The sequence below is a fragment of the Stegostoma tigrinum genome, chromosome 30 (assembly GCF_030684315.1).
Source record: "Stegostoma tigrinum isolate sSteTig4 chromosome 30, sSteTig4.hap1, whole genome shotgun sequence".
Classification (NCBI taxonomy): domain Eukaryota; kingdom Metazoa; phylum Chordata; class Chondrichthyes; order Orectolobiformes; family Stegostomatidae; genus Stegostoma; species Stegostoma tigrinum.
In genome coordinates, this window is record NC_081383.1 from 44,697,654 (window position 1) to 44,937,838 (window position 240,185).

At 41.8% G+C, this 240,185-nt stretch overlaps 2 protein-coding genes across 4 annotated transcripts; one reads left to right on the forward strand and one right to left on the reverse strand.

The window, feature by feature from the left end:
- Nucleotides 1–2,303: 2,303 nt before the first annotated feature.
- On the reverse strand, nt 2,304–106,812 carry LOC125465674 (scaffold attachment factor B1-like). Of its 2 annotated transcripts, XM_059638433.1 has the most exons (20): nt 103,873–106,812; nt 102,983–103,508; nt 86,958–87,397; nt 81,005–81,092; nt 79,817–79,878; nt 68,309–68,452; nt 60,179–60,206; nt 50,971–51,430; nt 50,427–50,473; nt 46,844–46,941; nt 40,000–40,149; nt 37,609–37,727; nt 36,857–36,981; nt 33,969–34,012; nt 27,370–27,512; nt 21,740–21,899; nt 20,796–20,893; nt 9,584–9,696; nt 7,422–7,497; nt 2,304–2,620 (listed from the first exon to the last, which is right to left on the reverse strand). In XM_059638433.1, the coding sequence occupies exons 2-20, from the start codon at nt 103,056–103,058 to the stop codon at nt 2,491–2,493; spliced, it is 2,601 nt and encodes an 866-aa protein (XP_059494416.1). In that variant the 5' UTR covers nt 103,059–103,508; nt 103,873–106,812; the 3' UTR covers nt 2,304–2,490. The 2 variants fall into 2 exon arrangements, with proteins under 2 accessions (XP_059494416.1, XP_059494415.1); XM_059638432.1 differs by having other exon boundaries at nt 102,983–106,812.
- Nucleotides 106,813–107,107: 295 nt separating this feature from the next.
- On the forward strand, nt 107,108–228,330 carry rfx2 (regulatory factor X, 2 (influences HLA class II expression)). 2 transcript variants are annotated; one of them, XM_048559915.2, is made up of 18 exons: nt 107,108–107,200; nt 137,420–137,544; nt 146,560–146,637; nt 147,044–147,132; nt 171,916–172,192; nt 175,663–175,737; nt 182,228–182,409; nt 182,943–183,062; nt 188,129–188,253; nt 189,181–189,299; nt 193,957–194,069; nt 195,166–195,317; nt 197,220–197,317; nt 199,847–199,996; nt 210,218–210,426; nt 221,642–221,795; nt 222,298–222,340; nt 223,199–228,330. In XM_048559915.2, the coding sequence occupies exons 2-18, from the start codon at nt 137,428–137,430 to the stop codon at nt 223,342–223,344; spliced, it is 2,247 nt and encodes a 748-aa protein (XP_048415872.1). In that variant the 5' UTR covers nt 107,108–107,200; nt 137,420–137,427; the 3' UTR covers nt 223,345–228,330. The 2 variants fall into 2 exon arrangements, with proteins under 2 accessions (XP_048415872.1, XP_048415873.1); XM_048559916.2 differs by lacking the exon at nt 146,560–146,637.
- The last annotated feature ends 11,855 nt before the right edge of the window (nt 228,331–240,185 follow it).

The following is a 240,185-nucleotide window of genomic DNA, read 5'->3' on the forward strand; positions in this document are numbered from 1 at the left end:
AGTAGCTGATGAACTGGGGTAGACACGCAGGTTATTTCAGCTAAAAACTGGATTCTTCTAGAAAGATAATGAATTTGACAGTCACCATACTTTTTATAAATCAAAATTGCAGCCCAAAGCTTTAAATTGGTTGAGGTTACATGAATTGACTGAGGGACTAATGCAGGTCATTGCAGGAAATGGTTGGTTCAGTCTGGATGCAAGTAAACAGAGCAATTCTTCAGCATCAGGAGATTATGTGACGTATATTTTTATGCCGTGGACTTGGTCATAAAAGACAAAGTTTTCATATGTTAGTAATGAAATCACATGAAAATGTGTTAATACTGAGGATAGTAACAGACTTTAGTCTGTTTCACTAGTGACAGTCCTAATGTAAATGAAACAATGCGCAGAATTGTGATTTGATACAGTTTGGATGGAAGAATGAGGAGAAGCAATAAAAATTATACCATGTAGCTGAAGTGGCGTAGGTCAGAAAAACCTAGGAGGTTTACACATGCAAATCCCTGCAGGTGCCAGGACAAGATTATTCAAGAAAGCATTGCGGATATTAGAAAAGCATTCAGTATCCAGTGTACAACATTCAGCAGCAGAGTTTAAAAAGTTATACTCAACCTTTATAAACAACTATTTTAGGCCTCAGTTGAAGCAACACATTCAAGTTTTTAAATGGATGTCAGGATTTTGGAAAAGACACAGAATAACTTTATTTGAATTGTACCAGTGATGTGGAATTAGTTACATGAGGAGACACAAAAAACAAGAAATGTTCTCCTTAAATCACAGAAGGGAACCAGAAAATGCAATAGATGCTCAAAGTGATTAAAGGATTTGATAATGTAAATAAGGGTGGTAAACAGAGATATTAAAATAATTAACAGAATAGTAGAGGGGTGGCTTCTTTCTTTACAAGATACATCATCTGCAATGTATTGCGTAAATGTGCAGTAAAATAATTTTCAATGGGGATTTGCATATATACTTAAAACTTGCAGTACAGTGGGAATCAGCAGAATCGGACAAATAGCTCCTCAAAAACTCAGGAGTATGATGCACCGAATGTACTGTAAAATTGTATGATTGGGCAGAGGGAACTTTCATTCTAAGTGAAGGCTAGACCAACGTGGTAAAACAAACGTTTCTAGATCTTGTAAATGCAACTGTTAAAAACAAATGATTTGGTCATGGATGACCTTGCCAGTGACAAATCCTCCCTGCCCTAAGTGCAGCAAGGAATCCCAGGAGTATAACAGGGGGAAATGGAAACTTACACAAGGAAAAAAATTACACAGTGTCCAGCTTTCTTTCAGTTTGTAGTTTTTCTCACTATATGGATATATAATTTCAGGATTTAAAACAGAAGGGTTATAGGAGAAAGCAGCGTGATGAAGCATGCATGTACATTCAAAAGTGGCAGGGAGGTCGCTGGTCTCTGCAATTACTGAGTAAAGTAAGAAGTCACTGAGTGAGCACATGCATGTTCATCAACTTCTTCACAATGTTGTGATTAAAATGTACTCTCTGCATATTCAATCCAAGTAAGTTTGGAAACTTTATGCTTCTTGCTTCTGGGAAAAATAACTTGAACTTTTGAAATTTAGTTTAAGAGATATTTTTTAGAACACAGATGAGTTGTGATGCTAAAATACAATATGGAATACTTCTCCACTCTTCCAGTTAGGAAAAGAAAGTAGAATTGGGTTAACATTGTCCTTCACCTGAAGTCAGATAGAATGAAAAAAAGGACCCTATGGAAAAGGCATGGATTTTCAACCACAGCACATGCAATCAGACTATTCAATGTTAATTCCAAAATCCAGAATGTACATAAAAACAAGGAACTTCCACAACCCATTCCTTACTTACCTACATGTTTATTTAGGACATGTTTATTCTCTCCAATCAATATGTTCATGTGATTCCGCATTATGTGCTGGTACACTGCTAATGGAAAATTAAAGACTACACACAGATTCCCAGCTAATGGATTTTGAAAGGTTTATGATCTTGTCTGGTATATGAAAAAGCCATAGGGGAATTCAAGTACCGTCAGTTCTGCTATAACGCATCTTTCTTCAACACCAATTCGGTTTTACACAATTCAAGAATCTAATTTGCTACTTCTGGAACACAAACTTTCTTTACCTGTATTGGCTAGAACGTGATTCCGGCCCTATTAGTTTAAACAGCACAGCTATTGCAAGATTTTTTTACAAGAAGAGATGTTACGAGAACAGAACTATTGTGTTATATCAAAACCGACTGGAGTAACAAGTAAGTTAGATGATTTCAAACAAGTGTCATAGAAAAAGACAAAAAGACAAGATTTATTGATTCTTTGTCAAAACAAGCACATTTAAGAAAATTAATTACAAAATGAGAACTGGTCACATTGAAACATTCAGTTTAAATACTTCAAAGCAAACAGAAAGGTGACTACAGAATCTGGAAAAAAAAATTTCCTTCATATGAAGATATTGAAACATTTTAGTAGGGACGCTGGTAACCTCCAGAAGTGTTTCCTCCTGACATGTTTAGTCCTGACATCATCTGACTTGAGCGGTTATCAAATGCCATGGAGCCTTGCTGGTAACCTCCTTGCATGTAGCTTCCTTGACTGTGAAAACCAAGGATTAAAACAGGTTATTTATAAAACCTAAAAGACAAAACAATTTCCACTGTAATCCAAGGATGTTTATAATTAAGTAGCAAGAGTGGAGGTTTAACATGCTTAGAGACCAAGGCCATGCCTTCCGAAAACTAAAGAGACAGAAAAAAGACTTTACTGAACACAGAGCTGTATGAATTCAGTACAAATCACTTGTTCCCATTTCCGTACTAAAGTGAACGCCACAATAGATCCATCTACTGTCAAATCCATTCCCTGCACTGTGTGGAATAATTCATGCGCAGGTTTAACTTCCTGTTAAATTTTGTGGTAATTCAGCTTCAAATAAGACATGCCTAGTCTAATAGCCTTTTGTAAATTCCGTGCTGCACTCAATCTTTTAGTTTGAGTCTGAGTCTTACACCTTCTTGCTATAGTTTGAAAGCAATGGAATTCATCTTTTTCTGTTTCCTTTCCCAAATTCAAACACTGAACAGTTATTTGTTTCCCTCAACTTTTCTGGCAACACATCCCTAGTTTTACTCCAGTTCCTTACGATAACATTTAACCCCATACCACACTTCTGGGAATCCAGAATTTCCTTCACTCTGGGATATATGGAGCTATAACAGGTAAAGCTACCTCCAAGCAGATCACCATGACCCACAGTCCTTGTGTGGGGTGGGAGTGCTTCTGACTAACTCCGTAAAGAGGTTCCGAGTCTGCAGCTTTGGGATGATGATGTAACTGGATACGAAAGAAGAACCCTTCAAGCAGGAAGGCTCCATATGGCCAGCGCATTTGATTCTCGTGACAAGAAAATGCTGCAATGCAATCTTTGTATGGGAAAGGATGGAGGTTCCACTGAACTAGACAACGAGAGCTAAATGTGGTACTAATACTGACTTGAAGTTCTTGGAAGAAAGGGATGGAACGGGAATTAACAGGAGATGGCTGTAAAGATTAGTGTTGCTGCCAAAGCAACCTTTAATAGATTTGTCACGTACTGCCATCCAGTGGCTTGTTGTGGTATTGTATACTTACAGATACAGAGGGGAGAGAAGATACCAAATAGTATCGCACCATGTGAGTATCAGTGACAGCACCAGTTACAAGTGTAATTGGTACTGGGCATCACTGTTGATGGTTGAGAATAAGAGACTGGGTCCTTCTGAAAGCTTTCTGAAATGTAACTTTGAGAGCTATAGTTTTTACAGCAAGTATAACGGGATGATTTATTTATCTATTCCTTTATAAAGAGGAGGGGTGGGCTGTGGAAAGGTAGGTGGGACGGTAATAGGTGGATGCAGGTAGGGAGTGGTGGGGATTGGTCAGTTGGATAGGTGGGGCAGATAGGTGGGAGAGACGATGGACAGGTTGTGTCGGGTCAATGAGACGGGGGTGAGATCATCACCCCACCCCTCCTCTCTATTTATTTCCCAGCTCCCACCCCCTTCCCAGTTCTGAAGAAGGGTCCCAACCTGAAACGTCAACTTTCCTACTCCTTTGATGCTGCCTGACCTGCTGTGTTCCTCCAGCTCCACACTGTAATGTCTCTGACTCCAGCATCTGCAGTTCTTACTATCTCCAAGATATTAGCCCATGGTGTCAGAGGCAAGATACTAGAATGGATAAAGGATGGGATGACAAGCAGGGATAGAGAATCAGGATAAAGTCTTTTTCAGAATGGCAGCTGGTGAGTAGTCGAGTGCCACAGAGGTTGATAAGAACCAAAAGAACTGCAGATGCTGTAAATCAGGAACATAAACAGAAGTTGGTCGAAAAGCTCAGCAGGTCTGGTAGCATCTGTGAAGGGAAAAAACAGAGTTAACGTTTCAGGTCCGGTGTCCCTTCCTCAGAGCTGTTCTGAGGAAGGGTCACCGGACCCGAAATGTAAACTGTTTTTTTTCCCTTCATAGATGCTGCCAGAGAGCTGTTGTGCTTTTCCAACAGAGATTCATGTTGGGACCACAGCTATTCACGTCATACATGATCGATTTGGCAAAGGAACCAAAAGATTTGTTGTTAAGTTTACAGATAACACAAAAAAAGGTGGATGGTCAGGTAGTGTTGAGGAAGTGAGCAGGCGGGAGAAGGACTTGGACAAGCTAGGAGAGTGACCAAAGAAGTGGCAAATGGAATACAACATGGGCAAGTGTTAGGTGGGAATAACAGAGACATAGACTACTTTCTAAATAGGGAAAAGTTTCAGAAATGTGAAGCAAAAAAGGACTTGTAAGTCCTAGTTCAAGATTCTCTTAAGGTTAACATGGGAGGCTCCGTTGGCAGTTAGGAAGGTAAATGCAATGTTAGCATTGATTACAAGAGGGCTAAAACACAACAGCACAATTGTCCTACTGAGGAACAAAAACAGAAGTTGCTGAAAAAGTTCAATAGATTTGGCAGCATCTGTGAAGAAAAAAAATCAGTGTTAACGTTTCGGGTCTAGTGACCATCCCTCAAAACTCAGTATATCTCACTGAGGTTGCACAAGGCCCTAGTCAGACTGCATTTGGAACACTGTGAGCATTTTTGGACCTGTATCTAAGAAATTATGTGCTGGTGTTGGAGAGAAGCAGAGGAGGTTTTAGAAGGAATTTGGATGGGGGCGAATTCTGATTGAAACTTACAGAATACCAATAGGCCCGAATAAGAGTAGACGTGGAGATGATGTTTTCTCTAGTAGGGGAGACTAGGGCCTAAGGTGCACAGTCTCAGAGCAAAGGAACAACCCTTGAGAACTGAGATGAGAAGGAATGTCTTCAGCCAGAGGGTGGTTAATTTATGGAACTCATTGCCGCAGAGGGCTGTGGAAGCCAAGTCATGAAGTATACTTCAGACAAAAAGATAGATGGGTTTTTGATTGGCAAAGGGATCAAGAGTTATATGGAGAAAACAGGAGAATGGGGTTGAGAAATATATCAGCTGTAATCAAATGGTGGAGCAGAATCAATGGGCTGAATGGCCTAATGCTGCCACCTTCCAGTCTTATCGAGACCGAACCATTTCCACATTCTGTCCACTCTGGGGATAACTGCCGGGGAAATTAGATAAATGCAAGGGAAAAAAAAAATGATGTTGATAAGGTGCGATCAAGTAAGTTAAGAAGAGGCTTGCATCAAGTCTAAACATACGAAGTGCAGTAATAACCAGGTCTGTTTCTACGTTGTTAAATGCTTTTTATCATTCAGCCCTTTCTTTACCCACACCAGTACTTCATCTTCAGTTGAATGGATTTAATCTTTACTCCAAACTTACGTGGCATTCTATCCTGAGCTTTTAAAATTGTTTACATTTGATATTTTTAAGCACCAAATTAGTTAAGGGTGATTTATTCTTCACAGATCTGTATCGACTACATGCACTGACTTGGTTTATCTCTTTTTTTGGATAAGTGTTACACTTTCCATCCCCTTCAGCACAATTTCTCAGACTTGAGAGAATTTCTGTGCAATGGACTACCAAGCACTCCTATCAATGCATCTGATCCAAGTTCTAATGATATGTACGAAGCAAGTTCTAATGATATGTATGAATGAAGCAACTAGGCAGCATATTACAACATTCCAGATTTCAGTATAAGTTATATTGATGAGTAAGATTCCCTTCCAGAAGTGTGTCTCATTATTTTCAGTATCATTCCATATTTTACATGGCTGTGGTGCTGTTCAATTATGTTTAGGAACAAGCCAAGAATATCTGAGATTTGGGCACATCAAGGCTCTGCCAGACTGACGACACAAGCTTTTACCAGTGGTCAGCTGAGCAATACATTTCACAGATATCAATTCTGTTATAGATTTAACTATTATCTGAAGGTACGTCACACAAAATCAGCCCAATGCCCAGTAATGAAGTCGATGACTTTGGGTGCCAACGTCATGTTCATGGTTTACCTCTACACGCTTCTGTGCTCTTGACCCAGGGGGTGCATTTGCAACAGTGTTTTTAGCAGTAAGGTAAAAAATGGGGACTGGACATGATGCGGCAATGGATGGCAATGCGGTCCATATTAATGCTGGCTCAAGGAGAGAGAGCAGACTCACTGTACAGAGTTGACAAGTTCACACAGCAAACCTTCAGCAGAACAGAAAAAATGTCCACAAACAGGTCAGGGAGAAAACAAGACAGGCAGAGTATATTAAATGCCCTGGAAACTAAATAAAAATATTATTTTCTTTTGAATTGATTGGTCTGTGCTTTGAAATGTTTATCTTAGGGGAGAAATAAAAAGTTTTGGTACGGTGGTAGTAAACTGCTTTTGTTCCACCACAGTTAACATGACTCACCATATAACAAAGTCTGCCATCATGTTTTTGAGGGGAGTGTTGGAAAACCGCACACAATATGGTCATTCAGACTTAAAATCCAGCTTATTCTGAAGCATATTACAATTATTTCTGACTGAATTTACAATCCAATATATAGTGAAACTGGAACTTGGTTAAAAATACATTGAGAGATTGGTTAACATGAACAAACATCAAAATTACAAAATAGCTGTTGCACAGAAAAGCATGCTGAAACTACAATTTCCATTTCAAGTCACAGCATCAAAGCTGTCCTATATGAAACACATGCTTACGTAATGGAAAAGAGTTACACTGGCAATCAGAAGAAATGAAATAGTCAACGTGGGAAGGTTTAAATGCTGGCAGTGCTTATCCACCTAGCCAGATTTTAAAAAAAGGACATTGATAGAAACTTTTTATCAAACCAGACTCCAAAAAGACAGGAGTTGGTGTTTTTACTAAGGTCTTAGTTGGCTTATATTTTTAGTGTAGCTAGGATGTGAGTTTGGGCTACTTACTTTTGCATTCCTCCTCCACCTCCTCTCTGCATATTGTAACCTGTCCCAGATGGACCAGACATGCCCCGATCGCCACCTGCAACAGCGATGGGTCAGTGACAGAGTTTTCACACACTCAATTAATCAAGCAAAAAGTACTCAATCACTTCAGGGAACATACAAGACAGTATATCACCAATTACATCTAAAGTAAACATAGCCCAACAATTACAAAATTCCAGCCTTTACCAGTATGTTTCGAGAATTCAATGTCTTCTATCTCAAGTATTACTGTTGCAAACATCTTTTGTACAGATTATTCAATCAGATCTACCACCAGCCTTGCAAATTAAATCCTCTTAAGGATACACAATTAAACTAATATCTCTGGGTCAGTGCAGCAGAGGAGATTTCAGGTACGGTCTTTATGCTGTAAACGATATATATCGTGGGACACTGAAGCAACATATACCAACATGCTATGTGGAATCATACATCTGCACGACGACAGTACGCCAGATAGGTAGTCATGTAAATGACTGCTAGTTGCCGAGTTATATAACATGCACAATTATAAGAGTTCACGTTAATCTGAAGTTTAAACTTCCTCTGTAGAGGCAGATATGTAGCTGTGAAGGGATTTAATCACTTTTCTTCATTCCAGAGTCTACATCTGCAGGAAAGATTTCAATTGTCCATTTGCTTCAATCCTAGTTTCTTTTCAGATAGATTTCCCAGAATGTTAGTAGTTAATATATTGTTGCCATCAACTGTTGACTTAACAAGAAGTCCAAGCTTCAACACTCCAGAGTACCTATAACTTAGTTGTTGGTTGGCAACACAGATTTGCAGTTTGAGTTGGGATATAATGCAAGACCCTGAGTTGCTCCAATTATACAGGGCATTGGTGAGACCACATCTGGAGTACCATATGCAATGCTGATTACCATAGTTATAGAATTCTGGAAGCAATTCACAGAAGGTGTACTCAACTAAACACCTGGAAGCAGTAGGCTGCCTTATGAAGAAAGGTTAGGCAGGCTAAGCCTGAACTCTTAGAGTTTAGTTGAGTCAGAGGTGACTTTATATCCTGAAGTGGATGGGGATAGGATGTTTCCTCCTGTAGGAAATCTAGAATGAGGGCTCATAATTTAAAAATGCAGGGTCGGCCGTTTAAGATGAGGAAACTCTTTATTCTCCCAAGAGGGTTGAGAGTATTTGGAATTCCCTTCCTCAAAAGGTAGTGGATGCAGTATCCTTAAATATTTTTCAGGACAGAGGTAGATTGATTCTTGATCACCAAGGGAATGAAATATTATCAGGGATATGCAGGAATGTTGAGTTGAGCTTCAAATCAGATCAGCCATAATCCTACTGAATAGCGGAGCAGGCTTGAAGGGCTGAGTGGACTATACTTTTTCCTCACTCTTATGTTTGCATGTACCCAATGTTAACTTCCTTGTGATTCAGATATTACTTTTAACATCCTGGTTCTTAACTTAGCCCCTAGCCACTGAATGCCTACATAGAACTTCCTTCCTAGTCTTACATTGTTGGCACACATACGATCCACAACAATTAGATCTTCCCTCCCCACTGCTAGTTCCTATGCAGACCAGTGCAAATATCCTGAACTCTGGCACTGTGTAGGCATCAGAACTACCCAGATTCGTGCACATTGCTGCCAAAAAAGGGCCTACCTCTCTGACTATTCTGCCTCACACTACCACGGTACTCTGATTAACCTGCCCATATGAACAGCATCCAGCACTACAGTACCATGGTCAGTTCATTCATCCTTGCAGCCCCACATTCATTCATAACTTTCTGAATTTATCTACCACTAGCAATGGTCAGGGCATTCCATCTTATAAGTCTCTGGGTTTGAAATGGTTCCCAAAGTCACCCTTCACTACTGTTATAATGATTGCTAAATCTATATGCTACAGAAAACAGCTTATGACCAGTGGGAATAATGGATTCACACTTAACTCAAATATCCCAATTTTCAGTACACTGAGATCAGTTTCCCTTTTGACCATTAAAGATGGTAACTATTGCTGCATACTAATCATGTCTTCAGGAATTATATGTTGTAGAATTTTCCTTACAGATGCAATAAGTATGAAAAGCACTTTTTTTACCAAATTATTCAGAAACATCATTTAAGTGTCAAGTTTTACTTTGCCAATGATCCCTTGACATCAGTCCACTATCAATGCTTCCTTGCCAGGATCGATCTTGAAATCCATCCATCTTCCGGCTGCGATCAGTGTTCCAATCTCGGTTCAAGGGGCTGAGAAAGGAAAAATAATAACCACATCATAAACGTGAATCAATGGTTAGAAGTTGCATGTTTAAAGTCACAGCTTCACGCCACTCAAGACAAAATTGATAGCAAGAAACAAAGTGAGACAATTAATCTGCAAATACTGTGCTCATATTTTACAGCATGTCTCTAACTGCTTCATAGAGGGTTTTTTAAAAGTCTGGTGAAATGCACTGTTCTTTTTGTCACTGGAAGTTAACCAGTTACTCATTTGACAGAGGCCCAAAAGCATGAAAGTGACTTTTTTGTGGAGCTTGAAGTGGGGGAAAAAAGTGACAGGAAATGGAAAGGTTGTTCCTTATTGTTGAGCTTTCAGCTTGTCAACTGCCTTTGTGTGAGTCATGCTGTTCAAGGGAAAATGATCTGCTCATTTATTTTACTGTGTGATATTGTCCTAAATTCCCAATTTTATTTATTGATATACTCCAGTGACATACATGATGAACGCTCTCCTCTTTCACAGTTGCAAACAGGAATTCATTTTCCTATTGTGTGGAAGCTGTACATTCTTGGTTTCTCTATAGATGCCCTAGATTTGTCAGTCATCATGACTGCTTCACCTTGTAGCTTGATACACTCTGAAGGTATAAAATGAAATAGAGTGGCTAAGGTAAACATTGGTCCTTTAGCGGATGAGAAGGGGAATCGAAAAATGCAAAATTAGGAAATGGCCGAAGAGTTGAACAGGTGTTTTGTGTTGGTCTTCAAGGTGGAAGACATAAATAACATGCCAATAATTAATGACAAGGCAGCTATAGCAGGTGAGGACCTAGGAACAATCATTATCACTAAAGAAGTGATGTTGGGCAAGCTGATGGGACTAAAAGTAGACAAGTAGGGTACTAAAAGTGGTGGCAGGGAAACTGCAAATGCGCTTGTGATAATTTACCAAACTTTGGTGGACTCTGGAGCGGTTCTGTCAAATTAAAAACAAGTAAATGTGACGTCACTGTTTAAAAAGGAGGCAGGCATAAGATAGGCAACTACAGGCCTATTAGCTTTGCTTCTGTAGTGGGGGAAAAAGTTTGAATCTATCAAAGAAGAAACAGCAAAACATCTGAATAGAAATTGTCCCATGCAGCACAGGTTCATGAGAGGCATGTCGTGTATAACTGATTTACTAGAATTCTTTAAGGACATTGAGAAATTCTTTGTGGACAACAGTAAATGTGGTGTATCCGGACTTCCAGAAGGCATTCGACCAAGTGCCAGGCAATAAGCTGCTGCATAAGATAAAGGTGCATGGTGTTATAGGTAATGCACGAGCATGGACAGAAGATTGGTAAACTAACAGAAAGCAGAGTTTCTTCTTTTATAGATTCAAACATTTTCCCCCACTACAGAAGCTAAGGTAACTGGCCTATAGTTGCCCACCTTTTGTCTGTCTCCTTTTTAAATCATGGTTTGGTCCTCAAAGTAAATAGCACAGAATAGATGGATTGTAACAAATGGAAGTGGACTGGCAACTGGCTTTGCCCAAGTGAGTCAGAGAATGGCCATACATGGATGGCAGGAAATGACTAGCATATAATCAGAGTATCACTGCATGAAGTGTGGGCACAGAAACAAATCTGTCAAATCATATCAGAGATAATGGGAACGGCAGATGCTGGAGAATCCGAGATAACAAAGTGTGGAGCTGGATGAACACAGCAGGCCAAGCAGCATCTTAGGAGCACAAATGCTGATGTTTCGGGCCTGGACCCTTCATGAGAAAAAGGGGGAGGGGGAGAGGGTTCTGAAATAAATAGTGAGAGAGGGGTAGGCGGATCGAAGATGGATAGGGGAGAAGATAGGCGGAGAGGAGACAGACCAGTTAACGAGGCGGGGATGGAGCCAGTAGAGGTGAGTTGGAGAGGTAGGGGGTGTGGGGGGATAGGTCAATCCAGGGAGGACAGACTGGTCAAAAGGCCGGGATGAGGTTAGTAGGAAGGAAATGGGGGTGCGGCTTGAGGTGGGTGCAGGGGATAGGTGAGAGGAAGAACAGGTTAGCGAGGCGGGGACGAGCTGGGCTGGTTTTGGGATGCAGCAGGGGGAGGGGAGATTTTGAAGCTTGTGAAATCCACATTGATAACACTGGGCTGCAGGGTTCCCAAGCGGAATATGAGTTGCTGTTCCTGCAACCTATGGGTGGCATCGTTGTGGCACAGCAGGAGGCCCAGGATGGACATGCCGTCTAAGGAATGGGAGGGGGAGTTAAAATGGGTCACGACTGGGAGGTGTAGTTCTTTACTGCAAACTGAGCGTAGGTGTTCTGTGAAGCGGTCCCCAAGCCTCCGCTTGGTTTCCCCAACGTAGAGGGGGCCACAACCTGCCCCCATACCTCCTCCCTCACTCCCATCCCAGGGCCCAAGAAGACTTTCCACATCAAGCAGATATTCACCTGCTCATCTGCCAATGTGGTATACTGCATCCGCTGTACCCCTTGTGGCCTCCTCTACATTGAGGAAACCAAGCGGAGGTTTGCAGAACACCTACGTGTAATCACACAGCTCAGATACCCCTCATTCCTCTAAACTCTGGAGAATACAATCCTAAATGATCCAGTCTCTCCCTGTACATCAGTCCTACCATCCTGGTAATCTGTCTGGTAAAGCTTTTTTGCGCTCCCTCAATGCTAAAATATCCTTCTTCAGATAAGGAGACCAAAACTGCAAACAATACTACAGGTGTGATCCTACCAATGCCCTGCACTGCTACAGCAAGGCACCCTTGCTTCTGTATTCGAATCCTCTCACGGAATCTCTGGACTCGGAATACTGCTGAAACAGTATCATATGCTACAGCAAAGAAGTCAAATCAAAGCAAGGGCTCAGTAAAGGACTCGCCTTCATTCCCCTCTGCCCACACATCAATGAATTCCGTTCACACTTGGACATTGAACACATTTTCCACCGCCTCCACACCTACTTTTTTAAATGCGAGTCTAACTCACCCTCTACAGACTCCTTCTCCTGCCTCCAACACACCCCATACTCCTAGATACCACCCCCAAGGCCTTCTACCCTCTCTTGGTCTCTACATCTTCAACTGCCATTGAGACATCGATCGCCTCAACTTCTCTAACTCCTCTCACTCAGTCCAACCTCTCCCCAATGAATGTGCAGTCCTCTGCTCTCTCCATTCCAACCCCAACCTCACTATCAAGCCCATGGATAAGGGGGGGGGGGGGCACAGTAGTGGTATAGTGCACTGACCTTTACCTTGCCAAGGCCAGGCACCACCGCTTACTGCCCCCTCAACCAAGACTCCACACACCTGACCACCAAACCATCATCTTTCAAACCATTCACAACCTCATCACCTCAGGTGACATCCTGCCCACAGCCTCCAACCTCATCGTTCCCTAACCCCACACCACCCATTTCTAGCTCCTTCCCAAAATCCACAAACCTGACTGTCCCGGCTCACCCATTGTCTTTGCCTGCTTCTGCCCCACTGAGCTTATCCCCACTAACCTTGACTCCGTTTTCTCCCCCCGATGCAGAAACTCACCACCGACATCCGAGACACCATCCAAACCCTCAACTTCCTCCAAGGCTTCCAATTCGCTGGCCCCCAACACCTCTTCTTCACAGACAATCCCTGTACAGTTGTATCCCCCATGTGATGGTCTAAAAGCCCTTTGCTTCTTCCCCTCCCACATGTCCAACCAGACCTCCTCCACGACAGCCTCATCTGCTTAACCGAATTCATCCTTACCCTTAACAACTTCTCCTTTAACTCCTCCCACTTCCTACAGACTAAAGGGGTGGCCATGAGAACCCACACAGGCCCAAGCTATCTTCGTTGGTTACATGGAACAGTCCCGCTTCCGCTGCTACACTGGCACTATCCCCCACGTTTTCCTCTGCTACATCGATGACTGTATCGGCACTGCCTCATGCTCCCACGAGGAGCTTGAACAGTTCATCAACTTCAACAACACCTTTCACCCCCAACTTCAAGTGCACCTAGACCATCTCTGATACTTCTCTCCCCTTCCTGGACATCTCTGAATCCATATCTGGTGACCACCTCGAAATCAACATCTATTTCAAGCTCACTGATTCCCACAGCTACTTAGCCTACACCTCCTCTCACCCACCTTCCTGCAAGAATGCGATCCCCTATTCCAAATTCCTCTGCCTCTGCCGCATGCTCTCAAAATGGAGTGTTCCACTCCCGAACATCCCAGATGTTCTTTTATTTCAAGGACTGCAACACACCCCTTCACTGGTGGAAAATGCTCTCGACCACATTTCAGGAGTTTTCCACACCAGTGCCCTCACATCCCTTCCCCCCAACAAAAACAAAGCCAGAAACCCCTTTGTCCTCACATATCACCCCACTAACTTCTGCCCCAACGTATCATTCTCCGCCACTTTCACCACAAACAATCTGACCTCAAAACCAAAGATATATTTCTCTCCCAGCCCTCTCTGCAACATGCTTAGCACCCTTTCCTGCAACCGCACGAAGAGCTAAACCTGCCCCTACACCTCCCCTCCAGGCACCAAACAAACCTTTCACATCAGACAGAGGTTCACCTGCACATCATCAAGATGATCTATTGCATCTGCTGCTCCTGACGTGGCCTTCCCTACATCAGTGAGACCAAGCGAAGGTTCGGAGACCACCTTGTAGAGTGCCTGGCCTCTGTTCGCAACAAACATCAACACCTACCGTTGCAAACCGCTCCCGCTCCCACTGTGACATAACCTATTGTGGGCATCCTCCAGTGTCACAATGACACCACCCAGAAACTGGAGAAACAGCACCTTATATTCTGCCCGGGGAGCCTACAGCCCAATGGCCTAAACCAAACTTTACCAGTTTCAGAATCTCCCAGTCCCGGACTCATCCCATGACCAACCCTCCCTCTTATCCCCACCTCCTTGACCTTACATAACAACCAGTTCATCTTCTCTCCCACCTAACCACTCCTCTCACCTCACTGGCCAATCCCCACCACCCCCTACCGGCACTCAGCTATCACCATCTCAACTACCTTCCCAAGTCCCACACCTCCTCTATTTATTTCTGAGCTCCCTTACCCCCTCCCCCATTTCTGAAGAAGGGTCCCAACCTGAAATGTCAACTTTCCTGCTGTGTTTCTCCAGCTTCACACTGTGTTATCTCTGACTCCAGTATCAGCAGTGCTTACTATCTCAAAGTGAGTTCAGCTATGTTGAGTTTCAAGGCAGTAAAGCAAGCTGGATGGTCTTAACTTTAAAGCCAGGAGTCTAATAGGTAAGACTGCTGAGTTATTGGCATGGACAGATGCATAGAAGTATGATATTGTGGCCATTGCAGAAACCTGGTTGAGGAAAGGACTGGACTGAAAACTCAACATTCTGGGGTACTGGCTCTTTAGGTGACACAGAAGAGTGTATAAGAAGGGTGGTGGTATTGCACTATTAATAAAGGAGTCAGTTACTGCAATAAGATGGTGATATCTTGGATGGTTCCTCAAATGAGGCTTTGTGAGTAGAACTTAAGGAGTGTTAGTGGGGCAGCTGGTTTATTGGAAGTGTATTATAGATTCCCAAAGTGTCAGTGGGAAATAGAGGAGCAAGAATATAAAGATAGGTCAGCGGTATACAGGAGTAAAAGTCAGTTAATTATACTGTGGGATTCCAACTTTCCCAACATAAACTGGGATAGTCATAGCGCTAAGAGTTGAGAGTGAGTGGATTTCTTGAAATGTATCTAGGGGGTTTTTTTGCATCAATATTTAAAATGCTCAACAAGGGACAGTGTAGTGTTGGATCTGATTTTGGGGCAAGAAGCTGGACAAGCATTTAATGTGGCAGGAGGGGAACATTTTAGCAATAGTGACCACAACACAGTAAAATCTGTTCGGGACAAGGAAAAAATGGCCTGCAAACGACAGACTTGGATTGGGGAAAGCAGGTTTTATTAAAATAAAGCAGGATCTGGCCACAGTAGACTGGGAGCAGCTCCTTTCAGCCAAGTCTAGAGCGAAGCAACAGGTGTCATTAATGAAAGAGCTGGGGACTGGACATGTCCAACATGTACCCTTTCAAGGAAAAGGTAGAAGCAATGAGTTCAGAGAACCTGGATGTCTAGGGCTATTAAGGACTGGATGCGGAAGAGGAGTAGGGCTTTCAGCAAGTCCAAAGGGATCAACTCAGCTGCAGCTCTACAGGAATACAGGAAGTGAAGGATGGAACTTAAGAAAGCCAATTAGAAGAATAAAAAGGGGATATGAAAAAGGACTTACAAGCAGGATTACGGAGAATTCTAAGACATTCTATAGATAAATTAAAACAAAGAGGTTATGAGTAACTTGCATAGTTTGACACTGGAAATGGGGAGGTACTGGGGACTCCGTGGGGCTTAAAAACAGACATCCCCCGGCCCAGATGAATTGCACTCCATGCTGCTGTGGGAGGTAAGGCAATAAATTGCAGGGGCTCTGACAAGGCTTTATAACTCCTTTCTGGCCATGGGTAAAATGCCAGCGAATTGGATGGCTAAGAAGATTCTACTTTCTATGAATAGTGGTGATGAACCAGGAAATTACACCAGTGAATCTTAAGTCAGCGGTACAGAAGCTATTGGAAAAAATTCTGAAAGAGCAAATTAATACCCACTTGGAAATGCATAGGTTAATCAGGGATAGTCAGTATGGCTTTGTCAGAGGGCGGTCATGTCTAACAAATTGCTCAGAATTCTTTGAAAGTGCAACTAAATGTGTGAAGGAGGGAAGTTCAGTAGATGTAGTTTCTATGGATTTTAGCAAAATGTCTGACAAGGTCACACATGGAAGACTGAGACAGTTAAGGCAAATGGAGCTGAGCATAATTTGGGAAGTCCGATCAGAAACTAGCTTCATAATAGGACACAAAGTTGAGATAAAAGCCTGCTTCAGTGGCTTGGGGTGGGTGTTCTTTGGTGTACCACAAGGATTAGTACTGGGACCCTTACTGCGTCTTATACACACAAATGATACAGATGAAAACTTGGGGGTTAGGGGAGAATGTTAAATAAATTTGCAGATGACAAGACTGGTACAGTGGTTAACTGCAAAGATGATTGGAAGTTACAGAAAGATATAGATGAATTGTTCATGAGATAGCAAGGTGTAGAGCTGGACGAACACAGCAGGCCGAGCAGCATCAGAGGAGCAGGAAGGCTGACGTTTTGGGCCTAGACCCTTCTTCCGAAATTTTCAGAAGTTTTCTGAGGAAGGGTCTAGGCCCGAAACGTCAGCCTTCCTGCTCCTCTGATGGCGCTTGGCCTGCTGTGTTCATCCAGCTCTACACCTTGCTATCTCAGATTCTCCAGCATCTGCAGTTCCTACGATCTCTAGATGGATTGTTCAGACGGGCAGACCAATGGCACGTGATTTTTAACCATGATAAGTGCAAGCTAATGAACATTTGAAGTAGAAACAAGATGAGGGAGTATTTAATGAATGGCAGGAAACTAGGTAGCTTAGAGGAACGGAGGGATCTTCAAGTTAATTATTCACACATCCCTGAAGTCGGTATGATAGTGAAGACAACATACAGACACTTGCTCTCATCAGCTGTGGCATACAGTAGAAGAGCAAGGAAGTAATGCTGGGGTTGTACAGAGTTGATCAGTCCACATTAGTAATACTGTGCAAAGTTCTGGACACCTCACTATTGGAAGGATGTGATCACACCAGAGTGGATAAAGAGGATGTTCATTAAGATATTGCCTTGGATGGAAAAACTAAGCTATAAAAGAGAGACTAGAAATGCATGGATTGTTTTCTTTACAGTAGAGAAGACATAGGGGGACATGATTGAGGTGTAGAAGATTGAGAGGCATGGACAGGGTGAATGGAGAACAGTTGCTCCCCTTGGTTGAAGGGTTAATTACAAGACAGCATAGTTTAAGGCTAAGTGGCAGGAACATTGCAGGGGATAAAACATTTTCACTTTGGTGGGTTTCTGGAATGCACTACCTGGGAAGGCAGTGGAGGCAGAAACCTTAGAACCTTTAAAAAATATTTGCATAAGCACTTCAAATAAGATAACGTTCAAGGATATGAGACAAGGGCAGGAAACTGGGATAAGTGCACCTTTGGTGATAGTTACTTGGTGCAAACTTGATGGCCAAATGGCCTTTTCTGAGTTATATGAATCTATGAAGGCCAACATACCATTTCCAAGGTTTTAAGAAAGTGTTACAGAAATTGTGTAAAATCACACTACTGCAGGATTTCAGTCATATGCAGAGACTAGAGGGAGTGGGCTTTTTCTCCCTTGCAGCATTGAAGTTTAAAGGGAGTAATGGATAAATTGTTGACATCATGAACAGATTCAACACACTAAAACTGGTTATATTGACAGAAGCATAGGAGATAATTAAGCAGAATGACTAAAGATATCTTTGCTGCAGCGAGTTACGATGAGGGTGAATATCTGACAGGGCTGGGATGGTGCTAAGCACGTAATCAGGAAGGTTAATTTCAAAGGGGTTGGAGTATAACAGTAGGGGGGAGTCATCCTGCAATTTAACAAGGTGCTGTTTGAGACCACATGTGCATGCACTGTGCGCGGTTTTGGTCTCCTCCTTTAAAGAAAGGTATGATTTTATTAGAGGTACTTGAGAAAATTCAGAACACGATCCCTAGGATGATTGCGGGGTTCTTTTTTGTGCAAAGGTTAAGTAGTTTGGGAGTCTACTCATTGTAGTTTAAAAGAAGTGATTTCATTGAAACATATAGGATCTCAAGGGGTTTGACAGGGTAAATACTGAAAGGACATTTCCTTTCATGGAGAGCCTAAGACCAGAGGGCACTAATTTAAGACTAAAATAAAAAGATTGAGATGAGGGAGATTTTCTTCTCTCAAAAGGTTGAGAGTTATTGGAACTCTTTGCCACTGAGCTGTGGAGACAGAGTCTGTGAATATATTTAAGGCTGAGATAAATAGATCCCTGATCAGTAGGGAACTCGAGGGTTACAGGGAAAGGGCAGGAAAGTGGACCTGAGGAGTGTCAGCTCAGCCATAATTCTATTGAATGGCAGAACAAGTACGAGAAGCTGTAAGGCAAATTGTTTTTCCTATTACTTATGGTCTTGTGGTATCAGCTGGAAATCTGCGGTGAGAAACATTGGAACCTTCAACGAACCGGAACAGGCACAATTGATTAAACAGCCTTCTCTGCATAATGAATAGATTGATTGCAGTCTGCATAATCCTTTATTACTGAATCTATTAGGCAGCATATTACAAATCCAAGTCCGAACAATTGTGCAGAAACGTTTCTTTATGTTGCTTCTGATTCACTTGTTAATCGCTTCAAACAGAGCTATACTAAATACTAACCCTCAGCCAATAGGAACAGTTTCTCTTTATTTACTGTAGTTAAACTTTTCCAACCTTAAATATACTGGTCAAATCTCTACTCAGCATGCCCAGATCTATGGCAAGCAACCCCAGTTTCTCTAAGCTATCAAAGTAATTCTAATCCCTCACCCTTCGAACTATTCTGGTGTACCTAGATCAATACATTCATATTCTTCCTAAAGTATGCCCAGAATTGGACACAACACTGCAGCTATTAATATCGTATTGAAAATTAGCAACATGTCCCAGTTTTTGAATTTTCCCTCATTTCATAGTGTAAGAACAATTGTATTTTACTTCCTGTGATTAGTCTACTAGCCTGTAAGATATTTGTGCAAATATCCCAAAGAGGAGTCTCTTCCTTCACTTCCATTGAGTGGTGTACAATTTAGCACAAATTATCTCTCCTTATTCTTCCTTCCAAAGTGCATTCTCTGTCTCCTTTTTACACTGAATTTCATCTACCAGGCTGACAACTTTTGATCTCGGACTTGTTGAGACAATCATTATTTTTCTTTAATTTTTCTCATTTCAGTTTAGAACTGAGTTGAAGGTGAGTTTAACACTGAACTAAAAACAGAATAGAAGTCTGATATTTGCTATTGAGAAGTGGCCTGGAAAGACAATTAAGAACGTTGTAGACCTGTCAGCACCAAAATGTTGTCATTGTCATGGTCAGGAACTGGCAGTTAGCTGGATACTTTATTGTTCAATCAAGTGAGGTCTGGTTCCGACCAGCCAACCAGAGAACGTTAATAAGAGAAAACAATGAGTGAATTGGTACTAATTGACTAACTGGGCACAGAGCAGTTTTTGCTTTAGAAACTGCCAGACGAGAAACTGCTCTTTGGTTTTGATTTGCTCTCTTGTTATGTACCTGTAATACAATCCATCACCCAAAGGTTTCACAAAGGCCCTAGTATTTATCATTGTAACACTTATCGAAATGTCAAATCACAACTCTTATTTTCTTTTCTCATTTTCCCCTTAACTGTGCCTGTTGTCTGAGAAAGAGTGGAGGGAAATATTCAAAGAAGACTGGGCTTAGACTATAGATACTAAGCAAATTCTCTTGTGGTTTATCAGTGTTCTGTTAAATTCTTAATTGCTAATTTCAGTTTAAGTTATAAACTTGGTATCCGAGATCCATTATTTATAAAGTCTGGTTAGGAACAACTGAAATTTTGATAGTCACTGAAAGTTTTAATTTACTATGTTGCAAATCCATTGTTAGTGAGGCTGTTTTGGCTTAGCTTGTTATCTTTGTGTTGTAAGAACTGAGACTTTTCAAATTCCTGCACTATTTCTAGGCTGTAAACATTTTCTAGGTGAAGATTTCTGGTTTACCTTTTACGAAATGGGGCTAATTAGAAACCCTTTCCCTTTCAAATTTCATGAATTACCTATTTTGCAGTTCCTGAAGAAGTCTCTTGCCAAGTGGTGAGAGTCAAAATAGCTCATGCTGCTTGTCTCAACTCAATTCAAACAAGCTCTGTCATATTTTCAATAAGCATGAGTCAAATGTGGAAACCAAATTCAATACTTCCCCATCCCCTGTACAAGTGAAGTTATTTCAGCACTTCTAATGATGTTTGGTTAAGGTCTGCTGGCTAGTAAGCAAGGGTGATTGATCCATATGATTCAATATCACAGTTTATTAGCTAGGAGTAACTATCAGAAATGGAGACACCCATATCCTCCAAGGTCTTAAAAGTAAGCTGAAGAGTGTTTTACCTATCATCATAACGCCTTTTCAGACTTTGTTCATAGCGTATCTCACGACACAGCTCTTCCTTCTCGCGACGTATTCGTTCCTGTTCTCGCCTCCTCTCCTGTGGGAAAATGGATACAAAAAGTGCTGCAAATGAACACATTTCACAAAAGTATCTCCTCAAAGCTAACCTGACTGTTGAACCATAGCATTTTTATTCTGTGAAATTTATTGTTACTGGTTTAATGTTTGCGTGCCCAATTAATTCCAGGAGGAGTCTCAAATGCCAGTAAATCAGTACATCCTCATGTTTAATGATTTCCCAATCTTTCTTTCTGCCTATTCACTTCATGATGATGTAGGCTCATATTTTGAAACAGTTCCAGATGCCCATATTCTTGCCTAAGCAACCAATTCCGAGTACTGCTGAAACTAAAACTGTTTTTAAGTTTCTCACCCTGCAAACAACAAGACAAAAGCAAGAATGCCAAATTTCAATTTATCGCACAAATTGAGACAAGACAAAAATGATGCTAATTTGTTGGCAAGCCAACTTCTTGTTTCCATTGAAATAAATTTTGTTGGGATCCTTAATGCCTCATTGTCAGCGACAGTCACCTTACCTCTGGAATTTAGCTCTTCTGTCCACTTTTCAGACTAAGGCTATAATGAGGTCTGGATGGCCCTAGAAGAACTCAACTGGGCACTGGTAAGAAGGTTATTCCTGAGTGAAATTCACTTGCTAGGACCATTAATTACCGTTCAGTCCCTCGGACTCTAAGATGACGGATAAGGAGGTAATTGGCTCAGTTGGGTAACTTTTCCAACTTTTTGCCCACAAAAAACATGATAATTTTCCACAGTCAGATGCTTTTTTTTCTCCCCCCATAATTATTATCTATTATTTCCCATTCAGTCTGCCTACACATACATTCTCATTTTCTACCCTTCAGTTTACTTTCCTCACCCCTTCAATGAACAGTCTCTCTCTTTCCAGTGCCTCTCGTTCCAGTCTCTCTCTTTCAAGACGCATCCTCTCAATCTGCAGTCGGACTCGTTCCCTCGCCAGCATTTCTCTCCCTTCCCGCTCCCGTCGGCTTTCTCGCATGGACATCTCACGCCCTCCGCTGGAAAAAAATAAGAATCAATAAATCTTGACAAATTTATGTGATAGAAAAGGTCATTCAGCCTATCATGTTTGTGCCAGTTATCTGGAACAAAAATTAATTATGCCCACTACCCCTCTCCATGCACATAAGCTGCAAAATTCTCCTCTACAAGTATTATTCTTTGGAAGTTATTACTGAATCTGCTTCTTCCAGACTGTTTTCCAGGTCACCTACTGCATTATAAAAATTTTTTGTTTGTCACTTCTTTTAAACCTAAGATTACCAATTAATGATTGGAAAACAGGAGGTGGTTCATTTTAACAGAACGAATATGGAGATACAAGTGACAGGAAGAATAGGGAGTCAAAGGCACAGTTCTAGAGTGTTCAGGGTCAGGTCATATGAAAAATATGATGAGATACTGACAGAATAATGTACAATGGATATGGGATCTTGGAATTCTAAACAGAACTAGAATACGAAAGCAGGGAAATGAACAAACTTTGTAAAGCTTTGGTTATGCATGGAGATCTAGGCACCGCACTTCACGAAGAGTGCAAAGGTCCTTGAAAGTTGGTTTTAGGGATGAAAGATTTTAACTGCAAGATCAGGTCATTAAAGCTGCGATTGTATTCGTTTCAGCAAAAGATACCAAAGGCAGATTTGTGAAAGATGTGTACAATTATAAGAGGTTTAAATGAGACAAACAAAGAAAAACTGTCCATGAGCTGATCATGTAATTGTGGCAAGGGGCAGAGATTTGAGATTTTAGTCAATACACACAAGTGAAGATGTCAAAAGGAACTTCTTACTAAACACATAGTAAAGTCTGGAACAAGTGGGTAGTGGAAGCAATCAATAATTTGAAAAGGAAACTGGATAAATGCTTGAGGGAAATAAACCTGCATAGATACAGGGATATAGCAAGGCAATATATTGCAAGGGTCTGACTGAATTGCTCGACAGACTTGGCACGATTTCTTCTGCACCAATATGACTGTATGGTTCTAACAGACTGCGGGTACTGGGGCTAATTTGGAACTTTTACGTTGTGATCAATAAAGTTTTTTGTTAGCTAAGACTATCAGGGAAATGGATTAAAGGTCTGTGGAGGAAATTAAGCCACAACTCACTGATCTCATTGAAAAGTGATACAGGCTTGAGGGGCGACAAGGCCACCTACTCCTACAAAGACAAAATAGGGTCCAGGGGCTGAAAAACTTAGTCTTGTTCCTATATGTATCATCATTCTATATTTGGCAAAGATGAAGATCTTTATGTAGCTTACAATTTATAGGTCAAGTTCTAAACTTTCTCAAAGGTCACCACCAGGTTTAAAGCACTGCTAAATGTTCGTTCTTGCTGACATCAAATGTATTTGCCACTCTTCTAATTGTATAGGATAACTGCTGCTCTGCATTACGTGTTTTATGTCCTTTCTTGTCTAATAGTACAGTAACTGTTTTTATTGGCATAGTTATACCCCTGGCCTCTACTGTTGCAAGCCTTACTGTTCAAAATGGGCACAATTTCAGGAACACAACTTACCCACTACATGTTGGTTTGTCTCAATATAGGCCCCTTGAGTTAGTTTTCCCTATCATTCGTAAACCTCGTCTATTCAGATGATTGGAAGTTTTTAATAAATATGCATGTGAAGCTCTTATTGTTGGATAGAGTGAGGAATGAGTAGGCAAACAGGTGGATGGCACTGAGTGTGAAATGTCCACTGGCATGAGAAGACTCTGAGCAAGTGGCAACCAAACCCAGCTCAGCTTCTCGACAGATAAAAGCTTGTCACACCATCTGAGCCTGAATAAAACAGCACATGATTAAAATTCATGCTTTTAGTGCATTATTTATTGTAATGTCATTGGGTGAGTTCCTCTGCATATCACCAGCCACTACATATTTATCTGGGCAACTTGTTATTTAATTGTATTTTTAAAGAAATAAATCATTTACCTTTAACTATGAAATAATTTGGAGGCAGAGCAACTTCTTGAAAACTAAGATGAAGGCAGGAAAGTTACTGAATAATCCAGCACTGGACATGGGGTGGAAGGAAAGGTTTATGGCAGTGAGCCTATTTGAGTCGTCACTTGTGGCCCTGTTTACTTTTCAAGTTTTTTTTAAATGCTCTCTGTTTGGATTGGTATCGGATTAAGAGGAAAACCAAGGTTTCAAAACAGAAGATGTGTGGCTGAAATTTTAGCCCCTGTCTGACTGTGCCTGGAACAAGCCTGTAGAGAGTCTTGTACTTGCTAGTCCTTGTTCATTTTCTCCTAAGCAAGTTGTTAATAGGGACAGTAGAATTTTAATGGTTTGTTCTTTGTGCATGTGATACTTCAGCAAAACCAAAGAAAATTATAAGTGCACACTATAGCAGACATGGGTAATTTTATGATGCAACCATCAGCCTCCAAGGAATAAAATCCACAGAATAATAATGCAGAGTTTCCTTCAGGGAGTGAAGAACTTTTTGGTGATGAAGGTGAGTTAGCTACACAATGTGCAAAATTAAGGAAATAAGAAGGCAGCTACTTGAATTTGGTTTGTATTTGTACTGAAAGTGGAGATATACTTAAACCTCATTTCCACTCCAATGAATCTTTGAAACTCTCCAATTAGAGATATGACTACATGCAAGGACAAGAATTGTTTGGTTTGGAATATACTGGGTCAAACTGAAATCGCCACGAAATTTACTAGAGCCACTGGTGATTTTAAAAAAAAACTTGGACTCTGCCTTCTCTTTGGCGGTAAACTGCTAAAGTTAAATAAAATGACTGCTGAGTAGTCAGTGTTACCATGTAAAATGGTAAGGAAAAGTTTGGCGCCAAGACCAAGGGAGTGGAAAAATACTAATGTGAAACTGCACCAAACAGCAGATTGATTTGTCGAACTATTTAGTTTTGTGTGGCAGTGGTGAATTCAAGAAATATCTCCAGGATATTTCATTTAGATACTTGTGCTCAGTATGACTAAGATAATGAAATAAAAGATGACATTTTGTTTGCAAAGAACAAAATAAATCAAATGTGTGGTGAAAGAACACACTATTTTGCCCAAGGTTACAAAATTGATGTATTTAATGGGTAAGTATAACAGAAACTTCTTGCTTGAAGAGACACAGTGGAGTTCCAACATTTGGTAGAGACCTTGCTAATTTTCATTATTTTTATTTTATTCCTTGATCAACTTTGGTTTGTAACTGTGAACTGAGAGATAAAGATGACTTTTATACTGGGGGCTAAAAGCTTGTGGTAAAAGGAAAACAGATCATACAGGCTTTTGTTTATTCACGAGGCCAAGCCAAGAAGCTAATGACAGGTTGGTTCCTGATCAAAATGTTCTGTAGACACTTAGTCACCAAGAGAGAAAAGAGTATTATGTTTAAACAAACAGCAGAAATTGGTTATAAACAAGGTCAGTACCTGGAATTAGTTCCTGCAAGACTGTGTATTTTAGACTGTTTTCTGAAACCAAGAATCTGGCTACTGATGCTACAGCAGGAATATTTGAAAAGTGTCCTGTTTAACCTCCCTTGAGCAGTTCTTGCAAGTTCAGAGATTAGAAAACTAAGTTACAAGTCTTTGTCTGACTGAACTGCAAGGATGACCCTGGCAGCAGGCATCTTCAGAAAACCACCAAAGAAACTATTATCTATGTCTGTGGGGCACTGTGAAAACCATTTAAGTAATCTGGCCTGTTTTATGGTTTGCTTTTATTTGTCCCTTAATTGTTCGTTTGTTTGCCTGTCTGTCTGTCTTTTGTGCAAAAAGGGCTAAAAAGAAACATTTTGGAATTTACAGAAGACAGCAATTAGATTACTTTGTTTAATTCTGCTCAACTAATGCAGCGCTTAATCTTTTGTTTAAGCTTCAAGCAGATGTCAAGAATCAATTATTTGTGAAATCTGGGTATGGTTATCCAAAAACTGATTAGGAACCAAAGGGATCAATTTTTGAGCAGAGATGATGGGAACTGCAGATGCTAGAGAATCCAAGACAACGAAGTGTGGAGCTGGATGAACACAGCAGGCCGAGCAGTATCTTAGAGGACAAAAGCTGATGTTTCGGGCCTGGACCCTTCATCAGAGAGCATTGCTTCTCGATCAATTTTGAGGGTCTTTGAAAGTTTTAATTATACTGTGTAACTGTTTTGGTTTGGCTATGTCTGTGTCAGAACATTTTTTTTCAAGAAAATGAACATTCACTTTGAAGTACTACAACCTATCAACAAATTTGACACTTATGCCCCAGAACACACTCAGTTACAAACAGCTACACACATCATACTTAGGTAAAAATACTGAACCTAAAGTACAACTCTCTTTAGAAGAGCTCACTGATATTTCAGTCAGTTCCTTCAAAGTCAACTGTTGGGACTATTCTGACAAATTTAGCACATCTTTAGTAACATTACACATAGCCCTGAATGGGGCCTATCTGTCTACCTGAAACTGGATCGTCAATTATACCAATGAAATGAAGTACTGAACCAGAATAAACACTGGTCATACAATACACTTGTCAATTCTGCTTCCATGTCCTGACAGAATCTCCATTCAGCTTCAGCAAAGTTTCTATTAACTTTTTGTTTTAAGAAAACTTACAATTTTAGAATCATACACTCCCTACAATGCAGAAGCAGGCTATTTAGCCCACTGAATCCACACAGACCGACCCTCCCACAATCCTGCATTTCCCATGGCCCATCCACCTAACCCGCACTTCTTTAGATTATCAGAGGAAACCAGAGCACCCAAAGGAAACACATGCTCAATCCACACTATTAATAGATTCAAATTACTTAAACAGACAAACAGTAATTAAACACAAAAAAGTTGATACTTCCACAGATTTATTCTTGCATTCAGTAGACCTAAATAAGGTGTGCACTGGTGAGTGAACACTGTTAAAAATTTACAAATAAACTGAGCTTTAACTTTCTGCTAAAACATGTCGAGTAATAACTTTGAAACTGACATTAATATGAATTGTAAAATATACGACTGTGCATTAAGCGATAGCAGTTGAATTTCTGGGGCATGAGATTATTGTTGCGGCAGGTCTCCCAGAACCAAAGTTAAGAAGTGTAAAAACACTTCCACCACAGTTTCTAGATATTCTCAATTTACAGTAGATCAGTGCTCCTCAGACAATCCAATCCAATCCAATCCACTCTCTGGCAAACACCAATGGACTTCATTGTTATTTTCAAAAAGTGCTGTGTGCACATTTTCAGCATCTCAACAACAATTTCAACATCTACTGCAAGTAGAGGGTAAATGTTTCACCCCATTATAGGTACAAGTTAAAGGAATAAAACAAAGGGGGTGGGGAGGTGTGAAATGTACAAGTTGTCAGTAGTGTTGCTATCTATTTTGAACTGTTTCTCTCAGATCTTTTATGAGTTGTGCTTAAATAACAGGGAAATTGTACTATTTATAGCAGAAACCTTAAATTCAGCAAGTTGAACAGACCTGTGCCTGTCAACTTCCCAGTCGTCTCTCTTGTAGTCCCAACGGCGATCTCGTTCTCTCAATGCAATCAGTTTGTCAAAGGATATGTAATCCCTTCCTCCATCTCTGCTGCGAGACCGCCTATGTCGACTCCTGGACCTTGTCTGTTATCCAACAGAAATAAAGAATGGTTAGGCTTGGTTCACTGATACATTTATAAGCCCCTCTCCCACCAAAACATCAAATCTTAATTTGAATCATAGACAGCTACAGCACAGTTAAAAGCCCTTCAAGCCCATTGTGTACACACCAGTCAGAAAACAACCATCTAACTATTCTAAGTCCATTTTCCAATAATTGGAATGCAAGTTCATGTCTAAATACTTCTTAAATGTCAAGAGAGAGTTCTGCCTCTACCACCCTTACAGGCAGAAAGTTCCAGATTCCCACCATCTCTTGGTGAAAATGTTTTCCTCATATCACCTTTAAACCACCTGTTTCTTACCTTAATCTATGCCCTCCATCAAGGGGATAAGTTTCTTCTTATCTATGCCCCTCATAACTTTACACATCTCAATCATGTCCTCTCTTAGTTTGCTCTGCTCTAAAAAAAATCTTCAATCTGATAAATCTGTTTTCTTAAACTCTCCAACACAGGCAACATCCTGGAAAATCTCCTTGGCATCCTCTCCAGTGCATCTCTCCTATAATGTGGATTCCAGAACTGCGTACAATACTGCGTCCAATCCATGTATCACCTTCCTGTTCTTAAATCCTAAACCTTGGCTAATAAAGACAAGTATCCCATCTATTTCTTAACAAGTCTGTCCACTTAAGGTACATGCACACCAAGATCCCTTTGATTCTCAGTGCTTCCCAGGGCCCTACCATTCATAATGTATTCCTGTCCAGAGGGATCACTCCACATTTATCTGGATTGAATGCCATTCATCACTGATCAACCCACTTGACCAGATTATATATATCGACCTGTAATCTAGGGCTATCTTCCTCATTATTTACCACTCCATTAATTTTTGTATCACCTGCAAACTTACAACTGTCCCACATTCAAGACTAAATCATTTATATTAATCACATATAAAGGGCCCCAACACTGATTCCTGTGGGATACCACTGGATAAAAACATCCAGTTCCTCTCAACTGTTACCATCCGCTTCCTGCTCTCAAACATTTATGAATCAGTCTGCCAAGTTTCCCAGGGTCTCTTACCCTTTGCTATCAATGTCCCATGTAGAACCTTATCAATAGCCTTGCTAAATTCAAAACAGACTACATCAATAGCCTTACTCTCATCTACACACCTGGTCACCTCTTTGAAAAATTCAAAGAAATTACTTAGACATGGCCTCTGCTTAACAAAACTGTGCTGACCGTTCTTGATTAATCTCTGCCTCTCCATGTGGACAGATTAATTCTGACCCTCAGAATTGCTTCCTACAGCTTCCCCATCACTGAAGTTAAACTGACTGGCCTGTCATTTCCCACTTGATCCCTTCCTGTCTTCTTGAATGAGGTATTTAATTGGCTGTTCTCCAGCACCTCTCCTGTGGTCAGACAGGAACTGATTTGTTTTTACCAGTGCCCCTGATATTTTCTCCCTTACCCCAGTAAAAGACCCTAGGATACATTTTATCCAGCCCTGGAGTTCTGTCTACTGTTCAACCTGCCAGACCACACGGAACCTTGTCTCTGTTTATGCTAATTTTTTTAGGGTTCACAGGATTTGATGGCCCAACTCTTCTTCAGGATCAGAACATCTCGGCCCTGTGCTCTCCATATTTTACTTTTCGTCTCAATGTTCTGAGAGGAATCTATGTGAACGCTTCTGTGCCCAGTCCCCTCTGGCCAAATTACATCTGATCTTCTAGCAATTGGTCTTCCTCCATGGAGTGTAAAATGGGGTCAAGTTCTATATGTTTGCTGATGGCTTTCTTCGTGGAGTGCCTAGCTTCTAGGAACTCCCCTGCCTGTCTCTGCTTTGCTTGTCCCAGGATCTTGGTGTTATCCCAACTAAATTGGCTGTTCTCCTTATCCATGTGGAGAGAGATGACTGTGAGCATTGGTCGTGTCTTTTTGTAGCCAATTCGTGTTCATGTACCCTTGATATTAATTTCTTTCCTGTTTGTCCAATGTAGCATTTGTCATAATCTCTGCAGGGAATCTTACATATGACATTAGTCCTGTCCATAGAGGGTAGTGGGTCTTTGGTTTGGGTGAGCAGTTGTCGTGGAGTTGATGTGGGTTTGTGTGCCACTCTGATCCCCGGTAGTAGTAGGAGCCTTGTGGTTAGTTTTGATGTATTTCTGATGTAAGGTAGTGTGATGAGTGAGTTGGGGCGTGTAGTATCTTCCTGGTATTGTAAACTATAACTATAGAGACGCCAACAAAACAGAATTCCTAGCCACACCCAGGTCCAACAACATCAATGAAGAAGCACAACAAGCCATAATACAGACAGTAATCCCAACACTGACCAGAAAGAGCAAAATCAACACATTGGAAATGCAAGCCCCAGAAGGACTGAAAAAGGACAACATCACAATACTACCTGCAGACAAAGGGTGCACGACAGTAATACTAAATAAAAGGGACTACACCTCCAAGTCACAGGCACTGCTAGCTAACGAGAACACATACTGGCCAGTACAGACTGACCTGACACTGCAACTAGGCAACAAAATTCTCGACACACTGAAAAGACTCAAACAGACTGGACAGATCAACAAAATAGACTTCGAAGAATGAAACCCGAAGGAACCAACACACCCCAATTCAATGGCCTCCCAAAAGTACACAAACCATAAGTACCCCTTGACCCATAGTCTCCCTACCAGGCACACCATCATACAGATTAGCCAAGGAACTATAAAGGAGACTAAGGACCTGATCAAAAAGGCATCCCACTCAATCCACTCAGTCCAAGACTTCCTCAATTCCATCAAAGGCATAAGGATAGAAGACGAGGAGACCATGAAATTGTTTGACGTCACTGCCCTATTCACATCAACAGACATACCACTAGCAAGGGAAACAATGACAGCACCACTAGAACAAGAACAAGACCCCCAGTGAAACCATTTCCACAGACAACATGCTGAAGCTACTGGACCTATGCCTCACTACCCACTTCACTTTCAACGGCTAAACATACGAACACATCAACGGGACACCCATGGGATTACCCATCTCCGGACTTATAGCTGAGGCAGTGATGCAAAGATTAAAAAGTATGGCCCTTCCGCCAATCCAACCAACACTATGGATACGCTACGTGGACGACACCTTTGTCATCACTAAACGGATCAAACTAGAGGAGACACACAAACTAATAAACAACATCTTCACCAAGGAGGAGGAGAAGAACAAACAGTTCCCATTCCTGGACAACATGGTAGAGCGCAGGACAAAAGGGAAATTCCTAACAAAGGTACACATAAAAGCCAGACACACTGATTGAGTACTGAACTTCAACAGTAACCATCCTAACACACACAAAAGAAGCTGCATGCAAACACTATTTAAACAGGCAACACACTGCAGCAGCACAGCACCAGACCAAGAAGAAGAAGATTACATCTTCCCAGGTTTAAAAGGACAACGGATATCCGAAAAACTGTTCAGAAGATGCCTATTACAAATACAACACCAGGAAGATACTACATCCCCCAACACACTCATCAAGCTACCTTACATCAGAAACACATCGGAACTAACCACAAGTCTCCTACTACCACCAGGCATCAGAGTGGCACACAAACCCACATCAACCCTACGACAACTACTCACCAGAACCAAAGACCTACTGCCCACTATGGACAGGACTAATGTCATATGTAAGATTCCCTGCAGAGACTGTGACAAACACTACATCGGACAAACAGGAAGGAAATTAACAACGAGGGTACACGATCACCAATTGGCTACAAAAATACAGGACCATTTATCCACATAGTTAAGGAGAACTGCCAATTTGACTGGGACAACACCAAGATCCTAGGGCAAGCTAAGCAGAGGCAGGCACAGGAGTTCCTAGAAGCCTGGTACTCCATGAAGAAAGCCATCAACAAACACTTAGAACTCGACCCCATATACACTCCATTGCAAAGGGAAACCAGACATGAGGTAATCCAACTCAATAGACTCCTGAGTTTAAAAACCAGGTGGGAAAACATAATGGCACTTCATCGGAGGCTGCACCGATGACGTTACCCAGCAGGGTAATGAAATGTCTACGGAACAACAACAAACAAGCTCAGCGAGCCATCCAACCACAACATCCACAACCCAAGCTACAATTCTACTCCAAAACCTTAAAACTTGTATTTCAGGCCCATTCTTGGCCTTCTTCATAACAATCTTGCAAATGGGCCCCCTCTGAAACTTCAACCACTTGCTCAGCTTTGTCAACCTAATAGTTCAGGACTGCACCCTCTCTTGTAAGGCCTTTTATGTACAGGCTTAAAAAATTCTCCCTGGATGCATTTTAAGAATTCCATTCCCTCTAAACTTTTCACACCATGATGCCCTCAGTTATGGCTCGGGAAGCTGAAATCCCTTACTATTATGACTGTATTACTTTTACATCTCCCTGAAATTTGCCTATATGTCTGATCTTCTATTTCTCTCTACTTGTAAGGGGGCCTAAAGTACACTTGTGATACAGCGATCCAGCTACCTAATTGCTCCTTTCTTGGTTTTTAAGTTCTGCCCATAAGCTTCAGTTGAGGAGTCCTCTAAGATGTCATCCCTCCTTACTGTGGTAATCAATTCACAAAATAGCAACACCACCTCTTCTTCTATCTCTCTCCCTGTCTTGCCTGAAGACCCTGTACTTTGGAATACTGAGCTGCTCCCCTCTCAATCACGTCTTGAGTGACAGCAATGACATCATACCCTTACTGCCTTGCTCATAAGATTCGAGGCATTCAATTAAATTGTTAACTTACAGTCTGCTCCAAACACTAACTCTGGAGGTGACTGCCACAGTCACATCCCAAAACTTTGAAGGCATTTCTACTGCTTTGGTTTAAGTTCTTTATTTTTATATTTGTGATTGTTAAACATGAAACTAATATCACTTTACAAGTTTTGGGTTCCAACAACAGAATAAACTTAACCACACACATTTAAAACTGGAAAACGTACAGCAAACTTTTCATTATGCACCTATGGGCTATGGGTGTGTCATACACCAGATAAACAAGCGGTCCACATTATCAATGAAAACAGACACTAATAGAAATATAATGCAGGAGGTATACATCTCACTACTCTACCTTATTTACAGCATAAATCACAAGCAAGACTGCAACTGTGCCTTAATTAAATCTTACTGGCCGATGGCTTTCTCACTTGCACCCTCAACCATGGACATTGTGGTATTTGAAGAGAAATTCACTTGAAATTGAAACAACTGTTGATATTTCATGTGGCAATTCAATTAAACAACAAGCATACCTACTGAATGTGAATTTGCTAACTGAGCTGGAAGGTTAGTTTTCAGACGTTTCGTCACCATTCTAGGTAACATCATCAGTGAGCCTCCGACAAAGCGCTGGTGTTATGTCCCGCTTTCTATTTATCTGGTTAGGTTTCCTTGGGTTGGTGATGTCATTTCCTGTTCTTTTTCTCAGGGGATGGTAGATTGGCTCCAAGTCAATGTGTTTGTTGATGGAATTCCGGTTGGAATGCCATGCTTCTAGGAATACTCGTGCATGTCTCTGTTTGGCTTGTCCGAGGATGGATGTGTTGTCCCAATCAAAGTGGTGTCCTTCCTTATCTGTATGTAAGGATACGAGTGATAGTGGGTCATGTCGTTTTGTGGCTAGTTGATGTTCATGTGTCCTGGTGGCTAGCTTCCTGTCAGTTTGTCACAGTTCTTGCAAGGTATTTTGTAGATGACATTCGTTTTATTTGTTGTCTGTATAGGGTCCCTATACAGACAACAAATAAAACGAATGTCATCTACAAAATACCTTGCAAGAACTGTGACAAACACTACATTGGACAAACTGGCAGGAAGCTAGCCACCAGGATACATGAACATCAGCTAGCCACAAAACGACATGACCCACTGTCACTCGTATCCTTACATACAGATAAGGAAGGACACCACTTTGATTGGGACAACACATCCATCCTAGAACAAGCCAAACAGAGACAAGCACGGGAATTCCTAGAAGCAGGGCATTCCAACCAGAATTCCATCAACAAACACATTGATTTGGAGCCAATCTACCATCCTCTGAGAAAAAGAACAGGAAATGACATCACCAACCCAAGGAAACCTAACCAGATAAATAGAAAGCGGGACATAACACCAGCGCTTCGTCGGAGGCTCACTGATGATGTTACCTAGAATGGTGATGAAATGTCTGAAAACTAACCTTCCAGCTCAGCGAGCAAACTCACATCCAGAACCTCAACCTGAGCTACAAATCTTCTCAAAACTCGCAAGCATACCTACATCGAGGTGATTAAATTAAAAAAAAAACAATAATTGCAGTAAACCTCACAGTATTTGAGGTATACAACTGTTGCCAGTTTATCGAGAATGCCAGTTCATAAAGCGCTGGTTAAAACAAAGTTTACTCACCCTCCTCCTTTCTCGCTCTCTTCGCCTCACTGAACTTCGACTTCCTAGAGTGGTATTGAAAAGAAAAGCTCATTTTCTTTCAGAATGTATACACTGCTGTACTTTTGATTTCACACAAAGTTCGACATATTTGTTGGTCAAAAATGCAAAGTTTCTTTGTCTCAGCAAGTGATAGATTGCAAATTAACAACCTCAAAATTGACATACCTTCGTTTATAATACTAAGTTATTCAGTCTGGACATGGTGTTCCAGACCTTGATATTCAGATTATTGCTTTTAAATAAAAATTACATGAATGACTTGGAAGACTTGGGCTACACAAAGCAATCCTCACTGTTAATGGATGAAACATACGGTAAACAATGAGGACAGAAACAGACTTCCAAATATAGACAAACTGATGAAATCAGCAACCATGACAGGTGAAATTTAACTCAGGGAAGCATGACCTCCACTATTCCCTCTCCAATCAAAAGGGTAAATCCTGACTACAAGTTGCATAAACCTGTCTTATATTTGCTTGAATGTATTTAGGTGGTTGAGGAATGATTTATTTAACAAGGAAGAAAAACTATTTCCTGTAATGGGCAAATCGTGAGCATGAAAGCATAATCCTAAGACTAGAGCTGGACTATTTAGATGTGAAACCAGAAACCACTATTTTTAAACTAAAAAACTGAAGGGACCACATATGTTTCCTTTTTGGACTATAATCTAGAATGGATTACTGCTGCTCGAATATCAGGACACAGTTTTGCAAACTTGGAAAAAATCAGGCAGTGTATATTTTTAGTTATGCAAGGCATTGTTGCTTCAATGCAGTGAGATAAATGCTTTAAGACTGTGTGAGACCAGAACCACACGGTGGAGGAAAAACAGTCTGATAACAGCTTGGTTCACCTACAGTTCGTTCCAGATTCTAAGTGCAAAGCCAGCAGAAGAAAATCAGCTATACAGCATATTCAAAAAGAAAGGGTACCCAATGAACACAGTCCACCAATTTCTCAGCAACAAACCCAAACAAACAGACAAAATGTGCCCAGAAACCATAACCACTCTCCCCTGCATCAAACACATTTCGGAAATGACCGCCAGACTACTCAGAGTTCTTGGCATCATGGTAGCCCACAAACCCACCAACACACTAAAACAGCAGCTAATGAACCTAAAAGACCCTATACAGACAACAAGCAAAACGAACGTCATCTACAAAATACCTTGCAAGAACTATGACAAACACTACATTGGACAAACAGGCAGAAAGCTAGCCACCAGGATACATGAACATCAACTAGCCACAAAACGACACGACCCACTATCACTAGTATCCTTACATACAGATGAGGAAGGACACCACTTTGATTGGGACAACACATCCATCCTAGGACAAGCCAATCAGAGACACGCACGAGAATTCCTAGAAGCATGGCATTCCAACCGGAACTCCATCAACAAAACACATTGGCTCCAAATCAATCTACCATCCTCTGAGAAAAAGAACAGAAAATGACATCACTAACACAGGAAATGACATCACCAACTCAAGGAAACCTAAACAGATAAACAGAAAGCGGGACATAACACCAGCGCTTCGTCGGAGGCTCACTGATGATGTTACCTAGAATGGTGACGAAATGTCTGAAAAGTAACCTTCCAGCTCAGCGAGCAAACTCACATCCAGAAACTCAACCTGAGCTACAAATCTTCTCAAAACTCTCTAAAACATCCGTCTCTCCCTTCTCTCTACGTGAGTGAAAAGATGAAAAAAAAACTAAGAAACTTAGAAAGTAATCTAAAACAAGAAAAAATCAACAATTGAAATAAAGAACTACGGTCTCTTTTTAGGGAAGAGCATATCATCATTGCCGAAATCAAAAGGAACTATTTTAACCCACCCTTGAACTTCATTTTTCCTGTCTATATTTTGTCTCCACTAATAGAACATAGAACATAGAACATAGAACAGTACAGCACAGAACAGGCCCTTCAGCCCACAATGTTGTGCCGACCATTGATCCTCATGGATGCACCCTCAAATTTCTGTGACCATATGCATGTCCAGCAGTCTCTTAAATGACCCCAATGACCTTGCTTCCACAACTGCTGCTGGCAACGCATTCCATGCTCTCACAACTCTCTGCGTAAAGAACCTGCCTCTGACATCCCCTCTATACTTTCCACCAACCAGCTTAAAACTATGACCCCTCGTGCTAGCCATTTCTGCCCTGGGAAATAGTCTCTGGCTATCGACTCTATCTATGCCTCTCATATGTCAAATTAAATTATGGATGACTGCAAATGTATTTGAGGTTTTAAACGGGTACAGTTAAAGACACAGAACAGTAATTATTTATTTTCTTTGTAATTTAACAGTTAAATCTGTTTACACGAGTTATTTTCTGTTAAACTAGCGCGAACTGCATTTGTCCAGCACAACAGTCAGAGCAATTGGTGACCTTGGAGGTGTAATTGGGCATTCACACATTTGCAATGGATTGTGTATCAGTGAAACTCAATTGTCAGTGCAATGACACAACAAAGGGTTCTGAAACTTTTCTCTTATCTTAACACCAATCCCTCAATAAAAGCTGTGGATGCTTGGTCAAATGACACCTGAGACGGAGTTCAACAGAATTATTTTTCATTGAAGCTATCAGATGTGAAATCAACACCTGGAATGAAGTGTGAGGTACAGGTCAGTTAAGAACCTAAATCGATGGTTAGAGGGTATGAAATGACCTACTCGAACTTTATTAATGACTTTTCCAAGCAGTAAGATGCTTAAATCAACAGAGTTTCAACGTCAATTAAAGTGAAAGGATGTTAAGTGGGTTAATGTGATACACATCCAAATTTTGCCATGCACATTTTGCTTAGTTGCCCTTACTTGAGTGTGATCTGTGTCCACCAGCATTCCCTTCTCTCGTTCTGTCTTTTCTTCTATCATCATCCTGTTTCGTGGAATCTCCTTGGCTGCCTTTTCTATCATCTTTTTTGCCATTGATAGATGACCTGAATTAGAATTATTTGAACAATTCTTATCAACAGATATATGATGTACCTAGTAGGTTGACTCGGAGGATGTAAAGGCAGAACACTATTTAATATGCAATACAAGATTATTTATAATTCAGTGGTAACTCAATGGAGGAAACAAATCTCAGAACTTCCTGGTCTGTAAGCTGAGTTAGTTACTGAAGATGATAACAGTTGCTTAGGAATCAAGAACACCTTTGACAGGTGAAGAAACAATTGAGATTCTACTGATCTCAACTGCCTTCAAACCATGTCAAAATGAGGACAATTCTGGACTGGAAATGTAAGAAAGTGCAACAACCACCTGGAATGAAGATTCCTATGAATACTTTCTAACCAGACAGTCACAACAACCTAGCAGCTTATAATAAATAGAAGTAGTAAGCACTAGTCAGAACATGCTGTTCCTACACAGCATGAGCTCAGAAGAAAATTAGATGATCTTATCAACAGTCACATTATGCAAACATTTTAAAGTTAAGTAGCCTCTGACAACAGCTTTTAAATGCAGTGAAGGATAAAAGCGAGGGATAACTATCAAAACTTCTGCAGCAGAATGCTCCCTAGTAATACTGCAGCATAGTCTTCAGTAGAGGCACTTACTTATCTCTTGACTGATCTCCATCATTCTCACTTCTTCGGCTGGAACTTTGTCTGGAGACTTTCTTCACATTTCCCACCTTCTGCTCTGTACGTTTCTTACATCCAGGTTCACTTTTGGCCTGCAAACACAAACAGCACTTCGTACTTTAAAGGAACTTGAACTTCAGTGCATTTTAATCACACGTCACTGATATTACTCCTGTTCCTAAAGGGACCCAATAATCTCTGCAAAGTAAATGGCACATCCAACATGTTACTTAGTCCTCATTTGTCCATGCCATTTCCCTTCCATCTGTCAATATTCATCAGTATTTAGCTGTTCCTTAAGTATCTGTGTCTTTCTGTGATTTCTTCAGCCCAAACAGCACATGAGAATGAGTATACCATATTGTTTTTTCAAAACTGAGTTATAAAGGTCATGTTTGCAATCTTTGCTTTCACCACTTAAGGAATTAATACTTCATCAAAATCTTTGCAATCCAGTCTATGTCAAGAATATGTAAATTGTGGATTCTTTATTCCAATTGCTGAATATGGAAGGTGCAGAAAATAACACTACTGCTCTTTTTAAAAAAAACAAATGAATTTAAATAATCTCGATTCTTTACACAGACATCCTTCTCACAATACTGTAACTCAGCAGAGCTGAATTTCTTAGTTGTTCACCCCAATTAACACAATAGTTGGGTGCTGCTTTATTTCGACGGAAAAGCTGCAATGAGCTGGGTGACATACCGGAATTTACCTCCCTGGTTCCGAAGGCCAAATTATTAGGAATAGGTGGTCATTCTGCCCCTCATTCAAATCTACTGAACTACTTGATCATGGTTATGTTCTTGTGATCTAAACTCCACTTGCTGCCTGCCACCATATCCCTAAGCTCTCTTTGGAATCTCTCTTCATAATCTGCCCACCTCAGTCTTTATTATATTTAACGACTGTCTCAACTGCTTTCAATTTCAAAGTACAACAACCGTCAACAGAAATTACTTTTCATCTCCATCTGAAGTGGGAGACTATTATTTTTCAACTTTGCCCCTTAGTTCTAGATTTGCCTCCATGAAGAAACATCCTCTCAGTATCACTCCTGTCAATTTTAGCTGATTCAAAGAGATCACCTCACATTCTTTTAAATTCCAATTAGTACAGGCCTAACCTGCTCAATATTTTGAGAAGTCTAATCTTTTCAATCCAATGAGCAGTCTCTGTAATGTTCATTTTTACTATACTCCTTATGTGGTAAGAGTAAAACTGTACACAGTACTCTAGATTGTATCAGTGATAATGGGAACTGCAGATGCTGGAGAATCCAAGATAATGAAATGTGAGGCTGGATGAACACAGCAGGCCCAGCAGCATCTCCTGAGATGCTGCTGGGCCTGCTGTGTTCATCCAGCCTCACAGTTCATTATCACAGTACTCTAGATATAGACTTTCCAATGACAGCCAAAGGTCCACTTAGTTTCCAAATTACTTGATGCACCTGCATGCTGATCTTTCAAGATTCATGTACAAGCACACCAAGATCCCCCTTTATAAGAGTATTCTGCAGGGTCTTTCCATTTCAGCAATATTCTTTTTGATTTAAACTTACCGATACAAAAAAAATCTGAGCATTTTGTTCGTTTGACTAAATTTTCTGAATAAAACTTTTTTCTTAAATCAAGCCTGTAATGAGATAATTATAGTGACTGGCTAAAACTACAACTCCAGATGAGGTACACAAAGCTGAAAAGAAACTCAGCTAGCTTCAAAGAAAATATCAAAAATCCCAATTTTTAAACATATGCCAACAAAGATAACTCAATTCAATTCAAGAGATGGGAGTTAATTGATGCAATAGAATTGGCCCAGGGAACAGGAAGTCATGTTGGTCATCATTCAGCATAAAAAGTGTTAACATGCAGATTTATATGATTATTTAGCACCTGGTTTGCTCTCAAGTAATTTGAACTGGTGTATGAAGATGCCAGAATAAATGAAAACCTGGTGAAAAACCAGAGTGTGTGCCTTTCCAGAAATCACATACACACAGAGATACAGGAATTTCTTTAAAGCCGCACACAACATGCAGCAAATTAAAAATCTAAATATGCTTGCGAGTTTTGAGAAGATTTGTAGCTCAGGTTGAGGTTCTGGATGTGAGTTTGCTCGCTGAGCTGGAAGGTTAGTTTTCAGACGTTTCGTCACCATTCTAAGTAACATCATCAGTGAGCCTCCGACGAAGCGCTGGTGTTATGTCCCGCTTTCTATTTATTAGATAGAAAGCGGGACATAACACCAGCGCTTCGTCGGAGGCTCACTGATGATGTTACCTAGAATGGTGACAAAACGTCTGAAAATCTAAATATGCTTGTTAGCTGTTCCCCTTAGAAATTTCTTTGTTCTCACCAGTTCTACAGTGATAGTTTGTCCATTTAGTTCAGACTGATTCAGGGCATTGATGCTTTCTGTTGCCTCTTCCGGTGTCAACATCGTTATGAATCCATAGCAGCGAGCACCAGGATTACGAGCATCAGTTACTACTTTGGCACAAATCACCTGTGTAAAAATGATCAAAGACAGGATGCACTGACAATATTTTCTAAGGAAATGCTGTGAAATCAAGTCATTTTGGCTGGGTAAATGTTTACCTGCAAGTTAATATTTTATGAAAAGCAAATAGCAAAGTTCTTTAAACAGTTGACACAGCCAACGTAAACAAATACAGCTGCAACCCCATTTTAAAATAATACAGACTGAAGTTTGACAAATCTAAATTTTTATAATGCCATATCAAAGAAAGCATTCACTTTTAATTTTGCCTTGTATCCAGTTTCCCAGTTTAGATTATTTGTAACATTACTGCACAGTTCTCAACAGCAAAATCCCCCGCCATTCATTTTAACATGACTCAAAGGGACTTTATCATATCCCTAAGAAACAAGTCCAAAGGTGCACTGACCATCTTAAACTGCCCCATATTGTTCATAGATGTGTAGATTAGGTGGGTTAACTATTTGTACATGAGGAATTATGGGGATAGGGTGGGATGCTCTTTGGAGAGTTGATGTAGACTCAGTGGGCCAAATGGCCTCTATCTGCATTGTCGCGAGTCTATGATTCTAAGTGAGAAGCAATACACAATTCAGTCCTACAATACACTGCAGTCCTTCAAAACCATTGCTAACAATATTGGATTACATTCAGTTTTCTTTCCAATTAGCCATTCATCTCTCACTTTTCCCTTTCCCAACTTCTTTGTCTCCACTTCTGGGGATAAACTTTCTACGAGAACAACATGCTCAGAGCTACACTTCTCACACTGCATCCTGCAAAGACTGCAATGGGGTAGATTGTTCTGATGATGCTTCTTTCAGAAATGCCACTTCCAACATAAGTCTCCCATTTTTCTTCACCTAAAAATTCCTCCCCACTCTAGCTAATAGCCTTCAACAGAGTCTGACCCACTTCCCACTATTCTTATCTCATACCTTTCTCCCAGAACCATAACACGTTCCTCTTGAATTCATTTTCGATTCCATCTGCTATCATATTCAAAGCTCATCGTTCACCATATTCACCAGTTGCCACCAAACTATGTTCTCCTCCCTTCCCTAGGTAGTATTCCAAAAGTATCATTCCCCTTCCCATGTGGAATTATAGGAAATATAACACTTGTCATTTACACTCTCCTTGACAAAAGGCCCCAAACATTTCTTCCAGGTGAAGCAGTAACTTATTTGTACTTTCAATCTAGTCTACAATATTGACTACTCACAATGCAATTAAGGTAGCACAGTGGCTACTGCCTCATAATGCCAGGGACCAGGAGAGGGTCAGCATGAATATGATGGGCCAAGTGGCCTGCTTCCATGTATAGGGATTCTGTGTACCCTCTTCTATATGTACATAGCAGATAATGCAGAAACATGCAATTCAGCTCATCAAGTCTGCTCCACCATTCAATGAGATCACTGCTGTTCTGATAATTCTCAGATAAATAGTGTGACTGTTTTGCATAACACATCTACTCAGTCAGCAGGCCTGACCACAAACTTTTGGTGTCTTGCCTTTTCATTTGCCCTAATGCCTGCATTTCTGGCCTAGGCCTGCTGCAGTGTGACAGTGAAGCTCAATGCAACAGGAGGAACAGCATCTTCTTTTCCACTGCAGTACTTCACAGTTTTCCAGCTGAACAATGAGGTTAACACTTCAGACCGTGAACTCTGTCCTCCACTAATATTTTTGTTACTCCCATATGGTTATCTTCTTTTCGTTCTTTTAATTTTGTTTCTTTGAGCTGGCCTTGACTATATTATTAAATTCTACTCCGGACCAATGCTTAGTTTCATTCTCTACAGCCATTACTAATCCGGTTGGAGACTTTTACTCTATATACTTTGATCTCTCATATACCCCATCCTTTAACATATCCCAACTTTGCGCTTTCTTCCCCACTCCCCCTTTCTCCCTCATTCAATGTCATAAAACCCATCATAGAATCCTTTGAGTAGAAACAGGCCCAACAAATCCATACCAACTCTCTGAACAGCATTCCAATTAGCCATTCTTCTCTCACTTTTCCCCTTCCCAACTTCTTTGGCTCCATTTCTGGGGATAAGCTTTCTACTAGAAATAACATGCACAGAGCTACAGTTCCTCTCCCATTGCTGCAACCCCACATTTCCCATGGGTAATCCACTTAACCTATCCATCCTGGACACTATGGGCCAATCCACCTAAACTGCTCACCTTTTGGACTGTAGGAAGAAACCCACGCAGATACAGGGAGATTCTTCAATTGTCAAGAGAATCATAACTTCTCTTTCTCTCTCTCTCTGCACATGCTGCTAGACCAGGGTATCTACATACTTTCCTATTTTTTTTTCAGTTTCTGCAGCACCCTGTTTTTTCATTCAGCTTTTACAGCTTGCCAGCTCTCAGTGTTCATTCCTCATTGAAACTACACTACTGAAAGTGCAGTGTTTACAAAATAATATTTTAAACATAATATATCTTTGAATAAACATTTTGTACAGCTACAGTGCCATACCGTTTCTCCTCTTTTCCATCTCATTTGGATATTTCAGCTCAGATGGATTGTGAATAGACAGATATCATTAAGTATCTGCTTAACAGTGGACTGTACACACTCATGCTTCAGAAAGTTGTGGTTGAAGCCTTACTTAAGGATGCAAGCACATGCTAGGTTGATGCTTTGCTGTCATACCTAGAAAGTACTGCTTTACTGAAAGCACACTTTTGCTGGAAGCACTCTTTAACTAACTGTTCAGCTGGGCATAGGGTATTCCAGGCACCATACGAAAACCAACAAATAATAGTGATATACTGCATGGAAACAGACCCTTCAGTCCATCCCATCCGTGCCAACCAGATGTATAAATAAATCTAGTCCAATTTGCCAGCATTTGGCCCATATTCCGCTAAACCTTTCCTATTCACATACCAGCCAAATGCCTTTTAAATGTTGTAACTGTACCAGCCTCCCCCACTTCCTCTGGCAGCTTGTTCCATTCATGTAATATCCTCTGCATGAGAAAGTTACCCCTTAGGACCCTTTTAAATAGCGAGTTTTGAGAAGATTTGTAGCTCAGGTTGAGGTTCTGGATGTGAGTTTGCTCGCTGAGCTGAAAGGTTAGTTTTCAGTCGTTTCGTCAACATTCTAGGTAACATCATCAGTGAGCCTCCGATGAAGGGCTGGTGTTATGTCCAACTTTCTATTTATCTGGTTAGGTTTCCTTGGGTTGGTGATGTCATCTCCTGTTCTTTTTCTCAGGGGATGGTAGATTGGCTCCAAATCAATATGTGTTTGTTGATGGAGTTCCGGTTGGAATGCCATGCTTCTAGGAATTCTCGTGCATGTCTCTGTTTGGCTTGTCCTAGGATGGGTGTGTTGTCCCAATCAAAGTGGTGTCCTTCCTCATCTGTATGTAAGGATACAAGTGACAGTGGGTCATGTCGTTTTGTGGCTAGTTGATGTTCATGTATCCTGGTGGCTAGCTTCCTGCCAGTTTGTCCAATGTAGTGTTTGTCACAGTTCTTGCAAGGTATTTTGTAGATGGCGTTCATTTTATTTGTTGTCTGTATAGGGTCTTTTAAGTTCATTAGCTGCTGTTTTAGTGTGTTGCTGGGCTTGTGGGCTACCCTGATGCCAAGAGGTCCGAGTAGTCTGGCAGTCATTTCGGAAATGTCTTTGATGTGGGGAGAGTGGTTATGGTTTCTGAGCCCTTTTTGTCTGTTTGTTTGGGTTTGTTGCTGAGAAATCGGCGGACTGTGTTCATAGGGTACCCGTTCTTTTTGAATACGCTGTATAGGTGATTTTCCTCTGCTCTGCGTAGTTCCTTTGTGCTGCAGTGTGTCGGGGCTCATTGGAATAATGTTCTAATGCAGCTTCGTTTGTGGGTGTTGGGATGGTTGCTCCTGTAGTTCAGTATTTGGACCAAATACTGAACTACAGGAGCAACCATCCCAACACCCACAAACGAAGCTGCATTAGAACATTATTCCAATGAGCCCCGACACACTGCAGCACAAAGGAACTACGCAGAGCAGAGGAAAATCACCTATACAGCGTATTCAAAAAGAACGGGTACCCTATGAACACAGTCCGCCGATTTCTCAGCAACAAACCCAAACAAACAGACAAAAAGGGCTCAGAAACCATAACCACTCTCCCCACATCAAAGACATTTCCGAAATGACTGCCAGACTACTCGGACCTCTTGGCATCAGGGTAGCCCACAAGCCCAGCAACACACTAAAACAGCAGCTAATGAACTTAAAAGACCCTATACAGACAACAAATAAAATGAACGCCATCTACAAAATACCTTGCAAGAACTGTGACAAACACTACATTGGACAAACTGGCAGGAAGCTAGCCACCAGGATACATGAACATCAACTAGCCACAAAACGACATGACCCACTGTCACTTGTATCCTTACATACAGATGAGGAAGGACACCACTTTGATTGGAACAACACATCCATCCTAGGACAAGCCAAACAGAGACATGCACGAGAATTCCTAGAAGCATGGCATTCCAACCGGAACTCAATCAACAAACACATTGATTTGGAGCCAATCTACCATCCCCTGAGAAAAAGAACAGGAGATGACATCACCAACCCAAGGAAACCTAACCAGATAAATAGAAAGTTGGACATAACACCAGCCCTTCATCGGAGGCTCACTGATGATGTTACCTAGAATGGTGACGAAACGTCTGAAAACTAACCTGCCAGCTCAGCGAGCAAACTCACATCCAGAACCCTTTCAAATCTTTCCCTTCTCACCTCAACCTATGCCTCTTAGTTTCGGACTCCCCACTCCAGAGAAAAGACCTTATCTATTTACACTATCCATGCCCCTCATGATTTTATAAACCTCTAAGATCACCCCTCAGCATCCAACGCTCCAGGGAAAATAGCCCCAGACGACTCGACTTCTCCTTATAGCTCAAACCCTCCAACCCTGGCAACATCCTTTTAAATCTTTTCTGACCCTTTCAAGATTTACAACATCCTTCCTATAGCAGGGAGACCTGAATTGCACACAGTTTTCCAATAGTGGCCTAACCAATGTCCTCTACACCCGCAAGATGACCTCCCAACTCCTATACCCAATGCACTGACCAATAAAGGCAAGGATACCAAATGCCTTCCTCAGTATCCTACCTACCCGTGACTCCACTTTCAAGGAGTTATGAACATGCACGCCAACATCTTTGTTCAGAAACATTCCCCAGGACCTTACCATTAAGTGTATATAAGACCAGTCCTGATTTGCCTTTCCAAAATACAGCACCTCACATTTATCTAAATTAAACTCCATCTGCCACTCCTCGGCCCAATGACCCATGTGAGCAAGATCCTGCTGTACTCTGAGGTAACCTTCTTCGCTGTCTACTACACTTCCAATTTTGGTGTCATTTGCTTACTTACTTCTGATATTTTCTACATCTGCATCCAAATCATTTATATAAATGATGAAAAACAGCAGACCCAGCACCAATCCTTGTGGCACACCGCTGGTCACAGGCCTCCAGTCTGAAAAGCAATCCTCCGTCATCACCCTCTGTCTTTTTACTTTTGAGTGTCAGTTCTATATCCAAATAGCTAGTTCTTCCTCTATTCTGTGTGATCTATCCTTACTAACCAGTCTACCACGAGCAACCTTGTTGAATACCTCACCAAAGTCCATACAGATCACATCTCCTGCTCTGCCTTCATCAATCCTCTTCGTTACTTCTTCAAAAAACTCAATCAAGTTAGTGAGACAAGATCTCCCATGCACAAAGCCATGTTGACCATCCCTAACAAGTCTTTGCCTTTCCAAATACATGTAAATCCTACTTCTCAGGATTCCCTCCAACAACTCATCCACCACCAATGTCAGGTTCACCAATCTATAGTTCCCCGGCTTTCCTCACTACCTTTCTTAAACAGTGGCACCATGTTAGCCAAACTCCAGTCTTCCAGCACCCCACCTGTGGCTATCAATGATACAAGCCAGAATAGTGTATCATGCAGACACAACACAGTGTGGAGCTGGAGAAACACAGCAGGTCAGGTAGCGCCAGAGGTGTCGGGAAGTCGACGATTCAGGTTAGGACCCTTCTTCAGAAATGATCATGCATCTGTTTTGTCATTTGTCAAATGTTGCTAATTAGTTGCTACATGTGCTTATGTCGCAATACCTCATTTCAAAAGGGTATATATTATCCACTATCATATTGTCTGTGAAGACAAGTTAATTAGCCAGGGACCAACTGGTGTTCAAGTCTTCCGGGGACAACATTCAGAGCTATCGTGGAGAGTTGTCACAAGTAACAGAATACGAATCCAGAGTAGTCCTTGTACCAAGCAACTGTATAAACACAAACACCTGTAATCTTTCCAAAACCAAAGTGTGATTACTTCTAACATAAGGAAGCCAGAAAATAATGACGAGACATAATAGCATCCAACTGGTTGTCAGCCACTTTAAGGCATCTTGAGAATATGGTAAAACACTATACAATTATAAAAACCAAAAGAACTGCAGATGCTGTAAACCAGGGAGAAAAACAAAGTTGCTGGAAAAGCTCAGCAGGTCTGGCCGCATTTTTGAAGGAAAAAGCAGAGTTACCGTTTCAGGTCCAGTGACCCCTCCTCAGAACTGTTACTATACAATTATAGTTCTTCCAGCCCACACTTTCCCAATAAGATGATAAGGACACATCCTCACCTTGCCATATTTACTGAAGAGGTTCTTCAAGTCAGTTGCTCTTGTCGTGGAGGACAGGCCACTCACCCAAAGATTCTTTGGAATGTCCATTGCTCTTCCTAAATTGCAGAATAATTCTCATTAACAATTACTTAGCAAGGAAATATAATTAAAAAACATTTAAGGGTACAAAACCGGCATTTTTTCCTCATACGTAAAGATATTTGTGCGGAAATTGTAATACTTTATTCTTGAGATGCTTGCTCCCTCCAACTACATTTCCTTCTGAACCAAAGAAATCTAAGATTGACAATACAGGGAAGGAATCTTCTACAATGTTAAACATCCACTCAGACAGACAAAAACCTAGGACTGAATGCTGTGCTTTATTTGCCCAGAAAACAGCATCAGAATTCTGTCCAGAGCTTCAAATCAATCAACATCATGAAGCTCAGTTGTGTCAGGAAAATGGGAGCATGGCCCTGACCTAATAATCATCCACCCATGAAATTACAGAATAATAGAATATTACCATGCAACAGGTAACCATTCGCCCCCTCATGGCTGGTCCAGCTCCCCACAGATCTACCCAGCTAGTCCCATTCTCCACTCCCATCTCTGCAGCCCTCAATTTATCACTTTCAAATATATATCCCAACTCTCCTTTGAAATCCACCTCCACCACTCTCCAAAATGCTGTTTAAAAAACAAAACTACTGCAGTGATACAGATTGAAGTACTAGCGTTAAGGATAAAGTTGGAATTGGATTTAAATTCAGAGAAAATGCAAGGTCACGACCTCAGTCTTCCTATAAATAAAGGAGATGGCGTCCTTGCGCGAATGCCAAATTTGGGCAGGTACATGAATAGGAAAGGTTTAGAGTTTTGGGAAAAATGCAGGCAAATCAAATTAGTTTAGTTTGGGAAACTTGGTCAGCATGGGCGAGTTGGACCAAAGGGTGTGTTTCCATTCTGTATGACTCTATGATTCTATAAATTAATCTCCATTGACAGAGGCAAGTTTTGATCAGAGATAGTCAGCAAGGCTTTGTCAGAGGGAGGTCATGCCTAACAAATATGAATGTGGTCTGACAGTTGACGTAGTTTACATGGATTTACGCATGGCCCTTGATGAGGTCCCACATATGAAACTGGTGAAGAAGTTAAAAGTTCAAGGGATTCAGGCGAACCTAGCAAGCCGTAACCAAAATTGACTTTATGACAGGAAACAGAAGGTGATGGTAGAAGGCTGTTGACTACTGGAGCTCTCTGACGCGGCATATTACAGGGCTCAGTGCTGGGTCTCTTATTGTGATATTCATAAATGATGTAGACGAGAAAGTGAGAGGGATGATAAGTAGGCTTGTGGATGACACAAAGCTTGGCTGGGTGACTATCAGTGAGGAACAAGGTCTTAGGATACAGGAGAAAATAAAAGATTCAGATGGGCAGATCAATGGCGGGTGGAATTTAATCCTGATAAACAGGAGGTGATGTGCTTTGGAAGATGGAGCAAGATGAGAGAGTACTCAATAAATGTCAAGATACTAGGGAGCTCAGGAACAGAGTGATCTTGGGATGCTTGTCCACACATCCCTAAAGGTGACAGGATACGTTACCTTCATGAGTTGCGGCACAGGTTATGTGGGCAGTACAGACATTTGGTTAGGCTTCTGCTGGAGCAATGTTTGGTCATCACATTATATGAAAGATATTATAGTACTGAAAGGGGCACAAAGGAGATTCACCAGGATGTTGCCTGAGGTACAGCATTTCAGCTACAGAGGGAGGCTGGATAAGCTCTGTTATTTTTTGGAGCACAAAAGTTTGAGGGGGGGTACCTGGTAGAGGAGCATAAGAATATGAGGGGTATGAACAGGTGTGAACAGGAAACAGCTGATCCCCTCAGTTAAAGGATCAGTAAGAAAGGGACATAATTTTAAAGGAATAGGCAATTTAGAAGGGATTTGAGGAAAGCCCTTTCCACCCAGGTGGTGGTGGTTGGGGGGCGGGGGGGGTCGAGAACAAACTGCTTGGGAGGGCAATTGAAGATGGAAAGCTCACACTGTTTAAAAAGTAACTGGATGAATGCTTGAAGTGTCATAGAGTTCAAGGTTCTTAGCCTAATACAGAGAAATACAGGGACGAGTGTTGGTAGTGGTAGCTATATTTGGTTGTGTAGATCGATATGCTTAAAAAGCCTTTGCTGTACCGTACCATTCTAGGGTTCTATGGAGATCAAAAGCTAACTTTGCCAAAGACTCCAACATCTCAAGAAAGAGTAAGCTGGAAACAGTGAGACTTGAGTGCCAACTGAGAGAAAATTAACATGTGATGAACAGGTACAGATTAGATTATGTCCTTTACGTCAAAAGGAGATGAATATAAGTGGATAGAACACACTGTCACAAATATAAGAAGTCAGACCATAGATGGAGTTAGAGGGCAGGAAGACATTTGGAGAAGTAGGTTTTAATATATTACTTCCAAGAAAGTGTATAACTTATGTACCTAGCCAGACATCCTTGGAATCAGACAAACTCAACTTGAAATGTTAACTCTTTCTCTCTCCCCAAATGCAGCTAGAGCTAGTGAGGTTCTCAAGTACTTTGTTTATGTCCTTGATTTCAACAGCCGCAGATCTTTATTTTATTTATATACCTGTAGAATTAATTGATATGCATTTATACTGTTAAGTTACGGGAGAGGTGATGGCCTAGTGGTATTATCGCTGGGCTGTTAATCCAGAGATCCAGGTTTGAATCCTGCCATGGCAAATGATGGAATTTGAATTCAAAGCAAACAAAATCTCTAAGTCTTATGGTGACCATGAATCCATCATCGATTGTCAGAAAAACCCATCAGGTTCATTAACATCCTTTACAGAAGGAAACTGCCATCCTCGCCTGGTCTGGCCTACATGTGACTCCAGACACACAGCAATGTGTTTGACTCTTAACTGCCCTCTGGGCAATTAGGGATGGGCAACAAATGCTGCCTGGCCAGCAATGCCCTCAACCCATGAATGAATTTAAAAAAACATACAGAAAACAAATAACATTGGAACACCAGTACTTCAGTTTGATTTCTGTTCAGAAAAATCAGGTTTCAACTTCATGCTAGCAGAAAAACAGTTTCACCATAGCAAAAGTGCAAGTTTGTTTGATAAGTCTCCAAGCTGTGAGAGGTTGCATACAGGTTTTCAAGCTGTCAGAACTGGAAAGGGATCAAGGACACCAGAATTGGAAAGAAAGATGTTTCAGCAGTTCAAGAAGAAAAACTGGAAAGTTCAGTCAGCAAATAAAACACTATTTCTCCAGATTAAGTACTGATGAGAAACTGGTTGAATATTTGTTGTTGTAGTCAAGACCTTTTTAAGCTGACTCTTTTGAGAGTATTTTTTGTCTGTTAAGCATACATTCTTGGGTTTAAAAAATCCTGACAGTCTTGTGTGGCTACGTTCAGTGTCTAATCAGCAAGGTGACGAACTGCAAAATTAAGATTTATGATCAAGTTACATTCTGTTCTGGTATCTGAGTTGTCTCATAATACCACCTGCTAGAATCATAAAACCCTTAGATTGTATTTATGGTCTATGACATACCTTTCTCTTGATTTGCCACATTCTTAGAATCGTTTGCATCCTCAGAGCTAAAGACACAAATGTGGATTTTGTTAGTTATTTAAAAACTAATAAATAGTTGCAAAAAAAGTCATGAAACAGCAGCATTTCTATTCAATCTATGGAGATACCTTCCAATACCTACCCAGTATTCTAGCTACCAACAGCTCTTCATCAATGTGAATGAAACGCTTACTAACATGCGGTTTTCAGAAGCAAACATCAACGATGCTTCAGACCCAGCTATAAACTATAAAGAACCACCTCAATTTTATTTTGTTACCATCACTGAAGAGTGTACACAGAGCAAAATCCCCATTTGTAAGCATCTTTGCAGGTTGGAGGAGAGTGCAAAGAATAAACAAAAGCAGCCTCTAATGGTACAGGAATAAGATATAATAGCTTTTAAATGAAAATAAATCAGGTTTAAAATTACCACCACTGCGCAGGACAGTTCATGAGGCAAGTTTACTGGAATCATCTTAGCATGAATGAAAATCTTGTCTAAAACTAAGAAACAACAAACCTCTTCTGATCACTGCCCTCTACAATCGAAGGTTCTTTCTTAGCTGCTTTGTCAGAACCTTCATCTTCTGGTTTCATTGCACTGTCTTTGCATTCCATGGGTCCAGGCTGTGGTTCTTTCACAGGATGCTCAGCCTCTGACTGTCCAGTCTCACACACCTGCTGGCAACTTTCCATCTTGCTCATACTTTCAGTTTTATCCATCTTCTCAGTGTCCAACATTTCCTTGGCTGGCTGTTTATAGTCCTCCTTCTTGGGTCCTTCCACATGCATCATACTATCTACGTCCAACGCATTGTCCTCCACTTGCCCCTTCGTTAGGGTTGTATTTTCCTCTTCTTTCTGATAGGCATCCATATCAATCATATATTGCATCAATAGCTGTGGATCTTCAGGGGGCTTCTCCTCTGTGGGAACTGAACTATAAGCTTCCCCCGAATTCTCAGCTACATTCTCCTTTTCTATGGGATTAATGGAATAGAACAGCACAAGTTTTAATTACAACATATATAGCATGAATACACGTGGAGCTACTACGTTCCCCTACCCTCGAATCCATTCGGAGATTGGAAAACTGAGGGAATATCAAAGATCATGAAACAGATATTCCTTTCTACTCATTCATCCATAAGGCCACAAAGTAACATGATATTTGCTCCAGATGTCAACAGGAGTGCTTCAAATGGCTCAAAAACATTCAATCCCTATTGGCTAAAACGGAATGTCTGGAATGAGGTTCCAGAGATTCAACATTTTAACTCCTCATAAACCTTACTTCTATGCTAACAAGTTCATTATGAAACAAATGATTCTCCAATATATATCGTGTAACATGCATGACAGCATTTTACAATTGCGGTTTACCTGTCCCAACTCTTCAGTTCTTCAACAGACCATTTGCGTTAGTACTACATGCACACGAAATGCAAAGATTTGATTTCAAACCACATCATTTCCTTATCGTCTTATGCAACAACACCCCTCCAATAAGTTAGCTAACAAATTAGTTCACTGTTTTATAAGATTTCTCAAAACATCATTACCCATTCAGTATGGTTTTTGCAGTTCTGCATACTTACACACCATCAAATCTGTAACTTAAAGCACAACTGGTCAAGTGTTTGAAATTGCTCTGGTACTCAAGACTACAGTCCGGATAAACCATGGCTGAAGCATGATCACTACCAATAGTTTCCTCCCCTTGCAATTAGCCCACAGGCCAAGTTGAACCACTGGCATGAACTTCTCTTGTCCCTCAGAACCAAGGTACCAATTTTGTTTTTCCCACTCCAACTGGTCACAAAATTTCTTAACCAGACATTTTCTATTTGGACTTTTGCTTCTAATTTTGATCACATCTTCAGGAAAGCACAGAATGGAAGTTCTGGTGCTGGAAGTAGCCAAAACCTGTTACAGATTTGGCTCTGTGGGGTAGCATTCTTTTCTATGAATCAGGAGATTCTGAATTCAAGTCCAATTCCAGAGACTTAATCACATAATTCTGTCTGAAGCTCCTGTGTCATCTCAAGTGTGTGTTGGATTGCTGGAGGTGACATTAAACAATAGCTCCATTTGCCATCTGAGAGGGAATTAAGCATCACATGTCACTACTTGTTAAATCCTAAACAACATCATCAAATAAATCTGTCGAGTACTGGGCACCTGACAATTATTGGTTAATGTTTTCTTATCCTACAGATTCAGAGCAGTGAGAACTTAGTTACAGTTAATCTTTTCATTACCTTAGTGATGGAATGGGAAGTCTAACAAAATAAGTCAAACAATTCTCGCCTAATGCATTAAGTGTTAAATTTAGGAGAGGCCAGTCGAGTGGAATATGTAGCTTGCCATACGTGTGGAGTGCTGGATGCTGCCAGTATCCCAGATGACCACATGTGCAGGGAGTGGTCCCAGCTACAGAAGTCGGAGCTCCAGGTCTTGGAGTTTGAGCAACGATTGGAAACATTGAGGCACTTTGTGAGGCTGAAAGTTACACGGACAGCACGTAACTGAAGTAGTCACACTACAGCTCAAGAGTCCAGAAGAGAAAAGGGAATGGGTGAACATCAGACAGTCCAGAAAGATCAAGCAGGTAGTGCAGGAGTCCCCAGGGGACCCACTCACTAGCTGGTATTTAATTTTGGAAGCTGAGAATGCTGGTACCTTGAAGCAATCAGAGCCAAGATTCAGCACATAAATATCTGTGTGGGTGTAGTGGTAGTGGGTTTTTTTGGGGGCATGCGCGGTTGTAGGGTAGAAAGAAGAAAGAAAGAGCAATAGTGATAGGAGATTCTATAGTCAAGGAAGCAGACAAATGTTTCTGCGGCTGAAGACATCGCTCCAGGAGTGCGCGCGCCTCCCTCATGCCAGGATTAGGGAGGTCACTGAACGGCCACAGTGCATCCTGAAAGGGGAGGGTGAAATACAACAGTATAACCTGTTGGGGCCAAAGATACGGGCAAAGCGAGGAATGAGGTCTTGCATCAACAATTCAGGGAACTAAGCAATAGATTAAAAAACATGACCTCAGTGGTCTCCTCAGTGCCACGTGCTAGCAAGTACAGGAACAGGAAGATTTGGCAGATGAATGCATAGCTCAACTGCTGGTGCAAGAGGGAGAGATTTGGATCACTGGGACAGTTTTTGGGGAAGGTAGGACATGTACAAACAGGACGGTCTGCATCTAAATCACACTGGGGCCAACATCATGCAGGTAGGTTAGTTAGTGCTAGCGAGTTTTGAGAAGTGCTGTTAGTGCTGTTGAGAGGAGTTTACTAGTCTGGCAGGGGGAGAGTACACAGGATATCGATAAAACAGACATCAGCTACAGCAAAGAAAGCGAGTCACAGCAATTCAGTTATGTTAAATCAAGAGAGTAAGGCAAGGCTGTATGGTCTTTAATGCTAGGAGTGTAATAGATAAGACTGATGAGCTAATGGTGTGGACTGACACTTGGAAGCATGATATTGTTGCAATTAGAGAAACATGGTTGTGGAAGGGCAGGACTATCAAGTCAACACTCTGGGCTGTAGGAACTGTAGGACAGAGACAAGTATAAAAAGGGTGGCGGTGTAGCTCTATTAATTAAGGATTGAAGAGGGAGAGATGATAACAGAATCCCTCCAGTGTGGAAGCAGGCTATTCGGTCCATCAAATCACCACTAACCCTCTGAAGACCATCCCATGCAGATGCACGCCCCTACCCTGTCCCTGTAACCCTGCACTTCCCATGGCTAATCACACACCCAGCATACCTTTGGACTGTGGGAGGAAACCAGAACACCCACAGGAAATCCATGTGGACCCGGGGAGAATGTAAAATCTTCACAGTCACCCGAGGGTGGAATCGAATTGGCATCCCTGAAACTGTGAGGCAGCAGTGCCAACCACTGAGCAACCGTGCCACGCCTGGAAGGGTGCTTAAATTAAGCTTTGTGGGTTGAATGTAGGAATGTTAAGGGAGCAGCTACTTTACTGGAAGTGCTTTCTAGGCCCCCAGTGAGCAGGGAAGTAGAGGGAGACAGTCCACAGAGGTGTGTTAGAGTAATATATGGGTAATTGTACCAGGGAATTTCAACTTACCAAACATAAGTTGGGATAGTCACCGTGTCAAGGGTTTAGAGGGGGTGGATTTCTTGAAATGTGTCCAGGCAAGTTTTCTTGTATCAATAAATAGAAGGCCCAACAAGCGATGCCGCAGAGCTGGATGTGGTGCCATGGAAAGAAGTCAGGCAAATGTTCGATGCGGCTGTGGAGGAATGTTTTAACAATAGTGACTCCAAAATAGTACAGTTCAAATTTGCTCTGGACAAGGAAAAAGACAGCCTGCAAAAGATGGCTTTGGATTGGGAAAAGGTAGATCTTAGTAAAATACAGCAGAATCTGACCACAGTAGACAGCTCCATGAAGGTAAATCTACAGCAGAGCATTGAGGGACATTAATAAGAGCTGGGGAGAGGTCCAACATGCACCCTTTTTAGGGAAATGTAGGAGTAATAAGTTCAGAGAACCCTGGAGGCCTAGCACAATTCAGGCTCGGATGAGGAAGAAGAGAAAGGCTTTTAGCAAGTCCAAAAGAAGCAACACAACTTCAGCCCTAGAGGAATATTGGAAGTGCCGGAGGAAATTTTCGAAAGCAATTGGAAGAACGAAAAGGGGGCATAAATAGGATTAGGGAGAATCCAAAGATATTTTATACATACATTAAAGGGAAGCTGTTAACCAAGGCAAGAGTAGGGCCCATTAGAGACCAAGGGGGGGCCACCTATGCGTGAAGCAGTAGTATATTTGAATGAATACTTCTCTTTGGTCTTCACTCTGGAAATGGAAAACATAGGTACTGAAGTCAGGACAAGGGACTGTGAGGAACTTGCACAATTTGACAATGGAAAATGGGGAGGTCTTGGAAGCTCTGTTGGGTTTAAACAAATACCCTGACCTAGATGACGTGCACCCTCGGTTGCAGCAGAAGGCAAGGCAGAACATTGTAATTCCTCTCTAGCTACAGGGAGAGTACCAGAGGACTGGAGGACTGCTAATGTGGTTCCACTTTTTAAAAGGGGTGGTAGAGATGAACCAGGAAATTACAGACCAATGAATCTCACTATTGGAGAAAATTCTGAAGGACCAAATTAATACCCACTTGGAAAGGCATGGGTTCATTAGGGATAGTCAGCATGGCTTTGTCAGAGGGAGGTCATGCCTGACAAATTTGTTAGAATTCTTTGAAAATGTGATCAAGTGTGTGGATGAGAGAAGTTCAGTTGAAGTGGTTTATATGGATTTTAGCAAAGCTTTTGACAACGTCCCACATGGGAGACTGTTTGAGAAGAATAAAGCACATGGAATTGAGTGAAACCTGGCAAGATGGATCAGAAACTGGCTTAGTAACAGGACACAATCAGCAACAGTAGGAGGCTGTTCAAGTAACTGGAGGCTGGTGTCCACCGGTGTACCACAAGGATCAGTGCTGGGACCCTTTTTCTTAATATACATAAATGACATAGACAAAAGCAAATTTGCAGACATCATCAAGATTGGTAGAGTGGTTAACCGCAAAGATGCTGTAGGTTACAGGAAGATATAGATGGATTGGTCAGATGGGCAGACCAGTGGCAGATGGTATTTAATCCTGAAAAGTGTGAGGTGATGCACTTCGGAAGAAGAAACAAGATGAGAGAGTATTTAATGAATGACATGACACCGGGAGCATGGAGGAAGAGGGATCTTTGGGTAATTATTCACCAATCCCTGAAGTCAGCAGACTACATGAATAGGATCATTAAGAAGGTATCTGAGACAGTTAAAGGTATGTAGGATAATTACAAAGGCATATGCTTTCATCACTCATGGCATGTCATATCAGAGCAAGGAGGTAATGTTGGAGATGTACAGAACACTGGTCATGCAAAGTTGAAGTACTGTGTACAGTTCTGGTCACTTCCCGACAAGAAGGACATGACAGTGCTACAGGGGGTTTACCAGGATATTGCCTGGGATGGAGAAATTGAGCTGTAAGGAGGAACTAGATAAGCTTGAATTGTTTTCTTTTGACCAGAAAAGATTGAGGAGGGAAGGAACATGATTGAGGTACATAAAAATTTGAGGGGTATGGACAAGGTGGATAGAGAACAGCTGTCACCCTTGTTTGAGGGGTAAATCATGAGTGGGCATAGAGGCAGGAGGTTCAGAGTGGATTTGGAAAAGAACTTTTTCACTTAGCGGGTGATGGGAATCTGGAATTGTGATGATACTACGGCTTTAAGAGATGTATTTTGTCCTGCTTTTTTTTGTAAAGAAGGTGACGAGTAATCTGCTCCAAAGCTAATAAAGTAAACAGCTTGTTCGGCCTTGCGTTTTACTTTTAAAGTTAGAACAGCAGCAGCCGCCTGAATGTGTGGGGTTAAGTTCTCACAGAACCAAGAATTTGTTTTTACTTTTATTCTTCAGTAGCAATTGCTGAGATTCTGAAGCTGGATTGGAAGCTCTTATTCATAGAACATAGAACATTACAGCACAGTACAGTACAGGCCCTTCGGCCCTCGATGTTGTGCCGACCTGTCATACTGATCTCAAGCCCATCTAAACTACCCTATTCCATGTACGTCCATATGCTTGTCCAATGACGACTTAAATGTACCTAAAGTTGGCAAATCTACTACCGTTGCAGGCAAAGCGTTCCATTCCCTTACTACCCTCTGAGTAAAGAAACTACCTCTGACATCTGTCCTATATCTTTCACCCCTCAATTTAAAGCTATGCCCCCTTGTGCTCGCTGTCACCATCCTATGAAAAAGGCTCTCCCTATCCACCCTATCTAACCCTCTGATTATATTACATGTTTCAATTAAGTCACCCCTCAACCTTCTTCTCTCTAATGAAAACAGCCTCAAGTCCCTCAGCCTTTCCTCGTAAGACCTTCCCTCCATACCAGGCAACATCCGAGTAAATCTCCTCTGCACCCTTTCCAAAGCTTCCACATCCTTCTTATAATGCAGTGACCAGAACTGTACACAATACTCCAAGTGCGGCCGCACCAGAGTTTTGTACAGCTTCACCATAGCCTCTTGGTTCTGGAACTCGATCCCTCTATTAATAAAAGCTAAAACACTGTATGCCTTATTAACAGCCCTGTCAACCCTCTCTGTTACAGCTAAAAGCTTGGGTTCTTATCATGCTGTGAGAATTGCATGTGAGCAATCTATTTTACTGAATTTGCCTCCGCCAAGGATGTGTTTATGGGGAGCTACTACACAGAAACAGTTAACTAATAGTAGTTGTTAATATAGCTATTATTTTGTTAAGGATTTAGCGTGTGTTACAGTTAAGCCAATTCTAGTCTTTTACCTTTAATTTGTTTGTATTTTAAATTACAGTGTACAAATAAAGTGTGTTTTGTTTCAAGCCCGGTAGTTTGACCAATCTGATTAAATCCAGAACACAATGCTTTACACTTATCTTTAAACAAGTAGCAGTTAGGGGCTAGACTATCTTAATATTCTGTGAGGGGGTTGAGTCTGGTCCATAACAGGAATGCACTGCCTGGGAAGATAGCGGAGTCCAGAAACCCTACCAGCTTTAAAAAATATTAGAAAGTGCAATTGAGACATCATAACATTCAGGGATATGGGATAAATGCAGGAAATTGGGATTAGCGTATGTTTAGTAGTAGTTATCGGTACAGACTCGATAGGCCAAAAGATCTTTTCTGAGCTATATGAATCTACTTAGCCCATGGCCATTTGTGCCAATATTGGCTGCAACGGCTTCTACATGGCAACAGTCATTCCCTTTGAAAGTAGTTCACTAGCTCTGAAATGCTTTGAGACTTTGAGGTTTTGAAAAGTGCTACATAAGTACAAGATTTCTTCAACGCAACTGGCTTCTACTAACAATAGATAAGATTAACCTCCGCTCATCTTTAAGCACAGTACCCGCTGTAATTAATACTTTAAATTGAAGACTTTTCTAAAAATAAACTTAAATATTGATTAAAACAACATGCTTGACTCATACAGAAGTACAGTAAACAGCAACAGGACAGTGTTTCAGGCTCAAAACATCAACAAAATAAAACTACGACAGAGCTTCTCAAATTGTGAGTTGAGCGCCCCCGCAGGGTTGCCAGTTGAAATTTTAGAACCATAAACTCCAAGGAGGCAATGACTCAGTGCTGACAAACGCATGCCTGCTTTAAATACTGCAGTTTTGTTTTACAAACTGGTATGGATGGTGCAACTGGTTGATCCTGGAGGCCTGAATCCTGTCTTGACAAACCCAGTGAAGGGTAGATGCGCTTGATAGGTCCCCACCATTCTTCGCAATATACCCACTCTCACTTTCCAATGATCACTGATCCTCTCCCAAACCTTGGTTCCTGCTGTCATCAGTTTAGATCCTCTGTCCACCTCTCAACTGTCACAGGTCCCTTGCCACCCATCCAGCTGTTAAGTCTGGGGTTACAGCACTAAGATGGTGTCGCAATGGGAACACATTTAGAAAGCAAGGTTGTAAGGTGTTCTTAGTGGCTCCCCTTAAATGCCTTCTCTTTTCCCAAGCACTTCTACAAACAAGACCTTTATTTCTTTCTTGACTACTCTGGTTAGCTGATTGAAGTACAACTAGAAGTTCATTTATTACTCTATGCATACTTCTAAAGGTTGAGTCTCATATCGGTTTTTGAAATCAACCTATTCAGATACGTTATGACATACCTCTGGAACAGGTGGGACTTGAACTTGGGCCTCTTGTCTCAGAGGTAGGGATGCTAATTATATTCTCTACAAATCGGAATCAGCAACACAATTGAAACAGTTAAGTCAAAGCAGCTAGGTGGTAATTCAGATTCACTAAAAATGGGACAGCTTATTAAACCCAAGTCTTGCAAAATTACAAGGCATGTGCCACAAATGAATCAAAAATTTTACTTTCTTTCTAGGCAAGATTAAAGACCAGCAAATCTGTTCTGACAATCAATTCAACGTTATATATTCTCATTCTCTGCATATGACAACTTGGCTAAGCAGCTAGCATATTCTCATGCTGTTGAGTGATTGATAAAAACAGTTGAGACTCATTCTCTAGGAGTCAATTATTGATAATGGAGGTGGAATTTTTCAACCCAGTCATAAAAAGAAAATATGTATAGATATTTTACATATATCTACTTTTTTCGCATATGATACTTTTTGCAAAAGTCTGATTTGAACTTACTAGATGAATACTAAAAGTATCAAGGCACGTAACAGATAATGTACAAAGGCGTATAAGTTATAAGCTATGACCTTGTTGAATGGCGCAGCAGGCCTAAGGGACCAAATGGCCAAATCCTGTAATTTCTTATTTTTTCAAGTTGCAGTTTCAGACTCATGAACAACTCAACATACTATTTTTGAATTGATCAAACCAAACACGGACTTTTCCAAATGTAAACTGTCTGCCGTTGAAAGCTAAAAAGCATTTCTGTTAAAATTGCCTGAAAACTTCATAAAGGTCATTCTGCAATAAAAGTTTAGCAGCATAATTATACAAAAAGACAGATCACCTCAGTTTTCCATTCGTCCTGTAGCTGTGCTATTCTTCAAAAGACCAGTGCTACAAATGCTGTTACACTTGATACCGACTGTGTTGAAAGAATAAGAGGGGGGAGGGGTAGGAATAGGTGACATTATATAATTACTAAGAAAGTTAAAAAACAATCATTTCAGTACCTGATTCTTCTAGTACTGCTTTAGATTCCTACAAGAAAAAGAGAAAAATAAATATATTAGTAATTGCAGCACTTCATATTGTACCCATTTATTTAACAACACCATGATTGACTTCCCAGTTTAAGATCAGCCAATCTGGGTACAATCCTGAAAATTAACATGAACAGAACTGCCTGGTACATAGGGAAATTATGAACAAATATGAAGTGATATATTTCACATCTTAAGAAACACGCTTGCAGATGTGGCCTTATATTTTTCTGCTTTTTATATACACATATATGAAAGAGAAGCTTATTGGCTTTAAAGACTTGCCACAAAACAGGTGGATCCGTCTTGAGAGCAAGACCTTTTCAACATTTCCAAGCCAAACGGCTAAATTCAGCTTCCAAAATCCACTTTGAAAGTAATGAGCCATGATGCTATGTTCAGCAATACAATGTTAGACATGCAAAATGACGACAATGACTGCAAAGGAGATACATTGCAAATCTAATTGCAAACTGACTGTTGCAAAGATCATTGTAGGGCCTGTGCTTCACTACTGGGATCAGGTCTAAGTACAAGGGGGAGTTGAGACCACAAACAGATCAGCCATGATTTTACTGAATGGCAGAGTTGGCATAAGGGCCAAATGACCTACTCCAACTCTAAATTCACATGCTCATATCAAGTCAGAAATAGAATTTTATGGAACAACTCAGGAGATCTGGCAGCATCTATAAAAGCACCGAAAATGTGGAGTCTAGTGACGCTTCTTCAGAAATGGATAGTGTAGGGGCATGGGCTTAGATTAGCTCACAGGTCGGCGCAACATCGAGGGCCGAAGGGCCTGTTCTGCACTGTATTGTTCTATATTCTATGTAAATATTAATCATTTTCTCTTCACCAGATCTTCTGAGTTTAAGACAGCAAGAAACAGCTACTCAATAGGCTCATAGCTAATCCAAAATTACTTACGTCTACTTTTCTGTATTTTCACCGTAACCTACTTCCCCTAACTGATCAAGAATCTTTGTCAGCCTTAAATATACACAAGGACTCTGCCGCCGCAGCTCTCTGAGGCAAGGCATTTCAACCCTCAGAAAAGAAATTCTTCCTCATCTAAGTCTTAAATTGGCATCCCATATTCTGAGACGATGCCCTCAGATCTAAGACTCGTCCATAAGGGGTAGCATCCTCTCAGCTATTACCATATCAATCTCCTTGAGAGTGCAAAATGTGTAAATGAGATTATGCCTCATTATTCTAAATTCCAGCAAGTAAATTCCTAACCTGTTTAACCGTCGCTCATAAGAGAATCCCTCCATACCAGAAACCATGCTAACGAATCTTCTCTGAACTGCCTCCAATGACACAGTATATTTCCTTAAATAAGAGGACCAAAACTGCTCACATTACTCCAGATATGATCTCACCAGCACCTTGTACAGTTGCATTAAGACTTCCCTTCTCTTGAACTCCAACCCCTTCGAAGTAGGTCCTAATTTTCCATTAGCCTTCCTGGTTACCTGCTGTACCTGTTTGCTCGCTTTCCATGTTTTGGGTACAAGTGCACACAAGTACCTTTGTATTGCAGTTTTCCTCCATTTAAATAATACTGTTCTTTGGTTTCTCCTTCAAAAACAAAGAACTTCACATTTTCCCATATTATTCTCTTTGTAAAATGTTTGCTTCTCTCTTGCAACTTGCCCTTTCACCTATTTTTGCACTGCCTTCAAATTTGGATACAGTACATTTGCATCCTTCTTTCAAATCATTAATATATATTTAAAGTAACTGCAGTCCCAGCATTGATCCCTGTGGAACTCTATTGGTTACAGGTCACCAAACTGAACAAGAACCCCTTATCCCACTCACTGTCCACATCAATTAACTATCTCCAATAATGTGAGCTCTTAGAACTTAACCTTTAGTGAAGAACCTTGGGGATTGCCTTTTAGAAGTCCAAATATAACACATCTAATGGTTGCCCGTTATCTACTCAGCTGAGACTTCTTTGAAAAGCTAACAAAATAGTCAGGCACGATTTCTTTTTCATGAAGACATGCAGCTAGGGGTCTTATCAACCTTTAGCCTCATTAGATTGTCCAATACTAATTCTGTCGTGATGCTGTTGGTACTTCATTCCTCCCCCCATATTCTTAGGTATCAGTGAGATATTCTAAGCACATTCCACCATAAAGACTGATGCAAAATATCTGTTCAACTCTTCTGCCATTTCCTTGGTCCAAGTTACTATCTACCCAGATTTATTTTCTTAGGGGCCTACATTCACTTTGACTTCTCTCTTCTTTGGCTAAAGTAAGTTTTTTTAGCCAACTCTATCCTCTCTTTCTTGTAATTCCCTTTAAGTTAAACACAGTTGTTTCCAACCCAAGTTTCTCACAGTCAAACTGAATATTAAACTCTATTATATTACGGTATTATGGTCTTTTCTCCTTCAGAGACCTTTACACTGGGGTCATTTATTAAACCAGTCTCATCACCCACTACCAGACACAGGGTAGCTTGTTCCCGGATTGGCTCCATGACATTTCTCTGGAAAACTATCCCTAATGCACTCTATGAATTTGCAGCTGTAATTAGCCTTTCCAACTAGACTGACCCAATCAACAAGATTAAAGTCACCCATAATCATTGTTCTATTCTTTATATCTGCTCCTATTATTTGTTGGCTTATGTCTTTTCCGACAGAGTGGCGACTGTCTGAGGTCTATGCACTAGAAGCAGTAGTAATGGTACTCCAAGAAGACAGAATATTACTAATTCCCTGACTTTCAATGGGCAGGATGGTGGCACAGCAGTTAGCACTGTTACCCCACCTTGCCAGGGACCCAGGTTCAATTCCAGGCTTGGGTGACTGCCTGTATGGGGTTTGCATGTTTTCCCAGTGTCTGCGTGGGTTTCCACTGGATGCTCTGGTTTCCTCCCACAGTCCAAAGATGCGCATGTTGGGTGGATTGGCTATGATAAATGTGCGGTTACAGGGATGGGGGGGGTGGGGGTGGGATGCTCTTCACAGGGTCAGTTCAAACCCAATGGCTCGAAAGACCTCTTCCTGTACTGTAAGGATTCTATGATCACCATCAGCATTGACCAGAAACTAAAGTGGACTAACTACTGTTGAAAGAAGTGGTCAGAAGCTGGAAATTCTGAGATGAGTAACTGACCACATGATTCCCCAAAGTTTGTCACCATAGACAGAGCACAAATCAGGAGTGTCATGGATGAGAGTTGCCTGGATACCAGCTCCAACAACACTTAACACCATCCAGGAAAAACAGCTCACTCGACTGGTACCCCAGATCCCACCTTAAACATTTACTCCCTTCATAGAGGGTTATGTATCAGTGAGTACCATAACACACAAGGAATTACAGATTTCCCCTGCCCTCCAAGTTGAAAATTGGTTCCAGGATTTCACTTCCAAAATGTCAGTATGCTCACTAAAATTATTCCCTATGTACCCATTAATTAACTTACCTACAATGTGGTATCATCTTGATTTAATTGAATGGCTGAGTCTCAAGGAAATGAAAAATAAATGCCTATGTCTGAATGAGTACGACAATTTAAACCTGTCGATTAATTTCAAACAATCTTAGCATTAGCAACTATAGTTATGCCTACAGACTTTCCGAGAATCAAGCATAGCTCCTTGAGGTTAACATCAAATGTGTAAACCCACGGTGTGCCTTCCTAGTTGCAGTCACATGAATCCACATTTGGAATATCAAGAGCAATTTTGGGCCTGGTATTTAAGAAAGGATCATTAGAGGACATTAGAGGGCTGTCCAGAGGAGTTTGCAAAAGTGATCCCGGGAATGAAGAGCTCATCATATGAGGAGCAGTTGAGGACTCTGGGTCTGTACTCAATGGAGTTTAAAAAGACGAGGAGGATCTGATTGAAACCTACAGAATACTGAGAGGTGTGGATAAAGTGGACTGGAAGATGATGTTTCAACGGGTAGAACAGACAAGGATGCAAGGGCACAGCCTCAGTGTGAAGGGACGATCCTTCAGAAACGAAATGAGGAATCAGGTAGGTGGTTAATCTGTGAAACTCATTGCTGCAGAGGACTGTAGAGGCCAAGTTATTAAGTGTATTTAAAACAGAGGCTGCTAGGTTCTTGATTAGTAAGGGGATCAAAGAATGTGGGGAGAAGGCAGGAGAATGGGGCTGACAAGTATATAAGCCATGATCGAACGGCGGAGCAGATTCGATGGGGCGAATGACCTAATTCTGCTCCTACATGTTATTGCTTCCTAGTTCATCAATATTATAAGAATTTGTACTCCAGCACCCATTGACATAAAGGCAAAGGAGAACAAGTTATGCTTTAGTTGCATAAAATCTTGATCACAGCCTGTTCAGATAAATGCATTCAATTCTAGGGCATAGGAAACATTGGCCTTGGAGCCAGTAGAGTGGAGATTAGAGGACTGTTATGAAGGAGAGTTAGGCATCCCCCTGATAACTAAAACGAAATATCCTGAGAAACTACCCTCACCTCATAATCTGTTACAAGTGTGAAAAGTGGTATAACTGCCTCTCATTTTCCAATCTGTTATAAAGGAGTGGTTAAATAAAATCCTTTCACTCATTCTTTAATCAACGAGTATCAATTTATTTATCTAACTCTAACAATAAACAAATTAACAGAACTACCAACAAACCAAACAATTCCCAAATAAACAAAATTCTAATGAACTGCTGTTCTAAGAGATAGAAATCCCATTTACATGATCCAAATATATAAGAAAAATAAATTAAAACTTAGTCTCTCAAAATTACAGCCACAATAAGTCTTCTGGAATGCTCCATGCCATCTCTGCTGATCTTCAGTCAGGAACACCTTTCTCTATTGATTCTTTCTGTCAGGAATATTAGCTAAGAGTACTGTAATACCTTTATTTAGATGGTGCTTACTCTGGGAGCTTAGAGATTTCTGACAGCCAGTGAGTTTCTCTTCAGATGGCAGCTCGCTTTCATGCCGATTTCCAAATAACCTCTTCTTTTACATCCTTGGTGACCTATCAATTTCTTACAAAAGGATTGGTCCAGGGTTGTCAAAACCATCAGATTTAAATTTAATTGGGTTTTGGTATCTGGACCTAGTTTAAATTAATTGGCTAAATTCAAAAACCTGTTATCTTGGTAAAAATGCTGCTTTGCCTGCTAACAGTCGAGCCTTTTGATACAATGTTTCATCCCTGTATATCTGCTGCTAACTGTAGGCATTTTCTTAATCTCCAAGCCTAACAAAAACCCATCTTTCGAAGTGTCCACACACTCTTACCCCCTATCGTTTTACAAACATCACATACTCTATTCAACTTTGCAAGAGGGATGAAATGAAGAGGACAGATTTGAGAATAAGTAAAAGGAGGAGCAAAGCATTTGGTGTATGAAGCCTGCTCTGTCTTTTAGTGAGACAATAGCTTATCTGACTGGAGTTCTGACCATCTACTTGTCAGCTAGAACATTCAACTTGCTTGATGATCAAAAATCCTTCTAACTCAGGTTGTATAAGTTTGGCATACATTTTCTTCGAGTACAATAGAGAGAAGATCAAAATATATTCCACCTGGTAGATAAATTAATTTCTTTGATGGGGACATGGATATAATTTTAATTTGAGCTCATTCACCTCTCAAGTCTCAGCCTGACCTGCTCCAGTGGTCACACTATTTGTATGGCTGGTTCAGGTCGGTTTCTCGTCCATGGGGGATTCAATGATACCGATGTCAAATCAAGGGGAGGTGCTTAGATTCTGCCTTGTTCATAGAACCCCTACATTGTGGAAGCTGGCCATTTGGCTCATCAAGTGAACACCACGCCATTGAAGAGCATCTCAGCCATAACCCAACCTCCCATTCAATCCCTGCATTTTCCACGGCTAATTCTCCCAGCTTACATGTCCCTGGACACTATGGGCAATTTAACATGGCCAATTCACCTATCCCGTACATCTTTGGACAGTGGGAGGAATCGGCGCACGTGGAGGAAATCCACGCAGACATAGGGAAAATGTGCAAACTCCGCACAGACAATCGCCCGAGGGTGGAATCGAGCCCTGGTCCCTGACGCTGAGAGGCAGCATTGCTAACCACTGAGTCACTGCGCTGCCCAGGACGATCATTGTCATCACTAGAGATGATCATTGTTGGGCACTGTGGTGACAACATGAACATATGAATTTGGACCTGGAGTAGACTGTTTGATCCCTTAAGCCTGATCTGTCATTCAAAAAGATAATGACTGATCTCTTTGTGACTTCAACTCCATGTTGTACCTAAACTGATATTTTCTGATTCCTTTGTTAGTCAAGTATTTACTACTCTGCCTTAAAGATATTTAATAATTCCACCTCCACCACTCTCTAAAGAGTTGCACAAGCTCAACGCTCAGCAAATAATTCTGCTAATCTCCTTCTTGCTGTATTCCCAGCTCAGTTCTGGTCATCAGGATTTTGCATGTCGCACTAAGATCACCTCTCATTCTCCTAAACTCCAACAGTTACACATGCGACTTGGTCAACCTTTTCTTTTTGAATAGTATCCTTGCAAAAGGAATTTGTCAAGTAAAGCTTCTTTGAACTGCCCCTATTGCAAGGAAGTCCTCCCTGAGGAGACTAAAATGATACACAGTACTCAATTAATATGATCAGATAAACAACCCAAGACCAGAATGTTGCCCAGGTCTTGCTACACACAAATATCTCCACTTTTGACTTTATTTTGGAGTCAAGGTCATTGAAGAAGCAGTTGAAGTTTACAATCCTACACTAAGGATCTAAGGGCATTTGTGGTGCAATAGTAGCATCCCTGCCTCTGAGCAAGGAGAAACAGATTCAAGTCCCACTTGCTCCTGAGCTGTGTGATAGATCACTGAACAGGTTGATTTGAACATATCTGCCGAGGAACTAATGCAGTGATATGTTCGGATGGATGCATTAGACTTCCAATAACAACTACCTTTCTTTGCACTGGATACAACTTCCAGCCAGTTGTTAGGAAAGGGCATCAAGAAATAGGCAGGAGAAAACGGCTGAACAGAACTGAGCAGTGTGAACAGCTAGGGCAGAGCAAGCACAGGGGAAGAATGTTCCTTCATTCTTCAAACTAATTTTCAAGGTAAAGGTTTCAATCCACCAACTAATTATGACATAATTAACAACAAAGGAAACAATTCATTCAATCTTCAGCATCTTTAACCCAATCATTGCCCAAATAATTTCTTAAAACTGATCTCAAAAGGAATGATTTTACTTTGGCAACCTATTCTGGCTCCCCTTCTGTCAAAACTTCTGGTGTCCTTTCTAGATCCTCAACCAGAAAATGTTCACAACATTAGCTCAAACAACAACGGCTATTTTAAGATCTATTACAGCTCAAATCTCACACAGCTAAATCTCTGCTTTCACTCTCTGTTCCCCTAGTCAAAAGTCAGAATCAATGATTGGTCTCATACCTGAAGATTTTGAGATGGCGAGGAGTTTAAAAAGAAACAATAATCAGCCCTGAACTTGCCTGTCACTGGTTTTAATGGAGGTGAACAGCCAAGTCATTGGCAGGTGGCAGGAGACTAATGAAAATATTTTGAGGAAGCTGGATGCCTCTATTTTAAGTGAATACTTACTTTTATTACCATCAACCTAGGTTTCTGATCCTCAGATAAAAGAGGAAGCAAAGCCACTTGCCCTGTCTTCAAATATTTTCTCAATAACTTCATATCATTGCTCACAAGGCAGAATAACAGGAGTGCTTTCATGCATCCCCTCAACCTATCTAGTTCATCTTGTGTAATCGGCTACTCTCCCCAACTTTCCCAGATGTCCAACTGTCCCTCTAATCCAACAACTGAATTTTGACTTTTCTCAACCACAATATCCTAAGTGCCTCCAACCCACTGTTTTTCAGCCCAATAGCCAGCCAACCTGTTAAGCTCACTAGCTGTCGACTGGGTTAGGATCAAGATGAAAGTGTTCACAATAGGCCTCACTAAACTGGAATTCCCATTACCAAATCCTTCCGTTCCACACACTTTTCCGGTCTTGTATGTAATACAGGAATTCTGGTTTCTACTGGAAATTGACACATTGCAGCCTTTCATTGTCAGCTTACTTTCTGAATTGAAGTTGTGCCTGGCATTTGCTTGAAAGCCTTGTCCACATCATCACCTGCACCTGTATGGTCAGCATGTTTTGACTCAGGCATGTTCATTTCTTCAACATCCCGTATATGGTCAGAAAATGCCTCTATATCCTCCTGTAGTAAAGAGAAGATAATTAAGCCAAGAACTATGCACTGCTGAACAGGTATGGGAGCAACCGCATTGCATCCCCAAAATCTAGCAGCAATTAGTTGTATGATACTGGTTTCTATGAAATGCCTACACTTTGTTAATGCGCTGAGTCATGAGCATTAGATGGGAGAATTGAAATAAATAATGGAAATGCTGTTCCTTTCTGCTCTCAAGACTGGGGACTATCAAGCTCAAAGCAACACAGATGGTTCCTGAACATGCACTGTGCTCCTTCCTCATAACAAAACAGAGGGAGACATCCACTGATAAAACTGCACTCTTTTAATCCTAACCTGGCAGAGTAGTCATTGGTAGCCTGCACAGAGCCAATGGATCAGATTTGTATCTGCAGACAAATGTGTTAATGTACTGTCCAATGTACAACCCAGAATTTAATGAGTCCAAAATATCCACATCTTATCTGAATCATAGCGTCAGTAACCTGATGGTATCCGAAGAGAAGACACTCACAGCCTGAAATGTAAATGGCTCCATCCCTTTCAAAAATGTCACAAGATAGATGGCAATGTGATGGAATGCATAGGAATCATTAGCTCACAGTTTGGTCAATTAGATCGCATTTGGTTGTGAAAACAAAAACAGAATTTGCTGGATAAACTCAGCAGGTCTGATAGCATCCGTGGAGAGAAAGCAGAGTTAACATTTCAGGTCCCGTAATCTTTAGTTGCAGAAAGCCTGGTTCAATGTAAGACAATGGACAGGCAGCTGAATAAAACTGGAGGCAAGGGTACAAAATTTGATGCCACCAGCTCTATCAATCCCTGTTACCAATATCTCAGATTACCACTCCTGGATGATGTTGTAAAGACACTTCATATTTCAACAGTGCTTGGATAATGTGTTATGAAGAATTGTGGGGGAAAAAAGAGCTTATTTCACATTTTGAGGACATACCTGGACTGATTTATTTAAGAGATCATTGGAAGTTCCTTTTACCTTGGAAATATTTTTAGCAAGGCTTCCTAATAATGGATTAATTGGTGGTAACTGTTTGCTTTGCTACAGATATGCTAGGGCTATTTTGAATAGTGACCTACTTGGATAATTTCTTGTTTTACCTGCCTTAGTTGTAGGTAAGGCTGTTAAAAACAAGTCAACTTGAAGGAAAGCTCACCATAAACAAGTTGCCCAGCTGATCAATTCTAGTTCTGATATATAAAAAACCCGCAATCAGATCAGAATGAAAGATATCTGTTATTTTGACAGTGATTACAAGACCACGAAGCTTTTGTGGCTTGACTTGACATCACAGTAACATACTTCAGCACATCATAGTCATCTTTTGCTTCAAGGCCCTTTCTTTTCCCCCAGAAAGCCAACCTCTGCAGAGAAATCTTTTATTCTTTTCTCTTTTTCCTAAAGGATTTGCATGTGTGTTTTGGAGATATTTATAGGAATAAAATGCTAGTTCCATATTACCAACTGCAAACATTAAATATTGCATCTTTCTTGCACAAGCTTTGTAATGATGATACACTCAATATTGTTTTATTAAGAAACCTGAATGGTGGATGTTTTGTTTAAGTATGAAAAAAATCATGGAAAAAGCATGTTTATTTTGTGTTGCGACAATACAGTGGTGAGTCTAGAGTTAGTGTAATATTCCAGCCTCAGCTGCAACGAGGAGAAAATTTATTGAATTAAATTTTGGGAAACGCTGCCATTGTCTTTCATCTCCATGATAAACTCCTTTCCCAAGACACAGACTCCAATCTTCACACCAGTCAGTGAGAGTCTGAACTAGCCTGTTCACAACCTTGTCATACTTAAACATGGAGTGAGTTTTCAACTTCATATTAACACCAACAACAATAAGACAGAACTTCTTCCTTTGTCACATCACATGGTTCAGCACAACCAGTGATGAAACCTTCCATTCATACATTTGTTGCTTCTAGGTTCAACTATTATAATTCACTGCCTCAATTACAGGAACAGCAATGCATTGAAAGGTAGGATACCAATGGATTAAAACGAGAAGGGGGCTTCGGCACTATCCATGACAGATTTTTTCCCAAGCCCAAGTGACAAACCTAGAGCAGGAATGGAATACTCAACGGGTTTTATACGACTAAAACACATATCCCTAGTAGAATGCCCAACCTTTTCATTCAAGCATGAGATTTTGCATCACAACATTTATTGCACATTCCTCGTTTCCTTTGAGAAGGTGGTGTGAGATGCTACCTTGAACAACCACAGTCCATTTATTGAAGGTAGACCCACAATGCTGACAGAAGTACCAGGATTTTGAATCAGTGACACTGAGGGAACAGCGATACATTTCCAAATCAGAATGGTTTGGAAGGAAACTTGCAGGTACTGGTGCTCCCATGTGTCGACTATGATTAGATGGTCATGGTATTCTATGAGAGATTTTAATATGTGGCCCTAATGTCAAGGGCAGTCTTTCACACTTCGTTGATTTAAATACAAACACAGCAGACTTGTCAGTCATATTTGTATATGCAAATACTGCAGATGCTGGACCAGAAAACAAACAGGAACAGTAAACCATTCAGCCTTGCAAGTCTGATCCAGCATTCAACAGGCTCATGGCTGTTCCAACATGCTTCATATCTCCTTTCTTGCTTTTTCCCCTTAACCCTTAGTTCCCCTACTGGAGGTCTGAAATATAAACAAAATGCTTGACAGTGGTATAGACAAAAACATCCCAAGTTAACATTTCAATGAGTCAAATGATTCTTCTTGAGAACTTCAAAAATCTTTAATGTTCTTCCCATAGCTGCTCTGCCAGACCTGACTTTCTCAATAAATTCAGAATTGTTTTTTTCAAAATCTGGAATATGCCCATCACAACCCAGCATCATACTGTTAGTGAAGAGCAATAAAATCAGAACTGATGGCATACTGAAGGAAATTAACTTAAATGTGTTCAACAGTGGCATTAAACTAAGGGTTTCCAACAATCCAGCTGATGTCAAAGATAGCAAAGCAATTAGTGGTAAGCACCCCAGATGGTTCATGAAGCAGCGCAGCTATAAGGGCGAACATCTACAAAGTGCTTCGAACCAAGCAGTTAAAATTATGACATATAGATGGCTGAAACTGGCTAATTGAACAAGGTGGCATTATATGGCACAGGGGTTTCAGCATGCATGTTATGCTTACCTTCTAGGTGATTGGTAGCCTGAATGAATGAATGAGGAAATCTTACTTGATAATATTATTAGAAGACCTTGCACCAAGAAATCATGAATAAATGCTAACTCACTTCGGAAATCACAATCAGTGATATCTTAATGCCAAATTTCAACTGAGGTAGATATTAACCCACAGAATTAGTATAAGATTGCAAAAGAAGTTCGAGCTTTTCACTGTAACTACACATTAATAGATACTTGTTAAAATTTGATCATTTTGTGCAGTATGCAAGAACAGGGTCTGTTTCCATGCAGTATGACTCTGGCTATGTCAGTGTGAAGTCAGCAAGTCTCAATAACACTAACTGAAAGCTACTAAGCTCTAATAATGAGTTAATTGGGTCTGCTGGATGTAGGTTGTTCAGCTTATTGGTGACAGGCTTGAAACCTTAATGAAAGATTTTGGGAATTTGTATCATCTGGTTCTTAGGGTTCAACCAGGCTTGTGTTTATCAGTCTACAGAGACAATAAATTTGTCATCATCTCCCTCCTTCCAATTTTTTTTTAAAACCTTGATCGCCTTTACTATCAGGAATTAATCAAAAAGTGTAATTGATTTAACTGCGAAGGAAAGACAAATGGAATGATATATTTTCTGAAGGTAGTGAATCCGCGAAATTCTTCAGAGAGCTGTCGAGGCTGGATCATTAAGTATATTCAAGACTGAGATAGGCATTTTTAATCAGTAAGGGGATCAAGAGTCATGGGGGAATGACAGGAAAGTGGATTTGATGATTGTCAGATTAGCTATGATTTCAATGAATAGTGGAGCTTACTTGATGGGCTGAAAAGCCCACTTCTGCTTCTGTCTTATGGTCCCTAATTATGGAGCTCTTGTACTTCTATATTCTTCTGTTGTTAATGCACTTTTTCTTGCATTATTTTTCTCATTTTCGTTGGCCATTTCTCCATTTCTGATGTTTCCTGCTTGACTTTGAACATTTATTTCACAAAGCAAACTCCTTCTATTTAATGCCACTGATCTCTGTTCTTAAAATTCTATTAATTGGAGACACACAACTCACTGGCATGTTTTCAGGACTTGGCACTGGCAAATTTGAGCTTGTTCGGGAAATGATATTGCTTTCCTGTTAGATGCCATACTGTCTTGCCAGGCCATAATTATCTCCCTAAATAAGACATGGTGGATTAACAGATTGCTCATGGCCAAGGAATTAAGGTCAAGGGTTAAATTCATTAAGTATGCTTTGTTACCTTTGTTATCTCTAAGAAGATCCTATGACACACTTAAGAACGAGTTGTCCTGCCCAATATTTAGATCTTTAAGCAATTCGACAATAGGACAGCCTAATGATTATTTCTAATACTAGACAAATTAAATATCACTCTAAATTAACTGTTAAGCACACAGAAAAGGTTATGTGTAACTTCAATTTTTTCACTTTTTATCGGTTTACTGAATCCAATGATCTCACAGTAGGGAACACAAAGCAAAAGTACAGATGAAAGAGACCCAGCAGCAAAGAGATAAGGAGGCCAAAACTGCACACAATATTCCAGATGTGGCCTCACCAACACCTTGAATAATTGCAGCAAGATATCCTTGTTCCTGAACTTGAATCCACTTTCTATAAAGGCCAACATACAATTAACCTCTTCACTGCCTGCTGCACCCACACACTTACTTTCAGCAACTGGAGCAGGAAGACACACGGGTCTTGCTGAACATTGTCCTCTCTCAATTTACATCCAAATAATCTGCCTTCCTATTTTTGCTACCGAAGTGGATAACCTCACATTGATCCACATTATATTGTATCTGCCATGCATTTGCCTCCTGACCCAGCCTGCCCAAATGCAAATGAAACATCTCCCCCTTCCATCCAGCTGAGTGCCATCTCTAAAGCTGCAGATATTACACAGTTACCTCATTTAAATCATTAACATACACTGTGATTAGCTGGGCTCCCAGCACCGATCCCTGTAGTACCTCACTCAACACTACCTACCATTCAGAAAAAGACCCATTTATTACTAATTGTACGTTTTGTACACTTTAATTTTATGCATTAATCTCTTATGTGGAACTTTGTTGAAAAGCTTTCTGAATGTCCAAATAAACCACATCTACTGGCTCCTCCAACAACTCCACAAGAAACATCCTTGAAGAATTCCAGTACATTTCTCAAGCATGATTTCCTTTCTGCAAACCCATACTGACTGCATCTCATTCCACCACTGTTTTCTAAATGCTCTGTCATAAAATCCTCAATAATGGACTCTAGCATCTTGCCCACTAGTGGCATCAGACTCACTAGTCAAAATTCCATTTTCTCTCAACCTCCTTTTTAAATAGTGGTGTTACACAGGAACTGTTCCAGAAACTAAAGAATCTTGGAAGATGAGCATCAACGCATAGACTATTTATCAGGCTAGTTCCTTAAATTCTCTGGCATGCAGACGATCAAACCTTGGGGATTTATCCACCTTCAATCCCATCAATTTCACCAACACTATTTCTCTACTAAAACATATTTGCTTCAGCTCCTCCCTCTCGTGAAACCCAGTGTTTCCCTTCATTTCTGGTACATTACTTGCATCCTTTGTGAAGATACAAATGAAGTTTGAATTTAAGGTACATCAACCACTTCTTTGCTCTCCATTATAAATTCCCCCTGCTTCTGACTGTAAGGAACCTATATTAGTTTTCACCAATCTTTTTCTCTTCATTTACCAAGAGAAACTTTTAAGTCAATTATGTTTCCCACAAATCTGCTCTCATACTCAATTTTTGCTTTTTGAAAATCAATCCCTTGGTCTTGCTATTCTGACAACTCGCCTGTTCCCAATCTTCAAGTCTACTCATTTACTTTCCTCTTGCTAACTTGTATGCTTCTTTTTTGTTTTACATCAATTACAACCAAGGTTTAGCCTCTACTCTTTGTGCTCTTGTGCCTGACAGGAATAAACAATTTCAGTAGCTCACCCATTCACTCTCTGCCATTGCCAATCCTGTCATTCTTTTCAGGAACATTTCCCAATCAGTCAATAGCCAACTCACACTTAATACCATCATTGTTCCCCTCATTAAGATTGAGGACCCTCATCTCAGAATCAACTACCTCACTCTCTATCTTGATGAAGGATTCGATCATCCTATGGTCACTCATTCCCAAGAGGCCTCTCACAAATACATTAGCATTATTCCTTACTCATTGCATTCTACCCCAGTCTAAAATGGCCTATTGCCTAGTTGGGTTCTCAACAATATTGATCTAAAAACCATCCTGTACACTCTAGGAATTCTTCCTCTATGTTATTGTGATGAATTTGATTCGTCTGATATATACGCTGATTAAAGTTACCCATAATTGCAGATGTTCCTTCACCACATGTATCTCTGATTTCCTATTTAATGCTGTTCCCAATATCACCAATACAGCCTGGCAGTCTGTACCTCCACTAACATTTTTTTACCCCTTTTCATTTTTCCAATTCTTTCCACACAGCTTTGACTTGTTGCAGCTAATATCTTTGCTCAATATTTTGTTTATATCCTTTTTAACCAATAACACAACTCCACTGCCTTTTTCTAGCAAATCCTTCCTAAATACTAAATATCTCTGTATGTTCAGTTCCCGTTTCTGGTCAACCTGCAGACACGTCTCCATAATCCCAACCATATCATATATGTTTACACCTACTTATGTGATTAATTCATACATATTATTTCAAATGCTCCGTGTATTCAGGCACAAAGCCTCAAGGCTTGTATTTATAAGGTTCCTTGTCCCATTCCCATGTTTCACATCACCCTGTGGGCTTGTTTGATTTTGGTCTTTCATTCCTCCATCTATCACTACTTACTCCCCTTTTTGTCATTTATTATTTAATACATCAGAGATATGATATCGTAGCATGAAGAGTAGGAGTAGGCCATTCAGTCCCTCAAGGCTGCTCTACCTTTCCAGCAGGTCATTGGAAATCAGATCATGGCCTTTACTTGCTTTTGCTGATTTCTCCCTGTACCCTTTAATTTTCTTGTGATCTAAAGTTCACCTAACTCATTCATAATTATATTCATTAACCCATCTTCCACCTCTCTCAATAGAACAGAATTCCAAAACTAAGACAATCAGAAGAAATTCTTCTTCGTCTTCACCTTAAATAAGAGACATCTTATTTCAAAAATGTCAGTTTTAGACTCACTCAAAGAGGAAAACGTCCCCTCAGCATCTATTCTACAAAGCCGCAGCAGAGTTTTAGCTTCACTTGAGATAATGGGAACTGCAGATGCTGGAGATTCCAAGATAATAAAATGTGAGGCTGGATGAACACAGCAGGCCAAGCAGCATCTCAGGAGCACAAAAGCTGACGTTTCGGGCCTAGACCCTTCATCAGAGAGGGGGGTGGGGGGAGGGAACTGGAATAAATTGGGAGAGAGGGGGAGGCGGACCGAAGATGGAGAGTAAAGAAGATAGGTGGAGAGAGTGTAGGTGGGGAGGTAGGGAGGGGATAGGTCAGTCCAGGGAAGACGGACAGGTCAAGGAGGTGGGATGAGGTTAGTAGGTAGATGGGGGTGCGGCTTGGGGTGGGAGGAAGGGATGGGTGAGAGGAAGAACCGGTTAGGGAGGCAGAGACAGGTTGGACTGGTTTTGGGATGCAGTGGGGGGGGGGGGGGGGGGGGGAAGAGCTGGGCTGGTTGTGTGGTGCAGTGGGGGGAGGGGATGAACTGGGCTGGTTTAGGGATGCAGTAGGGGAAGGGGAGATTTTGAAACTGGTGAAGTCCACATTGATACCATATGGCTGCAGGGTTCCCAGGCGGAATATGAGTTGCTGTTCCTGCAACCTTCGGGTGGCATCATTGTGGCAGCGCAGGAGGCCCATGATGGACATGTCATCAAGAGAATGGGAGGGGGAGTGGAAATGGTTTGCGACTGGGAGGTGCAGTTGTTTGTTGCGAACTGAGCGGAGGTGTTCTGCAAAGCGGTCCCCAAGCCTCCGCTTGGTTTCCCCAATGTAGAGGAAGCCGCACTGGGTACAGTGGATGCAGTATACCACATTGGCAGATGTGCAGGTGAATCTCTGCTTGATGTGGAATGTCATCTTGGGGCCTGGGATGGGGGTGAGGGAGGAGGTGTGGGGACAAGTGTAGCATTTCCTGCGGTTGCAGGGGAAGGTGCCGGGTGTGGTGGGGTTGGAGGGCAGTGTGGAGCGAACAAGGGAGTCACGGAGAGAGTGGTCTCTCCGGAAAGCAGACAGGGGAGGGGATGGAAAAATGTCTTGGGTGGTGGGGTCGGATTGTAAATGGCGGAAGTGTCGGAGGATAATGCGTTGTATCCGGAGGTTGGTAGGGTGGTGTGTGAGAACGAGGGGGATCCTCTTGGGGCGGTTGTGGCGGGGGCGGGGTGTGAGGGATGTGTCGCGGGAAATGCGGGAGACGCGGTCAAGGGCGTTCTCGATCACCGTGGGGGGAAAGTTGCGGTCCTTAAAGAACTTGGACATCTGGGATGTGCGAGAGTGGAATGTCTTATCGTGGGAGCAGATGCGGCGGAGGCGGAGGAATTGGGAATAGGGGATGGAATTTTTGCAGGAGGGTGGGTGGGAGGAGGTGTATTCTAGGTAGCTGTGGGAGTCGGTGGGCTTGAAATGGACATCAGTTACAAGCTGGTTGCCTGAGATGGAGACTGAGAGGTCCAGGAAGGTGAGGGATGTGCTGGAGATGGCCCAGGTGAACTGAAGGTTGGGGTGGAAGGTGTTGGTGAAGTGGATGAACTGTTTGAGCTCCTCTGGGGAGCAAGAGGCGGCGCCGATACAGTCATCAATGTACCGGAGGAAGAGGTGGGGTTTGGGACCTGTGTAGGTGCGGAAGAGGGACTGTTCCACGTAACCTACAAAGAGGCAGGCATAGCTGGGGCCCATGCGGGTGCCCATGGCCACCCCCTTAGTCTGTAGGAAGTGGGAGGAGTCAAAAGAGAAGTTGTTGAGTGTGAGGACGAGTTCAGCTAGGCGGATGAGAGTGTCGGTGGAGGGGGCCTGGTCGGGCCTGCGGGACAGGAAGAAGCGGAGGGCCTTGAGGCCATCTCCATGCGGAATGCAGGTGTACAGGGACTGGACGTCCATAGTGAATATGAGGTGTTGGGGGCCAGGGAATTGGAAGTCCTGGAGGAGGTGGAGGGCGTGGGTGGTGTCACGGACGTAGGTGGGGAGTTCCTGGACCAAAGGGGAGAAAATGGAGTTCAGATAGGTGGAGATGAGTTCGGTGGGGCAGGAGCAGGCCGAGACGATGGGTCGACCAGGGCAGGCAGGTTTGTGGATTTTGGGAAGGAGATAGAAACGGGCCGTGCGGGGTTGGGGAACAATGAGGTTGGAGGCTGTGGGTGGGAGGTCCCCTGAGGTGATGAGGTCGTGAATGGTGTTGGAGATGATGGTTTCGTGCTCGGGTGTGGGGTCATGATCGAGGAGGCGGTAGGAGGTGGTGTCGGAGAGTTGGCGTCTGGCCTCGGCGATGTAGAGGTCAGTGCGCCATACTACCACTTTCCAGATAGGTGGAGATGAGTTCAGTGGGGCAGTATGTGGAACATACGTATGTAGGTTACGTGGAACAGTCCCTCTTCCGCACCTACACAGGCCCCAAACCCCACCTCTTCCTCCGGTACATTGATGACTGTATCGGCGCCGCCTCTTGCTCCCCAGAGGAGCTCAAACAGTTCATCCACTTCACCAACACCTTCCACCCCAACCTTCAGTTCACCTGGGCCATCTCCAGCACATCCCTCACCTTCCCGGACCTCTCAGTCTCCATCTCAGGCAACCAGCTTGTAACTGATGTCCATTTCAAGCCCACCGACTCCCACAGCTACCTAGAATACACCTCCTCCCACCCACCCTCCTGCAAAAATTCCATCCCCTATTCCCAATTCCTCCGCCTCCGCCGCATCTGCTCCCACGATAAGACATTCCACTCCCGCACATCCCAGATGTCCAAGTTCTTCAAGGACCGCAACTTTCCCCCCACGGTGATCGAGAACGCCCTTGACCGCGTCTCCCGCATTTCCCGCGACACATCCCTCACACCCTGCCCCCGCCACAACCGCCCCAAGAGGATCCCTCTCGTTCTCACACACCACCCTACCAACCTCCGGATACAACGCATTATCCTCCGACACTTCCGCCATTTACAATCCGACCCCACCACCCAAGGCATTTTTCCATCCCCTCCCCTGTCTGCTTTCCGGAGAGACCACTCTCTCCGTGACTCCCTTGTTCGCTCCACACTGCCCTCCAACCCCACCACACCCGGCACCTTCCCCTGCAACCGCAGGAAATGCTACACTTGTCCCCACACCTCCTCCCTCACCCCCATCCCAGGCCCCAAGATGACATTCCACATCAAGCAGAGATTCACCTGCACATCTGCCAATGTGGTATACTGCATCCACTGTACCCGGTGCGGCTTCCTCTACATTGGGGAAACCAAGCGGAGGCTTGGGGACCGCTTTGCAGAACACCTCCGCTCAGTTCGCAACAAACAACTGCACCTCCCAGTCGCAAACCATTTCCACTCCCCCTCCCATTCTTTTGATGACATGTCCATCATGGGCCTCCTGCGCTGCCACAATGATGCCACCCGAAGGTTGCAGGAACAGCAACTCATATTCCGCCTGGGAACCCTGCAGCCATATGGTATCAATGTGGACTTCACCAGTTTCAAAATCTCCCCTTCCCCTACTGCATCCCTAAACCAGCCCAGTTCATCCCCTCCCCCCACTGCACCACACAACCAGCCCAGCTCTTCCCCCCCACCCACTGCATCCCAAAACCAGTCCAACCTGTCTCTGCCTCCCTAACCGGTTCTTCCTCTCACCCATCCCTTCCTCCCACCCCAAGCCGCACCCCCAGCTACCTACTAACCTCATCCCACCTCCTTGACCTGTCCGTCTTCCCTGGACTGACCTATCCCTTCCATACCTCCCCACCTACACTCTCTCCACCTATCTTCTTTACTCTCCATCTTCGGTCCGCCTCCCCCTCTCTCCCAATTTATTCCAGTTCCCTCCCCCCATCCCCCTCTCTGATGAAGGGTCTAGGCCCGAAACGTCAGCTTTTGTGCTCCTGAGATGCTGCTTGGCCTGCTGTGTTCATCCAGCCTCACATTTTATTATTTTAGCTTCACTTGCCTGCTTTCCACCAAGATCCTCTTCTGAACATTCTTCGGTTTCACAATCCTCAACTCGGTATCCTGAAGAACAAACACAAGTTACTTGCACTTTCATGTCCCAGGAGTAATTGTAGCTTGCCACAGTCTGGACAGTGTAGTACATTAAGACAACTAACTGCCGCCAGCTGGCACAAATGCAGCCCATACTGATTGAAAGTATCTTCTTTGGGAGATCAAATGCTCACGAAAAGTCTAGTTAATGGTAGGGCCCTGAACAGCACTGATCTACAGAGGGATGTTGGGGTTCAAGTCCATAGCTCCCTGAAAGTGGCCACATAAGTAGATGAGGTGATAAAGAAGACATACGGCAAGCTAGCCTTCATTTGTTGGGGACCTGAATACAACAGTCAGGATGACGTGTTACGGCTTTATAAGACTTTGTTAGACCACACTTAGAGTATTACAATCAATTCTGGTCGCCACATCACAGGAAGGATGTGGAGGTTTGGGGAGGGTGCAGAAGAGGTTTACCAGAATGCTGCCTGGATTAGATGGCACGAGCTATAAGGAGGCTAGAAAAACTCTAGTTCTGTTCTAGAGTTCTCTGGAGTTGCGAAAGCTAGGGGGAGACGGGACAGAAGTCTGTAAAATTACGAAATGCACTGATTGGTTCTGACCATCAACCCTTTCTCCCAGAGTTGAAATGTCCAATACTAGAGGGCATGCATTTAAGGTGAGAGGGGAGAAGGTCAAAAGAGGTATGAAGCGCTAGTTTTTTTTTTTACACAGTGAGTGGTAGGAGTCTGAAACCTGCTGCCAGAGGTGATGGCGGAGGCAGATGCGATGGAGGAGTTTAAGGGACTTTTAGATAAACATATTAATATGCAAGGAATGGAGAGTTATGGACCGAGGGCAGGCAGAAGGGATTAGTTTAATTTCGCGAATATTCAGCACAACGTCGAGGGCCGAAGAGGCTGTTCCTGTGCTGTACAATTCTATGCTCTTCCTTCCATGATGAGGGTGCCAAAGATAGCTAATGTCGGAAGAGGATCTATCAATTTTCTCAATTTACAGTATACACTAATTGATACTCACAGTTATTCAAGAGAAAACATCACTTCCTAACAACATTGCAAATTAAGAAGCAGGCACAATAAAATATACTGAAGCAAAGCTTCAAAGATCTTGGCAATTTATTTTCTTCTACCTTTACTGATCTTCTTTGACGTTCTGTTGTTTGGAGTCTCTGGGCTGATCAAAATTTCATCAGGATTTCCTCCTTCCTCTTGGATCACCTGAAACCAAGAACCAAATCATTAACATGGAGCAAAGTCAAACTATTCTACGCAGCTAAACAAAAAACTGAAAGAAATGTGGACACTGGAAGCCAGAAACACTAACTGAAATTGCCGGAAAAACTCAGCAGGTCTGGCAGCAACTGTGGAAAGAAATAAGACTCCGTTTCCTGTCCAGTGACCCTTCCTCAGCACCCCAGATTCTGTTTTGCTGAATTTGCCTTTCCCAAGAGTATGCTTAAGGGATACTGCTATATTAAAACAATTGATGATTTGTAGTTGAAATAAATGTTATATTATTAAGTATTCCAACAGAATTAAAGCAATGCCATTTTTTTTTGTCTGTATTTTAACTATGGTGCAAGAATGAAGTGTGTTTTGCTTAAAGCCTAGTAGTTTGACCAATCAAATCACATCTGGATTGCAGCACCTTACATAGCCTAAAACCTAACTTTAAAGGCAATCTCCTTGATATGTTTTGAGGGGGTTTAATCTGGCCCCTAACACCAAAAACTGCAGCTACTTCAGAAGAACCTAATGAAATTACAAGGTTCTTTTTGGAGGTGGGGCAAGCTTGTCCATTTTGACCAAAAACCAGAACAGCAACTTATTATTTAAATGGAAAGTAGATTCAAAGTTTGTCAAGGCAGAGGGATCTAGGCGCCCTTGTGCATGACAGAAAGTGGGTATGCAGGTGCAGCCTATAAAAGGAAAAGCAAATGAAATCCTGGCAATTATTGCAGAAGGGATAGATTATAAAAGTAGTGTTGCTACAATCAAATAAAGCATTGGTGAGACCACACCTGGAGTATAGTGTCCAGCTTTGGCCTCCTTACTTGAGGAAAGATGCAGCTGCACTGGAGGCAGTTCAGAGATTCACCAGATTGATTCCGTGGGATGACGGGCCTGTCAGATGAGAAGCAGTTGAATAGCTTGGGCTTATATTTGCTGGAGTTCAGAAGAATGAGGGAGGGATCTGAATGAGGTACATAAAATCCCAAGGGGGATAATAAAGTGGATGTTAAACAGATGTTCACCCTTGTGAGACAGTATTGAACAAGAGGTTGTAGATATAGAGTGAGAGAAACTAGGTTCAAAACTGAGATGAGAAGAAAGTACTTCTCTCAGAGGGTTGTGAATCCATGTAACTCACTGCCTCAGAGTGCAGTGGAGTCAGAATCGTCAACAGATTCAAAAAAGAATACGTTTCTGATGATAAAGGGCTTTGGGGAGCAGGCAGAAGGGTGGAGTTGAGACCAGTATAAGATCAGCCATGATCATGTTAAATGGCAGAGCAGGCTCAAAGGACTGTATTGCCTACTGCCCTCCTAATTCATGTGTTTTTATGGTGCAGGTAGCCTTTAGGCCCATCATGCTTGTATCAGCTCTTCAATGAGTGTCATCAACTCGTGCCAATCTCCTGCTTTTCCCAATACCCTTATGCACTATTTCTATTCAAATACTACCCCAATGTCTTCCTAAATGCTTTAAATGAACCTGCCTCCACCATATTTCCAGTGCATTCCATACCCACTAGATATACACACACATACAAGTACGCATTCTGTGCTCATTGTACTTTATTGGCTGGATTCTCACCAAACTCATTTCATTTAAAATCCTCCTCCTCTTTAAACCTACAAGGGAATCAAGTGGTTTGGGGAAGGCAGAACAGTGGAGTTAAGGCCACCATCTGTTTAGCAAAGATTTGACAGAATGACAAAGCAGGTTCAAAAGGCCTATAAAAGCCTAAAGAAATGTGGATGCTGGAAACCAGGAACAAAAAAGAGCAGCATCAGAGGTGAAAAATAACAGTTAAGGTTTCGGTCAATGAACCTGAACTCTGATTTCACTCCACAGGTATTACTGGACCTGCTGAGCTTTTCCAGTAATCTCTGTTTTTGGTTTCTCAAAAGACCTATTCCTACTCTATTCTTTATGTTTATACCTCTTCCACAAAAGGACCTTCCACCTACCTTAGCATTTTCTTTTTGTTTTACACATTTCAGTATTTGCCCTTCCCAATTCCACCTTTAGTAGATGCCCCTCAAGTCTACCAGTACTAATAGTGCAGAATCCAGTTTCGTTCTCTCAAAACAACTTTCTCTCTTGGTGCTCCAATCTTTATCAGCCTTGTTAAAATCCTTAAGTTTTTGGTTACTGCTTCTAAATTCTCTTGGAAGTGCTACAAAGAGTGAGTAAAATACAATTGTCACTGTTGATATAGATTGAAGCCAGCATTAACATAAAGTGATTTATTCCTTTGAAAGGTCAAGCTCAGCTTTTCCGCTTCATCAAGTAATTTGTCAGCAAAAGAATGTCATGTTGAAATTATTTATTATTTTGTTTAAAAATGATAGGACTTGACAACTCACTAACTTTTTAATAATGAATATTTTAAAAGTATTCAGAAAAAAGTCCCATTGAGCAAGCACCTCAATTCTATTTGTTGCTCAACAGGCCTACGCTCTGCAGTAATTGAATTTTTCAATGCACCTAAATTATATATAAAATTATTGAATTTGAGTTTATTGTACAAAACAGCACTAAATGATTGGGTGAAATGTTGATCACTGAAAAGTGATGCTCCAAAAATGTTGATCTGAAATTTGCTTGTGCCAGGCTGATTGCCGAAGTATTTGTAATTTTTTTCTTAAACACCAAACTGAACACACAGGTAGGGCATTGGAATATCTCAAAGATGTCGCTGAGATTGGAGGGTTGGAGATATACAGAGGGTTTGAATAGGCTGGGGCTTCCTTCCCTGGGGCGTCAGAAGCTGAGAGGTGACCTTAAAGAAGTTTAGATTAGATTAGATTCCCTACAGTGTAGAAACAGGCCCTTCAGCCCAACAAGTCCACACCGCCTCTTGGAGCATCCCACCCAGACCCATCCCCCTATAACCCACACACCCCTGAACACTACAGGCAATTTAGCATGGCCGATCCACCTAGACTACACATCTTTGGACTCTGGGAGGAAACCGGAGCACCCGGAGGAAACCTACGCAGACACGGGGAAAATGTGCAAACTCCTCAGTTACCTGCGGCTGGAATTGAACCCAGGTCCCTGGCGCTGAGAGGCTGCAGAGCTAACCACTGAGCCACCATGCTGCCCCTACAAGGGTGAACAGCCAAAGTCTTTTTCCCAGGGTGGGACCTGAAGGGCAACATTTTTATGCAAAGGGTGGTGTGTGTATGGAAAGAGATGCCAGAAGTGGTGGGGGTAATTATTACTACATTTAAAATGCATTTGGATGTGTACATGAAAAGGAAGGGATTTCGGGATACAGGTCAAATGCTGGCAAATGGGACTAGATCAGTTTAGATATTTGGCTGGCACGGATGAGTCGACCAAAGGGTCTGTTTCCATGCTGTATAACTCTACGACTCTATTTTCAGATTTTCCAAACTAGGTATTCTGCAGAGTCCCACAGACTCCTGCAACTGAATGTTTCCAATGAAATTCTAAAGCCAACCTCTTGGCCAACCTAAACCTTCCTTCTATTCTATCCTACCCCCAGGGTACCTTAGCCTATTTCTCTCCTGGTTCCACTCTCCAACTTTCAGCCTTCTCATCCACCCATGAGAATTTCCATCAGCCATCCACTACCCCCAGCACTGATTCCACTCCCAACTCCATTCTCCTTCTTTACCCACCTCCATCCCACTGCCTCATCCTCTGATTGCTTCTCCTACAACCAACACTCACCACCTCCTCTCAACAGACTCACTGCTACATTTCCCAACTCCTCCATTCCACTTGGTTGGAGACAAAAAAAAACTTCAGATGCTGGAAGACAAAAAGGAAGCTGAAAGAACACAGCAAGACAGGCAGCATCTAGAAGAAAGGAGAAATCAATATTTCAGGTATTACTCTTGTCAGAGCTGGATATGGGAGTGGGGGGGGAGGTGTAGATAAGGGGGGGGAGGCGGGGGATGCAGAATGGTGGTGATAGGTGGACACTGATAGCAGGTGCGAACTGGTTGATCAACAGGAGGGATGAATATGCTTGGTAGATGGAATGGAAGGGAGGAGGCAGGGCTGGAAAGGGAGCAGGGCGTTGGGTGGGAAGGTTATTTGAAATTAGAGAACTTAAATGTTAAGTCCTCAGGGCTGTAGGATGTCCAGATGGAAGTCATGTTGTTGTTCCTCAAATTTGCAATCTGATTCACCGTGACACTGGAGGAGCCCGAGGATTGACACGTTGGAGAGGGAGAAGATGTCTGAGAGCGAGGGCGAGGGCTGAAATGGGCAGTGAACAGGAGGTTGGACTGGCTGTTTCACGCCAGGCAAAGATGCTTGACAAAACAATCACCAAGTCAACATTTGGTCTCACCAATGTACAGAGGACCACGTCGGGCTCACCAGACACAGAACACAAGGTTGGAAGAGATGCAGGTGAAACTCTGTCTCACCTGGAAGGATGTGAGGGGGGTGGTATGTGAGCAGGTGTTGCATCTTTTACGGTTACAGGGGAAGGTACCGGGGGAGTGGTTGGTGGGGGGTGTGGCGCAAGTCCCCATCCCTCTCCTATTTCCGCAAGGATTGCTCCTCTTCAGTACGTACACCAATACTGTTTCCTAACTCTTCCATTGTTACATCAAATGGCTGCATCGGAGCTGCATCCTGCACACAGGCTGAAGTGGAGCAGTTCATCAACTTCACTAACAATGTCCACCCCACCTTCAAATTCACCTGGATCTATCTCAGATACCTCCCTCCCCTTTCTTGTCCTCTCCGTTTCCATTTCTGGTGACAGTTTACACTGTCACCTGGACTGCACCTCCTCCTACCCTGTATCCTGCAAAAACTCCATCCTCTTTTCCCAATTCATCCATCTCCATTGCATCTGCTCTGACACTCCCAAATATCCCAGATGGTCTCTTATTTCAAACAACGTCCCTTCCTGGTCACCCAAACAGCCCTCCACCGTGCCTTCTCCGTTTCCCGCTCCACAGCTCTAAACCATGTCCCAAACATTATAAGAGAGAGTTCTCCCAGGTCTTCACTTTCCACCCCACTAGGCTCTGCATCCAATGTATCATCTTCAAATACTTCTGCCAACTGCAACTAGAACCCACCACACAGAACATCTTCCACTTCCCACCTCTCTCTGCACCACACTTGCTGACAAACACTCCAACCACACACCCCCCCAACCCCAGTACCTTGCCCTGTAACTGTAAAAGATCCAAATCCTGCCCGACAATCACATCCCACACCTCCATTCAGGACCCTAAACAATCCATCCGGATGAGACAGAGCTTCACCTGCATCTCCTCCAACCTCGCCTGCAGCATCCGGTGCTTCCCAATGTGGTCTTCCCTATATCAGTGAGGCCAAACGCAGGCTAGGTGACCATTTTTCCAAGCATCTTTGCCTAGTCCGAATCAGCCAGCCCAAACTCCCCAGCAACCGACCGCCCATTTCATCTCAGACCCCTCCCCCTCAGCCTCATGCAGCGTCACAGCAACTCAGGACACAGACTTGACGAACGGCACCTTACAGCCTGAAGGACTAACATTGTGTTCTCTAATTTCAAACATCCTTCCTAGCCCCTCCTCCTCCCTTTGACGCCCTCCAGCCACCAATCAGATTCATCCCTCCCATCGACCAACCAGGCTGTACCTACCACCAGCGACCACCTATCACCATCATTCCTCCACCATCCCTCCCTATACTACACCTCCCCCCACCCCCACAACCAGTTCTGAAGGAGGCTAATACCAGAAGTGTTGACAGCTTCTTTCCTCCAGGTGCTGTCTGACCTGCTGTGTCCTTCCAGCCTCTTGTTTGTGCCCCACCAAACACTAATTGTCGACCCAGGCCAGCGCCAAGCTCCCCACGCACCCCGCCCCTCACCTGCCGCAGCCGCTCCATCAGGACGCTTTTGTTGCCGTTAATATCGAGGTTTCGCTTCCTCAACTCCGTCTTCAAATCTACCACCCGGAGCTCGGTGATCCTGCGGAGGTCACCCTCAGCAACAGGCACACAAGTCTCGCTGTCATCGTCCATAGCAGCCAACTCGGTCCGGCCTCCTACAGACAGAATACAGCTCCAAGATGGCGCCCACACACCGCCTTCACTCCCCGACTGCCGGGGTCCTGCTACTGCGCATGCGTGCTGGGGCCACCGCGCAGGCGTTAACCCATTCAATCCCTGCTGCTCCTGGACACGAGGATGAGGTGACCATTCAGTCCATCCACCTGACGCAGTTCCTATCCTCCTCATCTCACCCCAGCAACAATATTTTGGGTTCAAAAGAGAAGTTGCTGGGAAAAACTTAGCGGGTCTGGCAGAATCTGTGAAGAAGAAAATCAGTATGAACATTGCGGGTCTGGTGACCCTTCCTCAGTTCTGAAACTTCCGAAACGTTAACTCTAGTTTTTTCTTCACAGTGCTGCCAGACCCGCGGAGATTTATCAGCAACTTCTGTCTTTAGCTCCTAATTTACAAAATCCACACTACTTTCGATTTTTAATATTCTCGGTTTCCCTGCTTCTCATACCCTACAAGTTTGTCCTTCAATGTAACAGCCACAGCCGTTCCCAGCAGGCATAATTTTACATTTCTGGGACCATGCCTGAAAATATTTTATGTATTCCTCTTTTATCCAACTGTAGAGAGATAACTAATACAGGTGAATCTGTATGCACCTCAAGTAAGTAAGTGATTCCATAGTCTGTAAAGAACATATTCATAATTCTGACTATACAAATTTACTTAAGTACAGTAGACCAGATATGGTCCATTAGCAGACGAAATTGAGAACTGTGCAGCATAGTTTCAAAATAAGGCGCCTGTCGTTTGAAACAGAGAAAAGGAGGGTGTTTTTCCAGAAGGTTGTTAATCTTTGGAATTCTCTCCCTGCATCATTGACTACATTAATGTTTGATTCAAATGGCATGGTGGCTCAGTGGTTAGTACTGCTGCCTCACAGCACCAGGGATCCAGGTTCAATTCCACCCTCTGGATACTATCTGGGTGGAGTTTGTACATTCTCCCAGTGTCTTTCTGGGTGCTCTGGTTTCCTCCCACAGTCCAAAGATATGCAGGGTGAGTGGATTGGCTATGCTATAGTGCCCAGGGATGTTTGGATTTGACAAGGGAAATGTAGAAGTACTGGGTCTGCGTGGGGTGTGCTTTGGAGGAGTGGTGTGGACTCATTGGGCTGAATGGCCTGTTCCCACAATGTAGGAATTTAATGAAAAGCCACATTTTAACCTGAGAATCAAAGGTCATGGGGCCTTGCAGCTTTACTCATGCTTAAGGGAATCAATGCAAGATCCAACAAGCATTTGCAAGGCCCTGTGAATTGTTAGAACGTAGAACAGTACAGGCCCTTCAGCCCATGAAGTTGTATCAAACTTTAACCCTAATCCTGAGGTCTATCTAACTCCACCCCTACCTTATACTGTAATCCATATGCCTATCTAATAGCCGCTTAAATGCCCCTAATGAAGCCGACACCACTATCCTCTCCGGCAATGCATTCCATGTCCCCACCACTCTCTGAGTAAAGAACCTACCTCTGAAGGCTCCCCTGTATCTACCTCCGCTCACTTTAAAACTATGCCCCCTTGTAATAGCTACCTCCACCCTAGGAAAAAGTCTCTGGCTGTCCACTCTAACTATACCACTGACTGCTTTGTACACCTCTATCAAGTCACCTCTCATCCTTCATCATTCTAAAGAGAAAAGCCCTAGCTCTCAAAACCTTTCCTCGTAAGACTTTCCCTCCATTCCAGGCAATATCCTGGTAAATCTCCTCTGCATCTTTTCCAATGCTTCCACATCTTTCCTGTAATGAGGCGACCAGAACTGGACACAATATTCCAGATGTGGCCGAACCAGGTTTTTGTACAGGAGCAGCATAACTTCACGACTGTTGAAGTTAATCCCTCTATTAATGAAAGCTAACACACCATTCACCTTTCTTAACAACTCTATCCACCTGGGTGGCAGCTTTCAAGGAACTGTGAACATGAACCCCATGATTCCTCTGCTCCTCCACACTGCCAAGAATCTTTCTGTTAACTCTGTATTCTGCTTTCAAGTTTGTCTTTCCAAAATGAATCACCTCACACTTTTCAGGGTTAAACTCCATCTGCCACATCTCAGTCCAGCTCTGTGTCCTATCAGGGTCCCTTTGTAACCTACAACAGCCCTTTGCACTGTCCACAACGCGACCCACCTTCGAATCATCCACGAACTTGCTAATCCATCCGTCCACTCCATCCAAATCATTTACAAAAATCACAAATAGAAGAGCACCCAGGACAGATCCTTGTGGTACACCACTCGTAACTGAGCACCATGTTGAATATTTTCCATCCACTACCACCTTTTGTCTCCTAAGGGTCAGCCAGTTCTGAATCCAATCTGCCACATTTCCCCCATCCCATGCCTCCTTACATTCTGCATAAGCCTACTGTGGGGAACCTTGTCAAACACCTTACTTAAACTCTTGGATGCTACATCCACTGCTTTGCCTTCACCCACATGTTTGGTCACCTCTTCAAAGAATTCAATAAGGTTTGTGAGGCATGAATTACCCTTCACAAATCCACACTGACTATCACGAATCAAACTGTGTCTTTACAGGTGATCATAAATCCTATCTCTTAGAGCCCTTTCCAATAATTTGCCCACCACTGAAGTAAGACTAACCGGCCTGTAATTTCTGGGGTTATCCCTGTTCACTTTTTTGAACAAGGGAATGACATTTGCCTCTCTCCAATCTTCCGGCACTATACTCATGTACAGTGAGGACGAAAAGATCATCGCCAAAGGCCCTGCGATCTCTTCCCTCACTTCCCATAGAATCCTTGGATAAATCCCATCAGGCCCGGGGGACTTATTTTTCTTCAACTTCCTCAAAATTCCGAACACATCTTCCCTCTAACCTACCAGCCTATTTCACACTGTTTTCCTCTACAACTAGGTCCCTCTCAGTGGTGAATGCTGAAGAAAAGTATTCATTAAGGACCTCTCATATTTCTTTAGGCTGTTCTGAAAATATTTCAATGTCCAAACAACTTCATCATGTTCCTACACTATTTCATGATAATATAAATTACAACTGTCTCAAGTGAGAGATCTGAAACATATGCCTTCAAAATTCAGACCAGGTCAAATAAGGTGTGATATCCCCCATATTCTGATAATGTTGCTTACCAGCACTGCCAACACTTTATTGGAGGGTTTGCTGCCACCACTCCTACAAATTGGTATTTGTTGGATACTGATAAGTGGAGAAGGATATGCAAATTACATGTGCAGCAGCAGATAAGCTCGGTCTTTATGAAAAAGTGAAAGTTTCTTGTTTGTTAGCTGGCTAAATAATATCTTTGAAATGTCTCTTGTGAGACCTCAGGTTCAACCTAAGAGTAAATGCACATTCCTGCTTTCATACATGTTATTAACACTTTAAACAATTACTGAAGCATGGATGAGAACACACAAACACTAGTGATCACGTGGAAAAATTTCAGCGACTCTTGTTAGCTCCTCACAGGAACAGTCCTTGAGACCTGATGAGTCAAGAGTATCTTTTGATATCAGGTATTAACTGTTTTCAACAACACATACAGTCTACCTCTTCAAAGATCAGCTGTCCTCTGTTTGTGAGATGGAAAACTCTTTACTCTAAGTAATTTGTGGCCAAAACTAAACTGACCACCACTGACACACATAACCTGCACTCTGTGGATGACTTCAATGCTTTGACACCTCAATGATGAGGCAGAGGTACAGCAGAGCAGGAAAGAAAATGAGGCAAATCCTGCATTTCTGAATCCCATTGCCGCATGGAATGCCCTGCTTCATATGCCCAAAGATCAATGGGTTGGGAATCAGTCTGTTCAGTAACATGAAAACTCACAGAAACTCACAACTGCGAATATGTCATCCTCAAACTGAGACACAGCTGAAAAACATTTCCCAAGAGAATAATAGAGGTTGGATCATTGGATATATTGAAGCCTGGAGTAGACAGATTTATCATCTGTAAGGTAGTAAAGGGTTATGCAAAGCCGCCTGAGGGTTGCCAACTCCAGCTGGACATATTCTAATACATGCCAATGGGAGCGACATGATGGAAACTGGCAGTGTGGTGCAGATTCTACAGGAGCATGAGAGGAAAACAAAACCAATTTTAATGAGATAAACAAGACAAATTTGGAATAAGGATGAACAATGATTCAATTTTAGAGAAAAAAAGCTTTGCTCACTCTCAGGAGGATTGATGCAAGATCCAAGCCACAGTTTCACACACCAATTGAAGACCGCGAAAACTGAAGGGAAAATACTTTTTTCTCAGAACTGAGGGTCACCAGACCCGAAACGTTAACTCTGTTTTCTCCTTCACAGATGCTGCCAGACCTGCTGAGCTTTTCCAGTAACTTTGAATTTGTTCCTGATTTACAGCATTTTACAGTTCTTTTGGTTTTTATTCTGTGTTTTAAGTGTTTCTTTATTTCCCAAAAGCAAATCCTCAGAGCCAAGTTGTTATCTCCTCACTTGTTGAGTTGTAAGTAATTAGTCCATCTTAATCTGGAGAAGACACTACTTGATAATTTGCAAATTGTTTGTCTCTCTCTTCAAGTCTCCATAAGGGTGGATTTGTTCTGAGGCCTGAGCAATGGAATTTGGCAGTGAAGGAGCCCTGGCTTGTCCTGAACTTGTTTAGCAAGGACCACTCTTTGCCATGTTAGTTTAAGTTGAGTCATTCAAAGGTGGGACATGTTAGTAACTTCCAATGTTTCAGATTCTTTGATTCAGTGGATGCTTGCCAGTACACCTGGCTCAGGAATATTGCTCCATAACAAGCCTGGGTATGGAAGGTGGCCAGTAAGTGGGTTGAACAAGGCATCATGGAATGGGACCTGAGGCGCAGAGATGGTTCAATCACCTTGCAACTTTCATTGATCGGTGATTTCTGTCAAATGAAGCAAGCAAGCACCTGCTCACACAGTAGCATCATGGCCCATGCAACACCACATGATCAAGTTTAAATCTCCTTAAATAGAAGAAACAATTTGGAAGCCTCCAATTGACAGGGCTTTTGGCAACCTGCAATGAGATTGGTAGGGATTGAATTTCATTGACTCAACATTCATCTAAGTGTGTTGGGACGGGTGAGAGCAGGCACTAGACTCCCTGGATCTTAATCATTTCAGGCCGACTTCTTGTATCTTCCTTCAGGAACACCAATGCAAGTACTTATTTAACTCCTCTGTTGTTTTTCTGTTTTGTCTTATGCACTTTCCTGTCTCGGCATGTATTAGACTCAGATTTGTGTATTAATATTTTCCATTTTACTTAACTTTGGAAGCTTTCATGATTCATTCTTATGTTTCCTGCTTTTTACATCTCTCTTTCTTTATCAACCTCTTGGTTCTCCTGCCGAATTCCAAACTTTTTCAAATCTTGAGGTTTAGGGCTCTTCAGGCAACTTTATAAAGCTCTCCCTTTGATCTAATGCTATCTTTGACTTCCCTCATTAGCCATGGTTCTCTAATTTTTCCTCTAGAGTATTTCTGCCTTAAAGAAATGTATGTTTTGCTAAAACCAAGCAGAGAGTCTTTAAACAATAGCTGTTGCAAATCTACTGTCAAATGTTTTATGTATTTTTCTAATCTTCCTCATCATACCTTCATAAATATCCTTGTTTAGATTTAAGACCCTAGTTTCAGATTAAACATTCAAACTTAATGGAAAATTCAATCATGCTACGATCACTATTTATTAACTAGTCATTGAGAACAAAGTTATTAATATGAATAGATTGTATATGAATAGACCTAAAACAGATGTGCTATATTGGTTCCTCAACATATAATTCCAGGAAACCTCTTTGAACACGCTTCAACAGCATCGATGTTCATTCAATTCATCCAGTCAATCCGTAGATTGAAGTAACCATACATATCTAATTTCCTGATTTATACTGTGCCCAACATTTCCACTACTCTGGTGACCAAACAACAATTACATATCAATGTCTGGTTGTCTTGCAATTTCTTAGGTCCACCCAAACAGATTCTACAAACTGTCCTTTTAATTGGAGATCCCCTCTCAATGCAAGACTGATCTCATTCTTTAATATCATCATTACCCCACTTCCTTTTCCTTTCTGCCTATTTCTCCTCCACGTTTAAAAGTCAATTTCCCATCTTGGTCACCGTGTAGCCATGCCTCTGCAATGGCAATTAAATCAAACCCTTTTACTTCTAATGTGGTATCAATTCACATATCTTATTGCAAATACTCTCCACATTCAGATAAAATGTTCTTAATTCTGCCTTTTAACACCATTCTGTAACTTGACTGGTTGATTCTAGAATTTGTTTCTGCTGCTTTCCACTTTACTTAAATCTTTCTACTTCCCAAAATCAGCCTTGTTTTTAATTCTTTCTGAATTTCCATCCCCCTGACAAGCTAGACTAAATTCTACCCAACAGCATTTTCAAATCTCCCTGCAAGGATATTAGTCTCAGTTCTGTCAATGTCTAACCCATTCTCCTTCTACAGGTTTCATCTGCCTCAGAAATCTAGAGTCCTCCTTTCATACGCCACTTTTCCAGATACCTGTTCATTCACTGAGTTTTCTTATTTTTGTACTCCCTTGTGCATGATACTGAGAATAATCCTGATCTTTTCAAGTCTTTTGCCTAACTCTCTAAATTCTACTTTCGGGATCTCACCCTTCTTTCCACCTCTGCCATTGATGCCGATGTGGACCACAATCTCTGGCACTTCACCCACCCACAAAAGAATATCTAGCAGCTGTGCTGTAACACAATTGATTCTAGCACCATCCTGGAATCTCATTATGGGTACAGAAAAGCTTGTCTCTACCTCTAATTATCGAATTGCCTTCTATTATTGTCCTTCCACCATTTTTCACTCCAGCCTCTAAAACTGGGTTACTTGCAGTGCCACAAGTTTAGCTCTTGCTACATGCCTCTGATTAACCATTGCACTCATCCACATTCGAAATATGAAAACAGTTTGTGAGCAAGATAGACTCAGGGAACTCCTGTTGTACTTGCCTAGTCTTTCCAGATTGCCTAGTGGGGGGAGTCACCCAATCCCCCTCTGCGAGCCTGCTTTTTGTCTACGGTAGTTAAATGTGCTACCTGTATAGTTCTCTGCTTCTAAACACAGTAACTCTACCTATTCCAAAATCCAGAACTGAGTTTTTTTTGCAGTTGGTCAAACTTCCTGTATGTGATGTGTCTGCAGCTCACCAGATGGCGAATAAGATGAGCGTTGCACATGGCTATGCTGCCATGTCTACTTTTAGACTATTAGAGCTGGAGATCGGAAAACGGGAAGCAAAATTAGCAATGAATCCAGCTCAGTGTCTGACTGTCTGTCTCAGGATCCTTCTCTTGCCTGCTTCTCGACATGATACTGACTGCCTGTCTCAAGGTTCTCCGGGTACTCATTCCTCTAGATGATGCTGAGTGCCTGCCTCTGGGTCCTTCTCCCTCCTCGTCATGTCATGAATTCTGTAGTTGCATAGATGGTGTTTTCTTGGAGAGGCAGATACTTTGAAAGAGCTAATTTTTGGAGCGAGAGATGGTTCCGTATTCATTACCAGTTCAATGGTTTCAACTGTTTCTGCCTGACTTTCTTTCAACGTTTGGTTTTGGTTTGATTTCCTGTTATACATTTTGCTTTCGCCCTATGTTTGGTCAAAACTCTCTTTTCAGGGGTATTTCCTTGAAGTGCTGCCTTTTTAGATGGGTGCATTTTAATTCGTGAAGTGATTGTTCCAGAATGATGAGTCATATTTCTAACTATGCGGGGTGATTTGTCCAGGCTTTTGGGTTCGATTCATGTATTGTTTTTAGCTGAGGGAATCAACTTTTTTCAAATGCTATAGTCATCAATTTGAATGGCTCCTAATTTGATGTCTGGAGCATTGGTTTTGTACCTGAGAAGGGCACATTATGTTGCCTATACAAGAAGAATGTTTTGTGAATTTTTGTAAACTTAAGATTGGGACACCATTCAAATAGGGCTTTGAAACATTCCACTAAAACAAACATGACCTGCTGTGACCTCCATCTCTAAGAAACATTTTTTTCCACTTAGCAGATCAGTCTGTTTAACACATTTTTCTTAAAAACCTACAAGTGCCAGAAGCACATATGTAGCAGAAGAGAGAAAACTTTGCCTTCGTTAAGTCTATGCGGCGTCTGAAAAACAGAACAAACGCATGGCATTGAGTCATGCTGACATCTTTGGTCCTCTTCATACAACTTACCTATTCTCCCATGGCCTTTATGTTAAAAATTGCAGGTGATCAGCAATGCCAGTGGCAGAAAAGTGCATCACACAGAGGGGCCCAATGCCTTAGGATGGCAAGGGAAGAGGGACCCTGCAGCTCTATGTCCTATACAGGACATTGGTCTGTGTGCAAAGTTCTTTCTCTTTAAAAGCCCTCCCATTGGTGGATCATGCAGCCACTTCTCACAGCTAAAGTCACTTTCCAGCTCACTCCTAGTCTGGTCACAGCCATTTTCTTGCCCAATGTGCTCATTTGATTTCAGGAAGGTAATGGTAAGTGTGACTCAAACAGTTGCTTGCAGCCCTCTGCCTAAATGTGTAGGTAAACCCCAAGCATACAAATCCCACTCCTGGTGACCTTTCCTGTAAAACCTATAGTCTTCACACCAGCCCAGGTCCCCTCCCAACCCATTTACATGAGCCTGCATAGGACGTAGAAGCAGAAGTTAGTCACTCAGCCCATTGAGTCTGTTCCGCCACTCAATGAGATCATGACAATAACCCACAGCTCCTGTCTTTTCCCCAAAACTCTTGATTCCCTTACTAATATACATAGTGACCCAGCCATGATAGCCCTCTACGATAAAGAAATGTACAGATTCACAAACCTCAGAGAAGAAATTCCTCCTCAACTCTGTTTTAAATGTGCTACCTCATATTCTGCGATCTCTTGTTCTGAGATTGTGGTCTCTGGTCCTAAGCTGTCAATGACATCACAGTGGTTTCACAGGTAGACATTTGACACGCTTGCCTTCATCAGTCAGAGCACTGAAAACAGGAGTTAGGACATCATGATATAGCTGTGCAAGATGCAGGTAAGGCCACAATTGGAGTACTGCATACAATTTTGGTCATGCTGCTACAGGAATTATGTTATTAAACTGGAAAAGATTTGAGAATGTTACTGAGGCTGGAGGGTTTGAATTATAAGGAGAGGCTGCAGATACTCGCACTTTTGTCCCTGGAGCTGCGGGGTGACCTTACATGGTTTATAAAATCATTGATAAGGTGAATAGCCAAAGTCTTTTCCCCAGCAAAAGGGATTCCAAAAGTAGAGGGCATAGGTTTAGAATAACAGGAGAAATATTCAAAAGGGACTTGAGGGGTAACATTTTCAGACAAAGGGTGGTGCATATATGGAACGAGCTGCCAGTGGAACTGGTAGAGGTGAGACAATTACAACATTTAAAAGACATTGGGACAGGTACATGACTAGAAAAGGTTTAGAGGGATACAAGCCAAATGCAGGAAAATAGGACTAGTTCAGTTTAGGAAACCTGGTCAGCATGGACAAGTTGGGTCAAAGGGTCTGTTTCTGTGCTGTATGACCCTATGACTCTCTCACGAGATGAAACAATGTCTTCACATCTACCCTGTCAAGTCTGAAAAAAATCTTGCATGGCTCAATAAGGTCACCTCCCATTCTTCTAATCTCCAATGAGTACAGTCCATGTCACTAACACCCTGATTAGATTTTGCCCAGGTATTTCTTGTTCCCCTTTATTTTAAGTAGCACTATCATAATTTCCCCTGCAACCTTTCTAATTTCCTTGGAGGATTGAAAAGGTGTGCTCAATCTGCTATTGCCATCCTTGCTTCTGTCAGAAAATCAGGAGGCAGCCCATCTGGACTGGTCCACTTGTCTGTGATGCCAACCTAATTAGCAACATTTTTCTACCTACTTTATCCTATCTAGTCTCTGTTCATTCCTCCACAACTGTAACATTAACTCCATCTTCTCTTTTTATGAATTTAGATGCAAAATATTCATTCCATACCCAATCCACCCAATATTCCTAATTAGCCCCACCACACCCTTACTGAGTATTTTAGATATATATTTATGAAGATGTTTGCGTTCCTTTTCAAGTTGCCTGCTAATTTTTTTCATTCATTCTCTGTGTCATCACCTATGATCCTTTGGATCCATGTCAGGTCCAGAGACAGCAATCCAGTCAATCCCAATCCCCTAATTATTAATGTAATAATTAGGAACAGAAACTTGCTATTAAGCCCCTTGAGTCAGGTCTGCCAATTAGATAGTGGCTGATCTGTTTGCGTTTCGAATTTAACATGCCTAGCTGCTCCTGTAACCTTTGACTTCCTTGCCTAACAAAAATCTACCTGTCTCTGTAGTGATTGGAACCAGGTACATCGTTGACTACGAAGTCCTTGATTGGGGTTGTTCACCTGGGTCTATCAGGGAAGTCCTGGCAGACCAAAACAAACAGGAGATTTAGTGTGTCCTCAGTTCAGGCAACTGATTCTGAGCTGACTGGCCACTGCCAGTGTACTGCACACAATAAAGGTTGACTTGGTGATGGGATACCAGCTTCTGTGCAGTTATTTCACTGGTGACAGGGGAAAATAGTTAATGGCTGAAGAACATTTACTTGCAACAGTCATCTTGGAATTGGGATAAGCATTTCAGGCATCAGATGTTTATTCGGGAAGCATGACTCATTTGATCCTGCTGTCAAAGACTGGGCCCAATATGTGGAAGGAATGCGATTTTTTTCAAGGCAAATGACATTGGGACAGATGAAAAGCAACGAGTAATCCAAACGAGGAAACCAAGCGGAGGCTTGGAGACTGCTTTGTGGAACACCTACGCTTGGTTCACAACAAACGACTGGCACCTCCCAGTCGCAATCCACTTCAACTCCCCCTCCCACTCTTTGGACGACATGTCCATCCTGGGCCTCCTCCAGTGCCACAACGATGCCACCCGAAGATTGCAGGAACAGTCCCTCATTTTGCTTGGGAACCCTGCAGCCCAATGTTATCAATATGGACTTCACAAGCTTCAAAATCTCCCCTCCCCCAACCTCATCCCAAAACCAGCCCAGCTCGTCCCCGTCTCCCTAACTTATTCATTCTTTCTTCCACCCCAGCCCCCACCCCCTACCTACCAGCCTCATCCCCGCCTCCTTGATCTGCCCGTCTTCCCTGGACTGACCAATCCCCACCGACACTCATCTTTACTGGCTCCATCCCCACCTCCTTGACATGTCCGTCTCCTCTCCACCTATCTGCTCCTTTATCCATCTTCCATCCGCCTCTCCCTCTCTATTTATTTCAGAAGCCCCTTCCCCTACCCCATTTCTGAAAAAGGGTCCAGACCTGAAACATCAGCCTTCCTGCTCCTTTGATGCTGCTTGGCCTGCTGTGTTCATCCAGCTCTACACCTTGTTATCTTGAGTAATCCTTTTACCTGCTTGTGAACCTGCAGCATATAAGGTTATAAGGGGCTTAACTTTCTCAGAGACATTGGGCACTAAACATTCCAAGAGTTGACAGAGCTGGTTAAGGAATACTACAACCCCAAACCTCCACTAATTTTGAGATGCTATCAGTTTTAATCAGCTATTAGAGAGCTGGGGGATCCAATGATCTAGTGGAAAGAGCAGTCCAAACATTGAAGGCAGGCTTAAAGAAGCAGCCTACAACATCACTTGATACCAAACTGTCCCAGTTTCTGTTCAATTATCGGACCATGCCTCACACAACAACAGGGGTAGTTCCAGCAGAGTTGTTGATGGGGAGAAGACTCTGCACCAGGTGAAACCTGATATTCTTAGGCATGGGGAAGAGGGTGAAATGGCAGCAAGAACACCAATGCCAGCCACTGCCTCCTGTAAACAAGACAGAAAATTTCATTCAGGGGATGAAGTTTGGTGCCAGAACCACGGAAATGGCCCTGTGAGGCGAGGTGGACACAGGGTCAGGTCCCATCACTTACAAAGTTCAGGTAGATGATACAGTCCTGAACAAACACGTGAATCACCTGAAAGCTGTTACCTCACAAATGGGGCAGGCGCAAAACATACATTGCCCCTCCGAATGGCTATAAGGCCTGTCAGAAACCGGAGGCTGTCCCCTTCCATTTAGTGTCAAGGAAACCTCAGAGTCCGAGATGGATGCAGCCTTGATACTGTTACCCCCAGAAGAAGAGGAGGAAACTCTCCCAAGACACTATGGATGCCAGAGATGGGCTTCGGTCCAGTACATGCTGTCTGTGTTAGAGCCCGCATCAGAGGAACCAGACCTGGGACAAAAACATTGCAGGAAAAGCTACAAGTGAAAGACAAGGACCACGAGGTGCTCGAATGGGGTTGTTCACCTGGGTCAATCAGGGAGGCCCTGGCTGACCAAAATAAACCGGAGATTTAGAATTACCTCGGTTCTGACTATGGCTGGTCAAAGCCAATGTACTGTGCGCAAGTAAATAAAGGGTGAATTGGTGATGGCATTCTAGCCTCTGAGAAGTTATTTCAATTTCCAACTTCACTGTCCTCTAAGGCAGATAGTTTCAAAGACAAAAAACCCTCTGAGAATGTGTACACTTATTCTCATTCGATGTTGCAAAAGGGCAACACCTAAATTTTAAACAGTGACCCTTGGTTCTGGACTCAACCACAAGAGGGAACATTCTTTCCACATTGTCAAGATGGTTCAGAATCTTATATACTTCTAAACTCCAGTGCAAACAAGCCCATCCTTTTTCTCTTCAGACAATCGACTCATTCTGGGTTATCAATTTAGTCGACTCCCATTGGCCCAACTAGAATACATTTGTATCTTTATCCTTTGACCCTGTGACTCAATCTCATGTTTCAAAGTTCATTCATGAGATGCGGGTATTGCTGGCTAGGTCAAGCATTTATTGTTCATCCTTTTTTGCCCAGAGTGCTGTTAAGAGTCAATCACATTGCAGTGGATGTGAAGTCACATTAGACCAGACCAGGTAAGGATGGCAGATTTCCTTTCCCTGAAGGACATTGATGATGCAGATAAGTTTTGATGATAACTTGCAATAGGTATATGGTTACCATTAAGCAGGCATCTTAGTCTGGGTCTTGTTAATTGAATTAAAATTTGATCATGTGCCAAGATGGGATTTGAACCTATTTCCCCAGAACATTAGCACAAGGTTCTGGATTAAAAGTCCAGTGACATTGCCATTACTCCAATGTCTATTCAATTCCCTTTTGAAATTATCGATCATCTCCACTTCCAACCTCTTTGTAGGAAGCAAGTTTTGGTCATTGTCACTCATTGCATAAAAAGGTTCTTCTTCATATCTCTCCTGCATCTCCTGCCCAAAATCTTAAAGCTCTCACCTCTAAACCTTGGATCACCAGTAAATGGGGACAGTTTCCCTTATCGTCTCTACTGGAACTTATCATAATCAATAGCTCTACCAAATCTCCCTTGACGTTGCAGGCTTGTTAGAATCCCCAGCTTAGTATTCTCTCTCAGGTTGCTGTTACACACTCTCTTACACGACATAAATTCTGCAGCTTTTGCAACATCGGTGTTGATTTCAGCATCAAGTGGCAGATTGCCAGTGATTGTGAAGTCCAGGTCTGTGAACTAATCAACAACTTCCAGCAGCACATTGTCAATGGTTATAGATAACTGTATGGCTCACAATAGGTTATTATTGTTTTATTCACTATGTTTCCAGTCAACCAATGTTCAATCTCTTTTCAAGTCACTGAAAGTGGTTGTCTGCCAGGTGGCTGCTCTCACCTTTCATTTTATTTTCTCAATTTTTCTAACTACTTCCTAGCTAATTCCATGATGATAGCTTTACATCTGTCATAGGGAAAATGCTGGGGTCTCTTATTAAGTGTGATCATAAGAAATAAAAACAAAAGTAAGCTGTTTGGTTCTTCCAGCCTGCTCCACCATTCAACAGAATCGTGGTTGATCCAACATTCCTCACATCAACTTTTCTGCCTTTTCCCTGTAACCCTTGATTCCCGACAGAACAAGAATCTATCTATCTCATACATAAATATACAGAAGGATTCTGCCCCTACAGCTCTCTGTGACAAGCAGTTCCAAAGACTCTCAACCCTGTGAGAGAAGGAATTCCTCCTCACGTCAGTCTTCAATAGGCACCCCTTTATTCTGAGACTCTGCCCTAGACTCTCCCACGAGGAGGAAAATCCACTCAGCATTACCCTATCCAGTTGTAGTTCCAACACTGATCCCGTTGGAACTCCACTGGTTACAGGTCACCAACCTGGAAAAAAAAAACCCTTATTCCCACTTACTGTTTCCTGCCCATGAGCGAGTTCCCTATCCACGCTAATATACTACCTCCGAAACCCTGGGTTCTCATCTTATGATTTAACCTTTTGTGAGGTACAGTGTCAAATGCCTTCTGGAAGTCCAAATACAACATATTTAATGATTCCCCTCTACCTATTTTGCTTAAGACTTCCTTGAAAAACTCTAATAAATTAGTCAGACATGATTTCCCTTTCATGAAGCCATATTGAATCTACTTGATTAGATTATGATTTTTCAAATCTTCGGCTATTACTTCCTTAAGAACTGTTTCCAATCCTTTCTCAACAATAGATGTTCTGCTAATTGATTATAGTTATCCACTTTCTGCCTCCTTCACTTCTGTAACATTAGCAGCTTTCCAATCCTCCAGTACATCTCCAGAATTTGAGGAGTTACCAATGCAACTTATCTCTACAGCTACTTCTTTTAGGGTCACAGGATGTTAGCTGTAGGGGCCAGAGGACTTATCTGCCTTCGGCCCTATCAATTTGTGCAATAATACTTGTCTAGTGATGCATTGGTATTTCATTCCTCCCGATGTTGTTTGTGTTAGTGGGATATTTGAATGTCTTCCACTTTAAAAACTGATGCAAAATATCTGTTTAGCTCCTCTGCCATCACTTTGTTCCCCAAAACTGCCTCCCCGGATACTTTTGACCTCTCCCTTGTTATATTTATAAAGAAATTCTTAATACCAGTTTTTATGTTCCTTCTTAGTTTGACCTCATAGTTTTTCTGTGGTTTTATTGTCTTTTTACTCCTTTGCTGGATTCTGAATTTATCTCAGTCTTTAGGGTTATCACTGACTTTTGCCTCCTTAGACTCTTCATCTTTCAACTTTATATTCTTTTTAACTTCCTTATTAAGCCATGGCTGGTTTATCCCTCTCTTAGATCTTTCCTCCTTATCAGGATATATTTTTGCTTAGAGTCAAGAATTTCCATGCTAAATGCCTTGCACTGCTTGCTTATTATCATTCATACTCATCTATCCACCCAATTCATGTTAGCTAACGCTATCCTCATTTAATTGTAATTCCCTTTATTTTAGTTAAGTACAATCACTTCTGACACAAGTTTTTCACTCTTGAATGATCACTACTTCTTAGGGATCTTTTACTAGGAGATTATTCATTAATAACACTGCTTGGGAGGATAGTTGAGATTGGTAACATTTAAGAACTTGGATGAACACTTGAAATGTCATAACATTGAAGGCTATGGCCTCACAGAGGAAAGTGGAACTAGTGTAGGTAGTAGTGTACGTTTCGCAGAACATACTTGATTGTGGTAAAGGGTCTCTTCTGTACTGTATATTTCAATGATTCTGACACAGATAAACTGCAAGGCAATTGATATCTACCATCTAAGCCCTATCTTCTTTGATCATAAATTCCCACTCACATATCAACAAACAGACACATTTAAGGGATAAATCAGAAATGAAATTAAAAGAATAATAATTTTCCCATTTAATAACCATTTCAAAAATGAATACCAGACCTTCGTGAAATCCTTGGATGATGGGTTGCATTACAGGCACGTGGGACTGTATATCTTGCTTGAACTCTGAAGTCATTGATCAATGCAAACAGCTTCGCAGATTGGAGGAGACTTGCTTACTTCTTGCAGAACTTTCAACAATTTGATAACTGGAGAATAACTAGCGAGAGAAAAACCAAAAACACAGTCTCCGTCCGGAAGCTTCCAAAGCAAAATTGCTTCCTACCCAAACCACAGTTGGACCCAGTTCACTCTTTATTTTCTCTTTCTTTATCAATATTCTCTGTGGTTAGCTGGCCAGCACCATTCCTTCCTTGATTGACCAATTCAACATCCAACAGAAACTAGTCCCTGAACAGGACAAAATCCTGTTGCTGAATAGTCTACAGTATGTTCAGAGCAGTAATTCGCCTGCATTATCTTTCCAGGTTTGTTCCCAACAGCATGTATCCATCTTTTGCTTTCTACTCTTTTTTAAAAACAAGCTGCTGTTCAAAGCTCAAAACTCAACTGTAACTCACAGTTCCTAATCAAAAAATGAGAAAAAGAACAGAAAAATAGTGATATCTCAAAGATAGTAACAGTGCACTTAGAAAACTGTGATGCTACCAGGCAGAGTTAACATTGCTCTCGGAAAAGGAAATTATGCTTGCTTTTTCGAGTAAATAATAAGCCATGTTGATATTGGAGAACATACAGATCTACTGTAATTAGATTTCCAGAAAGCAATATACAAGGTGTCATTCTACAAGTTACTACGTGAAGAGTTGTTGAAGTAGGGTAACATAATAGCATGGATAGAAGATTGGTAGCAAATAGAAAACAGGTAATAGATGCAAATAACTCAATTTTGGGTAAGCGAGATGTGATGAGTGGAATGCCATACTTACCAGTACTGCAGTCTCAACTACAGGGAGTAGTACATTCTGGATCTCTTCCCAGGATGCTGGATCAATTTTGCCAAGGGATGTACTTATGGGATGTTACTACATTAGAACAGTTAAGAGTAATAGTTACTGTATCTATTGTTCTGTTAAGTTTTCCAATAGAGTTAAATTATTCTAAGTGCTTCTTTCTTTTGTTGTATTTTAACTACAGTGTTTGAATAAGTTGTGTTTTGCTTAATGTCATGTAATTTAATAAATCAAATTTCATCTGAAACACAGCACTTTACATTTGCCTTTAAAATAGGAAAAAATTAGAGTCCAGGCTATCTTTGCAAAATATTTTTTTTTGAGGGGGGGCTTGGTCTGGTCGTAACACTCTGACTTCACCTTGTAACTTGCTATGGTCTATGCTTGTGCCAGTTGCATATTGGAGTATTTTGTGAACCCTGGGCTTCTCCTCTATTTACTCCCTTGGTGCCCACATCCCTGCCACATTAAAGTCTTCCCAATAGCACTAACAAAACACACTACAAGTAACTCAGCCCCAGTTCTGTTCAGGTACAACTCGTTCAGCTTGTACAGGTATCATCTGTCCTGGAACTTGAATCTCAAACCCTCCTTCCTGCACCATTTTTCCAGCCTTGTGTTGGTCTGTTTTATCCTTCTCTGTGAGTAATCACTTGCGAGTGGCATTCTGGAGATTACTTCATTTGAAATCCTTCTTACTAATGTTCTATCTAGCTCTTGAAATTCTGATTGCAGGACAACATCCACCTTCCTACCCAAGTCATTGTTGCCAATATGGACCATGACTGCTGGCTGTTCACCTACAGCCAATCTGACATCCTTGACCCTGTCACTAGAGTGGCAACATACCATCTTGGAGTCACACTAATGGCCACAGAAATACCCGCCTGTCTGTCCAATGAATTCTTTATCATGACTGAGAAGTGATTTGAGACCTCTGAAGTACAGATGGATCAGAGTGTCCTGTTACATGAATCACAAAGTTGGTATGTAGGTTCAGCAGTAATTAAGAAAGCTAATTGAATGTTCTTATTTATTGCAAAAGGTATAGAAGATAAAAATAAGGGCATTTTGCTTCAGTTATACAGGGTATTGGTAAGGCCACATCTGCAGTAGTGTGCACACTTAAGAGGGGATATCATCAGACAGGCTGGGTGTTTATCCATTAGAGCTGAGAAGCATGAGGTCACCTTACTGGGCCCTGAGAGGATTTGAGAAAGTGAATGCTAAAGGGATGTTTCCTTTGTGGGGCAGACTAGAACTCAAAGACAGTATTTAGAAATAAGAGGTCTCCAAGATCTGAAGGGCTACTTGAACCAAAATGTTAACTCTGCTTTCTCTCCACAGATGCTGCCAGACCTTCTGAGTTTCTCCAGCAAATTTTGTTTTTGTTTAGGATTTCCAGCATCCATAGTTCTTTGGTAGGTTTGATAAGTGGTCTCTCATTGTGGTAGATGGGGAAAAATGTCATTCTCTCAACTTACACTGATTATGTAGAATACTCTCCAGAGTGCAGTCAGGGTCATTTACTAATTTTAAGATAGAGGTAGAGTGACCTATCTCTAGTTGCCCTTGAGAAGATGATGGTTAGCTGCCTTCTTGAACCACTGCAATCCATGTGCTGTAGGTCAGTGCACAAAGCCATTCGGCACAGAATTCCAGGATTTTTACCCACTGACGATGAAGGAACAGTGATGTACTTCCAGGTCAGGATGGTGAGTGGCTTGGAGGGAAACTTGCAGGTGGTGGTGTTCCCACTTATCTGCTATCCTTGTCCTTCTAGGATGTGGATGACAAACACTATTGCTACTGAGCATCTGTGGCACAGACAGTGAATGGATCTGATGCCAATCAAGTAGGCTGCTTTGTCATGAACGGTGACAAATTTCTTGAGTGTTGTTATCTGGATGGGTACAGCCCTAAATAGGGTGTATTCCATCACACTCCTAACTGGTGCCTTGTGGATGGCAGACAGGCTTTGGGGAGTCAACAGTTAATTACTTGCTGGACTAATCCTTGCCATTGTCCAGCTGTTTTAGCTACTGCATTCCCATGACTAAACCAGTTGGGTTTCTGAGCAACCCTGGGATGTTGGTAGTGTGGGACTCAGTGATAGTAGCTGATTGATAGTCAAGGGCAGTGTTTAGATTGTTTCTTATTGAAGGTTATTACCTGGCATTTGTAGCATGAATGTTACTTGCCACCTGTCAGCTCAAATCTGGATATTGTCCAGGTCTTTATAAATTTGGGCATAGCATGCTTCAGTACCAAGTTACAACTGTGCTGAACATTGTGTCATCATTGGCAAATATCCTTCTGATGTCATGGAGGGAAGGTCATTGATGAAGCAGTTACAGATGGTTGGGCCAAGGACACCACCCTGATTAACCCCTGCAGTGATGTCCTGGAACTGAGATAACTGGCTTCCAAAAACAACAACACCGCCACCACCGCGCTTTGTACCAAGTTTGACTCCAACCAACAGAGTTTTTCCCCCGATTCCAGTTTTGCCAGGGGTCCTTGATGCCACACTCTTGTCAACAGCAGTTCCTCTCACCTGACTTCTGTAATTCAACTCATGGTCCTTGACCGATGGACCTGGACTTAATGGAGGCAGGTAGAAAAATGCAATTGAGGCCACAATTAGATCAGTCAATGGCCGACAACGTTTATCTGTTGTCCGTCTGATTCTCAACAACCAGTTGCTCTTCTGACGAGAGACAATCCAATTCTCTCATCTCATTCGGCAAAAGTTGACGTTTCGATTCTAGCTATATTCAGACTTACGAGTCATCGCCACACAGGAGTACGAACACGGAAAAAATGACTCTGAAAGTCTGCCATAGGAGAAGGATAGATGATATGGACAACAGGAGATGTGAACAAACATTTCGAAAGAACTACCATGATCCAATAGTTTTCTATCTGGTCACATGATCCACCGGCCTCCTTAATATAGGCAAATATATATCTGCGTGACAGGTATAATGCCCAATAGAAATGCGTTGCTATGACAGTGACGTTCATTGGAAAACCAATTAGATTCTAGGCCCCGGGACGCCAGTTCACGGAAGCTTGCCGACGTTTTGTGATTGATAGTTCCCTCCGCCAAACAAAAACACAGCTACCGGGGCAGTGCGAGACATTCAGCCAACGGGGTGAAGCGTTGGCGTGCAGGGGCGGGGCGATGGGGAGGTCGATGACGCGGGTGGGGATCGGTAGCAACTGTTGCCTTGAGAATAAACGCCATAGTCACGGTAGCCGTGGAGACTGTTACCCACCAACAGCTCGGGCCCGCAGCAAGGTGAGCATCGCTTCCCAGTACGAGTGAGGCCTGGGCCGCCTTCTGGGCCCGGGTTCCGCGCAGCTGGGAAGGATGAAGGATGTGGTGGAGCAGGGAAGTGGGCTGCTCGGTGTTCCCGGGGAACCATGTGGGGCCTCGCGCTCTGTTTACCGCGTCCGCAACAAAATGGCGGGTTGTGGCTGTAAGGGTTCATCAGGTGCACCGCTCCTGGGGAGAAGGTGGACCCCGGGATGGGGTGTGGGTTTTATGGGAGGAAGTAGGGGGCCGCAGAATGGGGATGATTGAAGGGAACGCACTAGCTTCCCTACTGACCCCACTGTCCCTACGCCGACACCCGCAGTTAGAGACCACTGGTCTAATGTGGGACAGCTCCGCGACCGAGATGATGCGAGGCGGTCTCACCCCCGCCAATGAGTGACCTGCGCTTCTAGATAGTGCGGCCGGAGCCTGGCTCCAGTGTTAGTCCGTTAGGAGTTGAGGGGAGGTGGCGTTGTTCGTCTTGTGTGGCTGGGGCCCCATACTTTCTACTTGCCGCACAGCAATGATGTCTTCAGGGTTAAGCAGAGAACACCAGCTGCCAGCTGTAAGTCACTCTGAAGGGGCCTTGGTTTTTCCAAGGTACCTGTGGGAGTGATGGAGTGACTTTTGGAGCTCTTGTCCAGACTGAATAATTAAGCTGCACAGAATCAGTCCTTTGATCTGTCTGTGTGATTCGTAGAGAGCTGCTTCTTCAATTTAACACTTGGAAGTTGTTTAAATCAGCCCTGTACTCGTTATGAGAGTTTTCTAATATCTGTTTGGCTTTCATTTACTTCCCACACCAATGTGTTCCTCACTGCATTGTTTTAAAAAATTCCATCGTTGTATTTTAAATGTGATTTTTTTTACAAAGTTCTGTGAAGTTTATTTTTAACTAAAGTGAGTGAATCTGTCGAGATTCTCACATCAACTTAGGGCACTTGCAGATATTTTTAATCAAGCTGTTCAGGGATGAACTTGTGCATCTGTGAAACGGTGGGACTTGACCCAGGCCACCTGGCACAGAGTTAGAAACACAATCACTGCATTACAAGATTCCTCCTTGGGGCCCCTGTAAAGTTTATTTTATTTAACATATTTTTCTAATTAACCTTATCAGAAATGTTATTACACACTTCTAGTGGGGCTTAAACCTGGGCCTCCTGGCCCAGGGGTAGGAGTGCAATCAGTGCCCTAAAGAACCGTTCTCAGTGCATTTGTACTATGACTGGATGAATATTATTCCTATGTGATTGTAGAAAATCAAGCTGTAGGACTGTCAAGATTTTGAGAAAAATACAACATTTAAAATAATTTTCCAGAAATTGTCTAACTAAAGATGCTACAGTTGACATTTCATGCTTACTAAGCAAATTAGCAACATGAAGAGATGGGCAATAAACACTGGCTCTGCTAATGATGCTTATGTGAAAGAATTTTGTTCATTTTTTTTTTCAAAAAGGTTGAATTTGTTTAGCCTTTCTTCTGAATTAGATGTATTGATCTTTAGGTGCTGTGATGCCAAATGTTAGATTTGGAAATACAGTACTGATCGAACTATTTGAACGATCTATACTGCAGTTTTAATAATTTTGAGGAGAAATCTATTTGGCCGTTGCTAAATATTTTGTCTGTACGGTGACTTAATTCTGGTCTTTAGCAATGTAGAATATCAGGGTTTTTGTGTATTTCAGCTTGACAGTGTTTGGAAAAGGGAGAATGGTGGGGGGGGGGTGCGGTGTGTGGGGTTTGGTGAGGGTAATTAACTTTGAGAGTTTTAATGTAAAGGATTTTGTGATGCATGTCGTGAAGTTGGTAAGGGTCGGGTGGCTCTGTTATTTAATGGTTGAATAGAATTGCTTGCTTCCCTACTTCTAGATCAGGAGGCTTGGGTTTAAGACCCATTTGCTCTCGAGGCCTGTAATGTGATTGCTTCTTAGGTTGATTAGAAAGTAGCTAGAATTGTTTGCAAGGTCACTTGAAGGCCAGGTACAGGTCCCACAATATGCCCAAACAGGCTTTTTTGTTTAAAAAAAAATCTATACAATTGTTTGCTTCTTAGATATGCTATGAAATGTAGTAGCTAGATTCTGCTCAGGAAGGGATAGGCTAAAGGATTGTGAAGTCCAGGGTAAAAATTGTTGGAATTCTTGGATGTATTAGTTGAGAGGAAGCCAACTGATTTTGTGCTCTTGTTCTGAGATTGAGGTCTCAATACTATTTGTCAGTTTCAAAACGGTTGCCCTGTTTGAAAAAGTTATGATCTCAGGTTCTGAAATTTCTTTGGGGATCAGGAGTTTTTATGACATAAAATAAGATATTGTCTTGCACAAATGTCAAAACAGAGAAAAATTTACAAAATTAATAAGTTTTTTTGTGCCAAATATCATAAACATACTTGTGCTTTACCACGCGTACCTAAATCAGTTGTTTTCTAGTTATGTTGACCCTTTGATTCCTAAGTACCAATTTTGTACTTGAGATTTTTTTTCAGGGATTCTATGACTAAGTTAGTTTTATATAAATATTCATTGTGTTCTATTAGCTGGAGCAGTTTGGATATTTCATGAGAACAAATATTTCTTTGAATCCCCTAACATGCTGCTGACAGTGAATGTCTCATGACACCTAACATGAGAATTGCAATTATGGGAACAGCGTACAATCACTTGCTCAAGTGTGCAACTGTATTAATTCCAATATTTGAATTTACAAATTACGTATCTTGTCTATTTTGTGTATTGGTGTCTAAGTTGTGGTGCCTAAATGTGACTGAAAATGTATAGTAGATCTTTTCAAATGGCAAGAAATGCTTTCTGAATGTTGAGTTGTGTGCCTGTTGCTGAACAGCTAGGATTTGTATTGATGGCAGTTTCACGCGTATAAGCCCTTGTACTGTGGAAACATGCTGGTGCATTGGGCAACCAATCACATTCTCGTCTCCTGGGGTCTGAATATAATCATCTGTTGAATGATGATGACTAGTTCTCACAGAGTCTTGGCACATGTGAGCAGGCAGTTTTTTAGAACCTTTTTTGATTAAATCATTTCAAGCTGAAACTATTCATATGCATCTCAAGCATGCATTCGTTTTCCATTAATATACCTTAGTTGTTGACTCCCAGTCTAGAAAGACGTTTCTAATTACCCCCCAGGATGTGTTATTAATGGCAGATATCTTTGTAATCTAAACTTCCAGTGCTCAAAATATGCAACAATTTGAAACTCCAGCCAGGTTTTTGTATGTACAATTCAAATCTGAGATTGGATTGCTGTGTACCAACTTTGCTCTTGAGGCAGCCTGGGACCATGAGGTTTGATTGCTGGGAGCAACAGTTGAGATCTATTTTGATCTTGTCCTGTTTTACATTATTGTAAATTTTGAAACAGTGAAAATGAGTGGTTTTTCTAAATTAGTTGTTTGCTCACTTTGATATTTTTGAAATGAGTACATTTTCCCTTGATTACTCCAATCTTATCTCTTTTAGCTGAACTTACCCAGTTATCTTGGAAAAGTGTAAGCACAGAGCTGACCCAAGTTGTTATATGGCCAGATCCTCATACCTATTGACCCATTTCCAGCTGGTGCACTGCAGGCCTGGTATTTGCAGGCTGGAGCGTAAGAAGGGATCTGCAGACTACTGAGTGCAGCAGTAAATAATTTATTTCCATTCATGGAACCCCAGTGGTGATTAACAATAAGCAGTGGAAAATATATGGTCCTCAGCCTGCTGACATAATTTAAATTCCGCCTAGACAGATGAGTGTTTCTTCCCATTCCTGGTTGAACAGGTCTTGCATGAAATCAGTATAGTATGACTTTGTTGAATCTTTCTGTGTTCAGTCATACTGTATGCTACATGGACTGCTGTGATCTATTTTCTGTCTTGATAATGGATACAGTACACATTATCGTGTTATTGAAAAGTATTAATTTAATGTCATAGTCATGGTCATGCAGCACAGAAGTAGTCATTTCGGTCCAACTCACCCATGTTGACTTGGCTTCCTAAACTGAACTAGTCCAATCTGCCTGAGTTTGGCCTGTATCCCTCTAAACCTTTCCTATTCATGTACCTGTCCAAATGTCTTTAAATGGTGTAATTTTACCACTTTCTCTGGCAGTTTGTTCCATATACTCATCTTCTGGGTGAAAAAGCTGCCCCTCGGGTTCCCTTTTAAACCTTTCCCCTCTCACCTTAAACCTATGCCCTCTAGTTTTGGACCCCCTTACCCTGGGAAAAGATTTTGGCTATTCACCTTATGTATGCCTTTTCATGATTTTATACTAAATAGCCTGTGCTGCTACAAAAACCAGATTTAACCAGTTTACCTAATTAGCTGCTTCCAAGAACACCAAGAAAGCTTGTTTTTAATTTTCCTTCAAATCCCACCAAGGCGATTGAGGAACTTATATTTGAATTAGTTGATAAATCTAGTATCAAAAACAGTCAGCATTATGGACCAGACAAGACATTCTCAAAATATCAAGGAGATGGCCTAGACCCTAACATTTTATTTAAAGGCAAGTGTAAGGTACTGTGCTCCAGATGTGATTTGATTGATCCACTACTGGGCTTAAAGCAAAACACACTTTATTTTTATAACACCATTAAAAAGCAAACAAGAAAATAATTTTTTTTCTTTATTCATTAAGGGGTTGATGGTGTCGCTGGCTAGGTAGCATTTATTGCCCAGAGGACAATGCAGCCAACCACATTGCTGTGGGTCTGGGATCACACAAAAACCAGATGAGTTTTTCCGACAATCAACAAATGGGTTCGTGATCACCATTAGATTCTTAATTCCAGATTTTTTTGTTTTATTGAATTCAAATTCCACCATCTGCTATGGCAGGATTCAACCCAGGTCCCCAGAACGTGCCTGGGTCTCTGGATTCACACTCCAGTGATAATATCACCAGGCCATTGCCTCCCCAAGGTTCTTTGGCACAACTTTGACTCTGTTGAAATACTTCATAAAATAATATTATTTCACAACTAATTGTTAACAGTTCCAATGTAGCCACGTTCCATAAACACACCCTTGTCAAAGACAAATTCAGCAAAAGCTATCTCTCTACCAGAACAGGAAGAAGGAATACTGACAGAAACAATCTATCGGCAGAGAGAGCGCTCAAGCTCCTTGCTGCAGCAGAGAGAGCTGAATCATTTGGCTTCAAAAGCCAGTTCCAAACTCCAACTGAAAGCAAAACTCAACCCTGAGTCTTTGTAAGCCTGACTTCACCCACTCAGCTTCTTTTGTCCGGTACGTATTTTTAAAAACAAAAGCTTGGGGAACTCAAAGCTGTTTACCCATTGCTTCTGAAACAGACATTCTGGTACCACTCTTCAACAGCTCCCTACAAGAGAAACAATACACAACACGTCTCTCAAAGGGATAGTACCGTCACAATCCCTGCTCCTTTCGAATTATACGTGCAGTCCTTATTTGATCTGGCGTGTGAGAGCTTCCAATTCCACTCTGAAATAGCCCAGCAAACACTCCAATGGACCAAACTGCTGGAGGGGTTGTGCTGTGAAGGAAGGAAAAAAGCTCCCAAAATAAGTAAAAGCAGAAGGAGCAGATGAGCTGCAGACAGGAACCTGCATGCTGTACTGCCAACTGGCTGGCATTTTGGACACATGAACAGTGAAATTAATCTTTGTGCACTTGTGAAAATCGTGGCATTATCTGAAGCTAACCTTAAGTCTTTATTAGATCTAAACGTACAAGCTTGAGCTAATTCCACAACCTGTTTAATCCATCCATTTAGCTGATTTGCATAACAAGACAAACTAGGGTCCAGTATTGAGCATGGAAGATGCTCTCAGTACCTCCTAATGCTGATATGTCTGCTTAGGCTGTCAATGCAAGTGATCGTCTCTTGTAGAAGAACATTTGGTCTTACAAGCAATTTGGAGACACTAGTACTGATAGATAGTTTGGCATTTGACAAACTTTTATTTTTAAAGTTCGACAGATTGTATAGCAAAAGCCAAGTTTTGTTTTTGTTTGGGATGGGTAGGTGGTGCTATTTCATTACATAGCCACATTCACCCTTGTTAACACTTAAACCATGCAAAACCATAGCTACTTTTTCACTAAAACCAAATGACTTCGTCAGAGTGTAAATCATTTTCAGACCATCCATGATACAAACAAATAAAACCACATTCCAGTGTTGTTGAGTTTATGGAGCTTGCGATTTGATGTTTATTCCAAGCCTTTTCTGTATGTTCAGTCACATCTTGAAGAAAATGTTTCCAGATCCTGTTCCATTCGATGTCTAACAACCTGTAGATGTAATCCTTGTCATAATGCTTTGGAAACTCCAATCAGTCTGACTAACCTGGAAAACTGAATATGTTTTACTGCTACTTTAACATCATTCCTTACCTATGAAAGCAGAGACCTTTTACATGAGTGTTTCAAGGCTAGCTCAAATTTTATTCTGGGCACCTCATTTTTTTTTAGGCATGGTGTTGAGAACTTGAAGACAGTGCAGAAAAGATTTGTCACAGTGGCTTTAGTAAGGCATCTTTCTCTATCTCATGTAAAGGAAAGATATGATAGAAGTGTTGGAAGTGACGAAATAAGGAGGAACTGTTTAGAGTGGCAGAAAATTAAGAAACTGAAGCTGACATTTAAAGGACCAGAGGTGACATGAGAAACGTTTTTGAGTAGATGTCATCTGGATTTTACTTCCTAAATTGTAATGAATCTAATCTAAATATGTGGAAGTAGATTCAGTAATGATTTTGTAAAGCATATAATGCATACATGAAAAGAATTTGCAGGGCACAATAGAAACGAAAAGAGTAGTGGGACCAATTGGATAGCTCCAATATTGAACCAGTCTGATGGGTTAAATGGACTCCTGTGCTGTAATCTTTGACCTCTTTATAAATTTTGGAGTATTTGAGTCTTGAAGTCAAGACATTACCAACAATCTCATCTATACTGTCTTTTGAGGAATGCGCTAAATCCTGTAGGTGGCCTCTCAATTTCACCACGTGATCTGAAAGTCACTACTGAGAAATAGAACAGAGTTTGCTTAGTAATGTGAAATTGGGTTGCTGAAGTCTCTTGGGGAAATGAAGAACTATTTGCTTTGACCAGTTGTATCAATGTGGGTAGCTGTTGGGTGGATTAAGGAATAAGATTGTACAGGAAATTAATTTGAATCATGTTCATGATAGAGGGAAGCTTTGAAATGTTTAGGACTAAAATGCCCAGTGTTAACCCTACCCTTGTCACCAATAGCATCAGTGTGTTTGGTGCAACTAAGTTTTTTGGTCATTGATTATAAGCGGTTGAAGAGTTTGGAAATGCAGCACCATCAAAGCTCTCTCTTGTCTGCGATGGTCATTGCCATTCGTGTAAAAGGAACTGGTACCAACCAGTCACCAACGATGTACAACATGTTCTTTTGTGGTGATCCTTCGTAAAAGTATGTTTTTCCCCTTTTATTGTTTATAGCATGTAGTTGTTGGCAAGATCCGCATTTATTGTCCGTTGCTAATTTACCTTTAACTTAGTGCCTCCCTAGACAACTTTGAAGGCAATTAATTGTTAACCGCATTTATGCCTAGACTTGCATATAAGTCAAATTGGGTAAGGATGATTCAGTTCTGTAAAGGACATTGCCAAATCATTGATGCTTTTGTGGCCACCATTAGTGCTTCTCTAATTTTTTTTTGTGGATTTTTGAGTTCCATTTGCAGCAGTGACTTCTGGGACCGGAACTCAATATTGTGAATGGCATTGGCACCCTGATCAGTGCACAGGACCTCAGAACGGCTGTGCAGCTTTGAGAGAACATTGGTCACCATCACTGTGATTAGCTTTTCACTTCCGTAGCATCTAAATTTAGTTAGTAACTATCAGCTTGCCATGATACAGTTTACATCAGTGTTCTCGGAGCATTAGCCGAAGCCTCTGGATTACTGGCTGAGTGACAATACACACAACTATCGTCTTCACATCTGATATATATGATGTATTTTTTTAAATCAAACTTATCCAAGCTCTCAAAATACTTCATTTACCTCTGTTCGTGATTATTGTACAAAAAGTTTAAAGTGATGCAGTTTCTTTTATGTTTTGCTGTAGGAAACAAAGTGACAACCTAATCATGACTTTTTTTGTGATATTGGAGATAAACATTGAGCTTCCCTTCTCCAAAATCGTGCCATGGGTCTTCCACTTGTGACAGCAGATGAGATCTTTGTTTCATACCTCACTTTAAAAGGTTGTGCTTATGACAAGACAGTGTGCCCTCAGTGCAGCAATGAAGTGCCAAGTCTTAATTTTTATGCTCAAACCAGTTAGTAGGATTTGAATGAAGAACCTTGTGAATTAGGCAAGAGCACAATCAACTGAGCTGTGGCTGATGTTGGAATCAAATGTTGTTACATATCTCCTGTTGCGAGCTTTTATCACTCTGCTTACACTAGTTGCTCCACATAATGAACAGAAAAACAAGAGCCATCACTCCTTTGAGAAATATCATCTTGGTCCCCTAAAGATTTGATTACCATAGACTGTGGTAATCCTTAGCAATGCTTTTTCAATTAAGCAGCAAGAGTCAACATATAAATGTGACATTTTCATAGTGGTCATCTCTGTAGTCTCTTCATTTAATGGCTGCATCATTAAATATAGTTCTACTACAGAGTACGCATTATGTGTTCTGACTTGTTTCTGAGCAGCTTCTGTTAGTTTCCACCCAGTTCAGTTCTAATAATTTGATAGGCAGCCAAACACGATTATCTTTTTGTCATGCAAAGGTGATTCTGCTCCTTCCCAATTTTGCATGGGACCCACGACATGCCCTATAACATTCCGCCCATTCAGTGTTAGATTTTGAAACAATAGGGTGACTACCATTTTGTCTTTACTCCTCTAAGTTTAGCAGAATTCTGAGATTTTTATTGGTTTCTTAATCTGATTGAATCTTGGTGAGCTGGACAAGTTGACCACTTAATCTTGCAGTTATTGATAGGACAATAGTATTTTCTAAAACGTATTCACTCATTTAGACACCATTTGTCACCCCATTCTTGTATTTGATGATTTGTGCTCTCTGTCGCGCCATCTACTCGGATGTAGAAATTAAGCCACTTTCATTTTTGAACAATTGACTTGAAGGTTTTCATTGACACAGTGCAATCCAAACTGCAGAATGGAATTATAATATGCCTATTTAGTCAATTTTAATTTAAACTATCCTGACTTTTCCACTTAAAACATGGACCAAGTTTAGCCCTTCTTGTAAGGTTTATCAATTAGCCAGACCAACTGCACATTGAATTGTTTCTAGTTTATGTTGTTTCTAGTGGAAATGTGGCAGAGCATTCCCACAAGATCTGCATGGAAAACATTTATGGTGGTGTGTCTGTTTTTTGAATTGATTGTCTTTGTTTGCTTTTTGACGTAAGTCTTCAGTTTAACGTTGCAATCTGGTTTTGGGCGAGTTCAGAGCATTTCAGAGTCTTGGTTCTGACTGTTGCCAATCTGGAGAGGAATGCTGACCTCTGATGTTAACCCCAATCACTGTTTGAAATTAACCTGTAAAATTGGCATCCTGATCACAAGGATTATCATAAAGTGAATTCAATTCTTTCCACAAAGGCCCAATAATTGAATTTAATATTCAACATATTATTGTTCAGCTTTGATGCTCCAACTTCCTATTTATATAATCCATGAGCTGCGTCATTCAAGAAGGCAGCTCCCCAGCACCATCACCAGGGCAATTAGGGATGCTGGCATAGCTGGTGGCACCCATTTCCCCTGAACAAAGCTGTCAACCAGCCTGTTGTGCAAGGATGTAAATTTGTTTTTAAAAAAATTATAGTATTTATTTTACTCATGAAGCTTGCATTTGTACTCATGAAGTACATTTCAAAGTATTTTAAATGAAGTATTAGAAGGCTATTAAACTTTAATTTTTCTCTATATAATATTTCCATTGTGATGTCAATGTAATTTCAGTCCTTTGATACTTAAAGTTGCATTTCAAGTGTATAGCTCAAGGGGTTCTAACTCCTTGGCACAATGCAACTAACGTGTTTCATGATAGGACCCTAGGAAATACAAGGGATCAGAGTGTTGTGCATGTCCACAGATCCTTGAAGGCAAAAGGTGTTTATAAAAGGCATACAGGATTCTTGCCTTCATTTAATCAAGTCTCTGAATAATGGAGCTGGGAGGTTACTTTGGAGCTTTTTATAAAGTAAGTTAGGCTACAGATGGAGTACAGTGAACAGTATTAATCACTACATTGTAGGAAGGGTGTAATTGCATTAGAGGTACGAAGGAGATTGACCAGGATATATTCTGGGCAGGAGTGGCTCAGCTATGAAGAGAGACTGGGAGGACTGGAGTTCTTTGCCTCGGGGGTAATTGAAGGCATAGGTGAGGTAGATTGAGGGAAATTTTTTCCCCTTAGTAAAATGATCAGCAGCACAGTTTAGGGAAGAATTTAAAAAAAGGAAACATGGGCTCTTGAATTCACTGCCTGACAGAATGGCAGAGATGAGAACCCTCAAAATATTTAAGTATTTAGATGAACAGTTGAAATACCACAACAATACAAGCCTATGGGCCAAATGCTGGAAAAATGGGATGAGAATAGATGGATGTTTGACTGGCACAGACATGATTAACAGAACAGCATCTGTTGTGAAAACTCTGATTACCATCATCTTCAGCAGGTTTGCATTGGAACAAATGCTTTCAGCTGATGTGAATAAAAGTGACCGGAACTGGAAAACACCTGGTCCGTCTAGCATGCTGTAGTTGGGAATAGTAGGAACTGCAGGTGCTGGAGTCAGATGAGTGTGGTGCTGCCTGGCCTGCTGTGTTCCTCTAGCTCCATACTGTAGTTGGGGGTCAATTTTATTAACAAAAGATCAGTTAGATTTACAAAACTTGACAATTGTTTCAAATTCATCATTTTTTTGGAACCCTTGCTCTTCAAATGCTGAAACTGAACATTGAGAACATTAACAGAGAACTGGACAAACACTTGTATATTTCATCTTTCTTACTCAAACCATCTATTATTCTCTCCTATTATTCTCTCTGTAACAGGTGTTGGTGCTTAATTTTACAGGCTGAATCCACTGTTTAAAAGTTCGAAAGAACACTAATGTGTTGAGCACTTGTGCCACACTTTTCACTAAATTCTGTCAGTTTTAAGTATTTTGTAGTTATTTGGGGGTAGTTGATCAAATGCAGTTGGAACATTATTGCTGCAAAGTGGATTTAAAAATCATTAACTTTACCTTCCGGCTGTGCACACCCCCCCGCCCACCCCCCCACCACTCCCACCTCACCACAGCACGGAAACACTCTGGTTGCTAGGTTATACAATATGTGCACACTTTTAAACAAATACGTGTAAGTTTCGACAAATGGGTTTTAGGTTAAGAAGGGTTGTCTGCTGTTCGAGTTTTCTATATAGTATCTTTCCTTCACTGCTGTAAATATTAAAATGCTTAATTGATTTGGAGTCCAGCTTCCTTCCGACTCGAGTGCAATATGAGATTTGTACATCTGAATTATAAACATGAGATCCTTTAAGAATGCTGGAGTGATGTTTTGTAGATAGATTGGAAGCTATTTTCGATTCCTTTAAAATGAGCAAGTAAAAAATGAAGCAATCTGCGTATTTTTAGCATGATTAGTGAAATATTAATTACTATTTAGTTAATGAAGAGTAGAAGCAGGATTTAGGACATGGCATTGTTTGGTTTTCAGTGTATTCATTGAGTTGCCTGGCAACTAGCTCCTAGAAACACGAGTGGACTAGGTCTCCCATAGCAACTACTGTGATTTAGCAAACAATGTGAGCCAGCACAAACATAGCCACTACTTTGGCTTGAGTTTAATTGAACATCTGTATGTGTTTTTCTGTGATTTAAATGCTGTTTGTTACACATGTCAGTGATGGATGTGTGAAGGTAACCCCCAGTAGAATATTTGCTAAGATAAAGATTTATAAGGATTCTTCAGCCAAATGAAGGTGTCCACAGTTCCAAATCCTTAACTCTTGGTGCATGAGCACCAGCTTTTTCAAAAAGGTTTGAGACTGGTGCTTTCTGTTTGGCTATACATTATCTGCCACTGGATTAAAATGTTAAACATCCACTACGTCATCTATGTTGCAATAACCATGCTTCATTCCAGACCACCACTAACACTTTTTTTTTTCCTATCATGCTCTTTATTGCCAGCCATTTCCAACAAAGTAAGCTTTGCTGCACACTCCTCTCTCTTCTGCCCTGCCCCTGCCTGCACTTATGCTGTGCAATTTAGCTGCAATGCAAAGGAGTGATTGGAGTTGGAATCAGTCTTTTGTGGCTGGAACTGGCAAGGACACTTTATTGTTGCAACTACCTTTTTATTGTACAATAAGGGACTTCGTAAAGTCAAAATTCTCTACTTTGTAAAATCATAACATGGATATGATTATGCACTGGAGACAGATCATACTTCATTTGCTTTTCTAATTGGGTAATTGTGCTGCCTGCTGATTGCAAATCTGGAAGACCCAGGCTCAATTGGCAGAATGCAATGAGCAGGAAATGGTCCCTGTCAGGTATAACAAAACTAGGCATAGGCAGATGACTGAGTTTAATGTTTTAGCAAAGACTTGGAGCTTGGGTTGTGGGTGAAGTTGTTGACTTGCTTGCTGAGCTGGCTTGTTTCCATTCAGACATTTCGTTGCCATGCTAGGTAACATCGGGCGTTATAGTGCAGTGGAGGTCGGGACGTTGGATGCCTTCAAGGCAGAGTTCGACAAATTCTTGATCTCAAAAGGAATCAAGGGCTATGGGGAGAGTGCAGGAAGTGGTGTTGAAATGCCCGTCAGCCATGATTTAAATGGCCTGCCTTCCACTCCTATGTCTTATGGTCTTATGAAGTCTCCGATGACACAATGTTGTTCTATTCCGCTTGGAATTTACACTGTTGGGTCTGTTATAGTGAGTAGGGTCATTTAACTGGGAATTGTCTGAGTTAAACTGATGGCCTTCGATGTAACTATAGTAGCCCAGGGGAATTCTTGGAGGCATGGGGTTCTCAAACCATAATGCAATCAACAAACATGGAATTGGACCCCATATACAAACCCGGAAATGACCCTACTCACCATAACGGACCTGACAGTGTAAATTCCAAGTGGAGTAGAACGACATCACGTCATCAGAGTCCTTCCTGATCGTGATACCTAATATGGTAATGAAATATAAATATGAAATAGAAATATAAATTGGTGAGCAGAGTTTGCTTGAGTTATGATGCTCATCGCTGTCAAATACTCAACTGAAATGAGGTGCATCAGTAAAGTGCATAGAATTAGAAATAAGATATCATTGTGAGCCAAGCTGGAATTCAAAATGGGGCAGCAGCAACAAGGGTATGGAATTGACTCATTGACAGGAATAGTAGTGCTTAATTGACACTCCTGTGGATTGGATGAGGGTTGAAAATAGGCTTAAGGTTGGTTTTCTGACCCCAGTTCTTCCTAATGTATAATCAGTGACCTAGATTTTGGAAAACAAGGTGCAATTACAAAATTGAAAACCAGACACGACTTTAAAGCCCTGTAAACCGAGGAGGAAGATAGTATAGAACTTCCAAAGGGCATAGACTGGTAGAATGGGTGGACAACTGACAAATCAATTGAGTACGGAGAAATATGAAATGATTCACTTGCTAGGAAGAATGTAGCGAGGCAACAAAATAAAACATACAATTCTGAAGAGCTTCAGGAGCAGAGTTGCAGTGCCTGTACATGTGCTTAAGTTATTGAAGGTGACAGGACAAGTTGAGGGATCAGTTGATAAAGCACATTGTATTCTAGGCTTTATCAAGAGTGCTAAATTGAGGAAGTTATGTTGAACCTGTACAACACTCTGGTTTGGCCTTGGCTGGAATATTTGGTTTAGTTTTAGCCTAAAGACGTGAAGGCATTGGAGAGGCTGCAGGAAAGGTTCAAGTGCTGACCGCACAGATGGGGATATTCAGGTATGCAGTGTGTTAAAGGTTTATGATATTTTTGTTTGGGAACTTGGGTTGTGAAATAGAATTAATTTTTTTGATTTTAATTCTATGAAGATAATTCTTTCTTTGGGAAAGACAGTTCAAAATAAACTTGCTAAGAAAGCATGCGACAAACTAAATGATGAGCAAGCTACCTGGGCAGATAACTGCTGAATCGTTTGCAAATTTGAACTTTCATACTGTGTAGAAGCAGGATTGCCTAGGGTACAAGTCAGATTTAGAAGAAAACATCCATTCCAGTTTTTAATTTGTTGGAAGTCTTCAGTCTATTCGAGCTAGAAAGGAGTCTTAAGCTAAAGAGTTCAGGAAGACAGTCAGTAAGTTAACCAGAGCCTTGAGTATTTTGTGCAGAGTGTAAAAATCACATCTTGTAAATGTGGAGAAGGTTGTTGCAAGGGATCACTTGTGAGTAAGAAACTTCAAAGCAAAGGGAGAAATGATGCTTCATTGGATTTGAGGAACAGATTTTGCAGGGGAAAAGTTCTGGATTTTTCTTTCTTACTGTTAAGGAAAACTTCAAATTTGTCATTAGATGTTGATTTGTTTTCTTTCTTTGAGGTTTTTTGTTAAAAACTCATTAGCAGCCTTGTGTGAATATGTTCAGCGACTGACCGTATGGTAAAACATACTGTAAAAATGCTGTGTCAAATCAGGTTTCACTGAGATCTGACTAGATTAGTATTACTATCAGATTGCAAGAATTGATAGATTGAAGAAATTGGGACCGGAGGATAGAAGTGGAAGGAGATTTGATAGCGGTGTTCAAGATCATGATGGGTCTAGACAGAATAAATAGGGAGAAACTCTTCTCCCTGGAAGATACCATGAGTCAAGCGCATAGTGATATATTTTCTTCAGCTCCCAAAAAAAACCATTTTTCCATTATAGCCGTGAAGTAAGACGTTGGACTAGTCGTATGTTTTGGCCTCAATTTTTCACCCCACAATATTTTACTTAATGCTATCTTTTAACTGAGCACAAGGAATCAAGCATTTTCTCCAGGGCAGGATTGACTGCCACAGGGGGGGTCATAGTTTTAAGGTGTTAGGAGGAAGGTATAGAGGAGATGCCAGAGGGAGGCTCTTCACCCAGAGAGTTGACCGCATGGAATAGTTTATGGGTAGTCGTGGAAGCAGAGTCGTTAGTGACACTTAAGCGACTGCTGGACGTGCACATGGACAGCAGTGAATTGATGGGAATGTAGCTTGGGTTATTTTATTTTTGGATTAGGATTATTCCATGGCACAACATCGTGGGCCGAAGGGCCTGTACTGTGCTGTACTGTTCTATGTTATGTTGTGAAGATCCACAGAAGCTTATGATATTAGTGTTGGATGCTGAGAACGTTATCAAATGGTGATAACCCACACCCAGGCTGGCAGTTCACTTGTATATGCAATGTATAAATTGACTTTTTGGGAGAAATTTTGTGGCTTAAACTGTTAACTTGTACACCAACACGTACAATTGACCAACAAAAGCAAGTGGTTATGATCTGGAATGTGCTGTCTAGAGTGCAATGATGATATTCACCGCACCTTCAAGTAAAGCAGCAGCTTGCTTGTACTACTTTCAATCTAGTCTTTTGAAATTTGCTTACAAATGCAGTCTCCTGTACATTACTGAGACCAAACATACTGGGTAATTTGCTTTGCATTACATTTCTGCTCTGTCTGTGAGAATGATACCAATCCTCCATTTGTTTGCCATTTCAATGCACCATCTTGCTGTCAAACTAGCATGATGTACTTCTGATGAAGCAACGGCTGATTTTCCATTTGGGGTCTTTGCAGCTTTCAGACCGTGTTCTCGATTCCGCCTTGATTACTGTCTGTCCCACTTGCTCCTCCCCCCTTTTGCAAAAGCATAAAATCAACATTTTCCAGCTCCCTTCAGGCCTAAAGTCTTTGGACTCAGATGTGAATTTTGTTTCTCTCATGAGTTTCTCCACTTTTTTTCATTCTCGACAAAATTGTATTACCTGAAAAGAGAGAATTTGTTTGGGGAAATGGTGTGGAATTGGTATGAGGTGAACTTTTCTGAGAGGCAGCACAGACGTGATGGGCCAAATGGCCTGCCACTGTTTAACAGTTCAGTGATGACTACTTTGGATTGCTGTGGACATGGTGGTTTTCCTGTCTGATGTAGAGGTGTTTTCTGACATGAAATGGGGAAATTGGCTGGCAAAACATTTCAATCATAGGTTGTGATGTTTAAATTGCCATCAAAACCTCTATATAAAGTTTTAACTTTTTTCCTGAATTAGACGTCAGAAGTACCTAACGCTGAGGGAATGATCGTGGTTTTTTTAAATCAGGTAGCAACCTAGCCTTCATTAGGTGTTCTTCTGGGCTATGCTGAGTGGATTGTACAGGACAGCAAGGAGTCATTTCTGCTGATAAGTAACCAATGTGTCTTACTGCTACAGTAACCCTTCAGACTACTTCAGTGTTTGCTTCATTAACAACTTGCTGCTGATAACACAGTACAAAAGGAGGATGACCCAATACTGTGGTGCACCATGCAGATCACTGGTTGGCAGGAGTTGTAGCGCCTGATTGCATTTTGTAACAGAGTAATTTCTGATCTTGCTTTTGAAGTACATGTGGATGAATTTGGGGAAGTTTGAATAACATTAAGAATTGGGCCTGGATATTCCACTGTCCATACAGTTATGCCAGTGTGGGTAGAAGTTGCACACTTATGCTTTGTGTACTCTCCATTGTAACACACACTGAAGGAATTTCCTGAGAAATTGAGTTTTCCACTGGGCAGTTTTTCTGCACTTGGAGCTGTCTGAAAGTCACCGTTTAAATTGGAAGGTTCTAATGAAATTATGTAAAGTATTTACATATTGAGGAAATGTTAGGCAATTGCAGGGTGGTAAATGTCGTTCCATTGTTCAGGAAAAAGAATAGGGATAATCCTGAGAATTACAGACCGGTCAGTCTTTCTTCTCTGGGCAAATTAATAGAGAGGATTCTGAGAAAGTATTTGGAAAAGCATGGTTTGATTAGAAATAGCCAGCATGGCTTTGTGAGGGACAGGTCATGCCTCACAAGTCTTATTGAATTCTTTGACGATGTGACAAAACACATTGAAAGTTGAGCATTGGATGTGGTGTATATGGATTTTAGCAAGGCGTTTGATAAGGTTCCCCACGGTAGGCTCATTAGGAGAGTAAGGAGGCATGGGATACAGGGAAATCTGGCGTCTGGACACAAAAATGACTGCCCAATGGAAGACAGAGGGTGGTAGTAGATGGGAAGTATTCAGCCTGGAGCTTGATGACCAGTAGCCTTCTGCAGGGATCTGTTCTGGGACCTCTGCTCTTTGTGATCTTTATAAATGACTTGGAGGAAGTGGAAGGGTGGGCTAGTAAGTTTGCTGATGACACACAGGTTGGTTGAATTGTGGATTGTGTGGTGGGCAGTTGTAGGTGGCAACAGAACATTGACAGGATGCAGAGCTGGGCAAAGAAGTGGCAGATGGAATTCAACCCAGATAGGGCAGCATGGTGGCTCAGTGGTTAGCACCGCAGCCTTGCAGCACCGGGGACCCGGGTTCGATTCCAGCCTCGGGCAACTGTCTGTGTGGAGTTTGCATGTTCTCCCCGTGTCTGTGTGGGTTTCCTCCGGGTGCTCTGATTTCTTTCCACAGTCTAAAGATGTGCAGGCTAGGTGGATTGGTCATGCTAAATTGCCTGTAGTGTTCAGGGGTTTATGGGTTTGGGTGGGATGCTCCAAAGGGCGGTGTGGACTTTTTGGGCCAAATAGCCTGTTTCCACACTGCAGGGAATCTAATCAAAGTAAATTACAATTTCTAATCAAAGTGTGAAGTGATTCATTTTGGAAGGTCGAATTTGAATGCAGAATACAGGGTTAATGGCAGGATTCTTGGCAGTGTGGAAGAAGAGAGTCCACGTCCGTAGATCCCTCAAAGTTGCTACCCAAGTTGATAGAGTTGTTAAGAAGGCGTATGGTGTGTTAGCTTTCATTTGGCAGGGGAGTTGAGTTTAGGGGCCACGAGGCTACGCTGCAGTTCTATAAAACCGTGGTTAGACTACACTCAGCGCATTTCCCGCAACACATCCCTCATACCCCGCACCCGCCACAACCGCCAAAAGAGGATCCCCCTCGTTCTCACACACCACCCCACCAACCTCCGGATACAACGCATCATCCTCCGACACTTCTGCCATCTACAATCTGACCCCACCACTCAAGACATTTTTCCATCCCCACCCTTGTCTGCTTTCCAGAGAGACTACTCTCTCTGTGACTCCCTTGTTCGCTCCACACTGCCCTCCAACCCCACCCCACCACACCCGGCACCTTTCCCTGCAACCGCAGGAAATGCTACACTTGCCCCCACACCACCTCCCTCACCCCTATCCCAGGCCCCAAGATAACTTTCCATATTAGACAGAGGTTCACCTGCACATCTGCCAATGTGGTATACTGCATCCATTGTACCCGGTGTGGCTTCCTCTAGATTGGGGAAACCAAGCGGAGGCTTGGAGACCGCTTTGCAGAACACCTCCGCTCGGTTCGCAATAAACAACTGCACCTCCCAGTCGCAAACCATTTCCACTCCCCCCTCCCGTTCTTTCGATGACATGTCCATCATGGGCCTCCTGCAGTGCCACAATGATGCCACCTGAAGGTTGCAGGAACAGCAACTCCTATTCCGCTTGGGAACCCTGCAGCCCAATGGTATCAATGTGGACTTCACCAGCTTCAAAATCTCTCCTCCCCCCCACTGCATCCCAAAACCAGTCCAACCTGTCTCTGCCTCCCTAATCTGTTCTTCCTCTCGCCCATCCCTTCCTCCCACCCCAAGCCGCACCTCCATCTCCTACCTACTAATCTCATCCCACCTCCTTGACCTGTCCGTCTTCCCTGGACTGACCTATCCCCTCCCCACCTCCCCACCTATACTCTCCTCTCCACCTCTCTTCTTTTCTCTCCATCTTCGGTCCGCCTCCCCCTCTCTCCCTATTTATTCCAGCACCCTCACCCCATCCCCCTATCTGATGAAGGGTCTAAGCCTGAAACGTCAGCTTTTGTGCTCCTGAGATGCTGCTGGGCCTGCTGTGTTCATCCAGCTTCACACTTTATTATCTCAGAATATTGTGTTCCGTTCTGGTTGCCCCCGTTATAAGGGAGAATGTGGAAGCTTTATAGAGGGTGCAGAGGAGATTTACCAGGATGCTGCCTGGACTGGAGGGAAGGTCTAAGAAGGAAAGGTTGAGGGAGCTAGGGCTTTTTTCATTGGAGTGAGAAAAGGATGAGGTGAATTGATGGAGGTGTACAAGATGTCAAGAGGCATAGATAGAGTGGATAGCCAGAGACTTTTTCCCAGGTTGGAAATGACTATTACAAGGGGGCACAATTTTAAGGTGATTGGAGGAAGGTATGGGGAGATGTCAGGATAGGCTCTTCACACAGAGTGGTGGGTGTGTAGAATGTGCTGCTGGCAGTGGTAGTGGAGTCAGATGCATTAGGGGCACTAAAGCCACTCTTGGATAGGCACGTGGATGATAGTAAAATGAAGGGTATGCAGGATAATTTGGCACAAATTTAGGTTGGCACAACATTGTGGACTGAAAAGCCTGTGTTGTACTGTGCTATACTGTTCTAAGTTCTAACTAAGTACTTTGCAAACTCCTGATGAACAATTCAGCTCTCCCTCAAGCTTAGCTTACAAACCCCAATTATATCTTCCCAGGGTCCTTGCACCCTTCAAAGCTTGAACTGCACTTCAACTTGCTGGACCAATTTCTCTAACCTACCCGAAATGTTGCATGACATGACTTGCCAACCTGCATCCTATATAAATTACATGAAGTACACTGCCCTCCTCAACACACTTGGTGACCTCCTCAAAATATTCAATAAAATTTCTTCAGTTTGCCCTCCCTCTGAAGTCATGCTAACTGTTCCTGATCAAGCCTTCCCTCTCCAAGCTGAGGTACATGCTGTCCTTCAGAATTTTCTCCAATAGTTTCCCTACCACTGATGTGAGACTCTCAGGTCTTTTGTTCTCTGGCTTACCTCCTTGAGTTTTCTTAAATATTGCAGCCACATTAGCTGTTCTCCAGTCCTTTGGCACCTCCCCTGTAGCCAGAGAGGAGTTAAAAATGTCCCCTCTTGCCTCCCACAGCAGGTTGGGACACTGTTCATTTAGACCTGGAGATTTATCCACTTTTAAGCCTGCCAATAACTTGTGCTTCCCTATGTCAAATTGCTCAAGCACCTTGCAATCTCTTCCCCCTAGGTTCCATACTTTCGTCCTCATTCTCTTGGATGAAGATTGATGGGAGGTCTACCAGTGTCCTCTGACTCTGTCCACAGATTGCCCCGTTGGTCCCTAAATGGGGCCAACTCTTTCTTTAGTTATCTTCTTCCCATTGAACTATTTATAGAATATGTTGGGATTTTTCCTATTTTTACCAGCCAGGGCTTTCTCATCTCCTGTTTTGCATTCTTAATTGCTTTCTTGAATTCCACCCTGCACTTTATGCACTCCACTAATGCCTGTGCTGATTTGTTCCCCTTGTACCTGCTAAACATGTCATCTTTTTCCTTCTCATCATATCTGGAATATTTTCTGGTTATCTGTGGTTTTTTGGACTTATTATTCCCTCTATCTCCACAGAGGGAACTTGTTGGGTTTGTACCCTCCATATTTCTTTTTTGATATCCCTGCCCAATTGCTCTTTCCCCACTTGCAGCTGTTTCTGCTCTACCTTGACCATATCCTGCCTCCTTTCAAAATTTGTCCTGCCTGAATCCAAAACTTTTTTTGTTTTTGTTTGGAACATGTCTACTTCTTTGCCCATAACAAGCTTAAATTGTACCATGTTATGATCACTACCACTAAAATATTCCCCCTGCCCCACCACCTCAACTGCCTGACTTCATTCTCAGAGTTAAGTCCAGAACAGCTTGTCCCTTCTTGGAACCCTCTATGAATTGGCCTAAAATGTTATCCCCTGTGTGATCCAAGAAATCCACTCCATCCAAGTCCTAACACTAACTGCAATAGACAAAGTTGGGAAAGTTGAAGTTACCTGCTGTTATTGCCCTTTTTGTTATTATTTTTACACACTTCTGCAAATAATGCACAAATTTGTTCCTCAACTTCCTACAAACTCTGAGGGTCATCATAAAAACCTAATGCCCTTTTTATTGCTAATCTGTGTACACAAAGCTTCATTAAATCCCCCCCTCCAAGATATCATCTCAGGTAGCAAGTGCTTTACCTGTTTGTTCAAGTCAATAGCCAAGACTGCCCCTTAAGTAAATTCTAAATCATGTCTGACCAAGTTGATTGAATTTTTGCAAGTGGTGTGTGTACATGAGTGCAGTGTTTTTGACGTAGTTTGGCCTTCAGGATGGCTTTTGACATGCTCCCACATGGGAGACCGATAACTAAGATTCCATGGGATCCAAGGAAATTTAGCAAATTGAATTCACAGTTGACAGATGAGCAGGAAGCAGAAGATGATGGTCGTGTGGTGTATTTCCAGCTGAAAAACTGTGTCCACAGGAGTCAGTGTTGGGACCCTTGCTATTTGGTGGTTTATCTAAATGATTTAGACGTGAATGTAAGAAGGTTAATCAGTAAGCTTGCAGACGATACAAAAAGTGGTGAGCTGGTAAATAGAGGAGGATGTGCTTAGACTACAGGACAATATAAGTGAGCTGATCAGCTGCTCAGGAGAGAGGGGGAAAGTTCAAAGGAGATGTGAGGGGCAAGTTTACAGAGTGATAGGAGTCTGTAATATGCTGCTAGGGTGGTGGTGACGGAGGCAGATTTGATGGGGCATTTAAGGGGCTTTTAGATAAACACATGCAAGGATTGGCGGAATATGGACCAAAGGTAGGTAGGAGGGATTAGTTTAACTTGGCATCATGTTTGGCAAAATACCTTTGGCCAAAAGGCCTATTCCTGTGCTGTACTGGTCTGTTCTATGTTCTATCTCCTTTGAACTTCTTAGCTTAAATGGATGCCCTCTAGTCTTGGTGTTTTATTTTGAGGAAGTACTGTATCTTAACTGTCATCTCCATGATGTTTAACCTTGGGTTGTGTATGGTTCTCCTCTGATCTTGAATCTGAAAGGATATTACGTCTGTCTTAATTTCTCAATGTGTTGATGAATCTTAATATTGCAAAGGTATTTTTAAATCTGTACCATTCCATTATTGCTTTACATTTGACAGTCATGCTTGCTAGACTCTGAAACTCTCCCTTCATTTGCCAGTGTTTTTTAATTCTGTTGCTATGTGACTAAAATTATTCAATAAAAGTTCAGATTGAAATGCACTATGTTCTGTAGTAATTGCATTGCTTTTCAAGCCTTTTAAATTTGTTTTTTTGCACTAGGGTTTCTCCGTACTACTGATTGGGTTTTGCCACTTTTTCATCAGTCGTAGTGATGGTTCATCACCTGCAACAAAGATGGAGTTTTATTACTACTTGTGGGCAAAATGAACACTTTTTCCCACCTTTCAGTTTTAAACGTCAAATATTTTCTTTGATTTGTTTAAATCCTGTGCTTGCGGCACTTATCAATCTATGCTGAAATCAGCTTCCTTCCGGTTCTCTCCAATCTGTCATTCATAAACCTAGAAACATAGGAGCAAGAGTAGGTCATTCAACCTCTCAAGCCAGCTCTGCCATTCAATAGGATAATTGAGCTAAGTAATCCCACCACCACCATATCCCTTGATCCCTTTAGCCACAAGATAGATATCTATCTCCTTCATGAGAACACAAAATGTTTGGGCCTCAACCATGCCTGTGATTTCCACAGGCTTACCACACTTTTGGTAAGGACCACAAGACCATAAGACATAGAAGTGGAAGTAAGGCCATTTGGCCCATCAAGTCCACTCTGCCATTTAAATCATGGCTGATGGGCATTTGAACTCCACTTCCCTGCACTCTCCCCGCAGGCCTTGATTCCTTTTGAGATCAAGAATTTATCGATCTCTGCCTTGAAGGCATCCAACGTCCCGGCCTCCACTGCACTCTGTGGCAATGAATTCCACAAGCCCACCACTCTGACTGTTCTCCTTGTCTCAGTCCTAAAAGGTTTACCCCTTATCCTTGAACCACGCTCCCCAGTTCTGGATTCCCCCACCATTGGGAACAACCTTCCTGCATCTTATATATATAGAAACCTATAAAATTCGAACATGAGATTCTCCTTATTTTTCTAAACCCCAGTGAATACAATCTTAACTGTCTCAATCTGTCCAAATACATCAGTCCTGACAACACAGGAATGAATTTGATAAACCTTTTAGTGCACTCCCTCTATAGCAATAACATCCTTCCTCCGATAAGGAGACTGAAGCTGTACATGATATTCCATGTGTGATCTCACCAATGTCCTGTGTAATTGCAGTAAGACATCCTTGTTCCTGTACTTGAATCCTTTCACTATGAAGGTCAACAAAACAATTTACTTTCTTTACTATTTGCTGTGCATACTTAATTTCAGCAACAGGTGTATGAGGACGCCCAGGTCTCATTGACCATTTCACCCCTCTGTTTACTGCCATGCAAATGATAATCTGCTTTCCTTTGCTGTCAAAATACATCTGCCATGCTTTTGCCCATCCACTCAGCCTGCCCAAATCACACTACCACATATCTGCATCCTCCTAACACCTCACCCTTCCATCCAACTGCGTGTCATCTGCAAATTTGGTAATATTACAATTAGTTCCTGCATCTAAATCATTAACGCATGCTATCTGTAGCTAGGCTCTTCACCAATCCCTGTGGAACCCCACTTGTCACTGCCTACCATTCAGAAAAAGGCCCATTCATTCCTACCCTGTTTCCTGTCTGCTAACAAATTTCTATTCATCTCAATACACCACCCCCATGTCCATGCTGTTTATTTTTGCACATTAATCTCTCTTACTATATCGAGTGTGGAGACCGAGGGTGATGATGAGGGGTGCTTTTCAGACTGGAGGCCTGTGACCAGTGGTTTGTCACAAGGACGTTGGGTCCACTGCTCTTTGTCACTTATATAAAAGGATACTAATGTGAATATCGGAGGTATAGTTAGTAAGTTTGTAGATGACACCAAAGTTGGTGGAGGTCGACAGCGAAGAAGGTTACCTCTGAATAGAAGAGGACCTTGATCTGATGGCTGAGGGGTGGCAAATGGAGTTTAATTTAGATAAGTTAGAGATGATGCATTTTGGTAAGGCAAATCAGGGCAGGACTTAGACACTTTATTGTAAGATCCTTGGATGCGTTGCTGAACAAAGAGACCTTGGAGTGCAGGTGCATAGTTCCTTGTCTTCCTGCGACTCCACTTTCAATGTAGTGAAGAAGGTATTTGGTATGCTTGCATTTATGGGTCAGTGCATTGAGTATAGGAGTTGGGAGGTCATGTTGCACCTGTACAGGACATTGGATAGGCCACTGTTGGAATACTGCATGCAACTCTGGCCTCTGCTTTGTGAATGATGTGTGAACCTTGAAGGGGTTCAGAAAAGATTTAAAAAGATGTTGCTTGGGTTGGAGGGTTTGAGCTACAGTGACAGGCTGAATAGACTGGGGCTATTTTCCCTGGAGTGTTGGAAGTTGAGGGGTGACCTTGCAAAGGCTTATAAAATCAAGGGGCGTGAATAGGATGAATAGACTAGGTCTTTTCTCCAGGAGTGGTGGAGTCCGAAACTGGAGGACATAGGTTTAAGGTGAGGAGGGAAAGATTTAAAAGGGTCCTGAGGGACAACTTTTTCATGCAGAGGGTGGTGCATATGTGGAATGAGTTGCCAAAAGAAGTGGTGAAGGCTGGTACAATTACAACATTTAAAAGACATCTGATGGGTATATGAATAGGAAGAGTTTAAGAGGGGTATAGGCCAAATGTTGGCAAATGAGACTTGATTAATTTATAACAAGTTGGCATAGACAAGTTGGACCAGGTGGTATGTTTCCATGCTGTATAGCACCATGACTTTTTATATAGGATTTTGAAAGCCTTCCGAAAGTCTAAATTACCCACATCCACTGGCCACTCTGATCATCCCTACTAATTATGTTCTTGACTTCCAGTAGATTTGCCAAGCATAGTTTCCCCTCTGCAAACCCATGCTGACTGTGTCTGTGTATGATTCTGCCAGTTTCCTAAGTGCTATGCTACAAAATTCTGATTAATGGTCCCTATCATAGCATGTTGCCTATTACTGACGTAAGACTCACTGGTCTTTAATTCCCTGTTTTCTCTCTAGTCCCTTTTTAAATAGTGGCATTACATTAGCTATCCCTGCAATCTGCCAGAATTACATAGAACGTAGAACATTACTGCGCAGTACAGGCCCTTCGGCCCTCGATGTTGTGCCGACCTGTCATACCGATCTCAAGCCCATCTAACCTACACTATTCCATGTACGTCCATTGTCTGACTTTTTTGTCCTTCTACACTCTTCCACTAGAACTCATTAAATGGTGATAATGGGAACTGCAGATGCTGGAGAATCCAAGATAACAAAGTGTGAAGCCGGATGAACACAGCAGGCCAAGCAGCATCTCGGGAGCACAAAAGCTGACGTTTCGGGCCTCGAGCCTTTGAAGTGTCGAGGCACGAAACGTCAGGTTTTGTGCTCCTGAGATGCTGCTTGGCCTGCTGTGTTCATCCGGCTTCATACTTTGTTATCTTCATTAAACGGTGCTTGGTTTTCAGATTGAATTGAGGTCTTCCCAAATCTGGAGCCTCAGTCTAAATTTCTTTCACTCTTTCTTGCAGCTGCACCATCTGTAGTCTCATGTTGATAACTGATGCTTTTTGTAAGAGGAGAGGGCTCGTTCACTTTCCTTATCTTTCCTCTTCTGGTCCTGGTGCTGTTTTGTTTTGTTAGAATATCAAATTTGATTGCCTGTGGCCTTTGGTTGCTTCTTCCACAACCACCTTCATAAGGGCCTCTTTTCAACATGTGACTTGCTTTTCTCTCCTAGCACGCACTTGACCAGTGCTTCTTACTATCGTCTTTCTGAATGAAGTTTTCCCCTTTGCAGTGCTGAGTTTTTCTGTTTTTTCTACTTTCAAAGCAGTTACCATCTCTCTCTTTCCCCCTCACTGCGCACTGTAGCAGCCCTCCAGCACACTCTTATCTCCCTTCCCTCAGCCTTAAACAGTCAGCAGAGATATGACTGCCTTAAAATTAATGCTCTTGAAATGTTAAATTCCCTTGCTTAAAGATTTCTTTTCCCCTCTGGGACTTGTGGATTCTTTTTTTCTTGTGATACTTGATAAGAGTTCTTTGTGCTAGTTTGCTGCCAGCAATTTTTTTGTTTGTCTATTCTTTATTTGGTCTTACCTTATGATGGTTATAGAAGATTCACCTCTGTAAAATAATGGCAGAAACACTTCTATGAAATAAAACCAAGGTTTGCCTTATCACAATACCTACAACTAATTTTTGTCTGGTATAAGTATTAAGACCCAAGGGAGTTGCTGTCTTCATAAGCAAGCAATAGTGGAACTCCTTGTTTTCACCCACGTACCGATTCCAGACAATCCTTCAAGACCTTCTGTAACAGGAGGTAAATTGAAGAAGTTGATATTGTAGATGGGCTTTGACTACTACCCTGGGAAATTCCTGCAGCAATGTCCTTGAACTGAACTGCTCTGATTGACCTCCAGCAGCCAACTTCCTTTTATGCCTGACGTTTCAGGTGGAGACCCTTCTTCAGAAATGGGGGAGGGGAAGGGGATTCTAAAATAAATAGGGAGATGGGGGAGGTGGATAGAAGATGGATAAAGGAGATGATAGAGTGAGAGGAGACAAACAGGTCAAAGAGGTGGGGCTAGAGCCAATGAAGGTGAATGTAGGTGGGGAGTTAGAGAGGGGATAGGTTGGTCCAGGGAGGACGGACAGGTCAAGGAGGAGGGATGAGGTTAGTGGGTAGGAGATGGGGGTTGGGACTTGAAGTGAGATGAATAATTAGGTAAGCGGGTCTAGCTGGGCTGGTTTTGGAATGTGGTCGGGGGAGGGGAGATTTTGAAGCTTGAAGTCCACATTGACACCCTTGGGCTGCATAATTCCCAAGCAAAATTGAGATGCTGTTCCTGCATCTTTTGGGTGGCGTCATCGTGGCAATGCAGGAGGCTCAGGATGGACATGTCATCTGCAGAGTTGGTGGGGGGGGGGCGGGGGGAGTAGTTGAAGTGGTTTGCGACTGGGAGGTGTAGTTGTTTGTTGCACACTGAGCGTAGGTGTTGCCCAAAGTGGTCCCCTGTCCTCCGCTTGGTATCTCCAATGTAGGGGAGGCCACAATGGGAACAGCGGATACAGTATATCACATTAACAGATGTGCAGGTGAACATCTGTTTGATGTGGAAAGTCTTCTTAGGGCCTGGGATGGGGTTGAGGGGGGAGGTATAGAGGCAGGTGTAGCACTTGCTTCGGTTGCAGGGAAAATTGCTGGGGGTGATGGGGCTGGAGGGGAGTGTGGAGCAGACAGGGAGTCAGGAAGAGAGTTGTCTCTCCAGAAAGCACATAAGGGTGGGGAGGGAAAAATGTCTCCGGTGGTGGGGTCAGATTGTAGATGGCAGAAATGTCGGACGATGATGCGTTGGATTTGGAGGTTGGTGGGGTGGTACGTGAGGAAGAGGGGGATTCTGTTTTGTTTTATTCTGTTTTGTTTTCTATTGTGGATAGGGGTTGTGAGGGATGAGTCGCGGGAAACAGGGGAGACACGGTCGAGGGCATTTTCGATCACTGTGTGGAGGGGAAGTTGTGGTTCTTGGAAACAAAAGGACATCTGGGATGCTTGGGAGTGGAATGCCTCCTCTTGGGAGCAGATGCGGTGGAGGTGAAGGAATTGGGAATAGGGGATGGCCTTTTTACAGGAAGGTGGGTGAGAGGAGGAATATTTGAGGTAGTTGTGGGAGTCAGTAGGCTTAAAATGGATATCTGTTTCCAGGTGGATGCCAGAGATGGAGACAGAGGGGTCAGGAAGGAGAGAGAGGTGTTTGACATAGTCCGGGTAAACTTAAGGTTGGTTGGAAAGTGTAAGTGAAGTGGATGAACTGTTCGAGATCCTCGTGGGAACACAAGGCGGCGCCGAAATGGTCATCAATGTAACAGAGGAAGAGATGAGGAATAGAACCAGTGTAGCTTTTGGAAGAGGGATGTTCCACATACCCTACAAGGAGGCAGGCATAGCTTGGGCCCATGTGGGTACCCATGACCACTTCCTTTGTCTGTAGGAAATGGGAGGCATTAATGGAGAAGTTGTTGAGGTTGAGGGTGAGGATGAGTTCGGATAAGCGGATGAGGGTGTCAGTGGAGGGGGCTGGTCAGGCCTGCGGGATAGAAAGAAGCGGAGGGCCTTTAGGTCATCTGCATGGGGAATGCAGGTGTATAGGGACTGGATGTCCTCATCCTGATGCTGCTTGGTCAGCCGTGTTCATCCAGCTTCACACTGTGTTATCTCAGATTCTCCAGCATCAGCAGTTCCTACTATCTCTGTAATCCTTTTATGCCTGATTTTGATTCTGACCAGTGGAGAGTTAGCCCAGTTACCAGTGACTCCAATTTTTCTCTGGCTCTTTGCTGTATTGGTTCAAATTCTTTCTTGATGGTATGCATGGTCGCACTCTGCTTTGCTATTATTAGTTCAGCTATATTATCCATGATTGGACAAAACCTGGATGAGGTCAGGTGCCTTGGGGAACCCAAACTGAGTGCCAACAAGCAGGTAATTGCTGCATAGTTGCAGCTGTAAACATCTTACCTTGTTGTTTTCCCGTTTTTTTTTGTTTGCTGACTGAAATGGCAAAAAGCAATTTTAAAAAGCAAAGAATTGTTTAAGGATTATTGTTAAAAGCAAGTTATTTTCCAGCAGTTGTACCTGCTATTTACAGAGCTGTCGATTCAAGCAGTGGGGGAAAACTTAGTTACAGATGACCTGGAACCAGGGATGTTTACACAAATGGAGATTTGGCTGATGGCAAATACCATGTTGGTCAGTGATATGATGACCAGTTATCAATGATCAAGGCCTCTGCCTGCCAACAATTATGTATTTAGCCTCAGGCCCCTGAACAGCTTGTGGGTATGAATGTTTCAGGTAGGAGCCATCAGACTTTTGGAAGGAATGGACCTATTTCATTTCTCTGCAGATTTTAAAAGCACTTAGACTTGAAGGTAGCAGCCTAGTTTTACTCACAGTTGCTGTAAGCTGTGACTTAATCAATGAGTCAAAGATCTCTAAGTATGAATTAGCCATCCTGTGCCGCCTGCAAATAAGTGAAAAAAGCTGGAGAAGGAAGGTAGAGATGCTGTGTTCTGATTAGCAGCAAAATCATACCTGCAAACCCTGTAGACAGGGACCACTGAACTGCCTTTCTGTCTGCTCACAACATCATTTGTCTGGTCTGTCTTTTTATAACTTATGTGTTGATGGTTTGAAATTATTTAGCAGTAGTTAGAATCTATCCATTTGCAATAAATACTAATTTCTGTTAAGTTCATGAATCTAGTTCATGAATCTGATGTCAAAATCAGGAAAATTGCCAAATTCTACTTACTATTTAAAATCTTTAAATTCACTTTGGGAATAGTGGGCTTGATTTTTCAGCATGATACTCCAGCAAAGCTTAATACGACAACTTGATTACACCAATGGGAATGTTTCACATTGCGTGGCACCATTTGGACCAAGTGCAGTAGGGTACTTCACAATGTACCTGTCAATACTTATCCCACAACCAACACCAGCAAGCAGATGACTCAATCATTTCTCTCATTGCTGTTTGTGGCACTTTTTCCTGCTAATTGCATGCCAAGGAGCATTACTGTGGTGACTACACTCCAAAACCCTGTTATTGACTGTGAAACACGTTATGGTTTGAAGGTTGTGGAAAAAATAAATGAGATGCTTTTATTTGAAAGCTTTATAATCAAAATTTTGACTTTTGAAACAAATCAAAATTTAAATCTTGAATGAAGCAATTTTTAAAATGTTTTATTGTCCAGTTTCTGGACCATAAGTAACATAGATCTTTGCAGTACTGTTCTCCATGGACAGTCTGTCACAACATTTGTAGTTACTCCAGCTAATGGCTTGTTTGTCTTTCCATAGAAACTAGCATGCAGAGTTCAGAGGGTGCATCCGACTCGGCATCAACTGTTACCCTGCGGACATCCGCTGCCGGTCCGCCATCTGTGCAAGCTGCTGTGGTACAGCAAGTGGCAGCACCACAACAGGTGTGTATTTACAGTACTGACATCCCTTTGACAGTTTTGCTGTCAAAATTCTAAGTAATATAGAAATAAGATGACATAATTTGTTGATATTTTCTAATTAGACTGTTCAGAGGTGTTGTTTTGCATATTTGGAACAGGTGGGACTTTGAGCCCTGGCCTCCCGGTCTAGAAGTAGGAATCCTACCTCTGCCTCGAGTCCTTCGATAGTCTTTGTAGGGTTTTTCCAGTTAAGTGTTAAATGAATAAATTGAGACTGTGTCTACAGGTGTGGGGACATGCACTTTTACTGTCTCCAGCTCATTGGTGTGTGGGCTACGATTCTCATTTTGGATTTTCATTGATGACCCCACCAATGTGTGTATCAGGTTTCTAGTCATAAAACTGTTTTCTTCAGCTGGAATTTGCATTACTTTCTAGAAAACTCTGAAATGATGCAGCATTACCGTTAGTGTTCCTGTAAAAAAGGTGGTTCATCAATAATTTTTGTTTATACTCCAGATTAGAAAGTGCATATTGATACTGGTGCAGTGATTGTAGGGCTTGGGCGATACACTCGTAACATTTAACTTGGTGAATAAATCTAAAGCTGACTGAAGATGAACTTTAGTTCTCCTTCTTCACACAGTGACTATTGGAGGTTTAAGATTGTCATAGAGAATAGGTGACTGAAGGTTGGAAACTAATTTTTAAGGTGGAAAATTGTAATTCGAGTAGCTGAAGAATGGCTGAAAGCAATTGTGAATTGTCAGATTGTTATTGTCGATGGCAGATTGAGGTGAATTTGTTCTCTCCCCATCCCCCGCCCCGAGCAAGTAGACCCAGGTTAGAGTCCCACCTGCTCTGGAGATGCGTTATAACATTTTTTTAACAAATTGATTTAAAATATCTGAAGTGAATTTGTGGACATGGGCTATGTTGCTTCCAAAAAAAAGATACAATGTGTGGCCTTGGCATTATTCTGAGGAATGTTTAAATGGGGATCTACACTGACTAAATGAGGAATGCAGAAGAATATGAGGAGTAACAACAAGCATACTGAAAAATATGACAACATCTGTGCTAAACACCAGAAACAGCATGCAGTAAAGCAGAGATCCCCCAATTGTAATCAGTGTAAAATTTTTCAGTACTGCATATGTGTCCAATACATAATAATTAGGACAAATCTAATTCAGTCAACTATTCACCCATTGCTTGGCTCCATGATCTGCCAACTAAGGAAGGTATCCTTGTCAGTGCGATCCAAGTAGCACCTATTGAGCAATGGTTGTTGGTTCACCAACAATCTGTTCCAGAACTTATTACAGCTATGTGCTAACTTGATAAAAGAGCTGAATTCGTGAAGTGAAATGATGAACTGAATTCAAGGCAATGTTTTATTATTGGGTGTAGTCTCAACTGAGAATGGCAACACAAACCATAGCAAAAATTGATGTCAATGGAAATGAGACAGGGAAAATTCTCTGAAGAACAAGCGCTAAAGAGGGTTGTTGAGGTTCCTTGAAGACCAATCGAGTGGGCATTGCTCAGATTTTTGTGGAATAATGCGCCTGCCCCAATCAGCTGCTTCATCTACTTCTACTGAAAAGCCATTCTTGGAGAGTTTCAGTAATGTTTCAAATCATAAAGATATTTTCAACTTTCATGGAGCAAGACCTGGACTGTATTCAAGCTTAGGTTCATATGTGTTGTGAATGTTTCTTGCCACTCAAAATGCCAGGTAATGACCATCTGGAGAATCTAATGTTCTGCCCTTGGCATTCAAAGACATTGCTATTGATTACCTTTCTTAGTGTCAATAACCTGACAACCCTGGTGACCAGAAAGGTAATTGAACCAGCCATCTAAATGCTGTGGCTATTGGAACAGCTCAGAGTCTAGGAATTCTGTAATGACTAACTCCCCTCCTGATTCCCCAAAGCTTGTCCATAATCTACAAGTGCTAGATGTCCCATTTTAGAAGGATTTGTTCTGTCAATTTCTTTTTTAACGTTAGTGTTATAAACTTGGAGAAGAGCTATCTGCTTTGAGCATAGCTAGCTTTGGTGGTTTTAATAAAAAAAAATTTGGAACAATAGAAGCAGCATGAAGGGATGGGGTCAAGCTCAGAATGAGAAATTTAGTTTTTAACATACAGTAGTTGCTGGAGTCTTGAAGCTGTTAATCGACTGTTACAGCTAAAAGCTTGGGCTTTCTTCCTGCTGCTACAGTTGCATGTGAGACAATCTCTATTTTACTGAATTTGCCTTTGCCAAAGGTATGTCTCTGGGATGTTACATATTACAACAGTTGCTGTGTAATAGTTAAATAATTTATTGTATTAAGTTTTCCAATAGAGTTGTTATTCCAATTCTTCCTCCTTTTTGTTTGTATTTTAACTATAGTGTAAGACGATGTGTGTTTTCCTTCAAGCCTGGTAATTTTATCACTCGAATTGCATCCAGAGCACAATGCTTTATACTTTTGCTCTTAAACATAAGGAGTCCAGGCTATCTTCTGAATATATTTTAAGCAGGTTTCGTCTGGTCCATAATACAAGGCAGAAGTCAGGAATTTAGGAGTGCAGGTCCATCCAGAATAAAGCTGCTGCTCATTTGCCACCTCAACCATCAATCAACCTATTTATTCCCCCCTCCTCTGTGCACAATGGCAGCTGTTTATACCTCTTACAAGATAGTCTGTACCAAATAGTCACGCCTCCTTCAACACCAACTTTGTATTTCTAAAAGAACAGTAGTAGCACTTGCCAGTCTCCTTCCAATGTGAAAACCGTCCTCATTTAGAAATAATGTCCTTTAGCTGTTAGTCAAAATCCTCCTAATGGTACGTGTAAACCTGCATGAAATGGACTGCAGTGGTAAAAGGTGGCACCTCATGACCAGCACCTAGGAAGCAATTAGTCTTGAGCAATAAATGTTGACTTACCAGTAGTGCTCATTTCCCAGGAAATAGCAAAGCAAGATCAACTTATCTCAAAGTACCTTTATTACAGTCTTATTTGCCCAGTGATAATAGGAATTGCACATGCTGGAGAATCCAAGATAACAAGGTGTAAAGCTGGATGAGCACAGCAGGCTGAGAAGGAAGGCTGTTGTTTAGACCCGAAACGTCAGCCTTCCTGCTCCTCTGATGCTGCTTGGCCTGCTGTGTTCATCCAGCTCTACACTCTACACCTTGTTATCTCTTATTTGTTCTGTCCTCATTGAGAGTAAAAACCTTTCAGCCACTTGCAGCTTCATTGCCTCTCTGTTTATATTGACTACTTACCCAACTAATTCTCCAAGCTGTTCCTCATTCTTTTTGATTTGGTCTGCTTGAAACTGGCTGCTGATAATTTTATGTATTTCACTGGTACAGATTTTGTTTCTTAACCAAACTTGAGCTCTGTACTAATTCTTGTAGCACCACAATAGTGCTCACTGGGCGTTTACTCTCCGGGCAGCCTGTCTTCACATTGTCTGTCTGGCTGACTGGTGTTCAGCTCCCTAGAGGATTACCTCTGTTCCATGCCTTCCTATCTTAGGTGTTTATTGCTTATGTATTACTGTTGTCTAAGCCTTATGAAATTTTAATAGTAACATTTACAGAAGTTGACTTATTAACATGAATGGTAAGTGTTGGCCAAAGCATCCATTGCGTAAATCATTGCTGATCTGTTGCCATTCTGTCTCTGTCTTGGGGTTGTATTGTCCCTGCTTTTGATATGCTAGTTAATTTAACAAGTGCGGTTAGGTGCGTACCTGCAATTAAATTTTTTTGGTACATTGCTGAACTAGCTTTTTTACAGTCTATCTGTCATACTTGCTTAGTGGTCGATGAAGATCATGGCAGGGACATGATAGGTTCACTGGCCATTTCTTTGAGTACCCACAATGCAGTTGCCTTATTTTGCACTGACTTCTTCGACCCACCCATGGCAGCATTAATCAAAACTTTAACCTTTAGTACTTGCTACAGCACGTGCTAAGAGTGCAGTTCCATGATAGGAAAACTACCCGTGGTCTCCGTCATCAATATAGCGAATATCCTGAAAACTTTTTCTACTGCCTCGTAACTTGACATTGCATCACATTTTAGGATCTTTCAAAAGTCCTAGTTCCACATACTTATTCAGGTTAAACCACCACTATTCACCTCTCTAATGAAAGAGAAGACCTGTGGTGACTTTACTTTTTATTCTGAAATATGTTCAGCTGTTGAAAATAAGATTTTGGATCAACACTACTCGGTCTAATTATCACTTCATTTTGCTTCCAAATTTTGTGTCCACTTTTTTCATTTAGAAGCCTTGACACTGTCCGCTGATAGTTATTGATGTACAATCTTAGCACTCAGTGCAATATAGCTATTAACTTGCCTTTCTTTCAACATGTTACTGCAAATATTGTATCTGCCATTTTGAGTTGTGTGGTTCATGCTTCCTCTGAAGCTTTCAGTTGTACTTCTCAGCATTTTCTCACATCCTGGCTTTGATTAAGTTGTTGTCAAGAAGGCATCTGAATTTGAATTGTGCACCGTAAATGTAGTTAATGCTCCAGGTTTCAATATTAACATTGAATCATCTGGGTTTCAATTTTACTTAAATAACACTGTTAAACCCAGATGCTCAAACTAATTTAATAAGCTCCAAGACAACCTTGTTCGAATGTACTAGACAATCTTTACTACTGCACGGAGGTAAAATTTGCTTCTCTCATGTACTGTTCTAACTTCTGTGAATTTGAAAAGTAAATGGCCAATCCATAGATCTGATCCATCAAAAACATTGTTACATTGCTTCATTCCAGCCTGAGAATTTCTATGCTGTCACTTCCCCTTTAAACCACTGGGTTTCAGTTTTGCTAACCAGTCAATTATGTTGCACTTAATTAGATGTTTTTTGAAACTCCAATTCCTCGCTTGATACACCCGTGGAACGAGTACAGGAAGAGCAATTAGGGATGTAGAGCAAGTGTGCAAATGTGGAACATTGCCAGTGATAATCCACAACTGAATTTTAAAAATTTGTGAAGCAGTTGGGATTGTCATTTTTGGGGTGCAGCTGAGAATTGCTTGGATCATTTTCTGACCTTTTGGGTACCTACTCAGTTCAGTAATTACTGGATTACTCTTATTCTGCTTGTTTAATTTTGCTGCTTGCGTGAACACTTTAATCATTCCTGCAGCAATTTTTTTCTCTAGGGTTGTGTTTTCATGCCTTTTGCATCCTTTACAGCTTTTCTGATGTTTCACTGAGAAATTGACCTGTTAATACAGGCTGGTATGTATTACTACTCCTGCCTTTTTAAAACTTGCCTTTCCCGCACCTGTTGTTAATCCCCTGAGATTCAGCTTTATTCTGCAACTTCCTCTTGGTCTCTACCTGAGCCTTGGTAAAAGTTTTTTTTTGTCTGCATGCGTGTGAAGCCCAGGTTTCATTCTTCCATGTGTTCCAGACCTTGGGGGCACAAAGGAATTGTATTTACAGATATTACACTAATGCAAAATGCCTTTTTTTAATTTAAAATTTTCTGTTTCTGTATGCCCTGTTAGTGAATGTTAGTAATGCTGACTGCTGTTCAAATGTAACTTGCAGGAAGTAGGGGAGAGTTGGCAAAAGTCTAGAGTTTGCTTTTTCCATTTTAATTTCTGGTGTCTTTCGTTTTATGTGGTGGCCTTTTGTCTGTTCATACTTGTGGTTATGTCAGATGACATTTACAAAGATTAAGATATACTGGTTTACTACTGTTGGCTTTTATTAAGAAGTAACTTGACAATTAGAGATGCTGTCCAATACAGTTTAAAAGGAATTAGTTCAGATCTGATTAAAAGGTTTCAGCATTAAAAGATGAGCAGTTGTTTGCAGTAGTGTATGATGGCCTGTGACTTACTGAATATGACCTGACTGACAGAATCTGTTTGCCTAATATAAGTTGCTATTTGCAAAGAGATGTTTCCTTTCATAGTCCTTACAGTGGAAAGAGGCCATTCAGCCCATCAAGTCCACACCAATCCTCCAAAGACCATCCCACCCAGACCCACACCTCCACCCCTATCCTGTCCCTATGTGGCCCTGCATTTCCCATGGTTAATCAGTGTAGCCTGTACATCCCAGTACACTATGGGGCAACTTAGCATGGCAAATCCACCTAACCTGCATATCTTCCCACTGTGTGGGTGGAAACCGAAGCGTCAGGCAGAAACCCATACAGACACTGGGAGAACAAGCAAACTCCACGCAGTCAACCAAGGACGGAATTGACCTCTGATCCCTGCTGCTGTGGTTGCAGTCCTAACCATTGAGGCGCCATGCTGCCTACTTAAAACTGTTTATGAAATGATTGCCTAGAGTTTTCTGTCTGTTTCAGATTTCTGGCATTTGCTGTTTGTTTTGTTAAAACCTGAATTGTTTGTTTCCGGCTATATAATTTGTAAAGGATTTGAACACTGGACCATCAGTTTAAAAGTCTGACGTTGTACTGACTAAACTATCTGGGCTCGTTTTGTGTGAACAAAAATTATTGAATAACTATCTATATGATAGTGGCTATTGAAAATACTCAATTTACAACTTGTCAATATTCTCATGAAATGTTCTACTGAGAAATTCTCCAAGCTGTACAAGTGGTAAAATGTTGTAAGTCTTTGCTTGCTTTTATGATGCTTTGCTAGAAACGTTGGGGCATCCTATTATGCTGCATTTGGATAGCCTATCTAAAAGGATTAAAATATCCCAAGGTCTTTACAGGAGTGTGGAAAAGATACTGAACCATATAAATATTAGATCAGAAAACCAGATGTCAATATGTGGGCTTTAAAAGACTTGCAGGAACAATAGGTTTGTCTGTGTGGTTAAGACACAGCTGCCAATGGTGGAGTGAATTTAAAGTGGGAACTGCTCAAGATAACAGTCAGAGGAACATACAAAGGGTTGTTGGGCTGAAGGAAGTTACAGATGGGAAAGTGAAGGCCAAGGTAGGTTTTTTAAAAAATAAGCAGTACCCAGTGAAGATCAATGCACACAGGAAAAACAGAGGGACAGGATTTGATACAAATTGAAACACAAGAAGCAAAGTATGGAAGACCTCCACGTTTACGGAGACTAGGGTGTGGGAAACCAGCTCGGAACACATTGGAATTGTCCGGTCTTGAGATAATCAGCACATGAAAGAGAACTTCAGCAAATGGCTGACGTGGGAAATGAACATAGACAATCTTGATCATCTTGACACCTATGAGAGGCTGGAAACTCATCTGTCAAATTTTTGATATCATGATTGCAAGGAGACTGGGTTAAATCTCTCACTGTAGCCAGGGAGGATAGAGGCAGTATCCAAAGAATGAAGTTGGAGCAGGGACCCAAAACAATGGATTTAGTCTTCACACACTATTTGGAGGAAACTATTACTCATTCAGTACTGGATGTCAGATAAGCAGTCTCAATGTAGTGGAGGAGTTATTGAGAGAAGTGGTGATGGACTATACTGACAGCTTTGAGTTCTACATGTGAAAATTGACACTCTGCCTTTTAAATGATGTCATGGAGGAATGGCATGACAATGAGACATAGGAAGGGGTGAAAGATAGATTGTGGAGCAGGACCATTCCAGGAGATTCTCTTGCTCTGCTCAGAGGTGAATGGAACCAGGTAAGAGCAATCCCATCCAACTGGAGGAGAGTGGAGAGTGGAGAGGGGATGAAGTAGGATGATGGTGGGCTCATCATGTCAAAGGCTGCAGGCTGGTCAAAGGACCAGGAAGGAAAGTTTACACAAGCGTGATTACTTCTTAATTGACCTCTGAAGTAGTTGAGCAGGACAGCCAAGGGCAGCAATTGACTTCTTAAAATTTTCCTCTGTTGGGATTAGTGTTTTGAAAATGTTCAGTCTGTGGTGTATGGAACAGTGTACTGGTAAGTGTCATTGTGCTGATGTAAGCTCTTTTACTTTAAATCTCAGGCAAGGAAATGGGAATGGAATAGAATGTAAGCATGCAGACAGAGCAAGCATTCCATAAAAATGTTTTGAAGCTACTGACTCTCTCTCTGCGAGCAGGCTTGAGGGTCATTAAAATGGTTGCCTGTTCCTTTTTTTTAAATTTAGATGAAAAATGCTTGTCTGGTCTATGGCCCATGCTATTTGAGGGTTGCTGTGAGATGTGGGAGAAAGTTGCATGCAGTAGCTTTTTACAGTAATAGAGACTGGCACCAGGCAACATTGTAGATGTCACAAAAGAACCGGTGCGCTAGGCTGATTGATCTTGTGGAACGCAGGTCACATGTAGCATAGAGCTCTCCTAGCATGATGTTGAGCTGAATAAGTGCAGTTCTTGGTGTTGAACTCAAGTTGGCTCGTTCCCCAGGCCAATATCTTGTGATAACTGGTGGCTCCAATCTCTGTCTGTGCGCATGTGTGTGTCTGATCCTGACTATTAACTAGCATCTGAAATTGGACATCTTGACCAGGAATTTTATACCATTCACTGAATTTAAACAAACAATATTGATGTTAAGAATTGGGATCTTCCAGCACAAGAGTTAAATGTGTTTATATGAAATTTCCCCAACAAAAACATTAATCTATTTAAGACAAATTGATTTAAAACCTCAAAAGAACTGGTAAAGAAGTTTAAGTTTCATGAAACACATCCATCCTGATATTTCAGGGCTGGGCTCAATACTTGAAGTAAATCTGAAAAGGTAGCAGATTGGCATATCCGCCAAAAGTGTAGCAATGGTCATGAGTTTGTATTCCTGATTCCTCCTGTGGCAGCTGCTTTTTACAATTGTGGAGAATAAAGAAAAAAATGTTTTCAAGGCAAAAACTGAAATCAAATAAAATGACCCTGAAGAGTACACTCAAATTTAATGAAGGCTGAGGAGCAATTGGCTGGCCCATCTAGCCTTGGAATAATAGAGCAGATTTGTTAAAAATCAGATTACACTTGGACCAACAAACAAACGGAAAAGTTTAACCTTGCATCCTTCACAATTAATTGAAGGAGACAGTAGCTTACCTTTACTCTTTGTTGCCCACAGCGGCTGGTGGTCCAGGCAACAGGTTCTGCTCAGAAAGGAGGCCAGGTACAGCAACTTCAGGTTCAGAGAGTGCAGCAGGTAAGAAAGGGCGGTAAACCTGAAGGAGACAGCAGTGTGGCCGAATCTAGCCTTCTCTTGACCGTCTTGCTATTTTGATTCCCTTCCCAAAGCTTTTAGTGCAGTGCTAAAATATGATCAAGTTGCTTAGGAATGTAAGAGTTTGACTTTTTTAATGTTTCTCGTCTCCCCTTTTCTCCCCTCTTACAGTGCCATGATTTCATGATTTATCAGTTGCCCCCGGCACTCTTTCCAAGATATTGTCCTTCAGTTGTGATCAGGATAACTCTTTTTGGGATTGTCTGAAAAGAGCATGAAAAAGGTTGAAAAGCAACTTGACTTGCATTTGGCCTAGTATCTTGGGGGGAAAGAAGTGCTGCAAGCTTCCAATTTTGGTTTTGGTTAATACTTGTTGTATTTGTTTTAGGTTCAACAGGTGCAGTCAGTTCAACATGTTTATCCATCGCAAGTTCAATATGTGGAGGGCGGGGATGCAGTCTACACCAATGGCACTATGTAAGTCACCCACATTTGATCAACCCTAATGTCACCATTTCAGTTTGTTTGTCTTGGCAGTTCTTTCTAGTCTCAAATCTCTGCTTTCTCTCTATCCCTCTTTAATGCTTTTGTCTCTGAATACTTTATCCCTCTTAAACCTCACATAAATTTATATTTATCGGGAGGGTTTAAACTAGCATGGTAGGGGTTGGGAACTAGAGCAGCAGGTCATTAAGTATAGAGACTGGGGAAGAGCTTGAGTCTAAGGCAAATACAGCTAAGAGGAAGAGCAGTCAGGGATGAGTTGCTGAGCTCAGCAGAACTGGAGTGTTGGACTGTATTTGCTTCAATGCAAGAAGTATAACAGGTAAGACGGGTGAACTTGGAGCCCAGATTATTGAGTGCATTTGTGATGTTGGTGATCATAAATGCAATAATGATCATAATTCTGTAAGTTGTCGGATGCTTATAGATGAGGACGAGAGTGGACCTTGGACAAAGGTGTTAAATTGGAGGAAGGCCAACTATAACAGAATTGGGCAAGAATTGGCGATTGTGGATCAGGAGCAGCTGTTTGAGGGTAAATTCACATCTGTTGTGGGAGCCTATTAAGGATCACTGATTAGAGTGCAGGACAGGCACAGTTCCTGTGAAAATGAAGGACAGGAATGGCAGGTCTTTGGAACCTTGAATGACAAGGGAAATTATTAGCTTAGCCAAAAAAATACTTAAGCTCTGGACAACTTAAAACTGACGAATTCATTGGAGAATATCAAGAAAGTAGGAAGGAGCTTAAAAGGGGAACAAAAAATTATCTGGCAGCATCTGTGAAGAGAAAACAGAGTTAACGTTTTGAGTCCAGTGACCTGTCTTCAGAGCTTTTAAAAAAACCCTTTGACGGATACCCCAATCTGTTACCTTTTCAGATTTACTTCAAGTATTGAACCCAACCCTGAAATATTGGGATGGATGGGTTTCGTGAAACTTAAAAGGGGAATTAGGATGGTTAAAAGGGGCTATGAAATGCCCTTGGCCAGCACGGTTAAGGCGAATCTCAAAGCATGTTATACATATTAGAAGCAAGAGGGTGACTAGGGAAAGACTAGACCCATTCAAGGGTAAAGGAGGGAGGTTATGTGTGGGACTACAGGAAATAGATGAGGTTCTTAATGAGTACTTTACATCAGTATTCACCAAAGAGAGGGATATTGAGATGCAGATGTGTGAATTCTCTCAAGCAGGTAAACATACTGCAGGAGCACGTTTTGGTTGTCTTGAAATGTGTTAAGGCACACAAGTCCCCAAGACCAGTTGGGATCTATCCCGAAACACTACGGGAGGCAAGGGAGGAAATAGCTTGGGCCTTAACGGATATCTTTGCATCCTCCTTGGCCTCAGGCGTGGTTCCAGAGGACTGGAGAATGGCCAGTGTTTGTTCCTTTGTTTAAGAAGGGAAACACAGAATCCAGGTAATTATAGGCAGGTGAGCTTAATGTCAGTGTTGGGGAAGCTGTTGGAGAAGATACTGAGAGACAGGATTTATTCACCTTTGGAAATGAATGGACTTGTTATTGCTGGGCAGCATGAGTTTGTGCAGGAAGGTCACCTGTCACAACCTGATTGAGTTGTGTTTTTTTTTGTGTAGGAGGTGACAAGAATGAGGGCAGTAGATGTTATCTACATGGATTTTTAGTAAGGCATTTGATAAGAAACCTTTTGGCAAACTGGTACAGGATGTAGAGTCTTGTGGGATCTGGGGTGAGCTGGTTGGATGGATACGGAACTGGTTTGCTCATAGACAGAGTAGCAATGGAACAGTACCTATTGCTGTTCCAAAGGGATCAGTGCTGGAACCTTCATTTGTAACATATAAATCATCTGGAGGAAAATGTAGGTTAGTCTGATTAGTAAGCTTGTGATAACCAAAATTGGCAGAGTTGCAGATAGTGCCAAGGATTGCCAAAGGTTATGGGGGATAGGGGTTGCAGATTTGGGCAGAGAAATAACAGATGGAGGTTAATCTGGACAAATGTGAGCTGATGAATTTTGGAAGATACATTCATGTGTAAATTATACCATCAATGGCAGATGCCTTAAGAGTATTGACATACAGGGGTATCTGTGCATACAGGTCCACAGATCCCTGAAAGTGTCAACACAGGCAAGGTGGTCAAGAAGGCATAGAGCTGCTTGCCTTCATTGGCTGGTGCATTAAATATAAAACTTAGCAAGTTGTGTTACATAACACTGTGGAACTGGAGGAACACGGCAGGCCAGGCAGCATCAGAGGAGCAGGAAAGCTGACATTTTGGGTCGGGACCCTTCTTCTTTCCTGCGCCCCAGATACTGCCTGGCCTGCTGTGTTCCTCCAGCTCCACACTGTTATCTCAGACTCCAGCATTGGCAGCTCTTGCTATCTTCAAGTTGTGTCACAGCTGTACAAAACTTTGGTTAGGTTACATTTGGAATATTGTGTGCAGTTCTGGTTGCCACACTACCAAAAAGGTGTGATGGTTTGCAGAGAGTTAAAAGCTTACCAGGATGTTGCCTGTTCTGGAGGGTTTTAGTTTTGAGGAAAGGTTGGATAAACTCATTGTTTTCACTGAAAAGATGGCTGCTGAGAGATGATCTGATAGAAATTTAGAAAATTGAGAGGTGGAGATGGGGTGGATAATCAGAAACTTATTCCCAGGGACAAATGGCCACCTAAATAGGGCACAGGCACAAGGGAGAAAAGTGTGGCGAAAATTTTTTCAGTGAGGTAGTGGAAGTAGGCACATTATCAACGTTAAGGTCCATCTTGATAGGCATATGACCACGACTGGAAGAGAGGGATAGAAACTGTGCATGGGAAATAAGTAACGAGTCTGAATAAGAATTGAGAATTGGTGTATGGGTGTATATATACATATCTACAACCTCAGATGTTCCTCCTGAATTACATTTACACAGACTTGTGACCAGTTCTCCTGGCATTAGCATGGCTCTGGCGTAGTCCATCCCAATGGTACACCTCAACACCAGCTTCATCTCCAATTTTACCTTATGACAATTTGCTCAAAGCCCAGGTTATAATGTGGTGATTACAAAACTAAAGTAAACATTTAATGGTGGAAGGTAGGTGAGATTAAGTGATAACAGGAATGACACTCTAAGGTAAACGGAGATAATGATGGGATAAAAATAGAACGATGGGTTCAGAGGAAGTATGGATGAGAGAACTGAATTATCCTGAAAAGGTGATAATCTGAAGTGTTGAATTCCACGAGTCCGGATATCGGAGATCCCATGGGTGTACCGTTGATTTGTCTGTAGGTATCAGGGTTCTTAGCAGAGGCAGTAATGCAGAGACTCGAACAAACAGCTTCTGCCAATCATCCAACCCAAACTTTGGGTCCGCTATGTGGATGACACCTTTGTCATCACTAAACAAAACAAATTAGAGGAAACCTTCAAGACCATCAATAATACCCTTACTAGCATAACATTCACAAAAGAGGAGGAAACCAACAACAAACTGCCATTCCTAGATGTCACAGTAGAGCGAACAGTCAATGGGGAACTTCAAACTAGCGTCTACAGGAAAACAACACATACGGAACAAATACTGAACTACAGGAGCAACCATCCCAACACCCACAAACGAAGCTGCATTAGAACATTATTCCAATGAGCCCCCACACACTGCAGCACAAAGGAACTACGCAGAGCAGAGGAAAATCACCTATACAGCGTATTCAAAAAGAACGGGTACCCTATGAACACAGTCCGCCGATTTCTCAGCAACAAACCCAAACAAACAGACAAAAAGGGCTCAGAAACCATAACCACTCTCCCCGCATCAAAGACATTTCCGAAATGACTGCCAGACTACTCGGACCTCTTGGCATCAGGGTAGCCCACAAGCCCAGCAACACACTAAAACAGCAGCTAATGAACTTAAAAGACCCTATACAGACAACAAATAAAACGAACATCATCTACAAAATACCTTGCAAGAACTGTGACAAACACTACATTGGACAAACTGGCAGGAAGCTAGCCACCAGGATACATGAACATCAACTAGCCACAAAACGACATGACCCACTATCACTCGTATTCTTACATACAGATGAGGAAGGACACCACTTTGATTAGGACAACACAACATCCTAGGACAAGCCAAACAGAGACATGCACGAGAATTCCTAGAAGCATGGCATTCCAACCGGAACTCCATCAACAAACACATTGATTTGGAGCCAATCTACCATCCCCTGAGAAAAAGAACAGGAAATGACATCACCAACCCAAGGAAACCTAACCAGATAAATAGAAAGCGGGACATAACACCAGCGCTTTGTCGGAGGCTCACTGATGATGTTACCTAGAATGGTGACGAAACGTCTGAAAACTAACCTTCCAGCTCAGCGAGCAAACTCACATCCAGAAACTCAACCTGAGCTACAAATCTTTTCTCAAAACTCCCAAGGGGATAATAGTAGACCAGGGTATTGCAAAGGGAGCGGTCTGTTTAGTATGCTGACGAGATAATGTGAGGATGGATGTATTGGGGAATGATGTATTGAATATGGGAGCTGGTGGTGTGGAAAGTACTCAATCACTTTGTGGTTCTGGAAGGGGAGGGCAAGTGTTGAGAGCAGAAATGCAGGAAAGGGAACAAATGATTAGGGTTGAGAAAAGGGAAAACCTTGAAAGTATTAAAATTGAAAGTAGCAGCATTGAGGCATTTGTAATGGAATCCCTGAAATTTACAGTACAAAATAAGATTGTTCTGCTGACCTTATCTCTGGTTGTCGAGGAGCCATCCAACCTAATGTTTTGGAGTAGATCTGTAGCTCGGGTTATGGATGTTGAGGTTGGTTGGCTCGCAGAGCTGGTTTGTTGTTTTGCAAAGGTTTCACGCGCTTGGTAACATCCTCAGTGCAGCCTCCGATGAAGCGTCGGTGTGTTTTCCTGCCTGTTTTTTAAACTCAAGCGTCCGTTGAGATGGATTGCCTCACTTCCAATTTTCCTTCGTAGTGGAATGTATGTATGGGGTCGACCCCAATGTGTTTATTAATAGTATGCTTCGTGGAGTGCCATGCTTCCAGGAATTCTCGTGCTTGCCTCTGCCTAGCCTGTCCTAGGATCATCTTGTTGTCCTAGTTGAAGTTGCAGTTCTCCTTTACACTACTTGGTGTGCAGTTTTACATGTTGCATCGCTTCAGTTGTACATCTAAATATTTCTTAAATGTTGTAAGGGTCCTGCATCTGGTCAGGCAATAAGTTCTAAGACACCAGCACACCCTGGATGAAGAAAATTCCACTTTGATTCCCTCTGAATCTCTTACTTGAAATCAAAACCCTTGGTTATGGATCCCTGAAAAAAATTGAGGAACTGGGAGAATGGGATAGAGCCCTTAAAGGAACTGTTATGGGAGGAGATGTATCTAGAGATAGCTGCGGGACTCTGGATTATTAAAAATCCGCAGAAACAGAAGCAGAAAAGTCAGCGTAGGCAGGAGATTGAAACCAAGTGAGTGAAGGTCAATGAAGGGTGGAGTTGGAGGGGAAACTTGACATTTTCCAGTGTGGGGCACAAGTGAGAAATGATATTGATGTAGTTATTACTCAAAAAGTGACAATGACACCCAAGTGGGAAACAATGACTTGATTTTTGCTGCCATGGAGTTTGGAGTTGGCTAGGTAAGAGGGTAGTTTGCTAAACAACAGAAATATGTGTCAACAGATATAATGTTAGTTAGGGTTGAACCAAAGGACAAAGTGCTGTCAGTTTGGAGGGATAGAGCTGAGTGAGGGTGCAGAGAAGTTGATGGCCCTTGTTGGGCCAGCAGTTTTTGATGAGAAGATCGAAGGAGGCCAGAGGGAGGGCTGCAAAACTTTAAAGGAGAAGCATTTTACAAGTCAGGAGTTTGACCATAACTAACTTTGTTTATCTTGAGCAAAATCCTTGTGAATTGTCAGTGGACTTGTTGATGGTGATAATGGGAACTGCAGATGCTGGAGAATCCAAGATAACAAAGTGTGTGGAGCTGGATGAACACAGCAGGCCAAGCAGAATCTCAGGAGCACAAAAGCTGATGTTTTGGGCCTAGATGAAGGATCTAGGCCCAAAACGTCAGCTTTTGTGCTCCTGAGATGGACTTGTTGATGGCCTGTCTTTTCTATTATATGATACAGCCCAGATGAGGTGCTCTGGTCCATCGAGTGTACACTGACAAATAAAATTTCTTTATATCAACGTGAGATGTACATGACACCCAAAACAGTATTCCAGATGGGATTTAACAAGGATTCTGTATAATCGTCATGGTTCCACAGATTTAATTTTGAATCTGAACTGATTGGTACTTTTCACCAGCAGCATCCAGATTTTGAGATTAGTGCTACAGTACAATTCAAATTCTGAATCTTTGAACTTGGCCCAACTGGTAGCACTGGCACCAAGATAACATCTTGGTCAAACATGTTGGGGAATGAAGAGTTGTTGTTTATGAGCATGAGGCAGCATAAAAAATGTGACAGTCCAGGGTTTGGGTTAAAAATTGGCAGGGAGTGAGTTGTACAGCACAGAAACAGATACTTTTGGTCCACCTCCTCCATGCTGACCAGATATTTTAAACTAATCCAGTCCCATTGGCCAACATTTGGCCTATATCCTGCTAAATCCTCCCTGTTCATGTAACCATCCAGATGCCTTTCAAAAGTTGTAATTGTACCAGCCTTCTCCACTTCCTCTGGCAGTTCATTCCATACATGCACCACCCTCTGCATGAAAAAGTTGGGTCTCTCTTATATCTTCCCCCTTTTCACCTTAAACTTATGCCCTCTACTTTTGGACTCCCCTACCCTGGGAAAAAGATGGTGGCTAATCACCCTACCCATACTCCTCATGAATTTATAAACTCCAGGATTACCCCTCAGCCTCTGATACTTCGGGGGAAATAGCACCAGCCTATTCAGCCTTTCCCTATAGCTTAAACTCTCCAACCCCAGCAACATCCTTTGTAAATCTGTTCTGAGCCCTTTTTTAAGTATAACATCAACTTTCCTATAGTAGGGAGACCAGAATTGAACACAGTACTCCAAAAGTGGCCTAACTTATGGCCTGTACAATCAATACATGACCTCCCAATTCTGTACACTGTGCACTGACCAATAAAGGCAAGCATGCCAAATACTGCCTTCACTACGTTTTAATCTGTGACTCCACCTTCAAGGATCTTCTAGATGGTAATGGAAGGTGCTGTCTTAGGAGCCAAAGTGAATTTCTGCAGTACATCTTGTAGATGGTACATGCTGCTGATATGAACATCTTAACATTAAAATGATCACGGTTGAAACAGCACTGTTGAACTATGTCAGAGATGGTAGGAACTGCAGATGCTGGAGAATCTGAGATAACGAGATGTAGAGCTGGATGAACACAGCAGCCCAAGCAGCATCAGAGGAACAGGAATGCTGACTTTTCGGGTCCAGACCCTTCTTCAGAAAATTATTGATCCCTCAGATGCTAAAATCACCTGTCCAGCGCCCTACACCACCAATTCATGTACGTAGAATGGTTCTGGAGTCATATGTTTTAATTTTACCTCTGGTTGTGTTTGGGCCTTTCATTCATTTTAATCCACCAAAAATAAATGCTGCCCACTCGCTGATTTCATACTCACAGTGTAGTTTCTTGCTGAATAGAAAGGCAGTGATTATCCCTTCCTGTGCTCCACAGTCTGAGACTTTATCCTTCACTCATTTTAGACATTTTAAAAATCACAAACAATCTGAGAGCAGGTATGTGGAATCCTGAAGCGGAAATTATTGGCGATAAAACCTATTCAACAGTGCGGGAGAAAAGAAATTAATGGATTGCCACATTGAATTGTCCCATAATTCTGTTTTTTGGCTTCTGGGTTCCTTATTTGTTACTTCTGGAGTTGCAAACTACCCCATATGGTGACGAAACGTCTGAAAACTAACCTTCCAGCTCAGCGAGCAAACTCACATCCAGAACCACCCCATATATTAGCTCAATGCTCTGTTGCATTTTCATTTGCCCTAAAATTCCTAGCACGTCTTTATTTCTTAACCTGTGAACTGTTGACTATTCTATAATTCTGAAAAATCCATGTTTTCAAAGAACTGCAAATAACTCTACACTTTTTACCGATTAAAGCAACAGAATTTGGACAAACTCAGCAGGACTGGCAGCGTCTGTGAAAGGGGAAATAGAGTTCATGTTTCTGGGTCTGATATGACTTCAGAAGTGAAAGGGACTTAAAAAATGGGTTTTTATGCTGTCAGCAAGGGGAAGGATTCAGGAGTGAGATGACAAGGGTGCTCAGAGCAAAAGAAAAGGAGTGCCACTGATAGTAAAGGAGTGATTGGAATGCAAAATGGGTATTAATGGTTAGGTTTGAATAGCAGAAGATAAGTCAGTTCTGCTGAAGGCTCAAGAAACAAAATTGAGGGGGAGTGGTTACTGCAATTGGAATGGAGGACAGTGTTCATGCTGTGAAGTTAATAGAACCAAAGAATCACTGCACTGTGGAAGCAGGCCTTTCATCTGATTATATCCACACTGACCTTCTGAAGATCATCCCACCCAGACCCACCACCCCACCCTAAGTTAAGTTGTTGAACTTAATGTTGACGTCTGAAGGCTGTAAAGTGCCTGTGTGGGAAATGAGGTGCTGCTCCTCTAGCTTGCATTACAGCAGCCTCAGACGAAAATGTTAAAATGTGAGCAAGATAGCTTATTGAAATGGCCAACAACTAGAATGTTGGGATCATTCTTACAGACAGAATGGAGGTGTTCCACAAAGTGGTCACCAGTTTTCTGTTGGCGAGGCCAAATGCAAGAGACTGCATTGTTATCTACTGTATTTGTTGTTTACAAGGTGTGGAGCTGGATGAACACAGGCCAAGCAGCATCAGAGGAGCAGGAAGACTGATGTTTCGGGTCTGGACCCTTCTTCAGAACAAATTCAACAAATATAGTAGATTAGATTGAGAAAAGCACAAGTAAAACTGTGCTTTACCTGAAATGTGTTTTTAGGACTGGGGAGGTGATGAAGGCAGTGAGTGAGGAGTGGACTGGATATCAGAGGGTATGGTCCCTACGGAATGCTGATGGTGGAAGGGAGCAGATGATGTTGGTGATAGCATCCTGCTGTAGGTACTGGTATTTGAATATAGAAAAAGTGTAGAAAATAGGTTCAGGAATAGACCAGTCAGCCCTTTGAGCCTGTTCTGCTATTCAGTTTGATCATGGCTGATCATACAATTTGGTACCCTTTTCCCCACTTTCTCCCCATACCCTTTGAACAATTTAGCCTTAAGAACTAAAAGTCGAAAGAACTCCGGAAAGAAGTCGAACAAAACCAAATTGCTGGGAAAGTTCAACTCTGGCAGAACTGTTCTGAGGAAGGGCCACTGGACCCAAAATGTTAACTCAGATTCTCTCCACAGATGCTGACTGTTACTGATCAGCTCACTGAGTATAGGTGTTGGGAGATCATGTTGACACTGTACAGGACATTGGTTAGGCCAGTTGGTTTGGAATACTGTGTTCAATTCTGTTCTTCTTGCTGTAGGAAGGATGTTGTGAAACTTGGAAGTATTCAGAAGGGACCATTTTCCCTGCAGTGTCGGAGGCTGAAGGGTGACATCCAAGAAATTTATAACATCATGAGGGGCATAAGTAGGGTGAATAACAGAGGTCTTTTCTTCGGGGTGGTGGAGCCCAAAACCAGAAGGCGTAGGTTTAAGGTGAGAAGGAAAAGATTGAAAGGGACCTGAGGGACAACTTTCTCTCTCTCAGGGTGGTGCATGTATGGAATGAGCTGCCAGCAGAAGTGGTGCAATTACTTCTGCAATTTTTAACATTTTAAAAGGCATCTGGATGGGTACGTGAATGGGAAGGGTTTAGAGGAATTTGGGCCAAATGCTGGCAAATAGGACTAGATTAATTTTAAGGTATCTGGTCAGCATGGGTGAGTTGGACTGGGTATGTTTACATCTGTACAGGTCTACGACCATGACCCTATGTCTTGCTGAGTTTTTGCAGTATTTTCTTTTTGTTAGCGTTAAGAACTGGATCTAACTCCTCATTTAAAAGCATTCAATGTTTTGGCCTCAGCCACTTTCTGTGGCTGAGAATTCCACAGGCTCACCACACTCTGGATGAACAGAGTTCTCCTGAAATCTAAATGGTTTACCCATATATTCTCCGACTGTAATTTGAACTTCCCAGTCATTGGGAACAGCCTTCCTGTCTAATCTTGTTCAAAGTTTATGGGTTTGGATCAGAGTCTGTCACCACTTCTCTTGCTCCCTGCCGCTATCTCCGCCGTGCCTCCTCCCCCGCAAAAAAAGTCTCGATATCCCAAACCTCAGTGAGCCAATCCAGACACTCTTCATATATCTGTCTTGGTATCCTAGGAATCAGTCTGGTAAGTCTTCACTGCAGTCCTTTCATGACAAGAATATCTTTCCTCTGGTAAGGAGGTCAAACTGCATGCATGTTCTAGGCTGATCCCCACAGGCTTTGCTGTGATCAGTTACTGCTCGCTATCTGAAGCAAGTGAACCTGACAAAAGGGTTTGGTGATTTCCTATCTGGAACAGTATATCATGTGACCTGCAATACTTTTCCGAGAATAATGGAGAGGCATAATCTGTTCATTTTATGTTGCTTTTATTGAAACATACCGGAGACATAGACTTGCACTTTGAAATGTGCATTATTGCTGAACCATCTTTGATGCAATCCTGCATTTCCTATGTTGCCACTTGCTGGTTTCGTTTTAACTTGCATAATTGTCTCCCACTGCTTTCAGTTGACGTTTTTATCGTTGGCGGTAACAAAATCTAATTTAATACCATGCTGGAAATACTCAACAGGTCTGGCAGTCTTTGGAGAGCCAAACTGTTAGTTGCATTGAAAATTCAGAATTGTAGGGTCAAAATGTAGTGGGTATTATGCTGTCAAAGGGAGAGACTAAATGGCAAAGATGTCATGGAACGTGAGGCAAAAACAAAGCATTTGTTCAGGTTTAGACTGATTGGCAGAATAGTAAACAATTGTTTGAAAATGCAACCATGCTTAAAAATGATCTATGGCCAAAAAAGTCAAAAATAAGGGCATGAGTTCATCATCGTTGAATTCAATGTTGAATCCTGAAGGTGCTAAAATACTTAATGTATTCATATTTCTAAAAGGCCTTTTAACAATGTGCCACATAGTACACAAACTGAATAAGGTCAGAGATTGCTGACCCTGGAGGCACATTACAGAATGATAGCTGGCCGCAAGACAAAATGTCAAAGGCAGAGGGTGGAAAGTGCAGTCACAGAAGGATCAATGCTGACATCATTGTTCATTGTTTATTTTAACACTTCAGCCTTTGAAATTGAAGATAATATTTAAATTTGAAAACTATGCTAAAGTTAGTGAATAGTTAACAAAATTTGCAGGAAGACCTTCAAATCAGTTTTGTAGTATGGGTGATAATGGGAACAGCAGATGCTGCAGAATCCAAGATAATAAAATGTGAGGCTGGATGAACACAGCAGGCCCAGCAGCATCTCAGGAGCACAAAAGTTTTGGGCCTAGAGAGCTGTCTCATGAAGGGTCTAGGCCCAAAACATCAGCTTTTGTGCTCCTGAGATGCTGCTGGGCCTGCTGTGTTCATCCGGCCTCACATTTTATTATTTTGTAGCATGGGTATTTATTTGGCAAAACAATTTCAGCATTGGTATGAGGTGTCATAATTTGGCAAGAAAAACAGAAAATTTCAAAATTTGAGAGCATTAATATAGAATAGTCTACAAATCAAATGGGAAATTCAGAAGAAAATTATTTTCATAGAATGTAACTTATGGATGCATTGAAGGGAAAGCAAGTTTAAGTAAATATGTTCTGCTGATGAGAAAGTGGGTTATAAATGTTGACGTGGAGTAGTTTGGTCTGTTTCAGTACTGAGTGAGTGTTCTGTTCTATGTAATGCCATCTTGACCATCCAGGACTAGTTTGTAATAGAGTAGGGGTAGTCATGTCTGCAAGTGAAGCACTTGGTCTCACCTCTAGGTATACTTATCATTAATTTCTGCTTCTCACCCTTGTTAATTTTTTTTATTCATATGTGGAATGTGGGTGTTGCTGGCTAGACCAGCATTTATTGCCCATTCCTAATTGCCCTGAGGGCAAAGAGTCAACCCCATTTCTGTGGGTCTGGAGTCACATATAGGCCAAACGAGGTGAGAATGACAGATTTCCTTCCCAAAAGGACCTTAGTGAACCAGGTGGATTTTCCTGACAATCAGCAATGGTTTCATGGTCATCATTAGACTCTTAATTCCAGATTATTATTGAATTCAAATTCTGCTGCGGCAGGATTCAAACCCGTGGTCCAGATCATTAGATGGGTCTTTAGATTAATAGTCTAGCAATAATACCACTACGCCATCACCTACCCCTAAAGATTTTGACCATCACTATAATAAATCCCTGCAATGTGGAAACAGGCCATTCAGCCCAACAAGGCTGAATCTCCGAAGAGCATCCTACCCAGACTCACCCCTCTACCCTATAACCCTGCATTTCCTGTCGCTAACCCATACATCCCTGGATACTGTGGGCAATTTAGCATGGCCAGTCTACCTAATCTGCACATCTTTGGACTGTAGGAGGAAACTGACACAGACACAAAGAGAACATACAAACTCCACACAGCCCAAAGCTGGAATCAAACTTGGGTGCCTAGTGGTGTGAGACAGCAGTGCTAACCACTGAGCCACCATGCCATCTGTTGTATTTATTAACTGTGCTGTATGGTGACATTCTGACTGTCATTTCTCAGACTTAAACTGTTTTGTGATGATATTTCGAAGTGTTCAATGGTATCCACATGGTCTTTTGTAACTGCTTAGTTACCATCTTCTGACATTTGACTTAGACAATTAAAAAAATTCATGTTTAGAAACTATTTCCATAGGATTTGTGTCAGTAACACCATCATTATTGTTCATTTCAGAAAAGTAAAATCCTTTTACATATATGATTGAAGTCTTTATTTTTATTATGTGGATTCTCATTTAGATTTTTGGGCGTAATCTGAAAAAGGGGTTGTGCTTAATTCCTTTCTAATCAAAATGAAACTCATTCCAAGAGCTACCCAGATATTTCTTATTTGGGTCTTGTGGCACAGTTTGCTTATTCTCAGAATTGACGTGAGTCAACACCTGACAGAAAATGATTGATTTTAGACCCAGCTGAATGATACCAGCCACTTTATCATGTTGTGAGGTCCTTGTTTCATGTTTGGCACTATTCCATGATTCTGTGGTCTAACACCAGAATCCTAATATTCAGTGCTACTGATGTCTTACTTTTTGTTTATAAATGTCAGGTTTTCTTTCATGCTGTGCGATTTCACTGTCTTCCTTTTCCTAATTAAAGTGCATTTGTATTTTCGCAAACAATTGGATTGCAATTTGAAAAAGTAGGAAGTTGAAGTTGCTTTCGATGACTTATTCACACAAGTCCTGATCTTTTTGATCTCTGCTTGGATTGAGGTAGTGCAGTAAACTTAAGGTTTGTAAGTAGTGAAATTGGTGTGGGATCTGTGCACGGAGTCAGTCTGAGGATAATCTGACATTGTAGTAGGAAATAATGGGAACTGCAGATGCTGGAGAATCCAAGATAACAAAGTGTGAAGCTGGATGAACACAGCAGGCTAAGCAGCACCTCAGGAGCACAAAGGCTGACGTTTCGGGCCTAGACCCTCCTTCAGAGAGGAGGATGGGGAGAGGGTTCTGAAATAAATAGGGAAAGACGGGGAGGCGGACCGAAGATAGATAGAGGAGAAGATAGGTGGAGCAGGCTGGATTGCAGTGCCTGGAGATGCCAGCGCATGGCTGCGAGTGTCTGTTTCAGGACTCGCAGGGAAAAACATTGCTGAAGGGTCTCAATGTTCTGGATGTAGAGGTGGTCATGGAGTTTGGAGCATGGGTCTTAGCCAAATTGAAAGTACAACATCCCCTACTATCGTGGGGAAGCAAAGATAAGGAACATTGGACCTAAACTGCTTCCTCTGTCATATCTGGATTCTGTGCCACTGAAGTGTAAAGTTTCTCTTTGTTAGAATTGATTAACCTTAAGATATGTCATACCTTGTAACTGTCAGGACTACAAAGTCAAATTTAATGTATTATCTCATTTTATAGCTTTCAATAAAACAAATTAACTTGTAAAATTTAGGTTACTTCCATTTTGCAGATTATACATACATTTTTTATTCTCATTGTTTTTGAAGTTTTTTAGCTGCATATCAGTCATTGGCTTAAAAATTCTATTCTCTAAATACTCTTGACAATGATGAGGTTCTTTTTTTTTAAAACTACTAGTGATGTTCAGATTGTAAGGTGAGGAAAAACTTGTAAACTTGTACATCTTCAAAATAAGTGAAGAAACTCAGGCCTGGCAGCATCTTTGGAGAGGAAACAGTTAAAATTGAGTGCCTGTTCAGAAGGGTCATTGAACACCAAATGTTTACTTTAGATTTTGTTCACACCTATTCCGAGACCTGCTGAATTTTTTCACCAATTTCTGTTTTTGTTTGTTTCAGATCTCTGGCATCTGCAGTTCTTTTTGTCTCCAATTTGGATCTAAAACACATTGTCGTATATTTAACTTGGTTCGAATGAGTTTGGATTTACATAATGCTGTCTGTACCCAAAGGCTAAAGGTGTAGTGTAAAATGTTGAGCCGAGCACAATAGCTGTGGGAGTGAACGAATGTAATCTATCAGGGGCTTGTTTGAGTAGAGATGTTCCTGAAGGGGAGAGGTTGTGTTGGAAAACAGTTGAAAAATTACAGCCTAGCTGGATACTGATTAGCTGTAAGAGATCACAAATGTGGATTGGGGGGAGAAAAAGTGCACAGCTTTAAGCTGCCAAAGGACTGTTCCACATTGAGATTAAGATACATGTGTTAGAAACAACAGGGGTCATGCACAATTTTTTTTATTTCCTAAGGTTGAAGGGATCAAGTGCCTTTCAGATTCACAGGGTTAAGATGGTTCCTTTCAATAGTAGTGCAAAGGGAGCCACATTCCAGGGTGGGGTTGGAAGTGTACAGGAAGGCTTTTTTTCAAAAAGAACTAGCCCTCCTAGCAAATGAGAACCAGTCAAACCAGTTAGATTGAAAGGGATAACAAGGTGTAGAGCTGGATGAACACAGCAGGCCGAGCAGCATCAGAGGAGCAGGAAGGCTGACGTTTAGGGCCTAGACCCTTCTTCAGACCACCATCATGTTGGACCCACAGTTAATATATAACCAGGAAAGTAACTCCTATCATTAGGGATAGTGTGTGCTGTCTTATATTTTTATACTTTATGAAAGAAAATGAAGTAAATAGGAAATCATTCTATTGCTCTTGTCTATTGGCGCACTCCTTTTAACTAATTAGGCAGCTTAATGTTTCATACCAGGTTGTCTAACTCTGTTTTCAACCTATCAACTGCAAGATTGGACAACCGTGTATTATGATCTGTCAGAAAGAGCCTGTGAATGGGGTGCAACAGTCACAGTCCAGGATTCAATGTTGTAAAATAAACAGCAAATGATATGGTCACATTTGTGAAAGTAGTGGGCATATGGATGAGTGATCAGTGCTGCAGAAATTTAAAGATACAAATTTTGGGTTTATGTAACAAATTTGCTGTTTGTTGTCAAGTAAGTGACCCATCTATCCTAGCCGTGAAATAGAACAGGAGGTAACCCGATTAATGGTAGGTTGATGCCAACCTCCTAATGAAACCTTTTACCACTTACTTTGCTGACCATACGTAATACGTACTTACACCCTACCACTGCAACTTATAATCGAAGAGCTTCAACAGAATATTTAAATGCAGTTAAATCTTGGGGGAAGGTCAGACTTCAGATACCAATAGTACCAGGCTACTACTTGGCTTATGCAGCAAGATGACGTTGAATACATGCGCGCAGAGCTGAAATGAGGGGTAATATCACTTAATGGAGGCTCTTCCTGCTTGTGTTGTCCAAAAGGTCACTGAGAAAACAAAATCAGGTATTCTTCAAATTTCAATTAGTACCATCTCTTTTCTTGCATTTTGAACCTGTCCTTATTCCTGTCTTTTAAGGGAAGCAAACAGAAACTTTCAATGAATGCTTTAATTCTGCAGCAGCCTCTATACTGTTATTATCTAAAGAAACTTCAACCTGGTGCCATTGCATTCTTGTGATGCTTTCAAAGGTTGGCAAGAGGAATAATTGAAAGTAGCAGTTAGTGAGCTTGAAGTCAAAGTACTTGAGAGTCTCTGTGCAGGGATGAAGAAAGACCAGAATCAACTTCCTTCCCAGTCATTTGGTTTCCCTTAGTTTCTCAAATGTAATAGCCCAATGTATGGGGACATTGTTGCTATTCACTTGGAAAGGAAGCATATGGGAAGCAGTGGGAGGGACCATTTTGCCCCCTGGCCAGCCCTTGCTCACCTCTGTCCAAGGAGTTTCCATATAGTTAGGATGCATGGTCCAGTCATATTATTAGATGCTTGGACCTCAGGCTCTGCTCAATAAGTGGACCAAATCTATCGCACCCAACAAACTAAAAGAAAGGAGATGCAATCTTTTAATTAGCACTTAGCAATATCAGGGACCTGTGCCCAGAATCAGTGAATGACTTGTAGCTGGTGGATAATGCATGCAAGACAGTGGTGATTGATATAGAGTTGAACACTGACAGTTCCCCTAAAGGAATCCCAGCTCACGAAGAGTAGATTACTGCTGTTTCTGCAATAAACACATAATGGTTCATCTGATGTATAGGCTTACTTCTACTCAATGACAGAATCCCTAAAATGCTTCGGAATGTGTTCTCTCCTTTTGGCTTCTTAAGGCAAACAAGGTAAATTAACTGTGTGACCATTAGTGTTCAAAGGAGGGTTCTATGTAGAAGCTGATATTGCTATTAATGGAGTCTAATTCAGGATTTGAGTGGGATTGGGCCCATGAGGGATGGGTCTTCACCTGTGGACATTATGGCCTTGGAAAGAGAAATGGGAATGGAGCAGGACTATCTGAATTTTGCTGTTCTCACAGCCAGTGCAACCTACTACCTTTCTTTCAAACAAGCCACACCACAAGGTAACCTGGAGATATCCAAGATCAAGGCATTGGCATCAGCTGGATCTGAACATCACCAGGCATGAGTCTCAACAACTTTCTCATTAAACACTGCTACCACATTATTTACGGTAATAGAGATCATTCTGTATGCACCAAGGTTATGAAACAAACCTTGAAATTTCTTCATTCAAGGCAGAAATGTTGTCACAACAGCGTCAGCATGTTTCACGTGTACTTACGACCTTGGCATTCTCCCAGAGATAGCAGGAGCCAAATGAAACATACTTCAAGGCACCACCCAACACATGGGAAACAGAGGTGGTACAGTGCTAACACAGTGTGGAGCTGTTTCCAATAAACAAATAAACCTACTCCACTTCCACTTTTAGGCCCTTAAAATCTGCTGTTTTTCCAGTTGCGGATCTTAATCCCTGACTGGCTTTTATTCTTTTCCAATTGAATATTGAGCCTTATTGTGTTATGATCACTGTATACTAAATGTACCTCTACTCTGCTGTTCTCTAATAGTCTGCCTCTTTTTCAAGAGGCCAGATCCATTCTGGCCCCTCTGCCTTAGCACTGGAAAATTTACTGCTCTAGAAAGTTCTCCTGCGTATATTACCTGTGGGAAATTGAAATCACCAACAGTCACAGCCCTGCTTGTGCTATAGATTTCCAAATTCTGAAGTTCTCAAGGATTCAGACCACTGCATTTAATCCCTTCAGCCTGACCCTGAATTAAGAGGACAAATGCTACACTTGATGGGCAGGAATCAAGTGGGAGGAGGAGTAGAGGTAATGGACCAGTGTGTGGAAAATTGCAATAGCTATTTTACTTTGTAAGGGATAAGCAGCAGCAGTTGAGCAACTAAGTTATTTAATAGGCGAATGACAACTCGAAGGCTGACTTCTAATGAGTGTTCATCATAGCTCTTCTGTATTGACTCTGAGGGCTCAAGAAGTTATTTAGCAAAGGAAATTATTCCCTGCCATATCCTAATCCTGCTCACCTTCGTTGCCTCCTTGAGTAAAATGAAATTATTTAGCATTTAGAGAATGCTGGACAATTTTGAGTGGGAAAGTGGTGCTTAGGAAGTACCTGTAATAAACAGCCTTACTGGATTGAATATTGTGGGAGACCACTCGTGCATCTATGACAGCTAACAGGACTACCTAAAGGCTGCAACTGAGAGAACCAGAGACCAGTTACGTATACCACTCCATGTATGCAATTGTCTGAAATAGCTAAGCAGATCCCTCATTTTGAGTTCTCCTCTGACCCCACAACCTTTTTGAGTGCACATATCAGCAGAGAGCCTTGTGTAGGCTCAATGATGACAAGGAAGAGAAATAATTACTGATGTGCCTAAGCCTTGCTGTTCAATCAGATTTACCTGTCCTCCAATGAGAAATCATAGAATCCCTACAGTGTGGAAACAGGCCATTTGGCCCAAAAAGTCCACACCATCCCTCTGAAGAGAATCCCACCTAGACCTATTCCCCTAATTTCCTTTGTCTAACTCGTCTAACTCATCTAACCTAAACATCCGTGGGCGCAATGGGCAATTTAGCATGGCCAGTCTACCTAATCTGCCCATATATAGACCGTGGGAGGAAACCTATGCAGACACGGGAGGACGTCCACATAGACAGTCACTTCTGCTGGAACTGAACCAGGGTCCCTGGCCCTGTGAGGCAGCGGTGCTAATCACTAAACTGCATAAATGTAGGCAAAAGAAAGGGGAACATCACATGGCATTCAACATTTACAGATCTATTTTATCGGGATTTTTGAGTCCAACTTAGATCTGAATCGGAGAACCGTCACTGTATCAATCGGACTAGGATCTTGGCCTTTAAGGGCAGAGAGATAGGAAGGCAAATGAAAATTTCACACTACACACACTTACGCCTATTACCCATTCTCTGCTTCACTCCCTACACTCCACATCTCACACCAACTAAAGGAGGCTGAACGAGTCCAGCTAGAGGTCAATTGAAGCCCACTGCAGAGAAATGAAGGAAAGGGAGAGGATGAGGAAATATTGATGCTTGGAACCCACTGCCTCTTTACATGCCACCCATGGGTTGAGGCCAAGGGCACCAACATGTCACAAAGGCAGGTGTCACGTCAAGAGCACACTTCCTTGCTGTTGTAAGATACCCTATGGTGAACCATAGATGGGAACAATGGAGAAGGTTCACTCCCTGTATCGTCCACTCTCAGACCAGAATGGTGTCTGGTCTCTTAATTATGTGTTTGTGGTACCAAATGGGATGCTTTGGGATAGGCCGTTGTGGAAGACAAGCTAAGAGGTGCCCTGCCGCATTTTGTGGGATTCACGCAACCCTTATTGCATCCAAAAGAATAGGCACTATATGGATTATTATTTTGAGTTGTTTTATGGGACTAGAAAGATTAGAAACTGACCTGGTTGAATTTAGATTGGGAGATTTGATTTGCTACCACCCAGCCATGTTAATAAAGCACCTAAACGCCAAGCATATGTGTGACTGATTTAATAATTTAATTTGGGCGGCACGGTAGCTCAGTGGTTAGCACTGCAGTCTCACAGTGTCAGGGACCCAGGTTCAATTCCAGCCTCGGGCAACTGTCTGTGCGGAGTTTGCACGTTTTCCCTGTGTCTGTGTGGGTTTCCTCCCTCAGTCCAAAGATGTGCAGGCTGGGTGGATTGACCATGCTAAATTGCCCGTAGTATTCTGGGGTGTGTGGGTTATAGGGTGGTGGGTTTGGGTGGGATGCTCCAAAGGGCGGTGTGGACTTGCTGGGCCAAAGGGCCTGTTTCCACACTGTAGGGAATCTAATCTAATCTAAGGAAGTGTAATCTGTCATTTGACGTTGAATTGTTCTATTTGGCAGATGGATGAAATGTGTGGGGTACCACTGGAGCTTTCCACTTGGACCCACAGTCATCAAATTTGCCCAATGGGGGCATTATAGGTTAAACTCACAGCCGTGGTTGATGATCTAAAGGCACAAGAAAAGGTCGAACCGGCATCTGCATTCGCTGTGTATAAGCATGATTGTGACCTAATAAGGGGTGAAGTGGTTCTGGACCTATGACCATAAAAACAATATGGTCTTCCTAAACAAACAGAAAATGAAATTTGGAAAGTAAACATAAGCTTGTTGCAATAAGGAATATTATAGCTGATGGTGTTGATAAATAATTCATCTGTTTCGCCAGTTAAGAAGACTGAACATAGGGATGAAACAGGTGATATCCATGCAGAGGTCTTCCAAGGCAAACTCTTGGCTGAAATAGCTTTAAAAGTACCAGCAGGGACACACACACCCTTCTCCCTGTCTCTCCCTCTCGGCTGACTTCATGCCATTGTGGGAAGCAAAGTGGATTCCAACCAGCGGCCACCGAAACACCTGACATTCACCTCCTTTTTAAAACATGTGCTTCAAACTACCCAAGGATAACAATGTGGAAGTATCAACCTAAAAGCGTGCCACAAATCTGCTGGGGGTATTTGAGAGAGGTAACCATGTTCGTAATGCACAATAAGTAGATGCAATCATTGTCAATCAAGACCTTAGACAAGTCCAAGGTGGCGGTAATGACTTAAAACAAATCCAAGAGGGCATATACACAGCATCCTACGACAAGTGGAAGAATAAAACACAACTGAAGAACAGATTTGATTTTGAGGGCTAAGTTGGTAACCCGATGTAGTGAAGAATGCAAGACATTATATGGGCAATTGTTTGTTGCTAGCCCAGAATAACCCTGATTATGTGCTAATGATGGGGAATTAAGACACAGAAGACCAGTAAATAGACCCTGGACCTTGTTTCAAACAGACTGTATAGGACCTATGCCACCACGTAAGAGGGAGATATAAATATATCCTTGTGGTCATTGGTTCCTTTGATAGGTGGGATGAAGCATTAGAACTAACATAGCCAGAAATTTGGCCGACATATTAGTACAGCAAGTATTCACTTGATGGGGACTCCCACAACTATTGAGTCATGTGCCCACTAGCTATGCACTTTACTGCCCACTTTAATGCAAAATGTAATGACTTTGCTGAGAATAAACAGAACTTTCACATAGTCTGCCATTCATAATCCAGTGGGATAGTGGAAACATTGAACCAAACACTAAAGGGCATGACTTGGAAAATTGTACATCAAAATAATCCCACGTGAAATGTGGTTTTGTGCTTCATCTTAAAGCTGGTACCTAATATTGTATCAAGTATCACAGGTTTTACCATGCACACCCGAATGGCAGAGCATCCTACTAAAGGAATTGAAGTGCTCCTGGGACTTGATCTTTCAGAACCTGAAGTAGTGGCCCTCATTTATAAGCAAATGCAGGCTTCAAGCTGCCCCACTTGCAGTGGCCATTAAATTGGGACAGACAAAAGAATGTAGTAAAGCATATTTTGATGATAAAGTAAAACTTGTGGAATACAGAACAAGAACGTCATGCTCCAGGTCTATCAACCAGGCATATTTTTGATCCATAAATAGTCTGGGCCGTGCTGTATCTGGATAAAGAAGGCCCTCAGCCTACAGGATTTTATTGGACTTTGGCAAGACCAGATGGTACCATATGAATCAAATGAATTTAATTTAAATTGGTTCTCTGGCCAATTAACCTTGTAAATAAAGGACCAGATACAATAACTGCAAATAAGAGCAGAAATTACCTTATGACCTATCAAGAGTCAAATACTAGGAAGATAATGTGGGAGCTTGCGCTGATGGTTGTTATTATGTCACCAACCATAGTTACTGCCAACTGGAGGAGCATGTGAAGACACTTAGACCAAAAGACAGGATTATGGTACAGTGTGAGATGGACAGTTGAATGTTACGAATGGAGGGCTGTTGGACAGGGATGAGTGTGACAGGGAGGGAAGGGCTGGAGTTTGGAATAGGGCAAATATGCATCCAAGGTTTTTTAAATGAACAGGAACATAATGCCCAATTTTGCACGAAAAGTGATATTGTGAGTGAGTGGGCTCATAGAGGTTGTGAAGATGTTGTAACTTCAAGTTTGGAATGCCTTTAAACCTGAAAGATTGGGAGGAGTATAAAATGTTTGATTTCTGTCCCTTAAAAGGCTTGATGTGGGATAGCAATTAGAAATACGATGGAAGAATCTAGGACTGATCACCTCACTTCAGAAACTTTAGTGGCCATTTCCCCATCAGTCCTCAAAACTTATCCTGAAACCATACTGGGACCACAGTCAATAGACTGGTCATGAAGGAGACCAGTAAAGTCCTGTCTGATGATGTCCACCATGAATTGGTGCCTGTTGTACTAAACATAACTGGAATCCAGATAACAAAGTGTAGAGCTGGATGAACGCAGCAGGCCAAGCAGCATCTCAGGAGCACAAAAGCTGACGTTTCGGGCCTAGACCCTTCATCAGACATCAGCCTGATTAAGGGTCTAAGCCCGAAACGTCAGCTTTTGTGCTCCTGAGATGCTGCTTGACCTGCTATGTTCATCCAGCTCTACACTTTGTTATCTTGGATTCTCCAGCATCTGCAGTTCCCATTATCACATAACTGGAATCCAGGTGCCCGAAAAGTGCCCGTCCCAAATCCGGAACTTGTATGCCCATCTTATCCAAGTGCCGCTTGAACAAGAAAGAGTAATTAGGAAGAAACAAAATGGAGGTCAACGGAAAAGGAGTTTAATCAATTATGTGACCGCTGTAAATATGCTTGATTTAAGAATTTAAACAGCCAACCCAGCCCTAACCAAAAATGTTAAATCTTAGGCAACAGAAGTAACAATCGTCAACTGCTTCCTCAAGAAAGAAAATCAGGCTGGAAATCAGTATTGGAGGGACATACAAAAACTATTAACCACATTATTAAGGAGAAATAGAGGATGATGTCAGACAGCAGAGCAAAACCCTGTGCAGACTCTCTAGAAATTGGACTTTGGAACAATTGAGTGAAAATCTTGAATAGGCCAATCGGGGAAAGGTCCCATACTGGGTAAGCAATGAGGAGACCTGACCAACAAGGGAAGCATCCAAATATATCGAGCTGTCAGCTTCTGCAGCTGTCCAGAGTTTGGTTTAGAAATAATTGAGGAGGAACTCGAGGCATAGCCCTGGGGATTGTGCTGAGACTTCCAGTAATTCCTAGGGATGAAATCAGGTTAGATCGTTCTGTGATGGAAAATAAAGATATTATTATGGATGGGCATGCATTGTTGAGAAGGAAGGGGAACTTGTAGGAACCACCTTAGCTAAGACAGACAAAATAATCATCTGCCATTATCCCTCATATCCCAATGAGCAAGCTCTGCGTAGTCTTAGAACAAACGAGTTTGAACTGCATGATAAAGCCAGGAATGTTAACACTAACATTTCAAAGATGGCCAGTAAGGGAAATATTGTATTACCACTTCATTTAGGGGATATCAATATGGTGCATAAATGTGCTTTTGTATTAGGCCCCGGGTACCAGCCAGGGTAGGGCAATTCAAGCTGATTCTTAAATAAATATATTTAAGAAAGAATGAACTATTATTAGTTTTACTGAGGAAATTAAGCAGAATTTGAGCAACGTTTTTGAAAAAATGAATTGCGTTAAATTTTTACCAGAGGAAAATGCAGCTGATCAGGAAGCATTTTGCTAAGAACCAATGAATTTTTTGCAATGTTATTCAATGTCATAAGAATGTTAAGGATATTGAGATAACTAAAGTGACTAGTTAGTGAGATAACACCTGAAATTGGGGCACGGATTTACTCGTTCACCTGTGGATCGATATTTTCACATTATTGTGTTGATAATTTTCTGTACTTTTCTCTATTTAATATTGTATATGAAAATGTTTGCCAAGTAGAAAAAGGTGATAACCCATCAGTGAAATGTGGAATTAGTGTTACATAAGCAGCAATTTAAATGATCATTTGATGGCAGTGCTGTATGATTATACGTTACCTGTAAGGACTGATTGTCAGGGTCTTGATGCCTGCCTGTCTAGGGTGTCACGGCCAAATTTGTCATCCCTTTACCAAACACTCGATGGATCAAAAGGAGGGATTGTGATTTTAATGGTAATTATGGCCATATGGTTAACAAAACTGTAGCCTAACATGCATGATGGGAAGTTTTGCTATTTTTGCTAACTTTACACAAACCTCAGCTTGCTGAGAAAAGAAGTAGTAAAACCAGACTGCTGACTAGCCAAATGGTTAATACTAAAGATTATTCTACCTCTGTGGCTACAAAAGGGGATTTAACAAAACTGATAAAAGAAACCAAGGACACAGATGCCTCTTGTTTACACGACTTGTGGACAATTGAACTCAGAACTATAAAAGACTTGTGTAAGGGAGGTATGACATTAAACAAACTGGAAGACTGGGAGAAAATGTGTAAAAGAAGGCATATCAGAGACATCAAAAGCAACAATTCAAGACCAATGATCATGATTTGAGGAAATATAACCTTTTCACATCTGAGATATGTGATGTGTTCTTATTTTGTGTGGCTCCCAGTGAGGAAACTGAATTATCATTATTCATTTCTGTTCCTACTGATTAAACACATATCCCAGACCTATTACTCCTCTTCTGTTGCTATCCTCATGATAGCTTTTTTAAATTCTGCTTGTTTTCTGTTGTTTTCTAGACGTGCAGCATACTCCTACCCAGAAACCCAACTCTATGCACAGAATCCTGGAGCCTCATACTTCGACACGCCGGGAAATGCAGTCCAAGTGACCACAGTGGTATCTTCACCCACTGTGGTGCCATCTCACAGTATGGTGGGAACTGTTGGCATTGCAATGGAAGTAGGAGGAGGTCAGATCATCTCAAGTAGCGGTGGAACATATCTCATCCATGGAGGGACAATGGACAACTCTAGACATCCACTCTCTCATGCCACCCGCCCTTCACCTGGAACTGTGAGGAAAATACTTTTGTTTAAGTGATCTCTGTTAAAATCAGAAATGGCGGGGGGGGGGGGGAATTCATTTGATTTTAATGAGGAACTTGGGTCAAGGGAGGGCCTAACCAGGGTGCTGATTCACAGACTGTCTGACATAAAATTGGATGGGTGTTTGGTTACTTGGGAACATAATTCACAGCACTGAATGATGTATATTCAATACATTACTGATTTGCCTCTTGCCCACCTGCAGTGGGGCCAGCATCAGGAGCTGACTGAGAATTAATTAATATCTTTATCCTTTAGAAGCTCTTGCACAAAGCAAAGGAAGAATGTCTGAGCTCAGAATAGCACCTATATGAAAATTCAAATAATCCCTACAGTGCGGACACAGGCCATTTGGCCAATGGAGTCAATGCTGACCCTCTGAAAAGCATCCCACCACCCCACTACCCTATCCCTGCATTTGCCTTGGCTAACCCACCTAGTCTGCGCATCCCTGGACACTGTGGGCAATTTAGCACTAACGTGCACATCTTTGGACTGTGGGATGAAACCGGAGTACCCAAGAGAAAATCTATGCAAACATGGGAGAATGTGCAAGGTGGATTCCAAAGGTGGAATTGAACCCGCATCCTGGCACTGTGAGGTAGCAACGCCAACCATTGTGCCATCCGTTTTTGATCTGAGCTAGTTGTATATTCACCTACTAAATTTCTAAGTAGAAGTAAGAACTAGCAAGATAGCTTTAAAAGGACCACTACTTTGAGTATAGTTCTGTCTAGTTTTCCCCTCGGTTAATTGTGGATTGTTTCTGAAAGTTGACTGATCACTTAGCTCAAATCAACTTTCAAAATTATTACATGGAATGTAGAGCACAGAACCAGTCCATCCTGGTGTTTAATTAATATTAATAAATCTGCTGGAGATGTCATGACGTACCTCTGGCAGGTGGGACTTAAATCCAGAGTTTCTGATCCAGAGGTAGGGATACTTTCACTTGCAACCAAGACCCCGTGTTTCATTCAAAATACCTCTCATCCATCTTCTTCTAATCACACGTTTCCTTTTCGTGTTCTTTTGTGCTTTCCCTTAAACATGTCTGTAGTATTCATCTCAACTACTTCATACAGTAGCAAAATTCTACATTCTCATTACTCAATTGCTGAGTAAAGAAGTTTCTTCTGAACTTCCAACTTGATTTCTTACTGTCTTTAATATTGTTTGCCTGTAGTTTTGTTCTTGCTGATAAATCAAGGCTCTATTTATAGTTCTAGCCTGTTAAAAACTTTCATGATGTTAAGAATTGCCCCATCCTGAACATCCCTTCTGAAGAATGTAATCTTGCAGTTCTGCATTGTACTTGTATTTCTCCTTTGTACTGTCTCCAGTGCGTTTTACCCTTTCTTCTTAATATGACAGCCAGAACTGGACACAGTGCGCTGAGTGTGGTGTAACCAAATTTTGTTAGAGCTTTAGCACAACTTCATACTTCCTAATGAGACGCTAGCACTTGAATTTGCCTTTGTCATGGCCTATTGACCTGCATTGCAATTTTTATTAATGTGTAATTGTACTGCTATTCCTTTGTTTCGCTACTGCCTTTAGATTCTTCTTTTCCATGTTTATATGTCACATCCTTCATGTTCTTATCATAATACAATAAATCACAGTTATTTGTTTGAATTCATTTGCCTCGTACATACCCATTCTACATTATTTCATTTCGTCCAGTAGATTGTTGTAGTCTTCATCAGCGTTAGCTATCCCTTTCATTTTTAGAAATTTTTTAAATTACATCGCCTAAATTGGTAATGTGACTTGTGAGCAACAGCTGTTCTAACACTGATCAATATGGGACCTTGCTTTCCATCACCTAATGTAAATAGCTCCCCTCTGCTTTCTGTCTTAGCACCAGCTCGTTACCCATTCTGCTCCATGCCCTCAATAGACATTTCATGCTGCATGACCTTATTCATTGGTCTATTATGTGGTAGCTTGTCAAAGAGAGTTTGGATACTGAAATGTACTTTATCTGATGCATTATCAAACATTTCTGTGTCTTGAATTTTATAAATCTGGTCTCATCATCTGTGCAAGTGTCAAAGTTAGCATTTGGTGTATTTGTATTTCCTAGTGTTAGTTTGATTCAGTTGGCCAATTCATCTGTATGAATTGGAACATTGTACGTTTAAGCTTCTCATGGACTTGTAAGCACATGATAGTGACTGACTGTCAGGGAAATACCGTCCTTTAACACCATCTGACATAAGCCAACACTGCCTCATTTTAAAGATCTCATGCTGCTGCTGAAGATGGAGTAATCCTGCTCAAAGTTTTGATCAAAACTTACAATTTAGAAAGGAGCAAGTGGAAAGTACCAAGTTATGTTCCCACATGCAGCATCCCTGCTTGGTTATAGAGCTTTTTCTAAAGCTCATAAGTAAGGTACCTGCTCCAAAAAGTGGGAATACTGAAGGAACCCCAAGGTTAACCTCAAAAAACAGAATTGCTGCAGCATCATGGCTGTCTTCCACAGATCATCACATAGATTTGCATGAGTCAAATGAGTCATCCTTCAGACCTGAAAAGTACCTCAAATTACCCAGGAAAGGTGAAACATCTCAAAAGTTTGAATAAAAACGTTAAGAGAACAATTTCACACAGCTACTGTGCAGTGATGACACTAATGGCATTTTCTGTTGTCAGGATGCTGCTTCTGATCCAAATATATACTTTGCCAGCACTCGGTTAATGCCATATATGAATTTCAGTGCTGATATGCTGCCCGGTACCATAGCCAAAGTGCATGACTGACTGAACAAAAGAACATATAGCTTTGACTGTTCATAACAGGCAGAATACAGACCAGATTTTGATTTTAAAAACCCAAAACAAAGTGTGTTCTGTTAAAAATAGTGTTTCTGCAGCACTTGATAGATAATCCTTGCTATGCTAATAGGTACACTAACAACCAATTTAAGATAGCCAGTTTAACTCATAATGTGACTAATTTATATTTACCAGTATTAATGCACATTCATTCACAGGGACCTGTTCTCTGCAAACAAAAATAATATGTTCAAGCCTTGTGACATTTTAAAAATTTATCCTGCAATTTGAAGAACCTTTAGTTCCCCATTGCTTGGCAACATCTTAACTAATCAGACGTGACTTCTTAACCTGTCAGCCCCCTTGTATCCAGTGGAATAAGTACTTGTAACCATTTGCAATTTGTCATTCTTGCATATGACCTGGTAAGTGCAAACATAAAGCTTCAGCAATATTCAAATGAGGAATTTTTGAATGTCCTGCTTAATTTTATTAAACATGTATGTCAGTATTTATATTCTAATATCTGAGATGTACTAGTTCTGAATATATGTTGATTGAGTGTAATTTATACGCCTTATTCCTGTCACACATGTTAGTTGAGATAATAACTAAATAAGACATTAATATGAGATGTATGATCTGTTCCAATAGATTGAAATGGCAATCGAGAATCTACAGAAATCTGAAGGGATCACGGCCCATAAAAGTACTCTGTTGAACAGCCATGTGAGTATCTGCCTTTACTAAAGTTTTACTGTTTCCCATCCAGTTAATCTTCAGAATTCCAAAATTATTAGCACTTTCTATGTTGAAATGTTCCATTGAGAATTGCGATTACCTGCAGAGAGAAACCTAGACATATGAACATACACAGTGGAACAAGAATAAGCCACCCGGCTCTTTAAATATGCTCTGCCATTTGATCATATCAAATTGTGTAGCAGACTCAAGGGGCTGATCTCCTGCTCCTAATTTTTGTTCTGTATCCCTTTGTAGTTTGATTATATTCTCTTACACTTACTCTGCCAGGGTAAGTGTAGGTGAAAACAAAATATGCTGGAAAACATAGTGGGTCAGGCAGCATCTATTGAGCTAATATTTCGAGTTCAGATTCATCTGCAGTAATTTGCTCCTACAAAGTAAGGTAGGTCGTTGACCATGTCCTACAATACTGAGTATTCCACTGGATGGATGAGCCTACTCTAACCCGAGTGACAACCTTGGACCAGGCCTGCAATGCCTTATTGCTGCTGAGCCATTTGTTTCTACTCTCTGCTTCCTGTCAGGAAGCCAATCGACTATCAGTGCCAATACGATACACACACTGTGAGCCCTATACTATTTATTTTCCGCAATAATCTTTTATATGGAACCTTATCAGATGCCCTCTGGAAATGTAAATATATTACACCCATTGGTTCCCTTTTATCTGCAGCACAAGTTCAATGTAATCCAAGAATTAGTTAAACATGTGAGGCTGGATGAACACAGCAGGCCAAGCAGCATCTCAGGAGCACAAAAGCTGACGTTTCGGGCCTAGACCCTTCATCAGAGAGGGGGATGGGGAGAGGGAACTGGAATAAATAGGGAGAGAGGGGGAGGCGGACGGAAGATGGAGAGTAAAGAAGATAGGTGGAGAGAGTATAGGTGGGGAGGTAGGGAGGGGATAGGTCAGTCCAGGGAAGACGGACAGGTCAAGGAGGTGGGATGAGGTTAGTAGGTAGATGGGGGTGCGGCTTGGGGTGGGAGGAAGGGATGGGTGAGAGGAAGAACTGGTTAGGGAGGCAGAGACAGGTTGGACTGGTTTTGGGATGCAGTGGGTGGGGGGGAAGAGCTGGGGGCTGGTTGTGTGGTGCAGTGGGGGGAGGGGACGAACTGGGCTGGTTTAGGGATGCTGTAGGGGAAGGGGAGATTTTGAAACTGGTGAAGTCCACATTGATACCATATGGTATCATTTCATCTCCACCTATCTGGACTCCATTTTCTCCCCTTTGGTCCAGGAACTCCCCACCTACGTCCGTGACACCACCCACGCCCTCCACCTCCTCCAGGACTTCCAATTCCCTGGCCCCCAACACCTCATATTCACCATGTACATCCAGTCCCTGTACACCTGCATTCCGCATGGAGATGGCCTCAAGGCCCTCCGCTTCTTCCTGTCCCGCAGGCCCGACCAGTCCCCCTCCACCGACACTCTCATCCGCCTAGCTGAACTCGCCCTCACACTCAACAACTTCTCTTTTGACTCCTCCCACTTCCTACAGACTAAGGGGGTGGCCATGGGCACCCGCATGGGCCCCAGCTATGCCTGCCTCTTTGTAGGTTACGTGGAACAGTCCCTCTTCTGCACCTACACAGGCCCCAAACCCCACCTCTTCCTCCGGTACATTGATTACTGTATCGGCGCCGCCTCTTGCTCCCCAGAGGAGCTCGAACAGTTCATCCACTTCACCAACACCTTCCACCCCAACCTTCAGTTCACCTGGGCCATCTCCAGCACATCCCTCACCTTCCTGGACCTCTCAGTCTCCATCTCAGGCAACCAGCTTGTAACTGATGTCCATTTCAAGCCCACCGACTCCCACAGCTACCTAGAATACACCTCCTCCCACCCACCCTCCTGCAAAAATTCCATCCCCTATTCCCAATTCCTCCGCCTCTGCCGCATCTGCTCCCACGATAAGACATTCCACTCCCGCACATCCCAGATGTCCAAGTTCTTTAAGGACCGCAACTTCTCCCCCCCACAGTGATCGAGAACGCCCTTGACCGCGTCTCCCGTATTTCCCGCAACACATCCCTCACACCCCGCCCCCGCCACAACCGCCCTAAGAGGATCCCCCTCGTTCTCACACACCACCCTACCAACCTCCGGATACAACGCATCATCCTCCGACACTTCCGCCATTTACAATCCGACCCCACCACCCAAGACATTTTTCCATCCCCACCCCTGTCTGCTTTCCGGAGAGACCACTCTCTCCGTGACTCCCTTGTTCGCTCCACACTGCCCTCCAACCCCACCACACCCGGCACCTTCCCCTGCAACCGCAGGAAATGCTACACTTGCCCCCACACCTCCTCCCTCACCCCTATCCCAGGCCCCAAGATGACATTCCACATTAAGCAGAGGTTCACCTGCACATCTGCCAATGTGGTATACTGCATCCACTGTACCCGGTGCGGCTTCCTCTACATTGGGGAAACCAAGCGGAGGCTTGGAGACCGCTTTGCAGAACACCTCCGCTCAGTTCGCAACAAACAACTGCACCTCCCAGTTGCAAACCATTTTCACTCCCCCTCCCATTCTCTAGATGACATGTCCATCATGGGCCTCCTGCACTGCCACAATGATGCCACCCGAAGGTTGCAGGAACTGCAACTCATATTCTGCCTGGGTACCCTGCAGCCGTATGGTATCAATGTGGACTTCACCAGTTTCAAAATCTCCCCTTCCCCTACTGCATCCCTAAACCAGCCCAGTTCGTCCCCTCCCCCCACAGCACCATACAACCAGCCCAGCTCTTCCCCCCCCACCCACTGCATCCCAAAACCAGTCCAACCTGTCTCTGCCTCCCTAACCGGTTCTTCCTCTCACCCATCCCTTCCTCCCACCCGAAGCCGCGCCCCCATCTACCTACTAACCTCATCCCACCTCCTTGACCTGTCCGTCTTCCCTGGACTGACCTATCCCCTCCCTACCTCCCCACCTATACTCTCTCCACCTATCTTATTTACTCTCCATCTTCGGTCCGCCTCCCCCTCTCTCCCTATTTATTCCAGTTCCCTCTCCCCATCCCCCTGTCTGATGAAGGGTCTAGGCCCGAAACGGCAGCTTTTGTGCTCCTGAGATGCTGCTTGGCCTGCTGCGTTCATCCAGCCTCACATTTTATTATCTTGGAATTCTCCAGCCTCTGCCAAGTGTTAATGATACCTCAGAATCTGAAATGAGACAGATGTCACTGCCTCAATGCTTTTGCTGCCTGAAGAAGAGAATGAATTACTTCCGAGATGCTCCAGGTGCTAGAGGTGAGCTCCTGTGTATTACGTGCTGCACATAACAGAGGCAGTGTTAGAGGAACCTAGCCCACTGTTAAAACGGCCCAGGCGGAACAAAAATAAAAGAACTGGCCTGTGCTGTCAGACTCAGGGGGAGGGATGTAGTGATTGTAATGAGTCAGCCAGGTTATTGGAATATGAGTTTCCCTGATTGAGTCAGATTAATGACCCCGATCAGGGAGCCTTGGCTGACAGATAAAGAGGAACATCCTGTTCATTCTGAAATCTGGCTCTGAGGGAGCTGGATCAGTGTCAAGAATCTCCATGTGGAAATAAAGGGTGAATTGGTGATGGGATACTGGTCTCTGTGGCATTATTTCAACAGCCATGATAAGCTTCTTGGGTTTATGCTAAATGGAAAAGCAAAACAGAAGTAATATGATCCTGGTACCTCTGGTTGAGGAGGAAAAGAACATCAGGGCAAAGCAAGGAATGCTGAGTGATTGAATGCCATGACAGTGTGTGAAGAGCCTGAGCTGTATTCTGGTGTCCCCCCGAGCACACAGTGTCTTTTCTACAGCATTTTACAATAATTTTCAGTGCAGCCAAGATGCAACATTGAGATGCAGAAGTGTCCTCTTAGTGGATTGGAAACGTTTCATGAGGGTTTTTAGAGGCTGGCACATGTTGGATGCTTATGTGAGGCCTGTGTCCATGGAGCATACCTTGAGATGTTGGTACCTTGTATCCAACATGGAAGCGCTTCAGAGCAAAAATTTAATGAAAGTCTTCAGGAACCAGTCAGGTTTCCATTTCAAATTTTCTTGATGTCTAGCTTGTTTTGGTGCATTTAGTAAGGTAGGAGGCTGAATAGGAATGAGGCAAGTTGGGCCTTTAAGAAGTTATTTAACAAGCGATAACCTCCTTTAACTGGCAACTTGCTGCTGCCTGGTGAGACATTTGCCTTGTGGCTCGGCAAAAACATGCAAGATGGCTTGAGATACTCCTGATGTTGAGCGACTGCGTCTGATTTCTTGTGATTCTGCACATGTTCTGTGCAGTCATTCTTCAGCAGAATCAATCTTACATCAGACAATTGATGTGATTCTTTAGAGCCGGACATTCTTGTTATTTTAGTTCTTTCCTAAATACTATATAGTCCCATGTTGGTAATTAACACAGCTGGTAAGCAATTTTCCACTTGCTCCTTCAAGAATACTTGTCCTCTGCAAGCAACGTGAACCCTTCCTTGTTTGGAACCCAAGCAGTTCATGTTCTGCAAGTATCCACCCAATATGCAAGGCAGGGACGTGAACATGCTCCTGTCCTTCATAGATTGGCTGCTCCGTGGCCTCTGTAAGATTTCACTATTCTCTTCAATGGCACTGACCCAAGATGACGTGTGAGGTCTGCCAATAGAAACCGGTTTGAGTGAATCATCTTGCATGGTCACTAGGAATCTAATGGTCTCTCTGTACTTTCAAGTCCAGGGTGGCCGACACAACTATTGACTCTGAAAAGCATTGAATCAGCTTTTTCTTTTGTTTGTATTCTTCAAGGTGGTACAGTTTGTGAGCTTGAAAGATGCTGTCTAAGGAGAATGGCTAGTTGTGGCAGTGCACATTGCAGGTAGTTCACGCTGCTGCCACTGTGCACTGATGGTGAGGGAGTGAATGTTTAAGATGGTTGATGGGGTGCCTGTCAAGTGGACTGCTTCATCCTGGATTGTGTTGAGCTGGAGTGTTGTCGAAGCTGCACGCATCTCTGCAAGTGGAAAAATATTCCATCACGCTCCTGATTTTTGCCTTGTAGATGTTGGAGAGACTTTGGAAAGGAAGGAGTTCAGTTACTTAGTACAGATTTCCCAGCCAGCCAGCACCACTCCCAACACACAAATACACACACAGTGCTGATAGCAATAATTCAGTGATGGCAATGCTATTGAATGTCAGAGGGGGCTGGCGAGATTTTCTCTCTTTCTTGTTGGCATTTCTGTGTCACAAATGTTACTTGCCATTTGTCAGCCGAGTCTAAATGTTATAGGTTCCTGCTGTACTTATTCAGACTGCTCCAGTATCTGAGGAGCCATAAATTCTACTGAGCACACTGCAAAGTTGTGATCCCTGTGGAGATTAGTCGCGTAAAAATACCAAACCTCCCAAGTGATTCCAACAGAAGAAACCAACGGACAAGGTTTTCCTTTTGAAAACTTGCAACAATCAAATAAAAAAGAACAACAAAAATTAAACATGAGCTAACAGGCATATTGCATTCAATGGAAAATATAAATTGCACTTTAAATAGCAAATGCAACAAGGTAAGTGGCAACACTTGTAGTCCCAGTATTTCTCAATTCTACCCTGTCCAATAGGTCTAGTAGCATCTGTGATACCAGAGTCTGATTGAGTCGTGTTGGACTGGAAGCATTAACTCTCCGCACAAGCACCACCAGACCTACACCACGGTGTGGCTGTGCAGTTGCTCCAATGTTTCATACATGTAATTTAAAAGACATTTGGATAAGTACATGAATAAGGAAGGTTTGGTGGGATATGGGCCAAATGCAGGCAAGTGGGACTAGTTTAGGAACATAGTCAGCATGGACTAGTTTGACCAAAGATTCTGTTTCCATGCTGTATGACTGTCAGTCTGTGTTACCAATGCACTGACTTCCAGTTTCAGTAGTCACTACGATGTATGGACCTCGAAGTTCTGGGCACCAAATATAATGTTTGAGGGACTGATGGCACAGCTTTCATAGCATCATACTTAGGTCACAATTCAATGACAACCAAAAGAGAGCGTAGTTGGGTCTGGTTAAAAACCACCCAGCTCCTCCGCGTACTGGGACTGTTCAGACTGCGTTACCGAATCGCTGCTGGTTTCCCTGGCTGAAATGCACAGAACAAGAGCCTCTGTGTCTGTTCTAAGCACAGTTTTAAGTCCCATCTCCCAGCCTTCTTAATCCTTACCAATCTAATTGTTTGTAACTTTCCTTCAAAAGTTCCCGTATTATTTGAACTAGAAACAGGTTAGCGAAAGTGACCAATGGGACAACATTTATGAAAGCAGCTTTGGTCAAATTTGTTTCCATTGTTTATTTTTTATTTAGCAGAACTTTGTGCTTGTGTATTAATTTAGTGAACCAGTATGTGTTATAGTTGATTTTAACTCTGTACAGTGTGAATGAATGACACATTATCTCTATTTAACACAGCTTCAGTGGCTCCTCGATAACTATGAGACTGCTGAAGGAGTTAGCCTTCCCCGGAGCTCCCTCTACAACCATTACCTGCGGCATTGCCAAGAACAGAAGCTGGATCCTGTCAATGCAGCTTCTTTTGGCAAACTGATTCGTTCTGTGTTCATGGGGCTAAGGACCAGAAGATTGGGAACAAGGTCAGGGTCAAAAAAAAATTGCTCATCAACTTAAATGTTAGAAATACTGTTTGTTTTAAATTAGCTTCCAGGGAACCTTTCCCCAAAGCAACATTGTTAAGACGAGAGTGGCTTTAACTATTCTGTAGCTGTTGTATTATTAAGTTATGTTGAACTTTAAAAATCTGCACTGCTAATTTTAATTTCTCATGACAGTCTCATTGAACATCATACTTGAAAGCCGAAATGATACAGTTCTGTAATACTACATGGTGTTTGCTGAAATTTTGGCTACAAGGATCAAAACGCTGTCTTAAACTAAAAGTATTGTGGTACTTGTTTGTAGAGAACCTAATTGCCACTTTTCTGCCTCCTTGATATAAATCCAGTATTTCTGTTGCACTATCAGATGGCAAAATATTTCCAGGATGAAAATTAATTTACCTTGTGTGTTTTTCTCTTGTTTCAGAAAAAATGAGCTGAATTATTTGGGTTGCTCACAGTGGCTGTCTCTGCTTATTCCTTTGTCTGTCATATAATTTCCTCTATTGCAGGGGAAACTCTAAGTATCACTATTACGGGATTCGTCTGAAGCCGGATTCACCTCTGAACCGTTTACAGGAGGATATGCAGTACATGGCAATGCGGCAACAACCAGTACATCAGAAACAAAGGTACGATCTGAGCATCCCACCAACCAACCCATGCTCAAGACCCTAACATCAGCCACGGTTGAAGTTGGACATCTCACCATCCAGCACACACCCAGATGCCACAGTGTGAAAGAGTTTGACATCCCTAACTAAGCAACCTCAGCAACTCTCTCTCTTGTCTCGCTACTCCCACCTGCCAAATAATCCCAGAGCCCCATCAATGACATTACCACTAGATCCAACTCTCAAGTTATGTATGATGAGTGCTCATCACTGCTCATGTTGTTGCACAAGCTATCTGGTGCATTTTCTACCACCACCCTCTTTCCTGGTAGGAATCCACAGGACCTACTTGGTAGTAGAAGACTATTTGGTAGTCTAACAAAGAGTCTTAAACAAGATGTAGATTGTTACATATTAGTAACTAGGTACATGGTGATAGATATTGTTAGAGACAGAGGAAGACCCTGAGGTAGGTTTAACTGCTTTGATATTCCCAACTTCTCCCAACAAGTGTATATGATGCCATCATATTGCATAGGGCTTAAGGTGCTCCTCAGAATTAAGCCTTTAAAACCCTCGCACGATATCTCCCCCCAAAGCCTTTATCTATTATGAACACTAACGCATTTGTGCATGTAATTTATTTTACCACAGCCCCGTTTCCTGCCAAGTCTCTGACTTCACGATGTTGGGTGTTCTGAGTATCACTGCGCATATTGTCTATGGACTTGGAAGTTGGTCTCTGGATTGACGACTATTGACTTTGATTCTGTTCTTCACAGTGTGAGGTCTATAAGTCCTTTTTAAAATAAAGGACCTTTCATTGCTTGGGTTTATTTCATTGAGGATGTCTTTCCTGTTGAAGCAGACAATTACTCCATTACAATATCTGGAAGACCTTTAATCTGACTTCAAGGAGAGTAGCTGTCCTGTTCAAACAGTCAGTTTCTTTTTTGCATGATCTTGGGATCAATGAACCAGATCTCTTCTGTAGCGTGTAGATGTGGCTATTGGTCATACCTCCTCAGTGATGGCTTCCTGGGGTTGTATCCACAGACTTTTCTTCACAATCTAGCAGTAAATCTGAGCTGAAGTGTGTTGATCTCCTTTTTCCTTCCTTGACGATTAAAGTGGACACTTCCATTTTCTGTTATTACATTATTAGTGAATCCAATATGTTCACTTCCTCAGTTCATACTCATGGAGGATTTCTTTTTGCTTGGCATGGGGTATCTGTCATTTGATACTGAGGATTTTTTCTGTGTTCAATTTGAACTTGAATCTCTTCAGTATTTTATATTAGAATTGAATCTGTCATTACTATTTCTTCATCAAACTGTGTTGCACTCTGATTAATCCTCAACTGATGTTGATCAGTGAGCTTAGACAGGATATGCTGGTTACCTTTGATAATTCTTGTAATCTGAACACTTCTCTGCAGTGAGAGCAGTGAATAACATTTGTGCCAATCCATATAGTTATGGGTTTCAATCTTGCTGAAGTACGTAATAAATTTCTTAAGCCAAATTGATTAAGTCTGACTTCCGTTTAGTTTTTGCCATGGGTCTAGGGAGCCCTCATTGAGCCTCCGATATCGGTGCAGTCTCCGCTAAACCTCAACTCGAGGTCGCTCCTATGGTTGCATTACCCAATTCAGTCTGTAATTGCCTTAGAATGACTAGTACTGCAGCTCCATGGAGTTCCTAATTCACTGTTGCCACTGTGTATCTCTCATCCCAGGTCTGAAATGCATTTTACTATCAGCTGTAGATTCTGCTTCGTTGAATCTTGCCAAGAGGTTCTCTTTTGTAGGGACCTCTAATGTTCAACTCTTCAAGACTGCAGGTTTGCAGATGATGCAAAGGTGTGTAGATGAACTGTGAGGAGAGTGTTGAGGGACTTACATGTGATTTGGACAAGTTGAGTGAGTGAACAAACGCATGGTAGATGAAGTATAATGTGGATAAATTTGAGGATATCCAGTTAGGGAGTAAAACAGGAAGGCAGATTATTTTTAAATGACAGTACATTGGGAAAGGGGAAGTGCAACGAGACCTGATGTCTTTGTACACCAGTAAAGTAAGCATGCAAGTTCAACCAGTGGTGAAGAAGGTAAATGGTATTTTGGACTTTGTAGCGAGGGGATTTGATACAGTAGAAGGGATATCTTGCTGCAACTGGACAGGGTGTTAGTGAGACCACACCTGGAGTATTGTGTGCAGTTTTGGTCATTATCTGACATTGGATGTTCTGCCTATGGAAGGAGTGCAGTGAAGGTTTACTGGACTGATTCCTAGAATGGCAGGACTGATGTACGAAAAGAGATTGAATTGGTTAGGACTATATTCACTTAAGTTTCAAAGAATGGAGAGGAATTTCATATAAGCCAATAAAATTCAAACATGACATAGAACATAGAACATTACAGCACAGTACAGGCCCTTCGGCCCTCGATGTTGTGCCGACCTGTCATACCGATCTGAAGCCCATCTAACCTACACTATTCTATGTACGTCCATATGCTTGTCCAATGATGACTTCAATGTACTTAAAGCTGGCGAATCTACTACCGTTGCAGGCAAAGCGTTCCATTCCCTTACTACTCTCTGAGTAAAGAAACTACCTCTGATATCTGTCCTATATCTTTCACCCCTCAATTTAAAGCTATGCCCCCTCGTGCTTGCCGTCACCATCCTAGGAAAAAGGCTCTCCCTATCCACCCTATCCAACCCTCTGCTTATTTTATATGTTTCAATTAAGTTACCTCTCAACCTTCTCCTCTCTAACGAAAACAGCCTTAAGTCCCTCAGCCTTTCCTCGTAAGACCTTCCCTTCATACCAGGCAACATCCTAGTAAATCTCCTCTGCACCCTTTCCAAAGCTTCCACATCCTTCTTATAATGCGGTGACCAGAACTATACGCAATACTCCAAGTGCGGCCACAGCAGAGTTTTGTACAGCTGCAGCATGACCAGACAGATCAAACACAGGAAAGATGTTCCTGATGACTGGGGAGTTTGGAACCAAGGTTCACAGTTTAAAGACATGGACTAGGCCATTTCAATCTGAAATGTGGACAGATCACACAGAGTGGTGAGCCTGTGGAATTCCATGCCACAGAAAGCAGTTGGGACCGAAACATTGAAAGTTTTCAATCTGGAATTTGATACAGTTCTTGGGGCTAAGGGATGAAATGGTATAGTGAGAAAGTGGGAACAGTTTACTAAGTTAGATGATCAGCCATGATCATACTGAATGGTGGGGCAGGCTCAAGGTACCAAATGGCCTAATCTGCTTCTATCTGTCTGCACCAGCAGCCTTTTTAAAGTTCCTGTCAAAACCTTATGACCTTCACCTCTGCCAGCATTGTAGCATGCAGCAAAATTGAATCCAGCTGCTCTGTTGTAAATAGAATTCTCACCACTGCTGATCATGTTGTATGAGATATCTGGCAGATTTACAGCCACCATCCTCTTCCATGGTAAAGGATTGACAGGACATGCTTAGTCTGCTGATGGTACTTGCATTGTATTCACCAGGTAACACAGATGTGACAGACATTTTTACAGAACCTGATAAAGACCCAGATGGTAGGTCTTACTGATGGTAATGGGAGGTGATGGTCTAGTTGTACAATCGCTGGACTGTTAATCTAGAGACCCACATAACGTTCTGAGGGTACGGGTTCAAATCCCATCATGGTCGATGGTCGAATTTGAATTCAATTAATGTTTGAAATTAAGAATCCAATGATGACCAAGAATCCATTGTCGATTGTTGGAAAAACCCATCTGGTTCACTGATGTCCTTTCAGGAAGGAAACTGTCATCCTTACCTGGTCTGGCCTACATGTGACTCCAGACCCACAGCAACGTGGTTGACTCTTAACTGCCCTGTGGGGCAATTAGGGATGGATAAGAAATGCTATCAGAGATAATGGGAACTGCAGATGCTGGAGAATCCAAGATAATAAAGTGTGAAGCTGGATGAACAGAGCAGGCCAAGCAGCATCTCAGGAGCAGAAAAGCTGACGTTTCGGGCCTAGACCCTTCATCAGAGAGAGGGATGGGGAGAGGGTTCTGGAATAAATAGGGAGAGAGGGGGAGGCGGACCGAAGGTGGAGAGAAAAGAAGATGGGTAGGGAGGTAGGGAGCGGATAGGTCAGTCCAGGGAAGACAGACAGGTCAAGGAGGTGGGATGAAGTTAGTAGGTAGGAAATGGAGGTGCGTCTTGAGGTTGGAGGAAGGGATGGGTGAGAGGAAGAACAGGTTAGGGAGGCAGAGACAGGCTGGGCTGGTTTTGGGATGCAGTGGGTGGAGGGGATGAGCTCATCCCCTTCCCCCGCTGCGTCAGCTTTTGTGCTCCTGAGATGCTGCTTGGTCTGTTGTGTTCATCCAGCTTCACACTTTATTATCTTGGATAAGAAATGCTGCCTAGTCAGCAACACCCTCATGCCATGATTGGATTAAAAAAAAACTTTGCTGAGATTCTCAGCTGTTCTCTCCCTTGTCCAAATGACATAATGATAGTGAGCTATGCTTAAGACCCTCCTATCCTTCTACAACACTGGGAAACCAAAGGCCTCCAGTACCCAAGTGGCAAGTTACAATCCCGTTGCCCCACTGTCCAACTGAAGTTAGTATTCATTACTTGGACAGCATGCTATACCCCAGCTCTTAATGTCAACCAAGCTGCAATTACTGGCCTCTAAATGGTTCATGGTATTCAAGGCTCTTGAATGATAATTCAGTTGAAGCATGTAACAAGTATGAGTGTAACTGAATAATAGTGATCAGTACTGTTCATCAAACATGTAATTTAATGTTTGAAATGATATTGGCCTCTTGCAGAATTTCCATTGCAAAGAAAGGAACTAAATTAAACTTTCTTTCAACAGTCATAGATCTTAAAATGTATGAAAAATAGTTAGGCTGGATAATGTCTTTGCAGATTTGCAAACCAGTTTTTTAAAGAAAGTTCTCGTTATTTTTGAACTAAAACAAATTGGCCAAGTAAGGTAAAGTCACCCTTTCCATTTTTTTGAAGTTATTTCCCTTTTTTACATTTTGTTCCTTTGTCTTCAGATTTAAACCTATGCAGAAGTTGGATGGTGTTGGAGACAATATGCCTGGGAATGGACAACATGCAGCTCCAACAACACCAGAGCAATCTGTAGCTGCACAGAGCCAACACCACCAGCAGTTTCTCGGTCAGTCAGTTAATCTTTATACAGTTGATTTCAGAGAGGGTTAATCTACGCGTGCATTTTAAATGTGTCCTCTTGAAAGGAGTCAGAAGCCACACAACAAAGGGGCTACACTCCAAAAGCTAATGATTTTCAAATAAACCTGTTGGATTGTAACCTGGCATCGTGTGATTTCTGACTTTGTCCACCCCAGTCCAACACTGGCTCCAACACCGGTGCCTCCGCCTCTTGAAATGAGTGCATAAGGTTTCCGACATCATGTAAACCTATTTCAGCTACAACATTGAAAGAATGCCCCACCATATGCTGCTCATTCTTGGTGCTTCCAGTTCTTTCCTCATGTTAATGAATCCCAGCAGGTATTTTTCCAATTCTCTCTGTTTGCCTTTATTGATAACATCAGCATTGGGTTCATTTTTAAAGGTATAATCACAGATTAAAGCCTGAATGCAAATATGTTGCAAGTTTTGAGATATAATTACCAATCGCTGGTACTATGAATTTTAAAGCTTCACATGATATCTAACCTGACACACTGCTAATCTATCAGGTTGAGAATGGCAGTGCAACTGCAGGGACAATTAGCATTTCGCACATGTAAAGCACGCAAACATCTTGTGGCGCGGACTTGTCCGCTCCGTCTTCTCTTTTTGGAAGGACTGTAATTCTGAGGTTTTTATTTCTTTATTCTTCTAATTTATTCCTAAAATTTTATACCGAGAGAGTTTTTGTACCTAAGCTGGCATGAAGATCTGTAGTCCTGGACTTTTTAATTTCTTTACTTGTCTGATTTATTCCTAAGAATCTGTACTTTTACTTGATGGAACCATGAATGGTGACTTTGTAAACTTTTCATGTACTCACGTGAGTACGTGCAAAAAAAACTTAATTCTAATTCTCATTTAATTATTATTCCCCTCACCCCAATAGATATGTCTCGTGCATTGCCAGAGTTTATTGAAGCAGAGATTGGTAGCTGTCCTTTGCCGGAAGATATCACATTGAATGAAGTGAAGACTTTACAGATTTTGTACAGAGAGCACTGTGAGGTGAGGTGTTCTTTAAGCTGGGAGGTTGGGTGAACAGAATGGGAAGAGCTGGTTGCTTCAATTCAGGCCTCACATTGCATTGCCTTTTCAGGGTCAATGCAGGTGATGATTGTTGTATTCTCATAAGGTGTAATACCCTGTCTTGCTTTGGATGTGTTTGGGCTCTTCTGAGACTTGTATTTGTTTATGTTTGTGTATAGTCAGGTGGAGAATCCTTTCCCTGATACACATTAATGAAAGCATTGGTGTCTGCTGTTTCCCAGCCTGAACAAAACCTGTATTTTGAATTTCAACATTGGCCTTATGAAGGGAAATTCTGCTGATTTTTTTTTGTAATCATAAAGGAAGAATTTGAGATAACTAAGTACATCCAGCCTTTCTGTTACCTCTGGTTTATCAACTACTATCTCTATCATAATGGCTTTTGCAACACCTGCTTCCTTGGTAAAGACAAATGAAAGTATTTATTTAGTGCCTGAGCCATACTCCCTGCTTTCACATGCAGATTGCCTTCTCTTAATACCATTTGATTGTTTATTTGGGATTCCCTATTATGTTGCAAGACTCATCTCATATTCTCTCTCCTTCACTCATTCTCCCTTAACTTTCTGTAGTCATTTTGGCTCTCAATATGATGAAAGTTATGCACCCACTTTTTTTTTTCTGCTTCAGCTTATTCCCTCAGTCATGGAGTTCTACAGCACAGAAAGAGGCCCTTGAGCCCATCAAGTATGCACAAGTCAAAATGAGCATTTAACTATGAGAGTCATAGAGGTCTACAGCATGAAAGCAGGCCTTTTGGCCCAAACTGCCCTTGCCTCCCAGTTTTTGCAGTTTTACTCTAGTCACATTTGCCTGCATTTGGCCAACATCCCTCCATACCTATCCCATCCATGTACCCGTCTAAAGCTGTCTTAAATGTACTCACTTCCACCACTACCTTTGGCAGCTTGTTCCAGACACTCACTACTCTCTATGTGAAAAATTTGCCCCTCTAGACCCTTTTGTATCTCTCCCCTCTCACCTCAAACATATGCCCTCTAGTTTTAGACTCTCATGGGGAAAAGCTGACCACTATCTACCTTATGTATATCCCTATTCTAACCCTATTCTCCAGCACCTAACCCCTCGCCTTCCATGCCCATTGTAAGTGCACATAAAAATACTACTTAAACGTGATGAGAGTTTCTACCTCTACTGCACTTAGAGGCAATGAGATCCAGATTCCCACCATCCTCTGGTGAAAACATTTTTTGTCATGTCCCCTCCAAACCTCCTGCACCTCACCGTACATCAGTGCTCCTGGTTACTGATTCCTACATCAAGGGGAAAGGTCCCTTCCTGGCCATCTATATCTGTGATCCTCATAATGTTGTACATCTCAATCATGTCCCCTGTCAATCTCCTTTGCTCTAAGGCAAACAACTCCAATCTGTCCAATCTCTCTTCATAACTGAAACTCTCCAACCAAGGCAACATCTGATAAATTTATGGATTCTGTCTAGCTCAATTGTATCCCTCCTATATTGTAAATTCTGGAACTGTACACAATACTATCACTCTTGCATAACCAATGTTTTATACAGTTCTAAGCATAACTTCTCTGCTCTTAAACTCTAAGCCTCAATTAATAAAAGCAAGAATAGCACATGCCTTCTCAACCACTTTATCCACCTATCCTGATACTTTGAGGGACCAATGTACATACACACGAAGATCGCTCTCATCCTTGGTACTTCTCAAGTCTTACCATTGATAATCTTACTTTTCCATGTTTGTCGATGCCGAAGTGCATCATCTTACACTTACCTGGATTGAATTCCATTTGCCACTGATCAGCCCATCTGATAGCCAATCTATGTCCTCCTGTCTAAAGTTAATTGAAGGTTACCTTCCTCACTATTTTCTACCAATTTTGGTATAATCCACACACTTACTGATCAGCCCTCCTACATTGAAGTCTTAAATCATTTATATAAGACCACAAGCAAGGACCCCAGCACTGATCCCTGTAGGACCCTCCTGTACATAGGTTTCCAGCCACTCGGCCAGTGTGGATCCAATTTGCGAAATTTCCTTCATTACTAGTCTCCCATGGGGGACATTATCTAAACACTTGCAGTCTAAATAGACTACATCAAAAGCATTGCTGTTATCTACACCATAAGAAAAATTCAATCAAGTTGGTCAGACATGACCTCTCCTTAACAAAAGTATGCTGAATGATTTTGATTCGTCCTACCTCTCCAAGTGCAGACTAATTCTGTCCCTCGGAATTGCTTTCAATAGTTTCCCCACCACTGAGGTTAGGCTGACTGGTTTGAAGTTTCCTAGCTTATTGCTTGCTCTCTTCATGAGTAACAATACCACATTGGCTATCCTCCAATCCTCTATCACTTCTCCTTGGCCAGACGGGAATGAAAAATTATTGCTAGTGCCACTGCTTCTTTAATCATATCACAGTCCTTCTCCTTGATTTTTATACTCAACTGTCAAGAGTGAACACCAACACAAAGCGTTGCTTCATTTAGAACTCTACCTACATCCTTCTGCTCCACAATGAATTACCACTGTAGTCCTTAATGGGTTCAACTCTCTCCCTAGTTAACCTTTTACTCACTTTTCTTTCTATTGTCATCCCAGAACTCTAGGTTTACCTTTCTTGTTCATAGGACAATATCTGAACCATCTCTTCTTTAATTGCAGCCCGTAACATTGCCTGCATTCTTTACTTCCAATGTATTTTGGCCAGATTGGTTCTCACCCTTTTGAAGCTGGGCCTTTTCACTCTTTTCTCCTTTTCCATTGCATCTCAAAATTTGTGATACCAGGGACAGTCGGCACGTAAAAATATCATCAGCAGTCACCGATTATTCCCTGGTCCACTTGAAAATGACGAGAGCCAATTTCAGCAATGTCTCGTTCATCACTACAAAAGCAAAATACTGCAGCGACCTGAAGTAAAAATAGAAATGTTGGCAGCACTTAGCAGGCCAGGCAGCATCTGTGCAGTGATAACCAGGGTTAAGGTTTCAATGACCTTTTGTCAGACTGCCATGATGTTTGTGATTGTTAACCTAAATTATTAACTCTTTACCTCTGCACAGGTGGTGCCTGATCCACACAGAATTTCTAAGATATCTGTTTTGAGATGTTCTTTCTCTTTAGGCTAGAAATGTACTGATGTAGAAAATCTTTCGAAACACACTTCAAAAATTTATCTCTGTCTCTTCATATTATTGATATCTTAGACTGTATTACAATAATCAAAGTCTGCCATTAACACTACAATCTAATTTTGGCACCTCACCATAGTTTCCTTGAATGTTTGCTGCTCTGTATCTCCTTTGATAATTGGTGACCTTTTGAATATACATAGTTATGTAATGGCACTGTTTCTTAAAGTCCTATTTTTGATGAAATTGTGCTATATAATGGAAGATGAACAATGCATTTAATATTTTGGACTATTTTCACGCAACAAGAAATTACATGCATTACAAGAATTGTAAACAAAAGACACAGGAGGGACGAGCGGTTGACAGCATTTGCAGTTCAAACTAAATATATATGCAGTAATATATTTTGGAAGTAAAATTGAAAAAGAAAATCCACCTGAAGAAGTGAGATGCACACATTTACAGTCTGTGAAGAAATCAACTAGATAATAAGTATATATGTCTAGCACAAGAATGTAAAAACAAGAAAGTAATTTTCAATTTTGTGAAGAGTGCAAGCTGAAGTTGTTGCCTTCGTTTCAATAGATGTATAGCCGAGTTGTTGTCCCAATTATAGTTTCTCATCATGTAATTTACAATCAGTTAATTTATGCTGGGTCTTTCTTGGTTTTCAGTGAGCATTGTCTCCTACTTTGTCTGCATTTTTAACACTATATTTTCAATTTGTTAAAGAGAAGCCCTTGTTTCAGTGACAGCTTGAGTAATTTTATAAAAATTGAAAGAACTGCAAATCAGAAACAAAAGTGGAAATTGCTGGAAAATTGTCTTGCGGCATCTGTGGAGAAAAATCAGAGTTAACGTTTTGGGTCCGGTGACCTTCCTCAGAACTGAAATAATTTCATAATTAGTTAACTAATTATCATAATTGGGGCAGCACGGTGGCAAAGTGGTCAGCATTGCAGCCTCACAGCGCCAGGTACCTGGGTTCGATTCCAGCCTCGGGCGACTGTCTGTGTGGAGTTTGCACATTCTCCCCGTGTCTGCATGGGTTTCCTCCGGGTGCTCCGGTTTCCTCCCACGGTCCAAAGATGTGCAGGCTAGGTGGATCGGCCATGCTAAATTGCCCATAGTGTTCAGGGGTGTGTGGATTATAGGGGGATGCATCTGGGTGGGATGCTTCAAGGGGCGGTGTGGACTTGTTGTGCCGAATGGCCTGTTTCCACAGTAGGGAATCTAATCTAATCTAATAATCAAAATATCCATATTTACATTTCTGAATATTTTAGGTACGACAGGTTAGATTGATGGTCGTGGGTGGATGTCAAGTTTTATTTATTTGCATTGCTAGCAATCTAGATAACTGCATTCTAAGCAGCTGTTATCTGAAAATGTATTTCAGTAGTTTGCAATGCATTATCTGAACCTTGGTTTTAATTACTTATTGCAGCTCACATAACAAATGATGGCTTCCCTTACAGGCAATGTTGGATGTTGTAATAAATCTTCAGTTTCACTACATTGAAAAACTTTGGCAAACGTTTTGGCATTCAACCCCTTTGCCAACTGATGGGGCCTCTGTCACTTCAGTGAGGTATGGATATTACAAAACCTTGTGACAATCCATTGATTATTTGACGAAACTGGAAGGGTTGATCCTTTAAGTGTCATTTCCTGACATAGAGTTTCTTTTGGGAGTTTTTGGAGCTTTAGGAATCTTGGCGTCAAATTCAAATAAACTGTTTATAATCATCTGCCAATTTCAATAGTTGGAAATCATGGACTACAGTTTGAAATTCTGCAGGGAACACTCTGGCTGTACCCGGGCAGGGAAGGAGGCAGAGGAAGTGGTGCTGGTAATAGACTGTGTAATCAATGCTAAACTTTTGCTTGCTTTTTTTTGAGAGATGAGGATTGTATCCTGGGACCAGTCACTTGCTGCACTGCTGTGTATGCAGTCAGTATTGTGTTTTTATATTGAGGTCTAGGAATGCCATGCATGTTATCCCATACCTCCGGTTTGCTGCTTTTTTTGCCCAATTTATATGCCTCTTCTTTGGCTTTAACACTATACCTGATTTTCCTTGTTTGCCATAGTTGAGCCACCTTCCCTGTCCTACTCTTATGCCAGAAAGGGATGTACAATTATTGAAGTTCATTCATGAATTCTTTAAATGTCTGCCATTGCCTATCCACTGCCAACCCCTTAAGTATCCTTGGCTAGCTTATTCCAGCCAGTGCATACCTCAAGCCATCAAAGTTAGCTTTCTTAATGTTTGGACAGTAGTCTCAGATTTAGTTGTGTCACTCTCCATCTTAATGAAGAAATCTATCATGTTATGGTCACTCTTCCCCAAAGGAGCTCGCATCACAATGTTGTTAATTAATCCTCTCTCATTACATGATACCCAGCCTAGAAAAAGAATGCTAGAATGGATTTACAGTTCTTTATCATTAAGACATTTATTTATTTTAAGTATCAGTTGTCTGATGCTCAGTGTTTGTTTTCAAAAATTGTTGTTGGTTCTACTTTGTAGGTAAAAGGTATGTAATGGACACTAAGTGCTGTACTTACGACATGGATGTGCAGTAACATGGAAAACATACACTGGGCTCAGCCACCAATACATAGTGTTGAGTTTCTATTTGCTACTTAGTTGTGAAGTTTGTTTGCATTTATTTTTGTACAGTGAGGAAGAGAATGAAGCCATTTTCCCTAAAGACAAACTTATCAACCTCTGTAAGTTTGAACCTATCATTAAATGGATGAGGAACTGCGATCATGTGCTGTACCAAGCACTGGTGGAAATTCTTATTCCAGATGTATTGCGACCCGTGCCCAGTGAGTAGCTTACAGTTGTTTCTGTACACTTTTGCATTTCTATATTTAAATGGTCACCTCCAAGTGGCTGCTGTGCTCTGAGCGTTTTTAAATTCATTAATTAATAAAAAATAATTGTTTTAATGAGTGTGAAGATTGCCAAAAAGGCTGACAAGATGCTTCATTTTGAGCCCGAGGCTCTAATTTCTTGAGACACTTGCCAGCATTCTTCATGTTTGTATCATGCGATTTTGGGTGTTTTGTTAGTTCATGGTACAAGCACTGCCTGCCGCTGTCCTCTTCAAACATTTCTTTTGAAACTAGAAAGAGTCCCTGTGATTTTAATTCTTTCTGGAATGTTAAGTGGGGAGTGCGGGGTTCACTGGCAAAGTGGACATTTACTGCCCATCCCCAGTTACTCTCTGAAAGTGGTGAACAGCTTACAGTCTGCTATTGGTTCTTCTGTCAATGATTTAAACCTATGTCCTTTGGGTGACCAACTGTTCTGCCAGGGAAAACCGTGACTTCCTATCTATTCCAAGTGTGTTAAGATAAGGTGGACAAACAGAAGGCTGGAATAACACACAAGCAAGGCAGTATCAGGAGGAAAGGAACAGTCAACATTTTGGTTATAACTCTCCTTCAGGTTAAGATAAGGCCTGAGTTGTTAATGGAAGATCGTCAGCACTATGCTCATGAACAACCGCAACTTTTCGAGTATATACTCAAATGTAGGAGAAAGTGAGAAGACATTTCTGCAGCTCCACACAATTGGCTCCCAGTTTCATGCGATCTGGTGTTAGTTTAACATAGCTCCTTATGCACGTTCATTAAGATTTGATACATTTTAAGAAACCTACGTTTGAATTAATTCATTTTTTCAGTACACTTGGAGCTTTTGTCTTCATTTCATGAAACACTGCTTACCACCAGCTCTCCCATCTTTAGATTGGGTAATTTACTATAACATCCTGTTAAAGATCTTCCACTAAGTTAGTCTATTGTTATATAATGGCCATCCTGTCAGTTCCTTTTTGTTGATACAGTGCTAGTCACAGAATTATGGTTTTAGAAATACAAAATTCTACATCAGAAACAGCAAATGTACACCAGCCTTTAATAGCAAACTTTAATCAATAAATAATTGAAGACTTGGACGCAAACATCTGGCAGGTGTTCAGCAGACCGCTATGGGAGTGCCCAGGTTCAGCTTAGGTGTTCCATCTGTAAACAGTCCAATTACATTATATTGAAGGAGGGCTGGGGAGTTCTTTCCAGTACCCTGATCAGCATTTATCACTCAATCAACATTTAAAATCAAATGGTCTCATCATTATTCCATTTCTGTTTATGGGCACTTAATGATTGTAAATTGTCATGTTTTCTACGTTACAACAGTGACTACAACTGAATTGGTCATAAAGTGCTTGGGACATGATGAAAGGTGCTATATAAATGCTGGAAATCTGAAATAAAAATAGAAAATGTTTGAAAAACTCAGCAAATCTGACAGCATATGTAGAGCAAGAAATAGAGTAAACATTTCACGAAAAGTCTTTTAGACTCAAAATGTTAATTCTGTTTCTCTCTTCATATGTGATCTTGTAGCACCTGACTTTCTCCAGGACTTTTTTGTTTCATATAACGCAAGTCTTTTTGTTTTTCACTATTCTCTTAATTTCCCTACACTGCACTCCAGTAGACCATGCCTCTCTATGCCACATGCTAGCAATGTGCCATGTTTCCAGACTCCATCATTGCCTCAGTAGAACTTAAGACTGAGAGTAGAGCACTTTGTTCCCTGTTTCCGTTCCCTTCCTCCCGACAGACAAGGGTAGGAGGGGGGAACATGTTTGATGGAGCATGGCATCTTTCTGTGCAGTCCCGTCAGGTATGCCCTTAAATTTTTTGGTACTTCTTCAGGTGCCTTGACTCAAGCTATTCGGAATTTTGCCAAGAGTTTGGAGGCTTGGCTGATCAGTGCGATGAGTGGCTTCCCTCAGCAGATGGTTCGAACCAAGGTAAGACAGGATATGATATTCTTTATCCAGCACTGCCGCCTTTCAAACATTTCTCAACCAGTTAATCTTGTCGAATTTGTAAATTTGAAAATAAAGAAAAATGTAATATTTCAATTCATTTTAGAAACATTCAGAAACATTCTAATTTTGTTTTAATGTTAGTAATTTGAAATATTTTTCTGTGGGAGAACAAGGTTATGGACAATATTAGCAAAATTTGGAAAAGAATAGGGATAGGGTATGAGATAACAAGGCATAGAGCTGGATGAACACAGCAGGCCAAGCAGCATCAGAGGAGCAGGAAGGCTGACGTTTCGGGCCGAGACCCTTCTTCAGAAAAATGAGTATGTTAGAAAGGAATTGCAGCGTGATTATGTTGTGGAAAACTAAAAGAGTAACCAAAGCTTTAAAAAAGAAAATTGAAACAAAGTCATAGAATAATGCAGCATGGAAACAGGCCCTTCAGCCGAAACAGGTTCATGCTGACCATGGTGCCCACTCAGCTAGTTCCAATTGCCCACATTTGGCCCATATCCCTCTAAACCCTTCATATCCATGTACCTATCCAAATGATTTTTAAATGTTACTATTGTATCTGCCTCAACCATTTCCTCCAGCAGCCCATTCCATATACACACTACTCTCTGCAGGAAGAAATTGGCCCTCAGGTCCTTCTTAAATCTATCCCCTCTCACCTTAAACCTATGCCGTGTAGTTTTCAAATCTCCATCCCTTGGAAAAAGACTGTATATGCATGCATCCTTGTCTGTGCCCCTCATGATTTTGTACACCTCAATAAAAGTCACCTCTCATTCTCCTAAGTTCCAAGGAGTAAAAGTCTGTATTGACTTCTTCAATATTGACATTGTTACATGAAGTAGCTAAAGTAGCTTTAGGCATGGCATTAGTCATACAGCTGTCGAGATCTACAGTGCCAAAAAAGGCTCTTCGGCCCATTCCTTCCAATCACCTCACTATTCTAATCCTATTTTCCAAATACTTTGGCCTATAGCCTTGTATGCCTTAGCATCACAAGTGCACATCTAAATATTTCGTAAATATTGAGCATTTCTGCCTCCACCACCCTTACTGTAGTGAGTTCCAGGTTTCCCATCACTCCATGGGTGAAAAAGTTTTTCATCACATTTCCTCCAAGCTTTTGCTCCTTTCTTTAAATGTGCTCCCCCCACCCCCGACCCCGCACCGGCCAATGATCCCCTCCACCAGTAATTCTTCCAGTATTTTTCAGAGCTGTATACTTTGCCAACTAAAAGAAAGTAGTTACATTTCAGATGCTTTTAGCAGTTTGTCTTTGGAGGGATTTAGATATGTTCTTACTGAACTCAATTTATATTGCAAATAATTAAGTCCACAGAATCATCATTTCTGGAGGCGAGGATTAGAATTCTAATACAGCATCTATTCACATAGTGACAGAGGTTCCCAGTAAACATTCTCATCAGTTATTGGGACAGCCATGCTTGCTGGAAATCCAGCAGAGCCTGCATCTAGCAGGGTTAATGTCCTTGTTTGGCAGTTCAAAGTTGGTCACTGTAAGGACACTGACCTACCTCAAGGATGGTCAGTAGACAATCGGCTAGCTTTCTGTCCAACAAAGAAAGGACAGAGGAGAATGCACCTGCTTTCATTAGTAAAGAAGCCAGGCCAACAGATTGAAGATACTCTGATGACAAGGCCCAACAACCAGATTTTTCTGATCAGAAGAGTGCATTGTCACTAATACAGAAGTTGTGGCATACTTTTGTAATTTGGCATTTTACAAGAGGTATCAAGAACTAAAATAAAAGGTGATTTTTATTTCAAATGTTACATTCTTGAGTCAGCCCATTGACTCAAAATTTGGTTTTGCCTCAGTAAGTGTCTATCAGACAACTTTTCAAAGATTGAAGGAGTGCATGTAGTGGTACATAAGAGACTGTTATTGAACTTCATTGCTATGGCTTTGAGCACGCTATCATTTGACTACCTATTGGGCAGTAAAGGGGATATGTTTGTCCATTTACAGGAGAGACCAATGATTCTAAATGAAGTAGTTCTTTGGAGAAACCCCAAAATTTCTGGCTCTGATTATATGAATAAAGGTTTCTCAACTCTTAATAGATGTTGAGGATGAAATTATTTACCTACCTGATTATTAATTTTGGAACTAGACCATTGCACTCAAGTCTTTTATTTTAATTATAACGCAGGAAGTATAACCACTTTAAATGCAGCCTGTAATTGAAGCTGTTTAACACATCAGCCTTACCGAGGAACCAGACCATCATGGTAAAACAATCAACTCATTTTCTCTGACACACCCATTATCTTATGTTTTTGATAATTCACTCTAGTTGAGCTCAATTATTTGCATGGGTTAACTCACACTGGCCATTTTTTTAGCTTATTTGGAACTTTTTATTTCTCCAACTGAAGTTATTGCCGTATGGGTGTTGGGAGGTCAGTTTGTGATACAAAGTGAGAAGTAGTTTGCTGATTGATTAATTTATCTGTTGTGTTTTTTTTAAGGTGGGCGTAGTTAGTGCCTTTGCCCAAACGTTGCGCAGGTACACCTCTCTGAATCACTTGGCACAGGCAGCCAGAGCTGTGCTGCAGAATACATCGCAAATCAATCAGATGCTCAGTGACCTCAACCGTGTTGACTTTGCCAATGTACAGGTGAGAACTCCCAGCTAGATTGCTAATTTGAATCACCTTCTCATTCAACTTGTTCTCTGTCCTTGAGTTCTCACCTCCAACACAAAACAGGCCATAGATTTATCAGGATTGAAATCAGCCATTCAGCTACATCTGCCAATAGTCCTCTCTCTGCCCTCTGGCCTTCACTCACCCTGTTCCTCTTACCTTATTTTTGTAGTTTGTCTTCCATATATCAGCCCCTCTCCCTCTTCATGAGATGCATCAATCCCTCTTTTAAAGTTCTTGCTAGCTACAACCTACGCTGAAGAATCATTCCGCTTCCTTTCAAAACTTCTGCTTTTATCTCTCTGCCAAAAAAACCTATTCCTTTATTGCCCAACTCCAATCCATGTCAGACCTCCCTCCTTCCCTCTCTTAATTTCATTGACCAAATAGCCACCTCTGACACTTCCCACTGTCTATCTGTTAAGCTGTGGATTATCAAAGTTCCTTCCAAGTTTGCATATGGAAAATTAAAATATTTTATGTTTTGTTCCCATTATTAACTTTGATTTCTTATCAGTGATTCCAATTCCTTCCTCATTGGGTCACTCAATTAAGCAGAAAAAGGATATTCTAAATCTTAGAGATAGTAAGAAGTGCAGATGCTGGAGTCAGAGACAGCACAGTGTGGAGGTGGAGCAACACAGCAGGCCAGGCAGCATTAGAAGAGCAGGAAAGTTGACGTTTTGGTTCAGGACCCAATCTCTTTACCACTTGGTTTAGCACCATTTCTTTACCATTGATTCCAAGTTATTCAAAAATCAGTTCTCCATATCCTCTCCTACAGTCAGTTTTAACATTTTGTCCTTCAGCCCTCAACGAAATCCTAGATTCACCCCTATCATCAGTGGCAGACTTTTCAGACGCCACAGGCCCAGGCATAAGAACATTCTCAAATATTCTTGCCTATCTCGTTTCTTCTCCTGCCTTTAAATACAATTTCAAGCCAGGTTTCTGGTTAACTCATGTGTAACATCTGTTCATTCTAATTAATTTGAATGGAATAATTAACCATGCTATACTACATTCTGCAAATACAACTTATTATTGAAGGCACTAAGTCAACATTGTTGTTTCTTTGATTACTTTCTTCTCAATTTTCCTCTGATTTTATATCCTGATTTATCCCTAAATCCTATGAATGAGTTTTAGAAGATTGCTTACCAAAACTGAGCAACCTTTTACATAGTATTCAAATACAAGGAAAATACTGCCAATGGTGGAAATCTAAGGTTAAAGCAGAAAGTTCTGGAGAAACTCAGGTCTGGTAGTTTCTGTGAAGTGAGAAACAGAGTTAACTTTTTGGGCCTGATCTGACTCTTCATTGGAACTGCGATACTGTATTGAACATGTTCTTAAAATCCATATAGATACCAGTCTTTACCTAGCACTGTAGTCGACAGAGCCCTCAACTGGGTGCGACCCATAAGACCGTAAGACATAGGAGCAGAAATCAGGCCATTCAGCCCACCAAGTCTGCTCCGCCATTCAATCATGGCTGATAAGTTCCTCATCCCCATTCTCCTGCTTTCTCCCCGTAACCCTTGATCCCCTTGACAATCATGAACCTACCTGTCTCAGTTTTAAACGTACTCAATGACCTGACTCCCGCAGCCTTCTGTGGCAGTGAATTCCATAGATTCATCAGCCTCTGGCTGTAGTAGTTTCTCCTTATCTCCGTTCTAAAAAGTCTTCACTTTACTCCAAGGCTGTGCACTTGGGCCCTAGACTTCCCTACCAACAGAAGCATCCTCCCAACATCCACTTTATCCGGGCCATTCAGTATTCTGAAAGTTCTAGGAATTGTAAATTTAAATTAGGTTATTTAACTAGACAGTGGACCAAGCTCTGGTTCAGTTGGGATCATAAATTCATTTAGCATCTACTGAAGTAGTATGGGCTGAGGTTAGAAACTGGAAAGGAAAGGTCACCCTGTTGGGAGTTTTCTACAGGCCTCGATGAGGTGATCGAGAAAGTTGATGAAGGGAATGAGATAAAGGTTAGAACAGCAAGTCTGGCAGCATCTTTTGTTGCAAAGTTGGGTAGAGTATTTGATGTCTGTAAAATGATAGGTTTTTTGGTGGGGTGGAAAATAGTATGTGGCCTCTTTAAAAGGTAATGCGTCTTTTTCTAGGCTTGGAGATTTTTGAAAACGTGCAGGTGTGCAGAGGGCTCCTGAAATTGAAACATTGTACCAAAAGACTATACTGTTTAAGGTTTTTGGCGAAGTTCCAGAGATGTAGAGGAAAGGATTGCCAAGATGATTCTGGATAGGAGCGATGGTAACAGGGTAGTTGTTATGGGGGCCTTTAACTTTCCAAATATTGACTGGAAATTAGATGGGTCGGTTTTTGTCCAATGTGTACAGAGAGTTTCCTGACACAGTTTATGGATAGGCCAACAAGAGGTGAGGCCACTTTGGATTTGATTCTGGGTAACAAAACAGGCCAGGTGTTAGATTTGGAGGTAGGTGTGCACTTCGGTGATAGTGACCTCAGTTCGGTTACGTTTACTTTAGCGATGAAAAGGGATAGATATATACTGCAGGTCAAGAGTTATAGCTGGGGGAAAGGCAATTATGAGGCAATTAGGCAAGATTTAGGATGCGTAGGATGGGGAAGGAAACTGCAGGGGCTGGGCACATTTGAAATGTGGAGTTTGTTCAAGGAACAGCTAATGCATGTCCTTGATTAGCATGTACCTTTCAGGCAGGGAGGAAGTGGTCAAGCGAGGGAACCGTGGTTTACTAAAGTTGAAACTCTTGTCAAGAGGAAGAGGGAGGCTTATGTAAAGATGAGGCGTAAAGGCTCAGTTAGGGCGCTTGAGAATTACAACTTAGCCAGGAAGGACCCAAAGAGAGAGCTAAGAAGAGCCAGGAGGGGACATGAGAAGTCTTTGGCAGGTAAGATCAAGGAAAACCCTAAAGCTTTCTATGGATATGTCAGGAACAAAAGAATTACTAGAGTAACATTAGGGCCAGTCAAGGACAGTAGTGGGAAGTTGTGCGTGGAGTCCGAAGAGATAGGAGAGGTGCTAAATGAATATTTTTCGTCAGTATTCACACAGGAAAAAGACAGTGTTGTCAAGGAGAATACTGAGATACAGGCTATTAGACAAGACGGGATTGAGGTTCACCAGAAGGAGGTGTTAGCAATTCTGGAAAGTGTGCAAATAGATAAGTACCCTGGGCCGGATGGAATGTATCCTAAGATTCTCTGGGAAGCTAGGGAGGAGATTGCAGACCCTTTGGCATTGATTTTTATGTCATCATTATCTTCAGGAATAGTGCCAGAAGACTGTTCAAGAAAGGGAGGAGGGACAATCCTGGCAATTACAGACCAGTGAGCCTTACTTCGGTTGTGGGTAAAGTGTTGGAAAGGATTATAAGAGATAGGATTTATAATCATCTAGAAAGGAATATTTGATTAGGGATAGTCAACACAGTTTTGTGAACGGTAGGTTGTGCCTCACAAAGCTTATTGAGTTCTTTGAGAAGATGACCAAACAGGTGGATGAGGGTAAAGCGGTTGATGTGGTGTATATGGATTTTAGTAAAGCGTTTGATAAGGCTCCCCATGGTAGGCTATTGCATAAAATACAGAGTGATGGGATTGAGGGTGATTTAGCGGTTTGGATCAAAAATTGGCCAGTTGGAAGAAGACAGAGGGTGGTGGTTGATGGGAAATGTTCATCCTGGAGTTCAGTTCCTAGTGGTGTACCGCAAGGACCTGTTTTGGGTCCACTGCTGTTTGTCATTTTTGTAAATGACCTGGATGAGGGCGTAGAAGGATGGGCTAGTAAATTTGCAGAAGACACTAAAGCCACTGGAGTTATGGATAGTGCGGAAGGATGTTGCAGGTTACAAAGGACACAGATAAGCTGCAGAGATGGGCTGAGAGGTGGCAAATGGAGTTTAATGTGGAAAGATGTGAGGTGATTCACTTGGGAAGGAGTAACAGGAATACAGAGTACTGGGCTAATGGTAAGATTCTTGGTGGTGTGGGTGAGCAGAGAGATCTCGTTGTCCATGTACATAGATCACTGAAAGTTGCCGCCCAGGTTGATAGGGTTGTTAAGAAGGCATACGGTATGTTAGGTTTATTGGTAGAGGGATTGATTTTTGGAGCCATGAGGTCATGTTGCAACTGTACAAAACTCTAGCGTGGCCACACTTGGAGTATTGCGTACAGTTCTGGTCACTGCATTGTAGGAAGGATGTGGAAGCATTGGAAAGGGTGCAGAGGAGATTTAGCAGGATGTTGCCTGGTATGGAGGGAAGGTCTTATAAGGAAAGGCTGAGGGACTTGAGGCTGTTTTTGTTAGAGAAAAGAAGGTTAAGAGGTGACCTAATAGAGACATACAAGATGATCAGAGGATTAGATAGCGTGGACAGTAAGAGTCTTTTTGCTGGAATGGAGATGGCTAGCACGAGGGGACATAGCTTTAAATTGAGGGGTGATAGATATAGGACAGATGTCAGAGGTAGGTTCTTTACTCAGAGAGTAGTAATGGCGTGGAATGCCCTGCCTGCAACAGTAGTAGACTCGCCAAGTTTAAGGGCGTTTAAATGGTCATTGGATAAACATATGTATAATAATGGAATAGTGTAGGTTAGATGGGCTTCAGTTTGGTTTCACAGGTCGGCGCAACATCAGGGCTGAAGGGCCTGTACTGCGCTTTGATGTTCTATGTTCTATTTATGCGTATAGTCATATTTCAGTTTTTACGCAACTTAGCAACAGTCTGGTTGAACAGTTGACCCTGATTGAGCTCTCCTCCTGCGTTGGCAAGCATATGCTTACACTTAACAGCAATCAGAATCATACTGTTTTCAGCTTGTTCAACTTGAAGTTCAGGACAACTGCTGCAATGGATATGAACTAATTCAGGATAATCAGAGATAACATGGGGAGATTTCTGATTGCTATGTGACAATGCCTGTATGTATTCTCATTTGTTTATGGGATGTGGGCATTGCTAGCTGGGCCAGCATCTATTGCTATCACTAATGCCCCTGGAGAAGGTGGTGGTGAACTATGCACTACTGCCATCTTTGGAGTGCAGGAAAACCGACAATGCTGTTGGGGAGGGAGTTTTAGGATTCTGACCCAGCAACAGTGAAAAGAACAGTGATATATTTTCAAGTCAGAATGATGTGTGACTTGAAGGGAAACTCACAAGTGATGATGTTGCCATGTATCTGCTGTTACTGTCTCTCTAGATAACATAGGCTGCAGGTTTGGAAGGTGTTGTTGAAGGAGCCTTGCTGATTTGCTGCAGCGCATCTTGTAGGTGCTACTGAGGAGAGTGAGGGGAGTGAACATTGATAGTGGGACGCAAATCAATGAGATGCTTTGTCCTGGATTAGGGGTGCCAAGCTTCTTGAGTGTTGTTGGAACACTCATACAGGCAAGAAAGGAGTATTCCATCACATTGTTGACTTTTTCTTTGAATATGTTGTACATGAACTGGGAAGTTAGGAGATGCGCACCTTGGTGCAGAATTCTTAGTCTTTATCCTCTGTCTGTGACCACAGTATTTATATAGCTAGTCCAGTTCAGTTTCTGGTCATGGTAGCACTAGAATATTGTGAGGGATTCAGCAATGCTATTACAATTAAAAATTTAAGGATAATGATTGGATTCTCTCTTATTAGAGATGGTTATTGCCTGGCATTTGTGTGAATATTGTTCAAACCTTGCTACCTTTGAAAACAGACTGCTTACAATCTGAGAAGTCCTGAATGGTGCTGAAAATCACCAATTCTTCAGCAAACATCCCCACTTCAGACTTAAAGATGGTGAAAGATTACTGATGTAGCAATTGAAGCTGGTTGGGCCTAAGACAGTGCCCTGAGGAACTCCTGCAGCGATATTCTAGGGCTGCAATTATTGACTTGCAATAATTACAACTATTTTCTTTTGTTCCAGCTATGACTCCAACCAGCAGAGTGTTCTCCCCTGATTCCTACTGACTCAGTCACATGCTGTGTTAACCACATTATGTATATGTCATCTGTATTGCTACATCAGCAATGCATTTACAAGCTGATGATTTTGAAATATGTTTGTTATAAATTCAAATTCTTGTCATATTGGATTTAGCTTTCTATCAATCAATCAACTGAAGAAAAACACCAAAGATTCCGTCACTGTTTATAAGACCATAAGATGCAGAGGCAGCCATTCAAGTCTGCTCCACCATTCAATGGGATCGTGGCTGATCTGATTATCCTCAATTTCACTTTTTGTCTCAGATCCATAATCCTTAATTCCCCTACTGATTAAACGTCTATCTCAGTCTTGAATATTCCTAATGACCCAGCCTTGACAACCTTCAGTGAAGAATTCAACAGATTCGCTTCCCTCTTTGAGAAAATATTCATTCTCACTTCTGCCTTAAGAGGGTGACCCTGAGGTTATATTGTCTCGTCCTAGACTCTCCAACAGGGGAAAATAATCTCTCTGTATCTACCCTGCCAATCCCCCTAAGAATATACAAAAACAGAAAGTCTGGAGAACATCAGCATGTGTGGAAAGAATACAGAGTTATCATTTTAGGTCCTAAGTATATTATGTTTCACCAAGGTCTTGCTCTAATCTCCAATCAGTACAAATCCAACCTACTCACCTTCTCCTCTTCAAACATTCCCCCATATCTGGAATCAACCTAGTGAACCTTTTGTGAACTGCCTCAATGCCAGTATGTTTCTCCTGGATGGCGGAGAGAAGGGGTTACAGTCTCAGGATCCACATTGAATATTTCAAACTGGAAAGAGGATACATTCTCTGCCACAGAAAGCTCTGGAGGTAGTCACTAATTTTGTTTTTAATTCATTTGTGGGATATCATTATTGCTAACATTTAATGCCCATTCCCAGTTACCCTTGAGAAGGTGATGATGAGTTGCCTTCTTGAACTACTGCAGTCCATATGCCATAGGTAGACCCACAATACTGTTACGAAGGGATTTCCAGCATTTTGACCCAGTGACAATGAAGGAGCAGTGATATATTTCTAAGTCAGGAGACTGAATAACTAGGAGGGGAACTTGAAGGCGATGGTGTTTCCATTCATCTGCTGCCTTTATCCTTCTGGATAGTTGTACCATGGGTTTGGAAGGAACCTTCATGAATTTCTGCAGTGGATACTGCTGCTACTGAGCAACAGGATTGTAGAGAGTGAATGTTTGTGGATGTGGTACCAATCCAAAGGGCTGCTTTGTCTTGAATGGTGTCAAGCTTCCTGAGTGTTGTTGGATCTCATCCAGACATGTGGGGAGTATTCTATCAAACTCCTTCCTTGTACCTTGTAGATAGTGGACAGGGTTTTGCAAATCAGGAGATGAGTTACTCACTACAGTATTTCTAGTCTCTAACTTTCTCTTGTAGACACTGTGTTTATATGGCTAGCCTAAAGGCTAAAGATGTCAAGGGTTATACGGAGAGAGGGGGAGTACGGCATTAAGAGAGATGATTAGCAATGACCACGTTGAAAAGTGGAGGTGGTTGAATAGGCTGAACCTCCCACTCCTGCTCCTATTTTCAATTTTTCTATGTCTGTAACGTTAGCAATCAATGATGTAAGATGAGAACCAGAAAAGTATACTGTACCAAATGGAGATAAGAAACTAATCACTCATGCAATTCCATGGATGACTATAGTTAGAGTTAATGTTTATACAAGAGGCATCTTGTAAGAACATTGACAGCAGAGATCATAATCAGGGAGCTCTCAAAAACAAATCCAGAAAACAATTGAATAGCGAAGAGGAACCATGAATTTAATCAGGGAACATAAAGTATAAAATTATTTTATGAATGTATCGTTTTTTAAAAAGTTGTTGCTGGAATTATGGCCATTGTAGAATAGATAGAATAGTACAATGACTAATGATAGAATGTTGACAGAAATATTAAATAATTATTTTGCTTTGGTATTTACCAGGGAAAGGGAATAGTTAGATATTGCACATAGAACATAGAACATTACAGTGCAGTACAGGCCCTTTGGCTCTCAATGTTGCACCAATCTGTGAAACCAATCTGCAGCCCATCTAACCTACACTATTCCATTATCATGCACATGTTTAGCCAATGACCATTTAAATGCCCTTAAACTTGGCAAGTCTACTACTGTTGCAGGCAGGGTGTTCCATGCCCTTACTGCTCTCTGAGTAGAGAACCTACCTCAGACATGTCCTATATCTGTCACCCCTCAGTTTAAAGCTAGCCATGCTAGACCCTCATGCTAGCCATCACCATCCCAGGAAAAAGGCTCTTCCTGTACACCCTATCGAATCCTTTGCTCATCTTGTAAGTCTCTAGTAAGTCACCTCTTAACCTTCTTCTCTCTAACGAAAACAGCCTCAAGTCTCTCAGCCTTTCCTCATAAGACCTTCCCTCCATACCAGGCAACATCCTGGTAAATCTCCTCTGCACCCTTTCCAATGCTTCCACATCCTTCCTATAATGCGGCGACCAGAATTGTACACAATACTCCAAGTGCGGCCGCACCAGAATCTTGTACGGCAGCAACGTGACCTCATGGCTCCGAAACTCAATCCTCTACCAACAAAACCCAACGCACTGTACGCCTTCTACATCTCACGATTCAATGCCATGAGCAAGTGCATGTAGAATAAAAATGAAATAAGCTGAATAAACTAAACAAGAATGAAAGGATGAAGATCTGGCCCAGATGATTGAATCTGTGTCTTTTAAAAACATGTGGGAATTCTCAAGATGGCAAAGGCATTCATTACTAATCAGGTTTAAAATGCATCAGAAACAGACGTAGTTCCAGAAGACTGATGAATAGCTAATATAATTCCTATATTTAGGACAGAACATGTCCAGGGAATCATAGACCAGTGAGAGCAACAACAGGGATGAAAAACATAGTGGAATTCCTACTAAAGGAGATAATCGAAGGTCACCCAGAAATGAGAATCTAGTAATGAAGAGACAGCATGGATTTTAAAAGGGAAGCTCTTGTTTGACCAAACATGTCGAATTTTATTTTGTCTACTTTCTGTATTACCTCCTGAATGATAATGCAATAGATGTAATTTATCTGGATTTTCAAAAGAATTTTGGTTAGGTGCCCCAAAATAGACAGATGAGCATCAAAGAATGTGGAGTCAGGGGACAACTGACAGAATGGATAGCTGGCTGGTTTCAAGACAAAAGCAGCAAATTTGACTAGAGTTACTCAGAGTGGCAGTAAGTGGGATCTGGGGTTCCACAAGGATCAGTGGTGGGACCACTGCTATTCACAATTTACATTGACCATCAGACTTTTGAATCAGAAACAGAATGGGCAAATAATTAACAAATGAAAACCAACACAAAATAAATGTTTTGATAGAATGACTAGGGAGATCACTTCTAATTTGGAAGGTGAGAGTCTATATGGTATAGATATCTTTCGAGTACAAATACACCAAGCGTTCACATTGTGCCTCAGGTTAGTAAGGCGATCAAAAAACACAAGCAGGCATATTTCTGGAGAGATAGAATTGAAAATAGGGAGTTTATGTTAAATCTACATCAAACCTCAGTTAAACCCCTCCGATTTGTGTGTGCAGTTATGATCACTGTGTTATAAAAAGGATAAAAAGACTGGAAAGGGTAGAGAGAAGATTTACAAGGATGATCCCATAAATGTGTGAGTGAATCTATCTGGAACAGATTGACAGGCTTAGAAGGAAAGTCTGCAGGCTGACCTAAAGAAGGATTACATTTTGATGGAGTGGATACCAAGAGAATGTTTCCTGTTGTAGGGTGGAGCAAATTTAGAGGCCATCAATATAATAGTCACCAAGATACCTGATCGGCAATTTGGGAAAAACCTAAAGAATGATGAAAATATAGAACTTGATACCAAAGCAAATGGTTGAGATCCATTTAAGGAGAAGTTAGAAAAGCACAAAACAAAAAAGAAAATAAAGGACAGGTTTAGATGAGGAAAGATGGCAGAATCCTTGAAGGAGGTATAACACTGGCAATGATGACTACTTGGTCCAAAATCCAGTTTCTGTGTTGTATGTGCCATGTAATTCTGTGTAACAATATGAGAACAGAATGAAGAAATATACCTTTTAGTGGGAATGTAGAAAATACAGGCGAGCCAACAATGATTGAGTAATATGGCTGTTGTAAATCAGGTCAATTATTCTTCAATTTTATTGTAACAGGAACAAGCATCCTGGGTTTGTCAATGTGAAGAGGGAATGGTGCAACGATTGGAGCAGGATTTTAAGATGACTCTACAACAGCAGAGCTCCCTTGATGAATGGGCATCCTGGCTTGATAATGTAGTGAATCAAGTCCTGAAACCACATGAAGGCAGCCCCAGCTTCCCTAAGGCTGCCCGCCAGTTCCTGCTAAAATGGTCTTTTTACAGGTTTGTAAGCTAACAGTTCCCTCTGTTTTGAGCTGTTTATGTTAAACTAGCAAGACAGCTGAAGAATTGCAGAATAACTGGATAATATTTGCGTGTGGACACAATTACAACGGGTGAAACCCCTAACTGATAATTGCAGTACAGTGGAAAGAAATGATGGAAGACTTACTTTGACAGTTTTGAACTTTCAGGGGAAAAGACTGAAGAAGATTAGGAACTGGAAAGACTGTGTTCAGTCACTGCAGTGTAGCAAGGAACGAGTTAACGAAGTGTGATTATCAGATCAATAGTGATAATGCTGAAGCTGTATTGTGTTTTAATGCTTTGTTGTGAATCCTGTGCTCAGTTCTAATTATGAAGACACAGGCATCAATGGTTTGGAAGAGTCAGAAGAAGCCAAAGGCCCTGGCTCTGGAGGCCCTGGATGGATCATTGCACAATTCTTCAATTTCAAAAGGAGCCAAATAAGAGAAACCTTAATGGAGTTAACCCTGTTTGTAATGTTGAAATGAAATTGAAATAGCTAATCAAATTTAATCACAACTTCAGGACATTAGACTGTTGGTACCAACTGATTAAAAAATAAGCCCTGGGCTGAAGCTATGAACCTGTTCTTTGTAGAGTAACCATTATGTAGAATGGTCTTCAGCTAGAGTAATGGAGACAAAATTTGAATCATTCAAGAGCAATCAGACCCTTGAGTGGAGAATTCACAGGTTCAGTGGTAAGATGGGCTAGACGTCCTCCTTAATGCTTAGCTTAACCATATATGTGACCCAGTTACACGCAAATTAACAGGTAAGAGTCTCAGATGGGGTTTCAAAAAGATTCAGTAGGGAATATAACTACACCAATACTGGTCACTACAAAGAACATTACTTGGCTTGAGAGGGGTCCAGCCCTAGTCCGATGCATTGGACAATCTTTTGGAATCCCTGTCATGTTAACTCCACTCTGTTCTCATATTCTTTCTTTACCAGTTTCACATTCTTCATCTTTGCCACCTCAACTTATTGTATTTGATCTGAGATCAAGTTCAAGTACAAACAGTACACTACACCCACTGTATCAAGACATATGAAATGCCTTGATGCTCCCACCTAGCACTGGAATTACAAATGGATCTCCACTGCACATCCATGTTCTAAAACAGAATCTCTTTTTAGAGTCATAAAAGTCTATAGCTTAGAAAAAGGCGCTTAAGCCTATCAGGTCTGTATCAGTCAGAAACACCAACCTAACTATTCTAATCTGATCTTCCAGTCTTGGCCCCGTAACCTTGGGACTATGTAGCTTTGCAAATGTTCATCTATTTCCTCTTTCAGAGTCTGACTCATACCTTTTTTTAAACTGTTAGGAAACTGAATGCCTTTAGAGCTAGTCTGTTTAATATTCTTATTCATAAACATATCAGCGAACTGATTTTTTTAAAAAAATTCTCAGTTCATAGAATCCCTAGTGTGGAAACAGGCCAACATTTGTCCAACAAGTCTACACGAACTCTCTGAAGAGTGTCCCACCCACACTCACCTCCCTACCCCACCTCTGTATCCCTGCATTTCCCAGGGCTATTCCACCTAACCTACTCATCCCTGGACACTATGGGCAATTTAGCATGGCCAGTCCACCGAGCCTGCACACCTTTGGACTGTGGGAGGAAACCGGAGTGCCTGGAGGAAACTCACACAGACATGGGGAGAATGTGCGAGCTCCGCACACATAGCCACCTGAGGCTGGAATTGAACCTGGGTCCCTGGTGTTGTGAGGCAGCAGTGCTAACCCAGCTCATTTAAACAAATGCTGTAGTTTAGAGAGTATGTCTGCGACAGTATTCTCCAGGTGTCCATCCTGTCAGCTTCTTTCGGGACTTTTATACATTTCACAAGAGCAACTTTCATTCTTCTAAACGTCAGTGGGTGGAGATCTAACCTGTTTAACTTTTTATCATGAGATAAGCCCTTCAACCCAGAAATGCACTGAGTGAACCTTCTCTGAACTGTTTCTAATGGAATTATATGTATATCACTTTTCAAATGAGATCAAAATGATACTCAGTACTCCAGATGTGGTATCTGTAGGCCACATACAGCTGCAGTAAAATTCCCTACTTGTATACTCCATTTCCGCTTGCGATAAACAATAACATTCCACTTGCTTCCCTAATCAGTTGCTGTATTTATAATCTTTTTGTTGTGATTCATCTATAAGGATATTTAGATCACTTTGTGTCACCAGGTTTGCAGTGTTCATTTTCTTTCTGCTTTTTTAATCCTGCTACAAAAGTGAACAAGTTCATATATTTCCACATTATTGTCCGCCAACCAAAACTTTATCCGCTTGCTTAACCTGTTTGTATCCCTTTGGTGACGCCATATCACCTCGTGATGACTTACTTTCCTTATTATATTGGTTTAGTCAGCAAATTTAACAGCCATGCATTTAGTACTTTCGTCCATGTCACTGAAATAGATTGTAAATAGTTAAAGTCTAGCACTGATCCCTATGACACTCCATGAGTAACTGATTTTTGACCCAAAAAGACTTATTTGTCCCAACTCTCTCTTTGTGGTTTGCTAATCAATTATGCAAGATAATTTGTAACACTTGTTCTTATCAAGGCAGAAAAAGGGGAACCTTTGATGTGGCACTTTATCAAACTCCTTTTGGAAATCCACATCTACAAGTTCCCTTTCATCTCCCTTGCTTGTTACCTCATCAAAAAACTATAAAAAACGTGATTTCCCTTTCACAAAGCCAATTCAACACTGCCTGATCACATGAATTTCTAAGTATTCTGCTATTTACCTCCTTCATAATTGATTCTAGTAATTTCCCTATGTTAAAATAACTAATTTTTGGGACATTGTAACCTAAGTTACACTGCTGTTGGCTTTCTCCCAAGTCTGAAAAGCATGTTTTCTGGGAGCGTAGTAAATTTGCTGTTGATGCTCCTATGTTCTCAGTTATGTGCCTCCAGAGGTGAAACTGCTTGTGATGTGTTCTTCCAAGTCAATAATCAATGATTCACAGTTTTACTGCTCTGATTCCAGGCCCAGCAGATGTGCCACCTTTGGGAATGTTTGTGTCTCTGACACAGACTCTGTAAGATTTGTGTACAAAATTTCGAGCGTTAATCTATGTGGTGCTGAGAGAGTACTGCATTGTGGGGTCTGTATTTCCAATGCAGTATTAAAGTGAGGGCCCTCTCGGGTGAACAATTTCATGGCCTTGCTTCATGCAAAAGCAGGGAGTGCATCTCATTAATAAGAGATAATGGGAACTGCAGGCGCTGGAGAATCCGAGATAACAAAGTGTGGAGCTGGATGAACGCAGCAGGCCAAGCAGCATTTGTGCTCCTAAGACACTGCTTGGCCTGCTATGTTCATCCAGCTCCACGCTTATGCATTGTTATCTTATGCATCTCATTGTCTTCGCCAGTATTTATCCACTCACCAATACCTCTTGTGGTCTTTATATTGTTGTAGTGTGTGGGAGCTTGCTGTGTGAGAATAGAATATAGCATTTCTTACATTATAAAAGCATTTTGAAAAATTCTGAGGTTATGAAAGGTGCTATATAAATGCAATTTCTTTTTAAAAAATGATAAATTTTGTATTTGACTGAATACATTGAAACAACTCTGCGATCTTTTATTGAATGTTATTTCTCATGCTGTTACACTGGTTAACTAATAATGATTCAAATGGCTGATGTCTCCAAACTCCTCTTCCTATAGTTTGCTTTTGGCTCGCCTTGCCTCAGATTTAGAAGACTTTTGTAGTTTAATTTAAGTTCTGGTTTGTGGGATTTTTCCACCTGGATCTCGAATGCATTTTCTGATCTCCAAAGTTAGTATTTCTAATATGTCAAAAAAGTATTGCTTTCTCAGGCTGGACTAGATATCCACTGGTGTCAGTCCATCTGTGAGTGCTCACGATGAGTATCAGCAGCCTATTAGAATGCAAGAAGCTGCATGATTTTGTCTGTTGACAATTCCACGGGTGTACCATTTCAGTAGGAAGTTACTGGATAGAGATCAGGGCAGATGATGGTGCATTAATTCAAGAACCCCTCAGAATATCTAGTAGTTTTATTATGGAATGGTTTTTCAGCAATTTGCTTGACTGAAGCCTGAGCTGTCAGCAGATGTAAATTTCTGTGCAGGTTACGTTTACTAAAATCCCGTGGTAGGGTCCCCGGGTGGTGTCGTAGAACAGAGAGACTCAGGGGAACAGGTTATAATTTGCATCTCAGGTAAACAGGGTGGTTAAGAAGGCATTTAGCACGCTTATCTTCATTGCTCAGACCTTTGAGTATATGAGTTGAGATGTCATATTGAGGTTGTACAGGACGTTGGTGTACTGTACATTTCTGGTCATCCTGCTATAGGAAGGATTGGAGAGGGTTCAGATAAGATTTACCAGGATGTTACTGGGAATAGAGAGTCTGAGATATAAAAATAGGGTGGACAGGCGGGGACAGTTTTACTGGAGCCTAGGAGGTTGCGGGATGACCTTATTGAGGTTTATAAAATCATGAGGGGCATAGATAAGATAAACAGCAAGGATACTTGCCCTAGCGTATGGAAGTTCAAAACCAGAGAGCATATTTTAAGTTGAGAGGAGAAAGTTTTAAAAAGGACATTAGGGGCAAATTCTTTACCCAGAGAGTGGTTCATGTGTGAAATGAACTGCCAGAGGAAGTAGTGGGTGCAAGCTTAGTTACAACATTTAGGTAAGTACGGGAGTAGGAAAGGTTTGAAGGGATATGGGCCAAAAGCAAGTGGGCAAGTGGGCCTCATTTAGTTTGGGAACATGGCCAGGATGGACTATGTGGACCAAAGAGTCTGTTTCAATGACTGGCATGCAGTTTCCTGCTTTCTACTTCTGACCTTACTTGGAATAAAGCTGTCTTATAATCAGCTGTGACCTTTTTCATATCCAAGGAATTTTGGAAGATTACAACCAGTACATCCACTCTAAATACAATGACTACTTTTTAAGACCCTGGGATTCCTGCCATCTGGCGCAGAGAACTTGTCGGCCTTTAAATCTAATTGTATTCCTGGAAGTTCTTCCCTGATGGAGATTATTGTAGGCTCTTCTATCCTGTTCACCTCTTGATTTTCATGTATATTTGGAAAGTTTTATGAGTGAAGACAGACATAAAATACCTATTCAAAGCCTTCACCATTTCTTTGTTTTTCATTACAGATTCCCCAAGTTCTCTCTCGCTAGAGGACCAACGCTAGCTTTACTTACAATTTTCTCTTTAAATACTTCTAGAAATCCTGACTACCTGAGTTTGTTTTCATATTACTAACTAGCTTTCTGCCATACTATGCACTTCCCCTCTTTGTTTTCTTATAGTCAATCTTGTGACCTCCCATTAAAGGTTGCAGATTTGTACAACATTTTGTTCACTCTGATGAGATCCTTAGATTCCTTGATGATACATCCTTCTCAAGTGGTTTTTCTTTCCCAAATAAACCTTTAAGCATTATTAAATTTCTCCTTGAATATCAGGTACTGCAACTCTTCTACTTTTAACCTAGCTTCCAAGTTCACTTGAGCCAGCTCTGCCATCATACTGCTATAATTATCTATAATCAGATTTAAAACACGAGTGTTACACCTGCACATCTCCTCTTAAAACTGAACATGAAGTTCTACCATACTGTCACCTAGGTGTTCCTTTAGATAAGGTTATTAATTAATCTGTCCATTTCACATTATAAATCTACAATAACCTGCTTCATACTTGGCAATAGAACATTCAGTTCTAAGGAATTATCCCAACTATATTCTATGCACTAATTTTATAGGTGACCTTTGCCAATTTCATTTCTATAATTTTTAGAGGTTTAAAGACATCTGTGATTGTTGCAGTGCTTTTCTTACATGCCCCATTTATTTCTTGCTGTATATTCTGTCCTACAATATAGACCCTGATTAGGGGCAGATAAACTACTCCTACATTTGATAAGATGTTATACATTCAGATGTTTAATAGGACAAGAGCCCATGGTGTTGGAGTTAGTAAATTACTTAGAAGATGGTTAGAAGATTGCTAACTAATAGAAGGCAGAAAGTTAGTGTGGGAGCATTTTCATGCTGAAAACCTGTAACTATTAGTGTGCTACAGGGATCAGTGCAGGGGCCACAATTATTTACAATACATATATCAATGACTTGGATGGGGACAGTGAATGTGTCACAGCCAAGACTGCGGATGGAATATAATGAGGGAAATGTGAGGTTATGCACTTTGGCAGGACCAAAAGAGGAGCTGAATATTAATTTAAATTGAGAAAGACTGCAGAAAGTTATAGCACAGAAGGATTTAAAAGTTCTTGTCCATGAACCAGAAAAAGCTAGCATCCAAGTTCAGTGGTTAATAGGGAAGGCAGATGAAACATAGGCCTTTATTTCAAAGAGAATGGAATATTAAAGTAGGGAGGTTTTGCTGTATAAAACTATGCAAGGCACTAGTGGGACCACAGCTGGAATACTGTGAATTGTTTGTCTTAGGAAATATTTACTGGTATTGGAGGCAGTTGAGGGAGAGGGTTCACTAGGCTTGTACCTGGTATGAAAGGATGGTCTTGTAAGGAAAGGTTGAGTAGGTTGGGCTTGAACCCATTGGAATGTAGAAGAATGAGAAGCGATCTGTTGAAATGTACAAGATACTTCAAGGATTTGACAAGGTAAATGCGAAAAGATTGTTTCCCCTTGTGGTAGAGTTTGGGACAAGATGGGACAATCTCAAAATAAGGGATCACACATTTAAGACAAGAGGTGAGTAGGAATTTCTTCTATGAGGATTGTGATTCTGTGGAAATCTTTACCATGGCTATTGAGGCTGAGTCATTAGGTATATTCAAGGCTGAGGCAGAAAGATTTTTAATCAGTAGGGGAATCAAGGGTAATGGGGAAATGACGGGAAAGTGGAGTTGAGAGTAATCAGCTCAGCCATGATCTCATTGAATAGTGGAGCAGGCTCGATGAACTGAAAGGCCTACATTTGTTCCTGTATCATAATCTAAATGCCCAATAGCATTTTTTACCTCTTATCTCTACCTAAAATGTTACTATATCTTGCTCTTTCCAGCTGAAGCCATCTCATACTGCTGTACTAAAGATATCCACCATTAATTGAGCTATCTTGCCACAATTTCACAACTTCAAATCTTTACAAAATGTCAAATACTGTTCAATATTCAGGTCCTAGCCTTGGTCACCATGCAAACATTTTCCTGCTTTCCTGTGATTGCACGTTAATTTTTTTCCTATTTTTAAATAAGTTTGTTCACCCAATCTCCCTTTGATTCTCCTTCCCTTCCTGCTAACTCTAATTTGCTTTCTGTTGAATCTTTTCTGCCAACCTCCCTCCTTCATTTTTAACTGTGGGTCTCTTCGTCTCTCAGACTTGCTTGCAGATAGGAATCATTATCCTCAACATTAATATCAAAAAGGGCAAGGACAACTTTTGTAGATCCTAGTCTTTCTGAGGTCCAAAACCAGGAACTGATCACCAAATATAACAGGAATCTAGCGTGTTTTGAGAAGATTTGTAGCTCAGGTTGAGGTTCTGGATGTGAGTTTGCTTGCTGAGCTGGAAGGTTTGTTTTCAGATGTTTCGTCACCATTCTAGGTAACATCATCAGTGAGCCTCCGGTGAAGCGCTGGTGTTTTGTCCCGCTTTCTATTTGTCTGTTTAGACAGATAAGTAGAAAGTGGGACATAACACCAGCGCTTCACCGGAGTTTCACTGATGATGTTACCTAGAATGGTGACAAAACGTCTGAAAACTAACCTTCCGGCTCAGCGAGCAAATTCACGTCCATAACAGGATTCTAAATGTTATAATGGTTTCCCTAAACAGGACTGCACTTTTACATATATAATTCCTATAAATCTTCCATTTAAGTCACACAGGAGATTACTCCTTTGCATCAAAGAGTGTTAATTTTTGAAGTATTTATGAACAAGAAGCCACCATGTGTGATGTCAAAAATCATACGACATCAGGTTATAGCCCTACAGGTTTATTTGAAAACGCCAGCTTTCCAAGCTTAACTCCTTCCTTAGGTGTAGTGTAAGATAGAGGCTATAAGACAGAATTTAAGAGCAGAAAGGTAACAACCCAAAAACTGGCTACATCTTGTTGAATCTTTAATCAGTTAGGAAGGAGAATACTGATTAAAATGCAAAATCCAGATACGTCTCAAGTCATTTTCCCAAGATAATTAAAGGATTTATCGACGTGTACTAGAGGTGATGTCTTATGTTAGACAATGTATTTTAGGTGTGAGGCCTTGCTGAGAATCTGTATTTTAAACTAGGGTCAGATTTTATTTTTTTGAGCAAAACAGAATGTATTTGCAACTGCACAAACATCTTAGATCAAATTGTGTGTGTGTGTGTGTGTGTGTGTGTGTGTGTGTGTGTGTGTGTGTGTGTGTGTGTGTGTGTGTGTGTGTGTGTGTGTGTGTGTGTGTGTGTGTGTGTATGTGTATGTGTTTGGGAGTGTAGTGTGGTCGGATCCCCTGTTGTGTCACATTAGCCCAAAATCATGATTGAGGCCATCTGCTTGGGTACAGAACTTGGCTATCAGCTTCTGCGTAGTGGTTTTGAATTGTTATGCATCTCAAAGTCCACCATGGAGGATGCTTACCCAAAGATCGGAGGCTGAATATCCTTGACCTTCAGGTGTTCCCCCGCTGGGAAGGAACACCCTGTCCAGTAATCATTGCATGGAATCCATTCATTCACTGCCATAGTGTCTGCATGGTCTTGCCAATATACCATGCCTCAGGGCATCCTTGCCTGCATCATTATGAGGGAGACCACATTAGCCGAGTCATGAGTATCTGCTGTGTACGTGGTGGGCAGTGTTTACACGTGTGACGGTATTATCCATGTCGATGATCCAGTGTATTTTGTAGAGGTTACCATGGCATGGTTGTGTAGTGTTGTGGTCATTGCCACCCTGACGGCTGAATCGTTTGTGCATACCCAATAGTTATATCTCACGTCTGTCTTGTGAAGAGATCATTACAATTTTTTGCTGTGGCATGATGGAATTGACGATCGATGAGTTGAGGACCATGTCCCTTTTCTTTGGGGGTGTCCTTCAACACCTTCTGGTATCTGTCAAATTCCCCCTCATCTAAACAGATCCCGTGTGTGCATAGGGCTTGTCCGTAGGGGATGGCTTTTTTAATACGTTTAGGGTGGAAGCTAGAGCATGCATAATTGTGAGATTATCCTTGGGCTTGTAGTAGAACGAGGTACTGAGGTGTCCGTCCCTGATGGAGATGTGTGTGTCCAAGAATGAGAGTGATTTTCGAGAGTAGACCATGGTAGGTCTGATGGTGGGATGAAATTTGTTGATATCACTATGCAGCTGTTTCAGTGATTCTTTGCAATGAGACCAAAGGAGAAAATGGTTGTCAGTGTATCTGGTGTATAGTGTAGGTTAGAGGTCCTGCGTAGCAAAGAAGTCTTGTTGACATACACTCTCACACGCGCAGTCTCTCTCGCTTTCTCTCTCTCTCTCTCTCTCTCTCTCTCTCTCTCTCTCTCTCTCTCTCTCTCTCTCTCTCTCTCTCTCTCATTCATTCACTCACACACATACGGACACACAGACGTCACACATGTGAATTGTTTCACCCAAGATGTTTGTGCAGTTGCAGATACATTCTGTTTTGCTCAAAAGATATAAAACCCGACCCTAGTTTAAAACATAAGCAGATTCTAAGCAAGACCTCGCACCTGAAATGCATTGTCTGACCTGAGATGTTACCTCCTGTGTACGTTGATAAAACCTTTAATTATCTCGGGGCAATGACTTGAAACATATCTGGATTTTGCATTTTGAACAGTATTCTCCTTCCTAACTGATTAAAGATTCAACAAGAGACAGCCAGTTTTAGGGTTGTTACCTTTCTGCTTATAGATTCTGTGTCTTATACCCTCTTTCTCACACTACATCTGAGGAAGGAGTTGAGCCAAGAAAGTTGCATTTTCAAATAAACCTGTAGGACTATAACCTGATGTCGTGTGATTTTTTTACCTGTCCACCCCAGTCCAACAGTGCTCCAACCTCCATATCATTACATCAAATATGTAAAGTCACAGAAGATTTTCCGTGATAATTTGATGAGTTACTTTCCTTTAAGATGAAGTTACTTTCCTTTAAGATGAAATTTAAAGATCTTTATTAAACTCCAAATGTTAGTTTTACTGTGTTACACTGAAGACTATCCATTGTCTGTGGGAATCAAAGGATTTTGTTCCAAATGCATTTCCATAGCGTAGCTCATGTCCATGTGCAGTTGTAGGGATTCTTAATGATGAGTTGGCTCCTGCCTGGTGACTTGGTTATCTGTCCTCGTTGGGTGATCCGTGTAACAATCAAATCATACAATTGTTGAAGGTACTAGGTTCAGCTCTCAGTGTGTGCTGAGCGGTGCTACAGGTCTCAGGATCCTTGAGGTTAGCAGAAAGGATCAGCAGCAGCCCGTTTCTGGAAGAATGTAAATGTTTGGTGAGGACAGGGTCAGGTTCGAGTGTGAATCACCAATAAAAGGACAGCTTTGCAGTGCCACGTGGGCAAACTCATGAAAAATGTGCACAGTCAGAGTGTTGAGAGTTCAGAGAATCATAAACTAGGCAGATTCATCAGCATCAGGGGCGGCACAGTGGTTAACACTGCAGCCTCACAGCACCAGGGACCCAGCTTCGATTCCGGCCTCAGGCGACTTTCTGTGTGGAGTTTGCACATTCTCCCCGTGTCTGTGTGGGTTTCCTCCGGGTGCTCCGGTTTCCTCCCACAGTCCAAAGATGTGCAGGCTAGGTGGATTGGCCAAGCTGAATTGCCTGTAGTGTGCAGGGATTTGTGAATTAGGTGGGTTATAAGGGGATGGGTCTGGGTGGGATTCTCTGAGTGTCGGTGTGGACTTGCTGGGCCGAAGGGCCTGTTTCCACACTGTAGGGATTCAATGATTCTGTGGGAGCAAGGAAAAGGTTGAGTTAACATCTGGTATCAAAGGAAAGAGTCCTAATGGTTTAAAAATGAAACTATGCCAGTGGTTCAGAAATGTTCACATTTGCTTATCGTTTGTTCCTCCTGACCAGAAGTCTGAATAAGAGATCTATTTAATGTTTGACATTATTTGCTTAAAGGTGCTGATGTCATGCTTTCTTTTCAGCTCCATGGTTATTCGGGATCTGACCTTACGCAGTGCTGCCAGCTTTGGTTCCTTTCACCTGATCCGGCTGCTTTATGATGAATACATGTTTTATCTGGTAGAACATCGTGTAGCCCTAGCGACGGGTGAGACCCCTATTGCAGTGATGGGAGAGGTAAGTGATCAGCAAAGTGATACTTATGTGGATTATGACCCCCATATCTATAGATTGTGCTGGCAAGGGTCAGTATTTCAATGAAGATGAATGGATTGAGTTTGAGGGAAGAGATTTAATCTGGGTAGTAATCTTACAACAAAGTTTTTAATTGAGGTTACAACAAAGATTTTTGGGAACAGACAAATATATACAAAACATTCTGTTCTCTGCATCTCACCATCTCACAGATCGTCCTGCCCCATGGACCCAAAGATGTATAGGTAGAGAACAAGTCTGTTCAGTCACATGAAGTTTATGGCAGAAACTCATGACTGAGTAGATGGCATCCTCAAATGAAGGGACAGCTGTCAATGACATGACCTTTAAAATGCCTTTCTTTTTCATTTTAGAATGGCTGGTCAATTTAAATTCAATCACAAGAATGTTAAGATTTCTGTAAGTTATAATTCTGAAACAAAGTGCCAAGGAGTTCTAATATTGTTTGTTTTGTTTCTTCTAGTTTGGTGACCTCAGTTCGATATCTCCTCTACAAATGGAGAAAGGTAAGAACTTTCTGATTATAAACTATTTAATCAATGTGTTTGGACACGTGATGACACACATCTGTGTCAGATGGGACTTGACCCCAGGCTTTTTGGCCTAGAGGTGGGGATACTATCACTGCAACACAGGAGCCCAGTGAACTTTAGGTTTCTTGGGTCATCTCTAAACATTGGCTGTGGATATTCCCAGAGCTGCACGTGTGATTATAATTACAAGAAACCTGTAGCATCTGTTTTAGTTTGAGCCTCTTAACTAAAGACAAGTATTAAATGTTTATTCAGAAATGTATCTGAACCCTCAGACTTGTGTTTTCTTCCAAATGTATAATCTAATCAACTATTCATTCGTAATATAAGATAATAGATTCAGAGATAGCAGGAACTGCAGATGCTGGAGAATCTGAGATAACAAGGTGTAGAGCTGGATGAACACAGCAGGCCAAGCAGCATCAGAGGAGCAGGAAACCTGATGTTTCGGGCCTAGACCCTTCTTCAGACCGTTCTTTTCTGAAGAAGGGTCTAGGACTGAAACATCAGCCTTCCTGCTCCTCTGATGCTGCTTGGCCAGCTGTGTTCATCTAGCTCTACATCTTGTTATCATAGGATAATGGATGGAGGTTTAGTTTCACAATTTATTTGAACGTAATCATGTTGTACATGAAGGAATCAGGGTCAGAAGAAAAAGAAAGTTTATTAACTTGTCATATTATTGGGGGATTAAAAATATTTGGTTTTCATTTGTGAGGTATTTTAATAGCTTTAATTTCTCAGTGACCACAACCCTGATTGGGGTGGTACTTAGATTCCAAAGTCCAGTCTGTGGTATTTTGTGATAGCTTAAAATAAATTTTTGAACAGATGACGGGAGTGGGATGGAAAGTGAGGTGGATACCGATTCAAGAGGAGTGACAGAGCCTCCTGTCAAACGAGAACGTGTGGACCTCAACCATTCCCTTCAGGAGCTGGATGCCTCTGCTCATCAGGAACTAATGAATTCAATATAATCTCACTGGACTGAAACCTCTGGTAAAACATATAAATTTGTCCAGGACTCCAGGTCAGGAAGAATAACCCAATCTCCAGGCTTTGGGGAGGCCTGCTTCAAACCACAGAAACTAAATGTACAAAGTGCCCAGATTAGTCATGTGTATGACTCACCCAGTCCTTATCGACTGGATGCAGTGGTCATTGACCTGGCTGACAAGCTGTCGGGGCAGTGATGATCCAGCAGGAACAGCATCAGCCAAACGGGTCCTTGTCCACTGGGAATGAAATAGCTGTAGCTGCTTAGTGTGCAGAGTCCAAGGGAAATATTTTGCTATGACCATTTTAACACTGAGACAAAAATGGTTTAGGTTTTTACAGTCCAGGTTCTGCTTTAATTCATTATTGCACAACTGTTGGTGGAAAACACTGATCTTCAAAGGCCAAGGCAGCTGGGAGCTTAACTGACCACTAATTTGAGTGTGTCAGGAAACTCCAGGTTCTGTTTTTGTAAATACAAGAAAATGTTTACTTTTGTAATTGTTTATGTACTTGCCCTGTCCCTTGTCTGCTCCACTGCAATCTGGAGACTGACAGTACCACTCCAATCATTCTTCAGATCTGCTCCTCAAGATTTAATCCTTTTTTTTGTTAAAAATGTTAACTATGTTTGTGCAAGGGAGTGCACCGAGGCCTCTGAGAATCAAGCTCCTGCACTGCACACCGACTGGAGAATTCCCCAACTGCTCATGAGTCACTGGATTGGAGGTAGGAGGTTTGTGGGCAGAGTGTGAAATCTCATCTTTCCACCAGTTCTCTTCCTTCAGCTGGGAGATTGACTAAATGGAATCATGGACTAATCTACAGTGACAGCTACCTCTGGTTAGCAAGGAGATTTGAGTATGAGTTGAGTTAACCTATTAGCTTTGCCCAAACCCCTTCAATATTAGACACATTGGTTCTGTGTGACTTACAGTACAAGCCAGCTTGGGCAAGCATTTCTCGAAATGCTGTTACTTACTGCGGGAAAATTGCCTTATTTTACCCATTACGTAGTTAACAATGAGCCTAGCTAGTCAGTATATTAGCTAGTGATGAGTGAATTGTATGCCTTTAGTGGGTATGGTTCTATTTTGAGTATCAGGGATACCAGTACATGTATTACACTGTGCCTTAGGGAAAATACTGGGATATTCAATGAAATGTGCCTGCACTGGTCTGAGACCCAGCGACTGTGAACTAACTTTTAAAACCTGACGTTTATACTTATTTTTGTTACTGATGATTCAGCAACATCAAACGTATTGCTTACAATTGCAATCACGAAATATAACAAAGGAACCTAAGAAAAGTACCTTGTGTACTTATCGCTTCAGTTTTTGTCACATATTGCAGTTTTTAAAAATATTTGATACAATCCTTTATTAATGGAAAGAAAATTTCAATTGAGGCCAGAGCACAGTATCTGGTGTCTGCAGTCTTACTTGCTCCTAAGCAGGGCAATTTGGTTTGATTTTTGATGACAAGCAAGTCTGACTGTGATAGCGACCGGATACAGTACAGTCATGGAACTGGGACTCAGAAATGAGACAAAGGTTTGTGTGGGTCTGTTCCAAGTTTTGTGCCAGGTCCACTTCTCCTCAACTGTCATTGTTTTTTGATTGTGATTGGCTCAATTCCACAAAAGCTAACCATCTTACTGGCAGTTGATTCAACTTACACACAGCGCTGCCTTTGAATGGGAAAGCAAACAAGTTTTGCAATCAAGTGGGTTTTCTTTCTTTTCCCTATCTCTGCTTCACAAGCAAATTATTTTTTGTTGGAAGGTAAATTTGGAGTTTTGCATCTCTCTGTTGGGAGCTGTACCTGTGGATGGTCCACATTGGAGATGTGTGTCCCAAACACACACACCCTGGCTGTTTAGGGTGCTGAGGTTATTGTCACAAGTGCACTTTCAGTTTACTATAATTGTTAAACATTTTCAGTCATTTCCCTATTGAGACTCTCGCTCAAGAGTTTTTGTTATCAACCAGAAATAAAGGCTTTCATGTGTATTTCTCTGCTTTGTAAGGAATCGGCAGGCAGTTAGCAGGAGAGATATTGGTGTGTCACAAGTTAATGTCTTAATGTTGTAATCATGACATTGCATGGAAAAACCGGCAAGTTTTAATGCTTTGAAATGACCGAGTTTCTGTAAAGGTCCAATTTTGTCATTTAATCTTGAAGCATGTGTCTGTCCGCAGAGTGCCGTAACTTGGTGCATGTTCAGTCGATGGTTCAGCCGCTGTCTCTCACTGACTAGTAGTGTTGTCACTTGCACCTGGGAATTCGAACCAGAATCATGAAGCTCAGTCTCATCATTCAAAACTTCTGAAAACTCTAATCTACCGTTCACGTCTTATTTTAAACTTAGTCATAAAGTTTTAACAAATGTGCTGGAAAGCCATTAGAGATTGTAAACCGATGGTGATTCCATTTGTGCAGTTCATCCATGTGACTGGCTGATTTTATGAATTGCATTTAATACAATCTTTCACCTTTTTCTGAATCCATACAGTTCGACACAACAATACATCTAGACCTCAAAGGTTTTGTATCTACTTTGAATGTGATGGTGGAGGTGAACTAAATTAATATATTTGACGTGAATAGTTATCATAATGGCCTAGTCCATTTATAGAGGGTAGGGGTTTAAAAATGTGCTTTGTAGCCGTTTAACTGGAATCTAGCCAGCCTAAGAAGATTTCACGTGAACGCCTAGCCCAGTCTTGTTTTAAACCAAAATTTCTCTTTAAATGTTCACTGTTTCTAATTAATCTTCTATTGCTGAAAACAGAAAAGATGCATTCAGTGTCATTTTCCAGGGAATAATTTTGTGTCATCTTTTTGATTTTTTTTTTTTAAAAATTATTTGTAAAAGAATCCTGATGTACATTTTTTTTAGATGTATTCTCTTCTTTCGTAATACCCAAGTGCTCCCAAAATAGGCAGACATTCTTAGGTTTTTTTTAACCTACCATTATTGATGGAAACTGTGTTGTAACTTTTTATTTTGTGAAAATGCACAATTTTGCAATAGAGCAAAAAATGCCCAAACCAGTTGGCAAAAGGGTTACTTTGCAAAGTCAAAGAATGCAGGTTTATGATCAATGTTGAACTGATGAAAAATGCTGACTACTTTTTACAACTTAAAACTCAATTTATGTGGCATGTTTCTTTGTGCAGTGCTCTGGACTCTACTGGTTGTTGTAATTATCCAGGAAAAGACCATTCAGCTCCTCCACCTTGCCATTAACTTAGATCATTGTTGGCTAAATCATAACTCTATTTCTTCACTCAAAGCATTGACAGATTGGAAGGTATTTGTTAGGTAATTATGAAATATTATGAAATATTTCATAAATGCCTAACAAATACCTTTCAGTCTGTCAATGCTTTGAGTGTCATGCTGTAAGTTACATCCAGATTACAGCAGTTGATAAGCTTGTCACTTCTGCCTGAACATTGTAGTAGCCTGTGCTGCCCTTATTCCTATACATGTGCAGTGATTCACTGAATTTCAATGCCACCTTGTGGACATTGCCACTGCTCAGTGATGTCCAAGTTGTACGCGTTGTCTGTTAACCAAAACATTCTCCTGCTGCCGACAGATCATACATCTCAGACTTGCTGCTACTACTGTCTTTCCCCTGTTTGAACTCTGTGCAGCCTCGCCAGCTCTGAGTATTGTGATTAATGTTGCTGCATGTTTCACTAACATTGTTCCTGATGGGTAACTAGAGGAGTGTAACTGAGTTGTGAGATTCAGACCCAGGCAGCTTGTGAGAGTCAGCTGTTCAATTAAGTTTTATTCACTGCGTTTGATGATTTCCTCTGAGATTGTGAGACTGAGCTTATGTGTGCTTTCCTGCCTGTGGTCTGTAGCCCGTTTCTGGTGAATTTAAGGCAGAGAACCAGAATGTGCTAGGAATATATACTGGGTCTGCAATCTATTGAGTAGCCTCCCTGTTCTCCCTCTATTTCCAAATTTGATGGAGTTTCAGTGATGTTATAACATCCTCTGTAAAGCCCATTTGTAAAACATACTGAGGTGATGGGTTCTCAAGCTGTGTGTAACCCACCTGTTAATTTTCTCTACTTACAGTATCCACAGCTAGGGCTAGTGCAAATCTTCAGAAAGTGAATGATCTTTTGTGGTAATATGTTAAATCGTACACCATTTGGTAGTGTGGGCAGTGATATTAACCAGACAGCCATATCTAGTTCATTCCAGATGTTGCTACTCCAGTGGTGGGTATGTTCACTTTATAGACCTATATAGCGACTGAAATGTAACTGAATATAAGTACATTTAAAAGATTTAGATAAAGGATGTAGCAATTCAGGGAAGCAACAGTTTGCTACAACAAAGAGCTTTTCGTGATGGATAAGTGCAGAGTTGCCCAGAGAAAAGCCTGCTCACTGGCTAGAATATGCCACATAAAAATATGGTTTATTTTAAAATAATTGAAGTAATTTGGATGTTGAAAGAGGATTTACCCCCAGTAGCAACTTATATTTTTGTTAGAAATTGGAAGCCTTTACAGCATTCCTGCCTGTCCTGTATTACTGCATTATAAAAGCAAGTAACCCCTGAATATTGTCAACTGGTAAATGAGATAACTGAATTAATTTCAACTTCTGTGTTCTACAGTGTCTCATTGGGATTGGGAATGTTTTAAGATGTATAGATTCTCAACTGTTTGCATATTCTTTGTATTTTTAATTTGCAAAACTAGGAATGATACCAGTTGTCTGTTTTTATTCTTTTCATAAGCTATGTAGTTTATCATACCAAGTGACCTTGGTCAGTCTAACTTACAAGATGAAATTGGTTAGGGTTATCTGTAATATGTGTATAAATTGATGTAAAAATTGGAATTCTAACATTTTGTGCATTGTGATTATTATTATTGTTGGTTTAAAGCTTTCTTGAGATTTGGTACAAATAGAATCGCCTAAGGAAATGTCTGGATTTTTTGTGTGTCATCATTCACAAATTATCTGTCGTGCATACTTTGTTTTCTAGCCACCACATGGCTTCTTTATTGGGTAACCAGCCATGTTGAGAAAAATAGATGTTAATTTAGCAGCAACCCCACGTCCTTCAGCTTGTTGGATATTGCTGGGAATTTTGGCTCACTCTTTACCTCCCCACTCCACTCCCCAAAAAGCACTCTGCACAGATTTCTGTCACAGCTAGACCAGGCTTGTAAAGCTGGCAGTCACAGCTCTCCGACCAGATATCTGAACCAACCCATCACTAGAGTTCCAAATACAGAACATACAAGTGGAAGATTGTGCAACAACATGCTCCTTCAATCTGCTAGGTGTGGTTGCAGGAGCAGCAAATTGTGCAAATGTTTATACAGCCTGGGGTCTACACCCAGGAGCAGTAATAATGGTAAATGTGGGGTGATAGGGGAAACTGCAAAGGATGAGATACTGGCCAGGTGGGAATAGGAGTAAGAGGCTGAGAGTTGGGGAGTGAGTCAGGGCGAACGACACTCTCCTCCCCATACAGGCTCTGCCCCCCTAGAGAAGGCAGTTAAAGATGGCAGAGCAGCTCCCCAGACAACAGCTTTTTCATTCTCAAAAGCCTTTTCTCTTTTCGCTCTTGTTGAAGAGTAGAAATGCTGATTTCTCAGCCATACAGCAACCCTGATTGGTGATTCAGACAGAGAACTCTGATCTGGCAGCCACATATCCAAAATTGCCTGTCAGTGCTATAAGTGGATTCCACATCCCTATAAGGAAGAGTTTGCCTCTTCATGCAGTATTGAGTTTTACAATGCGAATGATGCCGGTGAGATGTGTAGAATAATCTCCAGTGTTACAAAAGATAACTCATACCATTTAAAAAGTCTTGGTTCATTATGAATCAACAATTTTATATTGAATGTAATATATTGTTTTATAAACAAACAGATTTTATCAGAATCCGTTTCTTAAGATTATGAAAATAGGCAGCTCTGAAATTCACGAGGAGCAATCTAGCATTGCCTCCCATTCCTTGCCTTCTCCATTTCATCTGGGGTGTACTACTAGTCATTACAAATATATTGACAGTTACTTTGACTACACTTCCTTACACCCTGAATCCTGTAAGGACCCCAGTCCATTCTCAAAGTTTCTAGATCTTTGTCACATCTGTTCCGATGTTGTTGTTTTCCTTAATGACACTTCCATAATGCCATCTTTTTTCCCTCAACCAAGGACTACATTCCACCTTTCAAAAGCATGGTGGTTGGCTCTCAGCCAAGTCTAACCCATTTGCCACTCTCTTCCTCATTTTCCCACCAATTTCTGGATTCAAAAAAATCATTATCTTCCTTTTCCACCACCTCCACCAGGATGCCACCACTAAGTGCATCTTCCCATCCCTGCCCACGTCAGCATTCCAAAGCGACTGTTCCCTCTGTTTGGTCTCTGTTTGAGACATTTGATCTCAATCCAAACCACATTTCCAACAAACTGAGTGGTATCATTTTTGTTAACTATTTTGGTTGAACAATTCTGTGTATCTCTGAATGGTTGGGGCACAGAAGCTGGCCTTTTAGCCCATTATGTATGTTTCAAATGAGCATCATTACCTAGTTCCAATCTCCTGCTCTTTCTTCATACCCATGTACACTATTTCTATCCAAGTAATCACCCAATGTCCTTTTCAATTGCTCAGTTAAGCCTGCTTCTACCACATTTTCAGGCAGTGCATTCCAGACCCTAAACACCTGCTGAGTGAAAAAAGGTTTCTTTTCTCACATCACTTTAAACCCTCACCCCCTTGTTTTCATCCTTTTTACAAACAGGAAATTTCTCCCTCTCTTCTCTATCTAGACTGCTCATGATTTTGAAAACTCTACCAAATCTCCCGTAAGGCTTCTTTCAAAGGAGAACAATCTCAACACTTTCAATCAATACTCATTACTGGAATCCTTCATTCCTGGATTCATTCTGGTAATGCACTTCTGCAGTCTCTCCAATGCGCTTGCATCTCTCCTGTAATCTGGCACCCATAACTGTACACAGTAGTCCAGCTGAGGTCAATACAATGTCTTGTATAAGTCTTTCAATGTTCTTCCTACCAAAATGCATCACATCTCATTTCTCTGCATTGAACCTCATCTGACACCCATTCCATCAACTTGTCAGTGTCCGTTTGGAGTCCCACATTGTCCTCATCACTGTTTACTTTTTTCCAAATTTTGTGTCATCTGTTAACTCTGAAATTGTCGCCTGCACACCAGGATCCAGATCATTAATATATATCAGGAAAAGCAAGTGTCCCAATATTAACCGTGGAGGAACTTCACTACAATCTCTAGCCTGAAAAATCTTCATTGACAATTACTCAGTTGCATATCTCTTAGCCAATTTTGTATCCAGATTGCTACTATCCTATTTATACCATAGCCTAAACTTACCTGTGGAAATCTGTATACACAATTTAAATAATGTTTCCCTCATCGAGCTTTTCTGTTATCTCCAAAAAACTCAAGCAAATTACTTAAACACAAGTTGACTCTTCCTCACCAACGCTTCTTTTCCCATGTGATTATTAAATAATCGTTTCTAGAAGTATCCCCATCACCGTAGTTAAATTGACTGGTCTGTAATTGTTTTCCTCTCAACCCTTCTTAAACAAGGGTTCTGTAACATTTGCAATTCTCGAGTCTTCTGTAGCACATCCAGTGACCCCAAGGAAGACTGAAAGATTGTGCCCCTGCAATTCTTACCATCACTTCCTTCAAGATCCTTGTTTGCCTTGTCAACTATGTGTCAACAATCTAACCAAGTCTTAGTCCTGATTAATTTTGAACCTTTCTAGTGATAGTTTTCTGCTCTGTCACCATGGCCTGGGCAGCCATACTGTTTTTATAAAGACAGATGAAAGTATTCATGTAACATCTCAGGCATACCCCTGCCTCCATGTTTATATCCCCTTTTGGTCTTTTGCTTGGCTCTACCCCTCATTTAACCTCTTTCTACTGTTTATATACCTGCACAAGACTTTGGAATTGCTCTTCGTATTTTCTTATAATTCCTCTTTGCATCTCATTTGTTTTCTCACCCCTCCTCGAAACCTTCAGTATTTCTATTGATTCTCAATTGCATTTCCTGCCTTACTCCTGCCTACCTTCTTTGTCAGCCAAGGAATCCCACATTTCTTTGTCCTATCTTTCCCACTTTTTTTCACTTGTTGGTTGTGGATGTTGCTGTCTGGGCCAGCATTTATTGTCCATCCTAGCTGCCCTTGAAAAGGCGGTGGTGAGCTGCCTTCCTAAATCGCTGCAGCACATGCTGTAGGTTGACCTATAATGCCCTTAGGGAAGGAATTCCAGGATTTTGACCCAGTAATACTGAAGGAATAGAAACATATTTTCCAATCAGGATGGTGAATGGCTTGGAGATGAGCTTGCAGATGTCAGTATTCCTGTGTATCTACTGTCCTGTCCTTCTAAATGGAAGTGGTCATAGGTCAGGAAGGTGCTGCCTAAGGATCTTTAGTGAATTTTTGCAGTGCATTTTGTAGATGGTACACACTGCTGCTACTGAGCATCAGTGGTGGAAGGAGTGGATGCTCCTGGACGTGGTGCCAATCAAGCAGGCTGCTTTGCCCTGGATGGTGTCACACTTCTTGAGTATTCTTGGACCACACATCCAGGTGGGTGGTTCTTGTAACCATTGTGTTATGTGGTGAGTGCTGGTGAGTTTTTGGTCAATGGTAACACCAAGGGTGTTGATAGTGGGGCGTTGAGTGGTGGTAACACCATTGGAAGTCAAGACTCAGTGGTTAGATTGCCTCTTATTGGGGACGGTCATTGCCTGCATTTGTGTGGCGTGAATGTTAACTGCCACTCATCAGCCTAAGCCTGGGTATTGTCCAGATCTTGTTGCATTTGAACATGGACTGTTTCAGTATCTGAAGAGTCACGAATAGTGCTGAACATTGGGCAATTATCAACGAACATCCCCACTTCTGACCTTATGACAGAGGGAAGGTCATTGGCGAAGTAACTGAAGGTGGTTAGGCTGATGACACTACCCTGAGGAGCTCCTGCAGAGATGTCCTGGAGCTGAGTTAACGAACTTTCAACAACCACAACCACCATCCTATGTGCCAGGTGTGACTCCAACCAGCAGAGAATTTGCCCCTAATATCCACTGATTCTATTTTGCTGAGGCTCCTTGATTCCACACTCGGTCAAATGCAGACTTGATATCAATGGTTGTCACTTTCACCTCACCTCTGGAATTCAGCTTGTTTTGTCCATGTTTGAATCAAGGGCATAATAAAGTCAAGAGCTGAGTGGCCCTGGTGGAAGTCAAACTAGGCATTGCTGAGTAGTTGTTGCTTGATAGCACTGTTGATAATGCCTTCTAAAACTTTAGTAATGATCGAGAGTAGACTGACGGCATGATAATTGGCTGGGTCAGATTTGCCCTCTGTTTTGGGTACAGGACATAACTCGGCAATTTTCCGTACTGTCGGGTAGATGCCAGTGTTGTAACTGTGCTGAAAGGGCTTGAGTAGAGGAGTGGCAAGTTCTAAAGCATGTCTTCAGTAGTGTTGCCAAATGTTGTCAGGGCCCATTGCCTTTGTAGTATCCAGTGCCTCCAATCATTTCTAGTATCCAGGGATGTGCAGTCTAGGTGGATTGGCCATGGGAAATGCAGGGTTACAGTGATAGACAGTATGGGTCTGGGATGCTGTTCAGTGTGGACTCAATGGGCCAAATGGCCACTTCCACACAATAGGATTCTATGGTATCACGTGGAGTGAATCAAATTGGCTGAAGATTAGCATCTGTGATGTTGGGAACCATAGGAGGAGGCCAAGAATGATTATGCACATGGCACTTCTGGCTAAAGATTGCTGTGAATGCTTCAGCCTTATCTTTTGCACTGATGTGCTCGTCTCTTTCATTATTGAGGATGGGGATATTTGTGGAGCCTTTTCCTCCAGTGAGTTGTTTAATTGTCCACCACCATTCATGACTGGATGTGGAAGGATTGCAGAGCTTATATGTGATCTGTTGGTTGTGGGATCACAACTCTGTCTAAAACTTACAGGGGAGCAGCCCTTTTGGCAGAAAGGCTCAGTGAGGAGATTATGCCGCTGTTGAAGACGGTGAAGACATGACTGCCAAGCTGATTCAGTGTGCTGCGTGCATGATTTGGGAGGTCAGGGACACTGATGATGTTTCTGGCTCCTATTGCTGTGGTAAGTGTGTACACATTCAGCTTCTGAAGGAGGTTGTTGCAGCCCTGAAGCAAGAACTAGATGACCTCAGGCTTATCCGAGAGAATGAGAATTTTCTGGACAGGACCTTCAGCGAGGTCATTACACCGAGGATACCTGAAGGGAGAAGGGGGATGTCGATGACAAACGAAGACATGAATGAAGTACAAGAGATCCCAGGGGAAGCACCTATTGTAAACAGGCTGACTGTCTTGGAAACTGTCGAGACAGACGACGCTGCCAGTCCGAGAGGTGGACAGGTCTGCGAGTCAAAAATTGCTGTAGAGGCAGAGCCGAGAAGTCAGACATCACAGAGAGCTGTGGTAATAGGGGACTCCATTGTGAGATGGACTGACAGGGGTTTCTGCGGCAACAGGCGAGATTTGAGGATGGTGTGTTGCCTTCCTGGTACCAGGATCCAGGACATCATTGATAGAGTGCAGAGAACCCCGAGGGTGAAGATAAAGAGCCAGAGGTGGTGGTGCCTGTCGGCACTAATGACATCGGGAAGAAAAGGAGGGGCATTCTACAGCGGGACTTCAGAGAACTCGGGAGAAGGCTGAAAAGCAGGACTTCCAGGGTGGTTATCTCCGGTTTGTTTCCAGTTCCTCAGGCTGGAGAGGGCAGGAACAGCGAGTTAATGGACTTGAACGTGTGGCTGAGGAATAGGTGCCAGAAGCAAGGATTTAAATTCTTGGATCACTGGGGTATGTTTTGGGGTAAGGATAAATTGTTTGCATCTTAATAGGTGGGGGACCAGCATTATGGCAGGCAGGTTAGCCACTGCAACACAGGTGTATTTAAACTAAGTAATGGGGGGGAGGGGCAAAACTGGAAATTTAAGAATGAAGTTAAAGGGAAAGTGAGAATAAGAGAGGTTAAGAGAGACCACAGAATCAACAGAGCAGAAAACTCAAGAAGGGATCGTATGGCCAAGTGAAATAGGGATTGATAGGAAGGGTGACGGAAGAAACAAATTAAAAATATTATATGTGAATGCACGAAGCATAAGAAATAAGATGGATGAGCTTGAGGCTCAGTTGGAAGTTGGCAAGTATGATGTTGTGGGGATAACTGAGACGTGGCTTCAAGTGCTCAGGGCCTGGGAAATGAATATTCAAGGCTATACGTGCTATCGAAAGGACAGACTGATGGGCAGAGGGGGTGGGGTAGCCCTATTAGTGAGGAATGATATTCAGTCCCTTGCGAGGGGGGACATAGAGTCAGGAGATGTAGAGTCAGTATGGATAGAGCTGAGAAATTCTAAGGGTAGAAAGACTCTAATGGGAGTTATCTACAGGCCCCCAAACAGTAGTCAGGATGTAGGGTGCAAGTTGAATCAGGAGTTGAAATTGGCCTGTTGCAAAGGTAGCACTACAGTTGTTAATGGGAGATTACAACATGCGGGTAGACTGGGAGAATCAGGATGGTAGTGGACCCCAAGAAAGGGAGTTTGTAGAGTGTCTTCAAGATGGATTCTTGGAACAGCTTGTACCGGAGCCTACCAGGGAGGAGGCACATCTGGATCTGGTGTTGTGCAATGAACTGGATTTCATCAGGGACCTCAAAGTAAAGGAGCCATTAGGAGGTAGTGTCCATTATAAGATAAGTTTTAATCTGCAATTTGAAAGGGAGAAGGGAGGACCGGAAGTGTCAGTACTGCAGTTGAATAAAGGGAACTATGGAGCTATGAGGGAGGAGCTGGCCAAAGTTCAGTGGTACAATACCCTAGCAGGGATGGCAGTGGAACAACAATGGCAGGTATTTCTGGATATAATGCAGAAGGTGCAGGATCAGTTCATACCAAAGAGGAAGAAAGATCCTAAGGGGAAGCGGGGGCAGCCGTGCCTGATGAGGGAAGTTAAGGACTGTATAAAAATAAGAAGTAGTATAACATAGCAAAGATGAGTGGGAAGCTTTTAAAGAGCAACAGCGGATAACTAAAAAGGCAATACATGGAAAAAATGAGCTATGAAAGAAAACTGGCCAAAAATATAAAGGAGGATAGTAAAAGCTTTTGTAGGTATGTGAAAAGAAAAACAAAATGGTTGAGACTAAAATTGGGCCCTTGAAGTCAGAAACGGGTGAATTTATTATGGGGAACAAGGAAATGGCAGATGAGTTGAATAGGTACTTTGGATCTGTCTTCACTAGGAAGACACAAGCAATCTCCCAGATGCAGTAGTGGCTGAAGGACCGAGGGTAATGGACGAACTGAAAGGTATTTATATTAGGCAGGAAATGGTGTTGGATAGACTGTTAGGTCTGAAGGCTGATAAGTCCCCGGGACCTGATGGTCTGCATCCCAGGGTACTTAAGGAGGTGGCTGTAGAAATTGTGGACGAGTTGGTAATTATTTTCCAAGGTTCTATAGATTCTGGATCAGTTCCTGCAGATTGGAGGGTGGCAAATGTTGTCCCACTTTTCAAGAAAGGAGGGAGAGAGAAAACAGGAAATTATAGACCGGTTAGCTGGACGTCAGTGGTGGGAAAGATGCTGGAGTCAATTATAAAAGATGAAATTACGACTCGTTTGGATAGCAGTAACAGAATAGGTCAGAGTCAGCATGGATTTATGAAGGGGAAATCGTGCTTGACTAATCTTCTGGAATTTTTTGAGGATGTATCTATGAAGATGGATAAGGGAGAACTAGTGGATGTAGTGTACCTGGACTTTCAGAAAGCCGTTGATAAAGTCCAACATAGGAAATTGGTAAACAAAATTAGGGCACATGGTACTGGGGGCAAAATACTGAGTTGGATTGAAAATTGGCTGGCTGACAGGAAGCAAAGAGTAGTGATAAACGGGTCTCTTTCGGAATGGCAGGCAGTGACCAGTAGGGTACCACAAGGTTCAGTGCTGGGACCGCAGCTGTTTACGATATATATATATATTAATGATATAGACGAAGGCATTAGAAGTAATATTAGCAAATTTGCTGATGACACAAAGCTGGGTGGCAGTGTGAAATGTGAGGAGGATGTTATTAGAATACAGGGTGACTTGGACAGGCTAGGTGAGTGGACAGAAGAGTGGCAGATGCAGTTTAATGTGAATAAATGTGTGGTTCTACACTTTGGTGGCAAGAACAGGAAGGCTATCTCAATGGAGTCAAGTTAGGTAAAGGGGAAAACACGAGATCTAGGAGTTCTTGTACATCAATCATTGAAAGCAAGCATGCAGGTACAGCAGACAGTGAAGAAAGCTAATGGCACGCTGGCCTTCATTACAAGAGGAATTGAGTATAGGAGCAAAGAGGTCCTTCTGCAGCTGTATAGGGCCCTGGTGAGACCCCACCTGGAGTATTGTATGCAGTTTTGGTCTCCAAATTTGAGGAAGGACATTCTTGCTATTGAGGGAGTGCAGCGTAGGTTCACGAGGTCAATTCCTGGATTGGCGGGACTATCAGATGTTGAAAGATTGGAGCGACTGGGCTTGTATACACTGGAGTTTAGGAGGATGAGAGGGGATCTGATTGAGGCATATAAGATTATTAAGGGATTGGACACTCTGGAGGCAGGAAGCATGTTTCTGCTGATGGGTGAGTCCAGGACCAGAGGACACAGTTTAAAAGTAAGGGGTAGGCCATTTAGAACAGAGTTGAGGAAAATCTTCTTCACCCAGAGAGTGGTGGATATATGGAGTGCTCTGCACCAGAAGGCAGTGGATGCCAACTCTCTGGTACTTTTAAGAGATAGAAAGAGCTCTTAAAGATAGAGGAATCAAGGGTTATAGGGATAAGGCAGGAACAGGATACTGATTGTGGATGATCAGCCATGATCATAATGAATGGTGGTGCTGGCTTGAAGGGCCAAATGGCCTACTCCAGCACCTATTATCTATTGTCTATTGTCTGTTTGGTAGCTGCACCAGGTCAACATGTCATTTTAAATTATGCCTGGTGCTGCTCTTGGCATACTCTCCTGCACTCTCCATTGAATCAGGGTTGATCCCCTGGCTTAGGAGCAAATTACTACAAATGCTGGAATCTGTACTGAACACAACAAATGCTGGAAATCACAGCAAGTCAGGCAGTATCCACAGAGAAAAAACAAGCTAATGTTTCGAGTCTAGATGACCCTTCATGTGAGCTGAAATAAAGTGTAGAGACAGCAGCATTTATTCTATAGTGGGGGGGGGGGGGGGGGTGGTAGGTGTAGAGTGCCGGTGGAGAAAGGATGTTGATAGTTCACATTGAGTGATCGGAATGTGAGAATGGTAGAACAGTGGTGTGTCTAACTGCCAGACTTGAAAGAGAAGATCGTCTCATTGGGGTAGAGGGAGCAGAAAGAGGACCTGGTGACAGAGAATGTAACAAATAAAGATTTTTAAAAAGAGAAGTAAATGGAGTTAGTTCACAATTTGAAGGTGCTGAACTCAATAAATCTAGAAGACTGTAAAGTCTGAAGATGGAATGTTGTTCCTCCAGTTTGCACTGCAATTCTCTGGATCACTGCAGCATGCCAAGGCCAGATAAGTGGGCATGCGAGCTGGATGCTGTATTGAAATGACTGGCTATCCCCAACTTGATGGTAATAATCAAGTGAGGGATATGCTGGGCCATGAGGTAACAGATTGTGCAGGATTACAATTCTGCTGCTGTCTGTTAATGATCCACAGTGCCCCATAGATACCCAGTTGCTAGATCTTTTGAAGTCTATCCCATTTAGTATGGCACAACATGATGGAGGGTATTCTCAATGTCAAGGTGGGACTTTGAAGGGTTGGAGGATGGTGGGTTTGTGAGGGAAGGTGTCCAATTGCTCCTCTGTTTAAATAAATGTATTGAAGATGCCAAAGATCGGAAACAAAAACAAAGTGCTGGAGAAACAGATTTAATGTTTTGAATCCATTGGCAACTTTGGACCTATAATGAAGATGCTGTCAGTGCTCCTGGTTTCTCCAGTATGTTTTCTTTTTCAACTCTACTGGTTTTTATTTTGACTATCCAAGAGCCATTGATGGAGATTTTAAAAGGAATTCAACTCAGCAGCGAGGAGATGACAAGAACTACAGATGCTGGCAGGTCCAACCAGTACCCCTCTACCAACACTCCTTGTCCTCACCATCAACAACTTTTCCTTTTAACTGCTCCCACTTCCTACAAACTAAAGAATGGGCTATGGACACCCATGTGGGTCTGAGTAGTGCCTGCTTCTTTGTGGTTACACTGGCACCATGCCCCACCTCTTCCTCTGCTTCTGCCATGACTGTATTGGCGCTTCCTTGTGCTCCCATGAGGAACTTGAAAAGTTTGTCCACTTCACCAACACCTTTCAACCCAACCTCAAATTCATTTGGACCATCTCTTAACACTTCCCTCCCCTTCCTGGGCCTCTCAGTCTCCATCTTCAACAAATGACTTAGCACTGACATCTATTTCAAACCCCATAGCTACATTGACGACACCACCTCTCAGCCGCCCTCTTTCAAAAATGTGATCCCATGCTCCTAATTTCTCTGCCTCCGCCGCATCTGCTCCCAGGATGATGCAGATCTCAGATATCCTCCTACTTCAAGGACTGTAACTTGGCCCCTCCTGTGATTCATAATGCCCTCAACCATATTCCCTCCCCCCACCCCAACAACAAGCATAGACTCCCCCAGTCCTCAGATGCCATCCCACCAACCTCTGAATCCAACACACCATCTTTTGCCACCTGCAATCAGACCCCACCACCAAAGTGATATTCCCCTCCCCATTTCTATCTGCTTTCCATAGGGACCGCGCTCTCTGTGAATCACTCATCTGCTCCACACTCCCAACCACCTTTCCCTGCAACTGCAGCAGGTGCTATGCCTGCCCCTACACCTCCCCCTCACCTCCATTCAAGGCCCCAAACAATCATTCGATATCCAACAGGGATTCACCTGTATGAGTTCTGACCTGGTCTATTGCATCCATTGCTCCCAATGTGGTTTCCTCTACATCAGAGAGACCAAGCACAGACTTGGTGACCAATTCACGGAGCATCTGCACTCTGTACACTCCAACCAACAACACCTTCTGGTTGCCAGCCATTTCAGCTCCCCCTCCCACTCCTTTGATGACATGTCTATCCTGGGCCTCCTGCAATGTCACAATAAGGCACACACAAAAATTGGAGGAACGACACCTTATATTCTGCCTTGGGAGCTTACACCCCAATGGCCTCAATATAGAATTCGCTTGCTTCAAAATCTCCTCACCCCCAGCCTTGTCCCATGTCCAGGCCTCCCTCTCATCCCCACCTCTTCGACCTGACACAACCTATCTGTCCCACCCTTCTCACAGAACAATTTCCATAAACCCTTGCCTGCATCCACCTGTCACTACCCCACTTGCTTTTGCCCAGCTTCACCCTCCACTATTTCTGAGCTCCCCTCTTCCTCCCCAGTCCTAATGAAGAGTCCCGACCTGAAACGTCAACTTTCCTGCTCCTCTGATGCTGTCTGGCCTGCGTGTTCCTCCAGCTCTACACTGCATAATCTCTGACTCCAGCAACAGCAGTCTAACTATCTCTGAGGGTCTAAAAGATATTGCTGCTAACCTAGATTGATTGCAGGTAGGGAATGAAAAGGAAAGACATGCTAGAGCTT

Bases quoted from the DNA above. Each gene is read 5' to 3' on its own strand.
- LOC125465674 (XM_059638433.1), bottom strand. From the start codon at position 103,058: ATGACTTCAGAGTTCAAGCAAGATATACAGTCCCACGTGCCTGTAATG. The intron at 60,207-68,308 runs GTAAGCTGACAA...TTTTTCTTGTAG, and splicing joins GCACAACTTCAATTCAGAAA to GAATCTAAAGCAGTACTAGA. The intron at 36,982-37,608 runs GTAAGTGCCTCT...ATTCTAATTCAG, and splicing joins GGAGATCAGTCAAGAGATAA to GTCATCTATCAATGGCAAAA.
- rfx2 (XM_048559915.2), top strand. From the start codon at position 137,428: ATGCAGAGTTCAGAGGGTGCATCCGACTCGGCATCAACTGTTACCCTG. The intron at 183,063-188,128 runs GTACGATCTGAG...CTTTGTCTTCAG, and splicing joins CCAGTACATCAGAAACAAAG to ATTTAAACCTATGCAGAAGT. The intron at 189,300-193,956 runs GTGAGGTGTTCT...CTTCCCTTACAG, and splicing joins TGTACAGAGAGCACTGTGAG to GCAATGTTGGATGTTGTAAT.